This window comes from Macrotis lagotis, chromosome 3 (assembly GCF_037893015.1).
Source record: "Macrotis lagotis isolate mMagLag1 chromosome 3, bilby.v1.9.chrom.fasta, whole genome shotgun sequence".
NCBI classification, from domain to species: domain Eukaryota; kingdom Metazoa; phylum Chordata; class Mammalia; order Peramelemorphia; family Peramelidae; genus Macrotis; species Macrotis lagotis.
Window position 1 is genome coordinate 38,115,681 of NC_133660.1, and position 223,777 is coordinate 38,339,457.

The 223,777-nt window shown below is 39.0% G+C and overlaps 2 protein-coding genes and 1 long non-coding RNA gene across 12 annotated transcripts; all 3 read left to right on the forward strand.

The window, feature by feature from the left end:
- The first annotated feature begins 8,689 nt into the window (after positions 1-8,689).
- Positions 8,690-88,080, forward strand: LIN54 (lin-54 DREAM MuvB core complex component). 2 transcript variants are annotated; one of them, XM_074228507.1, is made up of 13 exons: positions 8,690-8,774; positions 27,177-27,910; positions 33,090-33,210; positions 35,695-35,837; positions 52,316-52,541; positions 56,736-56,812; positions 57,126-57,323; positions 69,194-69,285; positions 70,643-70,714; positions 71,962-72,064; positions 73,042-73,179; positions 79,764-79,966; positions 83,740-88,080. In XM_074228507.1, exons 2-13 carry the CDS (start codon positions 27,212-27,214, stop codon positions 83,939-83,941), a joined length of 2,274 nt encoding a protein of 757 aa, XP_074084608.1. In that variant the 5' UTR covers positions 8,690-8,774; positions 27,177-27,211; the 3' UTR covers positions 83,942-88,080. The 2 variants fall into 2 exon arrangements, with proteins under 2 accessions (XP_074084608.1, XP_074084609.1); XM_074228508.1 differs by having other exon boundaries at positions 56,739-56,812.
- A 23,245-nt stretch (positions 88,081-111,325) lies between these two features.
- Positions 111,326-119,274, forward strand: LOC141517484 (uncharacterized). The gene is made up of 4 exons (XR_012476878.1): positions 111,326-111,643; positions 112,760-112,846; positions 117,772-117,956; positions 118,275-119,274. It is a non-coding gene; the product is annotated as an uncharacterized LOC141517484 (long non-coding RNA).
- Positions 119,275-120,080: 806 nt separating this feature from the next.
- On the forward strand, positions 120,081-206,370 carry SEC31A (SEC31 homolog A, COPII coat complex component). Of its 9 annotated transcripts, none has more exons than XM_074228509.1 (29): positions 120,081-120,319; positions 121,493-121,572; positions 123,786-123,909; positions 126,027-126,225; positions 134,173-134,268; positions 134,543-134,683; positions 137,504-137,646; positions 142,026-142,125; positions 144,045-144,206; positions 144,405-144,557; positions 145,946-146,176; positions 147,053-147,127; positions 151,332-151,370; positions 151,908-151,985; positions 155,473-155,548; positions 156,012-156,190; positions 164,007-164,133; positions 166,938-167,083; positions 168,100-168,273; positions 169,427-169,603; positions 180,880-180,972; positions 181,657-181,780; positions 183,823-184,161; positions 188,304-188,342; positions 194,295-194,353; positions 195,738-196,019; positions 201,336-201,455; positions 203,513-203,584; positions 205,749-206,370. In XM_074228509.1, the coding sequence occupies exons 2-29, from the start codon at positions 121,494-121,496 to the stop codon at positions 205,926-205,928; spliced, it is 3,807 nt and encodes a 1,268-aa protein (XP_074084610.1). In that variant the 5' UTR covers positions 120,081-120,319; position 121,493; the 3' UTR covers positions 205,929-206,370. The 9 variants fall into 9 exon arrangements, with proteins under 9 accessions (XP_074084610.1, XP_074084612.1, XP_074084611.1 ...); XM_074228511.1 differs by having other exon boundaries at positions 183,823-184,116; XM_074228510.1 differs by lacking the exon at positions 188,304-188,342.
- Positions 206,371-223,777: the final 17,407 nt, after the last annotated feature.

The window sequence follows — 223,777 nt, forward strand, 5'->3', positions numbered from 1 at the left end:
GTGCTAATGAGATCACTAAATGAAATAGCAGAGAAGGAGAAGAGAACTGAGCCCAGGGCAGAGCCCTCGGGAACACCCATTGTAAGTGTGTGGAACCTGGATGAGGATCCACCCAAGGAGACTGAGAAGGAGGGGCAGGAGAAGACGGGCAAAAGTAATGTCATGAAAACCAAGAAAGAGAGGATCAAGGTAAAAAGATGAATTAACAGTGCCAAAGACTACAGAGAAGTAAAAAAAGATGAGAATGGAGAATGGCCATTATATTTATCAGTTAACAGATCATTGGTAACTCTAGAGAGGACAGTTTCACTTGAATGATGAGATCAGAAGCTAGACTGTAATGAGTTCAGAAAGGGAGTGGAGGACTGCCATTCTATTGAAAGCTATTATGCTTGGTGCCAAATTGGGAGTGCTGTGAATTTTACTTTAATATATCAGGTGCAACAAATCCATAAAATTATACAATTTTCCCCCTAATCTTGCTTCCCTTCCCCCACCCCCCACAGAAGGCAGTCTGTTAGTCCTTACATTGTTTCTATGGTATACACTGATCTAAGTTAAATGTGATGAAAGAGAAATCATATCCTTAAGGAAGAAAAATAAAGTATAAGAGAGAGCAAAATTACATAACAGGATAATGGGTTTTTTTAAATTGAAGGTAATAGTCTTTGGTCTTTGTTCAAACTCCATGGTTCTTTCTCTGGATACAGATGGAATTCTTCATCACAGACAGCCCAGAATTGTCCCTGATTGTTGCACTGATGGAATGAGAGAGTCCATTAAGGTTGATCATCACCCCCATGTTGCTGTTAGGGTGTACAATGTTCTGGTTTTGCTCATCTCCCTCAACATCAGTTCTTGCAAATCCTTCCAGGCTTCCCTGAATTCCCATCTCTTCTGGTTTCTAATAGCACAATAGTGTTCCATCACATACATATACCACAGTATATTAAGCCATTCCCCAACTGATAGACGTTCACCCACTGAGTGAATTCTTTGCCACCACAAACAGGGCTGCTATGAATATTTTTGTACAAGTGATGTTTTCCCCCTTTTTCATCATCTCTTCAGGGTATAGACCCAGTAGTGATATTGATGGATCAAAGGCTATGCACATTTTTGTTGCTCTTTGGGTGTAATTCCAAATTGCTCTCCAGAGAGTTTGGATGAGTTCACAGCTCCACCAACAATATTTTAGTGGACAAGACCAATTCTAGCTGCTATAACTATATGACAGAGGTTTGAGAACATGACCTTGAATATGTGGAAGGTTAGATTAAGTGTAAAGAAAACTGTAGGTGCAAATAAAAATCTAGCATTCAAACATAATTGAGTTGCCAGATGTTCAGTCTCCCAAACAGTAATGTAATAGTAAAGATGGGCAGAGCTGTCTGGGATCATAAGGTCAAGTTTAAGGCTATTGGAACTTAGAAATAACATTATTCTTCCTGTCAGCTCACTCAGTAGATAGTCTGGTCCCCTCTATAGAGCTAGATTAAAATAAACTTTCTGTGTATTTTTGCCAATTACAACTACACTGCTCATTTGGAGAGTGCCCTTCCTACCTATGGTTCTCCCCCCAAGGAACCTCATCACACTGCAGTGAGATTCTGATTTGTTAATGCTTGTACACAATGTAACTGGATGATGGTCAAGACCAGAAAGTTCATTGATTCACTCTTCTAGATCAAATATTTTCCCGTCATTGCAGAAGCACTTGTGATTGAATAGGCTTTCTCAGGTCTGACCTCCCACAGATCAGAGTTTAAATTCCCTTAATAGTGTCATGGGCCTGGATGTTGTGCTGTGAATGGAAGCACTTCCAACGAGAACCTGCAGGCATAGTTCTATGCCATAGGTCTTGAAAGGCTTTCTCATTCTTTTTTTAAACTGTCAGGCCAACTTTGAGAAGATAGGAAGGAGACAGAAAGGAAGAAGAAACAGAAGGGAATAAAGATTTATAGAGGGCAGCTAGGTGGTAAAGTGAATAGAGCACTGGCCCTGGAGTCAGGAGGACCTGAGTTCAAATTCTCCCTCAGACACCTAGCTGTGTGACCTCGGGTAAGAAATTTAACTCCATTGCCTTGCAGGAAGCAAACAAATAAACTAGGAGATCAAGGAGTAGTTTACCTGTCAGATCTATGGAAAGAGAAGCACTTTATGACCAAGGAAGAGATGGAAAATATCATTAAAAACAAACTAGACAATTTTGATTACATTAAATTAAAAAGCTTTTTGCTCAGACAAAACCACTGTAACCAAGATCAAAAGAAATGTAGTAAATTGGGAAACAATTTTTACAACTAGTATTTCTGATAAAGGACTCATTTCTAAAATATACAGAGAACTGAGTCAAATTTTCCAAAAAAAAACCCCAGGCCATTCCCCATTTGACAAATGGTCAAAGGATATGCAAAGGCAATTTACAGATGAGGAAATCAAAGTGGTCCAGTCATATGAAAAATTGGTCTAAATCACTACTTATTACAGAAATGCAAATTAAAAGCACCTCTCATACTGGCCAATATGACCAGAAAGGACAATGATTAATGTTGGAAGGGATGTGGAGAAATCTGGGTCACTAATACATTGTTGGTAGAGCTGTGAACTCATTCAACCTTTCTGGAGAGCAATTTGGAATTATGCCCAAAGGGCAACAATGTGCATAGGGTCTATACCTAAAAAAAACCTAAAAAAAAAAAGCGGCGGGGGGGGGGGGGGCTAGGAGCACTGGCCCTGGAGTCAGGAGTACCTGAGTTCAAATCCAACCTCAGACACTTAATAATTCTGTAGCTGCGTGCCTTGGGCAACCTGCTTAACCCTATTTGCCTTGCAAAAACCTTAAAAAAAGAGAGAGAGAAGAGGAAAAAAAAGCAGCAAAAAAAATTTATAGAGCAGGGCAGTGACATTGCCCCTGGAGTCAGTAGAACTCTAGTTCAAGTCTCACTTCATGTATTTACTAGCTAGGTGACCCTGGGCAAGTCGATTAAATCCCAATTGTCTCCAAAAATTATGTTAAGAATTTATATAGTATGTACTGGTGTCAGGCTCTGTTTTAAACACTTTTGTGATTAATATCCCATTTTATCTGTATAACAACCCTGTGAGGTAAGTGCTATTATGATCATCATTTTAGTCTTGAGTCAGCTGAGGCTGAGGCAGAGGTTAAGTGACATGTGCGGTAAGTGTCTGAAATCAAACTTGAACTCAGATCTTCCTGACTCCAGGCCCAGAGCTTCTATCCATTGAGTTGCCAGTGACTTGGGAGTCATCCTATAAGGGTCAGGAATGGTTCTGGGAGAAATTCTGGGTCTCGGGGCACTTTGTCCCCTAGGAATGCCTAAGTACATTGGACAGTCTCGTTAATTGTGAAGGCCAGGAGAGTTCTCTAGGAAGTGGCCAGGTGAAGAAGGGAGGTGGCATTCTCTCCCAAACCACCTGGTGCTGATGTGACTAGGTTCCCGTGAGGTCAGTGACTTCCTCCCCTCCTTCCAACAAAACTGTACTGCTATTTTTGGTGTGAGCTTTTAATGGAGAAGGGAGTCCCCAAGACTTTGTAGTCTCTTTGCAATTAGTGGAGACGATAAGAATGAAGACTCCGGGACAGGATCCCGGGGGGGAAGCCAGAGAGGCGGTGACAGCAGCCCAGGGCGCCGCGGGGCACCCCAGAAGCACGGAGGACGCCAGCGCTCCTGTTGGGGGGTCCCTGGGCCGGTGTCCCTCTGTCCGCGGGGGGACCGGGCTGCCCAGAACTCCCGAGTGGGGAGCCGCTGGGGAGGGGGCGAGGCGGAGGGGCCGGCCGCCGGGGCGCGGCAGCGGGCGCCACCCAAGCGGGCTCGGCCGCCCTGACCACGTCCCTCCTGTCTGGCCCGCTCTGTCCCTGCCGCCAGCCCCGCGGGGGCCGGGCCGAGGGGCCGCACGACCCCGGGGACCAGGCGCCTTGGGGGGGCCGGGATTCCCCCCACGTCCCCGGCGGCCTCGGGCGGTCCCTCGAGGCAAGGGGGAGGACGGCGCTCACGCCCCGGCCCCGGCCCCGCCCCTCTCCCGTGCGGGGCAACGCGGCCCCCGCGCCCGAGACTCGGGCCGGGCAGGCTTCCTTAGAAGGGGGCGGGGGAGGGAATGGTCTCTCCCAGCCGGGATCTCCCCCTCCTCCTCTCTCCCTCTTGGAACGCTCCACCCCGAAGCCGCGGCGGGCGCACGCCCGTCACGCGGTGACCCCACGCCCGGCGTGGTGACGTCGCCACGGCCGCGTGGCCGGGGGAGCCGCGGGAGGCGGGCTCGGCCTATTATGGGATGCGGCGGCGGGATGGCGCTGCGCGCGTGATTTTGAACCAACCCGCGTCTGGGTTTCGTAGGCGCCGCCGCCGCCGCGGCTGTCGGGAGCGCCGGGAGCGCGGGGCCGGCCGTGGTGGGGGCGCTGCGAGGAGGGGCACACCCTGCGGGGGCAGCTGTCCGGGCTGGGCCGCCCCAGCGCGTCTGCGCGGGCGCCGCGGCCGGGCGGGGCCGGGCCGCGCCGGCGCGGGAGGGCTCCGGCCCCTTTGTGTGCGGGGGCTCCCCGGCCCACCCCGCAGGCCAGCCTCGGGAGTCCGACTGACAGACAGCCCGAGGAACGTTGGAGAAAAGACGCCTCGGGCTGGGCGCGAGCCCCGGGCCACCCCGGGCCCCGGAGTCCCTGCGGAGTTACCTGCCGAGGGCCTGACTTGGGAACCTCCTCCTCCTCCCCCAGAAATGAAAAGGGTGAATCAGCCAAGGGCCCCGCGGCGCTCACTACGGCCCGGGCACTGTGCCAAGCAAGCACTAGGCGCGGGCAGCCCGCACGCAGAAATGTCTGCCTCCATGGGAAGCAGCACACTTAAGCGAGATGCAGGGCAGGCAACGCACAGAGGCCAACGTTTGTGGAGGGATACACACGTGAGAGAGAGATACAGAGTAGCCAGCCTAGTCCTGCCCAGGCCGGGCGCCGTGCGGGCCTTATCCTGTACACACAGCCCACATTCATATAGTCCTGGGTGGGCCTTATCCTGTACATACAGCCAGCATTCATATAGTACTGGGTGGGCCTTATCCTGTACACACAGCCAGCATTCATATAGTACTGGGTGGGCCTTATCCTGTACACACAGCCCACATTCATATAGTCCTGGGTGGGCCTTATCCTGTACATACAGCCAGCATTCATATAGTACTGGGTGGGCCTTATCCTGTACACACAGCCAGCATTCATATAGTACTGGGTGGGCCTTATCCTGTACACACAGCCCACATTCATATAGTACTGGGTGGGCCTTATCCTGTACACACAGCCAGCATTCATATAGTACTGCCCGGGCCGGGCGCCGTGCGGGCCTTATCCTGTACACACAGCCCACATTCATATAGTCCTGGGTGGGCCTTATCCTGTACACACAGCCAGCATTCATATAGTCCTGGGTGGGCCTTATCCTGTACACACAGCCCACATTCATATAGTCCTGGGTGGGCCTTATCCTGTACACACAGTCCACATTCATATAGTCCTGGGTGGGCCTTATCCTGTACACACAGCCCACATTCATATAGTCCTGGGTGGGCCTTATCCTGTACATACAGCCAGCATTCATATAGTACTGGGTGGGCCTTATCCTGTACACACAGCCAGCATTCATATAGTACTGCCCGGGCCGGGCGCCGTGCGGGCCTTATCCTGTACACACAGTCCACATTCATATAGTCCTGGGTGGGCCTTATCCTGTACATACAGCCAGCATTCATATAGTCCTGGGTGGGCCTTATCCTGTACACACAGCCCACATTCATATAGTACTGGGTGGGCCTTATCCTGTACACACAGCCCACATTCATATAGTCCTGGGTGGGCCTTATCCTGTACACACAGCCCACATTCATATAGTCCTGGGTGGGCCTTATCCTGTACACACAGCCAGCATTCATATAGTACTGCCCGGGCCGGGCGCCGTGCGGGCCTTATCCTGTACACACAGTCCACATTCATATAGTCCTGGGTGGGCCTTATCCTGTACATACAGCCAGCATTCATATAGTACTGGGTGGGCCTTATCCTGTACACACAGCCAGCATTCATATAGTACTGCCCGGGCCGGGCGCCGTGCGGGCCTTATCCTGTACACACAGTCCACATTCATATAGTCCTGGGTGGGCCTTATCCTGTACATACAGCCAGCATTCATATAGTACTGGGTGGGCCTTATCCTGTACACACAGCCAGCATTCATATAGTACTGCCCGGGCCGGGCGCCGTGCGGGCCTTATCCTGTACACACAGTCCACATTCATATAGTCCTGGGTGGGCCTTATCCTGTACACACAGCCAGCATTCATATAGTCCTGGGTGGGCCTTATCCTGTACACACAGCCCACATTCATATAGTACTGGGTGGGCCTTATCCTGTACACACAGCCCACATTCATATAGTCCTGGGTGGGCCTTATCCTGTACACACAGCCCACATTCATATAGTCCTGGGTGGGCCTTATCCTGTACATACAGCCAGCATTCATATAGTACTGGGTGGGCCTTATCCTGTACACACAGCCAGCATTCATATAGTACTGCCCGGGCCGGGCGCCGTGCGGGCCTTATCCTGTACACACAGTCCACATTCATATAGTCCTGGGTGGGCCTTATCCTGTACATACAGCCAGCATTCATATAGTACTGGGTGGGCCTTATCCTGTACACACAGCCAGCATTCATATAGTACTGCCCGGGCCGGGCGCCGTGCGGGCCTTATCCTGTACACACAGTCCACATTCATATAGTCCTGGGTGGGCCTTATCCTGTACATACAGCCAGCATTCATATAGTACTGGGTGGGCCTTATCCTGTACACACAGCCAGCATTCATATAGTACTGCCCGGGCCGGGCGCCGTGCGGGCCTTATCCTGTACACACAGTCCACATTCATATAGTCCTGGGTGGGCCTTATCCTGTACATACAGCCAGCATTCATATAGTACTGGGTGGGCCTTATCCTGTACACACAGCCAGCATTCATATAGTCCTGGGTGGGCCTTATCCTGTACACACAGCCCGCATTCATATAGTCCTGGGTGGGCCTTATCCTGTACACACAGCCCACATTCATATAGTACTGGGTGGGCCTTATCCTGTACACACAGCCCACATTCATATAGTACTGGGTGGGCCTTATCCTGCACACAGCCCACATTCATATAGTCCTGGGTGGGCCTTATCCTGTACATACAGCCAGCATTCATATAGTACTGGGTGGGCCTTATCCTGTACACACAGCCAGCATTCATATAGTACTGGGTGGGCCTTATCCTGTACACACAGCCCACATTCATATAGTCCTGGGTGGGCCTTATCCTGTACATACAGCCAGCATTCATATAGTACTGGGTGGGCCTTATCCTGTACACACAGCCAGCATTCATATAGTCCTGGGTGGGCCTTATCCTGTACACACTGCCCACATTCATATAGTCCTGGGTGGGCCTTATCCTGTACATACAGCCAGCATTCATATAGTACTGGGTGGGCCTTATCCTGTACACACAGCCCACATTCATATAGTACTGGGTGGGCCTTATCCTGTACACACAGCCCACATTCATATAGTACTGGGTGGGCCTTATCCTGCACACAGCCCACATTCATATAGTCCTGCCCAGGCCAGGCGCCATGTGGGCCTTATCCTGCACACACAGCCCACATTCATATAGTCCTGTGCGGGCCTTATTCTGCACACAACCCACATTCATATAGTCCTGCCCAGGCCGGGCACCATGCAGGCCTTATCAAGCACACACAGCCCACATCCGTATAGTCCTGGGCAGGCCGGGTGCCATGCGGGCCTTATCCTGTACACACAGCCCACATTCATATAGTCCTGGGCGGGCCTCATCCTGCACCACACAGCCCACCAAAGGCCTATGGATCTTCTAAGTGTGTGCACACGTGCCCCTGCGTGTCTCTGCCGTCCTTGGGCATACACCGCACAGACGTCCTTAATTCTGTGTTGAGATCCTGTCATACTCCACTGATGATGCACTTGCGTCCCTACAGCCATCTCTACGGACTCGGTGTATCTCCTGTCGCTTTTGTGGGAAGGTGGAGTTTCCGTGGGGGCTGCCCAGAAGCTCCCAGAAGGCAGGCGCCGCTTCTCCCCCGCGGGCTCCGTGCCCTGAGCGCAGCACCCGGCCCGCGGCGGGCACCTGCCTGTCCTTGAGGGCCCTCTGCCTGCATCCGGCGGGGCCGACCGGCCTGGGCCGTCACTGCACCGGGGCCGGGCCCAGGGCGGGTTTCCTTGGCCATCCGGTGTCCCCAGCCCCGCCGCGGCCGCCGGGTCGGGGGGGCGCCGGAGCAGCGGGCTATGGCCTTGCGGACCGGGCAGCGCAAGGAGGGCGGAGCCCGTGCTGCCGGCCCCGGGGGTCCGGACTCGGGGCGCCCGCGGCTCTCGCGCAGGCTCCGCCGCCGGGACAAAAGCCCAGCGCCGGGCGCGGCGCGTTTGAAGCTTGGCGCGGCGCGGGGCGGGGCCGGCGCGGGGCGGGGCCCGGGCGCCGCAGAGCCGCCGCGGGCCCGCGCCCGCCGTGCCGCCGCGCCGTCGCGCCGCCGCGCTTCTGATGACGACGTGAAAATGGCGGATCTTTCGAAATCCAATCCCGGCCCCTGACATCCCGGCGGCGGCGGCGGTGGCGGCGGCGGCGGCCACGGCGGAGGAGGAGCCCGGCCGCGCCGCGAGCTGCCGGCCCGGGCCACCGGAGAGCCCGCGGCCGGAGCCGGCCGGAGGTGAGGGCGAGGCGCCGCCGCCGCCGGGCGGGCGCGGGGGGGGGGAGGGGAGCGCAGCGGAAGGGACCGGGCCGGAGGCCCCGAGCCCGGGCCGGGAGGACGGGAGGGCCGCGGCCCGCCGCGCCCCCGAGCCCCGCCGCGGCCGCGGCCGGGAGAGCGGGCGGGGGGCCGCGCCGGCGGGGCTGACAGTCCCGGGCCCGCCGCCGGGGCGCGCCCGGGGCCGGCCGACGAGCCGCCCCCGGCTCCGGGGCGTCCTGGCAGGTCGGCGCCCGGCCGAGCCCCGCGAGGCCGCCCCGCGGGTGGGCGGCCCCGCTTGTGGCCCGGGGGCCGGGGGGCTTCGTCGCTGCCCGCGGCCCCTCGGGGCCAGGGGCTCCCCTCGGCGCGTCCCCGCCGCCCTTCCCCAGCGCACGGAGGGGCCGGAGTCCTGGCCGGGCGGCGCGGCTGGACCCGGGGGACGGGGCTGCGGGGGGGCCCCGGCGGGGGCGTGAGGTCCCCGGAGCCCGCAGCTCCCCAGGAACGAACTTGGGACGTGCTGAGCAGCAAGTCCTGGGGAAGGTGCGCAGGTCCCGGGAAGAAGCCGACGCGCCCGTGACCGCGGCGGGTCCTGGCTGCGTGGGGCCGGAGTGTGTGTCTGCGGCCGCGGCCGCTGCCGTGGTTGTTGTGGTGGTGGTGGTGGTGGTGGTTGGCAGGGCAGTGGGGTGAAGTGGCCCAAGGCCACACGGCTAGGTCATTATGAAGTGTCCGAGGTCGCACTTAAACTCAGGTCCTCCAGGCTCCAGGACCGGGGCTCTATCCACTGTGCCACCTAGCCGCCCCCCCCCCCGGTGTGTAATGTCTTGCAAAATTTTATGCCCAAATGAATATGAGCTTTTTGTTTTTCAATTTCTTGATATTTGGGAACTTTGGTTTATTTCTCCCATGCTCCTTCCTTAATTGAATACTTAAAAGTACAAAAAGCAAAACCCTCACTAATAGGCGCACATCACCCACTCAAACAAATTTCTGTGTTGCTTATTTCTGATACGTGTCTCATTCTGTATTTTAAGTCCATCACTTCTGGCAAGGAGTTAGGTGGCATGATTCATTTTCGGGCCTTTGGATTTGTGGTTTGTGGTTGTATTCATCAGTTCTAAAGTCTTTGCAAGGTTTTTTTTCCCCCTTAAAGTTAGCATTATGTAAAGTGTTCTAGTCCTGTCATTTCATACCACCTATCTGAGTAGTTTCCAGATTCCTTTGCGGATTTTCTACCTAGATCACAGGAGTTCTATCCTGGGCCCTTTTCTTCCTCAATGTTATTTCTCTTCAGTTATCTCTTTATCTTCCTAGATTCAGTTATCATCTTGACAGTGATTCTCAAATCTCCTTATCAAGCTCTCAACTCTCTGCTGACCTCCAACTGCCTGTCACACATCTCCAATGAATGGCCTGTAGACATCTTCAATAGGTCTACAAATGGACATATCTCCTCTTCATCCCTACAAAAATCTGCCCTGCGGCCCACCAGATTCACAGAGTAGGCATCTTCTGCTCTTTTCTCTCATCCCTTACCAGCCTTCCCACCAGCTAATCTGTTGCCAACATCTCTAGTGCCCCCTTCTCTCCTCTGACAGTGCCACCTCACCCGGGACTGTTCCAGTGCTTGCTGCCTCAGTTCTCCTCCTGAGTGCAGGTCATCTTTCCCTTTAATAACACAGGTCTCTACCTACTCCACCAGTCCCACTGGTTCCCAATGGTCCTACAGATTTATTTTGTGTAGTATCTCATTAAAATGGGAGCTTCTGGAGGTCAGGAGCTGTCTTTGATCTTTCTGGAGCCACAGCTCTTAACAACCAAAGAAAACCTATTATCATAGAATATACATTATGGTCACAGACATTAAATTATGACATCTGAGGTGGGACTTTTATTTTGTCCAGACCTTTCATTTCTTTGCCATCTATTCCTCTATTCCATCAAAATAGAGCCAGACTTATTTTCCCACTTATCACAGAGGTCTTCCCAGTTATAGTTTTCTCTGAAACTATCCATGTCACCCTTTCTGATGGCATAGTTTGCTTATTTTGAACAATTTGTTTAGCCATTCTTCTCTTAATGGGCACCTCTTTAGTACAGGTGATTTTAGTAGTGAAGGAGGTACAATTGTGTAAACTCCTAGGATTTTTCCAAATACCTCCTATAGTTTCTAATGCTCTGACTTCTTCAGGAGATGAGGATAACTTGTGCCATTTCATTTTTTTTTTTTTTTTAGGTTTTTGCAAGGCAAATGGGGTTAAGTGCTTGCCCAAGGCCACACAGCTAGGTAATTATTAAGTGTCTGAGCTCAGATTTGAACCCAGGTACTCCTGACTCCAAGGCCGGTGCTTTATCCACTACGCCACCTAGCCGCCCCATTTCATTCTTGTTGCCACATTTGTAGCAAGCCCAAGAAAAAAAAAACATAAGTAGAAGGCAGGTGATACAAAATCAAAACTGAAAATGTAGTGTCTCATGTGATGCAAAATTACTGGAATTTGAAACAGTGATAATACAAGTGAGACAGGGCAGGCTTAGCCTCATACCAGGCAACTCTCTGAAGAGTTTCAGTGGGAGAGGAGAGGAGAGGAAGGATCTATTTTGATGTATAGTCTATGATATAACTTTTCTTAGCAGTTTAGTGTGCTGTCAAATCTCTTGGAAGAAATTTTCTTTTAAATTTTATAACTGGAAAGATTTTTGAAATAATTTGCTCAACAATCTGATGTGCTCTATACTAATAATTATATGAAAAATTATTTTTTGTAAAAGAAAGCTATAAATTATTGTAATGGGTCAGTTCACATTATTATTTCAAGGGCTTAATTAATGTTTCAGGCCCTGTATTTAAGGTTGGGGATAGAAAAAAGGAAAGATAACCTCCATCCTCAAGGAACTCACAGTTTAATGGAGGAGAAAAGCAAACAACTATGTGTAAACAATAGGATGAATTGACAGTAATCTCCAAGGAAAGATACCAGCCTTATACTACATGGAGAGAATCTAGAATTTGAGGTTAAGCCCAAATGACATATCCCCCCCCCCAACTTTCAATTTAAAACTTGACATGGATAAATACTGACTTGTAATGAATTTTAAAATGATCATCTTCAACCTAATGTACATTTACAAAACCATTTTACAGAAAAGTAGCAATTTTCTTTTAAAACAAATTTCCTTTAAAACAAATTTTCCTTTTCATGAAGAAATATCAGCAAAAATGAATTATTTCAACAAAACAGAATAGGATTATATAAGAAACTGAGCTGTTACATATCATTAGATTTTCTAATAAGAAATATACAATATTTCTTACAAAGCAATATATAGTAGTATATTACTTTTAAGACTGGAACAATGTGACCTGACTTGTCTGTGTCCTTTTATGAATTTTGCTGTCTTGTGTATTTTTAAAGTGTTTCATAGATGATTTTTCCTCCATCACTATCTCTACTGTTCTTTCAAATAAAATAAAAGGACTCTGGTTTTTTTTTTTAAGTGTATATAGTTAAATGAAACAAATCAACACACTGGCCTTCTCTGAAATTTTGTCTTTTCCTGAATCTCTTGTCCTTTCACCTTGCTGCTAAGAAGTGGATAGTGCGTTTGATCATGAGAAAGGATAACTGCAAATTGTAAGTAGTATAAGAAGTGAGTTTCAGAAATTTTAGCTGTAATTTTGATTATCAGCGATAGTTTCTCTAAGCTGAAAAGGTTTTACAAACCTCTAAACTTGTTGTATCAAAAAGTAGCCTACAGTTTCTTGACTACTTTGTTGGCTTTCATAATATGGTTTTATTATTTTGTTTGAAGTGTTATAATTTCCTAGAACACTGAACACACCCACTCTACTGAAATGAAGGCATAAAAACATTTTGAAGCCAATTAGAAATGATTCTTGAATTATCTGTGACATCACTCCCCTCTACTACTCGGAGAGAGTTTCATAACTTGAATCTTGAAACCACCATGCAGTTTTGAAAATAGTTGTATGTATTTATATTGTATAAAATTATATGTATTACATTATTTTTATAGGGTTACTATAAACTCAGACCTGTTCATCTTGTTTTCTTCATTATCTTGTAGCTTTTCCAGAAGTTAAATTATGAAGTAAAAATAAAAAAAATGGTGAAATTGAGTTCTTGTACTTTTATGTGGCAGTATAAGAAGATAAAATGGTATTCATCTGTTATATAAGTGTTTTAAGAGTAACTGGCTGCTTGATTGGAGGGGTAGCCTGGTGTAATGGAAGCACAATTCAAGAAAGACCTGGGCTCAAGTCTTGCCTCTGACTCTTATTAGTTTTGTGAAGAAATTTTTTTTAATTAAAAATTTTATTTATTTTGAATTTTACAATTCCCCCCCATCTTACTTCCCTCCCCTCACCCTCCAGAAAGCAATTTGTCAATCTTTACATGGTTTCCATGTTGTACATTGATCCAAATTGAGTGTGATGAGAGAGAAATCATATCCTTAAGGAAGAAACATGAAGTACAAGAGATAGCAAGATCAGACAATAAGATATCTTTTTTTTTTCTAAATTTAAGGTAATAGTCCTTGGTCTTTGTTCAAACTCCACAGTTCTTTCTCTGGATACAGATGGTATTCTCCATTGCAAATTGTCCCTGATTGTTGCACTGATGGAACCAGCAAATCCATCAAGGTTGATCGTCACCCCCATGTTGCTGTTAGGGTGTACAATATTTTTCTGGTTCTGCTCATCTCATTCAGCATCAGTTCATGCAGATCCCTCCAGGCTTCCCTGAATTCCCATTCCTCCTGGTTTCTAATAGAACAATAGTGTTCCATGGCATGCATATACCACAGTTTGCTAAGCCATTCGCCAATTGAAGGACATTTACTTGATTTCCAATTCTTTGCCACCACAAACAGGGCTACTATGGATATTTTTGTACAAGTGATGTTTTTACCCTTTTTCATCATCTCTTGTGGAGAAATTTTTTTTAAATGAAAAAACATTCATTATGTGGAAAGATTAAGGAATATAAATAGAAAATTAAGATAGCCATGGTTCTCAAGGAATTTATATGTTAATAGGCCAATAATTCTTAACCTGAAGGTCTCTGAAATTAAAAAAAAATTTGATAATGATTTCCCTATAATTGTTTTCCTTTGAAATACTTTGTCTTTTATTTTCTGCATTTAGAAACATTCTTAAATGGAGTATATGGGCTTCACCAGTGTATCAAAGAAATCTATGATACAAAAAACAGAACAATATTAAAGAAAAGAAATCCATTTATTTCTATGGATTCTAGAGGGTTTTTTTTTTTAAATAAATAGGGAGATAGGATATTCAGCATCTAGGACTGTCCGTCATAGTTTTTGTTATTTGTGTTACTAACATGATTTATTATATTTATAGTCTTTATGATGAAACAACCTCACATTTCTGGTATAAACTTAATCATAGTATATCATCTTTATAATAATTTTGTTGTAGCCTACATGATAATATTTGATTTTAACTTGTTGCATCAGTGTTCATTATGAATGTTGGTTTCTAATTTTCTCTGCTTTGGTTCAGATTTGAAGATTGTATTTGTATCAGGTAAAAATTGAAAGGGTGCCTTCTATTAAAAAGCTCTAGGAATCATAGAAATAAACATTTCTTTAATATAGTAAATTGTATTTATCCAAGAGCAATCATTGAATGTAATGGAGAAGGGTTAGAAGCCTTTTTGGTAAGATCCGGGATAAATCAAACCCCTCTACTATATAAAACAGCATTAGAAATACTGGCTATAGCAATAAGAAAAAGAAATCGAAGGAATAAGAATAGGCAAAGAGAAAACAACATTATCACTTTTTGTTAGTGATATTTCAATTCCCTTAGGGAATCAGCTAAAACTAATTACAATAACTTCAGCACAGTTTCAGTATATGATAACTCTACATAAATCATCACTATCCCTATTGGTAGCGAATAAAACACACCAAGAAGAACTAAAAAAAAGAAATTCCTTAAAAAATAATTTCAGAAACTATAAAATGGTTGAAAGTTGTATTATAAACTACAGAAGTAAGGATAGACTTAAATAATTGGAGAAACGTTAATTGTTCAAGGGTAGGTTGAGATGAAATAATTAAAAATACTCAAAGCAGTTTACTTATTCCATTCTGTACTAATTAGATTCTCAAAGAATATTTTATAGAGTTAGGGAAAAAAACAAAATTCATCTGGAGGAGCAGAAGGTCAAGACCCTTGTGGATAATCATGAAAAGGTAGGAAGGACCTTAATCAATGTCAGATCTTAGACTGTAATATAAAGGAATAATTAGGAAAAACAGTATGGTACTGATTTAAAAAGAGATTGATTTGTGTAACAGATTTTTTTATACAACAATATGAAGTCAACAAATATTGTAGTGCGGTCTTTTATAAATCCAAAGATGTTATTGGGGAGAGTGACTATTGGATAATAATACTGGAGAAATTGGAAAAAGTCATACCATAAACAAGGCAGATATTACCTATTTTTTAAATCTATTGAGAGGGGAAGCATTTATGGATAAAAGATAAGATCCCACAAAATAAAATAAATAGCTTTGATTTTGTAAGATTTAAAAATTTTTGCACAAACGTAATACAGTAAAAATTAGAAGGTAATCATAATGGGGGGAAAAAATCTTTGGAGCAAGTTTTTCTGATAAAGATTTCATTTTCAAAATATATGAAGAACTGAATGAGATGTGTAAACCAAAAGTCATTCCCACACAGATAAATAAATGGTCAAAGAATATGAATAGGCAGCTTTCAAAAAAGGGATCCAAGTTATCAACAACCATATGAAAAAATAATTCAGTAGTTAGAGAAGTACAAATTAAAACAACTTTGAAATTCTATCTTATATCAATGAGACTGACAAAAGATAACAAAAAATCAAAACGACATAATGGAGAGCTTGTGGGGGAAATTGATCAGGGCACCATTGGAGCTGAGGGTTGATCCAACTATTCTGGAAAGTGATTTGGAACTATGTTCAGAAAGTTACTAAACTGCAAATTCTCTTGGATCCAACTATTCCACTAATAGACTTATTCCCCAAGAAAGTATTTATGGCGCCCTTTTGTGTACAAATGGTAAAAGTAAGGGTCTTTTTTCCTTTTTGGAACTGGCTATAAACACATTGCAAAGGATTGTAGTAGAATAGTATTCTGTTATCAGAAATGATGAAGTAGATAATTTCAGAGAAACCTGGAAAGACATTCTGAACTGATGCAGAGTGAAATGAGCAGATTTAGGGCAGTTGTTCACAAAATGATAAATTATGTAGAAAGCAGTTTTGAAAGACTTTAGAAAGCTAATCAGTGAAAGAGTAAAGTTCATGTTCAAAAGAATGGCAAAGAAGTAGGCAATTCACTGCCTGCCTCAGACAATAAATTAAGAGGCAGTCAGATAATGTGCGAATTTGTTTTACTCAACTATGTGGATGTGTATAAAAAAAAAATTGCATTTAATTTTATATTTTCCTCAGTGGGAAGAAATACATTTTAAAAAATTTTAATCTTTTAAAAAGAAAGTTAGAGAACAATTGTAAAAGGGAAAAACAGGTTTTCACATTAGGATTGGTGGTCATTAGGGTTCAAAGTGGCAAGTTGAATGGCAGATAATGATGATGCATCTTCTTTAATTATAATAATAGTAGCTAACGTTTTAAAACAGTTTAAGATTTAATGTAGAGGGGTGGCTAGGTGGTGCAATGGGGCGGCTAGGTGGCATAGTGGATAAAGCACTGACCCTGGAGTCAGGAGTACCTGGGTTCAAATCCGGTCTGTGTGGCTTGGTCAAGCCACTTAACCCCATATGCCTTGCAAAAACCTAAGGAAAAAAAAGATTTAATGTAGGGCCTGCCTTACATATGTTTTCTCATTTGAGCCCCACAAAACCCCTGGAAGGTAGAGGCTATTATCCCCATTTTACAGATGAGGAAACTGAGGTTGAGAGTGCTTAAGTGACTTACTCCAGGGTCACACATTTAGTCTGGTGAAAAGACTTTAAAGTCATATTGATTAATGAATCAAGATGTATCAGTTAAAACACTCGTTTTGTACAGTCAGTAATAGTTGAAGGAACTGAGAAGGGGAAGATCAAGTATTGGAGTGTATGAAGAGTTGTCCCACGGAAGAGGGAACAGCACCATGCTGTGGAAACCTTCCACCAGACCCAGCAACTTTCAAATGCATTAATTAGATAATGTGGACCCAAAGGACATAAGTAGGACTGAAGATTGAGAATACACAGTGGGAAATTTAGGCCTGATTTAAGGAGTTTCTTAATAATTTGAGATGCCTGGAGGCAGAGTGAGTGTAATACTTAAGGAGATATTGGAGGTCTTCAAGCCGAAACTGGCTTATCAGTTGTTGGATGTCTGGTAGAGTTTCTTCTTCATTTTAAAGCAAATAACATCTGAAATCCCTTTCAGCTCAGAGAATTTGTGATTTGGTTCTGTAGCCTCCCCTGTCTTGTATTTTTACAGTTAATAATTGGAACTTTATTACATTTATCCATAGTCAATTCATCTTTATTAGATCCCACCCATACTTACATTATTATAATTTTGCTTTGAAATAAAATGTTTTATCTGATTTCTATTTTCTTTGCCTTTTGGGAAAAAGAAAAAATACAATGTGTCATTTATTATAGATTGGCACTTTGAGGTATTCCTTAAATTCTGGGCCTTGCTAGCCTGTCAAGATCTTTTTGAATGCCAACTCTATTCTCCAGTTTATCTGAGGATTTGATAAAACTTACTGTCTATGCATTCTACCTTTCATTGATTTTTAATGGCTGAAGCCCAAGGACACATCTTTTTGGTATTCCACTATAGAGTACTTTCCAAGTTAATATCTAACCCTTTATAAACTATTCTATAGGTCTGGTCATTCAACCAGATCGAAATCCACTTAACTATCAAACCCACATCTTTCCATTTTCTCTACAAGTGTAGCATTTATCAAATGCTTTGCTAAAATTTGTTAGGCTAGCAGGGCTGTCCAAAAATAAGAAATAAGCTTAGTCTGGCATGCCCAATACTAGATGAATCTGTATCTTTCTTTGCACAGTTTTTTCCCCCTAGCTGTTCTCTAACCATCCCTCCAATAATATTTTCTAGAATTTTGCTAGAATTTAAAATCAAACTATGTAGTTTATAGACTTCACTCTTTTCCGTCTTGTAAAGAGATATTTTTCCTTTTACCTCTCTAGGTCCCCCTCATATTTTCTGAGATCTTTCAGAGATAAAGGACAGAGGTTCAAGTATCATATTCCTCCAGTTTTTTCAGTACCCTTATATTTATAGTCTATTTGGACTTGCTAACTTGACTCATCAAGGACAAATTAAGTATTCTCTGATTGTCTTCCCCCATAGGGAAAAAACCCAACTCTTTAAGAGTGGGGTTCTTTGTATTTGTGTTCTTAGTGCCTAAAAGGTGCTTGTTGCTTAATTACTGTATTTCTCTATAAACCATTTTTATCCTCCCTTTTCCAGTCTAAAGGTTTGTTAGACAGATTAAAGAATTAACTAGTTCTGTCTCAGTGAATCTGTGTAATTGATGTGCATGTTCACTCCACTGGTATAGATGGTAATTTATCCATACTTTTGTCCATGATTATTCATACCTTGTCAGAAAAAGACTCTATTTACCATTCTAAGTCTTCATCTCAGTCTTTTTACATTTCTGGGACAGTGAATCTGTTATTTCCTGTTCTTAACAGTATCTCTTACCCATATGTTCAATGACATCTTTTATGACATTTCTTGTGTAGTAGATCTTCGTTGGCAATATATATACATATATGTATGTATATACATGTATGTATACACACACACACACACACACACATATATATATATATATATATAAAATTTTGAAGTCTTTTTATGGTCTCTGAGATACTCTGATTTTATATCTATTTCAGATTCTGCTCTGCTGTAGGATCTCAAGACTTAATTCAGTTGTGTTTTGGCATATTTCCACCTGTGAGCAGATTGCTGCGTATTATACCAAATTCTTGTTCGAGTGGACTAGATAGGAATTAAATATGTTTTTATCACTCTGTCTCTTCTGTGTTTTCTGGCTTGGGTGGGGACATGTTCCTGAAAATGAAGTTCTTTTACTTTTTTTACTTTTCAAACTATCATTTTCATAATAGCCCTTCACATTCTTAAACATAGGGACTAAGTCTCAACTTCTCAAGTCTTTTACTTCTCTTGTTTGTTTTTTTTGCAAGGCAATGGGGTTAAGTGGCTTGCCCAAGACCACATAACTAGGTAATTATTAAGTGTCTGAGGTCGAATTTGAACTCAGGTCCTCCTGGCTCCAGGGCCGGTGCTCTATCCACTGTGATACCTAGCTGCCCCTGCTTCTCTTGTTTGTTGCAACATTGGAGAAAGTAATTGAACTGCTTGAAAATGAATATCCAGAGAAAATTCAGACTTCCTAGACAGTTCTATATGACCATACTTTGGTGCTTTATAGGATTTAAGGTTTTGCTGATATGGGTAATCCTTCCTTTAACACATTTTGAAGTCCTTTCTGTCTTCTTACATTGTGTAAACCTTGTCCACATTTTGCTTATGTGATTGAAAAAAATAGAAAAGAATTATAACACAGTAAAGTGGAAAGAGCACTAGATTTAGAGTCATAAGAAATCCTAGACTGTAGATCTAAATTCTGGCTCTGCTACTTTAGTATCTAAGGGTAACTTCACTTCCCTAGGTATCAGTTCCTCTTCAGTTAAAATGAAGAGATTTATTGAAATGACTGAAGTCTGTGATGCTAAAACTAGTCTAAGTCTGCAACAGAAAGAGGAGCCTTTAAGTATAGTGTCACTGATATTTAGTAGCAGGGTAATGCCCCCTATTAACCTACCATTTTAACTGTCCTTTCTCAAGAATTTCATTTTCCCAAGATAGGAAATAATGTGGTAGGCATAACTTTGTATTTTAGGTTAACTTATTAATTCTGCATTTCATTTGTGGAGTGATTTTTCCTTCCTTTCCTCCAGACAAGGCACAAGAAGATTCCTACTAATCTTAGACTGGCCTCCGGCCTGGTGACATGAAGGCTTTGGGGTCTCAGTCCTATTGGCTTCCCCAGACAAACCCAGGGAGTTCAATTTTCCCCCCCTCTACTTTGTCTGTGTCTGAGTCATGAACCTAAAAGATGGATTATCTCCTGATTTTTGCCCTGCTGTTATCAGCATTGTCAGCTAGAATTGGAGGGAACAGTTTCTCCCAGATGAAAGTGCCCATATAGTCGCTGTTAAAGTTCATTTTATTGCTTGATGCATCATTGGATAACAGGGTCCAAGCAGAAGAGTCTAACATCTTATCCTAGAGAAATTACATCTGATCCTGTATTTTAAGGATTCTAGATCACTTGAAAAATTGTTCTCAGAACTTTTCCAATTTGTTATCAATTTATGCAGGTTAAAAAAAAATCTCATTTCTTCATTAAATAAATGTTTTTTTAAGTTACTTAATTTTTTCCTATTGCATTCAGAGATAGTTTTCAACATTCATCTTTTTTGTTAGATTTTGAGTTCCACATTTTTCTATCTCCCTCCCTACTCTCCCCCTTCCCCACCACAGCGAGTGATTTGATATAGGTTTTACATGTATAATCACAAGCAAATATTTATTGAACTTTACTGTATGTTGTAGGCAATGGACTAAACTCTTAGGAGATAAAGACAAAGGAAAAAACAAATTGAGAAGTTAACTTTTTTATACATAGAAAGAGTAAGTCCAGGTTAATTTGAGGAAAGTGAGAGAGCACTAAACTCCAGGGGTTTCAGTCTTGCCCCACCATGGTCCCTGAAGGAAATCTTTTTTATTTTATTTTTCAGTTTCATGTTATGAAAGTTTTATGACATTCATTCACATGCATATGCATATTTTTAAGTTACATAATTTCCTTCCACCCTCCCTTCTCACCCCCTTCTCCTCATCGGTGAACAGTCTGGTGAGTTTTTGTGTTTCACATGCTTATATATTAGTCCTTTTCTATTTGAGGAATGAAGATTAAGGGAAATAAAAGAAAACCCTGAGATAGCAAAGAAAAATATAAGAGAAATTTTAAAAAAGTGAATGTAGTGTTCTTTCAGATTCTGTAGATTTTTTTTTTGTTCTGTTCTGTTTTGTTTTTCTTCCTCTGGATGTCGATGGCATTGGTCCATAGCAGGTCTCCCAGGGTTGTCCTAGTTTTCTGAAGAAGAGCTGCATCCATCAAGGTTGATCAACTCACAGTGTTGTTGCTAATGTGTGCATTGTTCTCTTGGTTCTGTTCCTTTTGCTCAACATCAGTTTCTATAATTCTTTCCATGCTTCTGTAGAGTCCGACCATTCATAGGTTTTTATAGAACAATAATATTCCATAACATTTATATACCATAACTTGTTTAACTATTCCCCAATTGATGGGCCTCCCCTCAATTTCCAATTCTTTGCCACTCCAAAAAAGAGCCGCTATGAATATTTTGGAGCATGTCAGATTTTTTCCCATTTTTTTTTATAATTTCTTTTGGATATAGACCTAGAATGGTTTTGCTGGGTCAAAGGGTATGTTCAGTTTTATTGCTCTTTGGGCATAGTTCCATATTAACTTCCAGAATGGTTGGATCTGTTCGCAATTCTACCAGCAGTGCATCAATGCCCCAATCCTCCCACAACCTCTCCAGCATTGATCGTTTTCCTCTTTTGTCATCTTAGCCAATCTGATGAGTGTGAGGTGGAACCTCATAGTTGTTTCAATTCCTGAAGGAAGTCTTGAAGGAAACCAATTCTTCAAAGAGGGTGGGCAAGGAAAGAGTTTAGCCTGGTATGGGGAGCAGAAAGGGAATGGGATGTGACCTTTGGGAATAACAATAAGAGGTTAGCTTGACTATAATGAAGAGTGAAAATGAGAAGTCAGTTGGCATTGTATCCCAGGGGTGATAGGGTAAAGTTCTTTTAGGAAGAGGTTTGACAAATTGTGATTTTTGAAGGAGAGATTTTAAGCCTGGAAATTATTTGGGAGGGATTGTAGTTAGTCAGATGAAATATGAAGGACTGAACTAAGATGAACTTACTCATAGGAAGAGGAAAGAGGATAATTGTAGAGATAATGAAGGGACCAACTTGACAACTGGTTAACTCTATCAGTGCCAGAACTTCCTTCTGGTCTTCTTCTTGCTAGCCACACCTGCCCAGCCCAACCCACACCCCTAATTCTGAATCATAGTCCAGTCAATGCTGCTCTTGATCCTACTACAGGTAAGGGCAACTCAGTTTATTCCCCCATTGACTACAGTCTTCCCCTTTGGAATGTGAACTCCTTGAGGGTGGAAACTCCCTCTGCTTCTGTATTTGTGTTCCCAATGGTTAGCACAGTTCTCAAACACATATTAAGTGTTCAACAAATGCTTTTTTATTCATGTGGGGAAGTGAAGAATAAAGGAGGACTCAGTTTGGGAATAACCAAAAGGATGCAGTATCCTCAGTAGAAATGGAGAAGACTGGAAGAGAGATAGGTTAAAGAGTTATTCACCTGGAGTCTGGGAACTTGCTTTTTAAAATATTCTGATCACTGGTTTACTTTATAATCCTATGTATTTTGTAATAGATATTTAAAAACATTATTCTGAGGAAAGGCCTGTAGTTCCCTGGTATTTGGATTGCTTCCTCCTGACTCCTTATAGTATTTTTCCTTTGAGGTGGAAGCATTCCATTGTGATGTTGATGAGACTTTGTCTTTTGGGACTCCTCTCAAGAGATGACTGATGGATTCTTTATATCTTTATGTTGCCTTCTGATTCTAGGGGATTAGGATAACTTTGATTTATGATTTCTTGAAATATTGAGTTTTTCTCTTAACCCCTCTTAACCCCTCTCAAGGTTGTTTTTTTTTTTTTTGGAGGGAGGAGTCATGGTTTTCTGGGAGGCCAGTGATTCTTAAATTACCTTTCCTTGCCCTGTTTTTCAGGTCAATTGCTTTTGATATCAGATATCTTACCTTTTGTATTTTTTCCAGTCTTTTATTTTGCTATAATATTAACTGTCTAATAGAATCATTATTTCTGTTTAGTCTCTCCTAGTTTTCAGGGAATCCATTTTTAGGGTAAGGTTTGCTACTTTCCTTTATGAGCTTCTTACATTTCTATTCATTATTTCCTCCAGAGTTTTATTTTTTTTTCCATTTCTTGTTTCATTTCTTAGAGTTTTTCATGAAGTCCTTGTGTAATATCATTATTTTCCTTTTGAGTCTCAACAGTGGTTACGCAGTTACTCTTTTCTTTGAGGTGAATTCTAGGGCTGCAGTGGATTTTCACACTGGTCAGTTCTTTGCTATCCTCATCCGTTCAGCGTTAGTGCAGGGTCAAACTTTGTCCCCTCTCAAGGTTTGAATATGTGTGATAATCACCCCCCCCAGGTTAGGTCCCCTCATTCTTGGACATCTCTTTCTACAAGAGATGAAGTTTTTCCATCCACCCAACCACCTTGCCTTCTCCCCTTTGCCCCATCATCTTTTATCTGTTTTGGATCTATCTCTATGTACATTCCATTAGAATGAATCCTTTAGGCTTTAAATGGTCTTATTTTTTTTATGTCCCCAGAAGGAAGCTCAGCACTTGAATTGACTGATGAGTCATTTTGTTTAGAATTCTTTGTTGGTCACTGTTCACCATGTACCAAACCCTGAACTAAGCTCTTGATTACAGGTGAAAAAGAAAGAGAACCCCTGCTTTCAAGGACCTGAGATTTCCAAGTGGAGGGACAAGGTCCTCATGTTGGAACATGGTGGTAAAATCTTGAGTCAAAGCAGGGCCAGGAGGGCCATGAAACCTGCCTGGCTTGAACTTGGACATCTGGGAAGGATGTCACCAATAAGCCAAGGGAAGCAGTCTAGTCTGGTGGAGGGCTGTTTCAAATGCTGAGGGAAGCTCCAAGAGCAAAAGGCCTCTAAGTTGTGGAAGTGGGAGCCTGGTTGTTTCCCCTACATATCTGACACATTAGAGACAGTTCTTGAAATGATTATTATTTTTTTTTAGGGTTTTTTTTCCAAAGCAAATGGGGTTAAGTGGCTTGCGCAAGGCCACACAGCTAGGTAATTATTAAGTGTCTGAGGCCGGATTTGAACCCAGGTACTCCGGACTCCAGGGCCAGTGCTTTATCCACTATGCCACCTAGCTGCCGAAATGATTATTTTTAATTTACACAAGGTCAGATTTTTTTCAGCATTTCTTCAGTTTTGTGTAGACAGTGTAAATAGAGTAGCTGGACATTTTGAACTAGGTTGACTTGAGGTTAAAATCATCTGAATTAAAATTCCATCTCTGACACTAGCTTTGTAACTCTAGGCAGATCTCTTAACTTAGGCATTGATCTCTGTGGATGAAAGGCATTCTCACATCAGGAGTTACTTGTACTAATCAAATCACAACTCTTTAGGGTGCATTTTGTCTTAATAGATTGTAGTGTTGGGATAGTTAGGTGGCTCAGTGAGGGGGGCTAGGTGGCACAGTTAATAGAGGACCGGCCCTGGAGTCCGGAGTACCTGGGTTCAAATCCGGCCTCAGACACTTAATAATTACCTAGCTGTGTGGCCTTAGGCAAGCCATTTAAATCCCCATTTACCTTTCAAAAAAACTAAGGAAAAAAAGACTAAATGATCAAGGAACACTACAATCTATTTTTTTTTTAGTCATTTAGTCTTAAGAAAACTTAATCCAAAGAACACTATAGAAATGGGATAGTATTTTACTTTTCTAATATTTCTAAAGTAAGTCTTTTTATGCTCCATATTACTTCACCTTGGTTTCAGGTGTTCTACAGTGACATAATGTTTATCTTTGTAAGTGCAACTTTGTTAGTGATGACAATTATGGTTCTTTCTAAATTGTGATGTTGTGTTGTTTCCCTTATCAGAAAACATTTATTAGGCATTAGACCCTGAAGTAGCAATGACAAAAATCAACAGTTTCTGTTCTCTAAACTTGTATATCTTTGTCAGGGGAAACAACCTGTATATGTGGAAGTAAACTAGTCAGTCAACAAACCTTTGTTTAGGGGCAACTAGGTAGTGCAGTGGATAGAGCACCGATTCTGGAGTCAAGAGGACTTGAGTTCAAATCCGGCCTCAGACATTTAATAATTACCTAGCTGTGTGGCCTTGGGCAAGTCACTTAACCCCATTGCCTTGTCAAAAAAAAGAAAGAAACCTTTCTTTAAGCTCCTATCTTACATGAGGCCTTGTGTTAAGAGTTGAGTCTACCAAGGCAAAATGAAAATATCCCATTCTCTATTCCCCAGCCTTTCAGGTTAACTTGAAGGGTGCCAGCAATTTGAGGGAACCAGGAGAAGTAGTACCCCCATCAGTTCTAAGTTTTACCGAGAAACAGGTTACGTGGTTTGGTTGGAAGTATGTCATTATAAATAATGCTTATCTTCATAGACTTTCAAAGTGATGTGACTCATTTCTCTCTGGAAGATTTTCACTGGCCTTTGGCCTAAAGTAGTTAGACCCAGACCTGCATAGATTTCTTGTCCTGGGCATTTGAAATGACTGACTAGGCTTATAGATGAAATGGGACCATACTCCAAAGGTTTCCTGGATATGAAGCTATTACTAAAATGTGACTTTAGCCCAATTTAATTGACTCCCTTGACTGAGTGAATGAAAAACTATTCATTAAACACATACTATGCCAGGGAACTGTGCTTGGGTTATTGACTCAAAAGCTCCATAGGCCATCCTTAAAGCTCTTATGTTCTGAAAGGGGAAGACAGTACACAGTGTTTTGGCTTGATTGCATCTCTGGGGGAATAGTTAGAATCATAGGGACATTTTGTATTAATTTGATTTCTCTTCCAGAGCAAAAGGTGTTGTTGGAAAGGGGGTTGACTGAACTGTGGTTGATTTGGGGCCAGCTAGTTATGATGAATTCCTGCCACTTAAGAGAGCACAATCCTGGGCCAGGTGAGCCCCAGATGGACTGGACAGAGAAGTAGGGAGATGCAGCAGCAGCTGTCAGCCCAGAGTGGTGATAGGATTACTTTGTTAACTTCTTTGGTATCCACATGAAGATGGGCATGTTATCAACATGGTCATATGGGAGAATATTTTTCAGCTATATTGAGTAGGTTAAACTCCATTCTGAAATCACTTAAATTCATGTGTTTATATAATATTTTATTAGCATCTGTGAAAAATACAAGATGTTTCTAGGAGAAGATAAATGAGATGATTATCACAGGTATGTGCACATCAAGAAACAATAAGAAGGTACAAGAAGATAAAAGAAAAGCAATATTATATAAGGTGTGTAAATTGCTATTACCCTCACCAGATCCAAGGAAAAAATCAACTTTAAAAAAGTAAAGAACAATGAAAGGAGTAAATTCTACTCCCAAGGCACACTACTGCACTGTTTGTGAAACTCTGGATTGGTCCAGTCATTTTGAAAAGAAGTTTGGAATGATGCCCTGAAAATCACTAAACTGCATAATCTTCATTTGGGTCCATAGAGATCAAAAGAAAGAGGAAAAAGATCACCATGTATGAAAATATTTATAGCAGTGCTTTTTTTGGTAGTAAAAGTTCTGAAAACAAAAATGATACCATCAACTGGGGAATAAGTGAATAAAAGATGGAATATAGAAGTAATAGAATTATTCATTGCATGGTAAGATATAATGAATGAGGTGATTTCAGAAAAACCTAGAATTGTGTGAATTGATGCACAGGGAAGTGAGCAGAACCAGGAGAATGTTTTATTTAACTACATTGTAAAGAAAATATCTCTGAAAGATTTAAGAACTAGATACTTTGGACATGAATTACCTAGAAATCATCAAGATTCAAGAATAGTTTACAAAATAGATAAATCATGCAGGAAATTCATACTGAGTGAAGGCATTGGGGAAAGGGGAGGAGGGCTAAAACTTCACTTCCTTGTTTGATTTGATGAATTGACAACAGTTGGTTCCAGCCATATTCATCACAGTCTTTGCCACGCCTCCATCCATGACTCTGAACTCTCTCATATCACACTTTCATAGACTTAACTTTCTCCAGATGCCATTGTGAGGCTTGTCCTTTCCCAAGTCCGCCTTGAATCTCAAACTCAGTGTCTTGTCCTCTCCCTGTAGGAAAGGGACAAGACTCATTTTGGCTAGGAACTTCAATTCCCAGCAGTCTGTGCTGCCTTCATAGAGGGAAAGTTAGTCTTGAATACCTAGTTACATTAGCCCCCCAAAAAAAATTCCCTTTTTCTTGAGTTTAGAGTTTTCTTGGCATGATTTTGTTTTAGCAAGTAATGATTTCTTTATTGGAGTTCAGTTGCTTCTTCTAGCTGATTTTTTTTCTTCATTTTCATTTTAGTACCTGATTTTCAGCTTCCAAGTGGAAGAACTATCATGGAGGTGGTGTCAGCTGAGGTGAACAGCTTACTTCCAGAGGAGATCATGGACACTGGTATAACTTTAGTGGAAGATGATAGCATCGAGGCTGTTATCGTTTCATCCCCTATGGGAGATGCAATTCCCATGGAAACGGACCTGCAAGAAATTGTCAACATCAATTCATCCGGTGAATCTGCAACCACAGCCATGTCCACTGCCCCCGAACCAGCCGCAGTGTCTAGTAACCATGCTAACAAAGTTGTGGGCAACACCATAGTGACAAAAACGGATTTGAATGCTGTAAAAACAGCCTTTCCAAGTGGCCTTCAAAAACTTGGTGCCCAGACACCTGTGACTATATCAGCCAATCAGATTATTTTAAATAGAGGATCTCAGACATCTGATCTTAAACTTGGCAATCAAACAATTAAACCGGATGGACAGAAGTTATTTGTAACAACTTTGGGCAAGTCTGGCCCACCAATTGTTTTAGCACTACCCAATAACCAACTGCCCCAGACTCAGAAAGCCACATCTCAGACACAGTCAGGAGACTCTAAAGTGCAATCTCAGCAAATCAAAGTAGTTACTATTGGAGGAAGGCCAGAGATGAAACCTGTCATTGGTGTTTCAGCATTGACACCAGGAAGTCAACTGATTAATACTACAGCTCAGCCTTCTGTGTTACAGACTCAGCAATTAAAAACAGTGCAGGTAAAAAAAAAAGATTTGTCTATTAAAAATGCATATATGTGAAACATTGATCAGTTGTTGGTATGTATTTAGGGTGGTTTATATCCAGATTCTTATTGTTGCTTTTAATTTATTTAGTTGCTTTTATTTATGAAAATAATGACCCTTGTTGTCCAGGAAGATTTTCAGCATGCAAATTAGCAAACTAAAAAGTTGTTTTTGTTGAATTTAATTTTGAACATTTAAATATGTATTTTATATATGTATGCGTTTTCAGTGACAGTTTTTTTCATGTATGAGAAGAAACATTCTTATTAATTTTGTTCTACGAAAGACAGCTTTGCAGGAGTAGAACAACATTTTGTATTCCAATAAATAGTCTTCAATACTCTAGACTAGCAAATTTCTGTCCCTTGACCTTGAATCACTGAGAATTTAGCTTTGGAGAGCCACTGTCACTGCATCTTTTTTTTTTTGCTGCTGTTGTTGTGTCAAGGATGGGACACTGACTTGGAAAGTAACCTATATACGGCTCAGTAATTTACTCTTAAGGCTTTCTTTGTTCTCAGTAAAGCCTTTTTTCTTTGGAAAGTTGGTCCTACTTTTTGTTATTTCCTATTCAAGTTTGGTTCCCCCCTATGATCCCTTAAGCCATGGTCATTAATAGCCCTCTCAGATTTAGCCTTCCAAGTGGGAACAGGAAATAGAAGCTGGGTGGTGAGGCAAAGAGAAAGCTTAGAAAGGTTTCATGGCTAAGTTGATAGATAATAAGCGTTCTTTGGGTAGGGTTTTGTAACTAGACTCTTGTTCTCTTGAATCACTCTAATGTCATTATTATTCCACTGCCTTCTCGTTTTGTTTTGTTTTTCATACTAACACTATTATAAAATGTTCTTATTTATTCTACATATGTTAATAACTAAAAAGAAGCTTCCAAACCTATAGGTAAGCCAAAACATTTAGACCAATGGAAAATTCCAATCACAGGAATAATTATCAAAGCTCATATTTACTCCATACTTTAATAGTTGTAAAAAAAATTTTTTTTTAGATTTTACAAGGCAATGGGGTTAAGGCTTACCCAGCGCCAAATGGCTAGGTGATTATTAAGTGTCTGAGGTTGGATTTGAACTCAGGTACTCCTGACTCCAAGGCCAATGTTCTAGTCACTGTGCCACCTAGCCACCCATTGCAAAATCTTTTACTTAAATTATCTCATTTAATCCTCACAGGAACCTTGTGAGGTTGGTACTATTGTCCCTATTTTACAGATGAGGAAACTGAGGCTGAGAGAGGTTCAATGTCTCCACAGCTAGTAACTGTTTGAGGCAAGATTTGAACTCAGATCTTTCTGACCCTGTTATTATTTAGCTCTTCCATATATTGCAAAGCCCATACATTTTATTTCCTTTTTCAGTTGCACAGAATATTTATCATTTTACTCAATTCCTGGTTATCTGGTTTCCTCTATCAACTTAAGGTTGTTTTCTAAGATAGGAAGAACAGAAAGCCAATAGCTCTTGGCCAGTAGGCTGGGGAAAAAGGGAAAATATAATCAAAGCCTCAGGAAGAATTGATCATGCAGTATGACATTTGAGAGGTCTGGTCACATTGAAACCCAGAACATCAATTGGAGACTGATCAGAGCTATCTGCAGTGACTTAGAGGTCAGCAGTCCACCTCTGAGCTAATTGTGTCGTAAGAATCACTGGTATTCTCTCTCTTTTTTTTGGTAAAAGATTTTTGCAAGGCAATGGGGTTAAGTATAAGCCTTGCCCAAGGTCACACAGCTAACTAATTATTAAATGTCTGAGGCTAGATTTGAACTCAGGTCCTCCTGAGTCCAGGGCCAGTGCGTCACCTAGCCATCTTGGTATTCTCTTTAAGAAAAAACTAAATATGGACAGTAACTCTGACCTTATGGGATAGCGGCTAGAGAGTGGCCCGGACAACTGTAGAACTCCTTAAAATTTACATGAACTTGGCTCATTCGATTCTCACTGAAAAGCAAAGTTGTCACTATCTCATAGGCATTATTACATTTTATGGATGAGGAAACCAGTGTCTCTTTGCTCCAGTCTCTGAAGAGAAAGTCCCCTTTATCATTAAGAGCAGATCCTCTCTCTTTGTGCTCCTGATTTCATCCCTTCTAAGGATCCTAGAACCCAAGAAGATCTGAATTCAGATTCTTCCTCTGACATGGATGATGGCACAATCTTGGTTAGGTTGCTCAGGGATTTAAGAAGTCCATTGACAGACTCATTTGGAGTTACTTTACAGTAATGAATCATTCTATCTAGACCAGATTTTAAAAATATTTTTATGAAAGCAGAGAAATCTGTAGCAGTTTTTTTAACCATTCAGCAAATATTTGAGCAATTAAAAAAAATTAGTGAAATAGTTTTGATGCTTCAAGGGGTATTCTTTAGTTATCTGTAACATTTTACTTCTCCAGAATATTTCTTTTACTGAAAGTACCAGATCGATAAAGCTTCTCTTTCCAAGATGCCAAAAAGGCATATTAAATGTTCTCTTTTATTTATTATTAATCATAACAGATGTTGACATGGCACTTCGTGGTTTTCATGATCTCATGTGAACCACTCATGATCTCTTTCCCACCCTTTTCTTGGAAGCACTTCTTTTCCAACCTGAAGGTTAGTTTTATGATTGTTATTGGACACTCAGAATCTCAGATTTAGCTACTTCCTCCATCAGATTTTCTTGTTGGTGCTTTCTTTTGTTTCAGTTTTCAAATTAAATAAGCCAATTTAAAATTATCCTTTTACACTTTGGCAGTACTCAGTTCCAAATGTAATTATCTTCCAGTTAGAGCAACCTTTTTTTTTCTTGAGTCCTTGAGTTCCATTACATAACTGGAAATCTTTGACTTAGCAACTTTATTTTATTTTTTTAAATTTATTTTTATTAAAGATATTATTTGAATTTCACATTTCCCCCCAATCTTAACTTCCTTCCACCCACTGCCCCCACGGAAAACAATCTTTCAGTCTTTACTTTTTTTCCATGTTGTACCTTGATCCAAATTGGGTGTGATGAAAGAGAAATCATATCCTTAAAGAAGAGAAGAGAAGTCTAAGAGGTAACAAGATCAGACAAAAAGGTATCTGTTTTTTTCTAAATTAAAGGGAATAGTCCTTGCACTTTTTTCAAACTCCACAGCTCCTTATCTGGATACAGATGGCACTCTGCAGACAGCCCAATATTGTTCCCGATTGTTGCACTGATGGAATGAGCGAGTCCTTCAAGGTTGATCATCACTCCCATGTTGCTGTTAGGGTGTACAGTGTTTTTCTGGTTCTGCTCATCTCACTCAGCATCAGTTCATGCAAATCCCTCCAGGCTTCCCTGAAATCCTGTCCCTCCTGGTTTCTAATAGCACAATAGTGTTCCATGACATACATATACCACAGTTTGCTAAGCCATTCCCCAACTGAAGGACATTTACTTGATTTCCAATTCTTTGCCACCACAAACAGGGCTGCTGTAAATATTTTTGTACAAGTAATGTTTTTACCCTTTTTCATCATCTCTTCAGGGTATAGACCCAGTAGTGGTATTGCTGGGTCAAAGGGTATGCACATAGCAACTTTAAACATAGAAGAAAGATGAGACTTTACTTTTTTGTTCATGAATTTTTACAATTTTGGAAAGAGCTTCTTTGCTTAAGCTTTATTGATGCTTTTTTTAAAAAACAGTAATTTTTTGAGAATACTTTAATCTTTCCTAATTATTGAAAACTCCCTTGTTATCAAAGGAAAACAGAAACACCCAATATAGTGACCCTGTCCGACAAGGTATTCAGTAGTCTGCCTGAGTAGTCCTTGCCTCCTCTCTGATGAGAGGAAGAAGGTATAACAGCTTAATCTTGAAAAAAAAATTTCTGATTTAAAAGTGTTTGCATTGGCAAACACTACAAATGGGTTAGAGTTATGGAAAGTATCATGAAAACCCAAGTATTCTATCAAAAAAGGCAAATTATTTATCATTAAGAATTTAAGTATATGATACCTTTTTCATACCTGAAATCATTAATATTCAATAAACCAGTAAAATTCCTATGAATTTTGAAATTTTAAATGTTTAATGGCAAATGAGGACTACTTCTCACTATACAATGCTTGGGGATATGCTAATTTGTTTAAACCCAATTGCAGATCCTCAGATTGTTCATTGTGTCAGAACCATTGTTAGACTTTATGCTACTTTTCCCATTTCCTATAATCCCCCTCCCTTCATAGAATTTTGTATTCATAATGCAAAGTAAATATGGTTTATGAAATAGTTCAGGTTGGAATTTAAGCCCCCCCCCAAAGCAGGAGATTACTTTGCTTTTGTTGTGTCCCATATATTACTCACATTCATGTTGGTAATATTTGTTATAATATGCTTGGAGGCAGTATGGTATCAAGCAGAGAGTACTGGACCTCTTGGCCAAGTCACTTAATTTCTTTAACTTTGTTTCCTCATCCATAAAAGTGAGACTATAATAGGATGATTAGGAGGATAAATGAGGTGTTGTCTCTAAATAAAGTATTATTTAGCCATATGGTTTATATATGTGTACCTATAGCTATATCTACCTACATGTGTGTATGTGTGTGTACACACATGCACATACATGTAAATTTATCATTATTAGAAAGTATTTGTAATTTGAAAATACCAAGCAATCTTTAATACCTGGTCATTTTTCAGAATGGATTCTTAGACATTGTTGTTTATAGAAATTTCTTTTTTAGTTATGCTTACCTGCCATGTTATAGGAAGAGTTTTGTTTTTTAATTATACTAATGGAGGTCTGTTTCAAAGTGACCTCTCAGTATTGACTGAAAATAACATTTTCAGGAGTAATGACACCAGATAATTTCAAAGTGACTGTTGATTCTATCTTACCTTTTCCTCTTTATAAGAATATATTGTTGTTTTACTTGTGATTGATCAGAAATTTTAAATAACATTATATAGGACAATGCAAAGAGCTATGCAATTTTTTCTTTGTGGAATTTTTAAGGATGTGAATATTTTAGCGACTAAAATTTATTAAATTCTTATTTTTTTTTGCTTTTTACATTTGTGCTTTTTGCTAAGTAAAGGTTTTTCTTGATTGCCAGATCTGTCTTAATTCTATGTAAAAGAGTACTTAATAGCCATCTACACAATTATTTATACATTGCAGATTGCTAAGAAGACGAGAACACCAACTTCCGGCCCAGTGATCACCAAACTAATCTTTGCAAAACCAATTAATAGTAAAGCAGTTACAGGACAGACAACTCAAGTATCACCAGTCATAGCAGGTTGTATTTATTTGTTGTTTCTTAAGCTGTGTTTTTACCTTTAGATATTTACAGGAAACTGATCTGTGTTCCTAAGGGTCTTCCTGCTTGAACATTGAGTGGAAAGGGAAAGGCAGCTAGCCAAAGCTTCAGGTAGCTCTTTCAAGGAGTCAGAATGGTTCAATGTACATAATAAAAGACCTGTGGCCCAAGTTAGAGAAGACTGTAGTTCAGCTGGGCAAAACTAGCCTGTTTCCTGGCTTTTAATGTGGAATTTGAGTCCTTGGAAGAAAACAAATGAAACATTACAAATAACCACCTCCAAAGGTCAGATGCATTTAAAAAGAAAAATTCCTGAATTATTCTTGGAGGGGCAGGAACATAATACTTAGGTAATAACAAGCATTTTGTGTTTGGACTTTGGAACCAAATATTTCAATTAAAAGTTAAGGTTCTTAAGCTTATTTGCACCTTCTTTAGACTTCATGTTTCTAAAAGATGCACATGAACCCTATTGTTGGCTAGTCTCATGGTGAATAGAGAAAAGGTTTACCATTGTTGGAAGAATGTTTTATTTTCATACAATTCAGATCGTGTTCCACTGAAGTCTCCATGTTTTTTAAACCAGAAGTTGTTCAGTTTGCATGTTCAACAATAAAGTGTCATTAAATGGAGAATCTCTTCATTGTAAATAATGATGTAAAGTGGTGGGGTTTTTTCTTTTTGGTAATAGAATTACTTTTAGCTTTGCAGAAATTATATTTGTATTCAGCAGTGGAACTAACTACTTTTGAAAACCCTTAGAGGCGCTGATTTCCCAATAGCCTCATCTCTGCTTTGGTTATTAGATTATCCAGGTTTTACCTGAGTTTGTAAGTGGCAAGATGTCAATGCATGATTTAATTCAGGGCTGAACCAATAACACCAGTAAATGTAACTTATTATGTAGCTTAAAAAAAAAAGTCAGGATTATATTAAATGTTGTGTGAATCCCTACTACATCTAATCAGACCCTAAAAATGAAAAGAATCATTGAATTTGAGAGGTGGAAGGGATCTCCTTAGCCCCCTAAATCTGGTGCCTGTGAGACATACCTGAAGATCTCCAAACAGCCAGTGGGTTGGCCCAGAGAATAAAGTGTCATGTTCAGTCCCGCCTTTGACCCTTCCTATCTGGGTAGTCATGGATCCTTCCTTGGGCTTAGTTTCCTTCTGTCAGATGACAATCAAGAGAGTGGCTCCCTCATGAGGTAGTCTTTGTCAAGCTCTTCCTTGACATTATCACTGTTTCTGTTATTATATACATATCACCACTATGATATCACTATTGTTATTATTGCTAATCAGAGAGAGAGCAACCAGTTCCAGTTTTGGGTAACTTCCTAACATCAATCTGAAATTGGTCTCTTTGCAACTTGCTTCTACCCTGTCCCTTTTCTGCCTTCTGGAGCCCAGTAAGACATGCTTCATCCCTCCTTCACATGTTGGACCTTGGAGTACTTGAAGTTTGTTGTCATGTCCTCCCTGAGCCTTCTCTTCTTTGGGCTAAAAAATATCTCATTCCTTCAACTGATTTTTGTATCATATGGACCTTTAGGCCCTTGCTGTTCAAGTAGTCTTCCATTGGATATGCAACCTCTTGTCCTTAAGCTTTTTACTACTCAACCCAAATTTTAGAGTCAAAATAGAAAAAAATGTTATCTTAATCTTTCATTCATAGGCCATATGAATAATGGAGAGGAAGATGACTTACCCTGTTAGGGAAAGAAAATTTAAAAAGTTATCAAGTACCATTTTCTCCTTCTTACTTACTCTTCTTCCTTTGTCCCTTTAGCTTGATATCTGTGAATTTAAAAAGATGATTTTTTTTAAATCCAATAACTAAGCCATCAAATTATGGCATCATAAATTTGAAGTTAGAAAAGATGATTGTGTTAGCACAGAAAAGAGGGTGCACAGTTAGGTTGGCATAATATGCATTTAAAAAACAAATATTAGGACAATCCCATGTATTGGAAAACTTATATATTGTTGAAAATAGGACTATTTGAAAGTGTTAATACAAAATTGACCTTGAACCTTACAAATGACAAAAATGTAATGGCAGCTTGTTTTCAATGCCCACAATAAGAATTCATAAGATGAAGTTCACTATCTACAGCACACTCACATGGTACATAGTACATAATGTCAAAGGTCAGAGTTAGAATGTTTTGTGGGGCAGCTTCCTGAAACCCAGATCCCAATTCTCTCCATCTTGCATTTAACTCAGATTTTTAATTCTAGCACAGATGTATAGATTTAGGGTTCAGTATGCTAAATAAAAGTCATTAACTGCTTTGATTATCCCCGTTTGAGTTCCCTCCCTTCAAATATAGGTCACACTCAGGTTCTACATATTTGTATGCATGAAGTAGTACAAATATAATGCATTCTCTGGGTATGTTTTTGCTTATACTTGAGGTAGGTTCACACTACTATTTGACCTTCTTCCATTTCTTTGCAGGAAGGGTTCTGTCACAGTCTACTCCGGGGACTCCCCCGAAGACCATAACAATATCTGAAAGTGGTGTTATAGGGTCAACTCTCACTTCTACAGCACAGACACCAAATAAAATAGCCATCTCACCTCTGAAATCTCCCAATAAGGTAAAAAGATTATTTTGTGGTTTTTGTAATCCTAGGTATTGTGATTTATGTCTTAATTTTCATTCTAATTTGTCATCTACTTTTCTATACCTCCAAATATCTACCACAGTGTCACAACAGGCTTCAGTGGACTTGGATTCTGTGAATTTGAATTCCTTTTCTTCCCTGAAGCTCAGTTTCCTCATCTGTAAAAATAGGGATAATAATGCTTGCATATCATAGAACTGTTGAGATAAGAGCTTTGTAAACTGTAAAATTCTACTAAATGTGTGATCATTGTAATGACCATTATCGGAATGAATAATGTTGGTCCAGGACTCCAGAAGGAAGCACTATCTTCCCAGTAATAACCCCATGATACTTGCAGCTGTCATTTGTTGGCCTTGATTGGCTGCCTGGTTCCCAGAGACAAGGTCTTTTCCGTGCTCTGCCTGCTACACTGGTGTGGGGGATCCTTTCAGGACTGGAAGTCATCCTTCCCTTTCCTTACTGCTGTGGTCATTGAGCACTTTAGATAACGAGGGGCCATTCCTAGCCCTTAGGACTATAGAATTTTTCCCCTTCTTCACCAGTCTGATACATTACTTCATTCTTAAGGGGGGGAGGTCTGGCTCAGCCTTGAACTTGACCTTGGGGAGGGATCAAACTCTTTGCTGGGGAGTCCTGTCTGCTGACAGACTTGATCAGTCCAAGGCTAGGTGCCTTGCCCCACCCAGGGACTTCATCTCAACTACCTTGTTGCACTTGTAGGTCCTTGGGCCAGTTCTTTTGTCAGGCAGCATAAAGTTGGACCCTTTACGGTCAGGCCTCTTCCTTGGCTCTTTTTTTTTTAAATTAATTTTTATTAAAGATATAATTTGAGTTTTACAATTTTCCCTCCAATCTTACTTCCCTCCCCCCACCTCCCCACGGAAAACAGTCTGTCAGTCTTTACTTTGTTTCCATGTTGTACCTTGATCTAAATTGGGTGTGATGAGAGAGAAATCATATCCTTAGAGAAGAGACAAGACTTCTAAGAAGTAACAAAATCAGACAATAAGATATGTTTTTTCCTAAATTAAAGGGAATAGTCCTTGAACTTGTTCAAACTCCACAGCTCCTTATCTGGATACAGATGGCACTCTCCTTTGCAGACAGCCCAAAATTGTTCCTGATTGTTGCACTGATGGAATGAGTGAGTCCTTCAAGGTTGATCATCACTCCCATGTTGCTGTTAGGGTGTACAGTGTTTTTCTGGTTCTGCTCATCTCACTCAGCATCAGTTCATGCAAATCCCTCCAGGCTTCCTTGAAATACCATCCCTCCTGGTTTCTAATAGAACAGTAGTGTTCCATGACATACATATCACAGTTTGCTAAGCCATTCCCCAATTGAAGGACATTTACTTGATTTCCAATTCTTTGCCACCACAAACAGGGCTGCTATAAATATTTTTGTACAAGTAATGTTTTTACCCTTTTTCATCATCTCTTCAGGGTATAGACCCAGTAGTGGTATTGCTGGGTTAAAGGGTATGCACATTTTTGCTGCCCTTTGGGCTCTCCAGAAGGGTTGGATGAGTTCACAGCTCCACCAACAGTGTAATAGTGTCCCAGATTTCCCACATCCCTTCCAACAATGATCATTATCCTTCCTGGTCATACTGGCCAATCTGAGAGGTGTGAGGTGGTACCTCAGAGAAGCTTTAATTTGCATTTCTCTAATAATTAATGATTCAGAGCATTTTTTCATATGGCTATGAATTGCTTTGATCTCCATATCTGTAAATTGCCTTTGCATATCCTTTGACCATTTGTCAATAGGGGAATGGCTTTTCGTTGTAAAAATATGACTTAGTTCTCTGTATGTTTTAGAAATGAGTCTTTTGTCAGAATCATTAGTTGTAAAGATTGTTTCCCAATTTACTACATCTCTTTTAATCTTGGTTACAGTGGTTTTATCTGTGCAAAAGCTTTTTAATTTAATGTAATTGAAATCATCTAATTGGTTTTTGGTGATGTTCTCCAACTCTTCCTTAGTCATAAACTGCTCCTCTTTCCATAGATCTGACAGGTAAACTAGTCCTTGATCTTCTAATTTGTTTATAGTATTGTTTTTTATGTCTATGTCCTGTAACCATTTGGATCTTATCTTGGTAAAGGGTGTGAGGTGTTGGTCTAATCTAAGTTTCTTACATAGTAACTTCCAATTTTCCCAGCAATTTTTATCAAAGAGGGAGTTTTTATCCCAATGGCCAGACTCTTTGGGTTTATCAAACAGCAGATTAGTATAATCATCTCCTGTTTTTACACCTAGTCTATTTCACTGGTCCACCACTCTATTACTCTATTTCTTAGCCAATACCAAACAGTTTTGATGACTGATTCTTTATTATGTAATTGTAGATCTGGTAGGGCTAAGCCACCTTCTTTTGCACTTTTTTTCATTAAGCTCCTGGTGATTCTTGATTTTTTATTTCTCCATATGAATTTACTTAAAATTTTTTCTAACTCATTAAAGTAATTTTTTGGAATTTTGATTGGTAGGGCACTAAACAGATAGTTTAGTTTTGGTAGAATTGTCATTTTTATTATATTAGCTCTACCTATCCATGAGCAGTTGATATTTGCCCAGTTATTTAAATCTGATTTACTTTGTGTGAGAAGTGTTTTGTAATTGTTTTTAAAAAGATTCTGAGTCTGTCTTGGCAAATAGACTCTCAAGTATTCTATATTGTCTGAGGTTACTTTGAATGGGATTTCTCTTTCTAGCTCTTCCTGCTGTATCTTGCTAGACATATATAGAAAAGTTGAGGATTTTGAGGGTTATTTTATGACCTGCAACTTAGCTAAAATAGCTAATTGTTTCCAGTAGTTTTTTGGATGATTTCTTGGGATTCTCTAGGTAGACCATCATATCATCTGCAAAGAATGAGAGTTTTGTCTCTTTCTTCCCAATTCTAATTCCTTCAATTTCTTTTTCTTCTCTAATTGCTGATGCTAACATTTCTAATACAATATTGCATAGTAGTGGTGATAATGGGCACCCTTGTTTCACCTCTGATCTTATTGGGAATTCCTCTAGCCTCTCCCCATTGAATATAATGCTTGTTGATGGTTTCAGATAGATACTGCTAATTATTTTAAGGAACAGTCCATTTATTCCTACACTCTCCAGTGTTTTTAATAGGAATGGATGCTGTATTTTGTCAAAAGCTTTTTCAGCATCTATTGATATGATCATAGGCTTCCTGATAGGTTTGTTGTTGATATAATTGAGTATACTAACATTTGTCCTAATATTGAACCAACCCTACATTCCTGGAATAAATCCTACTTGATCATAATATATTATCCTGGTGATAACTTGTTGTAATCGTTTTGCTGAGGTTTTATTTAAGATTTTTACATCTATATTCATCAGGAAATAGGTTTATAATTTTCTTTCTCTGTTTTAATTCTTCCTGGTTTAGGTAAGAGCACCATATTGGTTTCATAGAAAGAGTTAGGCAGAGTTCCATCTTTCCCTATTTTTCCAAAGAGTTTATATAGAATTGGAACCAATTGTTCCTTAAATGTTTGGTAGAATTCACTTGTGAATCCATCAGGCCCTGGAGATTTTTTCTTAGGGAGTTCATTGATGGTTTGTAGAATTTCTCTTTCTGAGATAGTGTTGTTGAGATATTTAATCTCTTCATTTAACCTGGGTAACTTAACATTTTGGTAAATATTCATCCATTTCACTTAGATTGTCAAATTTATTGGCATAGAGTTGAACAAAATAATTTCAAATTATTACTTTAATTTCCTCATTGGTGGTGAGTTCACCTTTTTCATTTATACTAGCAATTTGGTTTTCTTGGTCAAATGGAAACCTCTAGTAGAATTGACCAATTAGAAAAGGAGTTGCAAAAGATTAATGAAGAAAACTCCTCCCCCCAAAAAAGAATGGAGTCTACAGAAACTAATGAATCCATGAGACAGCAAGAGTCAGTTAAACAAAATCAAAAAATAGAAAAAGTAGAAGAAAATGTAAAATACCTCATCAGTAAAACCACCGACCTCGAGAATAGATTGAGGAGGGGCAACCTGAAAATTATAGGGCAACCTGAAAACATCGAAGAGACAAAAAGCCTGGACTTAATATTACAGGATCTAGTGATGGAAAACTGCCCTGATATCATGGAATCAGAGGGCAAAGTAGTTATTGAAAGAGTACATGGATCCCCACCAGAAAAAGATCCTAAAATGAAAACACCAAGGAATGTTGTGGCGAAATTCCAGAACTATCAGATAAAAGAGAAAATCCTGTAAGCAGCCAGAAAGAAACAATTTAAATATCAAGGAGCCACTGTAAGGATCACAAAGGACCTGGCTGCATCAACATTAAGGGATCTAAGGGCCTGGAAGGAGATATTTCGAGGAGCAAGGGAGCTTGGAATGCAGCCAAGAATCTACTTTTCCTGCAAAGCTGAGCCTTCTCTTCCAGGGAAAAAGATGGACATTTAACAAAATGGAAGAATTCCAAAAATTTCTGATGAAAAGACCAGAGCTAAACAGAAAATTTGGACATCAAACAGGAGGTTCAACAGACACATGAAAAGGTAAAAGGGGGGGGGGGCGGCAAAAGGAAAAGAAATGCTATCCAGTAAGTTGAAACTGGCTATATCCCAGAATGGGGAAAAAAGATTCTCATAAATCTTGGGAATTGTAACTCTAACAGAGAGAATATACCTAGCCAGAAATGATGGACATTCATGACCTATCCATGAGACTGCTATCCAATGGGATGTAATTGGCTTTAACCCCACTTGGGAGAAGGACTCTGGAATTTTGACTCTATTCAATCGAATATACTGAACTAGAAGGGACAGACACTCAGAATTTTCTGTGACTTAGAATGATCTAAAAAACACTACCTCGTTAAAATGGGGGACAGGAAAGAGACTGGAGGAGGGAGCGGATTGAATGGGGTAAATCTCATTACACTAAGAGGTACAAAAAAACCTATGGTAATAGAGGGGAAGAAGGGAGCAGAGGAGAAACACCTGAATCATCTTCTCATCAGACTGGGCTTAAAGTCAACCTACACATACTCAGTTAACTTATAAAACATCTAACCTTTCAAGTATTAAAAGGGGAGGGGGGGATGGAGTAAGGGAAGGGGTGTGGGGGGACAAAAGGGAAATAACAAAAGGAAGGAAAGGGAAAAAGGGAAAGGGGAAAGAAAGGAGGGGTGATATAGGAGGGTAAACACACTGAAGGGGGTGGTATTCAGAAACAATACTGGGGAATATGGATGGGTGGAAAGGGGTAAAAATACAAACAGAGGGAAGATAGCACGGAGGGCAATAAAGAATTAGTAATCATAGCTTTAAATGTGAATGGGATGAACTCTCCCTTAAAATGTAAGCAAATAGCAGAGTGGATTAAAAACCAGAATCCTACAATATGCTACTTACAAGAAACTCATTTGAAGCCGGGAGATAAATATAGAGTAAAGGTAAAAGGTTGGAGCAAAATATATTTTGCTTCAGCTGAAGTAAAAAAAGCAGGGGTAGCAATCCTTATCTCAGACAAAGCAGCAGCAAAAATAGCATTAAAAGAGATAAGGAAGGAAACTTTATCCTCCTAAAAGGTACCATAGACAATAAAGTCATTTCAATATTGAATATATGTGCACCCAGTGGGACAGCACGCAAATTCTTAGAGGAGAAGCTGAAAGAACTACAGGAAGACATAGACAGCAAAACTGTACTAGTGGGAGACCTCAACCTCCTGCTATCAGATCTAGATAAATCGAATCATAAAATAAACAAGAAAGAAGTTAAGGAGGTAAATAGATTGTTAGAAAAATTAGATATAGTAGACTTATGGAGGAAACTGAACGGGGATAGAAAGGAATATACCTTTTTCTCTGCAGTACATGGAACTTATACAAAAATTGACCATGTACTAGGACATAAAAACCTAATGATCAACTGCAGAAAGGCAGAAATAGTGAATACAGCTTTCTCAGATCACAATGCAATAAAAGTCATATGCAATACTGGGCCAAGGAGATCCAGATCCAGAACAAATTGGAAACTGAATAACCTCATTTTAAAAAATGAGTGGACCAAAAAACAAATTATAGAAAGAATTAACCATTTTATCCTAGATAATGATAATAATGAAACAACATACCAAAACCTATGGGATTCATTCAAAGCAACTCTCGGGATATATTATAGCTCTAAATGCTTACATGAATAAATTGGAGAAAGAGGAAATCAATGAACTATACATGCAACTAAAAAAATTGGAGAAAGAACAAATCAAAAATCCCCAATTAAGTACCAAATTAGAAATTCTAAAAATTAAAGGAGAAATTAACAAAATTGAAAGCAAAAAAACTATTGAATTAATAAATAAAACCAAAAGTTGGTATTATGAAAAAAACAATAAAATTGATAAACCTCTGGTCAGTTTCATCAAAAAAAAAAGAAAGAAGAAAACCAAATTGCTAGTATCATAAATGAAAAAAGTGAACTCACCACCAATGAGGAGGAAATTAAAGTAATAATTTGAAATTATTTTGCCCAACTCTATGCCAATAAATTTGATAATCTAAGTGAAATGGATGAATATTTACAAAAATATAAGTTGCCCAGGTTAAATGAAGAAGAGATTAAATACCTAAACAACCCTATCTCGGAAAAAGAAACTCAACAAGCCATCATTGAACTCCCTAAAAAAAAATCTTCCTTGGCTCTTGAAGGGTTCAGTTGCTACAGCAATTGCTATGTTGTCCGCCAGAGCCATCTGTTAGTCCTGCTTTTCCTGACAGCTCCAGCAGCCCATCATTACTTCCAGGACCCGTTTTGCTAGTGGGGGTAATGATGGATTCCTGATGTTGACACTTCTCTAGGTGGCCTGGCAACCACCACTCCTGTAAAGAGCTAGAGACTTTGCCACATGCCCTGTCTACAGAATCCTGCATTACCTAATCATAACAGGCATCTCAGCTTGCCGGCAGGACCTTGAATCATCTTTGCATTTATTTTCTGCCCTCTGCATGTGAGGGACTATTGGATCTAAGAATGGGCTATATCCTCTTGATCGTTCTAGTGATGAAGATGTCATCATTGCGTTGAATATGCAGCCCTTCATTTGAGAGTCCCATGTAGTCACTATGTAACAGTCCACTGTCCCCTGGCGCTTTACCCCCAGGGAACATTGTAGATGTATCATCAAAATGGAACCTTAGATACAGACATTGGTTTTAAAAAGCTTTAGTGAAATTTGAAGAGTTACATCATTTCCTCCATAATGTGTCCTGCAGCCTGTGCCACTCTTAGGTACCAGAAGGTGACTGGAGTCTTTTTCTCCCTAGTACAAATCCCAAGAACAAGCTGCTATTGATCCACTTGTCCTAGAAAAGAAAAAAGTGGTGGTGGCACCAGAGACTTGTCTGTGCTCTAGCTGCGGTGTTGGAGCAACTCCCACTTCTGCCAAGAAGAGGGACCTGGCACCTTTGCCTGGGGTCCCTCGACATGGGCCTCTCAAGCACCCAGCACTGGAAGTCTCAGGGTGAAAGCATCTTGATCCGTAGTTAATCATTCTGAAGCCAAGAGCCGAGCCTCAACTTTAAAGTGGTGTAGTGTCCCTCATTGCTTGGCATTGTATCTCTCTCCGTAGTACCTTTAGCCAGGGAGGCTCAGCTTTTAGTGGTCTCCTAACATCCCAAGCAGGGAGTCCAGAGAACTTCCAAAGTAATGCTTGTTTTCAAGGTGCTTAGTCTCTCTCCTACATGTGACTATGCAAATTCAACAAGGGAAAATTCACATTTATCATCATCAGGGAACAATTTAAAAAATTATATATCTTTGTGTATTTTTTTTTAATTTGAATTCCAAATTCTCTCTTCCCCCCTCGCCCCTTACCTACCCATTGAGAAGGCATGTGAAATCATGCAAAACACTGGGAACAGTTAATTTTGCATATTTATATATGTTTACATAAATATACATATAACAGTTAATTATAATAGCTAGTATTTAAATGCTGGTTATTTCAACTTCAGAAAACACTTTAAAGGGCAGTTAGGTGGTGCAGTGAATAAAACACTGGCGCTGGAGTCAGAAGGACTTGAGTTCAAATCCGGCCTCAGATACTTACTAATTACTAATTACCTAACTGTGTGACTTTGGGCAAGCCACTTAACCCCATTGCCTTGCAAAAAATCCCCAACAAAAGCAAACACACTTTACATTTCATCTCCATTGGCATCTTCACAGCAAAACAACCCTGTATATGAAGTTGTTGCTGTCATTATGCTTGTTTTGCAGTTAGAGAAATCGAGATTGAGAGAGGTTAAGTGACTTGTCCAGAGTCATCCTTTACTGAATGTCTCTAAGTCAGGAGTTGAACTCAGGTCTTCCTGACTTTGAGCCCTGTGCTCTGTTCACTTGGCCATCTCAAGGGCATGGTAAGACCCAGATCCCATCCACATCTGTCTCTAGACACCAGATGTTCACCGATATTCATTTTTTATTGACATTTTATTCTTCCCAGAAATCCCCCCTTTTCCAGAGAACTATCTTATATAACAATATTTTGTAAAGAAAGGAAGAGAAAAATAGTAAATTCAATTAATACATTGAAAAAGTCAGAAACCATATGTGGTGTTCCACAGCTGTGGACCTCCCGCCCTGGAGGAGGAGGGGGAAGTGTCTTCTCACATCTCTTCTTTGAGGCTACGCTGTTCTGGGGAATTCTTTGTGGTGGCTCATTCCATTGTCAGTGTGATAATTGTTTCCTTGACTGCTTCCTACTTCAGTCTGCATCAGTTGATGTAAGTCTTCTGTATTTGTTATATTCATCATTTCTTATAGCATTGCAATATTCCATAATAATAATTACATTCATGGACTATAACTAGTTTCCTCCCCATTCCACTGAGAGCTACTTGGTTTCCAATTCTTGGCTGCCACAAAAAGTATGACTATAAATATTATAGTGGGACCCTTCTTGGGATATGTCTGGATCAAAAGGTATGGATATTTTATTTGTTTTATTTTCAGAATTCCAAACCTCCCTTCCAAAATGCTGTGCTTCTTTACAGCACCACTACAGTGTGCTGGGTCCCTCCAAGATTGACTATTTCCATCTTTTTTGTCATCTTTCCCAATTCTTAGTGCAGATAAGATCTCGGGATTGCTTTAAATTTTCCTTTCTCTTATTAGTGATTTGTGAAATATTTTATAAGATTATTAATAGTTTAATTTTATATCCATTGACTACTTATTAGGGAATGACTTTTCTTCATACACACACAAGCATACATTCACACATTTTTAGATCTTGGATAGCAAATCCTTATCTGAGGCATTTGAAATATGATGTTTTCCCATTTCCCTTCCCTTGTTTCACTTTCTATTTTGTCTCTGGCTTCAAACTATCTTGAGCAATTTTCCTATATGAATTTTTTAAAATATGATATATGATGTCCAAGTTCTTTTTCTTTTTTTTGGAGCATGATTTTTCAGGTTGTCCAGGAATTCTTAAATTATCTCTCAATCTAATTTTCAGATTACTTGTTTTTCCTTAGTGGTATTTCACATTTTCTTCATTTCTTTTCAGTTTTTGACTTTATTGTTTTTGATGACTCATTGACCAATTTCAGTTTTTAAGGAATTATTTTCTTCAGTGAGATCTTGTGCCTCTTTTGCCATTTGTCCAGTGCTGATTTGGGGGGGGGGCATTTTGCAAGGCAATGGGATTAAGTGACTTGCCCAGAGTCACACAGCTTGGTAGTTATTAAGTGTCTGAGATTAGATTTGAATTCAGGTCCTCCGGACTCCAGGGCCAGTGTTCTATCCACTTTGCCATCTAGCTGCCCCCCAGTGCTTATTTTTTAAGGAGTTAATTTCTTCAGTATTTTCTGTGCTTTTTTAAAACCAAGCTATTTATTTTCCTTCCATAATTTTCTTTCATTGCTCTCATTTTTCCCTAATTTTTCCTTTACCACCCTTATTTGATTTTTAAAAATGTATTTATTTTTGTATATTTAAAAAAATTAAATTAACTGCAAAATAAGGAAAAAACTTTGCTTTGTGTGCAATAAAAAATGAGAGGATTCATAATATAGAGCAATAAATTTCCATTTCAAGAAAACCTATGTAAGAAATATTGTATTCGAAAATTGTGTCTTTACTTCCTTGTAGATTTTCTTCTGGTCTCTGCTATACACTGTTACTTCATTTTTTGCCCTCCTACCCCTCCCTCAGGATGATGACAATTAAGCAAGGAGATATATATATGCATATATACATACACTCATATATGCATATACATACTCTTATACATTATACACACATGCACATATATAAGCACCCCTATATAGGCATGTTTATATATATACATACCAGAATACATATAGCCATATAGATACATGTGCATTTATAGATAGCTACATCTCTTTTTAGTTTTTGCAAGGCAAAAGAGACTTGCCCAAGATCACACAGCTGAGTAATTATTACGTTTCTGAGGCTGAATTTGGAGTCCTCCTGATTCCAGGACCGCTGCTCTATCCACTGTACCACCCCCTCCATCTCATTTTTATAACATTTACTGAAAGCAGCAACTCCTTATTCCTCTACTTTACTTATACTCCCTATTTTGCCTTCTTATGCCTTAACCTATTGTCCTTCCAAGAATCCCTCCCTTCCATACCCTTCTATAACTCCTTCCCCAATGATCTACACATGTATCTTCATATTTATCCCATCTATCCCTTCCTCTTATTTCTTTCTCAATTTAAAAGGCTTACTTATATAGATACATACCTACATATATGTGTGTGTGTGTGTGTGTGTGTGTGTATGTATCTTATGTATGTATTTATGATTCTCTCTTTAACTCATTCCTAATGGGAGTAGGTTTCCAGAACTACCAGCTCTGCTTCCCCATCTAATTCCTTGGTTTCAAGTTTTCCTCACATCTTATTTGTATTTTTATTAATATTGTATTTGTTTTCCAATTATATACAATAGTAGTTTTTTGTAAAATTTTTTGTAAGCTTTTGAATTTTACAATTTTTCCTCCACCCTCCCTTCCCTCCCCCAATCCCCCCACAGAAAGCAGTCTGATAGTCATTACATTGTTTCCATGCTATGTACATTGATCGAAATTGAACTCATTTCTTATTTGTATGAGCTGATAACTTTTTTTTTCTTTTAAGAATCCTATTCTACTTGGCTCTACCCCAGTGTTTCCCTCAAAGTACTCAGTATCTAATAGCAGTTTTGGATTTTGGGTTTTCATTTCCATGTTTAGATAGTAAACAAATTGTTCTTTTTGAATCCCTTGTAATTAGTCTTTGATGTTTACCTTTTATTTCTCTTGTTATTGCATGTCAAATTTTCTATTAAGTTCAGATATTTTTGCAACAAAGTCCTGAAAGTTTTGTCAGTTCATTGAATATTTTTTTTCATTCAGGATTATACTTTACTTTGTTGGTTATGAGATATTTGGCCATGACCCCAGTTCTTTTGCTCTTCAGTATGTGGTGTTTCAGTCTTTTAATATAGCACTCCCTTATTTGATTTAAAAAATTTTTTTTTTTGCTTTGTAAAAAGCTCACTTCTAAAAATTCTTTTGGATTTGGATCCAGTCAGCATTTTTTATTTTTTGAGGCTTTGCTTATAGATGTTTTCTGGTCTTTGACTTCTGATTTTATATCCTGAGTTTCTTGGTCACCATAATTTTTATGATCAGGTTCTTTTTGTTGTTATTTGCTTATTTTTTTCCAGTATATTTCTTGACTTTGGACTTTTTACGTTAGAGTTGAGAATGATCTGGGAAGAGGACTGGTCACTGCTCTCCTGGTGTGCATTCTGGTCCAAACTCAGACTGCAATTTGAACTGTGATGCAGCTGGGGGAAGAAGCTGCCACATGGTTCCCAGGCCTGTGCCTAGAACTATCATAGGAATTTCATGTAATTTCTTTCAGACCCGTGGCTTTTTTGTAGGCTCTCCCTCAGAATTTGATTTGATGTGCCTTTATTAGTGATTTAGAAGGTTGATTAGAAGAGTTCAGTAGAAAGGCTCACTTTACTCCACTGTCTCTCCCTCTATGACCTTCCTTTCTTATCCTAGACACATTAGTTTTGGTTTTCCAGAAATTTCAGTTTCATATAAATAGTTACTGTTTTTATGTTTTGTAATTTACTTTATCCCTCATTTTGTTAAGAATATGTTTTGTCAGGGGGCAGCTAGGTGGCGTAGTGGATAAAGCACCGTCCTTGGAGTCAGGATTACCTGGGTTCAAATCCCGTCTCAGACACTTAATAATTACCTAGCTGTGTGGCCTTGGGCAAGCCACTTAACCCCATTTGCCTTGCAAAAACCTAAAAAAAAAAAGAAAGAAAAAAGAAATAAAAGAATATGTTTTGGCCTGATGCCTATAAAAGGTCAGTCATTCAGTAAATGTTTATGAAGAATCTACTATGTCACAAGCTTAGACCAAGTTCTAGGGATAAAAATGAAAGGCAACAGACAGCCCCCCCCCCCCCCCCCCCCCCCCCCCCCGTTATTGAGGATCTCACAGTCTAATAAGAGGGGTCATGCAGACAGCTGTGTACAGGCAAGATCATTGGATATAATCAACTGAGAGAAGGCATTAAAATTCACAGATTGAGAAGGACTTCTTGGGGAAGGTAAGAGTTAGCCAGGAAAGCCATAAGGTAGAATAGAAGAGGACAGGCAGTGAAAATACCTAGGGTCTGGAGAAGTGTCTTGTTTGAGAAACCACCAAGTTGCCAGTGTCAGTGGGTCACAGGGAGCCAAGTGTAAGTATGAAGTAGGCAAATGAGCTCCTGATTTTTTTGTGGTATAATCTTTTAAGGTAGCATATCCATTTAGAATTTATTGTAGACTATGGTATGAAACTTGTCTGGGATTAATTTCTGCCAGATTTCTTTCCAGTTTTGCCTGCAGTTTTTATCAAATAGGGAATTCTTTCCCAAACATCTTGTTTTCAAAAATATATAAAATACCCTAACTACAAGAAGACCAAATAGAGATCCTAAATAATCCTATCGTAGAAAAGAAAATAGAACTTGCTGAAAAGGAAAAAAATCAGAAAGAAAAGCTACTAGTTGCAGTGAATTCACAAAAGAATTCTCTCAAAAATTAAAGAACAATGAATAAAAATACTACACATACAAGAGTTGAGAATAATTTTAACAAATTTTTTTTACAAACTCTTTATGAGACAAATATAGTCCTAAAATCTAAACCAGGGAAAGACAAAGCAAAGGAGAATTGTAGTATATTATTATTAACAAATTTAGATTTATTATTTATTTTGAAAATAAAAAAATGTTTCAGTCTCAGAGTTCATCATTTCTTCTTCTGGAAGTTGATAGTATTTTCCATCATGATTCCTTTGAAATTATTGTAGATGATTGTGTTGATGAGAGTAACTAAGTCTTTCATGGTTGATTATTGTTACAATCTTGGCTGTTACTCTGTATGTTGTTGTCCTGGTTCTGCTCATTTCACTTTGCATCATTCTTCTGAGGTTTTTTTTTTTAAACATCCTGCTTGTCATTTCTTATTAGCACAATAATATTCCATCGAAATCATATACTGCAACTTATTTAGCCCTCTCCAAATAATGGGTATATTCTTGATCTCTCATTCTTTGCCACCATAAAAAGGACAGGTAGAAATATTGTGCATATTGGTACTTTTCCTTTCTTCAGTGTCTTTGGGATATGGATCTAGTAGTGTTACAGTTGTTTCTGTTTTGTCCAGAAACCTGAGGATCTTCCCCTCCCAGATTAATTTCTTTTCCTTTGGATTATGCAAAAGAAGGTCCTCTTACTTCTTTACTTTCTAACCTAGCTTAATTACTGAGAAACAGTGAAGATATTACCCTCCCAATAATTCTCCCCCCTTTTTTTTTGGAAGTGACCATTCTTGGCCTCTTTGCTTCATCTCTCTTTCTTATCTAACCTTTAATGACTTGAATGGGCATAGTCTCAACCAAACTATTACCTGGTAAAGAACTGCCTTTAAAAGACCAAGGTCTCTCACTTCATCCAAGGCCATCATCTCCAGTCATCCTGATCCCTGTCTGACCTACCAATGGACTCAGTTGATTGTGGAGGAAAAAGTGAGATTAGTGACTGCACAGCACCCCCTCATTTAAATCCAATTCACTTTCATGTCATGATCTTCTTCAAGAATGAGGGACAAACATCATCAACATCATCCTTACTAGCGTCTGAAGTCTGTCCAAACCATATAGCTATTGCTTCCATAACTTTGTGTATCCATCTCATCCTTAGCTATCCCTTTCTCTTTTGGCCTTCAATCTTTCCTAATATCAGAATTTTTTTCCAGGGAGTCTCTCTTCTCGTTGTATGGCCAAAGTATTTAAACTTCAGCTTCTGTGTTTGTCCTTCCAAGGAATGGTGTGAATTAATTTCTTTAAGTATTGACTAATTTGATCTCCTTGCTGTCTGAGGCACTCTTTTTTAAATTTTTTTTTTATTATGGCAATGGAGTTAAGTGACTTGCCCAGGGTCACACAGCTAGGTAATTATTAAGTGCCTGAGTCTGGATTTGAAATCAGGTCCTCCTGACTCCAGGGCTAGTGCTCTATCCACTGTACCACCTAGCTGCCCCGTCTGAGGCACTCTTAAAAGTCTTCTTCATCACCACCATTCAAAAGCATCAATTCTGTCATGCTCTGTTTTCCTTATATTTCAACTCTCACAGCCATACATTGCTACTGGAAAAACCATAGTTTTGACTATATGGACCTTTGCTGGCAAGGTAATGTCTCTGCTTTTTAGTATGCTGTCCAGATTTGCCATAGCTTTTCTTCCAAGACGCAAGCATCTTTTAATTTTCATGGTTTGCAGGCACCATCAATAGTGATCTCCAAGTTCAAGAATATAAAATCTGACACTCTTTCCATTTCTTCTCCCTCTTTGCCAGGAAGTGATGAGACCGGTTGACATGATCTTAATTTTATTTAATGTTGAGCTTCAAGCCAACTTTTATATTTCCCTTTCTCACCTTCAAGAGACTTAATCATATACCCATTCACTTTCTGCCATCAGAGTGGCATCATCCATCTACATATCTGAGATTATTGATCTCTTCTTAATTCCAGCCAGACCATTTCCCCTGAACTACTCTGCACATAACTTAAATCAGTAAGGTGACAAGCACACAGCCTTGGTATTCTCTTTTCCTAATCTGAAACCAAATAGTTGTTTCAAGTTCAATTCTAACTGTTGCTTCTTAGCCCATATCTGTGTTCCTCAAGAGACAAATAAGGTGATCTAATACTTCCATGATCTCTTTGAGGACTTTTCACATTTTGCTGTGCTCCACACAGGCAAAGGCTTTGGTATAGTCAGTGAAGCAGAAGTAGATGTTCTTCTGGAATTCTTTTTCTTTCTCCATAATCCAGCAAATGTTGATAATTTGGTCTTTAGTTCCTCTGCCTCTTTGAAAATCAACCTCTGCTTCTGGTAGTTTTCAGTTCATACTTTTTTCAATTACCTTTCTCCCCACCCCTATTGAAAAACAAAGAAAATAAACAATTTTTCTTTTTCTTTTTGGTTTTTTGCAAGGTAAGGGAGTTAAGTGACTTGCCCAAGGTCACACAGGTAACTATGTATTGTGTCTGAGACCAGATTTGAACTCAGGTCCTCCTGATTCCAGGGCTGATTACTCTATCCACCACACCTCCTAGCTGTCCCAAAGCAACTTTTACAAATTTTTTTTTGTTTAGTATTTTATTTTTCCTCAGTTTCTTGTAGAAAGAATTTTTAACATTTGTTTTTAAAACTTTGAGTTCCAAATTCTCTCCCTTCCTCCTGCCCTACTTCCCTTCATTGAGAAAGAAAATAATTTGAAATAGATTATAAATGTGGAGTCATGCAAAATATTTATATAATAGTCCTGTTATAAAAGAAAACCTAGTTCTCCGTACCCCCTTCCCCTGCAAAAAGAACCAAAAACTTTGGTTATAAATAATGCATAGTCAAGCAAAACAAATTCTTGCATTAACCATATCCATTCCCCTCTGTCAGGAGATGTGGGTAGCATGTTTTCACCATGAATCCTCCAGAATTTTGGTTGATCATGCTTCCTGATGCCTTTTTACATTGCTCCTAACTCCTATGGTTATATTTCAAGTTTCCACATTGATCTGAACTTTTCATGAGAAGTGTTTGGCAGTTAGTAAGGATCCATGACCTCCAGTGTAGTATTGTGCTTAGTTTTACAGGTTGAGTTTTTGATTCTATGTCTTCTGGAATCTCATTTCCTAGCTCCCTTTCCTTTCCCTTTCCCTTTCCCTTTCCTTTCCTTTTGAATAGACTGTTCATAAAAATTTGTGATGACTTACAATATATTTTTACTTGACAGGGATAGATTGTAATTAAGGCTCAGTGCAAAGGTTAATGATAATGATGTTGTGTTATTAAATAGGCAGTGAAGTCAGCTTTGCAGACCATCACCGTTGGAGGAGTGAGTACGTCTCAATTTAAGACCATTATTCCTCTGGCAACTGCTCCTAACGTTCAACAGATTCAAGTGCCTGGAAGCAAGTTTCATTATGTTCGACTTGTTACAGCCACGACAACAGCCACCACCAGTAGCTCAGCCCAGCCATCCAGTCAGAACCCCAGTGCAAACACCCAGCCTCTTCAGCAAGGTGAGTCACTCTTGTCATAATGCTGGGCTTCAGGTTTTTAAAGTCTTTTGGTCTTTTTCTTGCTAAAATGTCATCACTATATCACAAATTGAGTCTGTTGATATGGCTGATAGCAGGGAAATGTGACAGATTATAACTACTGCTCAGTTGTTGGAATTTAGATGGGAATCACTAGATATTTAATTTTTATTATTGTGTGTTTAGGCTCTTTGTTTCTATTACCAGAAAGGACAACTGTCTATTTTGATTTTTGGTGACTTGGATTTGTATAGAATCAACTTCTCATCGTTTAATATATGTCAATAAGCCCCTTGAAAATCTGAATTTTAGAATGTCTTCAGCATCATTTAGATTTAAATCTATCTTCTCATAAAAGGCAATTAAATCTTTGGGTTTATTGTTTTTTGCAAGTATCAAATCTAACAAATATGTGCTTATTTCATCATGGACTTATATGTCATTTCTCTGGGGTCAATGAAGATGGGAATTTTGTAATATTACCATTACTAAAAATAGCTTTCAGTTTAGGACATAATTTCCCCCCTCAGAATTGGCTGTAGCTATTATCACTGACAGTTCCTTCAAAACCTCTGAAAATCAGTTAAAAGTACTTGAAAATACATGAACTATCCTTAAGTAAATACTGTTTGCTGAACATAAATGGAAATTAAATCTAGTTTGAACCTTTGCATTTGATTTTTATCAGGTCATGGTTTTAAACAAACTATCAGTTATATTAAACGTAGTTCAACAGAAATTGTAATTTCATCAGCATGGCTGCTCATCACCACCAGCACAGATTACAGCTTTCTTGATCCAAGAGAAAAGTCCTGGGGACTTGGCTGAAGCACATAGGTAGTCGGTGACTTGTCCAGGATCTGACACTTTTTTACCTTGTAAAGGAAATTTTGTTTTTTCCTGATCTGTCATTTTATCCATATCAGGGAAATCCTGATGTACCAACTGCTCCTGGGGCAGCAGGGCAGCTTGTCTGTGATTGGTGGTCTTAGATAGTTGCCATGGGCACTGAAAGGGGAATTAAAAATGAGAAAGATCCCATTAGGAAGTAGTACCCGAGCTGCATTTTATTTTTTTACTATTTTATTTTCCCTATTTGCATGTAAAAATAATTTTTTAAAAAATTTGAGTTCAAGATTTTCTTTCTCTCTTTCTCACCTCCTCCTTCCCCAAGATGGTAAGCAATTGATATAGGTTATACAGTTCAAATCTGGAAAATAGATTACCATGTTAATCATTTTTTGAAAGAAGACACAGACCCAAAGGGAAAAAAACTACACACAAAAAAAATACAGAAAATGAAAAATAGTATGCTTCAATCTGCATTCAAATTCCATCCAGGGGGCAATAGAGGAGAGATGTTGTGAAGATACAAACCACAGGAATTGGCAGCAAATTGGATGTAGGAAAGCATAGCATAAAGGATGACACAAAGGCTTGTGAATCTGAGGAACTGGAATAGTGGTGCCTTGGACAATATTCATATTCTTTGACTACTTATCAGTTGAGTTAATGAGTCTTGAACTTATAAATTTAACTCGACTTCTTTTCTTTTCCTTGAAGACAAGACTTTATTAGAGGTACTTGCTGTAAAAATATTTTTCTCCAGTTATCTCTTCCCCTTCAAATTGTATTGGTTTTATATGAAAGCTTCTTAAATTTTATGTAATCAAAATTGTTTTATTTTTGAGTGTTTCAGTATCCCTTGTATGGCCATGAAATTTTCTCTTATTCATTGATTCAAAAAGCAATTTTTTCCCTTATTTTTCTAATTTGTTTATGATTCATTCTCTATGTTTTAAGTCATGTATTCTTTTGGAGTTTATTTTGGTGTGCAGTGTGAGATGTTGTTCCATACCTAGTTTCTCATAGTGTACTTTCTTGTGTTCCAGTTTGTGTTGTACATTACACAAAACCAGTAGAATGAAAATTAAAAAGAGAGGGAAAAGTCTTTTCAGCAAGGTACTCTGATAAGCACAGTTTTTTTTTAAATAATGAATTCTTGCCATTTGTGTTTATCAAACTTGAGGCTCCTTTGTTCCCTTTGCTTCTGTTTGTTTTGTACTTTGTCTTTTCCACTGATCAGTCTTTTCTTCTTGACCAGTGCCAAGTAATTTTGATTAGTTTCCTAGCCTTGTTTAAGATCTGCTTCTGTTAGACTTATTTCCTTTTTCTTCAAGTTTTATTCTTTGGATATTTTACATCCCAGCATATCACCATAAAAACTGTGATTTTTCCTAGGATTGCCCCCTCAGTCTTCCATGTGATTCTTTTTAAGTTTTGATAAAGTGTGGGTGTGTTGCTGCTTCCTTCCACCATTTTGGCTGACCCTATGCAACCTCTTAATGAGAAGGTTACAGAAGAGTTCTCTTCTTCCCTTTTTTGTTCTTTCTCCTATCTCTTCACCTACTACCTTTATCCAAATAATTCACAAATTTATCTTCTCTTTCCCTCCATGTTCTTCTTTATTAAAGATTTTATTTATTTTGAGTTCTACAATTTTTCCCCCAAATCTTACTTCCCTCCCCCCACCCCCCGACAGAAGTCAATCTGTCAGTCTTTACTTTGTTTCTATGTTGTACCTTGATCCAAATTGAGTGTGAAGAGAGAGAAATCACATACTTAAGGAAGAGACAAAAAGTCTAAGAGATAAACAAGATCAGACGATAAGATATCTTTTTTTTCTAAATTAAAGGGCATACTTTAATTTAGAAAAAAACAGATATCTTATTGTCTGAAAAGCTACATTTGGAGTCAGGAGGGGCTTGGGGTTGACTCCTGCTTCTAACACTCAGTGACTTAGTGACTACCTCTCTAAGGTTCATTGAAATGGTGATAAGGAGACTGATCTTGCTTTACTTCAGAGAGCTTTTGTGTAGGTCCAGTGAAATGCTGTGCTCAGCACAGAGCCCCAGTGCAGATAATCATGATGAGGATGAGGATGGTGAGACCCCAAAGGGCCTCTGTTTTTGGTGAACTTTACAGTGCATGTGTAAATTTCTCTGATTTCTCACATAGAATTTGAACAATTTATTAAGTCTCTGACCTCCTTTGAGGGAGCAGCTTAGGCCTAGAAGAACCTTGGACTGCTGTGTTTTATACTAGAGGTACCTGAGCATCTGTATTTACAAAAATATCCTCCAGGGGATGGCTGCCTTGAGACCAACTCCAGCACTGGAGCAGTCCAGAAGAGTGCTCACGGACCTTGTTTGTACACGATCTAACACAATCTTAAAGGATGAAGAGGCAGAACTCTTGTAAAAAATGTAAATCCCAAAGACTATATGAATCATACTGTGTTCTATCTGGAGACCATGGTTTGGGAATAAATTGTACCTCTGCAAACTGTGAAGCCCAGTGGTTAGCATTAAGTCTCTTGAGAAAAGACAGCAGGATTCTTTTTTTTTTGTGAAGCCTGATAAAGAAATAAGCAATAAGGACTGAAATATTTTCTAGAATAAAATCTAAGATATAGTATAGATGTAATTAATGTGGCCCATTTGAAAATAGGCCATTAAGTGGTAGAGCACTGGCCTTGGAATCAGGAAGACTTCCTGAGTTCAGATCTGAACTCAGACATTTACTAGCTCTGTGACCCTGGGCAAGTCACTTTAGCCTGTTGGTTTCAGTTTCTTCAGCTGTAAAATATCTGCCCCAAAAAAATCATAAATGGGGTCACAAAAGAGTCAGATATGACTAAATAATAAAAACAAGAGGCGTTCTCACTATAAATTTTTTTTTCCCAAGGCAGTGGGGTTAAGTGGCTTGGCCAAGGCCACACGGCTAGGTAATTATTAAGTGTCTGAGGTCGGATTTGAACCCAGGTACTCTTGACTCCAAGGCCGGTGCTCTATTCACTGTGTCACCTAGCTGCCCCTATAAATTTTAAAAGATCTGTTAGTTTAATGTTTATGTCCCTTGGCAGAATGGATTGGTGAGCATGATTTGGGATACAAAAAAGTGTTCTAAGGCTCTTGTTAGGAGTATAACTTCAATGTTAATAGATTATTTCCTAAGTGATCTTGAAGAATGTTATCTTCAAATAATGGAATTAATACTTGAGCAGAATTATCAGCTCATCTAAGAAAACTTCTTTTTTGTGATGTCTATAACTTCTGTAAGGAATTTAGCAGCATTTTATAGAGAAAGAAATAACTTGTTTATTTTTCTTTTCAGCAGCAAAACCAGTAGTGGTCAATGCAGCCCCTGTTCGGATGTCAGTTCCAATTGTTCCAGCACAAACTGTCAAACAAGTGTGTATTATATGACTTTTTTGGTTTTTTGTTTATCTCACCTAAAATGTTGCTACATCAGTTCTACTTAACTAAATTAGTTTAAGAATTAATGGCTTTGACAAATTACCTTCTGATCTTGGACAAATTATTTAACCTGTGTGTCTTCATTTCCTCATATGTAAAATGAAGTTGTTGGGAGAATTGCCTCAAAGGTAGTTCATGTGAAACTTTGTATCTGTGACATTATGAGCAGTACTTGCTACCCAAATTCTCATTGTTTTGAAGAGTCATTTTAACAAATTCATTAACGTTAATGTGCTTTTCCTTTCAGGTTGTTCCCAAACCAATCAGTACAAGCTCACAAATAGTTACAACCAGCCAGCCCCAACAACGGCTCATTATGCCTGCCACACCACTGCCACAAATTCAGCCAAACCTCACTAACCTTCCCCCAGGGACTGTTCTTGCACCAGCCCCTGGAACAGGCAATGTGGGATACGCCGTCCTGCCAGCCCAGTATGTCACTCAGGTATGTAGAAGAGATTTAGCTATTTTGATCCTTGGCTACATCCATAATCTTATCAGGGAGGATATTCCCTCCTTTGTTACAAAACGAAACTCATCATCATCCTCTCCTTCTGTACAGTCCTTGCCCTTTCCAGCCCACAAATGTGAGGATACCCCATGTGCTTGGGGGGGTCTTTTATGTTACATGAACAGAAGGTGTAGCAGGTATAGAAAGTATAGTCTGTCCATGAGGTATCCCACCGTCTCATTCTAGGACTGCCCTGATCTTCCTTATCATACCTCTTTCCTGTTTAGCAGCTTCTCAACCACTAGAGTTCAAACCTCACCAGTGTCCCTAGCTTGGGGCTCTCCCTGTTCCTAGGCCCTACCTGCCAAACCATTTCCCTACCTTAGCCAGCTTCCATGGCTTCCTTTTGCCTCTCAAATTCAAAGTAAACTCCATTTCACAGCCTCCATCTCCCAAGTTTGGTCTTTTGCCCCAGCCATTCCCCACACTTGGAATGCCCTGGTTCTTCCCTGGGTTCCTCCTCCAAGATGAAGCTCAGACGCTGTCTCCTGCAGGAGCCATTCCTGGGTCCTCACTCCTGGGGACCATCCTCTGGGGATCACCCCCTTGGCCTGCATGCCTGGGCCTATTTTCTGTATCCTCTTCTCCCCAGGCAGGCCTTCCCCTTGGTGCTGATTTCAGTTTATGCTGCCATCTCTGTAGCTGGCCTTCCTTTGAGGGAGGGGGATTTAGTGCTTCATCAGTGCCTAGGGCTTGTTTTTTTTAACGCACTTGTTCCTCCTGGGGTCTAGTTCTGAAGATGAGGTGGACAGGGAGATGCTGAACAAGGAACTGATCCATTGACTGAAGGCATGCAATCCCCAGAGCCTTGGAAGTCTGCTTTTGGAAACCACCATCAAACACAGTCTCATTTACTTTAATTTTTAACTCACAAACATAAAGTTAGCAGATGAGAGAATTTTCTGTAGAGAACAGAGAATATAATAGAAATAAATACATTTAATCTTAAATATATTTAAATTTAAAAAGAAATAGAAATAGTGACCTGGATTGAAGTTCTGCTTGTAGGATCCTCCACAGGTCACTCCCCAGCCCTCGGGAGGGGGGGGTGAGAAGAGTAAGGTCAACCAAGCTTTCAGTTTGGGGATGCAGAGAGCATCTGCAGTTTCACTGGCACAAGGAGCTTCTGAGTAAAGAAATTTCTTCTGATAAATGTTGACTGGCATTTGTTCTATAATGTACTTTGAGAACATTGCCCAAGACACTGAGTGGTTAAGTTTTTTGCCTTGGGTCACCAACTAAGAGGGGTCATGGCAGGGGTGGTGCTTGAATCCAGGCTTTCTTGCTTTAAGGACTAGCTCTCTAACCACTGTGCAAAACCACCTCTCTTAATTATTTAGGAATTCTCAATAATTAATATAAATATAATTAACTTAATAATTGTAACATATACATCCTGAAGGGTTCCATTGACAGATGGGAAGAGGAAGAGCATCCAGCAGTGCTGACCCCCATGGCAGCATTTTCTGAGCCTTAGACCATTGGGCTGGGAGTTAGATACCTTGGGACTCTTGCAAGCTGGGCCCTTTGCCAGCTCAGAGCCTCTGACTTGGTAGGGCAATGATTCCAGAAGCTTCTGGACCCGGACTACCAAGCACTTAGACAGGAAATGCAGTTCTAAAACTTTACCTGCAGTCCAGAGTCAAGTAGAAGTCTAGTGGGTAGAAGCTATTTGAAAACAATGAGGCCTTAAAAAAACTTAGGTTTGTGTGTTTAATTATTAATATTAAGGAAGGCTATTTATAGAATTTTAGAATACTCTAGAAATAATGCAAAAGAAAGGAATAAAGAAGGATTTGATAAGAAAATATAGTTTTCCTTACTGAATTGTATATACTGCCTAGCATCTAGAGGCAAGTTCACAAATCCATCAAATGTATAGCATAATTTTTGCATTTCTATTAGCTTAGATAAGGTACTAATTATATTTCCTATCTATGATTCCCAAATAAAAACTAAGATGTAGAAATGTGTGACAGAAACTCTGAAGATATTTTATAACCTAAACATCATAAAATCTAATATGCATATAATTGTATATACATATAATTCCATATATACATGAGCTGGTGAATCCTTTGAGTTAGCTCAGGACTTTAATGAAACTACAGTATTTCACGGATAAAATCTACCATTAGCAGAAGAACCAGGTAAGAGTGTGTTGATTAGTTAATATCATCATCTCTGCCCACCTAGTACATAGCAAACCCTAATAAACGTTTGTTGACTGACTGATAGAAACAATTCAAAACAAATACCCTATTTATTAGGCACAAGGAATATTATTGTTAGGGAACTTTAATTGTAGTTTTATCCCCTTTTTTCTTGATTCCCCTCCCAAGATAATTTCACTTATTAATTACCCAGTATATATTTTATATATATACTGTTACTCTATCTTTAAGAGGCTTTGAAATTTCAATTTAGCTGCCTTTCCTTATGGAATTAGGAGTTTTGAGTTTTAATAGGTACTATTGAGAAGATGGAGAGTGTCAACTACTACTTGTAAAGTGTTTTACATTTATGTCAAGTCTTACCTATAGCTAAAAAAAATTCTCCTTTCATGGCTGGACAAAGACTCAGAGGATAGAAAGAAAGATAATCATCTCAGAGCTAACTAATTAATGAGGAAGAAGTCCCAGTTTAATAATCAGTATAGAAATTTCCAAATACAGCCTGAGATTAGAAGTTTGTGCAGTTAAACCAGATTAAAATGAACTAGGAAATGTTTCACAAATTATATCAAAATACAACATAATGTTCATTTGTAGTTTTCTAAGTTGATATGAGGCCCTCGGGGTTCTGTTTCAATTTGTCCCAAATGAGTGTTAGGATTCAAGATGATGAGTATGAATATGATAATGAGTCAAGAAACAAATGGGGGCGGCTAGGTGGCCGAGTGGATAAAGCACCAGCCTTGGAGTCAGGAATACCTGGGTTTAAATCCAATCTCAGACACTTAATAATTACCTAGCTGTGTGGCCTTGGGCAAGCCACTTAACCCCATTTGCCTTGCAAAAAAGAAAAAAGAAGCTAGTAAAAAAAAAAGAAACAAACTGAATGGTGAACTTTGCTACACTTGGAAAGGATAATTTTGATTCTAAGAAAGAAATCTGCACTATGTCATTTTGGACATACATAAATAATATTTGGAGCAAAATCTCAATACCAGTTAAAAGTTATATCACCCAAAGGACAATGGAAAGGTGTGTGTTGGACATGAGTAGACTTCTCTATGTTACCAAAGAATCGCACAGGAAATGTGTTAGGACATCATCAAAGAGATAGAGATAGAAACAGCAAGATTTTGGCAACTCATTGGGTATGTAGGATAAGGGAGAGTAAAGAATTCAGGTTAATGCCAAGGTAAAGATCTGACACACTTGGAAGGGTATAGAAGAAAAGAGAATTAGTTTAGTTTGGGATATTTTGAGTTTAAGGTGCCCTTGGGACATCCCTATAAATAAAATAGATCCATGAAAATTGATGAAGTTACCTACAGAGAGGGAGAAGAGATAGTCTCTGACAGGATCTTGGATCCATCTATAGTTATGAGGTATAATATGAATGATTAGTCAGCAAAGGAAATTGGGAAGAACCTGGAGATCATAAGATTCCCAGGAGGAAGGAGTAGCTAAAGAGACTGATTTGAGTGAGGGTTAAGAAAAGACTGTCTTTTTTTGTTAATTAAGAGATCATCGGTAACTTTGAAGAGAGCAGTTTCACTTGAATTATGAGATAAGAAGCCAGATTACAAAAATTTGAGGATGGAGACAAAAGGAGAGGAAATGGAAACAGTGACTATAGATAACTTTTTCAGAGTTTGGAGAAGAGAGTAAACACCATTTGAAGAAATGATGTGATTTAGTGAAGATTTTTTTCCTCTTGTTTTAAAATTTTATTTATTTGTTTTTCCTACTACATGCAATGGTAATTTTTACTGAGCTTTTTTTTTTCAAGTTTTTGAGTTTTACATTTTTCTCCCTCCCTCCTCCCCTCTGATGGTAAACAGTTTGATATAGGTTCTACATTTATAACCATGCTAAATATAGATCCATATTGATCATGTTAATAGTGAGAGAAGAAGTAAATCCAAGCAAAAGAAATAAAAATTAGAGAAAAAAATTACATAATACATAAGACAGTTTTTTAAAATTGAAGATAATAAGTTTTGGTCTTCATTCAAACTCCACAGTTCCTTCTCTGGATCCAGATGATATTCTCCATCACAGATCCCCTAAAATTGTCCCTGATTATTGCATTGATGGAATGAGCAAGTCCATCAAGGTTGCTCATCACCCCCATGTTGCTGTTAGGGTGTACAATGTTTTTCTGGTTCTGCTCATCTCATTCAGCATCAGTTCATGCAAATCCCTACAGGCTAGGGAAGGATTTTTTAAGGATGGGGAAGATCTGAGACATGTTTGAGGGCTTTAAGGAAGAAACCAGTAGTTAAGGACAGACTGAAGACTTGAAGAGGGTATTGGGGGGATGAATTGGGGAACTACTGGAAAAAGAAAGTGCTGGAATCCAGTGAGAGTTTGTCCTTGACAAGAAGAGCCAACTCTTTGTCAGAAATGGGGGTAAAGAAGAGAATGGAGATGATTTAAGAGAGGGGAAGTATGGCAGAAGAAGCTCAAGTCAGTGATTTTTTTTTAAACTCATAGGAAAATATGGCTTAATTTTGGATTATTGCCATGACATGCTGAAGATCAGAATTATGTATTTCCCTCCCCTCACAGAAATTCTACACAGAGACACAAAAATCAATCCATATTTCTGAAGATTAAGTATGAATAATATTGAAAATGAGTATTACAAAGGAAAAGTATGCTATAATACAGGAATTACAGCAAGTTAGCAAAGGAGATTAGACATTGCTTTCTTCACTGTTAAAATGGTGAGAAATAATGGTCAAAAGATTCTGAATTTTAATATTTTTAATATTAAAACATGCTTGATATTACATGAGACTACTTTTACTCTCATGAATGAACATCTTCCTTCAAGAGCTACCTATAGGAGGAGAGAAAGCATAAATGAATAAAACTCCTTTATCCAAAAGCAAAAGTACAGAAAATGCTCAAATTTTTTTAACACTTGAATCCGCCAGGGCAACAAATTGCTTTGAGGGGGAATAAAGTTCAACTTTTTCTCTAGGGATTTTTTTTAAATAAAAAAAATTAATTCTTTATTAGGAAACCATAACAGGGTAAAGATTCCATTTGATATGTCCAATATAAGCAAAGAAAATATAAGTTTCTTAATACTCTCCATGGAAGAAAAGCTTATAAGAACCATGTAGGACTTACAATTTAGATTTATAAACACAGAAAAATTCAATTATGAAACGATGATTTGCTTTAACTGAAATAGCCTAGCAAATAAGTATTTTAGAGGTTAAAAAAAATAAAAATTTAAGAGAAATGGTTAAAATATTTTTTAATGGCACAATCTCCATTTAAGATGTTTCTCCACTAAAACTTTTAATAGTTTTTGGAAAACTATAATAAGATGGAATTATTAAACAATACCCAGGATAATCACCATAGATGTACACTAAATAATAAATAAATTTATGACCAATTTCATAGTTGCTCAAATAAGGATGCGAAAATATAACTCAGTAACTTACAGCTAAATCAAGCCTGAGCTACAATACTGTCTATTACCTGAGTATGTATATCCAAAGAACACATGCAGAGCTATAGAAACAAGTACAGTCCTATAAAATCAAAATTGTGATGTCTATCAATATACATAATCCTCTCATATGAAAAAGAAAAGAAGTTCATGTACTCAGGGTCTCATTTAAAGATTAAACAGAATAAACAATCTATTCTTTCTTATGTACAGAACTCCAAAACATCGAAGAAGCTGAATTTTATTGACATTCTTGATATGGAACAAAACAAAAAAACCAAACCTCTTACATAGCTAGATAAATGTTTTCCTTTCATTGTAAAAACATTAAACCAAATGGACATTATAGCCTTTCTCTCTTTTTCAGGTAAAAAAGAATGCTCTGCATTCCAAATATGAAGAAAAACTTGATAAACACACACTCAGGGAAATGCTTTCAATTATCTTATGAATGACTCAGTTTTTTTTCAGTAAAAATAAGAGGCAAAGTTCACACTTGGTGGGGGATAGCGAAGTATCAAAGGGAAGGTGTGAAAAAACTGAGGAATAAGACAGAAAAGCAGTTGGTAAGGGCAGCTTTGCTGCAATGAGGGTGCTTGAGTTTGTCATGTACCCAGTTAATGTCACTGTGTTGAGTGGCCTGTGAATATGAGCAGAGGAGGCAGATACACATTCTAAAAATGTGTGTATGTATATATATACACTCAACTACAAACAGTTTATCTTATGTATGAAATTGTAAAAACAAAGCTTTAAACTTATCTCCCATTGATGCAGCTCTCAAAAGTCTTTATCCAGGATCCCATCTCTTCTCCTCACCTCACCACCAGATTAAAAGTGGAAGGGTTCATTCCTAATAGGCCAGCCACTGGTGTAATATATTCTTTTTTTGTTTTTTGTTTTTTTACAAGGTAATGGAGTTAAGTGACTTGTGTGAGGTCACACAGCTAGGTAATTAAGTATCTGAGGCTGGATTTGAACTCAAGTCCTCCTGAATCCAGGGCTGGTACTCTATCCACTGCACTACTTAGCTGCCCCTTTAATATATTCTTTAACCAAAGTTACAGTAATTGAGGAAAAAAATTCCTCCTCAGTCCTTTGTAGCCCCCTTCATGACTATAATGATAGTGACAGGCCAGTAGGAAAGAGAGTAGAAGGTTCTAGAATTCTGTAGTCTGAATTCTGTAGTCTGTGCTTTTGACAACATTAAGTAATGTTGCTGTATATATGTGACCATTGAGTAGACACACTGCAAGAGGAATTGAGTCATATTAAAAACTTTCTTACCCTAAATAAAATCAGAAGTCAGAGAAGAATTGCAGCAAATATGACTCATAGGGTTTTTTTGTTATGGAAATAAAATAATCGACAGATAATAGAAATGTTTCATAGAACATTCGGTCATTTTCATAGAACTCAGAGTAATCATTTGCAAAAAGACCACTATGAAAAGTAAGCACAAATGAGACCAAAGAATAGCTTTATGAACCTGCATGTGGTGCAAAGGATAATAAAGTAGAGAACTTCTGGGTAGAACTCCATTAAACCTTCCAAACTAAATCAATATTTCAAAAACTAGTTGGTAATTTCATTGCAAATGTAGTCATAGATCTGTGTGTTTGTGTGTGTGTGTGTGTGTGTGCATATATCAGTCTCTTATCAAGGATACGGAATGAGAAATCAGAAACTTGTAGCCTCTATAGAAGCCTTCCATCTAAACCTCCTAAAAACTTTACTCAAGTAAATAACCCCCAAGATCTAGATTCAGTAAGTGCTGAGAAGCCTTGGGGGACAAGAAGAAACTGATCATACTCTGGTGAAGAGGAACAAATTTCTTACAGATGTGGAAAATCATTCTTCAAAGTTAGCTTATTCAGGTAGACAAATCAGATTCCCTCTATTGTTCCTGAACTCCTCGAAGGCAAGGACAATGCCTGGGACATTGAAGGCTCTTCATAATAAGAACAGCTAAAAATTAAATAAAGATAGAACTAAAATTGGAAAAAGTGGTATACATCAAAAATTAGACAGTCTGAATGCCAACCAAAGAAAACTACATTGACTTTTTAGAACTTGTTTTATGTTTTTTTCTTTTTCTCATGATTGTTAATTCTGATTCTTCTTTCACACCATCAATAATCTGGAAATAGGTGAAACATAATTGTATATGTATAACCTATATCAGATTACTTACTGTCCTGAGGAGGGGGGAGAAAGAGAGGGGAATTGAAAAATGTGTTATTCAAAAACTTACAAAGAAGTGAAAGTTGAAAGCTTCTTCTTTGTATGTATTTGAAAAAGTAAAATAACATTTAAAAAAAAAAGGAAAAGGTGGTATAAATTTAAAACAGTTCCAACCTGACCTAATTGAACATGTTTTGATGGAAAATACTGAATAAGAATGGATATTACTGCATGAAATTTCATTTCCTTCCTATTTTATTAGAATGTGTACTCAAGAAATCTTTTTAAAAGAAAATGTTTAGTCAACTCAATTATTAAGGACATTTTTATTCGCACAAGAAATTAAAAATTAAACTTAACTTTTGGAGGGTAATTAACAGCTGAACTTTACATAAACAGCGCAAGACTCAAATTACCAGAATATTTTGGGGGACATGGAGCAATCCACTCAATTTACCAATTAGAGCAGTCAATAGCATTTATTTAGTTAGCATTGTGACTTCAGTGGTCACATTTATAGCAACAGCCACCACTGAATGGTTATTGAAAGTGCAAAGAATACAGAATTCTAGAACCTTCTACTCCCTTTCCTACTAATAATGAACCTCTCCACTTTTAAGTTGGGGGCCCACCATAGAAAAGGAGGGCTCCTGGATAAATCTTTAAGAACTTGAGTTGCATCGATACTAAAAGGAGAGATTAGTGTAAAGCTTTGTTTTCACAGTTTCATACATTATATAAACTCTCTAAAAGTAATGGGTACAGAATATACATTTTTTTTAGAATGCTAGTGTCCCACAAAGATGAAGATAAGTATTTTTCCCACTGTCTGCCTACTCTGCTCATATTCACAGTCCACTGTGAATTTATTTAGTAATGTAAGTTGTTTATAACATCTTTTAGAGAACGAAGGTGGGTGATAGTAAATTTTGCCACAGAGAACAGAGAAGTATTGAATAGGGGCAGCTAGGTGGTGCAGTGGATAAAGCACCTGCCCTGGAGTCAGGAGTACCTGGGTTCAAATCCATTCTCAGACACTTAATAATTACCTAGCTGTGGGACCTTGGGCAAGCCACTTAACCCCATTTGCTGTACAAAAAAACTTAAAAAAAAAGTATTGAATAGTCGTTTCATTTGAAGAAAGCTTGTCAAGAGACTCATTTAAGCAAAGATAGCCTGAGGGTACCCAACATTAAAGATGGAAAGAAAACAGCAAACCTACAAAAGATGCAGAGTGCTTTGTAAATATTTTTATTTTTTTATTTTTAAATTTATTTTTATTAAAGATATTTGAATTTTATAATTTTCCCCCCAATCTTACTTCCCCACGGAAAGCACTCTGACAGTCTTTAATTTGTTTCTATGTTGTACATTGACCCAAATTGAGTGTGATGAGAAATAAATCATATCCTTAAGGAAGAGACAAAAAGTCTAAGAAATAACAAGATCCGACAATAAGATATCTTTTTTTTTCTAAATTAAAGGGAATAGTCCTTGAACTCTGTTCAAACTCCATGGCTCTTTATCTGGATACAGATGGTATTCTCCATTGCAGACAGCCCAAAATTGTTCCCAATTGTTGCATATACCACAGTTTGCTAAGCCATTCCCCAATTGAAGGACATTTACTTGATCTCCAATTTTTTGCCACCACAAACAGGGCTGCTACAAATATTTTTGTACAAGTGATGTTTTTAGCCTTTCTCATCATCTCTTCAGGGTATACACCCAGTAGTGATATTGCTGGGTCAAAGGGTATGCTCAGTTTTGTTGCCCTTTGGACATAGTTCCAAATGAGAAATCATATCCTTAAAGAAGAAACATGAAGTATAAGGGATAACAGGATCAGACAATAAGGTAGCAGGTTTTTTTTTCTAAATTAAAGGGAATAGTCCTTGAACTTTGTTCAAACTCCATGGTTCTTTCTCTGGATACAGATGGTGTTCTCCATTGCAGAGAGCCCCAAATTGTCCCTGACTATTACACAGATGAAATAAGCAAGTCCATCAAGGTTAATTATTGCCCCCATGTTGCTGTTAGGGTTTACAGTGTTTTTCTGCTTCTGCTCATCTCACTCAGTATCAGTTCATGCAAATCCCTCCAGGCTTCCCTGAATTCCTGTCCTTCCTGGTTTCTAATAGAACAGTAGTGCTCCATGACATACATATACCACAGTTTGCTAAGCCATTCCCCAATTGAAGGACATTTACTTAATTTTGAATTCCTTGCCACCACAAACAGGGCTGCTATATGAATATTTTTGTACAAGTGATGTTTTTACCCTTTTTCAACATCTTTTCAAGGGTATAGACCCAGTAGTGGTATTGCTGGATCAAAGGGTATGCACATCTTTGCTGCCCTTTGGGCATAGTTTCAAATTTTTCTCCAGAAATGTTGGATGAGTTCACAGCTCCACCAACAATGTAATAGTGTCCCAGATTTCCCACAACCCTTCCAACAATGACCATTATCCTTTTTGGTCATATTGGCCAGTCTGAGAGGTGTGAGGTGGTACCTCAGAAGCTTTAATTTGCATTTCTCAAATAATGATTTAGAGCAATTTTTCATATGGCTTTGGATTGATTTGATCTCCTCATCTGTAAATTGTCTTTGCATATCCTTTGACCATTTGTCAACTGGGAAATGACTTTTTTTTCTTTTTTAAAAAAATGTGACTCAGTTCTCTGTATATAATTTTAGAAGTGAGTCCTTTGTCAGAAACATTAATTGTAAAGATTGTTTCCCAATTTACTACATTTCTTTTGATCTTGGTTACAGTGGTTTTATCTGTGCAAAAGCTTTTTAATGTAATTGAAATCATCTAGTTTGTTTTTGGTGATATTCTCATCTCTTCCTTAGTCATAAATTGCTTCCCTTTCCATAGATCTGACAGGTAAATTGGTCCTTAATCTTCTGATTTGCTTATAGTATTGTTTTTTTATATCTAAATCCTGTATCCATTTGGATCTTTTCTTGGAATAGGGTGTGAGGTGTTGGTCTAACCTAAGTTTCTTCCATACTAATTTCTAGTTTTCCCAGCAGTTTTTATCAAAGAGAGAGTTTTTATCCCAATAGCTGGACTCTTTGGGTTTATCAAACAGCAGATTACTATAATCATTTCCTGCTATTGTACCTAGTGAACTCTCCATTCTTATCAACAATTCTTCTGATTCCATGTGCCATCCTGTCCTTTGGTGGCTTAGCACATATTAGGTGCTTAATTCTTATTGAAGTTAATTGCATTGCATTGGAGACAACAGAATGATGAGGTCATTGAAGGATTGACCAAGGTGACCAAGAGAACCAATCTATACTCAGTATCCTTCCACATCATTACTTTCTCCATTGTGGTCCAGCAAGAAATCATGGAAAGGAAAACTGTATGCATCTTGGATTGGCAAAAGAAATAAAACTGGAACTTTGGGGGGAGTTTTGCAGAAATTGCAAAAGATAGAGAAAATATTTAGAAACTCAGAAATGCATAAAATATATATCTATAGTATCATATAATATCACCATATTTTTTTTTAATTCCAGACTTCTTCTCTGGTTTAAAGACAGGACCAAAAAGTTTTATGCTGTATCTGTCTTCCAGTCTGTATGAGATTTTAAATGTAGTTTCTCCATTCATCAAAATGATTCTTGTTGAAGATATAAAGAATATTTCATAAAAAGTGTCCCTCTCTACCATCATTCTGTTGTTGTTGTCCATCCTTTGTTCTGGAAGAATGCCATGATGTTGAGGAGGTGACACCTTGACAAGCAAGTGAATTGGAGTTTAGTGAGGGGAGTTGTGCTAAGGGAAGAGATGGGCTGGCCCTGGGTCAGAGGGTGGTGTGATTGAGGGTCCAAGGAAGGAAGGGCAAGAGTTGCCCTGACTGAACTGTTGATCACTTGAGGTCCAAATCTACTAACATTCTTCTTAATGAATTCATTGTGAGTTTTGTGAGTCTGACAAAATCTTTTTTTTTCGTTAGCTACAGCAATCTTCCTATGTGTCCATAGCAAGCAACACGAACTTTACTGGGACATCTAGTGTACAGACCCAGGCACGACTTCCGTTCAATGGGTGAGTGTCTGGAAAAGAAGGCTCTGGTGGAGGTGATGTTCAGCAGTTGATATACAAAACAGGTTTCAGTTGAGATGGTCTACATTGTGCCAGATGTTATGCTAAGTGCTGGGGTTACAAAGGAGAAGGGGCGTAGGGGGAGAAGGGGCATAGGGGGAGAACAAGGTCTAAAATGTCTTTGTCCCCTAACATGGGAAAACCACAGAGTTTTGGGTCATTGTTTGGTAGGTACTTTATCTGAATTAGTTTAGGACCTGTCTAGGCTATCTCAGATATACTTCCTCTTCAATCATTTTACTGTTTCATATCAGAGATAGAGATTGTTGTAACATTTTCCCTAAATTCTTGTCATTAATAATTTTTATTACTTATATCCTTATAATTTATTTATTTAAGTTTCACATATCCTTTTCTGTTAGAAGGATTTCCCAAAGTGCAATTAAAAAAAGAGTAGCTCCTCTTCATGGGGTCCAAATTCCCTTTGATATTTTCTCTTTGGAGGAAAGTTCCTATGCTGTTCTAGAGTCCAACCATTTATGGTTTCTCATAGAACAACAGTATTCCATAACATTCATATACCCTAACTTGTTCAGCCATTCCCTCCATTGGTTTTTTTCCCTTCCTTTAGCCAATCTCCACAACTCTTTTTCTTTGGATTCTTCATTTTCATACTGAACTTTCCCCATGTTATTTAAAAATAACCAGAGTCACTGAATACCTTCTTTTATCCAGGACCATCTTCAAAGTCCAGTGGCATTGAAAAATAGCACACTTTATTCTAACCTAAGAGTTAAGTTAAAAATTACTAATCACAAAATGGAAACTACCATTCCTGAATCAGTCCACCTTTCTTATGGGGCCTGGCTTTTGCTTTTTCACCAATTATTAAGTCAAGTCAGTACTAAGTTCTGTCTAGTTCTGTAAAAAACAAAAATGAATCTGTAAACACTAATGCTTAAAGATGATTTTGCAAGTCTTGCCTAGAGTCACAGATGGATGATCAAATGATAAATCAAATTGGTTTTTCTTTATTGGATTGTCTTACTAGATTAGTTAAGTGATATACACATATATAAATATATTTCAATGATGACTGGCATTTTTGTTGTTGTGGACACTCTCTTTGCCATTTAGTGATTTTTGAGTTGTTGAAGAAAGTTTATTTTTTCTTTTGCCACAATGGCCAAGAAGCCTCAGAAAACTTAGTTTTACTGTTCATTGTACTGCAGCCATGCATGGAGACCTTCCCTCAACCGTTTCCATCTTAGAAGGGTGCATTAGAGTTTCTGCTTCCCAGCATTGCCTGTAATAACTCTGGGTAAAAAGTAGAATAAACTATTGAACATTTCTTGTTTAGGATAATCTCATCAGAGTCTGCAAATCGGCCCAGAAAACCCTGCAACTGTACAAAGTCACTCTGTCTGAAATTGTAAGTCTGTGTATATATAATTTGGGGATGGAATTAGAGGGATGGGTTGCACAGTCAATGTGTTTCATGAGAAGCAACTCAAAAAGTTTCCTGAAAAGTAGTCTTAACTTAAAATTCTTGCTTACAAATCATCTAGCATGATTTTTTTTAAATGACATTGTCATTTAAGCTTCTTATACTTTCCCTCTTAAGTGTGGTGATGGTATTGGTAGCATTTCTGTAAAACAACCCTGTGAAGTCAGTGTTAGAATTCTCATTTTACAGACAAAGAAACTGAGGCTGAGGCAGTTAAATGACTTGCCTCTTTCCACACAGCTAGTAGGTGTCTGGGGCAGGATTTAGACCCAGTCTTTCTGATTCTTAAGTCCTTCTTCCTAATTATTTGCCACCAAATAATTAAATGAATTGCTTTCATTAAAGGGCAGGAAGAATCTAGATGGGAATCTTGTGTGCCCTAAATTTGATTAATTTTTCCTCAAATTGTTTCTCAGGCTGTTCTGATTGAATACTGAAGGTGTGTAGTAGGTTCTTCTGTGCTTCTTTCCACTCTCTGTAGTAAATGCTTTCCTCTTAGAAATATGTAGATACTGAAAAGACTAAGAAGTGCTTTTATAAAACTCCATTCATGAAACTAGGATAGATTGTAATAAAAATTTCCCAAAGTAGCAAAAAGTGGCACCAAGCTCACTTGGAAGTCATTTCTCCAAGAAACTGGCTTCCAAGGCATCTGTGTTTTACATCCTCTTTCTTTCTACCATTTTTCTTAAGTGAGATGTGGCAAGAGACTTCTCTTTCTACTTTCTTTGTCCAAGAGAAGCGATGAAGAGAGTCTAATGGGAGGGCTCAGTAGTTTCCCTTTCTGAGCTGGTCCTAGCCCAAGGCTCTTCATGCCAGGCCGCCTCATGTTGTACATTTGGGGAATTATAAGGCTGCCTCTTTCTTCTAGATCTTTATAGAAACTTGTTGGTAATGGCCAAGCAGATATTGAGCTTGTCCCCAGGCCAGCCTCAGAACTTGAGGTGATCAGGTAGCATTGTGCTGGGAGCACTTGGTTGAATTGAGTTACAGGGTTAAGATTCCAACAGCCTCAAAGGTTAATTAACTTTTGAGGTTTGAGCATATGGCTTGATGAATGCTAATTTGTAAACAAGCAGTTATAAATATTTTTCATTCTATCTGAACTATTAAATTATTCTAATGGAATCAAATTACAGTAAATTCATGAGTTTTATTTTTCCACTTTTCAGATACTGTGATTGCTTTGCAAATGGTGAGTTCTGCAACAACTGCAATTGCAATAATTGTTTTAATAACTTGGAACATGAAAATGAAAGGCAAAAAGCAATAAAGGTGATTATTTTTTATTTCATTAAAATTCAAAAACAGTTTTGATTTCCTTTTATATACTAGAAGCCCTTAATTTCTAATTGATGGAAGCCATAAGCATTTATCGACAAAGAATAACTGGAGATGCCTATGTGTAAAATTATCACTTTAACTAAACCCTATAGTTCTGAGGGTCAGAATTTTATTAAAAGATGAATTTCAGATGACAGTGAGAGTTGGAAGGAGATGCAATTTTATAGTTTTTGAAATCACAGCTATTGCAGTATTTTAAATAAATTTTTATTGACAAGCTTGTTTTTCCATCATGTTTTCTAGTATGCCCTTTACCCCCTCCCCCTCCTAAAAGACCTTTATAACAAAGAATAAAAGAAGAAAGAAATTTCTTAAATTAGCCAATGTAGTGTAAAAGTCTGATGTTATTGTTTATGTTCCACATGGTCCTCCCAGCTCTGCATCAAAGTGGAGAGGAATGCCTTCTCATATCCCTTCTTTGGGGTCAATCATGGTCAACTATCATCGAGTCAGTTTTGATTCTTTCAGTGTTCTTTTTTGTTTTCATCACTGGTTTTATTCTTTTTCTGATGCTCTTTACTTCACCTTGAATCAGTTCATATAAATCTTTCCAGTTCTCTCTTTAGTCATTATATTTATCATTTCTTACAGCATAATAATTAACATTCCATTATATTCATATGTGTGTATTATATATACATAAATTCCTCAATTGATAAGTATCTACTTTGCTTCCAGCTCTTTGCTAAAATAAGAAATTCTGTCCTAGATGTTATATGAGTGTATAAAGACTTTCTTTTAGTCCCTTATTCCCTTGGATTATCTGCCTTTTTAGTGCGATCTCTGAGATAAAATGCATGTGGACCTTTTAGTCACTTTGTTGGAATATCTTCTTATTGCTTCCCAGAGTGTCTGGACTGATACTCAGTGTGATTCCCAATTCAGTATTGCTTATTCTCTTTTGATAGGCATGTCTTGACCGAAATCCCGAAGCATTTAAACCCAAGATAGGGAAAGGAAAAGAGGGAGAGTCTGATCGCCGTCACAGCAAGGGCTGTAATTGTAAACGGTCAGGATGTCTTAAAAACTACTGTGAATGTTATGAGGTAAGGATATCATTTTTTTTTTCTGTAGTTATTTTAAAGTGAATAGAGTTTTCAAAATTTTCTTACATGTTATAGGAACAGTTTCAATTGGCATTTATATTTTCATTATGGACATTAGAGTGTATTTTGGTCTCTTAAGATGCTAATTAACATTTCTGTCTAATATAATTATTCAAAATATTTTAATCACTATATCTTAAGATTATTCATCACTAATGATGATGATAAAGTTTGTCCTTGATTCTTTTAAGAGGACTATGACATCAGGGAGGTGATACCATGACAAGCAGGTAAACTGGATTAGAGTAAGGTGGTCCAGTGGCCAGATATGAATCAGATGACTGGGGATGGCCCTGGATGGGAGGCAGTCAGGGTTAACAGTGCAGAGTTTAATTTAATTGCAGTTTGTTAGTATGTTAGCATGACCTTAAGATAAGATCAAGCCTTGAGTTTGAAGAGTTGTAGTTTTATAATAGTATATTGTTATTAGCTGATAAGTTAATATTTTAGATTCATAATTAATTGGTATTTTTACAAACTAAAGGAAGGGAAATTTTAAAGGACTAGCAAATATTTACTTTAATGTTATCTTTTTCCATGGTTCCCAACTTACAGGGTAGGACTGTGGGTCAGGATTCTTTCAGGTGGCCCAAGAATCCCTATGTACTTCAGTAAATGATCAAACATGACTTTGATAGTCCCCAGTTATATATAAAACTATTTTTCAAATACCTATCAGTTGTTGTGATTAATACAACTGGAGGAGCATCATGATATAATGAATAGAGCTTTGGAGTCAGGAAGACCTAGATTCAAATCATACATTTTTATTCTTCTATTCAACCTCTGTGAGAAACAATTAAAGCATGTTATCTAAATAAACCAAATGTCATAAGTATTTAAAGATTAGATAAGATGATATTCCAAGTGGAGGAGATAAATATCAGTGACATACCTTTTTATCCAAGAACAACCCTTCTTGTACAGTAGTAATTATGTGTGTGAGAGATATAACATGTCCTTTTAGAAGTTATATAAAGAAATTCTAATAACCTTTAATTGTACTCCTGGAGCTTAACATTTCATAGATTGTATCTGTATGTAATAAATTACAGTCCAGTGACATATACCTACTTCAGCTTTTGCTATTGGCTCTGTGAAGTGAGGCCATTTGATACAAAAGTTTTTTTGAAGTTATTTTTACCATCATTAATCTTTTTACAACATGTTAACAAAAATATTGACAAATCCATTTAAAAAGCAGTGTGGAGGGGGACAGCTAGATGGCACAGTAGATAGAGCACTAGCCCTAGAATAAGGAGAACCTGAGTTCAAATATGACCTCAGACACTTAATAATGGCCTAGCTGTGTGACCCTGGGCAAGTCACTTAACCCCATTGCCTTAAATAAATAGAAAAATTTTTTAAAAACCATTGTTCATGAAAAAAGCATTATGAAATTCCAAATTTTTTTTTGTCATTTTCTCAATCACTATATGCATTTATCATCAGGTCTACAATTTTTTTATGTTAAGGAATACTTCACTAATTCTTTATTAGAATAAATCATATTCTTTTGGTCATCATCTTCTCCCCATGATAAATTCGTTAGACATTTAAGTGAATAAAAATTCAAATGAAATTCAAGTCATTTTAAAAGAGGGTGAGGGGATGACGGGGAGATGTCAGCAAACAGAGAGTTCTCCATAAAAAGGTGGCTTACCACTACATTGTTGAGTTATTAGAATAGGAACAATGAACTTAGTAGGGAGGTTTTTATTCCCATTTCTCCTACTAGTTTTCTTTTTGTGGTATTTTTCTAGGGCTATATGTGCCGTTTTTTAAAAATGTTTTATTTTATTTTTTTGGTTTTCAACATTTGTCTTTTTGCAGACTTTTGAGTTCCACATTTTTCTTCTTCCCTTCCTTATTCCTTATTCCTTCCCCATAGCTGTGAGGCATCTGATATAGATTGTTTATAATCATGTTTAACCTATTTCCATATTACTCTTTATGAGTAATTTACCTACTTTTCTTGTCTATTAGCAGGTTCTAGGCAAAATGATAAAGATAATGAAGTTTATCTTGTGTCTCCTTCCTACTTCTCTATTTATTGGAACTGTCTCAACCACACTTAGTATACTTATCATGTTTTTCTTTCTTGTTTGTTTGCTTTTTTTCTGGCTATTTATAAATTTTAAAAAGTTGTCAGCCTTTGTTAACTGATAATGGAGAGATGTTAGCTGATAATAATGACATTTTAAGAGTATTTGTATTTTGATGGGGCTCTAGCCTTCAAGATCCAGGAGAATTAAGCTATCATGATGCAACTTCAAGTTATGAGAGCAGCATTTTTCCTACTAATATCAAGATGCACTTATCTACATCATAGAAGAATTCTGTATATTACTTATAAGGCTTATATTTTATGAAATGTAGAATATAATGGTTTCTTAAATAATTTCATTGGCTTAACTGGCTGATGGTTTTTTTGGTTTCATTTTTTGATTATTCTTAACGTAAATAGAAAATGTAGCATTTCTGTATAGATTGTAAAACATAAAAAGATTATTCTTTATGTAACTAAGTCTCCATTTCATACTGATTACTTTTAATAGTATTTAATAATTTTCTCCATGTTACTTTCAGAAATGCTGCATTTGCCTTTGTTTCTTTTTAAACTTTATTTCTTTTGTTTTGTTTTTTTAATGTTTTTATTTTAAAATGTTTTATTTTATTTTAAATTAAATTTATTAATTTTCAGTCAACAAAAATCTGCCTTTTCTTCCTTTCAACCCAACCCCAATTGAGAAAGAAAAATACAATCTCTTGTTAAAAGCAAGTGTAGTCAAGCAAAGCAGATGACCATGTTGCCCCATTTCCCCCAAAAAATCTCAATCTTCAGTCTGTTCCTTTAAGGATCTGGCATCACTATGAGTCCTCTGTTACTATAGTTGGTCATTGTGTTGATCACAGTTTCCAAGTCTTTCAGAGTTATTTGTCTTCTCCTGGTTCTGCTCATTTTGCTCTGCATCAGTTCTCTGGATCAGTTCCCCCTCATTTCTGATATCACAATAATATTCTATCAGGATTTATTACATTATCAATTCAGCCATTCCCCAGTTGGTAGGAACCCCCTCAGTTTTTAATTCTTTGCCACACAAAAGAAGCTGCTATATTTTTATACACTCTTAGAGCTTGTTCTGTTTAGCACTTATCCTTTCCTTAATCTTTTTATTCCTTCCCTCCTCCCCTTTTCCCCTTTTCTCTTGTTTTCAATTAAGTAAAATGAATATCTATCCAACTGTGTGATATATTTTTCCCTCTATTGACCTTTTCAGAGGACAGTGCAATATCATCTGCATCCCCCCAACCTTCCTTGTTTGGATCAACTTCAACTTGTGTTCTTCAGTAATGAGAGATGTTTTCCCCCATATTTTCTCTTTTCCCTTTTTCCACTCTTTTACAGTCATCAAAACCTAATAGAATCACTCCTAGATCCTCTCTCAATGGGACACTCTCTCTCTCTCTCTCTCTCTGATGCTTTAGATGATAGAATTCTTAGGGAACCTATGTGTCAGTGGCCCTTATTTAAATATAATCAGCATATCCTTGTCTTTTATGATTGTTCACTCATGTTTACCTTTCAATGTTTCCTTTGATGGCTGTTTGTACTTGAGAGTTTTCCAGCAGCTCTGGTCTTTCCATCAGGAATGACAATTTAGGACCTCTGTCTCATTAAGGTACATTTTTTTCCCCTAGTAGGATTTCTCCCAGTGGTTTTGCAGAATCACTTATTCTTGTTTATAAGCCTGTATCCTTTGTCTTCTAGAATATGATATACTGAGTTCCCTCTTCTTTTATAATACTGGCTGCCTAAGTGTGATCCCGACTTAGGTTCTTTTGTACTTGAATTCTTTCTTTTTGACTTCTTATTACATTTTTTTCCCCTTTGATCTGGAAACTAGATTTTGGCTGTTGAAGGTTCTAAAAGTTTTCATTTTTGGTTTTCCTTCAGGAGATCACTCGTAGAGCCTTTGGATTTCCATTTTGCCCTCTACTTCTAGGAAGTCTAGGCAGTTTTCTTTTCTTGAAATATGGTGTCTAACTCATTTTTTTTTTTTGGTCATGACTTTCACAAAGCCCAGTGACTCAAATGATTTTTTTTTTGAAAGGAAAATGGGGTTAAGTGGCTTGCCCAAGGCCACACAGCTAGGTAATTATTAAGTGTCTGAGGCCAGATCTGACTCCTGATTCCAGGGCCGGTGCTCTATCCACTGCACCACCTAGCTGCCCCTTCAAATAATCTATTGATCTGATTTCTAATTTTGTTTTTTTTACTGAGATACCTCATATTTTCTTTTTATTTTTTTTCAGTCTTTTGACTTTAATATTTCATACTGCCTCATGGAGTAATTATCTTCTTTTTAGTCTGTCCTGAGTTTTAGGGAGTTATTTTGTTCAGTGAGGTTTTCAGGGATTTTGTTGCTTTATATATCTTATGCCAAGCAGTTAATTCTATTTCCAATTAATTTCTGTCTCAGAACTTATTTTTTTTTTTACAGTTTCTTATTTCATTTAAAAAGACATTTTAAACTTCTTTTTTTTAAACTCATACTTCACACTCTTCTAGGAATTCCAGTTGTAGCTGTACCCAAGCTCTGTTTCTCTTGGAGGCTTTGCTTACAGATGTGTTGGAGTGATTTTCTTCTTCTGAGATTGTATCTTTAGCATCCCTGTCAGCATAATAATTTTTAGTGGCTGAATTCTACTTTTGTTTGCTTATTCTTCCAACCCCATTCCTAAATTCTAATTTAGTTTTTAGACTGGGCTGTGCCCTAGTGTGAAAGTTATGTCCAGGCTGATTGTGCTTCTGCTTTTTTTTGGAGTATTGAGCTTTGTGTTCTTCCTGGCTCTCAGGGAAACTCAGGTTGGGGCCTGCAAACTTTGGTTCTTTAGAGGGTTTGATTGCTGCCCCCTGCCTGGCCCTGGGTCAGGGTCTGAGCCATGCCTCTGTGGGCTTGTCCTGGTGGGAGCTCCAAGGGACCAGTGCTGGGTCCAGCCCTTAGCAGTGTACTGGAAGACTTCTGGTTCCAAGGGGAAGAAAGTGGGTCTGCAGTTTCTGCCCTGGCAATTTCCCTGCCTGGGCTAGGGACTTGAGTGAGACCCCCTGCCCCAGGACTGCTGCAGTTAGAGACTCCCAGGTGCTGCTTCCTCCGTAAACGTGCTCTGGGCTCAGGACCAGTCTGAGGCCCCCAGCAACTCTTCCCCTGAATGTCCTCCTGAGTTGTGGGCCCCCTTCCTCCTCCCGGTGACCATGACATGGCACCAGGTGACTGGCCAAGCCAGAACCCCCCCTGCCCATGTCCATAGACCTCTCTGTCTCCCTGCTAACCTCTCTGCCAACCCAGGCAAAAATATGACTCCTTTTCTTGGATTTCTCAATCAGAACTTATTCCAAAGCATTTTCTAGATTTGGTTTGTACTCAGATATATCTCTTCCTGCTGCTCCCCCAGCTCTGGGCATTTAAATTTTTTTTTTAATTTAAGGCAGTGGGGTTAAGTGACTAGCCCAAGGTCACACACTTAGGTAACTAGCAAGTGTCCAAGGTCATATTTGAACTCAGGTCCCCTGACTCTAGGGCTATTGCTCTATCCACTGTGCCGCCTCACTGCCCCAGCTCTGTGCATTTTTAAAAAATGTTTTACTGACCCTCTTATTTGTGGCATCATAGTTGCCTCTCTTCTTCTCACTAAAAACTCAAAGGAAGGAGGAAAGGAAAACGCCTTATAAAACATAAACAGAGGCAAGTAAAACAAATCCACCGGGTGGCCATGTCCAGAATTATCTCTTTCTCTCTCTCTTAAATTTTAGGTTTGTTTTTTTGTTTTGTTTTTGCAAGGCAAATGGGGTTAAGTGACTTGCCCAAGGCCATACAGCTAGGTAAGTATCTGAGGCCGGATTTGAACTCAGGTACTCCTGACTCCAGGGCTGGTGCTCTATCCACTGTGCCACCTAGCTGCCCCACTTTCTCTCTTAAATTTTGTGTATATCCTCTCCCGTCTGAGGATGTGGGTAACAACACATCCTCCTTCTGTTTGGAAGGGTGACATTTCTCATTGTCACATCTCTGGAGCCAGGATTGATCCCTGGAGTGAGCAGAGCTCTTAAAAGACAATCTCCAGGTCACCACCTGATATTCTACTTCTTTTCTTTTATCTTTTTTCCCCTTGTAATTCCTTGGAGGGATCAGGAAATTTGTTTGCCTGCAGTTATTCCCTTTCTGATGGTGCTCTCTTTATGCTCCCTCCCCACTTTGAAACCCCAATGAGCTTTGTCTGGAGAGCTTCAGTGAAGCACTTGGAATCACCCAGCTGGTATATGTCTGAGGCAACATGTCTTGTTCTCTGGATAGTTCATCCCAAGTTTGAATCGGAAGTATGCTTCAGTAGATTGAAATAAAAACCTGCTTGTTTCATTAGCTATTTCCATAGTAGAATTTAACACAATCCTATTTACCAGTTTTTTTTAGTTTTGTAAAATGAATAATATATCCTTAACCTTTCTTTGTTTGATCCTTTAGGCAAAAATAATGTGTTCCTCCATATGCAAATGTATTGGATGTAAGAATTTTGAAGAAAGTCCAGAACGAAAGACGTTGATGCACTTGGCGGATGCAGCCGAAGTACGAGTCCAACAGCAGACAGCAGCAAAGACAAAGTTATCCTCTCAGATTTCAGACCTCCTCACGAGACCAACTCCTGCCTTAACAAGTGGAGGGGGAAAGTAAGTGAAATGTTTCTTCTTTTATGGCCGACTTGGTATTACTAGGAAACTAGGAAGGAAGAGAAGATGCCTCTGTTAATGAGCAGGCATTGTGCTGAGCACTTGTCATACCAGCTGTGGGGAGGGAGCTGCTGGTAGGATTCCCATTTTACAGTTGAAGATCAGAAGCAGACAGAAGGTAAATGGACTGATTGTGTGTCTGTGTCTGTGTCTGTGTGTCTATCATCTATCTGTAAATATAAGTAGATTAGAATAACTGGATAAAAGTGAAAATAGAAAGAAATCTTCTGAAACAAACTTTGGAGTGAAATTCCCAGAAATGTCAGGGCAAAAACCGAGGACTTGAAGGTTAAAAGAGCATAACAAGTAGCCTTCCTAAAATTCATTTCACCCCAAGGAACAATTCAAAAATTGCATGAAATTTAACAACTGCTACTTCAGGGGCAGCTAGGTGGCACAGTGGATGGAGCACCAGCCCTGGAATACCTGAGTTCAAATCCAGCCTCAGACACTTAATAATTACCTAGCTGTTTAGCCTTGGGCAAGCCACTTAACCCCATTGCCTTGCAAAAAAAACTAAAAAAAAAAAAAACTACTTCAAATGAGAGAAAATCTTGGGAATAAAATATTCCAAAGGGCCTACATACATTAGATGTAGAATTTTTCTTTTTAACATAGAAGACTTTCAAGATATTCCTTATGAAAAAAACCACAACTGAATAAGAAATTCACAAGAATCAAGAGAAACCTCTTAAAGCTAAATTTATTTGAGCAAAAAGTACTATAATAAAGCAAGAAAAGACAAGTGTGTCTTGGGGATCCTAATGATCACAGAGAAAGTTGAGTAAGACACAAAGGCTGGGATTAATTTTGTTTGGTTTGATAATCTTGAGAGAAAAGGAAAGGGAAGGAAAAAAGGATACGAAATGGGGGATAAGGGAGAACTTATTTCAATAATTAGACTATGAGAGATGAAGAGTACGTAAGATGGAGGGAAGGGGAACTGAATGACACATGAACCTCCCTCTTAAGTTGAACCACACAAAGAGAGGGTTCCCATAGATAGATAAATCCAAAGAAATTTTGCTTGGGGTCAGGTTGGACTCAATAGGGAAACGTGGGCATAGGGAGACTGATGAAGAAGGGAGCATAGAGGCAGGGAGGAAATAGTCCCAGGCAAAAAAGCCAGGGTGGAAACAAGCAATTTTCATTTCAGCTCCCTAGAATTGACAACATTTCTTCTTTTAGGTCATCTTAGTATTCTTTGTAAAGAGACAAAAAACGATAGAGGGAAAGACCCATTCAGAGCCATAAAGATAACTGAGCTCTTCGGAGGTGTTTGCTGGGGTCTCGGTGCTCAGAATAGAATACGGTGACTTCCACAAAAAAGGTGAACCCAAGGAGGGAGCCTCAGAGTGGAGGAAGACAAGCAGTTTGGGGAGATCAGGAAAGGAGCCAATTAGTAAAGTAAGTGCAGGGCATACAGAGAAAGGACCAAGACAGTCCCTGCTCTCAAGGAGCTCCGGTTTGATACCAGAAAGATGCTGTGGGAGTATTCACTGAGACTAGGGCCATCTTCACAAGCTAAATGTTGGAGTAGGGTACCACCGTCGTTATCAAGGAGCAGCATGATGATCTGGTCAGATCTGTGCCTACAGAGCATCATCTTGTGTGAAGTGAGACGAGAGAGCCAGAGACCAGTGAGAAGGCTCGTGGCTATGAGAATGCTGCCAGGGCCAAGAACAAAATTAAAGACCCCTGCCTCCTGCAGAAATAGGAGGCCTGCTTTCAACAAGCTGAGTTTGCAACATGCTTAGGTCGAAATGTTCAGCAGCTGCATGGAAGTCCATTGAAGAACCTGCAGTTGGATCTGTAGATCCTCGAATCACCCACCTGGGGAAGAAAAAGCTGTAGGGAATTGAGAAGAGCACAGTCGAAGGCCTCGGCCAGAGCCTTAGGGGCATAGCCAGCGAGCAAGTTTGATCTGGTCGAAGTGTCGACAGCTTAATGGGGCCCAGAGAGTGGGATCAGGATCATCAAGGGAAATGTGGACAGAGTTGTTTGATTCCAGGGATGAGGTCAGAAGTCAGCTTGAGTTGAGAAGTGAGAGAGAGAGAGGAGAAAGCAGGGGATACAGGTCTTTTCCCCAAGAGATTGACAACCGCTAAAAGTGGGGATTGAAAGGATTGGAGCTTCTAGTGAAGGCTTTTTAAGGGTGGAGGAGGTTTGGACATAATCAAAAGCAGTGGGAAAGCAACCAGTTGATAGGGAGAGGCTGGAGATTAGAAGAGAGGAAAAGGGAGATCCATGCTGCCCCCTGTTCTGGAGGGGATCCTGGACTCACAGCGGGGACACTGGGGAAAAGAAGGGTCTGGGTGGCTTGGAGCTGAGGCCAGCATCATGTTGCCTCCAGTGACCGCCCAGCATGTGTTGTCTGGAACAGAAAGGCAGCACTTCAGAGAGCTGAGCCTGGAGCAAGGCTGGGCAGGCAGCCTGGCCTGAGGCCTAGGGCTCAAGACTTGGAAGCAACAAGGTGTGGGTTTAAGACATACACAGAGGAAAATGGGAAAGGGACAGATGTCTGGGAGACTTCTGCGAGCTGAAAATGGGGGGAGGGGCTGAATCACAAGGTCAGCTACCCTGACAAAGACTTAAGTGGCTCAATTTACAGAGTGCCCCAGGTGGCTCCAGAGGACTTGATGATGCCCAGGACTGAAAGTGCAGATGAAATGTGTCTTTTCAGATGCCTGGGCTTTTGGAGGCTGGGGGAAGGGAATTTGTCTTGGTGATACCTAAAAAAGAAAAAAAATTTAAATGAAATCTTTTTAAATTATACAAAAGAGAACAGAAGAAAGTTCAGGACTGCCCTGGAATGATTGCTGTGTTTAGAATATTCAAAAATTAAAATTCTGAATGTATGTAAGGGGCAGCTAAGTGGTGCAGTGGATAAAGCACCAGCCCTGGAGTCAGGAGTACCTGGGTTCAAATCCAGACATTTCATAATTACCTAGCTGTGTGGCCTTGGGCAAGCCACTTAATCCCATTTGCCTTGCAAAAAAAAAAAAACCTAAAAAAAATCCTGAATATGGTATTGATAGGGTTCTGTTTTTAACAAAGCATTTCATTGCCCACAGCTATCATATGAAACTTCAATATTTAGTCTTTCCTCATTTAAAATGATTTAGGAAGCTGATTGATTAAGACTTCCATTAGGACTAACTCCGTTAAATCTCGTTGGCAGATTGTTTCCCCTTCCCTTCCCTCTCCTTACTGTATTTCTCACACACGGCGAGGCCTGGTGGCTTGGACGTATATACCAAGCCCTGGCTCGCTCAGCAGCAGGAGCTGTATTTAATACCACATATTTTGCCAAAAATTGATATAATCACTAAATGTTTCCTTGATTTTAAAATTTAGAGGACTTTTTCAGTGTGAGAATTTTTCAAAACCTGAAGTTGTTTTAGAAAACTCTGTAATCTTTCATTCATTAAACAAATATTTGTTTTGAATACCTACTGTCTCTGTCCAAACCTGCAGAACCTCTAACATATTTGATCATTTAGGGCCCCAGTGCAGGGCAGAGGAGATTAATAGCAGTTCAAGAATTGGCTGATCATACAGAAATTAGCAGTGTTCATATGTGAAAATAGAAGGTTCTAGTGCTGACCACAATTTCATCTTTGATTTACAAGTTCCTTCAGAAGCATTTATTTATGGTCCTGATAAAGTGCAGTTTTATTCATTACCACTCGATTTGTTTGTTGCCATTGCAGATTGCCATTTACATTTGTGACCAAGGAAGTAGCCGAAGCCACCTGTAGCTGTCTTCTGGCCCAGGCTGAGCAGGCAGACAAGAAGGGGAAGTCAAAAGCAGCGGCTGAGCGGATGATCCTGGAGGAGTTTGGACGGTGCTTAATGAGAGTCATCAACTCTGCAGGAAAGGCCAAGAGTGACCCTTGTGCCATGAATTGCTAACTCTTGCACAAAAACTGAAAAATGAACAGTGAGGAACACTTGAAGCTAAAGCAAAGGGACATTCGGAGAAAAGAACATGACTGCATTGTGAATTCAGTGCTTGTTTTAAAAAGTGCTAGGATTCATAGTACTGAAAAAGAAGACTTTTTAATGAGGAATTAGTTCTCTTAAATTAGGTAAATCTACTTAGAACTCTGAATTTGAATTTTTCTTGTGTTGTTTTGCTTTTGAATTTATATGCTTAAGTTTCTTAGAATTCGATCGTCTGTCTTTCTGATTCTTTTACCTGAAGAACATTTATAAATTATCTGTTATTTATGGAGGAAAGCCTTGCATAATTTTATTCAAGTGGAAGTTGAAATATTGGTGAGGAACACTTATTTGGTCAAAGGCTTGATCTTAGAAAATATCTATAAACTAATTCCGAAGAAAAATACTCAAGAAATATTTTGTTACAGAAATGTCAGTACTACCTTTAAAAATTAACTCTGTAGGATAAAAAGTGGAGTAATGCCCTGTTGCCACTTTTTAAAGTGAGGCTAATAATCCACAGGCACAGCTTTTAAATGAATATTATTTTGTTTTTAAAAAGATCTCATGATGTGTTAATAAAAATTGTAAGCTAATCCGAGGACGGGTAATATATTTCTCTATAATGGGACTGATTAACAAGTGCTCTGGGATTTCTCTAGTTTCTTTTTCAACTTGGTGGTATAGATTTAGAACAAGAATAAATGGTCAGAAAGTTTCCTGAATACAAAAATGGAAATACTAGACATGATTGAAAGTAAGCATCTGTTAATGTCACAAAGTGGTCATATTTACATGTATTTATCAAGTGTATCATTTGCTGAGGGTTCAACAGATCTACAGATCAAAGCCACGAGAGCTGGTGAAATCTGAACGTGTTTTTTTCCTCTGTGGAAAGAGAACACTGATCTGTGAATCTGATTTGATTTTGCAGAAGTGTGCCTCCTTAAAAGCTATCACAATATTTGTTTCTTTTAAAAGACAACTTTAATATGACAGATGTTTTTATCAAAGATGGTGTAGTGCTTTGATAAGGAATCAAAATTATTCAAACCAAATCTATCATTAGAAGATGGTAGTATAATGCTTGAAGGTCTGATTTTTTTCAGAGAATTACAAAAAACGTGAAAAATCATTTTCTGTAACTCAAAAACCTTTTTTATTTAAGGATCTGATTCAGTAGAACTCTAGGTTTTATGAAAAAGAAATAACCATGTTGGAATTCAGCCATTTTTTTTAGATAGCTTATACCTTCTCGGTAATTATTACCTGTACATGATTGTTATATTTCCTACAATGGACTTTGTAGCATGTGTGAAGTGTATACATATGTGTGAGCATGTCCACCCAACAGGTAGAAGATAGACATTAAATCATCCTTAAGGAAAAAATCCGTTATTCATTAAAGTATCTTCTTTTTCCTTCTTTGGACTTTCAAAGTAGCAGTGCAGTAACTTTAAATGTAGATATTTAGCACATCTGAACTAGTAGGTTCAATTAAAATTTGTATAAATGTAAATTAGTGTAAGTGGATAAAATAATACCGAATCAAGTTATTTTTTAAAAGATTACAGTAATTTTTTTGTCTAAAACTAAACTTGTGTGTTCATTTTGTACATATTCTGTGTTTAATTCTAATTGCACCTTTGTGATGTGTATTTATATATACTGTATGCAGAAAATGTTTGTGAAATTTGGTTTATAATTGTAGATTATGTATGATGGCATTGTTGAGAATGTTTTTCTTCTAAAGAGTTGAAGGTGCAATCAATTGCTTTTAGTTTCTCTGGTTTTTCAACAAGCTATCAAAAGTATTAAGATTTTTTTTCCTGCCCATATAGTACTTCCTAAATGTTTTCCTTTTATATTTAGCCATTTTGCATCAAATCGCTCGACAAGATTAATAATCACATTCATTCAATTATTTTAAGAGAATATTTGGGGTGGGCTGGATATATCATTTTCTAGTTCTATTTACATCCAAAAGTAGAAAAGAATAAATTTATATTTACTAGAGCTATTCAGAAAATACACTTTTCTATATTGTAAAAACAAAGCAGCAAGATAAATCATAAGGAAAAATAAACATTTATACTATTCTGTAAAAAAAAAATCTGATTTTGCATTTTTCTTTAGTTTCTTTAAAAATAATATATTTTTATTATATCTGGCAGTTTTAATAGGTAAGACAGCTTTAAAATATATAGTGGACAGTCATTAAAAGTAAAATTAGCTTTTACTTTTTAAAGAAGCCCACAATTCAAAAATTGTCATTTTGCTTAATTCTTTAAATCAGGTTATTGATTGTGAAAATGATGGTCATTGTCTATTTTAGTTTTAGATGGGTTTTTTTTGTTTTTTTGTTTTTTTAAGTTTTTTTGTAAGGCAAATGGGGTTAAGTGGCTTGCCGAAGGCCACACAGCTAGGTCATTATTGAGTGTCTGAGGCCAGATTTGAACTCAGGTACTCCTGACTCCAGGGCCAGTGTTCTATCCGGTACGCCACCTAGCCGTCCCTGATATTTTTTTTCAACAGAAATTCACAATTTTAGTTTCTTCTAAATTGTGATAGCCTTAAAAATAAGTACTTTTTTCTTGATGCCCCTTTCTCTCTTGAGCTTAAGTAACTTCCTCTTATCCTTATCATGAAAAAATTAAGAGAATTTTCATTTTTTTACCTGTTATATATCAGAGACTACAAAAGACAAATCACTGCTAAAGCTTGCATTCTTAGAGTTATTTCACATTCACTAAATATACAATTAGGGTTCTAATAATAAATTTTATTATGTTTTTCTGAACCTTTTTTTCCAATTTCCTTAATTAAGGGAACAGTCTACAATTTTGATTGGAATGACAGTGGTTCAAATGATTTTGAAATATATTAAATAAGCATATGAGGTATTTTTTTGAGGATCTAAATTTTCCCCTAAATGATGTATTTTATTAAAAAAAACCTTTTTTTTAGAGTTTCATTGTTGAATTTGATTAGCAGCTCCATTCTATAAATCTTAATTTGGAGCTGGAATATTCAGCACATCATAATGACTACAATGAAACACAGCTTGACATGGTGGATAGAGGTGGACCTCAGATTCAGTGAAAATCTGGGGCCCAAGTCCTTCAGATTTTTTATAGTAGTAACCTCTTTTTATTTTTTTCCTTGTAACAGCTATCTTGATCTGTTATCTGGTTTCTCTTTGAGTTTACTGGAATCGTGATTGTTTGTCATTATGATGTATTTTTTAATTGTATAAATCATTCTAAACTATTCCTTTTGTTATTTTTTAAATACAATGTTGTTCCCTTGAATTCATATACCATCATTTGTTCAGCCCTTCCCTCAGTTGATGGATACTCTCAGTTTCCAATACGATTTCCAATTTTTTGTCACCAGCAAAAGAGTTGATTGATAGAAACATTTTTGTACATGAGTCCTTTTTTGTTCTTCTTTTCTTTCTATGAGGCAATACTCCTATAATGACTAGGTCAAATAGTATGCACAGTTTAATAACTTCTGGGGCATAAATCCATATTGTCCAGAATGGTCAGATAAGTTTACAACTCCGTTAGCACTTCATCAATATACCTGTTTTCTCATAGCCCTTCCAGCAGTTTTCATTTATTCTCTTTGTTAACCTTGTCAGTCCACATATGAGATGAAACCCAGAGTTGCTTTAATTTACATTTATTTATTAATAATTTGAAGAATTTTTAAAATATGACTTATTGATAGTTTGGAATTCTTCCTCTGCAAAATTATCCATGCTTATGCTTTTTATACATTTATCTATTAGTAAATGAGACCTTTTTCAGAGAAACTTTCTGCAAAGCTTTTTTCCCTCCAGTTACCTGTGTCCCCTCTAATTTTAGTTGCATTGGTTTTGTTGTGCACTTTTTTGCTTTTTCTCTCTTGCCCATTTTGTTTTCCGTGATTCTCTCTATTGTGCTTGGTAATGACCCTTTTTATAATTCTGCTACAAAAGTCATGGAATAAAGAATAATTTATCTTGCTATCATATAATTTTCTCAGAAAAAAATTTATACCCCAAAAACCCAGCACTTGATTCATTCTTTGTTTATTCTATAAATTAGCACATAGTGGCAACTGTAACCTAAATTTTGCTAAATATAAAATAAAATAAATTTATTTTCATAACTTTAGTTTCATTTTTTTCAAAGATTAAATCCCAAACAAACTTTTCCCCCTATTTTAGATAAATTAATTTATGTACTCTCTTCTGATACCAATTACCCTTGGGCTATGAAAACCTCCAGGAATAAATTTCAAGATTGAGATTTGAATTTAGATCTGTTCATTTGCAAACCAATTTTCACTATAATATTCTGCCTTTTCTTGAAATAAAAAAATGACTAAATCAGAGGTAGGGAATGTGCCTGTCTAGAGAGTATGATGACTTAACAAGAATTTTAATAGGGGCTGGCCTATGTCCAATTCAGTGAATTTCTTTCCAAAAAAAGAATGTTCTCATATTTTAAATTGCAAGAGCATATGAACTGGTTTTGATTCCAATGATAGCTTTGCATTTCATTGATGGCATAGGAAGAAGTGAGATACTTAGTAGTCAGTAATCAATAAAAGAAGAAGAGACAATTGAATTTAAAAGGAAACAGATAAGTTATACAATTTTCTATTTACATTCAAAATCTGAAAGGTTAAATTTATAGTTTTCTCAGAATATATTTACACTGGATGCACTGGCATAAAGTAATTCCCCTGGCACAAACTCTCCCTACCAGTACAGGCAGTACTGACCTGCTCAGAAATTTATTATGTCTGTAGCACCAAGAATTAAAAAAAAATTTAGATGGGTCACACAGTGTCAGTCAGTCTTATTGTATCTCTTTACTTATATAATATACAAATAATTAACAAAGCAGCACAATTATCCAGCACAACCAATTTATAAAAAGGACACTAGAAAACATATTCAAGTAATGTGTGCAGAGGATAAGAAAAATTCTACCTAAATTTTTCCTCATGTTAATTTCCTTTTTTTCATTGTTTCCAGTAGTTTTTTAGATGATTTCTTGGGATTTTCTAGGTAGAGCATCATGTCATCTGCAAAGAGTGAGTTTTGTCTCTTCCTTCCCAATTCTAATTCCTTTAATTTCTTTTTCTTCTCTAATTGCTGATGCTAACATTTCTAATACAATAAATATTGAATAGTAGTGGTGATAATGGGCACCCTTGTTTCACCCCGATCTTATTGGGAATGCCTCTAGCCTCTTCCCCATTGAATATAATGCTTGTTGATGGTTTCAGATAGATACTGCTAATTATTTTAAGGAACAGTCCATTTATTCCTACACTCACTAGTGTTTTTAATAGGAATGGATGCTGTATTTTGTCAAAAGCCTTTTCAGCATCTATTGATATGATCATATGATTTCTGATAGGTTTGTTGTTGATAGAGTATACTAACAGTTTTCCTAATATTGAACCAACCCTGCATTCCTGGAATAAATCCTACTTGATCATAATGTATTATCCTAGTGATGACTTGTTGTAATTGTTTTGCTAAGATTTTATTTAGGATTGTATATGCTCCATCTATATTCATCAGGGAGATAGGTCTATAATTTTCTTTCTCTGTTTTAACTCTTCCTGGTTTAGGTAACAGTACCATATTGGTTTCATAGAAAGAGTTAGGCAGAGTTCCATCTTTCCCTATTTTTCCAAAGAGTTTATATAGGATTGGAACCAATTGTTCCTTAAATGTTTGGTAGAATTCACTTGTGAATCCATCAGGCCCTGGAGATTTTTTTTTTTTAGGGAGTTCAGTAATGGCTTGTTGAATTTCTTTTTCTGAGATAGTGTTGTTTAGGTATTTAATCTCTTCTTCATTTAACCTGGGCAACTTATATTTTTGTAAATATTCATCCATTTCACTTAGATTATCAAATTTATTGGCATAGAGTTGGGCAAAATAATTTTGAATTATTACTTTAATTTCCTCCTCATTGGTGGTGAGTTCACCTTTTTCATTTATGATACTAGCAATTTGGTTTTCTTTTTTTTAATCAAATTGACCAGAGGTTTATCAATTTTATTGTTTTTTTCATAATACCAACTTTTGGTTTTATTTATTAATTCAATTTTGCTTTCAATTTTATTAATTTTTACTTTAATTTTTAGAATTTCTAATTTGGTACTTAATTGGGGATTTTTGATTTGTTCTTTCTCTAATTTTTTTAGTTGCATGTATAGTTCATTGATTTCCTCTTTCTCCAATTTATTCATGTAAGCATTTAGAGCTATAATATATCCCCTGAGAGCTGCTTTGAATGAATCCCATAGGTTTTGGTATGTTGTTTCATTATTATCATTATCTAGGATAAAATGGTTAATTCTTTCTATAATTTGTTTTTTGGTCCACTCATTTTTTAAAATGAGATTATTCAGTTTCCAATTTGTTCTGGGTCTATATCTCCTTGGCCCAGTATTGCATATGACTTTTATTGCATTGTGATCTGAGAAAGCTGTATTCACTATTTCTGCCTTTCTGCAGTTGATCATTAGGTTTTTATGTCCTAGTACATGGTCAATTTTTGTATAAGTTCCATGTACTGCAGAGAAAAAGGTATATTCCTTTCTATCCCCGTTCAGTTTCCTCCATAAGTCTACCATATCTAATTTTTCTAACAATCTATTTACCTTTCTTTCTTGTTTGTTTTATGATTAGATTTATCTAGATCTGATAGCGGGAGGTTGAGGTCTCCCACTAGTAGAGTTTTGCTGTCTATGTCTTCCTGTAGTTCTTTCAGCTTCTCCTCTAAGAATTTGCTTGCTGTCCCATTGGGTGCACATATATTCAATATTGAAATGACTTTATTGTCTATGGTACCTTTTAGGAGGATAAAGTTTCCTTCCTTATCTCTTTTAATGCTATCTATTTTTGCTTCTGCTTTGTCTGAGATAAGGATTGCTACCCCGGCTTTTTTTTACTTCAGCTGAAGCAAAATATATTTTGCTCCAGCCTTTTACCTTTACTCTATATGTATCTCTCTGCTTCAAATAAGTTTCTTGTAAGCAGCATATTGTAGGATTCTGGTTTTTAATCCACTCTGCTATTTGCTTACATTTTAAGGAAGAGTTCATCCCATTCACTTTCAAGGTTATGATTACTAATTCTTTATTGCCCTCCATGCTATCTTCCCTCTGTTTGTATTTTCCCCCTTTCCCCCCCCCCCCTTATCCATATTCCCCAGTCTTTTGTTTCTGAAAACTACCCCCTTCAGTGTGTTTGCCCTCCTATATCATGCCCTCCCCTTTCTTTCCCCTTTCCCTTTTTTCCTTTTCCCTTCCCTTCCTTTTATTATTTCCCCTTATTTCCCCCACTCCCCTTCCCTTTCTCCATCCCCCCTCCCCTTTTCCCCTTTTAATACTTGAAAGGTTAGATGTTTTATAAGTTAACTGAGTATGTGTAGATTGACTTTAAGCCAAGTCTGATGAGAAGAAGATTCAGTTGTTTCTCCTCTGCTCCCTTCTTCCCCACTATTACCATAGGTTTTTTGTACCTCTTAGTGTAATGAGATTTACCCCATTCAATCACCTCCCTCCTCCCGTCTCTTTCCTGTCCCCCTTTTTAGGGCAGTAGTGGGGTTTTTTTTGGATCATTCTATCTAAGTCATAGAAAATTCTAAGTGTCTGTCCCTTTTAGTTCTGTATATTCTATCGAATAGAGTCAAAATTCCTGAGAGTTATTAGAGTCTTTCTCCCAAGTGGGGTTAAAGCCAGTTACATGCCATTAGATAGTAGTCTCATGGATAGGTCATGAATTTCCATCATTTCTGGCTAGGTGTATTCTCTCTGTTAGAGTTACATCTTTTTTTTTTTTACCCCCATGCTGGGATATAGCCAATTGCGACCTACTGGACTGCAATTTTTTTTCTTTTACCACCACCCCCCCTTTTTTTTTTTAACCTTTTCATGTGTCTCTTGAACCTCCTGTTTGATGTCCAGATTTTCTGTTTAGCTCTGGTCTTTTCATCAGAAATTTTTGGAATTCTTCCATTTCATTAAATGTCCATCTTTCCCTGGAAGAGAAGGCTCAGCTTTTCAGGATAGTAGATTCTTGGCTTCATTCCAAGCTCCCTTGCTCTTTGACATATCTCGTTCCAGGCCCTTTGATCCCTTAAAGTTGATGCAGCCAGGTCCTGCGTGATCCTTACTGTGGCTCCTTGATATTTAAATTGTTTCTTTCTGGCTGCTTGCAGGATTTTCTCTTTTATCTGATAGTTCTGCAGTTTGGCCACAACATTCCTTGGTGTTTTCATTTTAAGATCTTTTTCTGGTGGGGATCGATGTACTCTTTCAATAACTACTTTGCCCTCTGATTCCATGATATCAGGGCAGTTTTCCATCACTAGATCCTATAATATTAATTCCAGGCTTTTTTTCTCTTCAATGTTTTCAGGAAGTCCTGTGATTTTCAGGTTGCCCCTCCTTGATCTATTCTCGAGGTCAGTGGTTTTGTTGATGAGGTATTTTACATTTGCTTCTATTTTTTGATTTTGTTTAACTGAGTCTTGCTGTCTCATGGAGTCATTAGTTTCTGTAGACTCCATTCTTTTTTGGGGGGAAGAGTTTTCTTCGTTAACCTTTGGCAACTCCTTTTCTAATTGGCCAATTCTACTTTTGAAAGAGCTTTCCATTTGACCAGTTGAGGTTTTGAGAGAATTAATTTCGTTTTGCATTTGCCCATTTGAAGATCTGAGAGATTTGTTTTCTTGTTGCAAGGTATTGTCTCCCCCAAATTTTCCAGTTGATTTTTAAACTCCTTCCTTCTTTCTTCAAGGAAGTCTTTCTGTGCTGAAGACCAGATTGTATTCTCCTCAGAGGTTCCAGTTCTCTCTGAGTTAGTGTCTTTCCCTTCCAAGAATTTTTCTATGTATCCACCTTTCCGCTGACCCTTCTTCATTTTGCTACGATCTGAGTTGGGGGGGGGGGGGTTCACAGGGGCTTGGGATCGCTAAAGGCTTTACTCACTAAGTGCAGTTCATCTGGCTGGCCAGTAGGAGGTGGTGGTTGCTCTCTCTGGAGTGTCTGTGACCTTGATTGAGGCCTTCTCCTTTTCCTTGAAGGGAGGAGTTGGAGCTATTGAATTCTTTTGCCTTCAATCAATGGTGGGCTTTACCCTGGCCTGAGGTCATTCCTCAGCTGGGCTGGTTCTTCTCACACACCTGGGCCTGAGGCAGAAGTAGTTTGCATTTGTTTGTTAGGGGAGAAGTCTGAGTTGTAATGGGACTCAGACCAGAGGAGCCCAGGGATGGTGTCCTCAGCAACCCTGCTCCAGAATTTTCCCCCCAGCCCTGTCTGGGATCTCCAGGGGTACAGCTCCAACACCAGTGCCTCCGCTCCCCCGCAGACTCATGCCCCTGTGGTCCAGCCCCACCTCTGATCCAGCAAGTCCAGCTCTCGGGCCCTCAGACTCCCGGTTCCAATTCAGCTTCTAGTCTGGTTGATCAGGGCTGATCCTCCCTCTGGGCCCAGACTCACCCGCCTGAATTCAGCCACAGCTCCTGCTGGAGACAAATCCCGAGGTAGATGTTCTTTCTCTTGGCTTTTCCTTCTGGGTTTTTTTTGAGTCGGATTTCTTTTAAGAGGTTTGTTTCATGTGATAGATGGGGAAGAGATCAGGAGACTTTAGAACTGTGCCTGTCTTCTCTCTGCCATCTTGGCCGGAAGTCTATACCATACCTTTCACAGAATCCTCCCTTTTAGCAAAGAAAAACTATTAGAGCAGCTAGGTGGGGCAGTGGAAAGAGCTCCTGGGGTCAGGAGGACCTACATTCAAATGTGACCTTAGACACTTCATAATTGCCTGTGTGACATTGGGCAAGTCACAACCCCACTGCTTTGCAAAAACCAAAAAGAAAAACCTTTAGACAAAACCAGTGACCTACCTTCCCAGAGAGTTTTGATCAGATTCAATACAGCAACCAATCTTGGTTCCAGGAGTCCACTAATAAAACACACTTTGAAAAAGTACTGTGAGACATTGTTTCAGGACTCAAGTCAATGCATTCACTTTATTTCAAGATATTTTGTTTTTGCCATTAAAAAATACTATTAGGAATATTTTGAAATTATTGCCTAACACTAAGATTGGATTAAAGGGAATGAGCATTTTCATGATTTTTCTTGAATAATCTTAGTTGTTCTGAACTGTCTCCCTCCCTTTCTCCCCACCCTACACTAGAGGAGGCCACCATTTCATACAAACTCCTCCTACCTGCTCCCTCTCCCATAACACACAGGTAAAACCATAGTGTGCAGGCTTCTGCGGATCAGTTCTTTCACTAGAGGGAGTTAGCATAATTCTCTAGAGATCCTTTATAGTTGATTTGAGTGTTTATAATGCTCAGATTAATTCAGTCATTAGCAGTTGTTCTTTGACCAACATTGCTATTACCATATACAACGTTCTCCTGGTTCTGCTCATTTTAGTTTTCTTTCTTTCATGCAAGTATAGCCAGGTTTTTCTAAACTCAGCCAGTTGTTCCTTTTTTTTTTTTTTTTTTTTTTTGTTTTTGCAAGGCAAACGGGGTTAAGTGGCTTGCCCAAGGCCACACAGCTAGGTAATTATTAAGTGTCTGAGACCGGATTTGAACTCAGGTACTCCTGACTCCAGGGCCGGTGCTTTATCCACTGAGCCACCTAGCCGCCCCAGTTCTTCATTTCTTATAGCACGGTAGTATCCCATCACAATCATGAATCACAATTATAATTGTAGCTACTCTCCAAGTGATAGGTGTCCCCTCAATTTCCAGTTATTTACTACCATAAAAAAACTGCTATATAGGGGCGGCTAGGTGGCGCAGTGGATAAAGCACCGGCCCTGGAGTCAGGAGTACCTGAGTTCAAATCCGGTCTCAGACACTTAATAATTACCTAGCTGTGTGGCCTTCGGCAAGCCACTTAACCCCGTTTGCCTTACAAAAAAAAAACTAAAAAAAACCCCCTGCTATATACATTTTAAAGCCTATGGGTTCTTTTCCTTTTTTCCTGATGATCTTGGGAAACAGACCTAATAGTGCAAATAGTGATATTGCTGGGTCAAATAGCACACATGCTTGGGTCAGTTAGGTGGCACAGTGGATAGAGCACCACCCCCGGAATCAGGACCTAAGTTCAAATCCATCTCAGACACTTAATACTTATTTAGCTACTTTGCCCTGGGCCAGTCACTTATGCCCATTGCTTTGCAAAAAAAAAAAAAAAAAAGATACACATTTATGTCTCTCTAGGTATAATTTTTGATTGCTCTCCAGAATGGCTGAATCATAGCCATTCTGAAGAGCAATCTGGAACTACACCCAAAGCCAATCAAATTATGCATACCAGGACTGTGTTATAAAAGAGGGAAAGGGACTTTAATATATGAAAATACTTAGAGCAACTCTTTTTTGTGAGGGCAAAGAATCAGAAATTGAGGGGAGTGGTTAAACAAATTGTGGTATATAAATGTAATCTACTACAATTCTATAAAAAATGATGAATAGGTGAATTTTAGAAAAACCTGGAAAGATTTACCTGGGGGAGGCTAGGTGGCGCAGTGGATAGTGCACTGGCCCTGTAGTCAGGAGGACCTGAGTTCAAATCCAGTCTCAGACACTTAATAATGACCTAGCTGTGTGGCTTTGGGCAAGCCACTTAGCCCCATTTTGCCTTGCAAAAACAAAAACAAAACAAAACAACAAAACAAATGCTTGTTGATGGTTTTAGTTAGATGCTTATCATTTTATTTAGAATTTTTTGCATCCATATTTAGTAAAATGGGTCTATGATTTTCTTTGTTTTTGCTCTTCCTGGTTTAGGTATCAGCACCATTTTTGTTGATATTTAAATATCTGGAAGAATTCATTTGTAAATCCATCTAGTTCTGATGCTTTTCCTTTAGGTAGATCTTTTATAACCTGTTTAATTTCTTTTTACAAAATGGAATTTATATTTATATATATTCTATTTCCTCTTCTGTTAATATAGGCAGTTTACATTTTTGTAAGTATTCTTTTATTCACTTGAATTGTTAAATTTATTGACAAATAATTGAGCAAAATAACTGCTAATAATTGCTTTGATTTCATCATCATTAGTGGTATATTTACCCTTTTCATTTTTATTTTAGTGACTTGGTTTTTCTCTCTCTTTTTAAAAGATGTTAATGGTTTATCTATTTTATTGGGGTTTTTTCCCCATAAAACCAAGTCCTAGGCTTATTCATTTTACAGTTTTCATATTCAGCTTTGTTCATTTCACCTTTAACTTTTAGGATAGAGATATAATTTTTTTTCTCTGATTACTGCTTTTGCTGCATCCCATAGGTTTTGTGATATCTCATTATTGTCATTCTCTTTAAATGAAATTATTTGTTGTTTTTGACCATTCATTCTCTAAGAGTAGGGTTTTTTTAGGGGCAGCTAGGTAGTACAGTGGATAGAGCACAGACCCTGGAGTCAGGAGTTCCTGAGTTCATATCGGACACTTAATGATTACCTAGCTGTGTAACCTTGGGCAAGTCACTTAATCCCATTGCCTTAAATAAATAAAAATGTAATAAAGTAAAAAAGAATAGGATTTTTAGTTTAAAAAATTAGCAAAAATACCGGATATAGTTACTGCATCTGAAAATGTATACAAATTCAAACTTCTATCCTACTTGTTCCCATATCTCTTATGAAAGTTAAGATTATTCTTTGGGGCCATTGACTTTTCATTAAATTTGACTTTCTCTTAATGATCTTTTCACGTACATTATTGTCATTCTGTATATTGGTGGTTTTTTGGTTCTACTTAGCTTATTCAACAATTATTCATTTATACAAAATTTTAAATATTTATTCATAGTACTAATATTAACCACTTCTTACAGGACAAATATATTCTACCAATATTCATAATACAGGATTGTTGTTGTTTTTTGGGGGGGGTTTTGCTATGACCTGATTACCTGATATGTACCTACTGATTCCAATTCTTTGCTTCAAAAACAAAACTGTCTCAAGAATAATTTTTATTTTTTTTTGAACATTTGTTTCTATATGGATTTCTTTGGGGTATATGTACAGAAGTGGGATCCCTTGTTCAAGGGGTTTGGACAATCTAGTCATTTTTTTTACATAATTCCAAATTAATATTCAGAATGATTGAAGTAAATCATAGTTCCTGTTAAAAGAGTATTAATATTTTCACAGCCCCTCCAAAGACTGAGTCATCCCTTTTCCTATCATCTTTGTCAATTTTCAGGCTATGAGATGAAAAGTTGTTTTCATTTACATTTGTTATTAGGGTTCTGCAGCTTGTCTTCAAATGATCACTTATGATTTTCAGTTCTTTTGACAACTTCATATCCTGAACTATTTATCTACTGAGAAAAGGCTTTTGTTATAGATTTGTGTAAAATATATATATATATACATATATATATATGATATTGAACTTTAATCAGTGCTCATTGATGTAACTTTTTTTCTACTTAACATTTCCAATGTTCATTGATTTTATTCATGCAACTGCTTTTTTAATTCTGTACGATCAAAATTGCTTATATTTTCTTATGTTCTGCATTCCTTGTTGGGCTTAATTCTTCAGATCCTTAAGGAAGAATCAGCAACATGGGGGCGATGATCAACCTTGATGGACTTGCTCATTCCATCAGTGCAACAATCAGGGAATATTTGGGGCTGTCTGCAATGGAGAATACCATCTGTATCCAGAGAAAGAACTGTGGAGTTTGAACAAAGTCCAAGGACTATTACCTTTAATTTAGAAGAAAAAACTTGATATCTTATTGCCTGATCTTTCTATCTCTTATACTTTATGTTTCTTCCTTAAGGATATGATTTCTCTCTCATCACATTCAATTTGGATCAATGTATACCATGGAAACAATGTAAAGACTGGCAAATTGCCTTCTGTGGGGGGTGGGGGAGGGAAGTAAGATTAGGGGAAAAAGTGTAAAACTCAAAATAAATAAAATCTTTAAGTAAAAAATAATAATAATAAATAAATAAATAAAAAAGAATTCTTCTCCCTGGGGCAGTTAGGTGGCACAGTGGATAGAGCACAGACCCTGTGTTCAGGAGGACCTGAGTTCAAATTATACCTTAGACACTTAATTATCTAGCTGTGTTACCTTGGGCAAGTCACTTAATCCTGTTGCCTTGCAAAAAGTAAAAAATAATAATTATTCTCCCCTGGCCATAGTTGTAAAACATATATTCTCCTCTTTTAAAAAATATATAAATTATATTTTCCCCAAATTACATATTAAAGTTATTTTTAAGTATTTGTGACTTTTTTCGTTGTTTTGAGTTTCAAATTCTATCCCCCCCTTTCTGAGATAGTAAGCAATCAGATATAGGCTATACATGTGCAATCATCTAAAAAATTCAATATTAGTCATTTTGTACAAGAAGACTCAAATTTTAAGAAAGAATGAAAGAAAGAAAGAAAGTGAATTATAGTATTCAGATAATGTTAATTCTTTCTTTGGAGGCAGATATTTTGCTTCATCATTAGTCCTTTGGGTAATCTCAGATCATTGTATTGCTGAGAATAGCTAAGTCATTCACAGTGCATCATAAAACATTGCTATTACTGTGCACAATGTTCTTCTGGTTCTGCTCATTTCGCTTTTAACCCAGCTCACATAAATCTTTTCAGGTTTTTTTTTTAAATCATTCTCCTCCTAGTTTTGTCCAGTTTTTAAAACAATTTATATTCAGTTTATATATCCATTTTGAACTTGTTGTACTGTTCTAAAGCTAATTTCATCTTAAAATTTTCTTAATTTGGGTAGTAATCCTTAAAAAAAAAATTCCAATGTGTTCCAAATTCTTACAATGTTCCAAACAACATTTAAAAACTGCATATGATTCTGTAAGCTTCTGTTACATGCAGCTAAATCTAATTTTGGCCCAACTACTTTCCAGGTTTATCACAATTCCTTGCAAAAAAGTTCCTCCCTTAAATAATCTTTATCTTCTTGAGTTTGCCAAACATTAAACTACAATTTTCAATTGCTCCTATTTAATGATTTTCATATATTTCACTAGCTTTTCTATTTTTTGTTCAGTTCCAAATAATTTCCAATAATTATTGCTTTACAGTATAGTTTGAGGTCTAGTGATGCCACTTTTTCTTTAAACTTTTTCTTTCTAATTTCCTCTTAAGATTCTAGACCTTTGGGTCCTCCAAAAAAGAATTTATTGTGGCTTTGTGTAGTTACATAAAGAATATCCTTGACAATTTGGTTAGTATATTATTAAATCTGTAAATGAGTATAGGCAATCATTTTTAGTATTGACATGATTCAAGAATGAGCAATGTATATTTCTCCAATTATCTATTTCTGTACAGAATGTTTTATTTATATAAATTGTGCGTGTCTTGGCATATGAACTTCCAGAAATTTTACACATTTTGTTTTTGAACAGAATATTTCTCATAGTTTCTGATTTTTATTGATAGAAATGATAATGATTGAAATACAAGTTTGTCTCTCTTCTTCTTGCCTGAAACTATCTCCACTAGTTTGAGTATTTTAGGTTTTATGTTTTTGTTGCATCATTTTCAGACATAGCTGTTTTTTTTCTATTTCTAACAAAAAATTCATATGGATTTTATTCTCTTTGTTGTTAATGTAATTAATTTTGTTATTTGTTTTCTTAATATCAAACTATTCTTTCATCCCCTGTATGAATCTAATTCAATCTTAGTGAATTATCTTATGAAAATTCTGCTATAATGTCCTTGCAAATATTTTTATTAATAATTCTTAAAAATTCATTCATGAAATTGATCTATAATGCTATTTCTGATTTTTTTTTAATGTTTGAATCTCAAGATAGTCCTTTTCTTAAAAACAAAATTTGTTAGCAAGCTTTCTGTTGCCAATGTTAAGCTCTAGTCATAGGTTTTGAATGCCTAAATGAATATTTCAACATGGAAATCAGACAGGCCTTTGTGGGGTCCCTATTGGTAAAAGTCATAAAATAATAATAATAAGAAGAAGAATAAGTCCCTATCAATGAAAGCCATGAATAATGTAAACCAAGGTTAATGTAGGTCTAAAGAAGGACACTGACCAGAACATAACTAGACCAGTATATGTTCAGTCTATAGCCTGGCATGTCAGAGACTCCAGCCCAAACAACAGTGCTTGGGCCCCCATGTGTTTGAAACCCAAGCCCTGTGCTGAGCAGAGGAAACCAAAACTATAAACCAATTCATACTAACATATTCTATACTCCTCTTTCCTTTGATTTCTTTAATCACAACAGGGTTTGGGTTTTTTTTTTGGGGGGGACACTTTGTGAGGATTGACATATGTTGCCTGGCCACTCTCCTAGATTTCCTCAATGTAATTAAACCACTTTGATTATCAAACTACCTATATAATCAATTAGGAAATCCTGGCCTCTTTCTTCAGTATCATGTTGGATCCCTTGTTTGTGGCAAATCTTTAATATTCCACAGTAGGAATTTTCAGACAAGATAGCATATTAAACTCAACATCTCTAAAACAGAATACAGTATCTTTTCCTTCAAATCCCTCTCTCTTCTGAATTTCCTCTTTATGTTAAAAGCATTGCCATCTTTCCAAACACTCACTTTTGCAATCTTATTGTCATCTTGATTCTTTTCTTTCTCTTACCCTATATGTCCCTTAAATTGATAGATCCTATAATTTCTTCCTTTACAACATCTCTCAAGCCTAGTTTGTTTTTTTTTGTTGTTGTTGTTTTTTGCAAAACAAATGGGGTTAAGTAGCTTGCCCAAAGCCACACAGCTAGGTAATTATTAAGTGAGACCGGATTTGAACCCAGGTACTCCTGACTCCAGGGCCAGTACTCTATTCACTTTACTACCCAGCTGCCCCTTAGTTTCTTCTTTCTAGTCATGTACTTACCTACTTAGTTTAGGCCCTCTTAAATTCTTGCCTGGATGACTGCAATTACCTTCTGATTGATCTTCCATCTCAAATCTCTATTTCAGTCCATTTTTGATACAACTGCCAAAATGATTTTCCTAAACTGCAGCTGATCTGACCATGTCATTCCTCTTTTCACAATCTTGTGGCTCCCTATTTCATGTAGAATTAAATATCTGCTCTTGTTCTTTGTATTTTCCCTTATCATTTGTCTATTTTAATGCAAGATCATCCTCCCTTTGAATCTGAATTATAACTCCAACTCAATCCTCTCTGAGCTATTACACTCAAGTCCCCAATTCCTTGGCCAAAGGAAATAATAGCATGGCTCTAGTTTACAACATTTGATCCAAGACCCTTCCTATCACCTCTTACTGTCTCTACAGTAACTACAGAGTGGACTGATGATGCTACCTGAATAGGTTCCTTTCTTGCTGGTGTGTCCCAATGTGGGAACACAGGCTATTCTAACGGACTGCCACCTGGACAGTCTCAGGAGCTGGCAAGCCGCCCTGAGAGATAAGGTGCGCCAGAGTCCTTGGGAGCTGGATATTCTGCCCCACAGCCCAAGGGCACAAGACACAGCTGTGTTTTACCACCTCCCCCCCCTAACGTACCCTCTTATTTTGTCATGCAAGATGCTGCATGTACACCCTGATTGTGTACCCCCCCATTCTCTCAATTATTCTTTGTTCTACCCCGGAGGACCTAACAGTATATATGTAATAGCTAAGCAGTAATAAAATTGAGCTGGAGGCATAAGGCAGCGGTGGCTTGACTCCTTATTCTCAGCTCCCCTCCGGGAGGGAGGTCATCGCTGTGGGCCCTAACGTGAAGCAAGCCACAACATCCCAACTCTGTTCTTTCCTTTGTGATCTGCCTTCAATGTTCTAGTCTCAGACTTCTGTCAATCCTAAGGCTAGAGGAGAAATTGAAAGCATTTTGTTCACCATACAAGTGTTTTGTTGGACCCACCTTCCACCATCTCTTTTTCTTGCCTAATAAGGAATTCCTTTCTATTATTCCTCCTACTTTTTATTGTTCAGTTGTTTCAGTTATTCAATTATTCATGACTGATTTGAGATATTTTTTGCCACAGTAGTTTGCATTTTCCTTCTGTAGTTTATTTTACAGATGAGGAAGGTGAGGGAAACACCATTCCAAGGATGGTGAAGACATTATAACAAATTCTTCAAGTTCACCTGAAATGCGAATGACAAGGAATTAAGTGAATTAAGTGGAAAATATCCAAGGAGTAAGGTTAGTAATCAGAGTTTCTTTTTTTAAAATTTATTTTTATTAAAGATATTATTTGAGTTTTACAATTTTCCCTCAATCTTGCTTCCTTCTGCCCACTGCCCCCACAGAAAGCACTCTGTCAGTCTTTACTTTGTTTCCATGTTGTACCTTGATCCAAATTGGGTGTGATGAGAGAGAAATCATATCCTTAAAGAGAAAAGAAGTCTAAGAGGTAACAAGATCAGACAATGAGCTATCTGGTTTTTTTTTCCCTAAATTAAGGGGAATAGTCCTTGCACTTTGTTCAAACTACACAGTTCCTTATCTGGATACAGATGGCACTCTCCTTTGCAGATAGCCCAAAATTGTTCCTGATTGTTGCACTGATGGAATGAGCAAGTCCTTCAAGGTTGAACATCACTCCCATGTTGCTGTTAGGGTGTACAGTGTTTTTCTGGTTCTGCTCATCTCACTCAGCATCAGTTCATGCAAATCCCTCCAGGTTTCCCTGAAATCCCGTCCCTCCTGGTTTCTAATAGAACAGTAGTGTTCCATGACATACATGTGCCACAGTTTGCTGAAATCAGAGTTTCTAAGAAATAAATTAAGTCATCCTGGAGAAAGGAGAACTGAGAAGGATTGAAACATTCTCCAAAATTTGTAACTTCACTGAAAAAAGATAACAGATTTACTATGCAGAGGCAGAAGGAAAATTAATTGAATACTTTGAAAAACCATGATGACTGGAAGAATATACAAGAGCACTATCAAACAAGAAAAGTGAACTTGAAGGTAGGATTAGTCAAGAGAAATCTAAGAACTACAAGCATTCTTCCCCTCCCAAATCATATTGAATACTTTGCCAGCACAATTCAGCAAATCGTCAGAAAAATTGCCCAGGAAAATTGGAAGCAAATAGTAAAATAAAGCTCAAAGGAATCCATAAGGACATTAACAGAAACACCTAGTTTAGTTCAGTGCAAAACATCAGGCAAATTTCAGAATCACATCATCAATATACTTTTTAGGAAATAAAGGGAAAATCCTTCCATTTTCTAAGAACAATCAATCTGAATAGTAGAATTGGTTTGTTACAAGAAATCAAGGGGAATATTATGATATTCTGAAAAAAATGTGATATTCTGAGAAAATAAAGATCATTTGGCCCTTACAAAATACTATATCCTGAAAAAATGAGCCTAATCACCAAAGAAAAAAATAATGACAATTCATCCAAAAGAAAGAATTTGTGTCATTTCATTAAAAGAACCTGAAGGTAGGTAAGACATTCACTACTGAAACTAACCCAAAAGAAGAAAGTTAAACACTGATGGAACAATAAAGGACCAAGAACTAAGGGGAAAATCAGGATAAGACTAGGTGAAAAAAAGAGAACTAATACCTGAGGTACAACAAAAATCTCTTTTCCTTATTATTGACAGTATTATTGTTGGGCAGGTAGATGCTGTTGTGAATACAATACTGGGCTTGGGGTCAAGAGGACCTGAGTTCAAATGTGGTCTCAGATACTTACTAGCTTTATGACCCTGGGCAAGTCATTCAACGTCTGCATCAGTTTCCTCATTTGTAAAATAGGGATAATAAAAGCACCCACTTCTTATGGTTTTTTGGTTATCTTTCAGTTGTGTTCATCTCTTCATGATACCAAGGAGCATAGCACACCAGGCTCTTCTATCCTACACTATCTCCTGAAGTCTGTCCAAGCCCATGTTCATTGTTTCCATGACACTATACATCTCATTGTGTTCCAGGCCCTTTACCTTTTGCCTGCAATCTCTCCCAACATCAGAATCTTTTCCATTAAGTCCTGTATTCTCATTATGTGATCAAAGTAAGTTTCTGTTTCACTATTTGACCTTCTAATAAATAGCCTGAATTAATTTCTTTAAGTGTCAACTGATTTGATCTCCTTGCTGTTCAAGGGAAAAGTCTTATCTAGCACCATAATTTTGAAAGGTCAGTTCTGTGTCTCTCAGCTTTCCCTATAGTCCAACTCTCAGTCATACATTACTACTGGAAAAACCATAGTTTTGACCATATAGACCTCAGCAAATAAGTCAATACTCTACTTTTTAGTATGCTGTCCAGATTTGCCATAGCTTTCCTTTTGAGGAGCAAATCTCTTTTAATTTCATAACTGAAGTTACCAATTTGAAATAGATTCTAAATGTGTAGTCCCACAAAATATTTTCATAATAGTAATATTATGAAAAGAAAAAGTTTTCCTGGGAGCATCCTGTTCATCATTTCTTATATTGGAATAGTATTCCAACATAATCATATACCACAATTCAACATTCCCTTTGCATTTTTTTTGTGGTTGTTCTTTCCATTTACATTGTTGTGGCCATCAATTATATCATTTTCTCAACTCCTTTCAGTTCACTCTGGATTAGTCCATGTAGATCTTTTCACATTTCTTTGTATTCAGCATATTTATCATTTTTATTGCCCAGTAAGAAATTCTATTCCAATGATGTGCCGCAATTTAACTAATGAACCCTTAAATGCCTAATCTTAGGCATTTGAACTCCCTTGTTTACATGATCTTGTTCAACATAACCTTTTAGTCCATTGGAGCATTCTTCTTTCTCTAGCACTCTGAGATGTAGCAGAACACTCCATCTCCTGCCTCCAGGTCTTTGCATTGGCTGTCTCCCCCTCCTGGAGTGTTCTCCACTTTCATCTCTTAAAATCTTTTTCTTTCATTGAGATGCGTTTCAAGCACCAGTATATGTTAAATGAATTCTTTCCTGATACTCTGTTAGTGTGACCCCTCTCAAATTGCCTCATAATAAACTATTTTATCCTTTTTATTATGAATATATTTACATGGGATTATTTCATTGTATTTTTATACTTAGTGCCTAGCCCATAGTAAATACATAAAACTCGTTGTTCATCTGTGTATGATTCACTGGATCATACTTTTAGAGTCAGAAGGGCTTTCTACAGACTGTTAAGTCCAACAGGCTCTTTTTATAGATGAGAAAAGGAATTGACTTGGCCAGGATAAAGGATTTCAAACTCAAATCTACGAATCTTATACTCATCCTCCAACTAGTGGTTGCACACTGAAAGGGTTTGTGAGAATCCTGGCATGATGAGGGCAAGGTAGCAGTAAGTGGGCTATATGGGGGGTGCACTTTTTTAAGGTTTTTTTGCAAGGCAAATAGGGTTAAGTGGATTGCCCAAGGCCACACAGCTAGGTAATTATTAAGTGTCTGAGACCGGATTTGAACCCAGGTACTCCTGACTCCAGGGCCGGTGCTTTATCCACTGTACCACCTAGCCACCCCAGGGGGAGGGTGCATTGTTTACAGAGAACTTTAAAATTTGAAAGTGAATTTGGAGAACCCCTAGTTATACCATTTGCTCCAAAAAATCACCAAGAGTGATTTTTCTTCCAAGAGTAAAGTTCCTAAGAGTTGGGATTATTTGAACTGTTTTGGGGCATGGTTGGTATCTCTAATCCTGTGGTAACTAAATACAGAATCCTATACTTAAAGAGATTAAAAATTATGATGGCAGCATTATAAGAGGAAGAAAGAGAGTTTAGTTCTGTTATGCCATTCTAATATGACCATTTAGACATTTTATTGATGTTTAAAACAGAGGCAGCTAGGTGATGCAGTGAATAGAGCATGGGCCCTGGAGTTAGGAGGACCTGAGTTCAAATTTGACATCAAACACTTAATAATTACCTAGCTGGGAGACTTTGGGTAAGTCTCTTCACCCTGTTGCCTTGCAAAACTTAAAAAAAAAAAGGACAGTTTCAACAGAGTGCAAACTGGCAAGTATGATAGTTTGATATGGGCAAATTTTATTCATATATGAGATATTTTATTGAATTTGAATAATAGCTTTAAAATTGAAACTTATTCTAATTGTTGTTCTGTTTGTTTTCATATCAGTGGTATCATTTAGTAATTGCTTAGACTGTATCTTTTTCTGAAGTTCATTGATTCACTTATAAATACTTACATGTTCCTTTCCTTCCTTCTTTCCTCTCTTCCTTCCCATATATTTCAGGAGTTTGTGGCTTAATAGAAAATAATTTAGGGTCTTCTAATCAGCCTTGAGTAAATAGGAGGGGGTATAGTCAATTCCTTTGAGGACAAGATAAGGTCTGAAGGACACCAGAACTCAACCTGACTTTGACCAAGCTCCATTTTGGATTCACTTATCAAAGGAATGAATGATTCACTAGCTTTTCTGTGGATGTCCTCAGACACTTCATTCCTCACCAGCTCTCCTCACTCTTAGTCCCAGACTTTTCCCAGCCACACACCTTAATCTCTATTCTCTCTGCCCCAAGTTTGGTATTGGTTGCAATGATGAGCTTACCCAGCCCCTGATTAACTTCAGGTCTAGAGGCTACATGAATTAATAGGGAAAAGAGAGAATAGACAAAAGCTAATTCTGTACCAAACTTGAGGCTATAAGCCCAAGAATCCATATTGTCATTTCTAACTATGCTGATTGCAAAAAAGAAAAAAAGTAGAAAATCAATTTATATAATTTAATAACCATGCATATGTGATGATCAATTTTGAGGAAGTTATTGACAAATATGTAGAATAATAAAAACCAAAAACTGTAATGCTATTATTCATTATTGCAACAGATCATATATAGATTTTTTTTTCTTAAAAATACATTAATACAATGGGGCGGCTAGGTGGCGTAGTGGATAAAGCACCGGCCTTGGAGTCAGGAGTACCTGGGTTCAAATCTGGTCTCAGACACTTAATAATTACCTAGCTGTGTGGCCTTGGGCAGGCCACTTAACCCCATTTGCCTTGCAAAAACCTAAAAAAAATGCACTAATACAATTAAAAGGTATTAATTCGGGTTTTTGTAACATAATTTATTTTTCATTAAAGATTTTATTTTGAATTTTACAATTTCCCCCCCTAATCTTGCTTCCCTCCTCCCACCCCTCACAGAAGGCAGTCTGTTAATCTTTACATTGTTTCCATGGTATATATATTGATCTAAGTTGAATGTGATGAGAGAGAAATAGTATCCTTAAGGAAGAAACATAAAGTACAAGAGATAGCAAAGTTACATAATAAAATAACTTTTCTTTTTTTTTTAATTAAAGTTAATAGTCTTTTTTCTTTGTTCAAACTCCATAATTCTTTCCCTGGATACAGATGGTATTCTCCATTGCAGATATCCCAGAATTGTGCCATATTGTTGCACTGATGGAATGAGCAAGTCCATCAAGATTGATCATCACCCCCTTGTAGCTGTTAGGGTGTACAATGTTCTTCTGGTTCTGCTTATCTTGCTCAGCATCAGTTCATGCAATGAATTCCCATCCCTCCTGCTTTCTAATAGCACAATAGTGTTCCATGACATACATATACCACAGTTTGTTAAGTCATTCCACTTAATTTCCACATATTTCATTTTGTAATAGTTTGATTACATAAAGTTTAATAAAAGAAAATTTTCACTAATTTCATTTCTAGACTAATTTTTTCATTTCATGATTATAACTGAAAATAATTTTGTTGTGTGGGGAGTTTTGAATTGTCAAACATACTAGGTACACCACTACATGGGAGTTCAAGAAATGGTGATTCGAAAAATCAAGTTTTTTTGAGGAGACACCAATAAATATATTGCAGTAAAAAAGTGTGAACTAGTTTGACTAATATTCTCCAATTCTGCAAGCTGCATGTACATAAGGTTTAAAAAATCCAGAGATTGGTCATTACCCCTCCTTCATGCTCAGCCAATCTTGCTAGATGGCACATTTAGAATTAACTTCCCCATGTCCCTGCCCTTCATTCTGGAATTAATAGACAATTTAGAAAATACTCTCACTTCTCTGGATTATAATCCAGATTATAATCCTTTTGGGGTCAGACTGCTCTTGGTCTAAAATTTTTTCATGGGTTTTAGTTCTGGGGAGTTCTAGACTTTCAACCAGAGCATAAACACCGATATGCAGGGTTCCACAAATCAAAGGCAACGTGAGCACACAATGAGACTATTCTCTGTTGGTTTTGATTCTCCTTCTTCCTTTTTGGGTAGTAATAATACTTTGAGAATTGCTTCATGTGGTTTGGCTGCTCTTCCACTGAACTCTCCTGCACTCTACATAATGGCAGGGCTGTGGCTGGGAGACAGACATGAGTCTGGTAGGGTAAAGAAAGTAGTAAGAGTGACCTGGCCACTGGTAGCTAGCCAATGTAGATGGATGAAACAAATCTCCAAGGAGAAACAGTTTCTGAGAGAAACTGAAGAGTGTCTATCTACCACATGAGATATTTTACATTTTCTTTCATTTTTTTATTCTTTTGATTTTATTTTTAAATAATTCTTGTTACCTCATTGGCTTCTATTTGGTCCTTTTGAATTTTTAGGGAGTTGGTTATTGGGCAAGATTTTCTACCTCTTATGCCAAGCTGTTAGTTCTCTTTTTAAATTTCTCATTTCTTTTTTTAATTTAACTTTTTTGTATCTTTACTAAAGCACAGAGACTTTTTTATTCTTTATTTTTTCAGTTCCAAATCTCTCTTTCCCTATGCCATTCCCAAACCCACGAGAAGGCAAGAAAAATAAATTCTATTACTAATATATTTAGATGTGCAAAACCAACTTTTGCATTAGTCATGTTTTTAAAAAAGTAAGAAAAAGGGACAGCTAGGTGGCACAGTGGATAGAGCATTATATGTAACAGGGATAAACTTGGATCACTGAAATAAGATCAGGGACGGAACAAGAATGCCCATTATCACTATTACTATTCAATATAATATTAAAAAATGATAACTTTAGCAAAAAAAGAGAAGAAAAAGAAATTGAAGGAATTAGAATTGGTGATGAAGAATTTACTCTTTGCAGACAGTATGATGGTATACCTAGAGATCACTAGAAAATCAAATAAAGCCTACTTGAAATAATTAACTTCAGCAAAGCAGCAGGATATAAAATAAACTTAGTTTATTTGGCAGTGTATAGAGCACTGGACCTGGAGTCAGGAGGACCCGAGTTCAAATTCAACTTCAGACACTTAATAATTACCTAGCTGTGTGATCTTAGGCAAGTCACTTAACTCCACTGCCTTATTAAAAAAAAAAAGTACAAAAAAGAGAAAAAATATGCTTTTATCTGCACTCTGAGTCCACCTGGAGGTAGTTAGCTTTTGTCATCATGCATCCTTTGTTCTTATTGTTTTAAATTCTTCAAAAATTATCTATTTTTCATCCATATGCACACATTTTAATTTTTTTTTTTTATGTTTTTGTAGGGCAAATGGGGTTAAGTGGCTTGCCCAAGGCCACACATCTAGGTTATTAAGTGTCTGAGGCTGGATTTGAACTCAGGTACTCCTGACTCCAGGGCTGGTGGCTCTATCCACTGAGCCACCTAGCCACCCCCTTATAATCATTTCTTAGAGCAGATTGTATTCTATCACATGCAGCCATTCCCCCAGTTGGTGGGAATGTCCTCAGTTTCCAATTCTTTGCATCACACAAAAAAAGGTTAATTAGCTTTCATTTCTTTTTCAATTTTATCTCTGCTGTTCTTATTTTTAAAACTTTTTTTTTGCTTCAATAAAAAGAAAAAATCTCTTTAACTCTTCTAGAATTCCTATTGGACTTGTGTCCAAACTAGGTTTTCTTGAGACTGTCTGTGGATGTTTACATCCTGGTGTTTTCTAGTTCAGTATGAGATACTGCAACATTTCAGTGGTTTTAAAATCTGGGAAGTGGTTTGTTCCCTGTCCTCCTGCTGTTGTTCATAACCCATAGTTTTCAAAGAGGACCGGTGACATCACAGGATGCATTAGATTTTTGGATTGGATTTGGAGTGAATTGGATTTAAGTGAGATAGAGTTGCACAAAGTCATCAGTCTCTCCTTTCTTGGGTCATTGAAATCCAATGGTAGGACAAAAATCAGGATGATTGGTGATAGCCTGGGATGCAGTGAATGACCTTGCTGGTGTTATGTCTGACAAGATCTAAGAATTCCACAGGATCTGTTTCAGCCGCCTTTACAACCCTTGTTAACAAATTGTTCTTATCTGCTCAAGCTGCTAGAAAAAGTTTTCACATACTTGGGGAAGACAGGACTGTAATTCATTGACAGGTTTAGTTTACCTTTTTTTTTAAGGTTTTTGCAAGGCAATGGGGTTAAGTGGCTTGCCCAAGGCCACACAGCTAGGTAATTATTAAGTGTCTGAGGTCGGATTTGAACCCAGGTACTCCTGACTCCAGGGTGCTTTATCCACTATGCCACCTAGCCGCCCCAATTTACTCTTAACGTAGTTTAGCAAGTCTGTTGATATGGTTTTTAGTGGGTAGTGCCAGGCCTTGCTCTCCTGGTATAATTTCTGCAATCTGCTGACTTAGGGTGGCACCTGTTGGATTCTGTGTGGCTTTCCGCAGACTGTTGCTGAGCTCACATTACTGTTATCCCCTTGTGAAATTCTAAAGGTTTAGAGTGACTTAAGTGTTCCGCTCTCCTTGGGCCTTGCTTTCTTCTTGGCTCATGCCATTGCGTGTTTATGCGTGGCCCCCTCTGCTCTCGGGCTCAGACCCACAGGTAATTTTCTGGAACTTGTTCTTTGCTCTGTACACAGCAAGGACCGCTCTTGCTCAGGCCCCTATTTCTCCACCCTAAAGCTGGTATTGGGTTGGCACCCATTCCTGCTACTGGTTCGGGGAGCCCCGGTGCTCCCAGTCCTAGTGTTCAGTCTCAGCTCGCTGGGCACCCCTGAATGCTGGTGTGCTCTCCCTGCCGCCCTGCTGGGGTCCGGGCCGAGGCTGGTTGCGGCCCCGGCCTGCCCCCTCGGAAGGCGGCAGGCTGAGGCTCTGCCCCCGGGCAGGACGGAGGCCGGAGGCCCATGGCGGGCACCGGTCCGCGAGGGCGCGGGAAGCCGCGGAAGGCGCGAGGCTCTGCGGGCCTCCGGCCGGAAGCCGAGGGGGAGGGGCCGGCCGGTGGGGAGGAGGCGTGCATCACGGGCATGCGCAGCCCCCAGGGCCAGGAAGGGGCGGGGCCGGGGGCGCGGGTGGGGCTGGGAAGTGAGGAAGACAAGGACGGAGCTCGCGCACATCCGGCCACCCACCGCCACGCTTCCGCCTCGCGGCCCTCCCCGGATGTGATGTCACGGGGCGGTCGCTGCACCCCTCGGTCCCGGCCGCCCCGCCGCGGCGGGAAGCCTGGGCGGGAGGCCTCCGCCGCGCCTCCCTCCTTCGCCGCCTCCTCGCCGAGGCCAGGGCGGGTTTTACTTTCGAATACCGCCAATCGCCGCCCGTTTTGCGTGTCGAGAGCCAATGGGAGCAGAGGCCTTGGCTCGCTCGGGGCCCCGCCCCCTTCTCGCTTTAAATGGCGGCTCGCGGCCGCTAGTCTTTCTTTTACTTCTTTCCGCACTCGTCTTCGTCACCTCAGGACTAGCATGGAGCCGGGCGCCGCCCCTCGGACCCTAAGGGTGAGCGGAGCCGGGAGCGGCCCGGGGGCGAGGGTGGGCAAGGTCGGCCTCGCGCGCCGACGCCGGGGTGGGGAGTGCGAGGCGGGGGCTCCTCCGATCAGCCCCGGCTGGAGGGCGGCTCCCTCCGGCGCCCAGAGCGCCCGCTGATGCCGCCGGCGGTGCCCTCTGCGGCGGGCCACGCCCGTGGCCGGCAGCGAAGCGAGGCGGGGGCGCCGGCCGAGCCCCTTCCTTCGTCCCCTTCTGCACCCCCGGCTTGGGCCTTGGCACCAGCCCGCACCCCGCGCCCCGTGCCCCGCGCCCGGCCCTCCTGCCTGGCCCTGCAGGCAGGAATCTCGGAAAACCGGTTTTTGCAGTCGGAGAACAAAGGTCCTGGCGCCTTGGGACTGTTACTGGCTCCGCCCGCCCGCGCTGCGTGGAGGCCCCGAGCGGCCCGGGCCGGACCGCACCGCGCCCTCCGCGCCGGCCTGTGGGCCCAACGGGCCCAGGGAGCCTTTACAGAGAGCCCTTAGCGCCGGCCACACACCACGTGGGGCCTGGCACAGCCGGGCCGCTGCCGGGGGGCGTGGGGGCTCCGGCCTGGTGAGCTGAGCCAAGCTCCGGGCGCGCCTGCATGCTCGTGGGGAGGGGGAGACAGTGTGAGTGTGTGTGTGTGTGTGTGTGTGTGTGTGTGTAGGTAGAGATATACATTATGGATATAATGTGCTTATGTAATAGGTAGATACAGGTAATATGTAGATATTCTATATTATACCATATAACATAAAAATATGTAAATGACATTACATGTTAGATATATATTATAGCTACAGATGTGTTATAGATCTGTATAGACATAACATATAGGTTTTATTAATTATGTTTTATCCAGATATTTTGTGTGTATATATATGTATATAAATAATGCTGTAAGGGTTTAATTTCTTTATTACTAATAACTTTGACCACATCTAATGGCTTCATATCCAGTGATTAAATCTTTTCACTGCTGTTCACATCATGAACCGTTGTGATTATTAAATATTTGTATGAGGATATGCAGATTGGTCTAAAGATGGTATTTACAAAGAATCTGCCTGTGTGTGAACAAATAGTTTAAGAAACTCTTTCTCCTCTTAGGAATTAAGTTCTTGCAGAGGTTGGAAAAGGAAACTTGAAATTCAGAAGATAATTGAATTTGGAGATGAAGTGGACTAAAATTAAAATGTAAGTTTATTCTTGGGTACTATTTTTGGGTCTGAAAATAAAGCATTTAAAAAAAGGGGTGGCTAGGTGGCATAGTGGATAAAGCACTGGCCTTTGAGTCAGGAGTTCAAATCTGGTCCCAGACACTTAATAATTACCTAGCTGTGTGGCCTTGGGCAAGCCACTTAACCCCATTGCCTTTGCAAAAACTAAAAAGAAAGAAAGAAAGAAAGAAAATAAGCATTTTGTGTGCTTTAAAGTAATTAATTACTTATTACCAGTGTAAGATCTAATTAGCTACATTAATCTCAGTATATGCATTTACTCTTATTCTGAAAATAATTTATTAATTTTCCATTATGTTGGACCCAAGGACAAAGTCACTGTCTTTGAGGTGATTTTTATTTTTGCAAGACAGTGGGGTTAAGTGGCTTGCCCAAGGCCACACAGCTACTTAATTATTAAGTGTCTGAGGTACTCCTGACTCCAGTACCTCTGCTCTATCCTACACCACCTAGTCATCTCTTGATTATTATTTTAAAGGAATTAATAGCATTTGACATAAATACAAAATAAAGTCAATGATACCTTCTGGGAGGAGGTGATAGGGTACTAGCAGCTGGGATGGGGAAACAAAAAAGGCTTCTGTAACTGGTTGCTTGAATGGGATTTTGACTAGAAATTCTGAGAACTGAGTATAATGGTAAAATGTATTTCTAGTATAGAGGGAGACAGCTAGGACAAGTATGATGAGTATCCAGTGTGAAGCACAGCTAATAAGATTGTTCTGAATAGCTAGATGGAAATACTTGTAGGATAAGGTGTAAGGTATAAAGGTTATTATAAATGGCATTCTGGGTCTTTGGAATTTCTTGGTTAAGGGGGAGTGGTATAGTTTGACTTGGGGAGTTAATATTGAAGACAGGTTGGAGAAGGGAGAGATTGGATGGGGAGATCAGTAGGTTATTTAAGTTGGTTCAGGTAGGCAGCAATGGACACTTGAATAAGGGTGGTGTCCTGATGGGTTGTGGGAATGAGGGAGAGAGTATCAAGGATGCTTGACTCCAGTCTAAGGGACCTTGCAGACAAAGATGACTGTAGGTGGAAGGAAATGGGGACAGTTTAGGGTGGAGATTTAGGAACCTGGTGGGAGATGATGGGGTTTTGGGATTTAAGCCTAGTAAAGATGTGCTAGATTATCAGTAGAGAAAAAGGGGCTCCAGGACAGCCCTTGGAGTAGGGGTGGGGTGTTTTTATCACTTAGAGCCTATGCAGTACAATTCATGGGTGAACCAGCAGGGGATACTAGGTTGCTGTTAGCTCCTCTGACCCCCCCAAAAAAGAGGATTGACAATTGGTTAGAGTTGTTTGCTTTGAGTGATGTTGGAAGCTAGGTCGTTTAGTTTGCAGGGGACCAAGAGGACAGGAAATCTGGGCTGTAAAAGAAAGGGTGTAGTTTACATGTGGTATAGTGAACCACAACTACTACTTAGGAGCAGCTATGTGGCGCAGTGGGTAGAGCACCAACCCTGGAGACAGGAGAACCTGAGTTCAAATGAGACCTTAGACTTACTAATAACCTAGCTGTGTGATCTTGGGCAAGTCACTTAACCCTACTGCCTTGCATAAACCAAAAAAAAAATCATAGATATTTAATAGTAACTACAAATTGTCTTAGTAGGGCAACTCTTTTTTTTTTTTTTTTTTTTTTGCGACTGACACACACAGATTTATTTGGGATCTTGTACATTTAAACCAGTGAGAGTCACCTGGCTCTAAGCACACATTTTTGGTCTTTAAAGTGACAAAAAAGACACCCCCCAGCCCCCAGCCCAGGCTTGTCCTCCTTGCCTCTCTCAGTGCCACCAGTAGGGCAACTCTTAACCAGAGTATGGATTCTTGTGCTAAGGATGACATAACAATCCATGGTAAAGAAGGGGGAAAGGATATCATACTTTTATCTTTAAATTTTTAATAATTAATGATTTTACAAAGTCATTAATTATAAAAAAAATAAGTCACTTTATGACTTTGAGAAACCTAGGTTTTCTGTTGTGCTTTTTTCTAATTTTAAAATATTTTTGTAGCTATAAGTGTTCATTCCTTTCCATGTTTGTCCATTCTGTTTGACTTTTGTTGTTGAACTTTGTAGCTTTGTAATATTGAGTGGCTTCCAGTACATTATGTGACAATAAAAGTTGGACTCTGGAAAAATATTACCTGATGACCTAGAGTAGCTTTGTTCAGTAACTTATTTAAAATTTAAAATGTGTAGATTATACTGATCAAAATTGAAAGATGGAAATGTGTCATAGAGATCACTGAAAGCCTGATGTTTTCATCTTTTGATTTTCTTTTTCTCCAGAAGCAAAGTTTGGGTTTAAATGTTCAAATTTGAACCCTTCAAATCTTTGGACCCCCCCATACATATTTTAAATGAATTAATGTGATTTCCTTTTGAAAATCGATTTCAAGGGCATTTATTTATTTTAAGGTTTTTGCAAGGAAAATGGTTAAGTAACTTGCCCAAGGCCACACAGCTGGGTAATTATTAAGTGTCTGAAGCTGGATTTGAACCCAGGTATTCCTGACTCCGAGGCCTGTGCTTTATCCACTGCACCACCTAGCCGCCCCTCAAGGCATTTATTTAGCCCTGACTATGCAAGGCATTGAACTAGATGCTGGGAGATGGGAAATGTAAAATATGAATGATACATTCTCCCAGATTGTGATTTTGACCATCAGTAGTAATTCTTCCATCATTTCAAAATCAGAATTTTTTTTTTGTTTCAAAGCAAATTCAAACATATATAAGGGTGTCTCTGGGGGGGCTTCCTAATTTTAAGGGGTGATGTTTTTTGAAGTTAGACTTTGGTGTTTTTTTCCCCCCTTTGTTCATAGATGTTTTAGCTGGAAAAACAGAGGCTAAGTCACCTTCCTTCCTTCCTCACAAAAACTAATGAGGGTTGCTGGATGGCTGGGAGAGCATTATAGACTTGAGGAGCAGGAACCTCTTAGGGTTTAAGATTGAACCATCCCCTGCTGAAGATAATCCAGGAATCCTACATTTAGAGTAGAACCAAACTTTGCAATCATTTAGTCCAGACAGTGAATTTGAGAGGTAGGCCTAGGCCCCATATCATCAGTACTGTTCATCATGCTGCCCCATCTGACTGATTCTGCCTCCTCCCCTTCTGTCATCTGTTGTCTTCATTCAAATAGACAAGTTATTCTCTAACTGCTAAATTAATATTCCTAAATATTACCATGTCACTTGCTCAGAAATCTTTATTCCTTTTGTCTGTAGAAGAGTCTTTTGTTTTTAAAAACTTGGGAACAGTCAGGATCTAACAGCTTTTTAAATGGGCATATATGTGGTATACATAGAATAACAATGAGAATGTCACATGAAATCATTATTTTTCTATTCTTAGCACTTGGATTTTTTTTCTTGGGGTGGGTAGGCTTTTTGTAGAATACAAAAAACTTGATTTTACAAGTATAAAAATGATTCTTAGCTTAAGGGCCATGAGAAATCATTTTTATTATTAATAATCCATTATAGGATTCAAGAGTTTATTTCCTTATTCAGACTTGTCTGATGGACATTGACCTTATCTCTGGGTACCCAAGAAGACTATATCTGTTTGAGGTATAAAGAATCTAATCTAGGTGAATTCTTGGCATTAGGGAATAAGCTCATCTTCCACACCTCCATTGAGGTTCAGGGTCATCCAATTCATGAAGGAGAAAATAGTGGTGGGAGAGGAACAGCTTGCTGCAGCTGGTTGAGTCTCAAGAGCAAGCCACTTTCTCAGCAGGCTGTAAAGACAGCCTACTTCCTTATTAATTGTTCACCAATTAGGCTTGAATTTCACAGGGCAACTCCTTTTCCAAAGGGTTCAGTGTTTCCATGGGTTTTTGTCTTTGGTCACTGAGAAATCAATTTTTGGTTACTGAATTGGTTATTTGCCTAATAATTACCCAGTGACCTCAGTCTCTCTGGGCTTTTTCATGGTCATATAACCATACAGAAACAGGTGTTGAGGTTTGCCAAACCTGTCATGCAGAATGTGGTCCTTAGCCAAGTTTTGTGAAACTAGATGAACTGCATTCCAGGTATAGGGAACAACCATAGTCTTGTCTTAAGTGCATGCATTCCTGAAACAACTTGATTTTTGTAATCCCAAATGAGGAAAGCCCCTTCACTAAAATTGGTTGGGATCTCCTGTAGTTTATAGACAACAGGAAAGGTAGCTGTTGTTGGACTGAGGTTAAGTGATTTGTCTAGGGTTATACAACCAGGTCTTGAATCAAGGCACTGTCTCTGAGGTTAGTGCTAGCCCTCAGCAAAGTAAAATCACCTAGATTAAAAAGCTATGTATGTCAGATACCTTGGCACCAGAAAACACTAGAGGGGAGCATGAGAACTATATTTGAATCAGTTTTGCAAACTCGGGTTTAATCAGTTGGTGCTATCTTAATTGGTCTATAAAATGAGTAACAATTTCAAAGTTCACCCTGTTTCATCTTTCATGAATCTGAATCAGATACAATTAAAAAACTGAGTAATTCTATATACAAAGTAGAATAAAGGTATTTATGCCAAATTCTTCATGTGGAGCTCAAATACATTTATATATAAATTTAATGGATTTATTACATTGTTGGTTCCTCCACTTTTGTTCCCTCCCTCCAAAAAGCTGTCTTCTTTAATATTCAGTTTAAGACAGTGGAGTTAAGTGACTTGCTCAAGGTCACACAGCTAGTGTCTGAGGTTGGATTTGAACTGACTCTAGGGCCAGTGCTCTAACCATTGTGCTGCCTAGCTGTCCCAAAACTCAACCTGACAACAAAATTAAAACCCACATGTTGACCACATCTTAAATGTATTACTTTGCACCTTTAAGTTATTTTCATAATATTGCTCTCTGAATCTTTTCTAGGAATAACTTGGATAATGTAACTTCAAGAAGAAAATTGCCTGTTGAGAAATTTGAGCTCTGGAAGGTGGCTGGCACACCTAGAGCTTTGAACACAATTTAGGCTTGGCCTTATTTATAAAATGAGATTTGCCTAGATGACCAAAGGTCCTTCCAACTCCCTCAATCTAAGACTATCATTGAAAAAGGTAAGCTTTATTGATCTTTTTAAAAATTTGAACTGGAAATTGGAACCCAAGGTCACACACAGCTAGGCAATTTATTGCCTGAGGCCAGATTTGAACTAGTCTTTCCTGACTCCAGGGCCCCTGCTCTACCAATGTGCCCTCTAGCTGCCCCTGATTTTTCTTCTTCCTATGGAAAAGGTGCTTTGGTATTTTGGTTTGAGTGGGTACTTTGTAACATAAATAAACCTCTGTTCAATCTCCTGATAAAAGAGAATGGACTAAATTGTAGCAGCTTTATTTTCCTGTTTTGACACTGTAAATCTTTTGTCATCTTTGCAGGTTGTCACCAGAGACTTTGTGCCTGTGGAATTTCAGCTTTAAAATTCTATGTAATGTGTTTGGAATATTCATTTTTCAGCAAATGCAAGTCCCAAAGACTTGGAATACTATTTAAGCTTTGAATTTTTTCATGCACTTATTTTGTGGGGAGCCTCCCAGAAAGTGAATTTTCTTAATGCTCTTCAGTTTGACTTAAAATTAACCAAACAAAAAACTAAAAAAAATTAAAATTGTATTAAAAAAAGAAACTTTTTATTGTCTTTGATTAACTTTGATGTGTATTCTGTTTCCAATTCTTTCTCTGCCCAATTTGCAAACTGGGTGAGATGATAATGGTAGGATTACCCCTTCTCTTTTGGGAGGTAAAACATGTTATGGACCAGATGAGCAATTCTAAAATTCCCTGGGGGTAAAGTGAAGCAAAATCAGATTGGCTGGAAGTATTAATCTAACTTAGCCCAAATCCTGTTAAATCTTTTGACAAGTTTGTAGGATTCCATAAATGATTTAACAATGAGTTCTTGCAGACATTTTCCATTCATAATATAGGAGAGACATTCTCTTCACACCCCTTTCCTTCAGTTTAATTTTGCCAGCAAAATCAAGAGTAGAAACCATCTTATTTTCCCATTTTTAATTCCTAGTGCATACATAGCACACTGCATTTTAAGCTTGACTGCTGGTAGTGTAACATAACACCGCATTCCAGTGTAATGCACAAGAAGGGGCAGTGGTGGTGTGGATAAAGCACTGGCTCTGGGTTCAAATCCAGTCTCAGACACTTTAACCCCATTTGCCTTGCAAAAAAACCTAAATAAAAAAATAAAAGTGTAAAAAAAAAAAGGTAGCCCTGGCTCTGTGTGTCTGCCACTTAGACAAATATAAACCTTTGGACCCCAGCCAAAAGGTTCCAAATTTAGAAGATCTTTCCATGGAAACAGACTGGCCAAGCTCTCCGAACCCCCAACTGCTTAGACCCTTCAGGCTCATCCCCATAGGCTTTCTGGCCCCAAAACCGAGGAGAGGCCTCCCAGCCCCTCCCCAGAGTCCCTTCTGGACCTCGCGCCTTGGGCGCCTCCCCGTTGCTACTCGGTCTCCCGCTCTGACGGCTCCAGTCTGGCTTTCCTGAGGCCGGCTGCGCTGCACGCTGCAGGGGCGCCCTCGCACCCCGGGATCTCCTGTAAAACTGACCCTCCGCCAGCCCCGCTGCCTCTGCCTTGGCCTGGCCCCGGCCATCCCCCAACCTTCATTTCCCAACTTGAGTCTCAACTTCCAACGTGGCAGAAGGGGCGCTGCCCCTTCGCCCTGGCTGCTCCATCGCGGAGTCGCCCCGGGGCGGGACCCTGCCCCTGCCCCTCCCCCACCCCGTCTGGACCTCCTCCCGGGCCCGGCCTCCGGCTCATCCGCACACGCCTCGGGCGGGTCCCGCGTGAGGAGGCGGCGCCGGGCACCCGGGCTGGACCGGCCTCAGGGTTTCGCGATGGCCTCTGACCCTCCACCGGCAGAGACCGATGGGATTGGGCAGAAGCAGGGTCGCGTCACTCGAGGAATCCCTTCTTCCGCCGGATGCCGGAAGTGTCGCGGTCTGCGTCGCGCCTGCGCCGGGAAGAGGTGGTGGTGGGCGGGGGAGCTCCCTCCGGTAGCCTTCGCGCCTGCGCCAGGAAGAAGTGCCCCGTGGCCGCCCGAGCGTCTGCGCCCGGGAAAAGCTTTCTTCTTCCCCCTCCCCCCCGCCCCCTTTGCTCCCGGAAGTGCTCGCGGGGCGGGGCCGGGCCGCGGCTGCCACGTTGGAGAAGTTCACCGGTCGGGGGGAGGGGCAGCGGCGGCGGCGTCCGGAGGAGCGTCCCCGACTGCCCGACCCGCGCGGCTTGACAGACGCCCCGGCCCTCCGGCGCCTCCGTCCCCGGCCCTTCCGCCAGGGCGCCGCCGCCGCTTCCTCCTCTGCGGCGGACTCGGGAGCGGCGAGAGAGACCTGCCCGGCCCGACCCCGGCGCAGCTCCGGGGACAAGAGCGCGACCCGGGGCCCTGCCGAGCCCCTCGGCCCTCAGGTAGGTGCGGGGCTTCCCGCGGCCCACCTGGCCGGCTGCCGCAGAGGGAGAAACCGGGGAGACGGGCCCGGGGCCCCTCTGCGCCCCTCGCCCCCCGGCCCCCCGGGGAGCAGCCGCCGGGGCCCGGCTGTCCGGACCTTTGCCCTCCTGGCGCCGCTCCGGCCGCTGCTCCTGCGAGCGTGGCATGCCCGGGAGGAGGCCGGCGCTCCCACCCTCCCAGCCCAGGCAGCCCAGCCTCGGGGAGCAGAGGAGGAGAAGGACCCAGGGGCGCTTCCGAGGAACTTCAGAGAGTAAACCCGAAGGCCCACAGTCCGCCAAGGTCCCTCCCCAGCCCCGGGCCAGGCTGCCTCCCCAGCCCCGGGCCAGGCTGCCTCCCCAGCCCCGGGCCAGGCTGCCTCCCCAGTCCCGGGCCAGGCTGCCTCCCCAGTCCCGGGCCAGGCTCCCTCCCCAGTCCCGGGCCAGGCTCCCTCCCCAGTCCCGGGCCAGGCTCCCTCCCCAGTCCTGCTTCATGGTCTCACCCCAGTCCCTCCCCAGTCCTGCTTCATGGTCCCTCCCCAGTCCTGCTTCATGGTCTCACCCCAGTCCCTCCCCAGTCCTGCTTCATGGTCTCACCCCAGTCCTGGTTCAAGGTCTCTCCCCAGTCCTGGTCCGGGCCACTTCCATTGCCAAGTCCCATGTTCTGGAGGTGCCGCTGTCATTGTCAGTGCTGTCCTCAGTATTTTTTGTGTCTTCTACAATGTAAATACTCAAATTGTTGTTTTCCTGGAAGATACTTAGAAGCAAAACTGCAGAAATGGGCTCCTGCCTACTGTGACTGACCCAACGTGGCATTTGTCAGTCGGGTGAACTGGCTTCTTTACATTTTGAGCATGTTTGACCTACCTAGTTAGCACTAGCTTCTGCTTGCCTGGCTGGATTAGGAGATAAATCACTTCACCATCTCAACTCTGTAGAGCTGGTGCAGATTTGCCTTTCTTGAGGGAGTTTCTTCACTGGGAGCCACATACAACAATAAAATTACTAACAAGGATTAAAAAAAGAGCAGACTGGTTGGTTCCCCTTAGTATTTGGAGCCCATTGTTTATTTTGTAAAGTCTATTAGGCTGAGTAGGCAGCATGGTAGTGGGTTTTTGACATTGTAATTCTGCCTCCATAATATCATTTGTATAACAGGATGAAGTTAAAAGAAGTGGACCGAACAGCTATGCAGGCATGGAGCCCTGCCCAATATCATCCCATTTACCTGGCAACAGGTAAGATGACATGGAACATTTTTGTACAAAAATAAGTTTGCTTACAATTTTTTTTATAGCAGCTAATTATTTTGTTATCTGCAAAAGCAGACAGTAGTAAGACACCAGCTTTTAGAGCAATGTAAAATTCCGTCTTTAAACAATTATTTGTCCCATCTGTCTCCTTTCCCTGTCTAATCAAGGTCTGCTTTTCCTTTGTTATCTCGATTCTGATGATAAAATACTTCATAATTCTGAGCACCCTTCCTCCCCAGTCTTCTCCCCTAACTCCCCTCTCTATCTAGTGACAATGGCCTCTGTCTCCCAGCTCTGGTCATTTCCACTGGCCATCTTCCAGGTCTGGAATTCTCTTCCTCCTCAGCAGTCTTCTGGTTTCTTTCAAGTCCCAATTACAGTTCCACCTCTATAGGAAACCTTTTGTAGTGTCTTCCCTCTGTGGAATATTTCCAATTTTTTTGTATCTAGGCTTCTTTGTACATGGTTTGTATGTTGTCTCCTCTTTACTCTGTGAGCTCTTTAGGAACAAGGGCTATCTTTTTCTTTGTTTTCCTAACCCTTAGCCCCAGTGCCTAGCTCAGAGTAGTACTTAATAAAGCTTATTAAATGACAGACAATAAAAATTATTAGACTAAAAGAGAATTGAAAGGAAAGAACTTATGTCATTAATTTTAGAAATTTTAAGGAGAGGAGTATTTGGGAAAATGTCACCACAAAAAGAGCTGACGTAATATTTTTGTACATGTGGGTCATTCTAGGACACAGACCCAGTTGTGATATTACTGGATCAAAGGGTATGAACAGTTTTATTGCCCTTTGGGCATAATTCCAAATTATTCTCCAGAATGGATTGGATCAGTTACAGTTCCACCAACAATGCTTAGTGTCCCAATTTTACCATATTTTACCATATCTCCTTTTCTGTCATATCAACCAATCTGATAAGCGTGAAGTAGTATCTCAGTTGTTTTAATTTGCAAGTAATACTCTTTTTGACAATATTCTCACTTTCTAGTTTGAGCCTCCCCCCCCAAAAAAAATCCCAACCCAAACCTATAGAACTCTTAACATGTAAATATAGTCTTAGTTTTTTGTTTTTTTTTTGCAAGGCAATGGGGTTAAGTGGCTTGCTCAATGCCACACAGCTAGGTAGTTATTAAGTGTCTGAGACCGGATTTGAAAAATGTAGTTGTAAAAAAAAAATCACTGTATTGGCCATTGATATCTCATGCTTCACATATAGTTTACCGTCTTTCTCCTAGAAGGGTGAGAATCTTAGTTCATTATCATTGTTATTCATTATTCATATGATTTTGGTTAGAGTTATGAAATTTTTCATTGTTTTGTCTTGTGTTGATGCCATTAATGTAAATTGTTCTGCTTTTGCTTACTTTTTTCCTATATTTATTACTTCAGTAAGTTTCTCTGAGTTCTTTGTACTTTTTACAGGTTCATTAATATATGGGTATATTAATAATGGATTATTCTCGAGTTCATGGCTCCCCACTTTCCTTCTTTATTCTTTTATTTTTTAGAGTGAGAGAAAATTGTAGATTCCTTCTTGTTCTTTAATACAATAATAAGGGCTGCTATAAATATTTTTTATTTCTGGATACTTTCTATCTTTACTCTCTTTGAGGTATTTGTTGTTCATATGTTTCAGTCATTTCAGACTCTTTATGAACCTATATGGGATTTTCTTGCCACAATACTAGAGTCATTTATTATCTTTTTCTCTAGCTCATTTTATACATGAGGAAACTGAGGCAGACAGGGTTAAGTTATTTGTTCAGGGTTACACAGGTAGTAAGTGTATGACATCAGATTGGAACTCAGATCTTCCTGACTCCAGGTCTGGGGCTGTGCCAGTATATACTGGTTTAAATGGTATGTCTAGTTCGGTGACTTTTTAATGTAATTCCGTATTATTTACCAGAATGATTGAACCAATTCACAGTCTCACCAACAGAGTCATCATGTCTTCCTTTCCAACCTTGACATTTTTATCTTATGCCATTTTTGACTGTTTGATTGATTAGTTTAATGTACTTTAATGTGCATTTGTCTTAATGATTCAATCACTTCATTGATAACTTATATGTTTATTTGTATCAGTTTCCTATGCACCTTTGATAGCAGATTTTTATAAAAGTTATTTGTTATGAGAATTTCATCCCCCCTAATTTGCTGCTTCTTTTTTGAATCATTTTTCATAGGAACATCTGCTCAGCAGTTGGATGCAACATTTAGTACCAATGCTTCCCTGGAAATATTTGAATTAGACCTCTCTGATCCATCATTGGATATGAAATCTTGTGCGACTTATTCTTCTTCCCATAGGTATGAAGCTCAGTCTACACTTGACACTGTTTGTAGTTGGTGCCCATTCTGTAAAACAGTGGCAGAAAATGTCATCAGGGGTGTGGGACACTTCATAAAATAGGAAAATATTGTTGAAAACCTCAGTTTAATCTGGTGATTCAATTTTTTCATAATGTTTATTTCCTTTGAAGTTAAAGAAAAGTTTTCCATACTGTTAACTTTTTAAGATTTTTTTTCTCCTGGACAAGTCATTTAGTTGTAGCAGGCAACATGTAAGTTGCAGAGTAGGTCCCTCCCTGCATTGGTATGGGGAGTTCCCTCTGTCCAGGAAATCACAGGTCCAAAACAAAAATCTTTTTTTTCTATCATTTAGAGAATATGAGAAAGTAGTTCCAGTGAGATAAAATGAATTCTATTGCAAGAATCTGTTGTTGCTCTTGTAAAACCACTAATGACTTAAGTGATGGGTGGTGATGTTAAAATACTCAAATTCTGCAAATTATACATAATCTTTTTAGAATCATAGCTACATCAAATTTGAATGCTCAATTTAGAAAGAGATAAAAAGATTTGATCATGGTTTACACATGGTCCAGTTGTTAAAAACAAAATAATTTAATTGTGGGTCTCTGCTCATATAATTTCTCCAAAATAGTTTGTATGAGAGAGTGACTCTCCTATGTGCACAGGAGGGATGAGACCTCTTTCTGTTTCAAGAACTCACTAGTCTGGCTTCTGTTTCTTTTTTGCAATTGAACATAAGCTCCTGAAAGTCAGGAACTGTTCCCATTTTGTTCCCCCTGTGTCTAACCTAGTGCTGTTACAGATTAGGTGCTTAGTACATGCTTATTGGGCTAAAATAGCAGATGAAAAAGTTCCCTGCAAGACAAAATATGTCTGGAGGTAGCAATGACATACTTATCTTTTTTGTCTTTTTATAATTCGTAGTTTTGCCTCAGTGCATTCTGATGGTTCTCTTCCTTCTCTGCTCACTTCACTTTGCGTTATTTCTTCTACCCCTGCATCATCCCCCCTGGAGTATTCCATATTTTTCAAAGGCCATAGTTTTTTAGCCATTCCCCAATTGATGGAAATCCCCTCAGTTCCAGTTTTTTTGTCACAACAGAACTGTTAAAAATATTTTTACAGGGGTAGCTAGGTGGTGCAGTGGATAGAGCACCGGCCCTGGAGTCAGGAGTACCTGAGTTCAAATCCGACCTCAGACATTTAATAATTATCTAGCTATGTGGCCTTGGGCAAGCCACTTAACCCCATTGCCTTGCAAAAACATAAAAATACGTATACACACACACACACACACACACACACACACACACACACACATTTTTACACACACATACACACATAGGTTTAGTAATGGGATTACAGAGTCAAAGGGGTGCAGATTGATAACTTTTGAGGGCTTTTCAGAATGACTGGATCAGGTCATAGCTTCACCAGCAGTGTATTAATGCAGCTGTTTTTCTAGAGCTTCTCTAGTGTTTTCTCTTTTTTTTTGGTCACCTTTGCCAATTTAGTAGTTGTGAGGTGGTATTTCAGAGTTGTTTTAATTTGTATTTCTAGAATTATTGGTGTTTGTACATTTTTTCATATGACTTCTGGTAGCTTGGTTTTTTTCTTTTAATTCACTTTCTTTTAATATCTCAAATTTTATCCCCTGTATTCATCCTGGACCTAGATTTTAAAGGCTATGCCAGAAGATTTCCAGCTTTTAGCAATTCCTACTAAACCAGAAAGGTGCTAAATAAGGAACAACATCAGCAATATATTTTGTGTTTTTTAGTCTGAGCTTAGAGAAAATCACCCCTAGTTCAGCTCCAAATCCTCTGAGCAACCACCTACTAAGTTAGAGAGGTGTTTTGGCCTGCTTCAGTGAAGGGATTTTTTTCAGATGCATTAAGCTAATTTTCTAATTTCCTTTTGCAGAAGATACTTGCATTCTTTTCTGATTGAATACACAGGAATGTTGTTTATCTTATGTTTAGATTCTTAAAGTTGAAATGCTTTTCACAAAATTGGATGGCTGGGGAGGGGGAAGTAGAGATGGGGTGTGATTTCAATCCCTGACATTTTATTTGGCACCATAGATGAGTTCTACTTCTTTTGTCTTTTAGGTACCACAAATTGATTTGGGGACCTCATAAGATGGATTCCAAAGGAAATCTTTCTGGAGTCTTAATTGCAGGGGGTGAAAATGGAAATATTATTCTGTATGATCCTTCCAGAATTATTGCTGGAGACAGTGATGTTGTGATTGCCCAGAATGACAAACATACAGGGCCAGTGAGAGCCTTGGATGTGAACATTTTTCAGGTTAGAATTGGAAAATTGATTAAAACAGTTCCTTGGGGCATGTGTTGCCATGTTTTGAAGCAAGTAGATACTGAGGGATATTAGTAATCAGTCTTGGAATTAAAAGCTAATGTTTGAATGGTATGTAGTACTGAAAAAATGGTCAGGGGTATCACAAGGACCCAGGCCTCTCACACAAGACAAAGCTTCCCATCTCTTTGGAAAGGATGACTATTTCTACTACTTTGCTTTTTAACTTTTTCATGAAAAGACATACAACTTCATTATTGTACAGACTGAGATTTTTTTTTTACTTTTTAAAGTTTTTATCTACATAGATTTACCTACTAAAATAATATTTTATAATCTCAGGAAATATAAAATGGGTAACATGTTGCCAGAAGTCATTGATTTTCAATCTTGAGTAAAATTCAAGCTAAGATTTTATTGATGATTTACAAATCAGTCTTAGAGAATCCTCCCTCAAAGAGGGAGCTAAGCATCCTAGTCAGAATGGTGACAGGAGAAAGTCTAGCTCCCTCTTTCAGGGACAGTCCCCCTACATCCCCTCCATCCCCCCCTCAGTGCCCTTATTGCCCTAAGCCCTAGAGTGGAGAATCCCTTGAACTTCCTCATATGACCCCCACCTTTAGACAGAGCCCAGGATTCCCAGATTGCTAGAGCTTAGGACAGTCAGGATTTTCTGTAATCTTGGGATGGCTTAGGTTTTGCCTCCTTTAAGAGAAGTTAAATGCCTGCCAGAAGCCCAGCTAGTCCATTGTGCAGTCATTTAGTGATCCCCTCCTGGGATGGCATGTTCTCCTCCAGGGTGCCCAGGCTTTAGGGCTGCATGTTGGAACAGCTGCTATGGGGCTCTGCCGAAGTTTCTTCAGGGAACCAAGTCTGACTCAGGCACAAGTGACACCATCCTGGCTGCCCTTGAGTTTATTTAGTAGGGAGGTAGTTGCAGACTTCCTAGGACTGAGGATCTGATGATTGCTATTAGGGATGAAGTCATAGAGTAAGCTTTTAGGGAGCCCAGTGGACTCCTATAGTTCAGGATCATTCTGTGAATGAATTCTTTCCATATTTTGATCACAGGCTAAGAAGAAGGGTATTGTGATACTTGTAGTTCTCTAGGCTTGAGTGTTTCCTTTGGGAGGCCCAACTGGGACTACACAGTTGGCTTTGTTCTTGGGAGGGGGAAAAGGACAACAGAGCTGGTGATTTCCTCTCTGGGACTCTGCACCATATCATAGTAAGGTGGGCTGGGCAGGAGTGAGTGACCAGTGCGCAGTGTTGGACCTATCAGCTTCTCTCTTGCCCAGGGCTCAGGATGGGACTTAGGAGTCAGTCATAAGTAGGAGAGATGATTATAGGACTGCCCTTGGAGGTCTTGGCTCTCTTTCTTCAATCACCCACTGTAACAGCCAATAATGATAGCTAGCAGTTTAAGATATGCAAAGTGCCTCTTCCATATTAAGTCATTTGAGGCAGGTGCTGTTACTATCTTCATATTACAGAAGCTGACACTGAGCTGGGGGCTATCCACTGACTTGCCCAGGGTCATATAGCTAGTAAGTGAAGTATTCAAACTCAGGTCTCAGGGTCTTATAACTGTACTGCCTAGTTGTCTGATTTATTAAATTTTTATTAAGTGCTTGCTCACTATTCCTGCCCGGGAAACTATAGGGTGGCCAATAATGGAGAAGTCATTACACCCTCAGTGCAGCTCTTGAAAAACAATCAAACAAAAGATAAATTTCAGCCATGGAGGGAATACTTCTAGGTGTTCCTGTCCCTAAACAGTTTTAGGTCCAGCTCCTTTCCCTTTCCTATGTTCTGGGAGCTGGGGACTACCAAGACAAGTGAAGTAGACCTGCCTTCAGGGAGCTTACACTTTATTGGGGGAATAGCATAGAAAGGTTTAGACAAAGTAAATGGAGGCTGGCTTTGTGTGAGATCGTGGGGGGGTTAGGGGAAGCATTAGCTGGCAGAGCCCTATAGTTGGAAGGGACCTTGGGAGCCCCCGGCTTTCAGATGAAGAAGCTTGAGTGACTTCTTTGAGGTCACAGAGGCAGTGAATATGAGTCAGTCTTTGGACCCCGAACTTCTCCCACCAGACCCTATCTTCTTCTCACTTTACCCTGAAGCCGTCATTCTCTTTTTTTTCCCCAATAAACCACCAACTTCACTAATTAAAAATTAAGAGATACATTCAAAGTTAAAAAAGATAAAAGTAACTCTCTTCTTTCTCCACAATTCTCAAGTCAAGAAACACAAGAGATTTTTTAACACAGGCAGTAAGGGCGCAATAGTCCCAGAAACTCATTTTTTTAATGAAGATTTTATTTATTTTGAGTTTTACAATTTTTCCCCTAATCTTACTTCCCTACCCCCCACAGAAGGCGTTTGCCAATCTTTACATTGTTTCCATGGTATACATTGATCCAAACTGAATGTGATGAGAGAGAAATCATATCCTTAAGGAAGAAAGAAAGTATAAGAGATAGCAAGATCAGATAATAAGATATCAGGTTTTTTCCTAAATTAAAGGTAATAGTCCTTGGTCTTTGTTCAAACCCCACAGTTCTTTCTCTGGATACAGATGGTATTCTCCATCGCAGACAGCCCCAAGTTGTCCCTCATTGTTGCACTGACAGAACAAGCAAGTCCATCAAGGTTGATCATTCCCCCCCCCCCCCCCCCCCCCCCCCATGTTGCTGTTAGAGTGTACAGTGTTTTTCTGTTTCTGCTCATCTCCCTTAGCATCAGTTCAGGCAAATCCCTCCAGGTGAAGCCGTCATTCTTGAGAAAACTTTTGGTAGAAAAGTAGAGTTATATTGTGGGGGGGGGTTGGTAAATAATATTTTATTTTTTCCAGTTACATGGAGAGATAATTTTCAACAAGACCACAAGCAATTTAATATAGGCTTATACATTTATGTATTTCTAGTTTTTAATTATATGAATCTATTTAAAATTTTTGTAGTTATATAAGTCTATAGTGATATGAGTGTAACTATATGTTGTTTTTTTTCCAAAACAGTTTTCTTTATTGCTAAATTTAAACACCACTTTCCAGACATAAGACATTCCCTATACTGCTATCTATAATTCTGTACCTGCAATTCAAAGCTGCTCTCCTTCAAATTCCTAGTTGAATTTTTGAATTTAAATGTTAAAAGCCTTGTAGAGATTATTATGATTATTACATTTTAGAAGTTTCTCTTTGCCCTTTCTATTTCTAAATGAAAAAACAAAAAAGGACTTGAGTGGGGTTGAGTTGTAAAACAATCAAAATTAATTCAGACTAAGCATGTCTCAAAATCATTGGCTGCTTTTTTCATCTTATGTCCATCCCTTTTGCCTGAAGATAATTTCCTCAAGGTCAGGTCTTCTGAAGCCTTGTTAGTTGTATTCTTTAGTTTGAAAGTTTTCTGCATTGTTGGTAATACCTTTAAATTTTGCTTTTGCTTATTTCATTATGCATCAGTTCACACTACCCAGGATTCCAAGAAGACCTCTCTCATCCTTTTCTGTGGTGAAATATTCCATTATATTCACACATTATTTAATTCATCCATTTTCCAGTTGTCTCAAGCTATCTAAAAATACCTCAGATTCTAGTTAAATTTAATTTTCCACCTAAAAAAATAAAAATTAAAAAAAAAAAGAGAAGGGGGCAGCTAGGTGGCGTAGTGGATAAAGCACCGGCCTTGGAGTCAGGAGTACCTGGGTTTAAATCCGGTCTCAGACACTTAATAATTACCTAGCTGTGTGGCCTTGGGCAAGCCACTTAACCCCATTTGCCTTGCCAAAAGCCTAAAAAAAATAAAAATTAAAAAAAATAAATTTAATTTTCCCCCTTTGGAAACAAGAAATATTTCCATTATTACCCATGAATTTAAAATATACTCCACCATAATTATTTTCAAAAGTGTTAAAACTTTCTTCCTGCTCCCCAATTAAAATGCTATCATTATATCACACAACTCCTAATTTTTTCCAATTTACCTTTCTAGATTTCACTGACCTCTTCTGATTCTATTCCAAATTTCCTACTCAGATCTGGTCTTTCCATCAAAAAATCTTCAAAATCTTCTACGGTATTAAATGTCCATTTTTTCCCCATATATCATTATACCCAGTTTTGCAGGGTATTTTATTCTTGGCTTGAAGTCCATGTCTTTTGCCTTTCTAAATATTTTATTCCAAGATTTCCTCTCATTTATAGTGGAAGCTGCAAAGTCTTGCCTGGTCCTGACTGTCACTCCTTGATATTTGAACTGCTTGCTTTTGGATTCTTGTAATATTTTCTCTTTGACAAGGGGATCCAGAAGTTTTGCTATGACATTCCTAGGTATCTTTATATGGGGATTTATTAGAGGAGGTGACCTATGAATTCTTTCTATATCTATTCTACTTTCTGGTCCTAACAAACGTGGGCAGTTCTCACTTATGCTTTCTTGAAATAATAGTATCCAAGCTTTTGACTATATCAATATTTTCAGGGAGACCAATTATTTTTATATTATCTCTTCGTGACCAATTCTCCAAGTCAGTGGTTTTAGATACCAGATATTTCACATTTTCTTCTTCATGTTTTTCAATCTTTTCACATTGTTCTACCATTTCTTGCTGTCTCCTGGAGTCATTGAATTCTATTTGATTTATTCTTCTTTTCATTGACTCTATTTCTTTATTGATGTACCACTTTCTCTTTTAAGTTGTTTATTGTACATCCAATTCTTTCTTCTAGATCTTTTATTTCATTCTTTATATCTTGCTTCATTTCTTCTAGGAATTCCTGAAGTCCTTGAGGAAAATCCATTTCTTCCTTTACTGTAGAATTGCTTCCTTCTTCTGGGATATCTTTAGGTTTGATAATAGTTGTTGCTTTCATCTTTGATGTATCTATTTCTCCAGATTTAATTTCTGAATTGAGGTTTTGTGTTAGGGTCCTATTTTGTCCCCTAATATATTGCTTCTGGGTAGGTTGACTAGCCAAGAATGGTCTTACCCCTTGGGTTCTTGCACTGACTTCCACATTCTGTGATTGTAATTGTTTGGATCTTTGAGGTTTATAGTTAAATACTATTGGCCTTCTTCCAGGTCTCAGAGTTCCTGAACCTGGGTTGTCTTGGTATTATATCTGTGAGTACCTATCACCACAGTATTCTTCCGATGGGTTTTTATAATGGAAAAAAAATTACCTGGATGATTCTCGGGGGGGAGGAGAAAAGGGTCAGTTCTCAGACAGAAGTCACTGAAATGCAGTTTCTCACTGGATTTCAATGAAGAGAGAAGCCTTTAGGGATTGTTGGAGCAGATATACAGGAGATAGTTGGTCTTCTTTGAATCTCAAAAGTCCAGAGATGATCTTCAATTGTAGGAACTTCTTTGAAATGTTGGAGGAATTCTTGTCCAAATATGAGCTGCCTTAGATGACTTCTTCAGAACTATGAGACTCTTAACTACTCAAAAAGCAAGTTTGGTAGTTCCTCTTCTCTCTGGTATCACAAGAATGCCTATTCCAAATTCAGTTTCCCAAAAAAAGTCAGGTCCAGTGATTTTTCAGACCAGAGGAAATCACAAGATTTGACAGAGTTGGAATCTACCTTTCTTCCTTGGTAGGCAAGCCACCTCTCCAGTAAGGCTTTCCTTCACCAACTATATATTATTTTTAAGAAAAATAGAGATTTTAAGAGTTAGAGATAGAGAGTACATTCTAGGCAAGGGGGCTAGCATGAAAATAGGAGATGGAGCATCATTTGTGAAAACCAGCAAGAAGACTTGTTGGACTGGACTGTAGAATTTGAAGGAAAGTAATCTCTAGGACCAGTCCCAGGACAAATAGCCCAGACAGCTGGGCTGGAGGGCTATCAGTGCTAAACAGAAGTGTTTGGGGATCTTCAGCAGAGGCCAGGTTCGCCACTGGTTGTCCTTGGTTGATGAGCTGGGCTGGACTTGATCACTAAAATCCCTTCTGATTAGGACAAGCAAAAGCCTTGAGGGTTTGTCATCCCTTTTCCTACCTTATTTATCCCTGAGTTTGTGGGCAATAGAGCCTCAATCTGGGCTGGATCAGATTGGGGTCTGACTTGAATTGGAGAAGGATCCTGACCTTCTGTTGATTCTTGTTGCAGGAATGCAGGGAGTGGTTCTGTCTGATGTCTTTACGAGTTTTTAATGAAAATACAAATATCCATGAGCTGGAAGAAGACAGCACAGTTCTATAGACTTGCATTAGATTTTAACAAAGTTACTTACTGTTATGATGATATTACAAGCTCCTTTTGTGGGCTTATGCTGACTATTCACAGGTTTGGATGTGTGAATAGAATTAAATTTATAGAATACTAGGTAACAAATCACTGTTTTTCAAATTTTTCTTTTGATATTTTTTTCCATAAGATCAAATCAGTACAGAATTCTTTGTTTTGAAACAGACTTCTTTTTGAAGTTTAAATGTGTTCCTTTTTAAGTAATTATTTTGGTTCTTGAAACTTGCTAAACCTCTGGGGTTGTGACATTTGTTTAGGAATCTAGGCACAATATTATTGACTGTGACTTGGGCAAGTCACCTCACCTCTGTTTGCCTCAGGCATCTTAATGGTCCCTTCCTTCAGGGTGTTCATGAGGACATCATCCCCTCCACCTTGTTGCTGTAGTTATATTTGTACCCCATGATTGATGTCTGGGAAACACCCACACCACAGACTTCTCTGTTTTCCTAGGCCTTTGTGATGGTTACGGATAGTTAGGGAATGGAGAGGTGACAGTGGCTCTAACATTGTCCTGGATGTCCCATATTCTTTCAGAGTGCCCTTTTAGGCTGCCATAAAGAGGCCTCCCATAAGGCAGGCAACAAGAATGAACTGAGAAGTAGAGGGAGATTTAAAGTTGTTATCTACCCCAACCCCCCCCCCCCCCAAACAGGTCATGCATTATCTTATTAAGGGATGACCTATCAGACCACCTGGGAGTGTCAGACATGCAAACTTGAGGATTTTGCATGGTGGCATTTGATTTTAAGGAATTTAAAAATCATGGGAAAGGGGCGGCTAGGTGGTGCCGTGGATAGAGTACTGGCCTTGGAGTCAGGAGTACCTGAGTTCAAATCCAGCCTCAGACACTTAATAATTAACTAGCCATGTGGCCTTGGGCAAAGCCACTTAACCCCACTGCCTTGCAAAAGAACTAAAAAAAAAATCATGGGAAAGATGCCTATTGGTATAGATTGTCAGAACTTCTTTAGACACACGACCACAATATCAGACACCATTGCTTCACAGTGAATTTGATCTTGATGGTCAGTGAAGAGTCTTTTTTTTTTTTGCTTGACTGTTAATTCTTTTTTTAAATTTTTTGAATTTTACAATTTTTCCCCCAATCTTGCTTCCTTCCCCCCACTCCCCACAGAAGGCAGTCTGATAGTCTTTACATTGTTAACATGCTATACATTGATCAAAATTGATGTGCTGAGGGAGAAATCCTATCCTTAAGGAAAAAATATATATGAGATAGCATATATAATATGATAATATCTTTGTTTAATATATATATAATTTGTTTTACTGTATAATAATAATAATAATAATAATAATAATAATATCTTTGTTTAAAGTCCAGAATTCTTTCTCTGGATACAGATGGTACTCTCCATCGCAGGTACCCTAAAATTGTCCCTGATGGTTGCATTTTTGGAATGAGCAAGTCCATTGAAGTTGAACATCACCCCCATGTTGCTGTTGGGGTGTACAGTGTTTTTCTGGTTCTGCTCATCTCACTCAGCATCAGTTCATGCAAATCCTTCCAGGCTTCCCTGAATTCATCAGTAAAGAGTTTTACAAGATGGTTCTGAATCATTGTTTTGTTTGGTTGATTGCGTGCATGTTCTTTTTCTAAATAAATGATAGGATGGGGAAAGGCCTGTTTTGACAGATGTGTTGTTTTAAATTGCAGACTAATCTGGTAGCCTCTGGGGCTAATGAGTCTGAAATCTACATTTGGGATTTAAATAATTTTGCAACTCCCATGACACCTGGAGCCAAGACACAGGTATTAATTATTATGTTGATTTTTGCTAAATCATTATGAAGTAAACTGATCCAAAACTGTTCTGATGACTCAAAAGTTGAATAGATTTGGGATGGTGGATGGCCGTGCTGGGTTTGGGATGAACACCTGGTTCAAATTCCTTTCTGAGTGTGTGAATTTGGGAAGTTACCTGAAACTGTTGGGACCTCTAGTGGATGACCTTTCAAAGACTCTTAACTCTGTGACCTGATCCTCAACCTATTTGGAGTGATGGCTTTTGTTTTGGTCCTTCCAGCCTCCAGAAGACATCAGCTGCATTGCTTGGAACAGACAAGTCCAGCATATTCTAGCGTCAACCAGTCCCAGTGGCCGGGCTACTGTTTGGGACCTTAGGAAAAATGAACCCATAATCAAAGTCAGCGATCATAGTAACAGGGTGAGTGTGGGTTTCATTGTGGTATTTGAAGTGTGAAAGGCAGTGTGGTTTCGTGGTTAGAGCTCTCTCCTTGAAGCCACACACACACCACATGTTCTCTGACCTGGCTGTGTGATGTGAGACTGGTCCCTCGGCCTCTCAGTAGCTCTGGGTAAATCTGGAAAGCCTGAAGTTGCCAAGAAGGAACTGACCTACATTGATCAGGGAGTTTCCTCATCTAGTCTAGTCTTTTGAAGTATGGGGATCTTTCCTCTTGTGTTACAAAAAGCCTGAGTTTCCAGATTTGGGCAGACTACCAGATCCTGCTTTTCTTTGAAGGGAAAAGAGTACTGGTTCTGGAGTCAGAAAGACCAACTTCAAATCCCACTCAGTTCAGATGTTTGCTCTGAGAGCCTTCATTTTCTCCTGTGTAGAATAGGGCCAATAATGCCTGGGGAACCTCATCTCTCAGAGAGATGTGATAAGAATCAGCATGGACAGAAAGCACTTTTTTGGTAAATTTTGACAGAATGAGCTCAATGTCACTTTTTTAAAAAAGCTTTTTGCAAGGCAGTGGGGTTAAGTGGCTTGCCCAAGACCACACGGCTAGGTAACTATTAAGTGTCTGAGGCTGGATTCGAACTCTGGTGCTCCTGACTCCAGGGCCAGTGCTCTATTCACTGCGCCACCTGGCTGCCCCCTCAATGTCACTTTTCTATTTGAGAAGTAAAAAATTTTTCCTGTGGGGAAAAAACCAGGTTTGTGGCTCTCATAATTGGGGGATGCTCTTGCCTTACTATTTGTGGCCCCCCAAAATCTTCTTTTCTTCCCAAACATAGGGAATGCTTTCCTGGAAATGTCCTTCCTCCCTGGATAGCTTCAAAGCTTAATTTTCTCCCTTTTCAGGGTGAGGGTGCGAATGTGCCCAAGGTTGCACAGCTAGGTAATTATTAAGTGTCTGAGGCCGGATTTGAACTCAGGTACTCTGACTCCAGGGCCAGTGCTTTATCCACTGCACCACCTAACTGCCCCTAGATAAAGTATTAATAGAACTGAATAGGAGTATGGTATCCAGCCATGAGGGACATTCCCCAGCCAGAAAATTCTTCAAGTTTGAGACTTTGGAGTGTAGATATTAAATGCATATGAATTAGGGCCTTCGTTTCTCAAGTTACAAATCTGGAAGTGCTGTGCAGTGTGTTTAATTAAGATGAGATACTTCTGTGACACCATTAAATAGTTGTTTTTAAAAAGTATATAAATCTTTAATTTGATCCAAGAGCTCTACAGTATAAAGTGAGGGGGAATTTAGATACAATAGACATTTCAGAATCTTCTGGAACAGTTGCTACTTATTTTAGGCATCTAGTCAGAATTTTAAGAATTTAGTCAAGATGGGTACCTAGTTCACTGATGAAGCTCATAACCCCTCCATAACTTGGTAGGAAACGTTCAGTTGTTGTTGTGGCCCAAACTGTTACCCTGTGGCCAATTAGCTAGGCTGGTCCTTTGATGACAGATGACTTGCCCAAGGCCACACAGCTAGGTAATTATTAAGTGTCTGAGACTGGATTTGAACTCAGGTACTCCTGACTCCAGGTCTGGTGCTCTATCTACTGCGCTACCTAGCTGCCCCCTGGACCAATCTTTGAAATCCAGAGAGCCTTATATTTCCTCCCAGAGTCCATGTGAGAACTCAATTTCCCTTCCACACTGTGATAATGTTTCTAAAGGAGAAGATTGTAGTCAGATGGCAAATTTTAGATAAATAAACTTCTCAGAAATGGTTAGTTAAATAACCTTGCCAAAAGAATTTATGCCTTGATTTCCTACACAAAAATTTGAGAAAAGTATTTGTGTATTCTAACATTTGGAAATTTGTTGTTTTGTTGTTTTGTTTTTTTTGAGTTATAAGCAAGCATGATGTAGTGTATAAAGAGTTGGTCTTGAAGCCAGGAAGATCTGGGCAAGTGCCTTAAACTCTAGGTGTTCTTGGGATCTCATTTAATACCATAATTTTTTTTTATTTAAAAAAATCGTTATTTAAGTACTTAAACACCAAATGAGCATTTCTAGACTTTTAGGACGAAAATGTGACAGTGCATGAAACTGTATCTCTGGTAGATACAGTTTGCTTTTCTTTTGAAGTTTATACTAAGTTCATCATAGAACTTTAAAATTTGTCTTATTAATGGTATCTTCTAGTTTTCCTTCTGTTTCCTTTCTGTGTTTGTTTGTTTTTTTTTTTAGGTTTTTGCAAGGCAAACTGGGTTAAGTGGTTTGCCCAAGGCCACACAGGTAATTATTAAGTGTCTGAGACCGGATTTGAACCCAGGTACTCCTGACTCCAGGGCCCGTGCTTTATCTACTATGCCACCTAGCCACCCCCTTTTTGTGTTTTTTTTTAAAAATACCTCAAACTATAAGTTGTAGAGATGATGCTAATCTGCTTAGGCAGTTTGATTGGAAACATGAAATCATAGATCCAGTTCCTGTCCTTGTGATTCATTTTGGCCAATTCAGTGAAAGTATCAGAAATAGGGGCAGCTAGGTGGTACAGTAGAGCGAGACACAGCCCTAGAATTAGGAGGACTTGAGTTCAAATGTGTCCTCAGACACTTAATGACCTAGCTGTATGACCTTGTGGGCAAGTCACCTAACCCCTTTGCCTTGCAAAAAAACAAACCAAAGAAACAAAAGGAAGTATCAGGAATAAATCTTTCTGAGACTCTTTTTTTAAAAAAATTGGACCTCAACTAATTTGATTAAATGTATACTAATGAAGGAATATTCTTACTTTCAAGTTGACACATTGTCCGTTCTATAATTTTATATGTACAGATGCACTGCTCAGGTTTGGCATGGCATCCTGATGTTGCCACCCAAATGGTTCTTGCTTCTGAAGATGATAGGTTACCTGTGATTCAGATGTGGGATCTTCGGTTTGCTTCTTCCCCACTCCGTGTTTTGGAAAACCATGCAAGGTAGGGGTGTGTGTGTGTGTTGGGTGTGTGTGTGTGTGTGTGTGTGTGTGTGTGTGTGTGTGTGAGTGTGTTTATGGGTGTGTATACACATTGAATTTAGAACCTTTTATAGAGTTGTTTATTGTCTACTTACACTTTCTTGGGAAAAGGATACTGGCTAAAGTGAAAATTATTTTTCCTTTAATTCCCTATACTGAAATATAGTTTGTTACAACAAAACAACTACTTCACAAATAGGTTTTCACTCTTGTACAGTTTAGCTAAAGAGTTTAGAAAATCCTCCTTGTTTTCTTATAAAATAATTTAACCTTTTTAATATCGTCTTTTAAAAATATTTTTATTTGTTTCATTAAATATGTATGAATTTCATGTAAAATTTTTTTAACATTCATTTTTAAAAATTTTGAGTTCCAAATTCCTGAAAAACATTTCTGTGTTAGCCATGTTGCAAAAGAAAACAGACAAAAATAAAGAAAATAAAGAAAGTTTAAAAAGTCTGCTTAAGCCTGCATTCAAGTTCACCAGTTCTCTTTCTAGTAGTGGATAGTATTTTTCATCATGAATCCCTTGACATTGCCTTGGATCATTGTCTCGATCAGAGTAGTTTTTCAGCTTTACTGTAATGCATTATTATATTACCCTTATTTTTAACCAATTACCTTATTTTGATACCAGTGGAGAATTTAAACTCTCCATTCTCTTCTAGATCTTTGTTTTTAGAAGGCTCTGAGGTTTCTCTTTGCTTAATTTCTGTACTTTGGATTTGATTGACTTCGGCCTCCTGTGACTAACCTTCTAACCTAGACCAGCTGCAGGCTTCTGACTCAATTCAGGTTCAGTTCTGGATTGGATGAAGGGTTATAGAACTCTGTCTTTTTGCTTTTCATTATCATTGTTGCTGCTGGTACATTTTTAGGGTTTTTTTGGTGTGTTTGTGGGTTATCTGGGTTCTTCTAAGTCTTATCATATTGCAGTCTTATTTCCTACAGTCTTCTAATAAGAAAAAAATTGAATTAGACTTTAAGGGGAAGGAAACTGGCTAAAGGGCTTTACTAGTAATTCATCTGTTCTAAAGGGCTTGAGCCAACAATTCTGGATTTTATCTAGAACCTCTGCACTCCAAGTTTTGCAGAGAAGGCTAGGGCTTGTGGTCACTCTTTTTTTTAGTCACTCTTTTAACCGTATGTTCAATTCTTGCTTGTTTGATCCAACTTGTACTTTTATTGTATTGGCTTTAGTTTGAAATTATAGACTAGACTTTTGTTTGCAACTTACTTTTTTGTAGGCTTATCATTTTTTTTCAGATTGATATTTTATTTTTTCCCCAGTTACATGTTTTGAAAGTTTTCAACATTCATCCACTTGCATGTTTATATGTTACACGTTTTTTTCCCACTGTTCCTTCTCACCCTCGTCCCTCAGTGACAAATAGCCTGGTAAACTTTGTACATGTATGAGTATGTGTGTATTTAGCATGCTTACATAATAGTCATTTTCTATATAAAGAATTAGGACTAAGGGAAGGGAAAGGGAAACACCAGGGCTGGTGTTATATCCACTGTGCCACCTAGTTTCCCCAGTTGCCTTTCTAGGTGTTAAGATCTGTATCCATTATTATTATTGTTGTTGTTGTTGTTGTTGTTATTGCCTTTCTAGGTGTTAAGATCTGTATCCATTATTGTTATTATTATTATTATTATTATCATCATCATCATTGTCTGTGTCCATATTCTTATTATACATCAGTACTATTATACTGGTGCATAAAAAAGGCCTTCATCTATCTTAAATTCATTTTATGTTGACTCATGGTTTGCTTACTTTAGAAGTTGGTGCCATCTTCAAAAGTGTTTCCGGCAGGCAAGGGTACTGGGCCCTATTCCTTATTTTCCCTCACCTCCAAACAATTGAGAAAGAAATAAAATACACTTGCAGAAAAGATAGTAAAAAAAAAATTCCTTCATTGATTTTTTTTTTTTGTCAACATGGTAGATCTGAGTATGAAGTGAAACCTTGGAGTTGTTTTAATTTGAATGTCTAGTATCAATTAGTGATTTGGAACATTTTTTCCGGACTTTTGATAGCTTAGATTTCTTTCTCTGAAAACTTTTCTATTTATGTCCTTTGACCATTTATCAGTTGAAGAATGACTGATACATTTGAATCAGTTCCTTATGAGTCATAGAGATGAGACCCTTTTTACAGATTTTTTTTTGGAAAGGGGTATGATATCTTTCTAATTCCATATAATCAGAGTTATCTAGTTTATTTTCTATATTTGTCTCTTATTTGGTTTTAGAGTACATTTAGAAGAAAGCAGTCTAGAGTTGAAGTACCTCCTCCATGGTGTCAGGATGGGGAAGAAGGTGGGGGAGGCCTGGAAGAACATAAAAGAGGGTTTGGGGTTATAAGGAATATAATCAGAAAGCAGAATTTCAGAGGTCATGAATTTATTTCATTTGTGTGTATTGACAAGATCCAGGGTGTCATCTAGAAGAGATGTCTTAGAAAATCGTGTTTTTATGTCTTCTCTGTATATATAGAAACATTTACTTTATTTAGTGTTCATAAAGTTCAGAATGCAAAACGTATTTTGAAAATTATATCTCCAGAGGGGCAGGTAGGTGGCGCAGTGTTTGATAAAGCACCAGCCCTGGAGTCGGGAGTACCCAGGTTCAAATCCGGTCTCAGACACTTAATAATTACCTAGCCGTGTGGCCTTGGGCAAGCCACTTAACCCCATTGCCTTGAAAAAACCTAAATAAAAAAAGAAAATTACATCTCCGGGGTGGCTAGGTGGCAAAGTGGATAGAGCACCAGCCCTGGAGTCAGGAGGACCTGAGTTCAAATTTGACTTCAGACACTTAATAATTACCTAGCTGTGCGGCCTTGGGCAAGCCACTTAACCCCATTTACCTTGCAAAAAAACCTAAAAAAATAAAATAAAATTACATCTTTTCTTCCATGTGCGGGCCAGATGTGACCTGTTTATTTTCTAATTTTTTATCAAATAATTTTTAATATCAATTCCACTTATTTATTTAAGTTTTATTGTAGAATATGGTAAAAGTTGTTGGTCCAAGGCTAATTCTTGCCAGAATTTTCCATTTTTCCTATGGGTGCTTCTTTCCTAAGTAATCTCTGTTTCTTAAATTTTATTGAACCCTGGATTGAATTCCATTATTTTTGATTCTGTTTGGCCTAGTCTATTCCATTGATCTACATCTTTTCTTTTAAAAAAAATTGACTTTTTTAGTAATTCTAAACCAGTATTTTTTTTGTAAGAAATATTTTTTTCCAATTACATGTAAAGATAGTTTTTAGCATTCATTTTTTTGTAAGATTTTTGAGTTCCAAATGTTCTCTCTCCCTTCCTACCTTCCCCCTTCTCAAGACAGCAATCAATCTGATATATTTTATGTCTTTATTTTCTAACCAATACCAAATGGTTTTTGTGACTACCTTCTACTATGGTTTGAAATCAAGAATTTCTATTCCCACTTCTCTGCCTTTTTATACCATTTCCCTTGATGTTCTAGATCTTTTATTTTTCCAAATGAGTTACTATTTCATCATGTTTTATAAAATATCCCTTTGATAATTTGATTGGTAGAGCATTTGAATTATAAATAAACTTTGGTATTACTATCATTTCTAATTTGTTGTCTCATCATGAACAGGATACTATTCTTCTAGCTATTTAAGTTGTTCTTTGTTTCTAGGGAGCTTTTGAGAATTGACAACTGCTTCAGATTGATTTTGTTTTTTGCTTATCTACTCTGATCCACCTTTTTATTTTTTCAGTGGTAGACAGCTTTTCTCTGAGAGTTTGGTGGGAAAGAAAGAAGAGCTCTCCTGAGAACCAAGTGGTCCTCAGGATCTGGGTGGAGCTCAGAGCTAGGACAGGAAAGAGCTGCTTGAAAGCATACTGGCTTGGAGGCAGGATTCTTGCTTTCAAACCCTTCTTGGCCTTTTCACATCATTGACTCTCCCTCAGGCTTGGTTTGTCATCTATAAATTGAGGAATGGTGCCTGAGACCCCTTCCAGAGGAGCCAGGAGATGAGCAGAGGCTGAAATTGAGTGAGAGAGGGAAAGAAGGACTTTGAGGGCACTCTCCTAAAGGCTAGCAGAAGGAGTGGCATTCTGGGAACAAGGGGGGCGCTCTCTGGAATGGAATTGTCTTTCATCAAAGTGGAATGGGGTGTTGAGATCGCTCTGGTTGGAAGGAAAAATCTTAAACTTTTCACTATTTTGCATAAAATAAATAATAAAATAAATAAAAGTTAGGAAAAAAATAGTTAATTTTTTTCCCCTGAAATATGTAGTCTTAATTATGCTTAAAAATCTTTTTACTCTGTCACTTTTCATCTCTCTATAGAGGAATTTTGGCTATTGCCTGGAGCATGGCAGATCCTGAGTTATTGCTGAGCTGTGGAAAAGATGCTAAAATTCTTTGCTGCAACCCCAACACAGGAGAGGTATGGGGGGAAAATATTGCTTTAAAAATTGTACTCTCCAAGGTATTGGTGTTTTTAAACTGATTGTTTTGTATATTGCAATGAAGGGTAGCAGAAAGTAAAATAGAAATGTGGGCGAATTTTTATACTCAAGAAAAATGTTATCATGAATGTTATCTAGGCAGTGTTTTACTTGGAAGTTAAAATGATGTGTAACTTAATAGGGTGAGGAAATCTGTCTTGCCCTGGAGAAGGATGGGAGGAAAGGGACGGGATGAGGGGAAATGGGGGAAGGGAAGGGGGAAATAGGTGATAGAGAGGGAAGATCAGGGGAGAGGGTACTCAGATGCAACACACTTTTGGACAGGGCCAGGATGAAAGAGAAAGAGAATAGAATAAATGAGAGTGGGGAGGAATAATAGCAATTGTGGGAAAAATATTGAAGCAACTTCTCTGGTGAACTTATAATAAAGAAAGCAACTCAGCCCAGAGACAGAGCCATTGGAATCTGAACACAGACTGAAGTACATTTTTTCTTTGTCTGTCTGTCTGTCTGTCTGTCTCTCTCTCTCTCTCTCTCTCTCTCTCTCTTGAGGTTTCCCATCTTCTGGGGGGGGGTGTTTATGTTTATTTTTAGTTTATTCTTATAACATTCAATTTACATCAATGTATGGCATGGAAACAATGTAGAGACTATCAGACAGCCTTCTGTGGGGGAGGGGGAAGGGGAGGAGGGGGAAAATTGTAGAATTCAGAGCCTTGCAAAAAATGATGGGTACATATTACTATTGTATATAATTAGAAAACAAATAAAATGTTAAAATGTTAAAAAAATGATGTGTAAAACAAACTCATTGTTCTTTTAAGTCTTGTTAAATTATTATTCTTATTTATCTTATTAAAGGTTAGTTAATGTAGCACCACATTATTAATAACCTAAGTACTCCTTTTGCACTGAGATAGTGAGACCAGTGTTCATGTTCAGCCTATGGAGAGAACACATGCATTATAGCATTATAGCTTTAGGTACTCAGTGTCACAGTATTTTTATTTTTCTTCTTTTTGTGAGGCAATCAGGGTTAAGTGACTTGCCCAGAGTCACACATGTAAGCATGAAGTGTCTGAAGCCAGATTTAAACTCCAGTCATTCAGACTCCAGGGCCTATGCTCTATCCACCAAGCCACCTAGCTGTCCCTATTTTCTGCATTTCTTTTTTTGCTCTCTTCCCTAAGAGCTCAGATCTTTGTGTCAGCTAGCTTATAGTACTGTTTTATATCTTGAAGGAAGTGTGTGTGTGTGTGTGTGTGTGTGTGTGTGTGTGTGTATTTCTCTTACTCCACAAGTAGATTTTATTAGATTAAGATTTTTTTTCCATTCGTTGCTTGAGGTTATTTTTAAGACTAATCTGAACTCTAAAGAAAATTGATGTCATGTTGTCCAGTGAAGACCCAAGTTGGCTTGTAATCATATTCATTCTATAACATCATTTTTTCTTTTTTGCTCTGATCAACTCCTATAAGTAAATGCTGAAAACGTTCAAATTTTGAGATGTACTTAAGTATGCTGTTTTATGGGTTTTTTTTAAGTTTTGGTGGGACAGTGGTGTTAAGTGACTTGCCCAAGGTCACACATCCAGTCCGTATCAGGTGTCTGAGGTCCCCTGATCCCAGGGCAGGTGCTCTATTCACTGTGCCGCCTAGCTGCCCCTAAGATGCCCCCAAGCTTACTGTTAAGTTTTATGTAGAGATCTCTCTCCTTGTCTCCTTCCTGGAACTCTTGAGCTTTTGTTATTTTGGCACTGACTATGCTCAGCATGATGTTTTCAAGGACTTAGATGAAGGGACTTTCTAAATAAATCAGTTATCTGTCTGCAGTCTGGACCTGGTTATAGAGTGATAAAACTCTTTTCTGATTTTGGGGGGTTGGGGACTTGATCTAGGTGCTATATGAACTTCCTACCAACACACAGTGGTGCTTCGATATCCAGTGGTGTCCCCGAAACCCAGCTATTCTCTCGGCTGCTTCCTTTGATGGACGCATTAGTGTTTACTCTATCATGGGAGGAAGCACAGATGGCCTACGGCAGAAACAGGTGGACAAGGTAGGAGAAGTCTGGAATTTCATTCAAGGATCTATTTTTCCTTGTTGTAGAGGAGCTTGAAAGCAAATCTGATAAAATAAAGCTAGATTATGCTTATTATGAAAGATCACTTCATGTTTTTGTACATCACATAAAATGTATGATGCCTAGCAAAAATGAATTTTTATTTTATTTTACTTTTTTTTTAAAAAAATTAAGCTCTCGTCATCTTTTGGAAACCTTGATCCCTTTGGCACAGGGCAGCCCCTTCCACCCCTGCAGCTTCCACAGCAGACTCCTGTTCAGGGCGTCGTGCTGCCTCTAAAGAAGCCACCCAAGTGGATCCGAAGGCCTGTGGGAGCTTCATTCTCAGTATGTTGGTTTGGCTTACTTGGGCTCTCTGAGGGGAGGATTGGTTGGCAAGTAATTTTTCTCAGGAAAATAAGTTTTTCTTTCAGGATGGGGGCAGTCTAGGTTGTTAGAATTCCTCTGATTTTAGAATAATCCAAATAAAGAGGCTTCCCAGAGACTGGGACTTTTGCTAGGACTCAGAGGGAGCTAGAGCAAAGGGAAGTCTAGGGGCACCAGCCCAGTCTCTGGCTTGTGTTGTAGAGGAAGAAGGAAGGGGTCAGCTAGAGACCCTTGACTCACTTTGTGATTCTAAGTTCAGACACCCCCAATCCCCAGTTTCTTTGCTCTCCAGAGGTGGTTACACTGTAGATCCAGTCAGGTCTCATATGAATCTAAGGGTTTAGGGCGGCCCTAGAAGTAGCATAGTCATCAGCCTCTCTCCTTGTTCCTTTTCACCTTTTCAGCCTGATTGTCTAGTTGAACAAAACTCACCTAGAGGATACTTTGTGGATCGTCTTGCTGACCTGCTGTAGAGCTGCAGGTCAATTTGCCATCAGATGGTGCTGGGGATGGAAGCACCTTGGTGACCATCTGGTTCACCTGGACCTGACAGAAGGTCTCCCACATGGAGTAGCCCACTGCTTTAGGGTTGTCTTGCCATATGACCAGGTCCTTGCTGTTCTTCCTCCTCCCTGGTGTACTTTTGTGGAGGTTTCTCTGAATAGCTTAGTTCTAGGGCTCCCTTGACTTCCAGGCTCCTGGGCTTACACTCAGTAGAGCATCCTCAGTAGAGCATCCTTGGTGCCCTCTGCAGGGGCACTGACCTCAACTTTGGCACTGCCTCTGGGGACCTGTTAATGCCGTTTTAGTGAGACATCTGACTGTCTGTAGGATTGTCTGGTCAGACTGAGCTACTATTAAGCTCCTGCTCAAGGCCAGGTCCTCTGCTCAGGGCCCACCCTTCAGAATCCCATGGTCGGTGGACCAGGCCTGGTTGGGACCAGGAGGGTTGGGCAGAGCAGGGAGCTGGGTGGGAACACTGCTGGTCCAGAGTGGGTGCTGCCCAGCCTGTCAGTCCTTGTCAGGGATGCCCTTATTTCCTCAACTTCTCTTCATGTGCTGTTTGCCCCATGAAGCCCCAAGTTTCTTTGGGCTTTTCTCACTGTGTGCACATATGGTCTGCATTTGTGCAGAGTTTTGTAATGCTGGGACAAAGAGTTCCCTTACAGCAGTGAGCAGTTTGGGATTCTGGGTCTCCTGCTGGACTGGCCCACCAAGGTTTAGTGTTAGTCTGTCTGAATTGTCTGAGCCCCTTATTTACATTAAACCTGATAGAGGAAATGATTCTAGTTTTTATTTTTTTGGTGGGTGTTTCTAAACATGGATTCCTTTTCCTTCTCCTTTTATAGTTTGGAGGCAAATTAGTGACATTTGAGAACATGAAACCCCAGCCAGGCGCGGAGCAGCAGCTCCAGCGCCACCAGGTGCACATCAGCCAGGTCGTCACGGAGAAGGAGTTCCTTCTGCGCTCTGATCACCTCCAGCAGGTGGTGCAGTCCCAAGGCTTTGTCAGCTACTGCCAGAAGAAAATCGATGCTTCCCAGACCGACTTTGAGAAAAACGTCTGGTCTTTTTTGAAGGTAAAACCTTCCCCCAGCTCATCTTGCATCATCTCCAGGTAGCGATTCCCTGGGTTCTTGTGCACACCCAGTGATTTTTTCGATTCTTCCTTCATCCTAGTGACTGTTCAACAAAGGACTCTAGGGAATCTCTTGGCTAACTCTTAGAACATTAAGGGGCTCTATCCAGAGTGTGGGGAATAAGAATTCTGTTTTGCATTTTTTTTTAAAATTTTTCCCCTATTCTTGCTTCCCCCCCACCCCCACCCCCCACAGAAGGCAGTCTGTTAGTCTGTTTTGCATTTTCTTGTGAGATTTACTTTTGAATTACATAATTCAGTGTTGAATGGGGAAAGAAGTGGTTCAAGATGTAATTTCACAGTTGTACCATTTTTTATATTTTGTCAAGTGTCAGAGAAAAGACTTTTCATACTGGGGCTTATGCTTTATAGCTAATTTTTAAAAATTTTTGTTTATTTAAGGCAGTAGGGTTAAGGGACTTGTCTAAAGGTCACACAGCTAGGCAATTATTTAGTGTCTGAGGCCGGATTTGAACTCAGGTCTTCCTGACTCTAGGGCCAGTGCTCTAACCATTATGCAACCTAGCTACCTCTGTTCTTTATAGCTATTATGGCAACATATTTTGGGATATTATTTCAATTTTATCCTTGTTTAATTATCTTCCTTGTGGTATCTACTTTCATTAAGCCTGATTAATAGTTCCTTAATGGATACATGTATTGATACAGAGATTTTAAAAAAATTATTGATACCTTTTGTTTATTCACTACAGTTGATTTTAGACAGTTAAAAACATGAAAGGCATTAGATTGACTTTCATGAAAACAGATTTTTCTTTAAAGACTGATTTTAATTTTATGTTTTATCTCTTGAAAGGTAAATTTTGAAGATGATTCTCGTGGAAAATACCTTGAACTTTTGGGATACAGGAAAGAAGACTTAGGAAAAAAGGTATATATATATATATATATATATGTATATATGTATATAAAACAATAATAATAAAAGAAAACTTTAAAAAGATGTACTTAGGCATGTGTAGCATTTAATTCAGAGTTTTGTTCTGTAACACTGATTTATCAATTTCAAATGCATCATGAATCAGAAGCCTCTTTACTAAAGGTGTTTGCCTCCAATCAGCCTGGGGAGATTATTCATCAGAAAGCCCAAACAAAGAAGGGGTTTCCAAAAAAGGTGGCAGATGGCATCAGTCCAGTTGTTTCTTGCAGAGCTTTCTAAATGGGATCCATGATCCTTCCAAAAGTTCAGACCAGACTTCATGTGGAAAAAGCCAAGTGAATGAATGGACAGGGCAGTCATTGGTTTTCCATTAGTTCCTGTATTTCAGTTAGACACTCCCTATGTTCACTTAACTGACTAGAATTAAACCCAAGAAGACTGAACATGGTTGCCTTTAGGAAATTGGGTAGTGCTTTTAATGACTCCAGACTTCTCCTTTAATTCCAGAACTGATTTTCACACCATCATTCTGGGCAGAAAAAGCCATATGTCAGTCATAAGTAACCTCTGACATGTTTCCAGCAAAGTATTGTACAGAATCATCATGTGTAAAATTTTCCCAGACAAGGGACAGCTAGGTGACACAGTGAATAGTGCACCATCCCTGGAGTCAGGAGGATCTGTGTTCAAATGCAGCCTCAGTCACTAACTGTTTTCATGCTGGGCAAGTCACTTATCCCTAATTGCTTTCTTGCTCTCCCCCAGCCCCCCTCCCCCCCCCCCCCCCAAAGCAGACAGATAAATGACTATACAAGGAGGTAGGCCATTCAGCTGGTTATTGGGTTTGATTTTTTTATTTTTTTTAGGTTTTTGCAAGGCAAATGGGGTTAAGTGGCTTGCCCAAGGCCACACAGCTAGGTGGTTATTGTTATTGTGAAAGATTTCATAATCCACACTCCACTGGTATCCCTGCAACGGCTTATTGATTTGTTCTATATTTATGTAGCAATCATTTATATGCGAAGTCTTTTGCAATAAAATAAAGTAATAAAGGAAAATTGATAATACAGAGACCCCATCTGAAAGGGCTCAAAACATACTGTGATTCTAGTACCTCCCACTTATTTAAAAAAAAAAATTAGGGAACAAAAGTCAGTTTTCTCCTCTTCTCGCCCTTCATCCCACTGAAAAAAAAGAAATGGAAGACAACTTTTTAATTACTTGGTTGTGGATAGCACGTTTCATTGATGGTCCTCAAATCACGAATTTCCATTGTATTGATTGTCCTTTTTATAGTTACCCAGTATTTTACAGTGATGCAATATTGAGATTAAAATAAAGATTTTTGAAAAGATAAAAGTCATACAGGAGGAGGCATATGAATGAATTAATACCTCTGTGGTTTGGACAGTCCATACTTAGCAGAGCTGTATCCATTGAAGTGTTGCAGCTGATGGGTTGGGGAAATTTTGAACATAAAGTCATTTGAAATTCATTCACACAAAATCCTAATCTGGGAAAACCAAGCAGGAAATAGCCTTCTGGTTGTTCCTCCTTGTCAGGAGTAGAGGAGCTGGCAGTCTGCTTGTCTGGGTGCAGCTCTTGTCCCAATAGCAGCAGCTGGCTAAAGCTGTAATTTTTTTTTTCTTCACTGTGTTTCACCCCTCAAGACCTTTAGAGACAAGGTTTGGATTTCATTCCTGCTGATTCTGTGACTTAAAGCTGTAGGACAGATTTGTTCAACCTTCTGAGGAGCAGAGTGTCCCTCCTATTTCACCAAACCTTTGTTGATTCACTGGTTTCCTGTCATTGAGATTGAAAGACCAGGCTTTTGTGTCTTCTCTGTTTTTACTCATTAACCTGAGTCAGTTAATTAGTCCTGTACTGTGTCCATTTTTCCTTTTCTTTTATGTTCTTTATCCTCATTACTGCTGACAACTCTTTAGTATATTCAGTAAATAGAATAAAGGACACTTGGCAGCATTGTCAGAAAAGAGAAAATGAATTATTCCATAATGAGTGTTTGTACTATCTATTAATGGCAAAACTTGGTGGTGAAATTAGAGAACAGGTGAAAATTTATAGCAGCATATTATGAAAAAGAGCTTTCAAAGTTTAAAAAAAATAGAAAGGTAAAAGAGGAAGTAATAGAGAAGAATTTTCTAGTTGCCTGTGTAGAACTGTTACTTGTATTTTTGAGCTTTTTTATATCTTTTTCCTCTGTACCTGGAGGATACATTTTATTACAAACCCTCCAATGCTGGTAATGCCTTAGGAAATACTTGGTCACCCTGCTATGAAAACATTGATTTAATTAAGATAAAATTTGAAACACTAAATCTGTGCTTTGCTTTGTTTAGTGAGTCTTTACTCACTTTTCTTTTTGAAAACAGATTTTTACTGATGTCTCTTTTTTTCTATCACCTAGATTTCCCCCATATCTTTCTCCCTTTCCATCCTAGAGAACCATCCCTTGTAACAAAAAAAGTTTGTAAAAAATAAATGGAGAAGGAAGATGGGGGGGGGGATATCAGCAAAGCCAATCAACCTGTTTTGACCTTTTACACCGTGCTCTACATCCATTGACCCCCATCTCTGTTGGAGAACAAGAGCATTGTCTTCATTGTCTTCTCATAGTTCTTCTTTGGAGCCAAGTTTGAAGTATCTATTTGTAAAGAATATTTTCCCCAGAGACATCAACATAATTATCTTACTAAATACTCGTATCATTGGAATGTTTTCCCCATGCTCTCTGGAAAGCTTTAATGAACTAGATGGTGCAGTGAATAGAACACTGGGCCTGGAGTCAGGAAGATCTGAATTCAGATCTAGCCTCAATCCCTTAGTAGCTATGTGATCTGGGCAAATCACTTAATTCCTATTTGCTTCAGTTCCTCATTTGTAAAAATGGGGACACAGTGGAGAATGAAATGGCAAACCATTCCAGGACCTTTGTCAAGAAAATCAAAGTCCATGGGGGTCATGTAGAGTTAGACTAATCTGAACAACAACAACAACAGATAGCTTCAGAATCTATAAGGACGTCTCCTCATTTTCTCAATATCTTTAGAACCACCTGGTCAGAAACAGAATTCCCAAACCTTTCAGTTTGTCTTAGTGGGGTATGCCAGATTTTCACTTTAAATTATGTATGACAGCATTTGAATTTTGACTTGAATGGCTAATTGCATTAAATATTTGCATGGTTTCTCTTTTTCTTTTTCCCGGTGGGATGAAGGGTAGGAAGAAGAGAAATTTGACTTTTGTTCCCTAAAATGTCCATTATTCTATTTACTGAATGTACAAAAAAGCTGTCAGCAGCAATGAGGATAGCACTTGAGTTTTGACTTGAATGGCTAATTGCATTAAATATTTGCACGGTAGCCTCATTTATTTTATAAATGAAGGTAAAGAGAGAGCATAAATCTAGAGATCAACTTTACAGGATGAAATATCTGAAATCAAAATATGTTCCTATAATATAGGAACATATATGTTATAATATATATAGGAACATATGTGTTCCTAATATAGTTATAAATTATGAATTTTAGATAGAGTAGGATGATGTTTGTATGCATTTTAACTGATAGAAGATGAACAACAAAAAACTAGGTCGTTGGTATATATGGGCTGATTTTTCACTTACATTTTTTCTTCTAATTTTAGCAACATACTTGGGATTTGGGATTTGAGCTTAGGCAAATAGCTTGCCCTCTAAGTCGTTGTTTCCCATTTTATAAGATAGGTAAGGTTTTTAATATTTAATATTTATTAAGCAAAGTATGTTTAGTGTTATGTAGTTTTTTGATTTTTTTGCAAAAAAGATGGACACTAAATTAATATAAAGATATTACAGGCAACCTAACTGCACAGTGGCTGTTTTATTTAATGGCACTCTTTCTAGTATAGGCACCAAAATTGAATTGCATTATTTAAAATAAAGAGCATTGGAAAAAATGCCTGTTTTAATGATTAAACAGCAGGGAGGGTTAGCATGTAGGATTTCATATCAATTAAAATAGTACTATTGGAGAACCAGTTCTGACTGATTGTTCTGTAAACAAACTAAAAACATTCAGTTCTCTGTTTAAATGTTCTGGATTATTTTTCCATTAAGACTGTAGTAAGAGGTAAAGTGTTCCTTAATATGCTACAAAATGCCTCTTAATAAATTTTTTTTTTTTGGTTTCAGATTGCTTTAGCCCTGAAAAAAGGAGAAAGGCCTCAACTGGTAAGAGAATCAAAAACCACTTTTGTCTTTTAGTTCTTCATCTTTAATAGAAGGGTATGATATATTTTTATCTCTCGTATTCCATCAATAGCAAATTAAATTTAAATTTCGCTTTGAAAATTTTATTTCAAGGGTGTAATCTTGATTAAGATATTTTATCATTCTTTTAAATGTGCTAATTCTCAGTCAGAAGAGGAATAGCTACAAATTAGAATATAGTATATTCATAAGCTAATGGTATTTGGAGCTGAGGGTAGACTGAAGAAGGGGATGAGAAGCATGGTTTACTATTTGTTATCATTATTTGTTATTATTATTTTTAGTTTTTGCAAGGCAATGGGGTTAAGTGACTTGCTGAAGGTCACACAGCTAAGTGTTATTATTATGTTTTCAGTGCCAGTGTTTTATTGTTTCAAATTAAAATCCTTTCCTGTTGGTCTTTATGGGCCAGCCTCTTCTGAATACTGTTAGTCTTTTGAGTTCCTTCTTTATTTAATATTTTCTCAACTCTTACTTTGCTTATTTCCTCTACCAAAGGTTCTTAAAGATCCTGACCATTTGGCACTAAGTGATGGTCAAGAAAGCCATATTGCTGAAGAGGACTTTTTTGGAGAGGTATTTATTTTTAATTGTTGGACATGTTTTTTTTGAATACATCTCATAACTACTTAATCTTGAATACACATTTTTTTGATCCCTTTATTACATGCAATTGTAGAATTTTGAGACTATGTGCTTAGCTTGAGTCAGGTGTCATGCCCACAGACTAAGGGGTTTTATGCCCTTTGTCAGTCCTGGGATTCTGTGGCCTTGTCCTCAAGAGTACTATAAGCATCCCTTGAACTAGGTTTGTGGCCCAGTGGATGCACCCAGAATATCAAAATGAAAATTAGGAGATTTTATCCCACAGTACTCTGTTGGCATCATAGCTGGAGAGCTGAAAGGATCTTAGAGATCCCTCATTTTATAGATGAACAAATGGAGGCCTGTAAAAGGCACAGGTCTTTCCTATGGTCATAGGGGCAGAGCAGAGCAGGGTTTGAAAGGAGTTTTGAACTATCCTGCCTCTTAAAGGATCATATCTCCTCCATGGCACTGGTTGACAGATGTGCAAGGCCTTGAACTTTGGTGTTGCACCATGGAGTCCAGGGTAAAGAAAGGTGGTTACTAACTTGTCACCTGTGGGTGTGTCTGGTCACATTGTAATAGGCAGTGAAGAAAAGAGAAGAAAACTTTTCAGTAAGTTTCACGCTCTTTTAGATCCATGCTCAGACGGTTCTTAATTTACTTTTGTTTTCCTGATATTTGATATCAGGAACATATTTTGATTGCAGATATTTCATCCTGTAAAGTTGATCTCTAGATTTATGTTCTCTCTTTACCTTCAACTTCTTCCTTATACTTTGAGTCATGGGAGAGTTTTGACAGCAGTCTCTTTTTTTTTCCTTAATTATAGAAAGATTTTTATTAATTTGGAGTTTTATAATTTTTCCTCCATTCTTGCTTCCCTCCCCAGAATCTCTTTCACATGAATTTTATTAGTAAGATTTAAAGATGATGGGGAATTTTCTAACTGTTAAACTGTAAGGGGAAAAAATGAGTGTGAAGCAGACTAACTTATAAATTATTCTAAAAGATTTTTCTATTGCTTTCAACTATTTAAAAGCAGGCAGCTAAATCTAGTGTCATTTAAAAAGACTTCAATAACTACATAATAAATAGGTGGTTAGTACAATATTGTAAGTTAGTGTTTTCCAAAATACTTAAAAATATTTTGCATTTTAAAGTAGGTTACCCATATTATTATCCTGAAAATACTTTTCTTTACCATAGATTTTGCAAAAGTAATTTCTAGCAGTTTCTCTTTGAATGAAAGACAAATTTGAAAAAGATGCTTGATCTATGTTGTGTGTGTGTGTATGTGTGTGTGTGTGTGTGTGATATCAAAGCTGTCAATAAAGTAGAAAACTCGGGTAACTTTTTATGCTCTTTTTGATTCATGAATAGATAATGCTTTCATTTACCTGTTTTTTGGTTTTCTTTTATTAATACTTATTTTATGGGTCTATCTTGTTAATTATAGTCATAATAGTATCTTTAAAAAATTTTTTTTAAGTTTATAATTTTTCACCTAATTTTGCTTCCCTACCCCCACTCCCCCACAGAAGGCAGTCTGATAGTCTTTACATTATTTCCATGGTATACATTGATCCACTTGAATGTGTTGAGAGAGAAATCATATCCTTAAAGAAAAAAAAATTTGAGATAGCAAAATTACATAATAAGATAACTTTTTTTAAAAATTAAAGGTAAATAGTCTTTGATCTTTGCTTAAACTCCACAATTCCCTCTTTGGATACAGATGGTATTCTCCATTGTAGAGGGCCCCAAATTGTTGCACTGATGGAATGAATAAGTCCATTAAAATTGATCATCACCCCATGTTGCTGTTAGGATGTACAATGATTTTCTGGTTCTGCTCATCTCACTCAGCATTAGTTCATGCAAATCCTTCCAGATTTCCCTGAAATCCCATCCCTCCTGGTTTCTAATAGAACAATAGTGTTCCATGGCATACATACCACAGTTTGCTAAGCCATTCCCCAATTGAAGGACATTCACTTGATTTCCAGTTCTTTGCTACCACAAACAGGGTTGCTATGAATATTTTTGTAGAAGTAATGTTTTTACCCTTTTTCATGATTTCTTCAGGGTTTAGACCCCATATAGTGGTATTGCTGGATCAAAGGGTATGCACATTTTTTTGTTGCCCTTTGGGCATAATTCCAAACAACAATATCTTTTTTTTAGGTTTGTTTTCTTTTCTTTTTTTTTTTTTTTTGGCAAGGCAGTGGGGTTAAGTGGGTAGCCCAAGGCCACACAGCTAGGTAATTATTAAGGGTCTGAGGCCAGAAATGAACTCAGGTATTCCTGACTCCAGAGCTTGTGTTCTATCCACTGCGCCACCTAGCTGCCCCAATAATATCTTTTGAAAGAAATGTCATTTTTCCTTTGTAGTCTTTCAACATAAAATGAAGCCTGATCAAGTAAATAAAAGCCTTCTGAATAAAAGCTATCCTTCAGTGACAGACTTGAATTAATATTCTGTTTTTTTTTTAATTCTTCTCTTTTGTTTATCTTTAGTTGGAACAATGGGAAATCAGACTGCAGTTTTCTTCTAGTCATTAAATTTCAATTTTTCAGAGTTGAGGGTATTTTAAATAGAACTGACTGCAAAATACCTGGACCTCTTAGGCTGATGACTTCAAGTCTGCAGGACCTGCAGAGGGCATCAAATCTAGTGAGATCCGAGTTTTTAAGTGGTTGTCCCATGATCAGGCAATAAAGAATCACTGTCAGATGTTGAGGATGTGGAGGAAGAGAGGAAATGATATTTTGTCTGCTTTTAGTTTTATTTTTCCTTTTCTTTATTTCATTCCTCATTATTTTATCCCCTTGTAAAGATTGGATTTATTAAGGTTTTCTTTTCTTACTGACAAGAAAATTTGTAGCTTTCATTAACTCTTTTAAAAATACATTTTTGTTGACCTTCTTCCATGTTCCACAGGAACCCTCCCCATTTGACACCACTTTGGGGAAAAGGGTTTTAAATGCCAAAGGATTTTGTAATTTATCCTGAAGGCAGAGGGGAATTGGGAAGCAGCTCAGGCTGAAGCTTCTTGGGAGCGGAGAATGTTAGTTCTTAGGGATTAATAAAAATGATCTCAGATGTTTCATTTCTCTGTATACTTTTCACTGTTCTCATGGATATTAGATCTTTGGATTTTTACAGTATATACACTGACATATCAGCAGAAGAGTATTATATCGTCATTTTATTGTTGAGGAAACAGGCTTGGCTCATTAATTTACCCTAGGTTGGAAGTGATGTTGGCAGCCCTATAGCCCAGATTTCCTTTCTCTTTGCACTAATATAGTGACCTGTTCCTGGGGAGAACCTGCTATAATCATCATTATTACATACAGGCAATGTCTTTTTATGTGACCTATTATGTATGTAATCATGTATTTTTGTTTTGTCTGTAATAGTTATATTTGTAACTATTTTCCCACTAAACTGTATCTTTCCCCCTTCTTTAAGAGCACCAAAGAGGAAAATCGGGAGACTGAAATTTCTCTGTCAACTGGAGGAACATTTAATATTTCTGTCAGTGGAGGTAAATGCGTAATTTGTTTTGTTTTCAGATGGAATTTAAACGTTTTGTTTTTTTCTAGTGACAATACTTAGGTTTCCTAATCTGAGAATTGTTATAGTAAGCACAAGTGATAGAAGAATAAATGTCCACTTCATTGATGTGCTGCCATTGTTCCATAAATTGACATGTGTCCGGAGTCCCATATAATAGATGATACTTTGAGAAGTCTTTAAAAAGCTGTTTCAATATGGTCATACTAGGGAAATATTTTATTTTTCCAAAAAAAAAAAGTAAAATGTTTTTAGATATTCTGAAACTCCAAAAAGAGCTGTGTTTCATACCTTTTGTGTGTGTGTGTATGTATGAGAGAGAGGATGAATGAGTTCAGTCATAATGTATTTTCCCACGTTCTCTTCAAAACACAGATTGGTGTGTTGAATGCTTAAACCTAATTTAATTTGGTGGTTTTATTTCCCTGTTGCAGATGTTGATGGCTTAATTACGCAGGCTTTGCTGACTGGTAATTTTGAAAGTGCAGTTGACCTTTGTTTACATGATAACCGCATGGCAGATGCCATTATATTGGCCATAGCAGGTGGACAAGAGCTCTTGGCTCGAACCCAGAAAAAATACTTCGCAAAAACTCAAAGCAAAATTACCAGGGTATGTATTTTTAATTGAATAAAAGATGAAATAAAATCTCTCACTCTCTTTCTAATATAGGTAACATAATCAAACATGCTTAATGTGATTTTTCCCTTCAAGTTTCTCCATTCTATTTTTCACTTGATTTGAAGAGTAATTACTGTTTGTTAACATCTACAACTACTAATATTTTTTTACATTATTTTACCTTCCTTGGTACTAACTGAAAGGAGGGGGAAAAATTTTCCAGTAAACAATTAAACTTTGTCATTTTTAGCCCCAACAATTTCAGTACTGTGAATCTTTGTGTAAAATAATGATGAATGTTATAAAGAACATTACTTAGATGATTTGATCATACAACTTTGCAAGAAAGACTGGTTTCTCATCCACTCTTAAGTCCTGCTCTGTCATATCATTATTGGTGTAGGTGAGAAGAACAGAGCGTAAGGGAAGGTTGAGCCCTTTATTGTCACTATTTTCCTTCACTTGCTGTTATCAATTGATGTCTCATATATCCCTTTCACCTACAATTTTTAAACTACCTTAGTTCCCAAATGCCCACCAAAATGGAATCCCATCCTGGGAAGTTCTGGGAGCATGAGTCATTTGATGCTCCCCCATTGTGTTCAGAGTAGTTCACTTGCCAGGTGACAAGAGCCTCGTTGTCAGCAGTATTTCAGCACACAAGGTCCTCTTGTGGATTGGAGAGTACCGTTTTAATAATTTGTTAATTGTGGCTAAACCCCATTTATTAAAACATTCTGGTGTTATAATGAAATTTATCTAAAATAATATCAATGCTGAACAAGCCAAATGTGAAGAGTGACTTCCTGGTTTTTTTTTAAGGTCATTTTATTCTCGCCTCTTCCAGCATGTGTGTGAACTCACAGCATACATATGCATTCACATAATGCAAGAAAACTCAGTTAAATTTTCATTTTAAAGTTTTACTTTAAAAAAAAGTGTTTCCTCTCACAATCACTCACCTTATTAAGATGAGTAGCTCCATAAAATGGTGCGATTTTATGTAATGTCCAGAACTAATTTTTGTAGGAAATATTTTTATAAACACAGCAAATCTTATTTGTCTATGTATATGAACTTTTAGCAGTTGTTTTCATTACTTGACTTGTCATCAGTTTTGCCTTTTGATAGATTATGATCTCTCAAGAGGATTTTATTTCATCTTAAAAAAATAGATCTGTATTAATATCTTCTGTTTTTAAGTAGCCTGCATTTCTACCTACATCCTTTCTCTCTGAGAGCCATCCCTTATATCAAAATATTTTCTAAAAAGAAGACAAAAAAAAATTCAGCAAAACGAACCAACTTACTGAAAAAATTCCATACCTTTGGACCCCCACCTCTGTTTTGGTACAGGGGCAGATGTTTTCTTTGGGTCCAAACTTAGTCTTTTTTATATATATAATTTCTCAACATTCAGTTGCAGTTATTATGGGTGTTTTGTGATGCACTGTTTCCTTTTACTTTGGTGTAGTCATTTTGTGTATTTTCTTGGCTCAGCTTACTTTGATTTTGCATCATCAATTTAAGTACTACTTTTGATGGTTCTCTATATTCATCATGTTAATCATTTCTTACAGCACAGTAAAATTCTTCTTTTGCATTTTGTTTTCATTTTCAGTTAATTATTTATTTAAAGAGCAAACTCTTGTAAGCAGTTATGGATGATCAAAGAGTACAAACTCCTGCAGTTGTATCCAAAAATGTATATTTTATTCTTCATCTTGACTCCAAAACCTCTCTGTCAGGAGGTGGATAACATAAATCAACTTCAGTCTTCTGGAGTCCTGGCAGGTCATTGTACTGATCAGAGTTCTTAAGTCTTTCAGTTGTTTGGTTTTATAAGTGTTATTGTTACTGCCTAAATTGTTCTCCTGATCTGTTCTCTCATGGAAATCTTGCTGCACAGTAGAATTCTATTGCATTCACATACCTTAATGTGTTCAGTTGACGTCCGTTCCCTTTGTTTCCAGTATTTTTTCACTAACCAAAGAGTTGTTATAAATATTTTTATTCATGAGTCCTTTCTTCTTCAATTCCTTTGTTACAAGCCTAGTAGAGATGCTGCAATGCACTGACATACAGCACAAATGGCCATTCCCCATTTATCAGTATCTACATTATTTCTGGTTGTTTGTGACACTACCAAAAGCACAGCTTTTGTGTTTAAGGAACCTTTTTGTCACCAATGTCCTTGGATTAATTACCTAAGGGTGGGTTGGGGGGAATCTCTGGGTCAAAAAATATAGACATTTTAGTCACTTTTTGCATAATTCTAAATTGCTTTTGGAATGATTGTACCAGTTCATAGTTCCACCAGCAGTATTGATTGGTTTTCCATAATACCTTTAATGTTGACTAGTCTTATCTTTTCCACTTTACTGTGAGATGGAATCCCAGAGTTATTTTGATACTGTAATTAATAATTTGTATCATTTTTTGAGGTTGATAATAATTTGCTATTCTTTTTTTTTGAGAACTATTGGTTCATAACCTTTTACTGCTTACCTATTGTGGAATGGACTTCTGGTCTTTTTGTTTTTTATGTCTTTAATTTGAATACAAACCATTATCAAATGTTTGATACAAAATTTTTTTTCCCAGTCAACGTTTCCATTCCTACACTTGATGTGTTTGTTACCTTTAATGTTATTCTTATCTACTGCATTCTGTTTACTGGAACTATTCTTTTGATTGGTTTGTTTGATTTCTCTTCACTTAAGTTGAATTCATCATATTCTCCATTGCTTTTGGAGCAGTAATAATCCATAACTTTCACACTTTCTCTCAATTTCTTAATCCATAAAATGAATGGCAAACCATTCCAGGATCTTTGCCAAGAAAACCCCAGAGGGGGTCCCGAAGAGTTGGATGTGACTGACAAAATGACTAATTTTTGTATGTGTTGTTCTTTTCTTGTCATTAGTAGCCCCTGTAGGACATTGTCTTAGTAGTGAATGATTTGGGTCCACAGCTTGAAACAACTTAGTAACTATTCTTGTACATTCAGATTGTTTTTTCAGAACGTTTAAACCAGTTCTTAGTTTCACAAACTGAATTATTGTGCTTGTCTTCTACACACCCTCCCACAGCGAATTTTACCATCTCTTTCTATTATTGCTACCTTGATGAATGTAATGTGTTGTTTTGAATTGGATTTCTTTTTTTCTTTTTTTGAATTGGATTTCTCTAATGATTAGTTCTTTTAAACATTTTTCCCAATTGATTTTGATCATTTGTACCCTCTTAAAAACCATTCATATTCTTTAGCCTAAGAAAGAAATTTTGTTGGGGAATAATGACTCTTATTGGTATACTTTGGTATTTGTTCCCTTTTTTATCTGAATGACAAACTTTTATTAGAGATATTTAATGCAAAGTTTTCCCCCCTTAATTCTGTGTCTCCGGATTTTACTTAGACTGGTTTTATTTTTGCAAAAGGTTTTTAATTGTTTACCATCACAGTTGACTGATTGTGTTTATCCTTTCCCTTGGGAGGCAGTATCGTACAGTGGGATGGAATCAGAGACCCTGGTTCCAGATCCTGCCACTGCTCAGCTGTGCAACTGTGGGCAGGCACCCTGACTTGTCCAAGTCTCCCTTTGGTCCTCTGTAGGGAGTCCCTTCAGGCCCCTTGGAGCTCTAAATTGATGGTCTTGGCTTCCCATTAGGAATCTCCCCCTCTCTGGTGTTGTAAAGGTCATCCTCTCCCACCAATCAGGGCCAAACTGAGAGAATGGAGCTGTCCCATTGGGGACGATGCAGCTGTTGAAGACATACCTATTTGTGGGCAGGTTGTGGAGTGGACCCTCAGGTGAATAATTCACACTTGTGTTGACCCTTGGGGAGGCAAAGAGATCCCATCTTTGTAATAAGACAACTGGCAGAGAAGATCACATGGGGCTGATTTGTTGATTTTACAGAAAGCATTTGATTTGGTTGAGTGCACTGCTGTTGTAAAGGCTCCCATGAAATTTTCCCTGCTAGAATGAGAGAAGTAGTCTTTTTCTTTGAACCGTCTGACATCAGACAAAGCACAAAACAGAAATAGATCATCTCACAGGAGCTTGACCACTGTCTGGGACAGCGTTTGTGCCAGGATCTGTTAGTGGTGTCCTGCCAAGCACACAGCTCTCAAGTGTGTGACCTGATCATCCATACAGGAGAAACCACCTGCTCAAACTAAGCACCTGCTCCAAAGTGCCCAGGCAGGCCCTGGCGAATTAAGGACAGAGGGCTGATTCACAGACTGACAGTACCAGCAATGATGAAGGGGGCCTAGAATGGAAGCTGGGAGAGAGGATGGACTTGGGGGGAACCTTGACTTCACAGACGAAGGTGCAGCTTTTTAATAGTGCCCATAGTGGTGGTCTATGGCCACAGGGCTTGGAATGATCAGAATTAAAAGAAGTCAACAAGCATTTATTAAGGGCTTCTGGTGCTAGACAGTGTGCTGAATTAAATATTAAACAACAAAGAAAAGGGCAAAAACAGTCCCTTGCCTGAAGGGGCTTCCATTCTGATGGGGAAAACAATGTGCAAACAGCTCTGTACAAGTGAGACTTAATAGGAGATGGTATCTTATAGTAGATAATATCTGAGGGAAGTCACTAGCCAAGAGCAGGACTAAGATAGATTTCTTGCAGAAAGTGAGATTTTAGTTGAGATTTGAAGGAAATCAGCAAAACCAGGAGGTAGATTGAGGAGGAAAAGTATTTCAGATATGGAGGACAGCTGGTGGAAATGTGTGGAGTTGGGAGAGTCATTGTTGTGTGGGAAGAACAGCAAGGAGTCTTATATCGCTGATTGTAGAGTCCACGAAAGGGAGTATGGGGTAAGAAATTGAAAAGGTTGGACAGGGCAAGGTCATAAACTGATCATGTGGCAAAGGGTGAGGTAAGGCCACGAGATAGCATGAGTTCTCCATGGCATCCTCTCAGTGTCAGGAAGGCTTTGGCCATGTCAAGTGGATCTCGAGACAAACAATGAGGGGGACGTTGACAAGAATTGCACAGATTGGGCAGGCACAGATGAATCATGATCTGAATTATTGGAAGGAACTCCTGAATTGATGAGGTTAACAGGTCCGTTGAGTACCACTCAAGAGTGGTGGAGAGCTGTGTGGTGGGTATAGGCAGGCTATGTGCAATACAGAGACATGTTATCAAGGAAATGTATGCTTGGAACGAAGTCGAGCTGGTCTTGTGATGACAGGAAGAAATAACCAGTTAGCCCCATTACTCATATCGTCAGAAGATTAGGAGGCAGCACAATGGATGAAGCTCCTTGGTTAACTTGGGAAGGGCCTGCTCAAGAATGGAAGGAACATCCAAATTAATGAGATAGAGTAGAAATCTATTTAATCTTCTTGGTGGTTTTTGTTCTTTATTTTTACTTTATAGTTTGTATTGCCTGGTCATTTAAAAGAATGCTACCTAGGCATTTTTGTCACTAACATCCGTGTCTCTCTAGTTTTAACTTTTGTTTGAGGAGATAGTCATTTTAGATATTTATGTTCATATGTAGACCTGTAGGACCACTTATATCAAGTTTTCCTAACATTCTTTACCTTTCTAAAAAGAACGTATCCTCTCACTGATCTTCAGAAATGGTGAATGTGTTTTTTCTTAATATTTGCTCTGTGTTCTTGATAGACCTTTTATAAGAAGTATGAATTGCTTACTCTTAGCTGCTTGGGTTTTATAAGTTTTTGTGTCTTTTTTGTGATATTGTTTTAGTTGGATTGTAAATGGCATCACCACTATTTAACATTTTGGGTTTTTTTTTTTTTTTAATGAGACCAGAAGGTGGAAAGAGTAGGGAAATAAATTGTAAATTGTCACTGTGCCAAGATTGCTAGGTAGGGATAGGAGATTGAGGAGATTTGTAAGCATTATGTCTCCATGACACAAAAGTTGCTTAAGTGAATCACATCTGAGCATTAGAGGTTGAGTATTGCAATATTTAAAAACTAGAAAAATATCCAGCTGAGTGTTTTGACTGGAAAGTTACTTCATAGGTCTTATTTGGAAAACTTAAGGTAGGTTTATATGCAAGGCTTGCCCAGTCCTGGCAGCCATGGATAGTTTGTGGTCTCCATCTTTGGTTTGTGTTTTTTTGTTTTTTTGTTTTTGTATTTTTGCAAGGCAGTGGGGTTAAGTGATTTGCCCAAGATCTCACAGCTAGGTAATTATTAAGTGCCTGAGGCCAGATTTGAACTCAGGTCGTCCTCTTGACTCCAAGGCCAATGCTCTATCTTATGTGCCATCTAGCTGCCCCTTGGTCTCCATCTTTGGAAAAAAAGTACAAATTGATGAAATATAGTTAGATCTGTTTGAGTAGATAAGAAAAGTGGAATATTCTTTTTCCTGCTTTTAAAAAAAAATACAGAGAAGCCAGTATTTTTATTGTATTTTTTATGTCTTGTCTATCCAGTAATCTTAAAGGAATGCTAGCCAAGCTTTTTAATATTTTCAGTTTTAACCTGTTAGCCCATCCATTAAAAAAAGTCCTTATTAATATGTGGAGTCATGAGCACTCTCTAGATCTCTTCAATCACATTCTCTTCCATTGTCTCAGACTACTATGAAAGTGGCCATTTTCTCAAAGGTTTGGCAATAGAATGCAATCCCTAGTAAGTCCTAGAAAGATGGGGAAAATTTAAATATCTTTTAGGTTTTTGCAAGGCAATGGGGTTAAGTGGGTTGCCCAAGGCCACACAGCTAGGTAGTTATTAAGTGTCTGAGACAGGATTTGAACCCAGGTACTCCTGACTCCAGGGCTGGTGCTTTATCCACTGTGCCACCTAGCCGCCCCAAATTTTAACTTGAGGAAGAAGGATGAGCCTAGGCCCATCCCCAGAGACTATAAGCAACAGGGTTAACCGTCAGGGAAGGGTTTTTTTCTGCTTCAGCGACTGTCAGTGTCTAAGGTTACCCATTCCAGTGAATAATCATATTCTGAACCTACGATTCTAAAGAATGTGTTATTAAAATGTTGTCTTTTTAGTTACTCTTTTGTGGACTGATTCTTGCTCTGTCTTGGCTCCTCCACATTTAGGGTCTTCCAGTCTAATTGAAGTATATATTTGTTACTGTTTCTGAAGGGTCAGTTGGAAATTTGAAATAGTGAATCAAGGAGCAAAATCAGATCTCAGAATTATTTTACTGAAGTTTTGGGTATACTTTGAGGGATGGAAAAAAAAAATCCTGACCTGTAGTGCTGCAGGTAGGGCCTGCTGGGATTCTGTTTCACCTTGACCAGCCTTCTCACTGTTCAATTAGAGTTTATTTCTTTCCCTTTCCATATGGCTAAACTTAAGCCTATTTGTTCTGTGTTCTTGCTATTTGATTTTCGAATTTGATCATCTGGCATTAGTCCCTATGACCTCTGCACACCTCTCTCCTGAACCCAAAGGTCTAGCTAAGGTGGCTGGCTTTCCTCCTCCCATGTGACCCTTCATCCCTTCCCTGCACTGTCTAGAGTGCACCCCCACCCCAAGTCCACCTATTCCTGCAGGATGCTGCTCAAGCATTGTTTGTTGCAGACGATCTCCACCCGGAGAGTGCCTTCCCTCCTGAGCTGCCTTGTCTTTATGAACTTTGTGTTTGTGTGGTGTGTATTTTCATATGTGCTCCACTTCTTTGGTAGAGCGTGAGCTCTATCAGAGAAGGAGCTGGCAGATGGGGGACACTTGATAAACACTTGACTGAGCCATTGTTTGGCAGCATGTTTTTCCAAGCATTAATTCTTGAGGCCGGAGGCACTTAGGAGGCATTCACTTTTCTCTTTACTCTCTCTTTCCAAGCTGATCACAGCAGTGGTGATGAAAAATTGGAAAGAGATTGTTCAGTCCTGCGACCTTAAGAACTGGAGAGAAGCGTTAGCTGCTGTGTTGACTTACGCTAGGCCAGATGAATTTTCAGCTCTTTGTGGTAAGAAAATTATTGTTTCCTGTGCTTTATTAAGTGTCTGTGTTACTCTATATTATATGTAACCATATGTTATGATAAGCACATCATATTACACATATAATATATTGTAATATGTCATCATAAGTCTCCTCCTGCCTCTCTGGTCTTCTCTGTCCTCTGCCACCTTTTCTTCCTTTGGCTTGGTCTTAGCTGAAGAAATAGCTGTCCTCTCTGCCACAGCTGGCTTCATGCATTTTCAGCCATGTCCTCGAAGGCATCTCCTGAGACTTGATTGCCCTTGTCATTCCTCCTCCCACAAACTTTGCATCTGGAGCCCTCCTGACTCCAGATATGTCTTATCTCCCCTTTCCTTCCATCCCTGAAGCTATCTTCCTCTCCCCTCCTCGTTGGCATCAGCAGGCTTCTGGGGGAGGAGTCTCTCCTTTCAGAGTCGCCTCTGTGTTCTGACCATTCACAGCACCCACGGCTGGGCTTTGTAGACAAAGAGTATGTGCTTAATGGGGGGCTGGTGGGATGGAAAGGACTCTGCTGAAGACTTCCCCCGGGCAGCATCACACACAGCCTCTTCCCAGATTAGTTCCTGTAGTGTAATACACTTCAGAGTAGAAAGCCATCTCAGAGGCCACCCAATCCAGTTCACTTCCCTTATAATGGGCCCCACCTGCACTTGTCTCACACTTTTGAAGCTTTTCTGGGGTTGGGCACACCAGTTAACAAACAAGGTGGGGCTGCTTACTGCTGGGCAGGTCTCTCTGTTAAGAATCTCTGCTTCAGCTGCTGCAGTCAAATATTCCCTGCCCTGTCCCCAGGAGCCCAGTAGAAGTCTCATTTCTCCATTTGCAGGATGCCTTCATTTATGCACACTGTGAATTTTTGTATAGCTGCAACTATCCTCATCCTCTGCTTCTATAGCTGATTTCCTAAAGCTCAGTCCCTCCCTTGTGAAATCTTTTTGGTCCAGGGGAGGGTGGGCCTTCCTTTTTCCTCTTTGTAGTTGATTGACTTTCTTGATTCACCTTCCATATAGCATGCTCTCACCAAACTGAAGTTTGTTTCTGTTTTCTGCTTTGCAGTTCTGTGATTGTAATGTTATTCCTTAATCGAACCCAAGCCTCACCTTAACTTTTACTTATAAAAATCCCATTCCTCCCTTGTGGCTCAGTTCAAATGGTATTGTTTTCTACTTAGGGAGAGAACAATCCCATTGCACAAGGAGAGAATGTGATGGAGTGGAGATAAGAATTAGGGGAGACCTGGATTTGGTGAATTCAGGCTCCCTCACCTAGGTTGTAGCTGTGTGACCACTGAGAAGTCATGGAACCTCTGAGCCTTATTCTTCCTTGGCAAACTTCTCTCCTACAGGCTCATAGGTTCTGATGATTGGATGAGCCATTTTCATAAAGGCTTTGTAAACTTGGAAGCATTACATACATATCATTTGTTATTGTCACAGTCTTTTTTTATTACTCTCCCATTTATTCTGTCTGGGGATTTTATTTTTTCTTGCTATTTTTGAAGATTCATCTTTTTTAAAAAATTTAATTTAATTTCATTTCCCCTGGTTACATGCAAAAAAACAAGTTTCAACATTCACTTTTTTTTTTTGGCAAGGCAATGGGTTTAAGTGACTTGCCCAAGGCCACACAGCTAGGTAATGAGTAAGTGTCTGAGGCTGGATTTGAACTCAGGTCCTCCTGACTCCAGGGCTAGTGCTCTATCCACTGTACTACCTAGTCACCCCAACATTTACTTTTTTTTTTTTTTAGGTTTCTGCAAGGCAAATGGGGTTACGTGGCTTGACCAAGACCACATAGCTAGGTAATTATTAAATGTCTGAGACCGGATTTGAACCCAGGTACTCCTGACTCCAGGGCTGGTGCTTTATCTACTGTGCCACCTAGCCGCCCCTTCACTGTGCCATCTAGCCGCCCCTCCACTGTGCCACCTAGCCACCCCAACATTTACTTTCAAAACCTTGCATTCCAAAATTTTCTCCCTCGATTAATCTTTTTTTAATTAGTTTTTCAACACATAAAAAACATTTTAAATTTAGAGTTTCATGTTCCTTCCCTCCCTTTCTCCCTTCTCTCCCCCACCCCCCTTGAGAAAGCTTGGACTTTGATGAAAATTATACCTGTGAAGTCAGGCAAAATATACTTCCATTTTAGCCTCCATATTAAAAAAGAAGATCAAAAAACTTCCTAAGAAAAACAAAGTTAAAAAACATATGCTTTGGGGCAGCTAGGTGGCTCAGTGGATAAAGCACCGACCCTAGAGTCAGGAGTACCTGGATTCAAATCCAGTCTCAGACACTTAGCAATTACCTAGCTGTGTGGCCTTGGGCAAGCCGTTTGCCTTGCAAAAAAAAAAAAACACCTAAAAAAAAAGTATGCTTCTATCTGTATTCAGACACCAACAGTTCTCTCTTTAGCATTTTTCATCATAAATCCTTCAGAATTGTTTTGGATTGTTGAATTGCTGAGAATAACCACAACATTCACAGCTCACCCAAAGACCCATCTTCAATAATCATAGTAATAATAGTTAACTTTTATAGAGCACTCTAAGCTTGTAGAGTATCATGTATTACCTCATTTGAGCTTCACAGTAACTCTGTGAGATAGGTGATGTTATGACCCCAGTTTATGAATGAGGAAACTGAGGCTGAGGGTTAAGTAACTTGCTCATTGGCACAGCTGGTGAGTGTCTCAGATGGGACATTGAGTCTGTGCCATTCTGTCTCTCTTCAATTTGCAAGCATTGTTCTTACTGTTAGACTAGCCTTTGCTTCTTTTTCTCCTTAGATTTGTTGGGCACCAGACTTGAGAATGAAGGTGATCATCTTTTGCAGACCCAGGCATGTTTGTGCTATATTTGTGCTGGCAACATAGAGAAACTAGTTGCGTGTTGGACTAAAGCTCAAGATGGAAGCAGCCCCTTATCACTTCAGGTCGGTGTCAGTTAGCAGAAGACATTGGTACCATATGCTCTTGGGGTTTCCTTCCCACCCCCCCTTTTTTTTTTTTAATTTTTGAAAGGCAGTGGGGTTGAGTGACTTGCACATAGCTGATAAATATTAAGTGTCTGAGGCTGGATTTGAACTCATGTCCTCCTGACTTCAGGGCCGGTGCTGTATCTACAGCGCCACCTAACTGTCCCTCTTTTTTTTTTTTAAGGTTTTTGCAAGGCAGCGGGGTTAAGTGGCTTGCCCAAGGCCACACAGGTAATCAAGTGTCTGAGGCTGGATTTGAACTCAGGTCCTCCTGACTGCAGGGCCAGTGCTCTATCCACTGTGCCACCTAGCTGCCCCTTCCTTTTTCTTTTTAAAGGATTTGATTTCTTTTTAAAGCATTTGATGGGTAAAGTCCTTCCTTGTCTTTTTGTAGTTTGAACATTCTTCTGTGGGATTTTATTTCTTGGTAGATTCATTTAAGAGTCTAGTCTGTTGAAAATGAAATGAAAAGTATTAGGAGTTTTGTGTCGACTAATGCAAAATAAAACAATTTTGATTCAGTTTTAGAGTTCTAATTTGTGAATGGCATATATGCATGAATTATTTTCAAAGGAGACATTACTCTTTTTGGAGAGGATTTTTTTTTTGTCTTGAATGGGATCATGGAAAACTTAAAGTTAATCTAGCATATCCCACCTCTACAGCCCAGGAACTTTTTGTTTTTGCCACCCTTGAAAGAATCGATTTCTCTGTAGTGTACTTTCATTCCTGTACTCTTGCCCTCTTTAGTGCTCGCTGGCACTGACATCTTTTCCAGGTCATGTGTGGGGTGAGTGGAGGTGCCCAGAGAACCCTGTTAGATAGACCTTAGTCCTCCTAAAGTTGTTTGTGCTAGAGGGCAATTGAGATCTTGTATTAAAGAGACCTTGTGCTTTTAACTAACTGTTAGACTCCATTTTTGATCAGAGCATTCACTCTTTCCTTCCTTTGTCTCTTCATTCTCTTTCCTTTAGGATTTGATTGAGAAGGTTGTCATCCTCCGAAAGGCTGTCCAGCTCACCCAGGCGTCAGACACTAATGCCATTGGGGCTCTTTTGGCTGAGAAGATGAGTCAATATGCCAGTTTGTTGGCAGCCCAAGGCAGCATTGCTGCAGCTCTGGCATTCCTCCCTGCCAACACCAGCCAGGTAAGTGGATTGAACTGTTTTTTCCTATGTTTCCTTTTTGTGAATGATTCATTCTTTCCAGTGGGCTCAGTCTTAGATTTAAACCTGCCAATAGGTGGAGAGTTCTGGAGAAGGTGAGCTTGCTTCATTTGAGTGAGGACAAAGTCTTAACTGACCTCAAGTCCTAGTTGTGTCTGTGCCAACTGGAGCTGTGCCCATAATATCACTCAACAAGTGTTGAGGAAGCTCCTGCTTGTGTTGGGGCTAGACCTGGACCAGCAGGTATGGAAACCCCTGCAGAATGAAGTGATCTTACCTCCAGGGCACATCCAAGGACAGGCATGGGGTGCTCACAGAGACAATCCCTAAGTTAAATACAGGGTTGTTGGGGAGGGACAGATAAGCAGGAAGACTTCATTTAGAGGCAGAACTGTGCTGTGTCCTGGAGGACATGGGGGACCCGGGGGGGCGGGGTTGGCTTGTGCTGATGGCAGTGTCATGGATAAGGAAGAGAGGGTTCCCACATGGGAAGCCTCTTCTGCTTGGCAGAAGGCTCTCTCAGGGTTTGAGGACCCCCAGGCATTGGAGTAAGGACCTCAGTAGAAGAGGGTTAGGATAACCTCTCCAGGTGGTTATATACTCACCAATATGAAGAATCAGATGGAATTAGATTCAGAAGTCTTTCAGTTTTTATTTCTTAAGAATTCTGCCATTATTTTTCTAAGGAAAAATATCAGGAGCTGTTTAGAAATATTATATGTACACGGCAAGGTAGGATGGCCCAGGACCAAGTTTCTCTAACCTTAGACTGGAAACCTTGATTTCTAGTGCCTTCTTGTTCTTTGTTTCTTCCTTTCTCTCTTTTTTTTTTGCAAAGCAAGTGGGGTTAAGTGGCTTGCCCAAGGCCACACAGCTAGGTAATTATTAAGTGTCTGAGACTGGATTTGAACCCAGGTACTCCTGACTCCAGGGCTGTTGCTTTATCCACTGTGCCACCTAGCTGCCCCTCTTCCTTTCTCTTTTGAAGAACAGGTTCTTTTGAATTAGGGTGGTACCACTTCTCTTGGCTGATCCCCAAACTCCAGATCCACTGTGTCCTTAGGGGCAGAGTGGTCAACCACATAGTTGGGTAATAGACCAATGACTCTTGTTTTATTTTCTTGTTTCTTTATAGCCAAATATCGTGCAGCTTCGTGACAGATTGTGCAGGGCACAAGGCGAGCCTGTGGCAGAGCAGGAAACAGCCTCTCGGCCTCTCTATGACAGACAACAGGTGTCCAAGGGAGGACCTGGGCCCGCTGTGGGCCAGACTCAGGGGCCTCGAGCTCCAGCCCAACAATATTATCCTCATGTAAGTAAATTACAGGCCATAGGAAAGGCTCCTTAGCTCTGGTTTCTCTTCTGCTTGGAGAGCTCTGCAGGTTATCATTATCATTAGTCTGAAGGGAAGAAGGGATCAATTGATCTTCTTTAATTGAGGCATTCGATAGTTCTATTGGATATTTTTGTAAATTGCTCATAAAGCCTTATAATTGGTGTTTGTGGTACTTGTTCTGAAAACAAATGCATAGATTTGTTAGTGCATTTGCATAGTCAAATTACATAGATTTGTTAGCTGTAAAGTAAATTTTGAAGTCCTCCTTTGGTCTCTTCAGCTTTCCTTCTACGTCAGGGATTCTTAACCTGGGATTTGGGATTTGGATTAATATCAGGGGGCCTTGAATGGGAAAAAAAGGATAATTTTCTCTAATCTCTGAAATGTCATCATCATCAGTTGTGATTTAAAAAAACCAACCTATTCTGAGGAGTCCATAGATTTCATCAACCTGCCAAAGCAATCCGTGGCACAGAAAATGTTAGGAATCTCTCCTAAATGACTGAGTAGAAGCTTCTAGATTTTATTTTCAGTGAAGATAGGTTATTAGAGTACACATCAACCTGCCTGCTCAGTCACCTCAAGAAGTTGGTAAATGAACAGTTAGCAATATGGTGTTTCATTTGAGTGATGCTTGAAGCGGAGCTGCGGGAGTCATGAAAGACTTCCTGAAGGCAGGGAGTGAAAACTTCTGAGAGATTAGTAAGAGAGCTTCACCTCGGGATGGAGAAGGAGTTGAAACGTAAAGGTGTGGTCCCCAACATCAAAGACCCAGGTTGATCTTTGATAACTTTGGAGATGCAGTAGTTCCAGGCACCTGGTAGGAGCAGAAGCCATATTTCAAAGGATGAAGAAGTAAGTAGGTGGTTAGGAAATGGAGACAAAGATGGATGATGTTTTGTAGAACCTTGTCTATGAAAGGAAGAAGAAATAAGAGGGATAGACAGAAAAGGATGCTTCAGGGTCATGAGAAGGTTGTTGTTTTTGTTGTTATGATAGGGGATGCCTGGGCATGCATTAGAAAGTCCCCTTATAAAGGAGATCTGTGATCATTCAAAAGTTTGATTTTTTTATTTACTTGGAAAAAGCAAAGTGAATAAAGAATGCCTTTTTTTTTTTAGGTTCTTTTGCAAGGCAATGGGGTTAAATGGCTTGCCCAAGGCCACACAGCTAAGTCATTATTAAGTGTCTGAGACCTGATTTGAACTCAGGTACTCCTGACTCCAGGGCTGTTGCTCTATCCACTGTGTCACCTAGCTGCCCCAAGAATGCCTAGTGTTAAAACCATGATGGGGAGCACTAGCCCTGGAGTCAGGTGGACCTGAGTTGAAATTTAGCCTCAGATACTTAATAATTACCTAGCTGTGTGACCTTACGCAAGTCACTTAACCATATTGCCTTGCTTAAAAACCCCCCAACAAAAAATCATGATGATGGACAGTTGGATGGTCTTAGAGCTGGTGAGCTAAGCATTTAACAAAATGAAGAAATGGGCCTTATTACCTTGGAGAAATGTCCAGTGGCGTAAAGCTTTAGGGACACTCAAATGATGGACCATCAATCAGTCTGAAAAAGTAAAGTTGTGTAGCAGCAAAAGAAAAATAGAGAGGTTCCTAGTGGGTATGAGTAGGATGCAATATATTATTAGCAAACAGACAGAGCTATGGTATAATGAATGGGTGTCTTCAGAGAGATACTTGACCCCAAGAGGGCAGAATAATGAAGGCATAACAGTTTATGGAGGATACATACAAGGAAGTTGGCAAGAGTTGCTCAGGAGATGATCCAGTCTAGCTTGAGTGTAGTGTGTGACTTTGAAGGGAGTGCCCACAAAATGAGGTCACAGATGACTATTCTCTAGAGATGCATCAAGGCAAAAAGCAATCTATTCCCTCAAGGATCTCCTGGTCTGTTAGGCAAGATGTAACTGTACACCAGTAAAAAACAAAAAAATGAGGTAATTTCTGAAAGGAGAAAGTGCTAGTATGTATGTATGTGTATGCGTGGAGGGGGGTGGTTAGGAATGACCTTGAATAGCAGGAGGCTCCTGAGTTAGAATTTTTTTTAGTTTTTTTTTTTTTTTGCAAGGCAATGGGGTTAAGTGGCTTGCCCAAGGCCACACAGCTAGGTCATTGCTAAGTGTCTGAGGTCAGATTTGAACTCAGATACTCCTGACTCCAAGGCCGGTGCTTTATCCACTGCACCACCTAGCCGCCCCTCTGAGTTAGAATTTGAAAGAGCCAGAGCTCAACAGACATGGGGAGAGAGTGTGCTCTGGTCATGGGCGACCCCTTTTCCACGGAGGTGAAGGGAATCCTAGGAAATCAGATTGAGAATTGTAGCTGGAGATTGGATTGTGGGGGGGTGACCAGCTTGAGGTAGGAGGCTGATGGGAGGTTGCTGTAACAGTCAGGTCAGTGCAGGTGAAGACCTGTAGCAGGGCACAGCATTCTTGAATGAAAAGGGGAATGAATGTGAGAAATGCTGGGGAGGCAGAAGCAATGAGGGGTGGCAGTTGGATGGGTATGAGTTTGAGAGAGAAGGAAGTTTCAAGGATGACTGTTAGATCAGAACTACAAATCTAGTCACAGATTTGGGGAAGAAGAGTCCCATTTGGGACATAGTGAATTTGAGGTAACTATGCGGTAGAAATGTCCAAAAATATTTGGTCACATGGTATTGGTAAGGGAAGAGATTAGGACTGAGAGTGTGGGGTCTGTGAGGGCTACTAGGGGGTACCATAGGATACAGCCCTGGGCCTGGAGTCAATCCCTTCCTCCTCAGTTTGCTTCAGTTTCCTAGAGATGATTCTTGTACCACAGCAGCTGATGAGCTTGTCTCTGGATGAGCTACCCTGCTCTGTCCGTAAGTAGAGTCTGCATCCTTCCAGATGGGATGGGGAGGCCATGGACATAGCATGGTGCCTTCTATGGAGAGAAGTAGCTCTCCACGCTCTGTGCTAGCTTTCCTTTTGAGGCACATGCCGAGCCATTCCTCATATCCTTCATCCCTTCCCCCTCACCTCTCTCCAGGTGTCCCTCCTGCTGAAATCACTGGCTATCCTTACCAGGCTCAGTTCACATGCCACCTCCTGCGAGAAATCTTCCCCCCATTGTTTGTGTTCTGTTCCTATGCCCTAAGTTACTTGTTTTAGAAATGAAATTTTGTCTTTGCCCATTTTGATACCTGCTTCCCTCTCTGCCAGGTAGCATTCATTAAGGACCTGCTATGGTAGGGGATATAAGGAGAGGCATAAAGCAGTCCTGCTTTGAGGGGGAGCTCTTAGTCTAATGGGAGAGACAGCTCTGTCCAGACAAATTCTGGGCAGGACAAGAAGAAGCTCTTCTCCCAGGGAGGGCACAGAGACCAAGGAGGCTGAGAAAAGCTCCTGGCAGGGAGTGGAATTGGCTCTGGACTTGAAGGAGGCATGAGGAGATAGAGAGAGAGAGACAGAGACAGAGACAGAGACAGACAGACAGATGGTTAGGGAGAATGCCTGGAGCTGGGTGTCAGGAGCGTGTGGGCAATCATCGGCTATAGAGGCTGCAGAGAGGTCCAGAAGAATGAGAATCTGGAAAGGGCATTGGTTTTGTCAGTGAAGAGGTTGTTGGTAACTGTGGAAGGAGCAGTTTAGGTTGACCAGTGAGGACAGAAGCCAGATTGCAGAAGAGAGGGAGGGAGGAGGAGGGAGGAGGAAGAGAGGGAGGAAACTTTTATTAACTCTCAAGGGAAGAGAGAGAGAGAGAGAGAGAGAGAGAGAGAGAGAGAGAGAGAGAGAGAGAGAGAATGATAGCCAATGAGGATGGATGGGTCAAGGGAGGGTTTATTGAGGATGGAAGAGACATGGGCGAGATTGAAGATAAGTGGGAGTCTAGAGATGAAGGATGTGCTGTGCTGGTGGGATCACTGGTGTGTTGTGAAGGAGTTGGCTAGCCAAAGAGAAAAGCCACCTCTTCTGTTGGCTGGGGGGAGGGGGATAGCACTGGGATTGTGCATGAAGCAAGAGTGAAAGGATGAAGGGGAGAGGGACTGACAGGAAGCTTGAAGAGGGATGGCCACCCTGCAGGGAGGGCCCTGGAGGGAGTGGGGGGATTGAAGGGCAGGCTGGTCGTAGGCAGAGGTAGCAGAGGTTAGGACCCAGGGCCAAGGAGCTGGAGAGAGGAAACGGAGTAATTATGCTGTATCCTCCTTTTCTTTGTCTCCATGAAGCTCAGCACACTGCCCATATTAAAAAAAAAAATTTTTATTTAAGGCAATGGGGTTAAGTGACTTGCCCAAGGTCACACAGTGAGGCAATTATTAAATGCCTGAGTCTGGATTTGAACTCAGGTTTCTGGACTCCAGGGCTGGTGCTCCATTTCCTACACCTCCGCCCCCCACCACTGTACATACTAATCAGAATTTATTCTTAGTGAAAAGGACTGGTCTCGGCATTTGTGATGATGGGCAAGTCCTTTGTACACTCTGACCCTCAGCCTCGTCTGTAAAATGAGGAGGTTGGAAAACTGATCATTCCTAGAGTTCAGATATCTTATTGTCTGGGAACTTTGTCATTTTATACTCAAGACAGTCCTGTGATGTGGCTATAAAAGGTATTGTTAATATACCCATTTTAGAAATAAGGAAAGTGAGATGAGAGAGACTGAGGCCAAGGGTCAAAAAGGTCTCAGAGGGCTATGCAGGGGCGGAAATCTGGATACTGATGGGTCCTTGTGGGTGAGGAGCAGCCAGGAGCCAGGGGAAGAACTGGAGTGTTGGGCAGAGAAGTGGTGGTTGGCTCCTCTGCAGGAGAAAGCCAAGGGAGATTGTGGCCCTGGGGTGGGCCCTGCCTAGGAAGACCATACCTGGGAAGGCCACGGCAGGAGCAGAGCTCCTCCTATTGGAGCTGTCCTTAGAGATGGAGCGGCATCCCTCTTCAAGTGGGAGTCAGTAGTGAAGGTGAGTCAGTTTAATTTTAGCATCAAGACAGCTTCTGATGGTTGCCTCTTAGATCAATTATCACAAATGTTGTTATGAGGCAAAGTGTTACTAAGCATGAATTCTATATGAGCATCTCTCCTCCTCAGCCTTGTACCTTAATTGGTCTCAGTCACCTCAGGTTTTCAAATGGTCTCAGGGACTTTTTGTCTGGGAGGTTTTAGGGGAGAATCCTGCATGGATCAAAAAGGGGCTATGGATGAAGAGGGTGGACCCTGGGTTGGGGGTCAGAAGAAGCAGCTTCAGAGCCCAATTTGGGTGCTTGAGCTGCATGACTCCTGTCAAGTCCCTGAATCTTGCGGAACCTCAGCTTCTTCATGGGAAAAACGAAGGCTTTGACCTTATTGGCTTCTTTGGTGTCTTCCAACTCTAAATCTAGAATTATGTTTTGATGAAGGGGTTAAACTAGGTGACCTGAGTTTCTGTACCATGCTGAGATTCTCTGATTTTATGTGAAAAACAGAAGGTAGTCTCTGGTTCTCTGGATTGCGTGGTGGATGTGGAAGGTCTCAGATATGTGATCTCTTGTTTCTTTGGAAGCATGCAATCACTGATGATTAGAGCACCCTATCTTTTTAACTGATTTGCTACCTCCTTTCTTTGATAATAACAGCAATAATAGCTAGCACTTACATAGCTCTTTAAGGTGTGCAGAGTTGATGAAGCATATCATCTCATTTTAATCTCAAAACAGCCCTGGGAGGTAGGTACTTAATATTCTCACCATTTTACAGTTGAGGAAACTGAGGTAGAGATGGAAGTATCTTGTTCAGACTCAAACCACCAGTAATTATCAGAGGCAAGATTTTAACTTGTCTTCTTGATTGCACATCCAGTTCTCAATCACTGCACCACCTGTCATAATTTGTCACTGCTCTTATCCTTATGGAAATGTACATTTAAGATTCTCCTAGTTCCAAAATGGTCTTCATTCTCTTTCTAGAAGTTTGTTTTTGTTTTTGTTTTTTTTTGCTCATAGAGAATTTTGATTTTCCCACATTCTTGGATTGTGTATACTTTTTCAAAAATAGCTTAAGAATATAATCTAAAAGCTGAGTGGCACTTTAATTGCCATGCAGTCTTTTTTTTTTTTTTTTTTGCAAGGCAAATATGGGGTTAAGTGGCTTGCCCAAGGCCACACAGCTAGGTAATTATTAAGTGTCTGAGACTGGATTCGAACCCAGGTACTGCTGACTCCAGGGCCAGTGCTTTATCCACTGCGCCACCTAGCTGCCCCCTACCATGCAGTCTTACAAGAAAGTTGTCATTTTTAATGACAGCATTGCTAACTTTGTGTAAAAACCCCCCATCATTTCATTTTCAGACAGGTTTGCTGGACATTATTACCATTATATTTCTAGTCATCTCAAATCATGTTCAAAATAAAAACCTGTTATGAATTGGAAAAAGGGAAGAGAAGAGAAACATAGAAGTAAAAACAGATCCTTGAAAATATAGATTACTAGTGTTAAGAAAACTAATTTTCTTTCACCATTTTTTTTTCCTTTGGAAAGCTAAGCAAAGAGGAAAAAGAACAGAAAAATAGTATAGAGGAAAATATACAATGATCTTAACTCAAAGGGAATGTGATGAATTCACCTTTAAAATGGAAGAGAAAAGAGTGAATTAGAAAGTGAGATCCAACATTATGTTGTTTACAAGTGGCATACTGGAAATGCAGAGATTCCCTCAGAATAAGGAGGTGAGGGGAGGGGGTAAAATCTCTTACATTTCAGGGGACCCAAAAAAAGCAAAGGGTAGCAATTATCATTTCAGACAAGGTGACATTGAAACTAGGCACAATAAAGACAAATACAGTATTTGGGGAAAACTACAGTATTCTCAAAGCTATCCTAGTAATAAACCAGCATTGATCCCTGATAAATATGTATTGAATATCTTAATATTTATATCCTCAAAGAAAAAATTAACCAAATTGCAGGGAGAATTAGAGATTAAAATTATAATAATGGGGATCCCAAGGTATCTCTTACATTTAAACAAAATTAAGAAAAAAACAAATAAGAAAGAAGGACCTGAACAGAAATTTAGAAACATTGGATATAATACTGAATGGGTACGAAGAAATTTATATATTTCTGAGCAGGACATGGCATCTTTACGAAAGTTAACCATGTCTTGAGGGACACATCCTTTACTGGCCATAGTACAATAAAAGTTTTATTCTATAAAAAGGACCTTTGAAGAAAAGATTAAAGTTAGTTGGAGATTAAATAACTTAATCCTAAAGAATCATAGAATAAATCATAGAAACAAAATAATTTTATTAAAGATAATGACAACAATAAGACTATATCAGAATTTTTGGAATGTTTAGCTTTTAAATATATCAGCTATAACAACAACAAAAACCCAGGTCAATAAATTTGTCATGCAACTTAAAAAAGCCTAGAAAACCAAGAGATCCAAAAATTCCAACTAAACACAAAGAAATAGAAATCCTGAAAATCAAAGAAGAGATGAACAAAATAGAAAGCAAAAAAAGTTGTCAGGAGCCTCCAATCACCTGGTTTAGTCCCTCCACTGTGGAATCACAAACTTAGAGCTGGAAGGACTTGAGAGGTACGATCAAGTTTAATGCTTTTGCTTTATGGATGAGGAAACTGAGACTCATAGAGGTTAATAAAGTACATAGCCCCCCTAATATGGCAAAATAACTGAAACAAGATTCAAATTGATAAAATTAGGAGCTGACGGAGTGATTATGGAGGGAGGTTAATAAAATAATTAAGCAATTGCTAACTACTCTGATCAAAATAAAAGAGGAAAATCAAATTGGATCAAAAATGTAAAAGGATGGGGTGGCTAGGTGGCGCAGTGGATAGAGCACTGGCTTTGGAGTCAGGAGGACCTGAGTTCAAATCCAGCCCTCAGACACTTACTCATTACCTAGCTGTGTGGCCTTGGGCAAGCCACTTAACCCCATATTTGCCTTGCAAAAACTAAAAAAAAAAATGTAAAAAAAAAAAAGGAGAATTAGGAACAATTGAAGCTGAAATGAAAATTCACAAACTGTTTTGAAACCAGGTAAATGGCAACAAAACCAATAATGTAGTTGAATTGGATAGATACAGATAAAAATATATAATGATCAGATTAACAGAAAAAATAGAGAATTTAAACAACCCAGTCTGAGAAAAATAAATTGAACAAGCCATAAATTACCTCCGAAAGGGAGGGGAAACCCAGAACCTTAGGATTTATGTGTGACATAAATTCAAAGAACATTTCTTTCTTTCTTTTTTTTAAACGTTTTTGCAAGGCAAATGGGGTTAAGTGGCTTGCCCAAGGCCACACAGCTAGGTCATTATTGAGTGTCTGAGACCTGATTTGAACTCAGGTACTCCTGACTCCAGGGCTGTTGCTCTATCCACTGCTCCACCTAGCCACCGCTCCCCCCCCCTTTTTTTTAAAGAAAGATTTTATTTATTTTGAGTTTTTAGAATTTTTCCTCTATTGTTCCTTCCCTTTCCCCACCCCCACAGAAGGCATTCTGTTAGTCTTTACATTGTTTCCATGGCATACATTGATTTCAGTTGAATGTAATGAGAGAGAAATCATATCCTTAAGGAAGAAAAATAAAGGATAAGAGATAGCAAGATTACATAATAAGATAAGTTTTTTTCTAAATTGAAGGTAATAGTCTTTGGTCTTTGTTCAAACTCCACAATCCTTTCTCTAGATATAGATGGTATATACTCCATTGCAGATAGCCCAAAATTGTCCCTGATTTTTGCACTGATGGAATGAGCAAGTCCATCAAGGTTGGTCATCATCCCCATTTATTTCAAATGTGATATCAAACATTGAAAGAACAATTAATTCAAATATGATATAAAACTGGAAAAATTGGCAAAAAAAAAGGGTTCTTACAAACTGTGACAAAAATATGTAAGAGTTGTCTTAAGTTAAGAACCAGCATTATATGTAATGGAGATAAAGATCTTTCTGAGAAGATGACAGGTATAGCACGATGCCCATTATCAACACTACTATTTGATATTATTCTAGAAATAACAGATAGAACAATATAATAATATAAAGAAATTGAGGGAATCACCATAGAAAAAAGAGGTAACACAACTGTGACCTTTTGCAGAAGATTTGATGGTCTTATCCATTGTATCCAGATTGGCCAAATTTAAAAAAAATCAATTAAAAGAATAATTCCATCAAAGTTGTAGCACATAAAATAAATCCAAATAAGTTATTAGCATTCCTTTGTATTCTGCCTGGCCCCAAAAAGAAAACCAATAGGAAAGGATAGAGAAATTTCATTCAAAACAACCAAAGAAATGTAAAATATTCGAGAGCCACCTATCTAGCAAGATAGACAGGAACTTTATGGAAACAACCATAAAACACTCTTTGTAGAAATGAAATCAGACCATATTGATTGGAGAAATAGTAATTGCTGATGTCTAGGCCATCCCAATTTAGTAAAAATGACTGTAATATCTAAATTACTTTGCTTCCTCCAGTACCACCTGTCAGACTGCAAAAGTATTGCTTTACAGAACTGGGGGGGGGGGGGGGAAATGGTCATCTGGAAGAACAGATCAAGAATCTCAAAAGAAATAATGGGAAAAAAAGGAAGGAATGAGATTTAGTAATAATCAATCTCAAACTTATTAAAAAGCAGTGATTATCAGAATTTTCATATTGGTTAAAAAAAGTAAAAAAAATTGATCAGTGGTGCAAGAGAACATGTTAGAATAGTATTTTTAAGTTCTAAGACTCCAGTCTCTTGGGTAAGGGCTTGCTCTTCAACTGAAAAAAAGTGGACTGCTTTCTGGCCGGAATTAGATTTAAATCTCACACCACATAAAACTCTGGATGGATACTTAAGCTTTAAGAATACATTTTTTCCTGATGTGACTTTTTACATTTAGGTTGTGTATCCATTTTGAGCTTTGATTTTGACCTTGTATGTGGTACAATACATTAATCTAAGCCTAATTTCTGCCAAACTGCTTTCTAGTTTTTTTCTAGTAATTCCTGTCAAGAAGGGAGGCCTTTCCCTGGTAATTTGTTTCAGGTAATTCTTGGATTTATAAAACAGTGAGTGGCTTCCACTTTCAGTTGCTTCTTTATTCTGTTCCACTGCCTTGCTTTTCTATTTCATAGATTTCATAATCTCTACTACATAGCTTTATGACTACCTCTTAATATGGTTAATTCTTCATTCTCAAAGAGGACCAAAGAAACATCACTGTATTGGAATCAAGGTACAGGTGTCCTGCTGTGACTGATCAGACCAATATGAACTTGGAAGGCTCTACCACAAGTTGAGCACAAATAGTCTGATTATTTGAGGTGAATTCTCTAAAATGGCACATCTCACATTTCTTTTGCAGTCTGATAAATGATACATTGGGGACTGTGCCCTCATTGTAATTTCTCATTATTTCCCTTTAGATTCTCTATTTTTATACCTTCAAATGAAGTATTTTTGTTTAGGTTTCTTAAAGATCTCCTAGATATTTTCATATAATCCTAAATCAGCATTAATTTATATATTATTGTCATTTTTATTATCTTACTATAATTCATTCATGAGCAGTGATCACTCCCCAATTATTTGCCTTCCTTTATCTCTGTAGTGTTTTGTGCTTGTACTTTAATTTTTAAAAAGAAAAATTAATCTTCCTTTTTTGATTGAGCTTGTGTTGGATAAACTTAGGAGAGGCCCTGGAGTCCAAAGGAGCCCCTTCTTGGGTCTGAGAGACCTGGGGCTCTGGTCTAGTCTCTGATAGTCTCAGGTAAGATATGTAGATCTCTGGTCATCAGTTTCCTCACATGTAAATTGAAGGGGTTGGATTAGGGATCACTTGGCTTCCTCCCAAACCCTTGATTTGAATTTTAGGGTGGTGGTTACACCACTTTACTGCACTTTTCTCCATTTTTTAAAAAGAGGCTTTAAAGAAGTGTTTACAGACCTACTTGTCCAGACCTGAGTTCTGTTCCTCTAATGCTCCTCTGACTCTCCCAGGCAGTTTTCTTTATCCAGATGCTCCCTTACCTTCAGGATCTTGCTTTTCCCTATGTCTGTGGGCAGCCGTTTTTCAATGTGCTTGGACTTCGATTTTGCCACTTGTTTTTTTGTTCCTTTTAATTTTGTCTTGCGCCTCCCAGCTGCACTCTGATTGGGCTTTCCTCCATGCAGTTCCGCTTTGCCTCTGGCTATTGAATGCCCTTTAGGTTTTTTCCGTTTTTTTTATTTTCTGTGATTGGTGTTTCTTTGTTTAATTCAGGTTAGAATTGCCCCTACTGTCACTACTTGGAGTAACAAAACTCCTACTGCCCTTCCCAGCCATCCACCTGCAGCCTCTCCCTCTGGCACACAGGTATAAGCTTTATTCTTCCCCCGGAGAGCTCCTTGCCTCAGCCGGGCTCCTCCTTTGTCCCCACTTTGCCTGCTGGTTGCATTTAATGCTTTTAGGAGCTTGGGACTTGATGTTTAATACGGTCTGTTTCCTTTCCTCCTAACCCTTTTCTCTCCCTGAAAAAGTCTCACTGAAGTTCTGGGCCCTACCTACCACCCAGTCAGATTGGAAAAAAAATGGTAGCTGGGCTTTGAATAGTGCCAACCCTCACTAAGTTCTCTTTTGAACAGTGATGCTTAAAATTCAAGGGAAGCAAAAGTTGCTTTTGGAGCATTTAAATTTCTCCCTTGTGTTGGGAGTAATGCCTAGAGAACCAGAAATAGAAACTATTATTGGCTTTCTGCCAGTATCACTGACATCTTGGACAGATGTTGCTGCTCTTCTTGCGTTTCATGATGCTATGATTTACTCTGAGCTTCTAGTTGCCTTCACTGAAACTGTCACTTGAATTTTCATGTTGAAATTGCTTAGAATGCCTGGCTCCCGAATCCCATGGGACAAAGCAGGAGGTGGTATGGGCAATAACATAGTGGTGCTTTTGCTAATGGAAGATCTATATTGACATGAACCTAATGCCCCAAATCAGAAACATTATGGTCTCATAATGTCCTTGTTGCCAAATCCAACTTTTCTCTTGTTTCCCAGGGAGAAAATCCTCCACCTCCAGGTTTCATTATGTCAGGACCTAGCAATCCTAACATGGCAATTCCACAACCCACCTCCTCTGGCCACGTGTTTGCACAGGTATCATCTTATCCACAGCCACCGAGTAAGTAATGATGCTTGAAATCCCCTTTTCCCAGTGCCTACTCTCCTCGATGCTCCAAAGTTATCTAGTCTTGTCTTGTCAAGCGTAGAAAAGACTTATCCATCCACTGAATACTTATTTCCTGAAAACTAGTCACATTCAATCAACTTCTCAGGGATTAGAGCACCCCAAGTGATAGGTCGAGATGGGGTCCTGTGGGAAGAGTTTTTTTCTGAGCCCTAAAGGATCCCTTGATAGCAATCTAGCGATCCATTAGTTGTTTTTTTTTTTTTTTTTTTTTTTTTTTAGGTTTTTGCAAGACAAATGGGGTTAAGTGGCTTACCCAAGGCCACACAGCTAGGTAATTATTAAGTGTCTGAGACTGGATTTGAATCCAGGTACTCCTGACTCCAGGGCCAGTGCTTTATCCACTATGCCACCTAGCCTCCCCTAATCCATTAGTTTTGAAACAAGAAACATTTTTCTAGTAGTGGTCTTAAACTCAACTAGAAACAGGGATCATTAGTCTGGACTTAGGGAGCAAATTGGTGGACGTAATATAGAGTTAGATTTAAAATGCAATGCTATCTTTGTTTTAATAGTATTTTAATATATTTTGTTAAAAATTTCCCAGTTACATTTTAACCTAGTTCAGGAAGTACTCAGAAGTGTTATGGTAGCCTACAGATCCTGTATTATAGCCCCTGTTCCTTTCCATCAGGAAAAATTGTGCTTGATTATTCCAGGGAGATAAGCACACTGAAAGAGCAACTTTCATTTCTTAGAAGTGGCTACTCTTAGAATGGTATTCACATTCTAGGATAATGGCAGAAACAAGGAACAAGTACCAAAAGGAAATTAGGGAAGGGGATTTTGGAAGGAAGAATGTCAGAGAGAGTCAAGGCAAAAGGGACTTAAAAATCCAAAAGGAAGGGCAAGCTCATTGGTGCAGTGGACAGAGCATTGGCCTTGGAGTCAGGACCTGTGTTCAAATGCATCCTCAGAAATTTAATAATTGCCTAGCTGTGTGACCTTGGGCAAGTCACTTAACCCCAATACCTTGCAAACAAAAAACAATAAAAGAATTCAGAAGGAAGAAAACTCACTGAAAGTAAGAAATTAATGTAAGCCCCTAAAAGGAGATTGTCTAGTTATGTCATTTATTTAGTTTTCCTAAATGGAATGGATATAAACAAGAATTTATCTAGTCCCTTTTCAACCAAGCTCTCCATTAGTATTTCACACCTACCCTTAGAGCCTCCCTACCCAAGGCCATTGTTCACAATGTACTTCGATATAGAGACATCAGGAAGTATATTCCAGTTTATAGAGAATAAAGGAGTTGAGACTGTTTGCTAATTCTCAATTAGTTTATTCCCCTAATCAAAACTGAAAACAAAATGAAAGCTAATGGAATGTCAGGTTTTTGTTGTTGCTCTTGTTTCAAAATCAGCCCTCTGTGTAAAATTTAATCTTACCAACTGCTTTGTCAGTTGTCAACAAAAGAGAGTTGCCCTTCACCCAGAACCATGGCTGCTCACACCTAAAGGAAGTGATTATTCTCTTGTGTTTTGGAGGGATGCTCTTTAGCAGCTGTAGCTGCTATGATGCTAATCGTCTATCAGAGTCCCTCCTTATGAAAGAGAGGTGAGGCAAGCCAAGCCCACCCTTAGCTTTTTAGTGGAAAGATATGTTCTATCTCCATAGTATCATCTGGAGATCAAGTGATACCTCTATAGTCATTTTTGTTCCTTCAAAACAGGAAAAGATAAGCTTCTTGCAGTTCTCAGGACTAGTAATTAGATTTTTTTTATAACCAAGAAGAACTTAAAAGCTGCAGCTTTCAAATTTTGTATTTAAATGACTTTTAAAAAAAAGGATATTCGAAGATCTGTTTTTAAAACTTAAGCCACACGTTACTTTTATAGTGATATTACAGTCTTATGAAAGAGAGAAGTGTGAAGGTTATTACTAGAGAAGAAATAAACTTTTTTTATTATAGTGTTGGCTTTTTTGTATGAACTGGTAGGTAATAAATCTCTCTTTCTTCCTTTTTCATGTAGCATATCAACCAACTCAACAGTATACTTTCGGAACAGGGGGTCCAGCAATGTATCAGCCACAGCAGCCCACCCCTCTTCCTGTCTCAAATGCTTACCCTAATCCTCCTTACATGCCCTCTGCTTCTTCCCATTCTGGGCAGTCTCCAGTCTATGCAGCCCAGCACCAGGCCTCTACAAGTACTCCCAGCTCTCTGTCTGCTTTCCCTCCTCCCCCTTCTGGAGCGTCCTTCCAGCATGGCGGGCCAGGTGCTCCACCGTCCTCTACTGCTTATGTCCTGCCTCCTGGATCCACAGGTACACTGCCTGCTACCAGTGAGCTGCCTGCATCCCAAAGAACAGGTCTGCGCTTGGTTTGCCTGCCTTCCCCCTCCCCCGGTTTAGTTTTGTTGACTGGGGGGCGGGGGGCTGGTTTCTAACTTGTTTTTTTAACTGTAGTTGAATGTGAGGATTTGTGCACAGGTTTTCAGGGTTTATTCAATCTCATTTCTCAAAACAAGATCTTCTCTGTAGAAACCCTAATTTTAAATGGGTGACCCCAAAGGCATCATAGAGGGTATCAGAGCTATAGTGGCCCATTCTTGGCTGGGTCAGTCCCACCTCCAGTGACCGGGGACTCTGTTTTAGTTCAGTTCTTAACTGAAGCAAGTTGTACCAGAGATCATCAGATGTTTCATTTCCAGGGTTTTTATGCCCTTGCATATGAAGCTCATGGACTTGTGAGTAGGTGCCTTTATAAAAAGAGGGATAAGAAATGGACCTGAATGTTCCCAGACTTAGGGAAGTCCTGGATGAAGGAAGTTCTTCTCCCTGGTGCTGATTGGCCCCCAGTTGGGTCCTGAGAGGTGGCAAAGATTACAGGAGAGCTTCACCTCAGGGCTTCCTGGAGGGCACTCTGTTCACCAACCTGCCCATCTCCATAGAATTGGATGACCTGTCTGGGAAAGGTATAAATGGGGCAACCAATCTGAACTCCCTCCTTTTACAGATGGGCAGACTGAAGACAAGAGATTCCAGCCTTGCCTATGTGAGGTAGCGCAGGGAGGAAAGCCCATTAAAAGGTGGGAACCTTGGTTCTCTGCCTCATGAGCAAGGGATTTCTCTGCCCAACCCAAAACTCTCTTCCTCCCACCCCCACCCCCCCACCCTCCAATGCAAATTGTACTAAGAAAAAGGAAGGGGACAGGTAGCAGTGAGCCAGTGCTCAGTCAGTGTCAGGTGTGTTTGGAACTCGACATTGTGTGGCAGATTGAATGACTGCTGCACTAGTCCCTGGGGATTAGAGGGGGAGGACTGACTTCCGTGCCTTGGTCAGAGCAACATCTCTCATACATCAGTTTTCCGGTTTATTTCAAGGAAATGTTTTGGCACAGTAATTTGATTAAATGAACATGGAGCTAAATGACCTCAATTTCTGAGGTAATTAATTTGGAAGGTTTTATGGAAAATTGTTTCTAAAATCCCACTTCTCCTAAGAGTTTTCATTAATTTAGCACCAAAAGTATACACATATTACATGAATTAACTTTCAGAAGTTGAATATATGCATAAAGATATTCTTTGAAAAACTCGGGCATTTTGAGGGAGAGGAGAGAGGAATGCATTTAAAAAGTTAACAAAATATTTAATACATAATTTAAATTTTGGCTTTATTTTTAGTTATGAGGAAAAAGTGAAATCTCTAGAGTGAAAGGTAGCATGGACTACGAGATCGTGACTACCAAGTGGAATTTGAATTAATCTAGTACTCAAAGGCATTTTATGCTTTGATAGAACTCCACAAATTGTGTAGCAGCGCACAGTATTCTAAGGCCACTTCAGATTAAATTTCAAAAAGTTGAGGTGTGTGCTTTGGGGGTATGTTTGACGGAGTGCCAGCTAGCCTGCCTTTCTGCAACCAAAAGGGACTGACCCAAAAAAGTTGACCTTTCCGGGCCTTGGCTTGCATGCAGGCCTTGTTGCATGGTAACCCAGTGTCTAACCTTTCTCTGTTTCACTAACAGCACTCTGAAGCACTTTGTGCAGGCATCCACGAAGGACTCTGAAGCCACTCTGGTGACTTGAGTCCGTGGGCAGGATTGTGAGCATTGTGGTTGTGTCAGCTCTTGGCTCCAGGATGGCATTTGCCATTTTCTAAACTAGCATCTTCCATTCTCTAGCGGGTGTTATTTGGACAGGTGGCAATCAACAAATATTTATTAAACCAGTGTTGAAGACTCAAAGCTGTGGTCCCTCTGCTCAAGGAAAGATGAGACAACTCAGGAGGCCAGGGCAGTTTTTAAGTTCAGTTTTTCAGTTCTGTCTGATGCTTCATGAACCCAATTAGGGTTTTCTTGGCTGAGACAGTAGAGTGGTGTGCCATTTCCTTCTCCAACTCATTTTATAGATGAAGAAATGAAGGCAGTCAGGATTTGACCTGCCCAGGGTCACAGAGCTAGGAAGTGACTGAGGCCATATTTGACCTCGGATTGCCATTCTATTCTCTGTGCCACCCAGCTGCCCTGTTGACCTCAGTTTCCTCATCTGTAAGCTGGAGTAAGAAATGGCAAAGCACTCCAGCAACCCTGGCAAGAAAATAACAGATGGACTCACAAAGAGTCGGATGCCACTGAACAGCAACAACAGACTTCCCTCTGATTGAACAGGGTAGCAGTGCTTTAAGTGACATGTCACTAACCTGCATTTCAGTCCCAAATTTCGCAGCAGCCATCCTTGAGCCAGTCCTTGAAGGTTGGGCAGTATTTCAGCAGACAGTAATGGAATGAGTGCAGCCTCCTTCTAGAAAAGTCACCCTCCTTATGCAGACCTGGATTGTCTAGGACATAGGGTTCAGATTGCCTTTGGGAACTCCTCAGTCCATAGTTGATAAACTGCCCTTGGAGACCTTATTCTCTCCCTCAGACAACACTATGTCTTTAGCTATCCTCATTAGCACTGGCTGTACTTTCTCTCCTATTCCCCAACATGCTTGTCCAGGGAAGGGGCAAGAAGTTAAATTATTTTTTGCTCCCCTTGCCATTTTCAGTGACATCACTCAGCAATGTCTCCTTCATTGAGGTATATGCCACTCAGATTTATTACCCAATCGAGAGGTATTCTCTGTTGTCCCTTAGGAGAATGTGGGGGCGAGGGGGGATGTTTATACAAGTGTGTAGGTGTACACAGGTGAGTGAGATTTTACTTAAGACTCCATAAAAGAGGATTTTGTTATGTAATAGACTTAATTAAAAGCAGCACCAGAGAGTAGAAAAAGAATGATCCTTACAGTCAGGAAAACCTAGGTTCAAAGTCCCACTTGTGATTAGCTAATAGTTGTATGATTTTGGGTCAATCCTTGGTTTCTCAGACCCCATGAACAGATGGGTGGATGATCTGAATCAGCTGGAGTAATTTCTGTCCTTGCTGATGAAACCACAGGTGTGATTGAGTGGTCCCACCCCATCCTGCTGAGTGCTGGGATGTTGGGCAGGGCTCAGTGCCAGCCTCAGTGCAGACCTGAGAACACAAGTTGGCTGCCATTGGCTTGAGAATATAATAGCCTTAAAAGTCCAGGTTGGAATTGGGGCAAGCCTGAAATCTTAAAATTTCTTAATTTGGGTGGTCATCACCCTACTCCAAAATCCAAGTGACTTTTATGTTGATTAGTTTTGGACTTCCTTTCTCCTAATAGACATTCTGATTTCTTCTAATACTTAAAAGGAACCCCCCCCCCCCCAGTTCCTAACTTAAACCCAGCAGTAGCAGTTCCTCAGGCCCCATGCTCTAATCAGAATTCCCCAGGTGCACATGGAACTTGCTGGTGGTCAGGAAAAACCCTCTAGTGAATATGTATAGAGCCTACTCGGTCATATTTTTGTGTTTGGCATGACTGCAAAGCCCCAGAGCTTCCCTATCAGTGTAAATTGTCAGTGTCCTATGGTGTCTAATATCTCAGTATTTTCAGCTGTGGCATTTATCACACTGAAAATTTATTAGGACCATGTAACTACCCCCCCAGAGGATGCCTTTTAGAATTGCTTTAACTATTGCAAAGATTCCCTTTAAAAAAATAATTAAAATACTATAGATATAATATGATGGGTGAAGGAATACCATCTCTTAGCAAATAGCACTGGGCTTCCTCAGTCTGGGGGGAAATAAGCCTTAATTTTGAAACAGTTAATGCTGAGAATAATGAGGTTCAAAGTGAAATGAGATTTCATTCTTTCCTAGGAGAATCGAAGCTGAGCAGGAGAAAATTATATTTTTGGATTGACTGGATTGGCAGACATGGCTTAAATGCATTCATTTCATCTAGAAATAAATTATTTTCTCAGTTATAAGACATTTCATAGTGTATGGTAAAAAATCAATTAATAAGTATATAAAAGGGCTAGGTGTTGGGAGGAGATTGGGCAGAGGCAGGTAATACATTTCTATATGTAGATTTTGAGGTGATTTTTCAAGGTTTGATATTATTTGAGTGACTTACATTTTGTTTGCAGAAAATCAGTCTACTCAAGACCAGGCATCTATGTTGGAAGGTGAATTGGATGTAGAACGTAATCTTTTTGGAATCTTAAGATCATCAGATGAAATTAATGAACAGACTTTCCTATAATGCATGTGAATTTTCAAGCTGATCAAATCCTAAATCAGAGCAATCTTGTTTTGCATTGAACTTCCTAAATGAATTAAATTCTAAAACTGATTGACTTTTTATAATAACCATAGATTTTCTAACTACCTCCTGTTTATAGATTTTTAAAAATAATATATCAATCATGTTCTTCAGTAGAGGTTCTAAAATTAATTTCAGGGTGATGTTTCAGGAAAGGGGTTTTTTGAGACAGTAATTTCCTTCTCAAGACATTGTGGGGTATAGTGGAAGGAGTGCTGGACATGGAAGTAGATGTCCTGGGTCTGAGACCTGCCTCTCATTAACCTTGGCCATCACCAGTTTCTTCATCTCTAAAAGGGGAATAATAAGCATTATCTCGTTTAGCTCAAAGTTTTGGTAAGAGCAAGATAGTGTGTGTATGTAAAGCAATTGATGGAAGCCTTTGCTAAAGTCCCAAGTCAGTGCTTACCTTCTCTATCTTTCTAAAGTGAGTGTGAGGGGCTGAGAGGCAGAAGAGAAAACAAGTCATAAAGGATATGACCAACCTTTTTTTGTTAGGGTTATATCTCCTCTGGGATTTACTTTAATTGCCTTTGACACATCTTATTTCTCTAAAACTGCTGATAAAGTTCCTGTACTTCCTCAGATTTGCAGAAACCCCAAGAATTCTTTGTTATAATTTGTTAAATTGACACTTGATGAAATACATAAAAGCTTAAGTCACTTTTAATTAATTAAAATGAGTTTCAGTATGCATTTACCTAAAATAAGCTCATTTTGAAGGGTAGCCCTTTCCTTTTACTGGGAAGATGTTTTTAAAAATCATGCTATTGACAAAAATGCTAAATTATTGGGATTTTGAAATTATTTTGAGGGTGATCTATTTCCAGTCTGCTTGGTTTGTTTTACATCTTTTTTTTTAAATATTCTCATTTTGTACAAATTTTTTTTACATTAATAAAATATTCTTGTTTAACAGTAAATGAAATACCCCCTCCCCCCATAAATATAGACTTGCTTGAGCAATAAAGTAAAGGGGAGAGAAAAAATTAAAATAAAAAAATAGTAATAATTGTAGGTATGGCCAGGTGGCGCAATGGACAGAGCACCAGCCCTGGAGCCAGGAGCACCCGAGCCCACATCCGGCCCCGTACACCCAACAATCACCCAGCTGTGTGACATGCAAGCCACCCCAACCCCACTGCCCTGCAAAAACCCCCAAAAAGAAAAAGACCCAAAATAAAATAAAATAGTAATAATAGTAGGGGTGGCTGGGTGGCAGACAGAGCACTGGCCCTTGAGCCAGGAGCACCCGGGTCCAAATCCGGCCTCAGACAACCAATGATCACCCTGCTATGCGGCCTCAGGCAGGCCACCCAGCCCCATTTGCCCTGCACCTCCCCCCCAAATAATAATAAAAAATGTGCTTGAGTTTTTGTTCCAACACCAACAACTCTGTCATGGGTGGATTGCATTCTTTATGATAAGTCCATAGCAAAAGTTATTTACATATTTTTCCAACATTGCCATTGCTGATCGCAACTCCATCCTTTCATATTTCTCCACTACCATGTACTATATTTTCTCTCTCCTTTCACTCTGACTCTGCTGTAGGGTAGCTGAGTGCCGCAGCAGACAGATCCCTGGTCCTGGGGCCAAGAGGCCCCGAGCCGCCATACCACCCCTTAGGCCCAGCATCCACCTGACCCTATGGTCCCGGACAGGTCATCCAATCCCAGCCCCTTGCAAGAAGTAAAAAAGAAAATGTATTATATCTGACCACTCTCCCCCCATGGTCCATCCTCTCCTCCTTTTTTCACATTTTTACCCCTTCCCCCTGCCCCCCCCTTACTCCAGCTGTCTATACCCCATTGAGCGCATATATATATATATATATATATATATATATATGCTGTTTCCTCTCCTAGCCACCTCTGCTGAGAGCAAAGATCCCCTCATTCGCCCTTGCCTCTCCCCTTCCATATCATTGCAATAGCTCATTGTAATAAAGAAAAATCTTATTATATGAAATATCTTGGCCTATTCCCCCTCTCCTTTTTCTTTCTCCCATTACATTTCCCTTTTTTTATTGACTCCATTTTTACACTATAATTTATCTTCGAATTTAGCTTTCTCCTGTGCTTCAACTGTAAAAGCTCCCTTTACCTGCTCTATTAACTGAGAAGGTTCATATGAGTATTATCAATGTCATTTTTCTATGCAGGAATACATGCAGTTCATCCTCATTAAGTCCCTTATATTTTCCTCCTTCTCCCCCAATCTCCATGCTTCACCTGAGTCCTGTATCTGAAGATCAAACCTTCTGTTCAGCTCTGGCCATTCCAAAAGGAACATTTGAAATTCCCCTGGTTCATTGAAAGTCCATCTTTTTTCCCTGGAAGAGGACATTCAGCCTTGCTGGGTAGTTCATTCTTGGCTGCATTCTAAGCTCTTTTGCCTTCCAGTATATTGTATTCCAAGCCCTACAAGCTTCCAATGTAGTTGCTGCTAAGTCCTGTGTGATCCTGACTGTGGCTCCATGATATTTGAACTGTGTCCTTCTGGCTGCTTGTAATATTTTCTCTTTGCCTTGGGAGTTCTGGAACTTGGCTATAATATTCCTAGGGGTTGGTTTTTTGGGATCTCTTTCTTGGGGGGGATCAGTGGATTCTCTCCATTTCTATTTTGCCATCTGCTTCTAGAATATCAGGGTAATTTTCCTGTAGTAATTCTTTGAAAATGATGTCAAGGCTCTTTTCCCGATCTTGACTTTCAGGTATTCCAATAATTTTTAAATTATCTTTCCTAAGTCTGTTTTCTATGTCAGTTGTTTTTTCAATGAGGTATTTCACATTTTCTTCTATTTTTTTTTGGTTTTGAAGTATTGATTCCTGATTTCTGGTAAATTCATCAATCTCCCTGAGTTCTATTCTTTGTCTGAAGGATTTGTTCTCCTCAGAGAGTTTTCTTATCTCTTTTTCCATCTGGCCAATTTTGCTTTTTAAAACATTCTTCTCCTCAATAACTTTTTGCACTGTTTTATCCATTTGACCTAAGCTGGTTTTTAGCATGCTATTTTATTTTCTTCAGCATTTTTTTGGATTTCCTTGACTAAGATGCTGACTTCATTTTCATGTTTTTCCTGCATCTCTCTCATTTCTTTTCCCAGTTTTTCTTCTAACTCCCTCATTTGATTTTCAAAGTCTTTTTTGAGCTCTGTCATAGCCTGATCCCAGTTTCTGTTTTTCTTGGAGTCTTTAGATGCAGGAGCTTGTGCTTCATCATCCTCAAACTGAGTATTTTTGATCCTTCTTGGGCTCATTTGTGTTTTTCAATGGTGCTCCTCTTTTTTCTCTGTTTGCTCATTTTCCCAGCCTGAGCCTGGTTTTGGGGTGCTTCCTGAGCTTTTGGGGCACTCCCACAAGGGTCTCAGTGTGTATGAGGCTCTGTCCTCCGTCCTGGTCTGTGAATGACCATATGCGCCCCCCCCCCCCCCCCCCCCCCATGGGGCTGGGGCGGGGGGGCTAGACTGTGATCAGGATCTGAATTTGTTCAGAGCCCCAGAGTCCTGTTCAAGGGGCAGAGGACAGAGCTCTGCAGTCTTTCTCTTCACTCCCCTCCCTAGATTCAAGGGGCTCATGCCCTAGGGGCTCCTGCCTACTGGCTCCGCCTGCTTCTGTTCCTGGATCTGGGCTGCTCACTGTGTGCCCTGAGGGCTGGGCTCCATGTGCTCGCTCTGGCAGAGGTCCTCCCACTGTTCCCCCACTTTGTGCTGGTGCTCCCTGGGGTGTAGCTCAGGAGACTCCCCCCGCTGCTGTGAGCCAAGGCTCCCAGTGCCCTTGGGGCAGCCTCTGGGAGGCTGAAATTCTTTCGCTCTGGCCAGCCACCCCTCCAGCGGGCGGCCCCTCCAACCCCCGGGAGCAGAGCCTTTCTGCTCTTTTCCAGGTTACCTTGAGTAGGAGAACTGCTGCACTGGGTCCCTTTGTGGGTTCTTGTCTCTTAAAAGTTTAGTTAGAGTCCTTAGCTTATGAGTTTTATGAGAGAGCATCTAAGACTCGATCCTTTCTTGTCACCATCTTGGTTCTGCCCCCCTCCATTATTCTTTCTGTTTTATATCTTTTAGTCTACTTCTGCCCTGTCTTATATGACATTGTCAGTTTTTCTTCTTTACTTAAGGCAAATACTCTTTTAAATACTTATAGCCTCCCTGTGAAAAGGACCTGACTTCCATTCTCTGGATGACCAAGGGGAAGGTGTTTAATCACTCTGGGCCTCAGTTTCCTCATTTCTAAAAATGAAAGGATTTTCTAGGATCACCTTCAAGGTCCTTTCCAGGTCTAAATCTGTGATCCAATCAACTCAGTTGCAAAAATCAAATTTCATTATTTTTAATGAATCATTTTTAGTGGTATTCTTAAAACCATTTAGATTCAATTGAATTTACATATAGAATTTTTTTGTGATTAGCAGTGATTTATCTTTTCTGTAACTTTATATGTCTGTGCTGTACCAAAACTAGATTCTGTTTTTAAGAGTTTCCATTACATTTATTATTTTGCAAAGAACGAGCTTGTGCTGACAGGCTTTCTTGGGGAAGTGAGAATTGTTGGGGTCTCTCCCCCTCCCCATATTGAATAGATATTTATATTGAATAGATATTTATAATTAGTAACTTTATAAAGGAGGAAGCATAAACTTCTCTCTTTATAGTTACCAATTAGAATAATTATAAAGAAATTAAACATCTTTAATTTACTTATTTTTTTTTTTAAGATTCTGCAAGGCAAATGGGATTAAGTGGCTTTCCCAAGGCCACACAGCTAGGTAATTATTATGTGTCTGAGGTTGGATTTGAACCCAGGTACTCCTGACTCCAAGGCCAGTGCTCTATTTTAATTTGCTTTTTTTAAGAACACTCTAATTTTTTACTTATTTAAGCATTTTTTCTTTTTAAATTTTGAGTTCCAAATTCTCTTCTTCCCTCATACCCCACTCATGCTCACTGAGAAAGCAAACAGTATGTAAAATTATGCAAAACATATTTCCATATTAGCCATATATTCTTTTTGAAATATAGGATCTGAGAGTCAAAAGGGAATGCAGTGATCTTCCATCCAAAGAGGGGGACCTGCCCCTGCTGCACAAGGCCATCCCACCATGGGCCAATCTCATCCTCAGCAAGTGTTGACTTCTTGGCACCTTCTTTCACTATTCCTAGTTCCTTCCCCTGGAACAAACAGAACAGATCAAGTCCTCTCCTTCTAAAAGCCCTCCTAATACTCATGCTGTTGTACAACCTGGAGAGCTTAGAATGGTTTTTATATATTTAAATAAAGTTTTGATGTTGCTAGGATACAAAAGTAGCATGACATACTTTACTAAAAGTATTGCTAAAATTTGGGTAAATTATGTTCCTCTTCTAGTTGAAAGTTGCATCCGAGGATTTCCCTAGTTTTAAAACTCATTGGATTATTGTGTGCAGACTTCAAATGAGTTTCTTTTTTTGGAAATCAGGGTAATATTTTCTCTTCTCCCATCACTCCCATTTTCCCTTTTTTTCTCTTGTCTTGAGTATCAATTCCATTAGTTATTTTTATTCTATCATTTTCAATGACAAATTCCTATTCAGAGAAAACAACCAAAGAAAACCTTGAAGTTTCTCTGTTGCTGACTAGGGAGTCTGATTACCTCTTTATAGTTGAAGAAACAAAGACCTAGAGAGATCAATTTTCTTGCTCAGGGTCATGCAGCAAGTAAGCATCTGGGGCAGGATTGAAGCCCAGGGCTTCCTGACTCCCAAGTCCAGCACTCTTGACATTTTATGTTCAACACAGTTTGTTTTCCTAAAGGAAATTACCTTCATTTTCTGTTACAGGACCTCAGAATGGATGGAATGATCCGCCAGCTTTGAACAGAGTCCCCAAGAAAAAGAAGGTAGTAGATGAAAGCAGTGCCATCCTCCCCAGACCCTGTCCTCTGCCCCTCTACCGATGGTGAATAGCTATTGCTGTGGAGATCTACATAAAACAAAATTGAGTGTCTGGTCTACTGAAAAAGCATTTTAGTGCTATCTCTAAGACCAGTGATGGAATGTGGAATAAGCAAGCTTGTCTCTTGATGTTAGTTAGCATCATGAATTCAGGATCCTTTTTAGAGGCAAAACTTTAATGACCTCCTGGGCCTTCTCTTCCCAAAAAGCATACTTGCAGATGGTCTTAATAACAGAAATTTGAAATGTCCAAGATAAATTTTTTAGGGTATTTAATCTTTAGGTTCCAATGCTAAGCAGAGGTTAGACAGTTATGAATTAAGCACATAGAAGGCAAGTAATAAGATTGTGAGTGAGATGAGCCAAATAAAAAACAGTCCAGAGCAACTTGGAATTGAAGGGCACTAAAGATGTCATCTTAGGACAGCTCATAACCCAAAGGAATCCCTTCTACCACCCAGAGTGCAAATGGCTTTGGAAGAACACCAAGGAGGTAGATAATTCTAATTTCAAGGAAGATTATCCTGGCACCAGCCCTAAGTTTGCCCCTTTGCCAAGTGGCCTCTTCTCAGCTTGTTGGCTTCCCTAGGACTGGATTATGTGGGAGAATTCCCAAGTCGGATATCAGTGGGAAGGAACCTCTAGTAAACATTCACTACATGGCTGCTTCTCTTGATAAACAGTATTTTTTTCAGGTGCTCAGGCTCCTAACTATTAACAAGCTACTAAAGACAGAATTGAGATGATTTGGTTCCTTTTGGTAGAGCTGACATTCCGGCAGGGGATAACATAACAAAATGTAACATTACTGGTTTGAGAGTTAAAAGATAAAGTGTATTATGGAAATCTAGGAAACCTTCCTAGAGGAGGCATTGAATCTGGCTTACTTAAGAAATGAGGAAGGGGGTGGCTAGGTGGCGCAGAAGATAGAGCACCGGCCCTGGAGTCAGGAGTACCTGAGTTCAAGTCCGACCTCAGACACTTAATAATGAACCTAGCCATGTGGCCTTGGGCAAGCCACTTAACCCCATCGCCTTGCAAAGAAAAACAAAAATAACCTAAAAATAAAAAAAAGAAATGAGGGAGACTCAGCATTGCTGCTTCAAAGAGGGTGCCCTCAGGGAGGGACTTGATCTTTGCACTGGAGAAGATACGGAGGGCAAGAATTAAATGCGCCATGGCTGAAAGCATGTATATGTGCTGACCTCCTGAATATAGTCCATCCAGTGATAATGCTTCCCTCAAACATGCAGCATTGGTCTATTTGAGGGGTAAATGAGCGGAACTTTTTCATCCTACTGACGTGTTTTGTGTTTTGATTTTTAAAAGATTCCTGAAAACTTCACACCACCTGTGCCCATCACTTCACCCATCATGAACCCTCTGGGGGACCCTCAGTCCCAGATGCAGCAGCCGCAGCAGCAGCCGCCCTCCAGGCCAGCACTCTCAGGACAGGCTCCATTCCCACAGCCACACCTCTCAGGGAGCCAACCCATCTTGCAGACTCCCTTCCATGGCCTGCAGCAGCCCCTGCAGCCTACTATACCACCAGCCTTCTCCAAGCCTAGTACAGAGGGGGCCCCAGGAGCTCCAATTGGAAATACCATTCAGGTAATCCGAGAAGCCCAGGTCCTAGTTTAATGGCACTCCTTTGAATTAGACAGAGCATACTTGGATTAAGTGCCTAAGACATTTTCAGATACAAACCAAATAAACCATGCTATTGACCTTTGAACATTGATCTTATATGTAAAAACTGCAGAGATAAGAGAGTCTGCATGTGCACAGGGTCCAGCAATGTTCTGCCTCCCACAGAGGGGAGGCATTCATTCAGTGTTGACCACAATCTTAGGCCATTCTTTTATCCCAGGTTTTTTGTTGTCAAAAAGAAAGGTGGATCATGAAATACAATAAACAGAGAGTTGTATTTGTTTTAACACATGATATGACATGAACTGCTTGGGGTAAGCAGATCTGTTTGCATGGAACACTTTAAAGCTCCACAGAAGATAAAGGTTTGATATTCTTATTCAGCAGAATTATCTTTGTGATTGTATGTGATCATAGTATCAAACAACAGGATCGAGTCTTGAGAAAAGGAGCCTAAGGAAACCTTGAGACAATCACTATCAGCCATAGACTGCCTTTTGTGAGCTAGCAGAGGTCTAGGTCCTTACAGCAGAGGTGGGGTGAGCCAACATTTTGCTGTTTTTCAAAGATCTTCAGATTTGGAAATCTCTATCCTGCAGATAAACACTAATTGCCTTGTTATGTTGACTATATAATCCAGGATGTATCCAGTTAGTCCTCCTTGAGTTTGTCAGTGACAGATTATCATTGTCAGGCCAGAGATAATCAAGAAGTTTTAGGTATAGCCAAATCCTGAAGTCCACCTGTGGTGATTCAGATTGATTTGTGGTGTGGGAGTAGCAATAACTAGGGGTTTGTCCTCCAGATTTGGTGCTGACAGTGCTGACAATCCTTTACCTTTTTTTAGCCAGAATGATAAACTCAAAAAGAAAGCTACTAAAGAGATGGCTGCCTTGAACTTTTAGGGTACCTAAATGGGGCAGCCTTGGAATCACAAGGACCCAAGTTCAAATTCACCCTCAGACACTCAACACTGACTGTGACCCTGGGCAAGTCACTTAATCCCACTACCTTTCCCCCAAAAAAGTTCCTCTCCATCTTTGAAAAATCTCCTGACCCCATTGAGGTCACAGCCCCCACCTTCTTAACCCTGGGGGCCATATTTAACAAGTTGGGTGTGGGCCAGAGACTTGACTTAATTCTTTAAATTTTTCCAAGTCCTTGAGTAGGCCTCATTATGATCAGGTTAGGTCAAGATAGGAGGAAGCACTCAGAACCATACTGAAAGCCCTTGGGTGCCAGGAACATGGCACACTGATAAGGGAAACATCTAAAGCTGTGGCTAAAATAAATCACAATGCCAATCACAATCCACAAGGAAAATACCAATTCTTAGCTTTATTTTTATTTTTTTTGTCTTGTGTTTTTAGATTTTTCAAGGCAGTGGGGCTAAGTGGCTTGCCCAAGGCCACTAGGTAATTATTAAGTGTCTGAGGTCAGATTTTTTTTTAAATCTTTTTATTTATTTAATATTTATTCTCATTTTGTACAAATGATGTTTTTTTTACATTAATAAAATATTCTTGTTTAAGAGTAAATGAAATACCCCCTCCTCCCCATAGATATAGAATTGCTTGAGCAATAAAGGGGAGAGAAAAAATTAAAATTTAAAAAAAATAGTAATAATTGTAGGTATGGCCAGGTGGTGCAATGGATGGAGCACCAGCCCTGGAGCCACAAGCACCCAAGCCCACATCTGCCCCCGTACACCCAACTATCACCCAGCCGTGTGACATGCAAGCCACCCAAACCCCACTGCCCTGCAAAACCCCCCCCCCAAAAAGAAAAAAAAGACCCAAAATAAAACAAAATAGTAATAATAGTAGGGGTGGCTGGGTGGCGGACAGAACATTGGCCCTTGAGCCAGGAGCACCCGGGTCCAAATCTGGCCTCAGACACCCAATGATCACCCTGCTATGTGGCCCCAGGTAGGCCACCCAGCCCCACCTTCCCTGCACCCCCCCAAAAATAATAACAAAAAATGTGCTTCAGTCTTTGTTCCAACACCAACCTCTCTGTCACGGGTGGATCACATTCTTTATGATAAGTCCATGGCAAAAGTTACTTCCATATTTTTCCAACGTTGCCATTGCTGATCGCAACTCCCTCCTTTCATATTTCTCCACTACCATGTACTATATTTTCTCTCTCCTTTCATTCTGACTCTGCTGTAGGGTCGCTGAGTGGTGCAGCAGACAGATCCCTGGTCCTGGGGCCAAGAAGCCCTGAGCCCCCATACCACCCCTTAGGACCAGCATTCACCTGGCCCTATGGTCCCGGACAGGCCATTCAATCCCAGCCCCTTGCAAGAAGTAAAAAAGAAAATGTGTTATATCTGACCACTCTTCCCCCCATGCATGGTCCATCCTTTCCTCCATCATTCACATCCCCACCTCTTCCCCCTGTCCCCCCCTTACTCCAGATGCCTATACCCCATTGAGTATATTTGCTGTTTCCTCTCCTAGCCACCTCTGATGAGAGCAAAGATTCCCTCATTCCCCCTTGCCTCCCCCCTTCCATATCATTGCAATAGCTCATTGTAATAAAGAAAAATCTTATTATATGAAATATCTTGGCCTATTCCCCCCTCTCCTTTTTCTTTCTTCCATTACATTTCCCTTTTTTTCTATTGACTCCATTTTTACTCCATATTTTATCTTTGAATTAAGCTTTCTCCTGTGCTTCAACTATAAAAGCTCCCTCTACCTGCTCTATTAACTGAGAAGGTTCATATGAATATTGTCAGTGTCTTCTATGCAGGAGTACATGCAGTTCATCCTCATTAAGTCCCTCATATTTCCCCCCCTCCTCCAATCTCCATGGTTCACCTGAGTCTTGTATCTGAAGATCAAACCTTCTGTTCAGCTCTGGCCATTCCAAAAGGAACACTCAAAATTCCCCTGGTTCATTGAAAGTCCATCTTTTTCCTTGGAAGAGGACATTCAGCCTTGCTGGGTAGTTCATTCTTGGCTGCATTCTAAGCTCTTTTGCCTTCCGGTATATTATATTCCAAGCCCTACGAGCTTCCAGTGTAGTTGCTGCTAAGTCCTGTGTGATCCTGACTGCAGCTCCATGATATTTGAACTGTGTCCTTCTGGCTGCTTGTAATATTTTCTCTTTGACTTGGGAGTTCTGGAACTTGGCTGTAATATTCCTGGGGGTTGGTTTTTTGGGATCTCTTTCTCGGGGGATCGGTGGATTCTCTCCATTTCTATTTTGCCTTCTGCTTCTAGAATATCAGGGCAATTTTCCTGTAGTAATTCTTTGAAAATGATGTCAAGGCTCTTTTCCTGATCATGACTTTCAGGTATTCCAATAATTTTTAAATTATCTTTCCTAAGTCTGTTTTCCATGTCAGTTGTTTTTTCAATGAGATATTTCACATTTTCTTCTAATTTTTCATTTTTTTTTTTTTTGGTTTTGAAGTATTGATTCCTGATTTCTGGTAAATTCATCAATCTCCCTGAATTCTACTCTTTGTCTGAAGGATTTGTTCTCCTCAGAGTTTTCTTATCTCTTTTTCCATCTGGCCAATTTTGCTTTTTAAAGCATTCTTCTCCTCAATAACTTTTTGCACTGTTTTATCCATTTGACCTAAGCTGTTTTTTAGCATGCTATTTTCTTCAGCATTTTTTTGGATTTCCTTGACTAAGATGCTGACTTCATTTTCATGTTTTTCCTGCATCTCTCTCATTTCTTTTCCCAGTTTTTCTTCTAACTCCTTCATTTGATTTTCAAAGTCTTTTGGACTCTGTCATAGCCTGAGCCCAATTTCTGTTTTTCTTGGAGTCTTTAGATGCAGGAGCTTGTGCTTCCTCATCTTCAGACTGAGTATTTTGATCCTTCTTGGGCTCATATGCGAAATATTTCTCAGTGGTGTTCCTCTTTTTTCTCTGCTTGCTCATTTTCCCAGCCTGGGCCTGGTTTTGGGGTGCTTCCTGAGCTTTTGGGACATTCCCACAAGGATGTCAGTGTGTGAGGCTCTGTCCTCTCTCCTGGTCTGTGAATGACCATAAGCGCCCCCTCTGCCATGGGGCTGAGGTGGGGGGGGCATGCTGTTCTATGTGGGGGCCTAGACTTCGATCAGGATCTGAATGTGGTCAGAGCCCCAGAGTCCTGTTCAAGGGGCAGAGGACAGAACTCGGCAGTCTCTCTTCACTCCCTTCCCTAGGTTCAATGGGCTCATGCCCTGGGGGCTCCTACTTACCAGCTCTGCCTGCTTCTGTTCATGGCCATGCTGCTTGCTGTGTGCCCTGAGGGCTGGGCTCCATCTGCTTGCTCTGGCAGAGGTCCCCCGCTGTTTCCCCCACTTTGTGCCCAGTGTTCCCCAGGGTGTAGCTCAGGAGACTCCCCCGCTGCAGTGAGCTGGGGCTCCTAGTGCCCTGGGGCTTCCTCCAGGAGGCTGAAGTTTTTTATCTCTGGTGGGCCACCCCTCTGGCTGGCTGCCTCTCCGACCCCGGGGAGCAGAGCCTTTCTGCTCTTTTCCAGGTTACCTTGAGTAGGAGAACTGCCGCACTGGGTCCCTCTGTGAGTTCTGTCTCTTGAAAGTTTAGTTAGAGTCCTTAGCTTATGAGTTTTATGAGAGAGCGGCTAAGACACGATCCTTTCTTGTCGCCATCTTGGCTCTGCCGCCCTGAGGTCGGATTTTAACCCAGGTACTCCAGACTCCCAAGGCCAGTGCTCTATCCACTGCACCACCTAGCTGCCCCGCTTTATTTTTTTTAAATCAAATCATCTCTAGGTTTGTTTTCTCTTTCTCTCTAGCTACGAGTGTGTAAAGTAGTATATTTAAATACTATTATTAAATACTAATACTGATACCCATGGCTGACAATGGGTGAAATCATGGAAGGGTGATCAAACTGGTTTTGGTTTTGGTTTTTTTTTGGTTTTGACAAGAGTCCTAAGTCTCTGATGCCAGATTGTGCTTGTTTGTAAGCATGCATAAAGGAGATCAGCATTCTTTTTTAATGATTTAAGTGACTTGCTCGAGATCATATGGCTAGTAAGTATCAAGTGTTTGAGGCCAGATTTGAACTTAGTTCCTCTTGACCTAAGAGCATCAGGTCCAGTATTCTAACCCACTGTGTCACCTTAGCTTTCCCTATTTTCCTGCATTCTTTTTTCTTGCTCCCTTCTGTAGGAACCTAAATCTTTGTGTCAGCCAGATTGAATTATTATTTTTTTCTTGAATGAAAGAAGCAAGTACAGAAAGGCATATATTTCTTGCCACCTAGCTGCCCCTTGCATTCTTTTAAAAATAACTATGTCTTTCAGCATGTCCAGTCCTTACCAACAGAGAAGATCACCAAGAAACCCATTCCAGATGAGCACCTCATTCTGAAGACTACGTTTGAAGAGCTTATTCAGCGATGCCTAGCCTCTGCCTCAGATCCAGTAGGTGTTCTTCTTGGGGTTTCTCCTGGGCTTCGAGGAGAGTGATTGCCTATGGAACAGCTCCCATATTCAAAACTGAAAGAAGGACATTGTGCTTAAGTAGGACACTCAAATCCAAATAGATGTGGGGGCCACTATTGTCCTACATAAGGATTCCTGCAGACTCTCCACAGACAAAATGTCATCAATGTTATATTGAATTTTTATTTTCTTGGTTCATTATTTCCCAATTACATTTTACATACTATACTGGGAGCATTGCAGGCTTGTGGCTGCGTTGGGCACCTCACCTCTGACTTACAGAGACTGTTACAGAATAAATACCCAGGCTTTTGTTTTGTATCAGATTTTGGGGGAAATTAGAGGGCATTTGACTCCTCTTCTCCATATCCTCAACATTAAATATATTTAAAACCACTTATACCAGGTTGTCCCAATAGAACCTCCATCCCAATTCCAACCTAATTTTTTCCTGGGAGAGTCTGAGATGAGACCCTGGTATGATCATCAACAATCGGGCAGAATAGCAATGGTGGTTGGTGTGGTGATTCTATAGCATTATCCATGTCCCTATTTCCCCTCTCCATTGCTGCTAGGGAAATGGGACTGGAGGACTGGGGGTACTCTCCTCTGAACTTTGAACCAGATGTTTCTTTACATGGGTCTCATTTGATACCTCCTCAGTAGAGTTAGAGTGTGTACCTTTCCTTGGGCTTCTAGGACACAGACATTGCTCTCATGCTCTTCTCTGACCCCTTCCCAGGGAAGAGATTTTGTTAGTCTTTGAAAAGTTACTCAAGGGACTCGTGCCAGCAGGGCCCTGTTAGGCAGTCTCTTCCTATCCCTGCATCAGTTCATAAAGCCCCCCTTTCTCCTCTCCTCTATCATTCTGGTTCTCACTCATCCCTACTGCGAAGTTACTCATGCTCTTCCTTAGAGGATGTATTACCTTTCTGAAGATCCTGACATGGCCTTATTTATCATGCTGCTCAAAAGCCTCATGGAATGTTGGTCCTGGAGGACATCTAACACCAGATTCTCCATCGCCTTCCGGAATTCCACTTTCTCATGCTGTTCCAATACCAGCAGTATTTTTAGGCAGATGACTGAGACTTGCTCAGGCTCAAGGTTCAAATTTATCTACAACATTGTCATTTTTTTTAGAAAGGTTTTGAGTTTTACAATTTTTCCCTAATCTTGCTTTCCCCTCCCCCCACCACAGAAGGCATTCTCCTTAGTCTTTACATTGGTTCCATGGTATACATTGATCTATGTTGAATATGGTGAGAGAGAAATCATATCCTTAAGGAAGAAACATAAAGTACAAGAGGTAGCAAAATTACATAATAAGTAACTTTTTTTTTAAATTAAGGGTAATAATCTTTGGTAACAATATTGTCTTCTTAGCCACTTGCTGTCTTTCTACTGTTAACAAATAACTTCTGAGATTTTTTTTTTGAGACAAAATTGCTATATCCACCATTAGTACAAGTTTTATAATAGCATAGTTCTACTAATTTTACTTTAGGGCTTTCAAAAGGTACAAGTACATGATTTCTTTTCTAGATGATGTTACTGACAGATAATTTCCCCAAGTTATCAGTCTATCATTTCCTTCCATTTTGGGTATTTATACAAATGACTCAAAGTCACAATGCATTGAGTCTCCTCTTCCCCCCCTCATCTCCCCTCCCATCCCCCATACACACAAGACACAGCAAAAATCTTTTCAAGTCTGCATGTGTACCACAATTTGTTCATCCATTTCTCAATTGATGGGCTTTGTTTGTAGTTCTTGCCATCTAAAAAAGTTGCTACTTAAATATTTTTGAACCTCTAAGCATTTATGAATTGGAACTTTTCTCATATGACTTCGGTTAGTTTGACTTTTTCTTTTTTCAAGGACTGTTTTCCATTTATCTATTGGGATTGGCCATAATCAATTCTAGAGTTCTAAGACTCTAGCTCCAAAATAAAAAAATACTTGGAAAGTGCTCTAAATTCTTTGAATGAAATCTATAACTGTTACTATTTAACTCTGTTTTCCTCTTCCACAGCAAACGAAGAGAAAATTAGATGATGCCAACAAACGTCTGGAATTTCTATATGATAAACTTAGAGAACAAACAGTAAGTTTTTGAAGTGTAAGAAGAAGAATGATGATAAACTTCTTTTACTGGTACAGAAGCAACCCCTGACTTTTTATTCACTAAGGAAAGGGAATGATTCATCACTCTGAGCCAATATGAGTTTAATTAGAACAAGCCATTCTAACCTGATCTCTTTTCTAAATTTTCTAAATTCTAAATTTTTCTAAATTTAATCTACTAAATTGGTAGATCAGGAAAATGCCATGAGCTTAGCATATACTTGGATTTCAAACCAAGCTGGCAAAACCTCATGATCTCCTTGGGGTAAGTGAGGGTGCCATGACCGAGCTGTGAGAACAGGGAGATAGATTCCAGAGTTCTGGCTGCCAGATTAGTATCAGTCTAAAAGAAGTCCTCCAGCTAAGGCTACAGGCATCCCTCGTGTCTGCACTTCGCCCCACCTGTGCTCTTCAACATTCTGATTCAGTTACACAGATGGCCTGCCTGTTAGATTTCTAGATGAAATTAAGCCAATGGAGATAATTAATTGGATGCCAGCAATGAAACACAAAAAAAGTCAGCAGATTGAGTTGATTAAATCAAATAAAATGAAACTGAACAAGTTAAAATGGGGAGTGCCATGCTTGTGCAATTGATTTTTCTGAACCCAGGTACTAGATGGGGGAGCTATGACTAGTTGTTTCACTTGAAGCCAACCTGGGCTTTGGTGGAGCATCCAACAAATGTGAGTTCATGGTGTGGTGGAGCCGATAATGCTGGGATGGTGTCCAGCATGAGGGAGGCAGCATGGTATCTTTAGCCATACTTCTTGAGAATTCTGTTCTGAAAAGATATGGACACACTGGAAGTGTTCCCATAGGAACACTTTTCAAGAGAGAAAGACGACCCTGGGGGAAGTATTGGCAGTTTATTCTGTTTGACTTTGGGAGAAACCATGAGTTGAAATGAGAAGGAAGCAAATTCCATGTCAGTTTAAGCAGGACTGCCTAGAATGTAATAAAAATATCCAAGAGATGGTTTGTTCCCTGGTGTTTGAACTGCCAAGTTAAAGAACTATGGCTTTACTTGAAATGACCTTCTTCAGTCCCCGAGAGGGAAATTAAAAGATGGATTTTTTTATAGAGGAGAAGGTAGGTGAAGGGAAGGTATGTAAGAGAAGCGTTGTTGTTTTTTTTTGGTTTGTTTTTGCAAGGCCATGGGGTTAAGTGACTTGGCCAAGGTCACATAGCTAGATAATGAAGTGTCTGAGACTGAATTTGAATACAGGTCCTCCTGTCTCCAGGGCTGGTGCTCTATCCACTATGCCACCTAGCCGCCCAAGTTTTGTTTTTTTTTTTAGTAGTTAATGTAAACTATTATTTTTGTCCAGGATGCCTTCCATAATTCTGTTTTAATTGTGGCTTGAAAGAGTGGAGAAAAAGTGATGTTTTCCAGAGACAAAATAAATCATCTTTCTTGGGGATTTTATGAGACTTAACATTCTATTTCTAGGCCAGTTAAGGTTCAAAAAAGAATGGACAGTTTAGCTTAATTGCATGAGAAGCAGATGAGTAGACTGGGCTTCTGTATCTTGTTCCAACTTAAGCCCTCCTTAGGAATTTCTGGCATTAATGAGAGAGAGGGTGAGAAGTAAGACTTCCTGATATTTATTTTGAAGAACTTGGGACAGTTTTGCTGGTTTGAATTCTTTCTTCTTTCCTGAATTAATTTTTGTGAACAAAAATGAGAATTTATGGATTATGGGGCACAGGGGGCATATGGGTCCATTCTGGGCCCTCTTGTCTGTCTGAAGGAGATGAGGTTGCAGTAGATAGATTAGGTAGTACAGAAAGAGAAATACCATTACTTTCATCCATAAAGGTTTTATTTTTAAAGGCAAATATGGATTTAAAGTCATAGAAGAATTAAAGTTTCTATTAAGAAAAATTTCACATTTTGTATTTATTAGCAAAATTTGACATTGCTCCTTTTATTAATTGAAAATTGAAACTACTTGATCAATTTAGTAAAATGAGTTTGAGTCCTTTTTAAGAACATAAGAAATTTCATGCTCATAGAATATTTTGAGAAATATAATTTGTTGCTGTCTTTTAGATGATTTTCAAACCTGATTTTCATTTCTATATCCAAACTGTGGGAGGCTTGGCAACCTTCTCTGACCTAGTTCTTGGTCTTGTTTCAGCTTTCCCCAACAATCCTCAATGGTTTGCACAACATTGCAAGGAGCATTGAAACTCGGAACTACTTGGAGGGACTGAACATCCACACACATGTCGTGAGCAATAGCAACTTCAGTGAGACCTCGGCCTTCATGCCCGTGCTCAAAGTGGTTCTCACCCAGGCTAATAAACTGGGCGTCTGAGTGCAGCCTTCCATGCCACTCTTTGAGGAGAGCCCTGCCCCCAGAAGGTGGACACTGCAGAGCAGGTGCCGGCCTCACCAGCATGCTTCCGTGGCGTTCTAGTCGAGGGCCTATATGCTGTTTTTGCCGATAAACTCACTTTAGAGTGGCTCCAGGACACCCTGTGCTTTTCTTTAGTTTAATCTCTTATTGCCCATAATGATTCCTCTTCTCCGCAGGTAGTAGATTTCATGGATTACTCATAGTATGGTCTATGAAAGTAAATATTGTACTAATAAAATGGTTTTTAATACTTTGTGCTTAAAGTTTTAAAAAGAGCATTCAGTCATGCATTAAGCAGAGGTAAAACCAACTTTACTCCATCTTTCCCCCCTTCCTTGGTATCAACCAGATTTAAAAAGTATAATCTAATGTGTATCTAGTCTCTAGTTTTTTTACTGTACCCTAAAATTTAGTTTAATTTCACTTTTGGTGAGGAAAAAACTATTGGATCAGAGCAAATAACCAAAATCCAGAAGATAATGCACAGGTTTCAATACATTGGAATTCATAAAATATCTTTCTATTAATACTTCAGAGATCTAGGATTTCATTTATGTGAGAGCTCTAATGACTGGTATAGATTCCAGCCTCTCCATGTGCAGGTAAAAAAGTCTGTTAAGGATTAAGGAAAACCATCCCCCAATGGTCAGACCTTGTGTGTAAGTCACCCAAGCTTGACTAGGCTGGGCCCGAAATGACACCAGATGCCAAAATAATCCTTCAGGAAAACAGGTTTCTAGATTTAAAAGTCCATCTCAGATGGCGAGGTATTGGAACATATCTCTGGACTTTGAGAATTCTTGGTCCCAAAATAAGTGATACTAATAAATTTTGTTCAGATTTTCATTTGAGGTTTTGTTTCATGTCTGTTATGTTTAATTTTTGTTTCAACTCCCTTTGAGCTTGATTAGCCCAGAAAATCAGAATCAAAAGTTTGCTAACCCACCTTTGGAAGGAGCTCTGCTGAAACAAATGACCTTGGTGGTTTTTCGCCATTCCTCACCCCAAGTGAGTGACTAATTTCCAAAGCCTAGTAATTTTGGTCTTTCCAAAGGAAACCTCCTCCCGAAGCCAGACTCATCCAAGAGGGGCTAATTGACTCCCCCCTTGTTGTTATTTAAGTTCTGGACACTCAGTCTTCTGTTTCCCAACTTCTGTGCCCAGATGAATGGATCACCACTCGAGCTTATGTAGTCATGATTTTAGACGAGGTTTCAGGAGTCCAAAGCACAATGAGGGGGTACCCTGGCTCCATCAAACAAATCCCAGAAGCTAGGAAGTGCAGTGGTCAGAGCCCTGGAACATGGAGGGAGGGAGGGAGACTGGAGTTATTTGACCTCAGACATGGCATAGCTGTGTGACCCTGGGAGCAGTCACTTCATCTCTAGTTTCCTCATGTGTAAAATGGAAACTCTAATAGTGCCCACCTGAGGTCGTGTTTATGGAACACTGACTTTAGAGTTCTCTATCGATGCCAGCTGTTATGACTTGGGTGGCTCAGGATGTGTGGCTGAAATCTAGGACTCAAGTTTGCTCATTTGTAAAATGAGGATTGGATCCCACAGGTGCAAAGGTCTCTCCTCAATCTAAAACCCTAGCTAGCAATGCACTGGTGTAGTTGAATAGGCAGGGTGTTCCAAAAGTGCTAGTACTGTCTGAAGCTTGAATGGTTTGATGGAATAATTTCAGCCTTTTGGGACATCCTGTAGGTTAACTCTTCTAGGGCATAAAAGCCCACACAGTCCAGTATCAGATCTATTAGTAAAGACTTCTAAAAACTGAAATGAACTTTTCATTTGGAAAAACTCATTGTTAAAAAGTCAAAACTTGAGAAAAATTACCAACAGAGGTCTTGGCCTGCCTGTGCATATCCAATAGAGTACAGTGGTTGAAAGATGAGTTTTTAATCAACTATGAAAAATGATTTTACTTTCAGAAACGCCTTGTGGGTAGGTGAGTGGGTGATAGATTATTCACTCTCTTTGTATCTTTATTGTTCATGGACCCTGGAATGTAGAAAAGGTGATTTGTTCTAAGTTATAGAAATAATTGGAGTACAGTCTGTATAGGAAGACTATCTTTCCTTAACAGAAAAAAAATCAAGGGGTAAACGTTTTCTAAGACAGGATAAAAATATATTCTACTTTGTAAATGATTAAAATGTTAATGATTAACATCATTTTAAATTCTGATGGTAGCTTGTGTCTGTGCTTATTCAGTATGCTGTGGATAAAGATATTAAACCATATTGGACTGGAGGATTTCCATTTGATTTATTACCTTTCTTAGAGGAACTAAAAGACCTTGGTCTAAAACCAACTTATTTTTCCAATTGGATTGAGAAAACCCTGAGGGATGTGAAAATCCCTTTTCAGTCCTCATCACTGCAGTCAGTATCTGGGGTTGATTGGGGTGATGATACCTTGACATAAATTAACATTGGGGACCTCACAGGATCACAAAGACCAGTAAAGGAAGTAAATCTAAGGTTAGAGTTGGGAACTGGCTTAGCCTTAGGAGGTGAATTTAGGCTTCAGATTATCTAGCCTGAGCTCAGACCTTGAGAAATAAAGCTCCCACCTTGGAGTCCATTTCTCATGTCCTGGGAGTGAACTGGATGGGGGGGGCGCCATATACCTTGGTTCTGGAGAGCCTGAATTTAAGGACCTATGTGGCTCTGGCCACTGTGTTGGCAATACAAAAACAGAACCCATCTCCTCACCCTCAAGAGTTGTAATCTGAAGAGCTCATGCCGCTATTACTCAAGGTAAGTAAGCATTAGGATGTGCCTACTTTGCATGGGAAATATAAAGGAAAGACAAAAAAAACAAAATCCAGAAACTTACAATGTGTTTTAAAAGTTGTAAGTAGATTACAGATCATGCAAACCAGAGACCCTCTCTGCTATCTCCCCTGACTTCCAAGCATTCTCATAAACTTAAGTGATTTTGCAAGGTTTAGAACTAAAAATTTAGGACTTGGGGACAAAGATGGCTCAGCTCCCCTTAAGGAAGGTAAATCTAGTTGAGATGGTATACACATATATTTGTATATATATGTATACATATATATGTGTGTGTGGATACATGTGAAGAGTATATATAACTATTACCAGAAAAAGAAAACCATTGACCACCTATTTCTGCTTCTGGGAGGGACACATTTTTTTTTTAAAGATTTTATTTGAGTTTTTGAGTTTTACAATTTTTCCCCCAATCTTACTCCCCCCCCCCCGGAAAGCATTCTGTCAGTCTTTACATTGTTTCCATGGTGTACATTGATCTAAATTGAGTGTGGTGAGAGAGAAATCATATCCTTAAGGAAAAAAAGTATAAGAGATAACAAGATCAGACAATAAGATATCAGGTTTTTTTCCTAACTTAAAGGGAATAGTCCTTGAACTTTGTTCAAGCTCCATGGCTCTTTCTCTGGATACAGATGGCACTGTCCTTTGCAGACAGCCCCAAATTGTCCCTGGTTGTTGCACTGATGGAATGAGTGAGTCCATCAAGGTTGATCAATGCCCCCCCCCCCATTGCTATTAGGATATAGTGTTCTGGTTCTGCTCATCTCACTCAGCAAATCCCTCCAGGCTCCCCTGAATTCGTCTCTCCTGGTTTCTAAAAGAAGGGACAAATTTTTTTTTAAAGCTCTTTCTCTTTCCAAGCTTGTGCAAATACATTGCAAATTCTAAAGTAGGCATCCAAAGGAATTCTACTTGCTCTTATGACTTCCCACCATTTGATGAGTAATTTCATAGAGTTTGGAATCTGCTTTGGAAACAATAGAACATTATATAAGATTATTAGCACTAAATGGGTAAAGAGATGGCCATAGCCATTTTCCCCTCTAATGATTGGATTGTGTATTCATGCTCACTTGATATAGTCATCAGAATCCTTGACCTCTCCCCTCTGACCCAGGATGAGGGTAAATGAGAAGTTAGCTCAGTCTTCTAAATTAGCCTGAATGAGTGAACACTCTCTACCTTTCAATCTTACTCCAACTTTGCTGCTAGCTCTATCTTTCTGTGATTATGCCGGGGCTCTTGAATTCTGCCAACCCTTACCACTCCTTGCACATCCATCTTAAATGTGATCTCACATATAATGTTTTATCTTTCCACTTTCACTGGTATCAAAGTGAGTTTTAGCCCTCCCTTCACCATGACCTAGCTGGCTTCAGTTCATGAAAAATGACGGCATTAGAGATTTCTGAGATTCTGTGATATTTGTGTGCTCTTGAGGTGACTTATGAATCTCAAGGCTGAGTGAACAATGGTTCCCTTGTTGACCATTCTCTTCTCTTTATTAGTCAAGTTCAGGTGATTTCAGCAGTGTAATACCATTCACTCCTCACCTCTGCCAGCTTCCTTTCTAGCTCAACTCTAAGGCTCCTGTCACCACAAATCTCTGATCTCATACCGGCTGCCAGTATCCTATTCCCAGGTATATTCTCTTGTATCTACTTTGTATTAATTTTCTTTTCCCCAATAGACTTGCTCTTTGAAGGTAGGAACTGTAGCTGTTTTCCTATTCTTCATACCTAGCATCTTGCTTCCTGATTAATACTAATGAAATTTCAAAGATAACCTTGGCAGCTTCTCATTATATTCATGAACTTGACTGTCTATTCCCAGAAAATTTTAAGTGTTTTAGAGTTGGGTTTAAGTTTGTCCAAATCCATCAGTCTAATAAAAGAACTCATCTTCTCTCACAGTTTTCTATCACAGAGAAATTGAATTAATAATTGATTTTTCTTCCTTACTAGTCTTGGTGCAGGTTGACTTGCTGAAGCAATGATGTTTCTTTTATGGGCAGTCTACAGCATCTTCTCAGTTTTTCCTTGTATTTTTAATTGTTCATGTCAGCCATGCCAAGCTCTTCGTGACCCACTTCGGGGTTCTCCTGCTTCTCCAGCTTATTTTTACCCATGTGGAAACTGAGGCAGACAGGGTTAAGTGATTTACCTAGGGTCACACAGCTGAGTGTCAGAGGCCAGATTTGAACTCAGGAATTCCTGTCTTTTATTACCAAACTTTTTATCAATTATACTTTGAAACTTGGCAGGGGGAAAGATCTTGAGAGTTCATGTTAAGTGGTATGTTTTTTTATCTTCCAGGTTTAGTTTTAGGGACCACCCTAAACATGTGTTTCCTATTTTCATGGGGACTGCGGGGGGGGGGGGGGATTATATGCTTATATGCTGTGAGGATATGATGTGGAAGGGGAGTAGAACATGGGACCCTAGATCAGTTTTCTAATCCTAAACAACTGAAAATAGACTGTTTAATTGTGCTTCTTATTTTTGAACCCTGTTGATTCCATTTTTTACCAGAGCTTAATATAATCTTTGTCTCCATCTTACATGAGGACATTGCTCAAGGTTACTTTGCATTAGAAATAGTTCCTCAATAATTCTTTCCACTGTGCCATCTAACTGCCCCTTCCTCAGTAATTCTCATTTTGTTTTTGGTTTTTTTGCAAGACAATGGGGTTAAGTGACTTGCCCAAGGTCACACAGGTAATTATGAAGTGTCTGAGGCTGGATTTGAACTCAGGTCCTTGTGACTCCAGGGCTGGTACTCTATCCACTGTGCCATCTAGCTGCCCCTATAGCATTCATTTCATCTCATCTCATCTCCTCATCTCATCTCATCTTATCTCACAGTTAGCAAGTTCATGAGTTTTCCAAGATCAGCTTTTTTGACATGAATGATTTCCAAACTGTGTTGTTGCATTATGCCTTAGAGCTGTTCAAAAGATAATAATTTTAGAGTTAAAGTCCATGTTGTCTCACTAAATGCCAGCATAATCAATTAGCAAACAAATAATGCCACAAGAGACATGGTGTGAATAGACATATATTACTGTAGGGTCTAGCTTATTGTTAGACCCTAGCTGCTGGGAGGGCTCCATATTGGATCACCGATTGACCCTTATGTACTGGGAAGTTCCTGTGAACCCAACAACTGGCTTGGTCAGGTACCTTTAGGCAGGTGATGCAAAGTTAACAAACTATTCATTTTAGCAAACTTTAGTCATCCTCATGGGCAAACATAGCTTTCCCCACCATAATGCTCTGTGGTTGTTGAGACGAGGAAGGGGGTGACTTTCCAGGTCCTGCATTAATTGATCATCCCTAACATTTCCCTACCGGATTGCCCAAGAGTATTAGCAAAGGTTATCAATAGGATTGTGGATAATTGAAAAAGAAATTGGGCAAGTCTTGTAGCAAAAGTAAGCTATAAGCACTGTGGTTTTTGTCCTCAGTATCCATGCAACATTTAATTTGGAGGACTCAGATCCTCTGTGATAGATGAGTGGACAAGCAAGGACAAAATCTACAGAGGATATGGTGATGAAGAAGAATGCATAGGTTGAGACCTGCATCACTGAGGGGAGAGCCTGCATTCATGAGATCCCTGATGAGGTCACAGTTCCACTGAAGCAGTGATAGACAAAGAAATAATAATAATATCTGGCATTTTTATAATGTTTTAGAGTTGCAAAGCATTTTATATGTACTTTCTCATTTGATCCTCATAACAACTCAGGGAGGTAGGTGCTGTTATTATCTCCGTTTTCAGATGAGGAAACTAAGGTTGAGACTTTCAATGACATGTCTAGAATGGCCACAGTTAAGGAAGTGTCTGAGTCTGAGATCAGGTTTTCCTGACTGAGTCCAGTTCTCTCTCCACTGGAAACCAAGTACAAGTCACATACCTATGTGTATTACTTTTTTCCAAATATGTATATATATATATATATATATATATATATATGTATATATATATATGTAACCTGTGATTAATAAATATACATTCATTTAAAGTCACTGAATCCATATTAGCTCTAGATTATTTTGTATTTTCAGTGGATGCTAAAATTGCAATTTGCTCTTATATAGGTAACTACAAGTTGGTGAAGTTTTTAAATGCCAAAGAAAGGACTTAGTATTGGAGCCTGGTGGCATGATGTGCCTTTAATGAAGTTTATTGGAGATATTAAACCTGAATAGCCAAATCTCCAACTAGCATCTGGTCATAAATAAAGGAAAAGCCATAGAATGGAAGAAATAGTAAAGATACAAATGTTTAGAACCTTCCTTCTTCCCAATAGCCAAGAGACTTGTCCTCATTAGTTGGTATAATCTTGAGGAATCTATCTATTAATGGCATTTAAAAATCATTCCTGTCCCACAATTGAGATGTCAAATGTGGTTAAGGTCAGAGGGCATATCACTTGATGTCAATATGTGTTATGGATGTCTATTGCCATTTTATCTCTATGAGGAAACCCATAAGACCTCACAAAGGGAAACAAAATTATTGGTCACCAGGAAGTGACTATTTTTTTGTGTATGTTCACATGTTTCAGGGGTCCCATTTCTTTTTTTTTTAGGGTTTTTTTTTTGCAAGACAAATGGGGTTAAGTGGCTTGCTCAAGGCCACATGGCCAGGTACATTAAGTGTCTGAGACCGGATATAAACCCAGGTACTCCTGACTCCAAGGCCGGTGCTTTATCCACTGCCACCTAGCTGCCCTGGGGGTCCCATTTCTAACCTCTGTGGATAGGATGTGAATTTGAAATCATTGGAATTTGAATCCCAGGTCTGCTATCTTTTATCTAGATGGAATTGGGTAAGTCTCTGGGACTCAGTATCTTCAACTCTAAAATGATCTGGGGGTTGGTCTATATGAATTGGGCCTCATTTTCTTCCCATGGGATGACTTCCCAATGTCTTTGGAAGCAGTGGTCTTTGCTTGCCTTTGCTCGTGAGACCAGTTCTCGCCAAATTCACAATCACTGTAGATCCAGATGATGGAGATAAAGTAGAGGCAATTCTGCAGTGGTAAGAATGGATAGCTATTAAAAATTCCATTGACTGATGAGATGGAGAAGACAGCTGCCCTTTAGAATAATCTCTGACCCCCTAAGGGAGATTCGGGACACTCAACCCATTCTTTTGTTCCTCATCTCCTCTTATCTAGATTATTGAACCAAGCTTCCAATAATCTCTTTGCCTCAAGCCTTCAGTCCAATCTTCACTCTGTTGCCAAAGAAATTTTTCTTTCCTTCTACTTTTTTGGTGAGGCAATGGGGTTAAGTGACTTGTCCAAGGTCACACAGCTAGGTGTCTGAAGACAAATTTGAACTCAGGTCCTCCTGACTTCAGGGCCAGTGTGCTCCATCCACTGTACCATCTAGCTATCCTCAAAGAAGTTTTTCTTGAGGATATATCTGACCACTTCCTTTATTTTATCAGCTCCAGTGACTCATTGTTTCTGGGCGGGGGGGGGGGGGGGGGGGGGGGGGGAGTTCTTTTGCTTAGCTTTTAAAGGTCAGTACAAGCCAAACCAAACATCTTTTCCAGCCTTGTTAGCCATTATTCTTCCTTCTGCACTCTGGGATCTACCCAAACCAGCTCTCTCTCTATTCTTCACATACAACATTTTATTTCCTTTTCTTACTGATTGATCCTCATGCCTGTAATATACTCTCTCTTTTCCTTCATCCTCATAGAGTTAATTTCATGTAAGTGCAGCATAAACAGCATCTTCTACATGATACCTTTCTTAATCCCCTCCAATTGTTAATCCCCCCCCCTTGAATTTAGCTACTTAGTAGATATTGGGGCAGCAAAGTGGCACAGTGGATAGAGTGCTGACTTGGAATCAGAAAGACTCAAATATGACCTTAGACACTTACTAGCTGGGTGACCCTGGGCAAGTCACTTAACCCTGTTTACCTCAGTTTCCTCACCTGTAAAATGAACTGTTGAAGGAAATGGCAAACCAATTCAGTATCTTTGCCAATAAAAACTCAAATAGGTTGGACATGACTGAAAATGACTGAACAATGATCACAACATATTTATAGTGTTTCACTTTTTAATTATGTCACAAATTCTTATATGCTCTTGTCTCCCTCATTAGAATGTGAACTCTTTGAGAAGAGGAATTATTTTATTCTTTATACTTGAATCTCCAGTGCCTAGCACTTAAGAGGTGCTTACTAAATATATGCATTTGTACATATATTTATATCTATATATTTGAAAATTTTTGTTTTATTCTTTTCAACACATGTAATAACAATTTAATTTTTTTTAAATTGTGTTCCAGATTCTCTCTCTCTCTCTCTCTCTCTCTCTCTCTCTCTCTCTCTCTCTCTCTCTATCTCTCTCTCTTCCCATCTTCTTGAGAGGGCAAACAATTTGATATAAATCACAGAGCTGCATTCATGCAAAATATATTTCTCTATTGGCCATGGTATGAAAGAAAATACAAACCCCCTGCAAAAAGAAAAACAAAGAAAAAGAAACAAAGCCTTTTTTTAAAAGCATGCTTTCATCTGTATTCAGTTTCCATCAGTTCTTTCTCTGGAGATGGATAGCATTTTTCATCATAAGTCTTTTGGAATTGTCTTGAATCATTGTATTGCTGAGAATAGCAACTGCACATAGTTGATCATATTTTTAATTGACTCATTTCCACAAATACAGATGTGGAGGTTTTAAGAGGTCTTGATTATGAAAGAGGATGCTATGTTGAAAATTTAATATTTCTTTTCCATTTGTTTTTGCTGTATTCAATCAGTGCTGTAGATTCTAAGCTGAGTACAGGGTCTTGTGAATGTGGGTGCTTCTTTGATAGAGATTTCAAGGGCACTGTGGCAGGAGAGACACACAGATTCTTATTTTGAATAGTCCTTGGAGTTACCTTTTGCATTATCTTCTACTTTAAATGTCTAGTCCAAACAGCATGAGTTTTTAACTGCTTAATTTTGAATTTCATGAGCACTTGGGGCAGCCTTAGAGGAGGCTGTTAGATACAAGTACCAGAGAGACTCTGGGAAGATTACTCCAGCAGACCACCATCTGATGAGAAAATCTTGGATTACACTCTCACAAGATGAGAGAAGCTTGCATTATCTCTTAGGTTTATTGAACACAGCACAGCTAATTTGGATTTAGAGTACCTAAAAAGTGCCTTAGGGTCTCCCTAAACTTGTTCCACCTACTTATTTTTATTTTTTTTATCATTTTTTTGCTTGTAATCACAGTAATTTTCAAATATTTTCCCCTCCACCCCTTTTGTACTCATTGAACTCATAGATCTGTATAGAACACTGAACCCATTGTGACTATTTGATTTTTAAAATTATTTTAAATTAATTAAATATTTCCCAATTACATGTAAAAATTTAAATTTAAAAAAAATTTTAAGTTCCAAATTTCTTGCCTTCCTCTTGCCTTGCCCCTCTTCTTGAGAAGATAAGCAATTTTATAATGGTTATACATATGGTTATTTTCACATTAGTCTTGCTTGAAAGGAAAACACAATAAAGATAAAACAATAAAAATAAAGTTTAAAGCTATAGTTCAATCTGTATTCACAGTTTACCAACTCTCTCTCTGGAGGTGGATAGCATTTTTTCATCAGGGTCATGGGTATGACAAAAATTTTAAAATAAAAAGAAAATGAATAGTTCAGCAAATAAATGAGGAAACATCCTTCACTTGTGTCTGACAGTATATATGATTCCACATAGATTTCTAGTTATGCAATCTAATAATGGTAAAGTACATTTTCTCAATTCTTCTTCAGAGCCAAATTTTGTCATTATAATTATACCACCTTCATTTCCTTTCCATAGAACCTCACAAAAAATTTAAGAATTACTATTCTAGTTTATTTCCTTATTGCAAATTCTGCCTTTTAAAAAATTAAGATACATAGTTTTATCATATTAGAATGACTTTTCCATACCTATTCTTTGGTTTTTTTAAAAGCATAAATGAGTAATGTGTGTCATCAGAGATCTTTTTGGGGGAGTAGTGATATGATCATGTGGATTTAATTGTTTTAAATATGTTTAATTGCACGGTTTTCTTAATGCAGAACTACCCTTGTAATTTTGGTTGTTTTTTTTTTTGGCAAGGCTAGGGGGTTAAGTGACTTGCCTAAGGTCACATAGGTAGGTAATTATTAAGTACCTGAGGCCAGATTTGGATTCAGGTATTTGAGACTCCAGGGCTGGCGCTCTAATCACTGTGCTACCTAGCGGCCCTGTCCTTGTATTTCTGATCAAATCCAAAGTAGTTTTTAATGGGTAACTTTTTGGATATCTAGTTGAAGTTGTTTTTTGGTGAGGATTTAAAAAATTGCATCAGGATTTATCAATACTTTTGGTCTAGAGTTCTTCAATTGACTGTTGCATGTTTCTATCTGAATCCCCATAGGCGTTCAAATTCTACACATCTGCTCCTCAATTCACTATTCTTCTAAACTTCTATATTTCTGCCAAAGATACCACCATTCTCCTACTCTGCCTTTCCTTTCTCCCTCCCGTGAAAAAAAAGCACAAGGGGAAAAAACAACTTGCTACATACATATATAGACAAGGAGATCAATTAACCACATCCAATAAAGAAAAAAACATGCTTAATATGAATCTATCATCTCTCTAGCTGCAGAAGGATAGCAAGTTTTATCATAAGTCCTCTGAAATTGTGGTTGGTCATTGTTTTGATCAGAGTTCCTCCATCTTTCAATATCTTTACATTGTTGTTATTATATAATTTGTTCTGTTCACTTCACAAGTGTGCATGCAAGTCTTTCCAGATTTCTCAGAAACCTTCCTCTTTATCATTTTTACAGCATAATGATATTTCATCAATCAATAATAACTTGTTCAGTTGTTCTGGCCCCAGTTGATGGGCAGCCCCTCAGTTTCCAGTTCTTTTCTACCTTAAAAAGTTGCTATGAATATTTTTTGGTACACATGAGCCCTTTTCTACTTTCTTTGATCTCTTTGGGTTATAGACCCAGCAGTTGTATTGCACACAAATATATCGGAGTTGTGTGTTTCAACCATTCTTGAGAGCAGTTTGGAATTATGCAAATAGAGTGACTAAAAATGTTCATAACTTCTGATCCAGAGATTCCACTATTAGGCATATACACCAAAGAGGTCATTGATCAGTGGAATATTCCATCTTTCTTTGAGGTTTTTTGGCAAGGCAAATGGGGTTAAGTGGCTTGCCCAAGGCCACACAGCTAGGTGATTATTAAGTGTCTAAGGTCGGGTTTGAACTCACCTCCTCCTGACTCCAGGGCCAGTGCTCTATCCACTGGGCTACCTAGCTGCCCCTTGGAATATTCCCTCTTAAGAGTTAACATTCCTAGTGAAGTCCTTTCAGGGTTAAAAATCATTAAAACAAAGACAGACTATTACCCTTAGACTACTCTTAGGAGAGGGAGAGAGGCCTTGCATTCCCAGTCAGACACCCTTCTGATTCTGCTAGGGAGTGAAACAGTGGACTATTTCCAGAAAGACCTGACATTGATTCTGTTAAGGAGAGAAATAGTGGAATACTTCCAGAGCGGAGACCCTGCAGTCTTAGTGAGCCCCCGTTGGATGATGGACTGTGAGAACAGCAGCCTGCCTTCTCTTGTTTGATAAGTGCTAAACTATGAAGACAGTAGAGTTCCTTAGAAGACCTTGTATACTCAGACAGTAATTCATTTAGACAGATAACAAAAGGGGCATTAGAAATCTTTTTTTAATACCCTCACCAGATGGTCAGGTAATATTTTATGAAAACATTTTATTCTTCTCTTTGTTGCTGGGTAGATTTTTCATGTAAAGATTTTAACTCTGAAAACCTTAACCAATCAGGTTGGAAGAGAGGGGACTAGGGAGGGGGGGGAATTGTGCTAGGCCATATAATCTTGCTTGACTGTCACCTTGATCTCCACTACCATTGTGAAACTTAGGGTGTGCCTTTTTCTCCAGAAAAGCCAAAATAAACTTTCTTTTTTGCTCAGAGGAGTCTCTATATTTTTAAGTGGATTTTTGTCCTACACAATGACAAACAGAAAAGGCCCCATATTCACAAAAATATTTTTATCCATGCTTTTTGTGGTAGCAAAAAACTGAAAACAAAGTGGATGCCCATTGGCTTGAGCATGGCAATGGGTGTGGTTAAATAAACTGTGGTTCATAAATAGAATGGGCAGCGAGAAAAGATGATTTTAGGGAAATAAAGAAAAACATTTTCCAAAATTTACATGATCTGACACAAAGGAAGTAAGCAAAGCCAAGAAAACAGGAAACACCACAGCAACAATGTAAATTGAAAGAACTACAACTATAGAACAGTTGAAACAATGTTGAAAGTATAAAGAGCAAGCTTGGCCCCAAAGAAGAGAGATGAGTCTTAACAACAGCAAAAAGGATGATAATTGCTTGCACTTCCTAGATTTCAGGCACTGTTTATTATAAAATGAAATTAAAATTAAATATTATCTCACTGTATCCTCATAATAACCCTGGGAGGAATGTGCTCTTATTATTCCCTTTTTACAAATGGGAAAACTGAAGCAGAATTAAGTGACTTACCCAAGTCACACAGCTAATAATGTGTCTGGGGAAAATACATCCCTCCACTCTTTTGCAAAGATTAAGGGTGGGAAATCTAACAGATATGAAATATTGCATATATCAAACTTTTTTCACTGTTGATTAGTTTTAAATTTTTTAAAAAATACTTTGATTAAGGGGTGGCTCTCAGGAAAGGGGACTCTAGAGGGATAGAGGGGGAAATATAGGCCTACAAAAACAAAAATATTTCAATTTTAAATATTCTTTTAATCTAAATTTATTTCCCTTAGGAAAGGGCAGTGCCTTCATCAGCATCTTCATGGTATCCTTCATGGTTTCCTTTAATAGGTGCTATTTGATCCCTTCCCATAATGGAAGACACCTTTCATGATATTTGGCTCAGACTTGATTGGCAGGTCCTGCATTAAATGTAAAAATTCCTAATGATGGCTCTGTTCAAAGGTGTTTGATTTCTTCATCTGTAAATGAAAGGATTAGGCTGGATGATACCTAAGAACCCTCTCAGCTCTAACATTATGTAATTCTGTAACTAAATAAATGAAGAGACAAAGAGAAAGGCTTATTCTCATTACCTCTGAGTTCTTAACTGCAGATGTGCTTCTTTGCAGAATATCCAGTAGCTTGTTTCCTACTCAAGAAAATAAATAAAGAGGCACATTTCCCCTCCTGAGCTGGTTTATATCCCCATTCACAAATTGTTCTTTACTTAAAGGTGGGAATAAACTAACCCTCTTCTACCCCCAAACTGAGAGATTTTTCATTTTCAACTGGCTTTGCAGTATTCTTGAAACCAATTTTCCTTCAGTAATGGATGCTGCCTTCCTAAGATTTAGCACCATTTCTTTGCAATCATCCAAATCTAAGAGACACTGTGCTCCTGGGGCAGAAGGTTTGTATTAGGGGAAATCTGCTGTGAATGCAATCCTCTACATCCTCCCCCTTCACCAGGGCACAAACTACTGTCAGAATAGATTTCCTCTTCTCTCCAAAGAAAGTTGCTTTAAAGGATTAGCTCTGATTGGGTAGACCTTGTGATTTTGTACAGCATCTGTGTCCTTTAGAGACAATCTCATCTCTGCTAGAAAATTGGTCTCAGACTTCGCTTAATTGTTTTTCTCACTGTTTTCTTTCTGAATCTAAGACATGTCCAGTACATGTCTGTTTCTGTCCTAATTCAGTGGAAACTGGAGTTTTAACAGAGAATTGAGTTCTCCCATAGTCAATCAATGAACATTTATTAAGAGCCTGCTGGAGATGGGGGTGGGGGTGCAACTAGGCAGGTAGTAAGGTGGATAGATAGAGCACTGGGCTTGGAATCAGAAAGTCTCATATTTAAGTCTCCAGATCTGACCTAAGACACTTACTAGCTAGGTCACCCTGGGAAAATTTGCCTCTGTTCCCTCATCTGTAAAATGAGCTGAAGAAGGAAATGGCAAACCATTCCAGTATCTTTGCCAAACAAATTCCAAATGGGGGGGGAGTTCATATTTTCCTTATAAAAAGACTAGTGCTGAATAGAAAATGAGATCTTCAAATACAAGACTCAAGAGATACATAAGAAGAAACAAGAAAGAAAAAAACTTGTTATTTAATCAGTTTAAACTGTTTACATCACTACACAGAAAGATCATTCTTATAACTCTTGAGAATTGTATTTCTATTAGGACAATTAGAAGGAATATACTTAGACAGAAGGTATGGGTAGAGGTTGATTTTGATGTGATGATATTAAAAAACCAATTAAGGCATAAAGGAAGGATTGTACTGGGAGAAGAAGCAGGAGGCAGAATAGAGTAGCTTGCATCATATGAAGAGGCACAAAGGACCTATTAAAATAGGGAATAAATACTACTTGAATCTTGCTCTCCTCAGATTTGGCTCAAAGAGGAAATAACACACATTCCTAATTAGGCTTAGAAATTTATCTTATCCCCCAGGAGAAAGGAGAGAGAAAAGGAGGGATGATAGAAGGGAGGGCAGCTTGAAGAAAGTGGTAGTCAAAAGCAAAATACTGGTGAGAAGGAATAGGGTGAAAGGAGAGAGAAAAGTATATAAATGGGGCAAAAATAGATGGAGGGGAATACAGAGTAATCATAACTGAAAGAATGAGATGGACTCTCCCATAAAACAGAAGTGGATAGCAGAGTGGATTAAAAATCAGAATCTCCAATATGTTGTTTACAAGAAACACATTTGAAGCAGAAGAGATATGCACAGAGTAAAGCTAAAAGGCCAAAGCAGACCATATTACGCTCAGCTGAAGTGAAAAAAAAAAAAGATAGGGATAGCAATTCTGGTCTCAGACAAAGCAAAAATAGATCAATGAAAGAGATAAAGAAGGAAAACACACCTAAATAAAAGGCATCATGGACAATGAAGTAATATCAATACTAAGTATAAATGCATCAAGTGGTATAGCATCCAGATTCTCAGAGGCGAAGTTAAGTGAGTTACAGGAAGAAATAGAGAGCAAAAACTATACTACTAATAGTATATAAGGAGGTTGTTTTATACTACTAATAAAACAACCTCCCTCTCTCAGAATTGGATAAATCTAATAAAAAAATAAACAAGAAAGAAGTTAAGAAAGTGAATAGAATTTTAGAAAAGTTAGATAGGATGACCTCTGGAGAAAACTCAATAGGGATAGAAAGGTATAGGGTACCTATGCAAAAAAATTGAGCATGTATTAGGGCATAAAAACCTCATGACCAAATGCAGAAAGGCAGAAATATTGAATGCATCCTTTTCAAATCATGATGCAGGTAATAAAGGGCATGGAAATATACACTGAAAATTAATTGCCAATTAAGAGGATGACAATAATGAGACAACATACCAAAACTTATGGGATATAGTCAAAGCAGTTCTTAGTGGAAATTTAGATCTCTATATACTTATATGAATAAAATAGAGAAAGAGGAGATCAATGAATTGGGCATGCAACTAAAAATGTTAGAAAAAGAACAAATGAAAAAATCCTCAATTAAATGTCCAATTAGAAATTCTGAAAATAAAAGGAGAGTGTAATAAATTTGAAAGGAAGAAAACTATTCAACTTACAAATAAAACTGAGTTGTTTTTGTGAAAAACCCAACAAAATAAGTAAACCTATGGTTAATTTGATTTTTAAAAAAACAAAGAAGAAAATCAAATTATAAATAGCAAAAAAGGAAAGGGTGAATTCACCATCAATAAAAAAGAAATTAAAGCAATAATTCAAAGCTATTTTGCCCAACCTTATGCCAATAAATATGATAATGCAGGTGAAATTGATGAATATTTACAAAAATGTAAATTTCCCAGATTAACAGAAAATGAAATAAAATATTTAAATAACACCATGTCAGAAAAAGAAACTGGACAAGCCACCAACGAATTCCCTAAGGAAAAAACTCCAGGGTCAGATGGATTTATAAGTGACCAAACATTTAAAAACGATTACTTTCAATACTATATAAACTATTTGAAAAAATAGGCAAAGGAGTCCTGCTATGATAGTGACACAAAAATGGTGTTAAACCTAAACCAGGAAGAGCCAGGGCTGAGAAAGAACATTATAGATCAATTTCCCTTATGAATATCGATGCAAAATTTTAAATCAAATATTGGCAAAAAATAGCAAAGAGATTTCAACAATTTATCATCAGGATAAAACCTATGACTACATGGAACTTTTACCAGGAATGCAGAACTGGTTCAATATTAGTGAAACAATCAATATAATTGATCATATCAATGACAAAATTATCAGAAATCATATGATTATATCAGTAGATGCTTGAAAAACTTTTGACAAAAATACCGCACACATGCCTATTAAAAATAAAAGAGAACATAGGAATAAATGGATTTTTCCTAAAAAGTGATCAGCATTAACTATCTACAAACTATCAACAAGCATTAAATGTAATGCAGATAAGCTAGAAGCATTCCCAGTTAAATTAGGGGTAAAACAGTTATGCCCATTATCACCACTATTATTCAATATTGTGCTAGAAATGTTAGCTTTAGCAATAAGACAAGAAAAAAGAAATTAAAGGAATTACAATATGCAATGAGGAAACAAGATTAGCACTCTTTGCAGATGATATGATGGTATAATTAGAGAAAATCAACTAAAGAACTACTTGAAACAATTAGCAACTTTAGCAAAGTTGTGGGATATAAAATAAACCCACACAAATCATTAGGGTTTCTATAGATTACTAACAAAGCTCAGTAAACAAGAGGTAGAAAGAGAAATTCCATTCAAAGTAAAATATTTGGTGTTTGCCTGCCAAGACAAACCCAGGAACTATATGAATACAATTACCAAACACTTTTCACACAAAGAAAGTCACATCTAAACAACCGGAAGAATATCAATTGCTCAAAGATAAGACAAGTTAATA

Excerpts from the sequence above, each read along its gene's own strand:
- LIN54 (XM_074228507.1), top strand. The coding sequence starts at position 27,212 with ATGGAGGTGGTGTCAGCTGAGGTGAACAGCTTACTTCCAGAGGAGATC. Across the intron at positions 52,542-56,735 it reads CACCCAGCCTCTTCAGCAAG|CAGCAAAACCAGTAGTGGTC; the intron begins GTGAGTCACTCT and ends TTTTCTTTTCAG. Across the intron at positions 70,715-71,961 it reads AAGTCACTCTGTCTGAAATT|ATACTGTGATTGCTTTGCAA; the intron begins GTAAGTCTGTGT and ends TCCACTTTTCAG.
- SEC31A (XM_074228509.1), top strand. The coding sequence starts at position 121,494 with ATGAAGTTAAAAGAAGTGGACCGAACAGCTATGCAGGCATGGAGCCCT. Across the intron at positions 164,134-166,937 it reads TGAATTTTCAGCTCTTTGTG|ATTTGTTGGGCACCAGACTT; the intron begins GTAAGAAAATTA and ends TTTTCTCCTTAG. Across the intron at positions 203,585-205,748 it reads ATAAACTTAGAGAACAAACA|CTTTCCCCAACAATCCTCAA; the intron begins GTAAGTTTTTGA and ends GTCTTGTTTCAG.